Source organism: Plecotus auritus (assembly GCF_963455305.1).
Source record: "Plecotus auritus genome assembly, chromosome: 3".
NCBI classification, from domain to species: domain Eukaryota; kingdom Metazoa; phylum Chordata; class Mammalia; order Chiroptera; family Vespertilionidae; genus Plecotus; species Plecotus auritus.
This window is the reverse complement of record NC_137772.1, coordinates 190,756,332-191,044,689: the sequence shown is the minus strand read 5'-3', so window position 1 is coordinate 191,044,689 and position 288,358 is coordinate 190,756,332. Positions and strand designations below refer to the sequence as shown.

At 40.4% G+C, this 288,358-nt stretch overlaps 6 protein-coding genes across 16 annotated transcripts; 4 read left to right on the top strand and 2 right to left on the bottom strand.

Moving 5' to 3' along the window:
• Nucleotides 1-7,332: 7,332 nt before the first annotated feature.
• On the top strand, nt 7,333-32,838 carry SMCO2 (single-pass membrane protein with coiled-coil domains 2; the record flags this gene model as incomplete). The annotated part of the gene is given in 10 exon segments (XM_080660234.1): nt 7,333-7,425; nt 7,429-7,460; nt 8,809-8,926; nt 13,752-13,885; nt 14,510-14,659; nt 20,736-20,826; nt 23,655-23,711; nt 28,199-28,255; nt 29,383-29,558; nt 32,640-32,838. Coding segments are annotated over 10 exon segments (1,107 nt in total).
• A 23,325-nt stretch (nt 32,839-56,163) lies between these two features.
• PPFIBP1 (PPFIA binding protein 1) lies at nt 56,164-228,420 on the top strand. Of its 11 annotated transcripts, none has more exons than XM_080658920.1 (31): nt 56,184-56,425; nt 113,336-113,426; nt 167,342-167,440; nt 174,299-174,504; nt 181,810-181,896; nt 184,206-184,319; nt 185,182-185,313; nt 190,580-190,672; nt 190,994-191,086; nt 192,465-192,579; nt 194,275-194,307; nt 195,748-195,809; nt 199,011-199,086; nt 200,951-201,105; nt 207,248-207,363; nt 207,925-207,981; nt 209,488-209,548; nt 209,919-209,948; nt 212,512-212,683; nt 213,144-213,176; nt 215,267-215,417; nt 215,956-216,084; nt 217,475-217,625; nt 218,340-218,451; nt 218,583-218,671; nt 222,224-222,346; nt 222,897-223,022; nt 223,827-224,015; nt 225,517-225,696; nt 226,405-226,470; nt 226,584-228,420. In XM_080658920.1, exons 3-31 carry the CDS (start codon nt 167,377-167,379, stop codon nt 226,668-226,670), a joined length of 3,102 nt encoding a protein of 1,033 aa, XP_080515046.1. In that variant the 5' UTR covers nt 56,184-56,425; nt 113,336-113,426; nt 167,342-167,376; the 3' UTR covers nt 226,671-228,420. The 11 variants fall into 11 exon arrangements, with proteins under 11 accessions (XP_080515051.1, XP_080515053.1, XP_080515052.1 ...); XM_080658917.1 differs by having other exon boundaries at nt 199,011-199,095; XM_080658925.1 differs by lacking the exon at nt 190,994-191,086 and having other exon boundaries at nt 56,164-56,425; nt 199,011-199,095.
• Nucleotides 132,508-134,106, bottom strand: LOC308244278 (uncharacterized protein C12orf71 homolog; the record flags this gene model as incomplete). The annotated part of the gene is made up of 2 exons (XM_080660233.1): nt 133,221-134,106; nt 132,508-132,822 (listed from the first exon to the last, which is right to left on the bottom strand). The coding sequence occupies exons 1-2, from the start codon at nt 133,818-133,820 to the stop codon at nt 132,508-132,510; spliced, it is 915 nt and encodes a 304-aa protein (XP_080516359.1). The 5' UTR covers nt 133,821-134,106.
• A 927-nt stretch (nt 228,421-229,347) lies between the features above and the next one.
• REP15 (RAB15 effector protein) lies at nt 229,348-230,052 on the top strand (the record flags this gene model as incomplete). The annotated part of the gene is made up of 1 exon (XM_080660767.1): nt 229,348-230,052. One exon carries the CDS (start codon nt 229,348-229,350, stop codon nt 230,050-230,052), a length of 705 nt encoding a protein of 234 aa, XP_080516893.1.
• A 7,308-nt stretch (nt 230,053-237,360) lies between these two features.
• MRPS35 (mitochondrial ribosomal protein S35) lies at nt 237,361-269,402 on the top strand. The gene is made up of 8 exons (XM_080658975.1): nt 237,361-237,586; nt 241,014-241,060; nt 243,003-243,170; nt 246,521-246,581; nt 252,064-252,203; nt 260,614-260,723; nt 261,676-261,745; nt 269,016-269,402. Exons 1-8 carry the CDS (start codon nt 237,475-237,477, stop codon nt 269,283-269,285), a joined length of 978 nt encoding a protein of 325 aa, XP_080515101.1. The 5' UTR covers nt 237,361-237,474; the 3' UTR covers nt 269,286-269,402.
• Nucleotides 269,403-276,470: 7,068 nt separating this feature from the next.
• Nucleotides 276,471-283,402, bottom strand: MANSC4 (MANSC domain containing 4; the record flags this gene model as incomplete). The annotated part of the gene is made up of 3 exons (XM_080658976.1): nt 276,471-277,120; nt 279,925-280,059; nt 283,174-283,402. 3 exons carry the CDS (start codon nt 283,400-283,402, stop codon nt 276,471-276,473), a joined length of 1,014 nt encoding a protein of 337 aa, XP_080515102.1.
• Nucleotides 283,403-288,358: the final 4,956 nt, after the last annotated feature.

The window sequence follows — 288,358 nt, the reverse complement described above, 5'->3', positions numbered from 1 at the left end:
ACCGGTTTCGGCCAACTCACCATCTTTAAAACAGTGACTTGACCTTTTTCTAAAAGGGCTAAAAACAGTGGCTTCCCAGATGGAGAATGAAGAACGGTGTCCTTATCCTGTTGGTCAAGGCTTTACCACGAGGTTTACATATTCTATTCCTCGAGGTGGTCACTTCTCCTTTCAGGGTCTACTGAGTTCCAGGGACTGTACCGGGTGCTGTATACACAGTCACTCCAAAGCCTTTTCACAGCAGGCCTGCGGGGTGGATGCTCCCCATGTTGCTGGTGAGTAAGGGAAGCTCAGAGACCCTTGCAGAGATTCTCTCTTCCCTAGCAAGGTTTAAAAAGAGGCACAATCAAAGCAGGCCAGCTGACATAACTCCTAGCTTCACAACAACATTAGAGGTTAAATTAAAATATTACAAATTTGCGCAGCTGGTGTTGCTCAGTGGTTGTGCATTGACCTACGAACCAGGAGGTCACGGTTTGATTCCCAGTCAGGGCTCATGCTTGGGTTGTGGGCTCCATCCCCAGTGGAGGGCATGCAGGAGGCAGCCGATCAAGGATTCTCTCTCATCATTGATGTTTCTGTCTCTCTCTCCCTCTCTTTTCCTCTCAGAAATCAATGAAAATGTATTTTTAAAAAACCTTACAAACCCTTTCAAGGAAAGGTGCTCACTTATTAAAGCTTCCAATTCCTTTGAGAATATAAGTGAACATGTACTTACTCCTTCCCTGCTTTAATTTCTGAGATCTCTGGTCTCTTCATTGGCCCACAGGGATCCAACATCTTTCTTGATACCAAGGGCCACATCTCAGGATTCACTGGTCTGGTGTTGGTCTGGTGACAGGCAGGCAGGACAAGCTGGGACCACAACCAGAATGTCCTGCTGGGGTAGGTCAGATGCTGGGGGGTAGATTCAGCCACAAGCTTGCGAAGAAGGCTTTTTCCGAGCACCTACAGATTATGACACTGGATGACAGGAAAGCTCTCAGAGTCGTAAAATCCAGAAGCAATGCCAGGGTTGCCGCTGTTTACACGAGCATCCTGTGTGCCTGGAACTTTATTTACATTAGCTACAATCTTAAAACAGGGTTTCCCAAAATGTGGCCCCTGAAACAGTGCTGTGAGCACAGAAATAGCTCTGGGGTCAAAGAAGTGTGAGAAACAGTGTGTTATTTCCACCCCACCGAAGAAATTAGATTATTCAAGGCTCCTAAAATACAAATATAAGCTCCCCCCCCCCCACCAAAAAAAAATCCTTGCAATCAAGAAGCCATATGGAAAGCATTTAAGATAAGAATATGTAATGAGCAATAGAATTGACATCTACATTCTCTGAAATTTTGAGAAATTTTTGTTAAATGAAATGAGAGAGACAAGATGGTTGCTCAAATACACAAAGTGAAGGATTTTTTTTTTTCTACATTTGGGGAAACAGAAGCATGCTTGCACGCAGGGGCCAAGCGACCACGTAAAGGCAGAGCTTGAAGATGAAGAAATATACTTTGATGTCTTGCTCCCAGAGAAATTGTGAGCTCCTAGTGGACTGTCAAAAGAGGCACTCAAAAGAAGTTTTGAAATGGCAAGAGAATTGATAATTAATGGAATACAATCCTAAAGAATGAACAAAGGTCTGAATCATGGGAGCCTGAGGAAGGAGAGTGGAAAAGTACTTTCTCTGACCTAGAAAGGGAGTGGGAGAGGGTGAGGGAAACACGAGGGTATTCTGAATGGAGCCGTTCGGCAGTGGGAAGACTCCCATCACATGGCCCCGATCAGTTTGGTCATGTGGGAAGCCCGGTCCGTGCTCTCGGAGGGAGCTGGCAGTGTTTGGGAGTGGGGCAGAGTGGGAAAGGCACTGAGCAGGACAGAGAACAGCTGTTGTGGCCCACATGTTTGGGAGTCAACAAGAGATGCATAACGTTACGCTGAGTAAGAGTGAGAACCCAATGCGAAGAGTAGTCCATATGGTGGTGCTTAAGGGCACAGTCCCTGGAGTCAGACTAACCAGGTTTGGGTTTGAATCCCAGATTCCTTCCTTTCTAAAAGGTGATAGGAATTAAATTAGGAAATACATGTAAGACACTTAGGGGAGTGCCTGGCACATTAGCGAGCACCCAGTAAATGTTGGCTGTTGTGGTTGAAGTTGTGGTAGAACCAGTCATATAAGAATCTTGAGATTTTTCTTAAAGAAACATGAGGTTAGCTGGGACAGCCAAAAGTAGGATCATAGTCATGGTATGAGGCATGAACCTAAGGCTGAGGAGTGGCCCAGCAGGCACTGTGAGAGGTCACAAGGGGAGGGAGTCTGGATTTCTAACTAGGTAGGGAAGGTAGTAAAGCTCAGAAGAACAAAAGTGAGACATCTGAGCTTCAGCATTTATCTGAGGAAATACTCAGCGGGATGACAAGTCCTAAAATGTTGCCGTGAAAGTCATGGTTACCATATAGGCATTCATTCAATTCCTTTGCCAAAAATTGTTTTGAGCACCTACTATGTGCCAGCCATTCTTCTAATGCTGGGGATACAGCAGTCAACAAAACACACAAACATCCCTGTCCCCATGGAGCCTACATTCTCGTGGAAGCTTGACATCAACTCCTTCCTCACACTATTGCCTTTATCTCCTTGACAAACCAATTAGGTAGGTATTTTCAAACCCATTTTTTCAGACAAAGAAATTAAATTCTGCCCCAAACCAAATAGCCAATAAATGGCAAAGCCAGGTTTCAAACACTGATCTAATGTTAAAGTTTATGCTTATAAAAACGGTTCTGTATTTCATTTCTGTGCGGCCAAATAATTTTGGTAGGTGCAGAGGAAAGCTGAAGGGTTGAGGGGCTTAGGGCCTATAAGGTCAGACTGTTAGGCCCCTCCCATGGGTGCTGAGTTCCCCAAGAGTGATGGGAGAAGCTGAGGTACAGAAGGCAATGTGACCTTGGCACTGAAGTCCTGAGAGAAGAGAGAGTGGGCTGTGAAGGGTGGTTAAGGGCAGTGGTCGGCAAACTCATAAGTCAACAGAGTGGCAAACCGCGGCTTGTGAGCTGCATGTGGCTCGCGAGCCGCAGTTTGCTGACCACTGGTTAAGGGGAAGTGTGGACTTCAAAGCTGAGTAGGTAACAGAGCATAAAGTAGGGGCAGCCCTGGTGGAGAAGCAGTGGGAGAAGTCCTGTCCTCCATTGTGGGAAGTCTTGGATGCTTTGTTCAGGCAAGGAGGCGAAGGAGGCAGGCATGGCAGAAGCAGCTGAGGTTGGAAGAGCATCCAGAACACCATGTCAGAGGCTTATAGATGGATGGACAGAGGGCTTGGGTGGGAGAAGGAATTAGTTTTCAAAGCATTGGCAAGGAAGCTGGAGAGTGCCGCCTCCCTGGAACACTGGGAGAGGGGGTTGAAGGGGTGCATGTGCCCCATTCCAAGCGGAATGTCAGAGAGGGCAAGTCCAACTGCACACCTACCTGCCTAGGTGTGTACCACTCATCAAGGGGCTCCTCTCCGCCTCTGGTGCTGGGAAAAGAAGGATTTGGCATCACCAGAACTTTCCAGAGAAATTTGACTTTTGCTAGTCTGCACCACTGAATCCAGAGGTATTTGTGATTACCAAACTGGGAAAAGCAAGGATCTTACCAGGTTTACATTATATTTCACAGCTGTACCAACTCATTATAACCTTGCCAGGAGCCTCTGGTGACATCAAAGCCTTGATTCGTGGAAACATGCTTTAAAACTTCTGAGATTTCCAAATTGTCTAGCTAGAAGGTATGGAAGGGGGTGATCTGGGTGGTCTGGCCTGGAGAAAATGCCCACAAAATATAAGTTAGAGATTTCTTCAGCTGTCTTTTAAAGTAGTTGATCTGTTCTTTTTGATTAATGTTTTTCCAAATTTGTAATTGTAAAGGTTTTGTTAAAGTGGGGCAAGGCGGATGGATTCATTTCAGTTTTACCAAATAGTCCTAGAGGTCAGTGGTGTAAACATATAGGAATTAATAAGTGGGGTGTAGGGAGAAGAGAATTTTTAGTTTATAAGGTCTAGAGTGCAACAGTCTACACTTTAATTTGTATACGAATCACCTGGGATCTTGTGAAAACGCAGAGGCTGACTCGGTGAGTCGAGGTTGGAGCCTGCGATTCTGCATGTTTAGCCCGTTCCCAGGTGCTGCTGGTCTGCAGACCAGTCCAAAGTTAACTTCAAAAAGATGGCTCGTGTTTGAGGTAAGAAGGCTGTGAACCAATCCATTAAAACATATTGGGCGTTAAATGTTACGTATAATAGGATGATTGTAAAACCTGCAGCCAGAATTGGGAGGTTTAAATCCTGACCCTACCATTTTTGAGCAATAAAATTTTAGGCAAATCATGGATCCTCTCTGAGTCTTGGTTTCCTCATCTAACAAAAAAAGGAAGTAATAAGATCTGAGTTGCTTGACCACAGGGTAGATGTGAGGGTTAAATGAAACAACTGAGTGAAAATGCTTTATAAACTGAAAGAGCTGTACATGTATTATTATTATTATTATTATTATTATATTACTTAAGCTAAATAAATCTTAGTGATAGCTCCCATTTCTACCGGTTTTATTTTATTTTTAACATTGCCAAGTGTTTGCATCCATTTGACACTGTGTTAAGCACGGCAAGAATTGTTTGGTTTACTCTTCACAACTTTAATAACGTTAATAGTACAATGTTAGCCACATTTTACAGATGATGGAAGTAAGACTTGGAGCATTAAGGTTATGCTTAGGTGCTAAGTATTGTGATGGGGACTCAGCCTGACTCTCCAAAATTCAAACTCCTATTCACTACTTTCAGATGACTCATGGTAACAAACACCCAGCATCACAGTAGCAGGCGATGGTTTAGAATAGGAGTTGGCCAACTGTTTCTGCAAAGGGCAAGATATTAAATATTTTAGGCTTTGCACGCCGCGTGTAGGTCTTTTGCAACGATTCAGCCCTGTCACAAACGCAGCCATTGACAATACATAAAGGAATGGGCGTGGCTATGTTCCAGTAAAATATTATTTACAGGAACAGGTGGCAGGATGGATCTGGCCTGTGGGCTACAGTTTGCTGATTCCTGGTCTAGAAAATTCTGACCTGTCCAATAGGGTGGCTATTTAGATTTAAATTAAAAATTCAGTTCCTCAGTGGCATTAACCACATCTCAAATGCTCAGTAGACACACGTGGCTAGTGCCTGCTGTATTGAACAATACAGAGAACATTTCCAGCATCACAGGAAGTTTCACTGCAGAGCCTGATCTAAGTCATCGCTGAGGGTGGGGGAGAAATCTCTTGCAAGTAGCTGTAAGGACATGGAATTTCTGAGTCCCTACTTTGCTCGTTCACCAGCTATATGACTCTTAGCAAATCACACCACCCACCAGAGCCTCAGTTGCTGCACACGTACCTTCCTCACCGTGTTGTGGTGGGATTTGAACAAGAACACATGTGAAAAGCACTTTGTAATCTCAGGAGCTGCACAAACACAAGTCATCGTTAGGATTCTAAGTGGTACTTGAAACGCGAGAAAATGTATGGAGGCAGAATCTGTGTAGGTAGCTGGATTGAGAGAACCATATCTTCTTTTAAATTGCCCAATAAATGCTACTAGGATGTCAGAGAGTTACCAAAACCGGGAAATGTTATTATTTGTACATTATTCTAATTTTTGAACAGGAAAGGTCTCAGTGGTCATTCATCTTTCAGAGCTTGGAATTGCCTTCGTAATGCTCACCACCTTCAGGAAACAGATGCAGCTGTCCAGATAGGAGCTGGGATGAAACTGGGTGGGTCTCAGTGGCCTTCCTGAATGAGACCAAAGGTTTATTCTTCTTTGTCAAACTCCAAGTTAAGGAGGATGGAGCCTTTTCCCACTGCTTCTCCCTCACGGGGGACCCCTTTGAATTGCAGCCACTGGGGATCCCCACATGGATCAAGGACAAAGCTCCATTTTGCCACAGAGTGAAAGACCAGCCCTTGGTCACCAACATGGTTCCAACATCCCTTAGGTTCCCGTGCCGCTTTCCTTCCTCCTCCTGTTCCTAATCCCAGCTATAAATCGCCTTTCCAGGGAAATTCCTGCATGATATCACTTCCCTCCCCATCACTCCACAGTCTCCTCTGTCCCTCAGGGTCCTAGGTGCCAGGCTACCCTTCAATTCTAGGCCATGTCACTGTTGTCACTCATTGGAGTACACAGAGGAGAAGTTTGCTTCCTGTTTAGTGCTGGGTACAATCCTCCTGATTTCTGTCAATTACTGGGAGTTACGTTTCGTCTTCTTTCTTATAGCTCTTCTTATGAGTGTCTTAGAACTCGTCTCACGCCTCTCTACCTTCTCTCCCATTTCCTTTCACCTTTGTTTTTCTCGCTCCTTATGTACCCTAAGATTCCCTCTCTGCTCTCCAGCTACCCTCTCCTGTCAGGCTGGAGTGAAGGTTCCTGTTCTCAGACCACCAGCTGCAGATGGTGTACATTGGTCAAATCTTTAGAAAAGTAACTTGGGAATATTTTTCTAAGTCTTTAAAAATGTATATATTGTATTCCCAGTATTTCCACTTCCAGGGAAGTAACCTAAGTAAATTATAGAGATGCGCTAGAAATTACTAAATAAGGATATTCATTACTGTATTATTTATAATAGTAAAAAAAATTAGAAAAAATCTAATGGCCAATAATAGTAAAAGAATTAAAAAACCCATCACATTTAAAAATGGAAATATATATACCAATATGTTAACAGTGCTTTTGTTTGTACATCTCTGGGGTATCTCTGCTTATCCCTGGAGTACCAGTGATTTTTTTTTGGTGTGCCATTTTCTAGCTTTTATAATGTGCATATACAGGGTGTCCCCACAAAAAGTAACACTTTAATAGCTGATAGCTCAATTTTAAAAATGAAGTGTTTATTTTAACAAACACTGCCTTTATAATTATTCCAAGTGTATGTATACATTTTTTTGGATACTCTATATATAATCAGAAAGAGGTCATACAAATAAAGGTTCCCACCTCCCTAGCCTGGCTATTTTGTATTGCTCACTAATATTTCCATTCAAGGATTCAAAATATACATTAACAGGCTCAGACAACCCTTGAGTTAATCAGAGAAGTCCTTAGGGACAGCTATACCTTCCCAGATACAGCTGAGCAGAGAAAGCTTAAAAGCTTACTCTGGGGTCCCTTCCAATTGATGGCCAGTTTTAGAAAGAGTGGGCTTAAGGCCAAACTCCCTGCTATCAGCAGAAACAAGCCTGCTATCAGCAGAGGGAATATAGCTGCCAATTCTGCCATGAAACCCCTCTTGTTGTCATCATTGTCCCTGCAATGCGGAAGAAATGACTCTCATGCAGCTACATGACAAGACATCTCTGCAGATGAAGAGAATTGGGAAGGAACAACAGCTGACTGAGAAAAACATTGGCTTTCTCTAAAATATTGATGCAGGTGAAGGTTCAATGAAGAAGTAGGTCAGGACTGAGCTCTCAAGAGCAGTTTCTGGGGTCTTGTCTGGGGACTTTATTGGGTCAACAGGATGCAAATGATGAGATTTCCAAGTTCAGGTTGGGGTTGACATTCTTCTCTGCAATTCTAATTTTGACCTTATGAATATTTATTGTGATAGGACCTGTGAGACATTAAAGGGGCCCACTATCAGTTGAAAAGAAGTCATCAGGACTCTATCTCAATTTACAAAAATACTTTGTTTTGCGCTTCCATTATCTTCACTTGTTAAAGAGATATTGTTATTGACTTCAGAGAGGAAGGAAGTGGGAGAGAGAGAGAGAGAGAGAGAGAGAGAGAGAGAGAGAGAGAGAGAAATATTCACAATGAGAGAGAATCATTGATTGGCCGCCTGAGGGATCAAACCCGCAACCCAGGCATGTGCCCTGACTGGGAATCAAACCATGACCACCTGGTTCATACGTCAATGCTCAACCACTGAGCCACGCTGGCTGGGCAAAATATAAACTATTTAAAATGCTTTCCAGAGTAGAGAAAGCACAAATATTCATGTAAGTACATGAATGCATTTCTTAATACATGACAAAAATGTATACTAATAAAAACAAACAGTTGCCCTGGTTGGGTGGTTCAGTGGGTTGGAGCATTGTCCTGTACATCAAAAGGTTGCAGGGTCAATTCTGGTCAAGGCACATACCCCTGAGTTGGGGTTCGATCCATTTTTAAAATAAGGCATCTTTGAGTGTACTAATATAAAGTGGACTCCAAGATAGGCTATTAACAAGAAATAGTGTGTATCATATCACCTCATTTACATTTTAAAAGGCATGTGTATTTTCATATAAACATAGCTGCTTATTTATGCACAGATTCTCTGTGGAAGAATAAAGAAGAAACTAATAGATGTTGTGAGGAGGACATCTGGGGGCTAGAGATCAAGATGATATCGTAGACCTACTTCTTTCTGTATGGTCTTTTGAACCATAAGACACTTTTAGACTCTCGTTTTTAAAGTGGACATTTATTTATTATTTGTTTATTTTACACACATGTTTGCATGTGAGCACAGACAGAGCTACACAGCTACGATGGCTTTGGAATTTGGACCCTCACTGTTAAATCATGTATTGAGTCAGTCAACAAACAGTTACCCAGCCTCCCTCTTCCCATCGTGTGCAATCTACCGAGCTAGACATCGTTCAGGCAGAATGAAATCAGTACAAGGACAGCAGGTGCTCCTTGAGGCCTGGAAAGAGCCCAGTGTTCTCCCTCTAAAAATATTTAGGGCAAGCCTAAACTGTAGACCGCAGGCATAATCACAGCATCTGTGTTGATTGTGTGCCTTGCAGTTTGCTAAGGAAATTTACCAAAATGGATCACATCCTGGACAGATCAGATGATGAGGACAACACTTTCTCTGAAAATCCTCCAACTGACTCCCTTCAAGAGGCAGCCACTAAAAAGTGGGTAAGGGACAGACTTCAATGTCACGGCAGGGAACTTCTTATCTCCAAGTGGAAAGGAAATCTCTGAGGGCTTCCTCCTGGTACATACGTGCAAGACCTCCAGAGCTTGCAACCAAGAGGGAGGCTTTGTCTCCCCTGAGGGCTGCTGTTAGTATGCCAGAGACTTGCTAGCCGTCTGCAGAAAACTGTGCAGCACATGTTACTTTTGTCTCTGGGATTTGTGACTTTTTTCACCTTCGTGCAAATTACCACATGTAAAATTGTCCCTTGCTCACAGATTGTCTTCCAACAGAAGGCGTCAGAAATATCTAGTTACTCTTAATTCAGTCTAACTAAACCCTACTCAGTCTTTGAAATTCAGTCACCCAGCTGACAAGGAATTGGGGGGAATTAAGACAAAGCCTGAGCTTGTCCTGGAAAGAGGTTATGCTTTCATTACCATTTAGATCAGAGCAAAGGCCGAGACCCCCTTTATTATTGTTGAACAATTTTTCCATAGATTCCCCAGGCATATTGGCTATAGAGGAAGGTAGTTTCAACCGGTAGGAGTGTTAGGGAAGGATGGCGTGGGAATTGCTGACTCCCAGATTTATGCAGCCCCCAAAGGAAGCTCATCTGTGTAGTCCTCTTTGGAATCATTTTGGATTTGTGGATGGCTACCTCTGTAAATCCATAGAAGGAAAGATCCCCAAAGAATATCCCAAACTGGACTTTACCTTCAAGGACTCTGCTATAGTTAAACAAACAGGCAAACACACAAGCAAACAAAAAAAAAACACCCCAAAGTAATAGAAGGCATGAAGGCATGGAGTTAGAGGTGCGGAGAGCAGACAGTAATGAGGCAGACAAAAAGTGGCAGGAGAGATAGACAGATCCCTTTTATGGAAGGGAAAAAAAGAATAATAGGAACTGAATTAGAGAGAGAATCTTAGGGTGGACTTTTTAGAAAGGCTGTGGATGGAAAAAGAAAATAGGGAAATTGAGATGTGTGTGTGTGTGTGTGTCTATGATCTTGGGAAACATGAATTGAAGCGATTACCAATAGTTTCATCTGATTTTTTGCGGGCATCTTGTGCCTGGATTCCAGGAAAAGGCTGCTACCATTAGACTTACTTTGCCACCACATCTCTCCTGCCTTCATGTGCCCTCCTGAGTGCTGTTGGTCAGTGAACTGTGACACCATCACTTGTTGACCCAGGACAGAATAAGTTTAATTAGAGAATAACATTATTCCCTGTGTACAAGTTTATCAAATAGTCTATACTCTCAGACTACTCCTTACAAATTTCAAGTCAGGGCACAAGGTTTAACAAAATGTTTTTGAATTGTTATGATTGTATTCTTCCTATTAATTTACTTACATGGAAAAATCTACAATTGCATAAATAGATCACATGCAGTTACATAATTAACACTTTGTACTCATAAATTAGCCTCTCTGCTGATAATAGGACAAATCTATGACTACTTGAGAAAGAAACATTTTTCTCTTATTCTCTGAAAGCAAACCAGAAGCTCTATACTTGGTATAAACTGACACTTCTTTGTTTTTATAAGGGAATATCATAAGATTTAAAGGACAGGTTCAGAAAATGAACAGAGTTAATAGAAGTTAAAAAAAACACACACACATAATTGGTTTAATTAATAAAATCGATTTTAGGCAAACTGTCAAAGCTGCCCTATCTAACCATCAAAGTACATCCCCTCCCCCAATATTTAGAAATGAATACTATTTTGCTCTGGTTTCACATTCCTGATCCCTCTCACTGTTCCACAGTGTTGATTTTGGATGCCAGGTGAGTGAACAGATTTTCCTATTTCCTCCTCTTGTCTGCATCTCTCACAAGCAAAATGTATTTGCCTACTTCTGGAGTCCGTTTATTCTAAAACTGCTTATTGAGCGTCCATTATGTGCTGGGCACTGTGAAGTATGGAGAGACATAGATACAACCTCCTTTCCCCTTAGTGAGCACTCATACTAGGAAGGGCTCAAACAAGGAAAGAACAGCCATTTGTGACAGATCCATGCTAGGAGTCTCAGATGTGCTACAAAGTCATGGCAGGGGCCATACAGGGAGATGGCTGGGAATATGACAACCGAGTTTTGAAGGATAAACTGGATGGGGAAAACATTTCAGAAAGGTGGGACTGCTCATGCAAAGACAGGGGGGCCAGAAAGAAATTGTGTTCTGAGAGAGGAAGGGTGGAAGGAAAGGTATGATGGGCAAGCAGGCAGGCAGGACACTAAGATGTGGAGATAATGCAGGATGCAGACTGGAAGCCAGGACACCGCTAGGAGTCAAGAACTGATGAGGACTGAAGTAAGGCACTGACTGATGGTTCAGCATCCACAGCAGTAAAACAAGGCTTAGAATTAAGATCCTCCAATTCCCAATCTTTCTCTACATCTCAGTGTGTCCCCTGCTTTTAACTATCTAATCAAATGAATTAGTGGGCCTGGCCAGGTGGCTCATTTGGTTGGAGCATCCTCCCACATACCAAAGGTGGCAGGTTTGATTCCCGGTCAGGGCAAGTACCTAGGTTGTCCGTTCAGTCCCCGGTTAAGGCATATACAGGAGGCAACACAATTAATGTTTCTCTCTCTCTCTCTTTCTCTCTCTAAATCAATAAAAATTTATCCTCAGGTGAGGATTTAAAAAAAAAAAGATTTGATAGAAAGAAATTGAAATTGTAGATTTTTTTTTCCATGAAGAGGTAGTTAAATATAGTTGAGTCATACAATACTTGGGAAATCTAGCCATGGTTTCTTCATCCATAAATGTGATAATGATCGTCGTATCACTGATGTGGTGCCAGTGGGTTGTGAAAGTGACAGTGATAGGGACTAGATATTTCTTAATCTGAACTCAAGGCCTGGATATGATGAAAAGAGCCATGGTCTTGGGAATTAGAAAAACAAATTCAAGTTCTGGTCCATACACTTACTAGCCATATGTATTGTTTTCCCATGTTTGCTGTAACAAATGACCACAATAAGCAATGTATTAAAAAAGTATTCTCTCAGAGTTCTGGAGGCCAGAATTCTGAAACCAAGGGGTCGCAGAGCCACGCCCCCTCGGAAGGCTCTAGAGGAGAACTCTTCCTTGGCTTTCCCAGTGTTGGGTGGCTCCAGGCACTCCTTGGCTTGTGGGTGCCTGTTTTCATGTGATCGTCTCCGTTGTGTTTGTGTTTTCTCTCCCATCTCTCATTAGGACACTCATCATTGAATTTAGAGCCCACCCAGGTAATTAAAAAGGATCTCATCCCAAGATCCTTAACTTACATTTGCAAAGACTCTTTTACCAAATAAGGTCACATGACAGGGTCTTAATATCAGGACGCAGACATAACTTTTTGAGGTGACTGCTTAGCCCACTACACCGTATGACCTTGGGCCATTCACTAAATGTGAATGGGTGAGGGGATTTCAATACCTTCCTTTATCCACCTAAAGTCTATCATGAGAATTAAAAGAAATAACACACACGAAAGAAATTTGTAAAGAGTTATGTGAATGTTAGTTATTCTACTGACTTGGCCAGTAATTTATACAAAGATTTCAATAAGAGATTGATCTCCACTCCAACCTTTTCTCCTTTCAGTCTAAAAATAGTTTTGCTGAAGCACAAGAATTTCAGACCCATCGTTTTCAAAGGGAAGGAGAAACATTTTACAATGTAGTCACTAAAGATAAGTGTTCAGAGAGAAATCATTGTCAGTTGTGTGCGTGCACAGACTTGAAAGACCAGAAAATGCCTTAGATGTTTTTCTAGAACAAGGCAAAGAATAAAGAAACAAAGAAATCAATTTTGTAGGTCAAGCTGATAGAGTAGGTTTTTCCCTCTAAACTCTTTATTATAAACAAAAACAAACAAAAAAATCAACTTAGCCCTGGCGAGGCAGCTCAGTTGTTTAGAGTGTGGTCCCCATACACCAAGATTGTGGGTTCGATATCTGGTCAGGGCACATACAAGAGGCAACCAATGAGTGCATAAATAAGTGGGACAACAAATTGATGGTTTTCTCTTTCTCCCTCTTTTCCTCCCCATCTCTCTCTCTCTAATTAACTAACCAATCAATAATTTTTAAAAACTTAAAAAAAATATATTGATTACTCATATTCGCATGCTTATATTTTAAAATTGTTGTCATTTGTCACATTTGCTTTATCATTATATATATAAATAGATGGAATATTCTGAGCCATTTAAAAGTAGGTCAAAGCATGACACTTCATCTCTGTTTATTTCAGATAGCATCTCTAAAAACACTTTCTTCTATAAAAGGAAAATGTCATTATCACATTAGAAAAAATAGCAATAATTCTATACTATAATCTAATAGTCTCAATTCTCTAAATATTCTCATTTTCTAACATCCAAATATTTTTTGTGGCTGTATTTTTTTTTTAAACCAGTATCCAAACAAGATCTATGCAATGCATTTGGTTGTTATATCTTTTTAGACTCTCTTAATATAGAACAGTCTCACCCCCTTTTTCTTTTCCTTGGTGCTGACTTGTTTTTTAAGAGACCAGTCATCTTATTTGAGTGGAGGGCTAGAGTCCGTGGAAAAATGAAATTCTATTACCCAGCAGCACTGAAAAGAGCTGTGTCTGTGAACACCGATGTTCTCCACGTCCCTGCCCCAGCCTTCCTCTGTCAACGGAGCAGGAGAGCATGTCTGCTTATCTTACAGATGCATTAGAAGGCTCCGGCCTCAGAGAGAGCTATGTGCTTGCCCCCAGAGGGTAGGCTAGAGGGACTACCACCTGTTGTGATAGCCCTTCTGTTCTGCTTTGCTTCTTTCATGATCACTATCAGGATATGTTGGAGTTGGAGGCTGAGCATGACCAGGACCTGCAGAGTAAACAGGATGAGCAAGAAACACATGATGCTCAACATGAGGACCCTCAACTGTCCACATCTTTGCAGTTTTCAGAGAACATCCCTAAACTGTAAGCTTTGACATAAGCAAAAGGAAACATGTAATCATGTTTTGTGGAGGGGGAAAATAAATTTAGCAGAGAACTTAGGGAAAGCTTTGGAGATTTAAAATCCATACATGAATTAAACCATGAAGCACTCATGTGCACAAGTAACTACCTACACATTCAGCAAGAATGCAGAATAAAGATATATCTAAGCATATAGGTAGAGCCATATCACTCTCAGATAATTTTCTAGATATGAAAAGTATTCTAATTATCATTAAAATATATTGTTAGGCCCCTGTAGACCCTTTCCCTATTGTATACCTTTCCATCCCCCTGAGCTACCACCACTATCCTGAAATCAATACTTAACAGTCACTCCTGTACTGGGAAATTAAAAATATATCTATTGTTTTTACTAAATATAAAATGGGCTTTATTTTCTCTATTCTTGAAAAGATCTGTTATAACGGGTATCAAATACATTCCCAAACTTCTTTCTTGAGGCCTACTTGCCTCTGGGCCCTAATTTGGTGACAGAAAATGAATAAGCAAACCAACTTACCCTTTAAAAGAAGAGGGTTTGGACCATAGGAGATGTTTCCCATTGTTTCTACCTTAAAACTGATCATAATCATATTTTTGCAGGAGTCAGGAGAACATGTTTTTCCAGCTAAACCACTGGAATACACAGATGGGTCTACAAGTGAAAGAACTCGGAGATGATCACATGGGCTGGATGAAGAAAATTAACAGTATTATACAAAAAGTGACCCTATCAGAAAGCACAGTGAAGAGGTAATTGTAAAGTGCTGAGGTTGGTCAGAACATGATTAAAATTTTCATAGCTTCAGAAATTTTAGAAACTCGGGGCTTAAGGTGGTAAGGTTCTTAGGAAAGTCTCTGGGATAAGAAGTGTAAAGTCTTATGTTAGAAGTTAATGTCACACATGTCAGAATGGCTATCATCAATGGCTATCATCAATTAATCAACAAACAACAAGAGTTGGGGAGGATGTGGAGAAAAGGGAACCCTCATGTACAATTGGTGAGAATGCAGACTGGTGCAGCTACTGGGGAAAGCAGTATGGAGTTACCTTAAAAAATTATTGAATTGCCTTATGGAGCCAGCGATTCCACTTCTGGGAATATATCTAAAGAAACCCAAAACACTAATTCAAAAGAATATGTGCACCCCTATGTTAATTGCAGCATTATTTACAATAGCCAAGATTTGGAAGCAGCCCCAGTGCCCATCAATAGACAAGTGATAAAAAAGCTGTGGCTATTTACACAATGGGATACTCCTTAGCTGTGAAAGAGAAATCATACCTTTTGCAACAGCATGGATGAACCTGGAGAGTATTATGCTAAGTGAAATAAACCAGACAAAGGAAGACAAGTACCATATTTCACTTAGATGTGGAATCTAATGAACAAAACAAACTGAGAAACAAAATAGAAACAGACTCACAGATAGAGAGAACAGACTGACAGCTGTCAGAGGGGAGGTGGGCTGGGTGAAAAAGGTGAAGGGATTATAAAAAAAAAAAAAAAAGGAAAAGAAAAAGAAAATAAAACTCCCTGGCCAGAAAGTTCAATTGGTTGGATCTGACCCCTGGTGATGGCATGTACAGATGGCAACTGATTAATGTTTCTCTCTCACATCAATCTCTCTCTTTCTTCCTGTCTCTCCCTTCTTCTCTCTCTAAATATATATTGAGTAAGGATTAAATATGTGTATTTAATCCTCCTATGGTAAGGATTAAAAAATTGCAAAAAATCCCCCAAACCTCATAGACACACACAATAGTATGGTGATTATCTGAGGAAACTGGGGTGGGGGAGGTAGAAGAGGGCAAAAAGAAGAAAAATGGTGATGGAAGGAGACTTGACTTGGGGTGGTGAATGCACAATAGAATATACAGATGATGTGTTATAGAATTATACACCTGAAACCTATATAATTTTATTAACCAACTAGAGGCCCAGTGCACGAATTCATGCACAGGTGGGGTCCCTCAGCCTGTCTGGCGATCAGGGCTGATCAGGGCCATCTCACCCAATGGGGGCAATGGGAGCTGGCCGGGGAGGGACTGTGGGAGGGCTCCAGGGCATGTCTGGCCCTCTCGCCCAGTCCTGATCAGCTGGACCCCAGCAGCAAGCTAACCTACCGGTCAGAGCATCTGTCCCTTGGTGGTCAGTGCACGTCATAGCAACTGGTCAAGCGGTCAACTGAACAGTCGAATGATCAGTCGGACACTTAGCATATTACGCTTTTATTATATAGGATGTCACCCCAATAAATTAAATAAAAAAGAAAACAGTGAACATATAAAAAATTAAAATGTATTGCTTTTTCTAAAAAACCGTAAGTTAATATCACAAAATCTCAAAGCCTATACCAAAGTTATCTGCATCTTCTCTTAAGGGAATGACTTCCCTTATAGGTTCTTTCAATTGTAGACCCATCAGTGTATTCCGGAAGTCATGCTAATAGCTATCAAAGGGAGGTTTACAAGTCCCCAATGATCCTTGAGTTTTATCCAGTACTATCTAGAAGAATCTCACCAGTTCAGCATGAAAAAATATTAAATTATATTTGTTTAATGCATATATTAATTTAAGTGCAAAGTTTTAAGATGAAACAGAAAAAATAAAATTGTTATCTATCTAATCACTGGTATAGAGAGAATGGACTTTGGAGTTAGAAGGACCCAGGTTTGAATCCTGACATTGGCATTTCTTGAATAAGTTAATCAGCCTTTTCTAACTCTTAACTTTTATTGTCTATAAAAAAGGGATTGATGACAGCCATCTCATTGGTTTCTTGTGGGAATTAAATAAACTACTGTAGGTAAAGAATTTAACACAGTGTCTGATACACAATAAACAATAAATGCAAGTTATTCTTAGAAATAAATTCCTCTGGCCTTCTGAACCAGCCTAGCACATTCTAAACTCTTTCCCACTGCAGGGCTACTCTTCCTGTAGACATTTTCTCACCTTTCAGTTAAATATCTTCCCAAGGAGCTAAGCATCACCATGCCTTTCAGTTAAACATTTCTTCCCAGCAGCCTTCTCCTGACCATCCTATCCAAAATAGCTCTTTCTCTTCCAAAACACTAATATTTGCTTTTTGAAAGAGTTTGTGGTTTTTATTCAAATCCTATACATTAATTTTAATTACTTTAAAAATTAAAGCATTGCCAAAACCGGTTTGGCTCAATGGATAGAGCGTCGGCCTGCGGACTGAGGGGGTCCCAGGTTCGATTCCGGTCAAGGGCACGTGCCTTGGTTGCGGGCACATCCCCAGTGGGAGGTGTGCAGGAGGCAGCTGATCGATGTTTCTCTCTCATCGATGTTTCTAACTCTCTGTCCTTCTCCCTTCCTCTCTGTAAAATATCAATAAAATATATTAAAAAATAAAAATAAAAATAAAAAATAAAAATTAAAGCATAATTTACATAAAGTAAAATTATGTTTTTAAAAAATATTTTAAAATTTAATTTTATAGAGAGTGAAAGAGAGAGAGAGAAACACCTCTTGGCTGCCTCCTGCATGCCCGCTACAATCAATCAAGCCTGAAACCTGGTCATGTGACCTGACCTGGGAATGGAACTGGTAACCTTTTGGTGCATGGGACAATGCCCAACCAACCGAGCCACACTGGCCAGAGCAAAATTATGTTTTTTATTGTTTGGTTCTGCAAGTTTTGAAAAATGCATACAGTTGTACAGCCACCACAGTAGACATTGAACACTTTCATCACTCACCAAATCTCATGCCCTTGGGGTTAACCACTCTCCCCTCGCAAAGCTGCTGGTGAACACTGATCTGCTCTCAGTCCCTACAGTTTTGCCTTTCCCTGCCTGTCACATAAATGAAATTGTACAGTATGCAACCTTTTGAGTTTACCTTCTTTCACTTAGTCCAATGCATTTGACATTCACCTATGTTGTTGCATGTATCAGCAGTTTGTTTCTTTTTGTTGCTGGATAGTATTGCTTTATGCAAATATATCACAGTTTATCCATTCACTAATTGAAGCACATTTAGTGTATTTTTGGCAATAAAGACATAGATTTTTGGCTATTCGATTTTTAAAAAAATATATATTTTTGATTTTCCATGTAGATTTTAGAATCAGCTTGTCAACTCTGTTGTGATTTTTATTAAAACTACCATTAATCTATAGATAAATTTTGGAAGAATTAACATTTTATCGTATTGATTATTTCAATTAAGGAATAGAGTATATCGTTATATTTATTTAGGTCTTTGATTCCTTCTAACAGTGTTGCATAGTGTTCATTATAGAAATATTTTCGATTTCTTTAGGTTTATGCCTATGTATTCATGCCTATGGTACTTTAAAATTTTCAATTCCTAATAGTTAGTTGTTATATAGAGTTGATTTTTGTGCATTAGCCTTGTGTCTTGTGACCTTAATAAACTCATTTATTATCTCCAGTGGTTTTTGTAGGTTATTTGGGATTTTCCACATAGATAACCATGTCAAGAGCAAATAGAGACAGTGCTCTATCTTTCTTTCCAATCTATATGCCTTTTACTTCTTTTTGCTGCCTGGTTGTATTGGCTAGAACCTCTAGTACAATGTTGAAAAAAATGGAGTGAGAGCAGCCAGCAGACATACTTAACCTTGTTTTCAATCCCACAGGAAGAGCATAAAGTGTAATGTTAGATGCTTTTTTTTTTTTTTAAAGATGCCCTTTCTCAAATTAAGAAAATTTCTTATATTTCTAATTTACTGATATTTTTTAACAGCAGAATAATCTGATTTTTTCAATTCTATGAATGATCATTTTGTATTTGTTTATACTAGTAGTCTCCTGACATGGTGAATTATAATGACTAATTTTTGAATGCTGAATCAGCCTTGAATTCCCAGAATAAAGTTCACTTGGTCATAATATGTTATCCTTTTTATATATTGTTGGATTCACTTCACTAGAGTGAAATTTTTAGAAGCACGTTAATGAGAGATATTGGTTCGTGCTTTTCTTGTAATGTGTAGTGTTAGTAGAAGAAGAATACTTGCCTCATAGGAAAAAATTGGATGTTTTCCTACCTGTTTGTGTGAAACTGGAATAGTTTATTCCTTATATGTTTAGTTGAGTTCACCAGGAAGTCATATTTCCTGCGTATTTCACTGTGGTAAGATTTTTAACTCCTTTATGCTACTTCTTTGTAGCCACCATCCATTCTCCCACACCCATCCCTAACTCCTGCCAACAACAAATCTGTTTTCTATAATTATGTTATTTCATGAACATTACATAAATCAAATCGTGCAATATGTATCCCTTTGAGATTCGTTTTTTTTTCACTTGGCACAATTCCTTTGAGGTTCACCTATGTTGTTGCATATATCAATAGTTCCTTCCTTTCCATTACTGAATAAGTAGTCTGTGGTATGGATATATATATAGTTTGTTTAATCATTCACCCACCAAAAGTCAATTGCACAATTTATAGTTTGGGGCTATTAGGAAAAAAGCTACTTGAAACATTCATGCACAACTTCCTGTATGAAAATAAATCTTAATTTCTCAATTGTCCCAGAGTGACATCACTGGGTCATAGGGTAAGTCTGTTTTTAGTTTCATTTTGACAGAGACTGCCAAACTATTTCCCAGAGTGTTCGTACCATTTTACATTCCCATCACCAATGTATGAGTGATCTAAATTCTCCACATCCATTTGGTGTTATCACTATTTTCCATCTTAGCTATCCGGTAAGTTACATGTGTAGTGATATCTCACTGTAGTTTTAAATTTGCAAATCTTGCATGCCTAATGTGTTAAAAATCCTTTCATGTGTTTTTTGCCATCTATACATTTTCTTGGTGAAATTTCTGTGCATGTCTTTTGTTCATTTTCTAATTGGAGAGTTTAAAAAATATATATATTTTTTATTGATTTCAAAGAGCAAAGAAGAGAGATAGAAACATCAATCATAAGAGAGAATCGTTGGTCAGCTGCCTCCTGCTCACCCCCTACTGGGAATTGAGTCCGCAACCCAGGCATGTGCCCTGACGGGGAATTGAACCAGGACCTCCTGGTTCATAGGTCGACGCTCAACCACTGAGCCACCCCGGCTGGGCTGAGAGTTTGTTTTTTTTAATGTTGCGTTTTGAGAGGTTTTCACATACCCTAAATATAAGACCTTTGCCAGATATGAGACATGCAAATCCATATAACATTCATTGGCCAAGCAAAAGTTTTAAACTTGTAATGAGATCCAGTTTATCAGTGTTTCCTCTTATGGTAGTGTTATTGGAGTCAAGTCTAAGATCTCTTTGCCTAATCCTAGGTTCCAAAGATTTTTCATGGTTCTTTTCTAGAAATTTAACTAAGCTTCCATTTTAATAATTTTAATTTCCTGCTCCTGTGTCTAGTTAGGTCTTAACATTTCCTTTTTTTTTAAAAAAATATATATTTTTATTGATTTCAGAGAGGAAGGGAGAGGGAGAGATAGAAACGTCAGAGGTGAGAGAGAATCATTGATCTGCTGCCTCCTGCATGCCCCCACATGGGGGATCGAGCCCACAACCGGGAATCAACCATGACCTCTTGATTTATAGGTTGCCACTCAACCCCTGACTGAGCCACACCAGCTGGGCAGGTCTTCTATTTCTTTACTATTATCTAAATTATTTAGAGTGTTGTTGTTTTTCACTTTTTTTGAATTGCATTTATGTCTCCCAATTCCAACACAAGCACTTATCCAAGAGTCTTCTGTTATAGGAATTGGATTTATTTTTTTTTAAAGATTAAAATCGATCTTTCTAAAAAGATTAGGAGACTTTTCTTAATCCACAGACTTAGCCCATCCCTTGGTCTGTTTGCAGCTTATTAAGTGAGGTGATGTCCTTGGAGGGCCAAATTGAAAAGCTGGAGTTACACCAGGGCCTTGACCCTGACAAGGGGGAAAACATCAAGGTAAGCTGGAGGCTTGGGAAGGACAAGAGGGAGGCTGTGGGGACTCTGCCCTCCCTTGTATTGTTTAACAGGTCATAACAAGAATTAAAACCCATCTTCCATCAGAGTAGGAATGCTATCTGGTGGTCAGTTCTGAGCACCTTTCGCCTGGCTACACTTCTATTCTCTGATGAAAGAAAAAGGCTAGATTTTAAAAATTCTATCTAGAAAATCAGTCAGACAAATAAGATAGGTTTATATCTTGATGCCATCTTAAGATAACAATGAGTACCTTACGGGAAAACTCTTCTTCATCTTTGTATCCCAGCACCTAACAGTACAGAGAAGACAGGAAATAAGTATTTGTGAAGAACTGCATCCTTAGAGTGTAAGGGATATAGTTGCATCTGTCTTTGTTTTCTTCATGAAGAGTTCTGTGTTGGTTTTCACTATCTCCTAAGTTTTTGTCTCCCTACGTTTCTTAGAGAAAGGTTTAATTTTCCCTTTTATAACAAGTCATAAAATATTGCAAGAAAGGTAGTGGTCAAGTCTTGAAAATAATTTGACTTTAGAGCCCTGACTGATAACATTTTCTGCTCTACTAAACTTCAGGCCTTTGAAGAAAAGTCTGTAAAAAAAGAAAAAGTCTGTGTCTAGCTTCCCCCCTATTTTTTATTGAAATTGCCAGCCCCAGCTTTAGCTTAAGCCAAAGAGTTTAAATTAAGTGGATTTTGGAAGAAGTAAAGGAGAAATAGCTCTTTTATTGTAATAAGGTAATGTAATTTAAACCCTCACATATGAAAAGCCACCTACAGATTAGCACAGATTTATTACCAAGGAAAAAATTCTTTTAACTGTGACTCGGTCCAACATTTTAAAGTAGCAACCTCATTTTGTGCTAGTTGAAAAGTCAAGCATTTTTTTTCACTGTCCTTGGGTTTTGGAAATTGCAAACTATGAAAGGAGGGAAGAGGACAAAGGCCAAGAACTATTCTGACTTAGAAAATTCCTTCAAAAGTCAGCTGTCCTACAGGAATGTGGATTTCAGCAGGAGTTAGAGCTAGAGAGGGATAAATATCAAAGGAACGAGGAGGAAGATAGACAAGCACAAAAATAAATGAAAGTGAGATTTTAAAACAAATAAGAGCTTGGGGATACTTTGAAAGGGAAAGACATCAAAAATATGTATGAAGATTCTGTCTGGAGTTAAACAGCTGTGTATGCACTTAAAAAATATAGGCTCAAACTTAAAAATTAAAAACAGTCCAAATATCCCCCAAGTGACGTGTGGATAAATCGTAACACGTGTTATAAAATGGAATACTACTAAGCAATAAAAAGGAATGGCCTTCTGTTTCATCCAACCACATGAATGGATCTCAAGTGCATTATGCTAAGTGAAAAAAGCCAGACTCAGAAGATTCCATAATTCATGATTCCATTTGTGTGATACTGAAAAGGGCAAAAATAGGAACAAAAAAATAGATTAGTGATTGCTAGAGTCAAGTGGGTAAGGGGAGTAGGAGATCAACAGAAGGGCACAGGAAATTTGGAGTGTGATGGACATATTCCAGACCTTGTTGTGGTGGTGATTATGTGACACTGTGCATTGGCCAAAATTTATAGAATTGCACACTTTTTAAAAAGGTGAGTTTTACTTTATATAAATTATAACCTCAATAAACATGACTTTTAAAAAATTGACACAGGTTCTGTCCTCAATAAGTCTAATGGTTGATGGGAAAGCCTGTGTAAAAACAAATGCAGTGGTTTAATGAGTAAGAAACTTTAAATATAATTGTTACAGATGCAAAGTCAGTAGGAATGGTTCTAGGATTACTCTAATGAAGGGAAAAGTGAGCATTGTTAGAAACAGATATGGGAACAGCAAACAAAGTTTGGGAAAATTAAAGGAGAAATAAGTTAATGAAGTTTTAAATATCACATGAATTGGCTCATTTATTTCTCATGAAGAAACTGAATGACTCAGCAAGCCATAAAAGAGAAGGGAAATTTGGTAAAAGCATTTAAACATACACACACACACACCCCAAATGGAAAAGACCTTTAAACTAAGAATTGTTTAAATCTACCTTTGAGGTAGATTTGGGGTGTTGCCTCCTGTTGAGTCCCCAAGTCCACACATTTTCTGAAATCTCCATAAGAATATTTAGACTTTCATTCTGAGACTTACTCCCATCTCAGTTATCTTTGATAGTACTTGTGTAAATATATTTTCTATGTAAACAAACCAGGGCACCAAGTAAAATATGATGATTATATCACAGCTATTTTCTAAATAATTAAATGCCACAGTTCAGGGGTAGGTAATGAAAAAAACTTGGTAAAGAAGGGTGTAGACCAGCCTTGGGCAAACTATGGCCCGCGGGCCGGATCCGGCTGTTCTATCTGGTTCTCTTGCTCTCCCCTCTGCTCCTTTACTTTGAATTTATATTAGTTCACACAAACACTCCATCCATGCTTTTGTTCCGGCCCTCCGGTCCAGTTCAAGAACCCATTGTGGCCCTCGAGTCAAAAAGTTTGCCCACCCCTGGTATAGACTATACATTCTCTGTAGCTGTTTTAAGGACAAATACTCTTTACTGATATCCAATCAGCACAGTGCCTAGCTTAGTAGTCTCTTATGTAGGATATGGCCAATAATATCTTGATTTAATTTAATATTGATTTTGGATATCAACACCCAGAATAATAAGGAAAAAATGGCTTCTATTAAATCTCAAACTTTTGATCATGAATTAGCTTTCTTCTGAAAAATCATAATTTGTTTTGTTTCAATTCCATAAATCATTCTTTATAACTTTTGTTTTATACTCTTTGTTTTAAAGGAGAAGATTGTGGAAATTAAAAATCAACTGGGAGAAATGGATAACAAATTTGTCCAGGTAATAATAAAAATGGCTTTATAATTGATTTCTTCAAAGAAATCTCAGATTTGGAGAATTTTAGTGATGGAATCTAAAATTTGATGAAAGAGGTAGGGGGAAACCAAGATGGCAGCATAGGTAAGCACCTAAACTGCTGCCTCGCACAACAATTTCAAAACTACAACAAAAAGACAGAACAGACACCATCCAGAACCACAGGAAAGCTGGCTGAGTGGAAATTCTACAACTAGAAGGAAAGAGAAAAGCTCACAGAGAATTGGAGGTACGGCAAAGGGTCTTTGTGCGCGCAGAGAGAAAGGGCGGCTGAGAGCCTGGCTGACTTTCTCTGGCGGGAGGGGGAAGGAAGCCCCCGACGACTGCACTGAACCCCAGTTCCGACTGCACTGAACCCCAGTTCCAGGCGAAACCCCGTGGACCCAGGCTCATACAGGGGGAGTCTGGACTGTCAGGTAGAGAGAAAGGCATCCAAGACTCAGAGACCCGGGGGAGACCCGGGGGAGCCCCAGCGGGCAGGGGTCTGGAGGCACTGCACCAGTGTGCACAAAGGCTGCGGAGGTTGCCACAGGCTTTCCCTAGTGGAAGGGAGTCGGAAGCTCCTGACTGCACTGAGCCCCAGTTCTGACTGCACTGAACGCCAGTTCCAGGCGAGCCCCTGGGGACCCATGCTCCTGTGGGGGGAATCTGGACTCTCGGGTGGAGACTCAGGAGCCAGGGAAGGCAGAGATCTGGAGGTGCACACCCGCACGCACAAGGGCAAGGCTGATGGGAAGCCAAGACTGTCTGCTCCGCCCTGAGACTTCACCCTATCCAAGCTGAGCACAGAGGCTTTTGAAATTTGGCAAGTCTAATCCTATAAGGCTGTCTCCAGCACTGAACTTCTCCCAGCGTAGACACAGCTGATCCTTACAGCCAACTGGCCTGGAGGTCAATTCCTCCCAGTGATACCAACAACAATCAAGACTTAACTACAACAAGGCTGTACACACAGTCCACAAAGGGGTGCACCAAGAGTGTCCACCTCAGGTTAACAGGGGAGGCCGACCCACTGGGCCATATAGGAAACCTAGCACACAAAGCTACCCTACCAACTCAGGGAAGCAGTGAAAATGCGGCGACAAAGAAACAGATCACAAACGAAAGAAATGGAGGAAAACAAACGACTGGACACAGAATTCAAAACCATGGTTATAAGGCTTTTCAAGAATATCCTAGAAAAGGCCGATAAATATAACAAGACCCTCGAAGATATGAAAAAGGACCAACTAGAAATTAAACATACACTGACTGAAATAAAAAATATACAGAGACCCAACAACAGACTAGAGGAACACAAGAATCAAGTCAAAGAATTGAAATACAAAGAAGCAAAAAACACTCAACTGAAAAAGCAAAAAAAAAAAAAAAAAAAAAAAAATCCAAAAAGCTGAAGATAGTGTAAGAAGCCTCTGGGACAACTTCAAGCGTACCAACATCAGAATTATGGGGGTGCCAGAAGAAAAGAGAGAGCAAGATACTGAAAACCTATTTGAAGAAATAATGACAGAAAACTTCCCCCACCTGATGAAAGAAATAGACTTACAAGTCCAGGAAGCGCACAGAACCCCAAACAAAAGGAATCCAAAGAGGACCACACCAAGACACATCATCATTAAAATGCCAAGAGCAAAAGACAAGGAGAGAATATTAAAAGCAGCAAGAGAAAAACAGTTAATTACCTACAAGGGAGCACCCATACAATTGTCAGCTGATTTCTCAACAGAAACTATGCAGGCCAGATGGGAGTGGCAAGAAATTTTCAAAGTGATGACTAGCAAGAACCTACAACCAAGATTACTCTACCCAGCAAAGCTATCATTCAGAATTGAAGGTCAGATAAAGAGCTTCACAGATAAGAAAAAGCTAAAGGAGTTCATCACCACCAAACCAGTATTATATGAAATGCTGAAAGGTATTCTTAAAGAAGAGGAAGAAGAAAAAAGTAAAGAGAAAAATTATGAACAACAAATACATATCTATCAACAAGTGAACCTAAAAATCAAGTGAATTAAAAACCTGAGGAACAGAATAATCTGGTGAATATAATAGAATCAGGGGCACAGAAAGGGAGTGGACTGATAATTCTCAGGGGGAAAGGGGTATGGGGGGTTCATGAAGAGACTGGACAAAAATCATACACCTATGGATGAGATCAGTGGGGTGGAGGTAAGGGGAGAAGGTGGGGTGGGAACCGGGTGGAGGGGAGCTATGGGGGGGGGGGGAAGAGAAACAATTGTAATAATCTGAATAAAGATTTATTTAAAAAATAAATAAATAAATAAAATTTGATGAAAGATAGAATTTTAAACCTAGAAGGGAACTTAGGGTCATATAATCTATGCCCTCATTTTCAGAAGAGAAAAGCATGACTCAGAAATATGAAGTGATATGCCCATATTTCCAGATGAAAAGAATCAGTCTTGTTCTTGCTCTCCCATAAATGAATATATGTATATATTCATATGTATGTATATATTTTGAATATATGTATATGTATATATTTTGAATATATATGAATATATGTATTTATTTTAATATATACATTTACATGTATTTATATATCTAAATATACAAAAATATTTGATATATATTTAAATGTATATATTTTTTCTCTTAACAAAAGTAATACATGCTTACTTTAATAAGTAAAACATTATAGAACTTTTCGATATTAAAAATGAAAAATAATCCTACTCACTCAACAATAAACATGGTGAACATTATTTTTTTAATTCTCACCTGAGGACATGTTCCATCAATTTGAGAGAGAGAGAGAGAGAGAAACATCTATTGGCTGCTTCTATATGTGTCCTGACCAGGGATCACACCTGAACCTTAGGTATGTGCCCTGACCGGGAATTGAAACTGCAACCTTTTGGTGTAGAGGATGACATTCCAACTAACTGAGCCACATGGCTAGGGCACAGTGAACATTCCTGTATATTTATATTCTATCAAATCTTTCTATACATATTGTTATTTTAATGGGATTATATTGCATATATTTTTTGCAACTTGCTATTTTCACTTTGCATTTTTTGTTATATATATTTATTGTTATTATTTTATTTTTTGGTTAATTCTCACCCAAGGATATTTGTCCATTGATTTTTAGAGAGAGTGGAAGGGAGGGGGAGAGACACAGTGAGAAACATGGATATGAGAGAGACACATTGATTGGTTGCCTCCCGCACATGCCCCAACCAGGGAAGGGGATGGAGCCTGCAACAGAGGTAGGTGCCCTTGACTGGAATCAAATCGGAGACCCTTCAGTCCTCAGGCCAAAGCCCTATCTACCAAGCCAAACCGGCTAAGGCTCACTTAGTATTATTTTCTTTAAAAACATTCTATGCCACTAGATGTCATTTTACCTTTCTGCTGTTTATACAATGCAGGATTTGATTTTTAGATACATTACATTTATTTTATTGGATATTTGGGGCTTTATAATCCATGTTTGTCATTACAAATGATGCCTCAGAAACCCATATCTTTGCTTGTCTTGGCAAGGGCTTCTTTAATAATTTCTATTTTTAAATAAAGAAATAAAGAAATAGATAAATAAATTTTAAAATTGAATTTATTGGGGTGACATTGGTTAATAAAATTATACAGGTTTCAGGTGTACAATTCTACAATACATCATTTGCATATTGTACTGTGTGTTTACCACCCCAAGTCAATAAATTTCTAGAAATGGCACCTCTATCTAGAACCCATCTTTCTTGAATCCCAGAGTACTGTTCTTCCTGCTATAGCTCTGCTCTTTAAGTCATGCTGCAAGTCTATTATGGGATGATTATTTAAAACCTTTAAAATGTTTTACTCCTGACGTATGTGCAGTTGGCATTTATGTCTTAGAAGGTAATGGTCTGCTTTCAGCTTGTGTCTTGATCTTACGATAGAAACCAACCAAATCCATCTGTTACCTCTACCTGGCAACCTCTAGGAGACATGGGAAGGAAAGAGGAAACACAGCTTTTATGGATGGCTCTTTTAAACCATAAGGCCCAAATATTCAAACTAACATAATGAGGATTTAACATTTATATATTATAAATTTTTAAATACTTAAAAGATATATAATTTTCTTTTTTTCCTCATAATTACACTATGTTTCTCTAACTAGTGGCCTGGTGGTTGGTTTTTAAGGAGCAAGGGAAGAGCAATAAGAAGAGAAAAAGATGATTTATTTTAAGCAGTTGTTAATATAAATTTGCACTTCTAAAGCATTGAAAATAATTGTATTAATCTTTTGGTTATTCCTCCTGCAATTTATCATAATTATACTATGAATTTGCTCCAGGGAGCAAGGATTTTACTGAGTAAAAGTAATTTTCGTTAAAGCTACTTTATAATTAAGTGGCATCAAAATGAGTAAGACTTTATTATGTAAACCAGAAAAATATAATTTCTATTTTACCCCAAATTGTGGGTGTCTTTTTCAGGTTGATGCTTGTAATGAAGCTCATGAATTGAAGGAGAAACTCGTTGCAAAAATAGAGGTAAGATTTCACTGTTACATGAGTTCAAATAATGGTAAGATAAAATGAATTAAATATAAATACAGAGGCAATCCTTTCCCTAGAAGTGGAGAGGGTACCACATACTGATCTCTTTCTACCCTTATTGCTGTCTTCTTCCCCTCCTGGCCTTCTGCTTTGGGCCAACAGAACATCTCACACCTCTGGACTGCTTCCACATCTCCTCCATCGGGAGCTTACCCTCTATGTACACATACATATTACCCATTCTTCAAGGCTCAGCTCACATGTCATCTCTTTCAGACATTCCCTATCTTCCTTACCCAGCAAAATGAAACAGTGAATAAATGAACCAACCTGTCACCCGCTCAGAGGTACCTGATGATCCCACTTTCTAGAGTAGATGCCCACCACCAAACTTCAACTACTCTGTTTCATCACCTTGTTTATTTTGTCTTTGGCATGTATCTTAACCTATAATATCTAATGTGTATATGTGTTTAGCATGTAATTCTTTGTCTAATTTGCTTTTAAAAGCCTACATGCAATACAATGCACATTCCTTGTCTATTTTGTTAGCCACTGCATCCTAGAACAGTGCCTGGTAGGAATCACTAAAAAAATGTGTCCTACATAGATGAACAAATTAGATAGATAAATTCAGTACAAGGATAATTAACTTTCTATGTGAATAGTCCAGCAAAGATCAACATGTGGGTTTTGTTTAATGTTATACCATGGTGCTAACTTACTCTGTGATAGTGTCTTTTTCTAATAGGTGAGAATATCTGCCAATGACCTCCTCAAATGAGTCACATGTGACTTGCAATGTGGGCCCCTGAAGTGTTCTGGGGGAAAAGCTCTCTGCATCATCTACAATAAGACTGGCAGATACCTAGAATCATTTTTTAAATATATTTTTATTGATTCCAGAGAGGAAGGGAGAGGGAAAGAGAGATAGAAACCTCAATGATGAGAGAGAATCATTAATAGGCCCACACGGGAGATCGAGCCACAACCTGGACATGTGCCCTGACCGGAATCGAACAGTGACTTCCTGGTTCATAGGTTGATGCTCAACCACTGAGCCACACCCGCTGGGCTGAAATCATTTTTTAAAAATGATAGTTGATTGTTCTTCTTTCCAGAACTTCTGCAAGGACATGACTGTGATGAATAAAAGACTGGGGATGTACCCATTGAGGGAAGAGCACACAGACTCTCCGAGTCCTGAAGAAACGGGTAGGGAAGAAATGGAGCATCTGCTTCTTCAGGCTCCCCCGACCCCTTCAGTGCAGACCTCTCCTCCTTGCAGTACCTTGTGGTGAGTCAGAGAAAGGAGCTGTGGGGGCTGGACAGGCCCTTGTGTGTGAACAATAGTAAGATTAAGCTTCAAGTGTTACTTAAATATTTTTTTCATCTCCTTTTATAAATTATTTCTGTTCTTTAAAAGTCATAGTATTTTGATTTTTATATATAGATCATTTGCATTAGATACACACTCATATTTCTTCCTTATTGCTTTAGATAACTATATGTATAAAATCTTAAAGGGTGGTGTCTGCAGAGGGTGATGCAGCCTCCTCCACCAGAGAAGCATAACTGATAAGCAGATTTGAAAACCTCTGCTTGCTGCACAGGCTGCATCTCCCTTGTACAGTATGGAAGACATGCATAGTGGCAAATTCTGACTCCTTGAACTTCTTTCTAGAGATGCCACACCATCACATATACCCAGAGCATGAGCATATATACTTTTAAAAAATATATATGAAGAACATCTTTTATATTTCAAGTCCCCAAATGATCAAGATTTCTGCCTTTAGTAGCCCATGGAGTATTAGGAGACAGATTTAAAATAATTTAATTGCAATAATATGCTGTGGGCCCTATGTCAGGATTATGTGCAAAGTACAGTGCACACAAAAGAAGGAGCTGAAGATTCTCTTGGTTTTGTGGTTGGGGATAAAGAATCAGAAATAGAGCCCAGCCAGTGTGGTTCAGTGGTTGAGTATCTACCTAAGAACCAGGAGGTCATGGTTCAATTCCTGGTCAGGGCACATGACAGGGTTGCAGGCTCGATCTCCAGTGTGGGGCGTGCAGGAGGTAGCTGATCGGTGATACTCCCTCATCATTGATGTTTCTATCTCTCTGTCTCTCTTGCTTCATCTCTGAAATCAATAAAAACGTATTTTTAAAAATAGATGTTCATCATGTTCAACAAAAATTAGTTAAGTAAGGAGTAATGCAAATGAAAATGGTGGAATAAAGACCCCCAAAATTTCCTCCTCTATGTAGTCAATAAGACAGCTGGAAAAAATGGTCAGAAACAAATTTTTTCAGAATCCTGTAAATTAAGGATCCCAGTATCCAGAATACATAAGGAACTCTTACAATCCAAAAGCAAAAAGACTAACAACCCAATTTTCTAAATGAACAAAGGAGTTGAATAGACATTTCTTCAAAGAAGATACACAAATGGCCAAACAGCACATGAAAAGATGTTCAACATCATTGGTCATTAGGGAAATGCAAATCAAAATCACGAGATACCTCTTTACACCACTAAGTTAAGTATAGTTAAAAAGTCAGACAATAACAAGCATGTGGAGAATTTAAACCCTCAGGTATTACTAGTGGGATTGTAAAATGGTGCAGTCACTTTGCAAACAACTTGGCAGTTCCTAAAAATGTTAATGGAGCTACCATATGACCCACCCCAGGTATGCACCCAAAAGAACTAAATATATATGCCCACAAAACACCTGTACATGAATGTTCACAGCAGCATTTTCATAATAGTTAACAAGTAGAAACAATACAAATATTCAGCAATTGATGAATAGGTAAATAAAACGTGATATATATAAATATATGTGTGTGTGTGTGTGTATTTTCAGCCACAAAAAAGAATAAACTATGATATATGCTATAACATAGATGACCCTTGAAAATGTTATGCTAAGTGAAAGAAGCCAGACACAAAAGGACACACACTACATGATTCCATTCATATGAAATGTTCAAAATAGGAAAATCCATATAAATAGAACATAGATTAGTGGTTGGCAGGCCTGGGGTTAATGGGAAATAGAAAGCAACTGTTCATGGGTACAGGTTTTCTTTCTGGGGTGATGATAACACCCTGAAATTAAATAGTGGCGATGGTTGAACAAGCTTATGAATAAACTAAAAGCCATGGAATTGTTCTCTTTAATAAATGTGTGAAGTAGAAGCAATTATTTGTAAAACAACCAAGAGCTAGCTAGTGGTGATGATGCCAAGAAACTTGACTCAGATTTACAGAATCCACTGAGTGAGGTCACAAAATAGACCCATAGTTAGCTTGAACTGCGCACTAGAGTTTCTCTTCTGAAATGTATTACAGATGGAGATTAACTTCAGGTAACTGGCTTATCTGTGACATATCTTTTCTTCTTGGTGTTTTTCTGGATTTTCCAGATCTTCTACCCTAATCATGTATTGCATTTATAATTTATATAAAAGCCTAAGCAACCATTATGACCAAATGACTGGAACGACCAGTCAACCAGTCACTATGATGTGCACTGACCACCAGGGGTCAGACGCTCAACGCAGGAGCTGCCCCCTGGTGGTCACTGCACTCCCACAGCCAACCTCCCACGGCCCCTCCCCTCAGCCAGCTGGCCAACCTCCTGCGATCCCTCCTCCTGGGCCCTGATCGGGGCGGGGGGAAGGGCCGGCAGGCCAACCTCCCATGGTCCCTCCCCCCAGCTGGCCAGCCAACCTCCTGCGGCCCCTTCCCCTGGCCAGCCAGCCCCCCAATAGGCCTCGATCGCTGGCCAGGCCAAGGGACCCCACCAGTGCACGAATTCGTGCACCGGGCCTCTAGTTAGAAAATAATAATGCAAGGAATTAAAAGCAAATAAATAAACTACATCATAATTACAGCCCAGGAGGAGGAGGAGTCCTCAGACTTGGAAAAGCTTCTATTACTTTGTAAGGGTAATTCTGATGCCAGGACAAAAATGGTAATAGAGAGGGCTGAATTCCATTTGTCACATTGTATTTTGTATCCTGAGGAAAATCTAACTGCCCTGGTGCCTTTATTTTCTCCCAAATAGACATCATATAAACCTCATAAATGAGGTAAAGATGGCAATCATCTGTGAGAAGACCATTTCAGAGGAAAGAGCCCCACAATATCAAGGGTTTCATTGTTTCATGACTATAGAATGTTAGAATTCCAATATCAGTCCTAAAATGAACTTAAGTGCTCAACTATTTTGCAGATGTCTACTGAGGTCAAGAGAAGTTCAGTTACTTACATGAAGTTATAGAGCTACCGGGGTGGAGGAGCCAGGAGTCACGTCAGTGTGGTTTTCTTCAGAATGTCCTTCACACATGTTTTCTTTCCTTATAGGAAACGTGCACTGAGGATTTTCATCATATTTTATGCCCTCACCTTCACTGTACTTTCATGTTACATATTATTTTTTGATGCCACGTTTATCTTTGAAAGGGTGCTCCCTACGATGATTGGGCGCCGCAGAACGTGGGAACTACGAGAGATTATTGTGCCTTTCTTAAATTTGGAAGTGGAAGACTTGTTGCCCTCCTAAAGATACAGAATTTGCTGTTACACTACTGACTTTCTCCCCAATAAAATCTGGCTGTTCTTATATTATGGTGGTTAACTTCTTTTTAAAAAAATACTATAGGGTGTTTGGCAAAGGACATTGTAGTCATGTAGCAATTGGTTGATCACAGACAGAAAAAAATGAAAGCAGTTTATCTCTACCCTTAAACACACAACGATTCCTCAAATCATTCCACACATTGATTAAAACATTTACTTCAAACCACTAACCTCTCTCATCCTCCAACAGTGAGGACATGAAGACTCTCCAGTATTAGCTTCCTCGGTTATTTCACCCATTTGACCTCTGATGTCTCAGAAAAGAAAGCACAGAATTCCTCTCCATTGTTTCCAATTTTACTTAAATTGGGTTGGAGCCATACTTTGGGTGTATGGACCTTATTTAGTTTTTTCCCCCTAACATTCATTTATGGTTTTGGTAACAGCACCCTAATTTTGCTTTGAAAGAAGTATCTTTCCCCAGTGAACATAATTTTAGGTGGTCTTTCAGTCAATGTCCCCCGTTGCCCTATTAAGAAGAGTTGGAAATATGTTGAATCAGACAATCTCTAAGAATGAGAATCTTGAGAATCATACAAAGAAGGGAAATGATTGGAACTTGAATTTGGTGAACTAGTTTATATTGTTTTCTGCTTAAGTTAGCCAGAGTTGGTTTTGTTGTTTATAATCAAAGGAACTCTAATTGATGCAGTAGTTTTGAATGTAAGACTGGAGCATTTTTAGCCCCAATTTTGTAGGTAATGAGGAAATAGTAACCTTTATTTTCATTATGAAAAAAGTTACAATTGAACTGTGCAAGATGAATAGAACCATAAAAATAAATTGTGGTAGGAGGGCAGATGGAGATGAAAGATTAGTTAAATGGCCATTCAGTGGTTCAAATGAGCTAAAGGGGTGGAAATGGGGATGAAAAGGAGATGATGGGTAAAGAATATCTAAGGGTAGATTTTATATTTGTTTATGTAATGGATGTGAGATTGGACGAGTGGTGACAGGGAAATTATGGAACATGGTTCCAATTCTTACATTTGAATAGATCTTGAAGGATGGATAATAATTTCATGGCAGAGAGAAGGAAAGGGCATTTCAGAGAAAAGACACATCATGAATAAAACAGAAGCCATGGATATAAGGCAGTCAAGAAAGTTAGTGTAGCATATTGCTCTAATATACCACTTTGTACATCCCTTAAAAACAAACACTATGCCCCATTCATTTTTATGGTCTCTGGTACAAGTGATTCCCAAATAGTGGTCCTTTGATTGCATGCATCGGAATCACTTGGGGAGCTTTATACATTAGAGATTTCTGATTCCAACCCCAGATATTTAGATTCAATAGTGCTAGTATGAATTTTATTTTTTAAAAATCTCCCCATCTGAATCTAATACAAATGCAAATTTTGGAACTATGTCTTAGTACATTTTAGGACAATGCAATGCACAAAACAGGTACTCAAGAAATACCTATTGAAGTAAATTAAATTATGTGTTCTTATCTTTGTGAGCTTCCCATCACCTCATCCAGTGCTACATTCAATATTTGTTCAATAATTTCCATCATAGCCATTTTTCCAGTGCCATCTTCTCACTCCCTTGAAGTAATCTTCAGCTCCTTTACTATCTTTTTGTTTTAACCTTCCAGAAATAATCAGGTGTTTCCAATTCTTCCACAGCAATTTTTCCAGATCAGCCATTATTCTTTGTATTTATAATCTTTCCATTCTGATAGGCCTTATCATACAAATGTTTTACTGCTGGGGAAAACCACTCTATTGTTTCAACGTTCTTAGACTTCTATATAATAAAAGTGTAATATGCAAATCGACAGAAAGGAGGAACGACCTGTCACTATGATGCGCACTGACCACCAAAGGGCAGGTGCTCAATACAGGAGCTGCCCCTGGTGGTCAGTGCACTCCCACAGGGGAAGTGCTGCTCAGTCAGAAGCCGGGCTCATGGCTGGTGAGTGCAGTGGCGGTGGTGCGAGCCTCTCCTGCCTCCTTTGCAGGCGGGTAGTAAGGAGTGAGGGGTCCCGGACTCTGGGAGGGTGCAGGCCGGGCTAAGGAAAACCCCCGCCCCAGCTCCAGTGCACAAGTCTCATGAACTGGGCCTCTAGTTATATATACAACTGTAGAAAAGAATCAATGCCAATGCCACTTGTAGTCTGATCATCTATAGCCAGGAATCTACACTGAGTGGCCAGATTAGTATGATCTCTGAACACATACTAATCTGGCCACTCAGTGTAGACTGACCACAGAGTTGGGATTTTAAAATAAGGTTTTTCCATGTATAAGAACTGCATTGTGGGTAGTTAGAAAGAAGCAGAGGACTTACTAGCCAGAGGCTGGGGGCCAATATCTCCTGGTCCCTTGACATATCAAGATTTGCAAGCTTTTCCTTATACATAAGTACACTGAGTGGCCAGATTATTATGCGTTCAGAGATCATAATAATCTGGCCACTCAGTGTATATCCGTTGCTAGGAATGAGAAGTTTCCTTGTGAGTGGTTCTCAAGACAGGATGTGTAACAGAATTCCACAAAAAGACATTTATTTATAATTATACATTTGTCTGCACATCTCCAGAAATTTGGACTCTTTAAATCAAGGATGAACCTCTAATATATTCAACTTTAATAGTTTCCCCTGACAATGTTTAGGACTCAAAGTTTAAGAACCGCTATGCAATGTAATGTGCAAAAGCTACCTGAGATTACAATTTGGCTGAGATCCCATACAAGGCTACCAAGAAGTGACTCACTTTGGAGGGGAGGAGGAGGCTGGGGCAGTGGTCGGCAAACTCATTAGTCAGCAGAGCCAAATATCAACAGCACAACGATTGAAATTTCTTTTGAGAGCCAATTTTTTTTTTAACTTAAACTTCTTCTAACGCCACTTCTTCAAAATAGACTCGCCCAGGCAGTGGTATTTTGTGGAAGAGCCACACTCAAGGGGCCAAAGAGCCGCATGTGGCTTGCGAGCTGCGGTTTGCCGACCACTGAGCTGGGGATGAGTGAGGGGATTTCCAGGATCCACTAAAAGGGAAAAGCCAGAATCTCTGGCAACAATGAGTAATATATTCAAAAGGTCTAATGGCAGTGAAAGGATATGCTGACAGACAGGTTTTTTAAAAGTCACAGCTAGACTAGTTTACAGGTAAAGGGACTATTCAGACCAATTTTTAGACAGAGCTTGGTGTACTTTTTAAATCATCTTCAGGTATTGCTGGATACAGTATTGGCTGATTTATTTGTAAAACCAAAAAAGAGCTATTGAGTTTAAATAAGTCAAATAAAGCTCAAAGTATTGCAATAATCATATAACACTATGAAGTAAGGTAGGGAACCTGATTCTTTGAAAGAATACATTAATACTTTAGTAAATTTCAAGACATATTTTATTAGGATTTTAACTAAGAATAATTTTCCCTGGGGAATCAATATCCTTAAAGTGGGAATGATACTATTTCGTAACAATTTATTTTCAATTTGTCAGTTTCTGGGGCTGGAAAGCTGGATGTCACAATGTCCTTCCTGCTCTACTCTGAGAGGGAAACATTTAGGAAAGTACTGTCATATTAAGCTGATATAAATGCCCACATGTGGTAATTCAGCTAACTGCTTTGGTTGGTTGGGTCTTATTTCAGATCTTTTAAATGCCATATTCAATTGAGGCAATGGTTATATTCAACATCACTTACTAAAAATGTCAGAATCACTTTACAAATATGATCTTGGTTTTGGACTAGGAGGAAAGAAAACGAGAGGTCACAAAAATCTCCATTTATCTTTTTTTTTTTTTTTTTTTGAGTGAAGACAACTATGATGTAGTGAAAAGAGCTTTTAACTTGGATTTAAAGGTGAGTTAATCTGCTGCCAATTGTGCACTTAGTGGGGTCACCTAATCTCCCCTCCCAACGGGGGAGCCACACTCTCCTTCCCCAGTTGCCAAGAGTGCTGACTGCTGAGAGTTCACAGCTAGATCCTCCCTTGGACCTGCTTTGGTTAAAGAGACCTGCTTTACCTAAGGTTCCTCTCCTTTCTCAATGGTAACCTGCATTCAATGACGGATCCAGGCCAGGGTACATTTCTAAAGAGCCATCCCAGACTCAGAGCTTCTCCTAGGATCAGTTAAAGCCGCTAGTGCAACTGTGTCCCAATTCAGCTTCTCCCTCTGCCCAGTCTTCTTCCCAACATCCTCTTCACAGGGGATGATCTCAAGAGTTTTCCCAATAAACTTACACCCAAGTCTTCAATTCAATGTCCATTTCCTGGGGAACTTGACCTACCATCCCTGTGGAAATAAATGAAAACTAACCAAATGAGAACAAGCGAAGGCTATTTATTCTGAGTTCGCTGTAGCAAGGGAGTCAGCCACCATCACTGGTGACTTAACACAGATTCAGGGAAGGCAGAGAAGTGGGAAAGTTTTATGACAGAAAAGGAGAGAGGCTTCTGGCATGCCCCGATTAGAGGCTGTTGGCATAGGGAAAATATAGGTGGACTAACTAGAAGCAGGAAATTCTATATAATGGTTAGGGGGGCATATTTGACTTTTTCTGGTTGGTCCTAGCTTGGAAGGGGGACAAAAATTAGGGAAGCTGTCAGTTATTAATCACATTTTTGTTTACACATGTATAAATTGAGGAAAATGTGCCTCAAGAGATAGTTGGATTAATAGGTTGGGTATTATTATCATCATTATTATTAATTACCATGGACAATATTTTTAACATGTGAAATCACCTAACTAAGAACTTTGGTTCTGGCCTGATAGGAAAAAAATGAATTTGAATATATTTCCTGATATACTATATCTTTGAAGTAAAAATCAGTGAGCCATAAATTTTGATTCCTTTCTTTCTCATGTTCCACTCTAGTAGAAAACCTGGCTCTACCTTAAAACATATGCAGAATTCAACTACTTCTCACCACTCCCTGATACCAACTGCTCTACAGCACACCATTATTACAAAAGTCTACCAATTCTAACTCTTTGATTCTCCCTATTCCATCCTTGCCCACATATAATTCAGCAATCAGAGTGATATTGCTATATTCTCAAATCACATCACCCTTCTACTCTAAAATCCTTCAATGGTTTCTCATTTCTTGTAGAGTAAAAGCCAAAGTCCTTACAATGGCTTTCAACTATGTGTTTGGCCCTCACTTCCTTTGATCATATCATTCTGTTACACTGTCCACCTTGCTATTCCTGGAGCACATCAGGCACACTCTTACCTCAAGGGTTTTGCCCTGGCTGGCCCCTCTGCCTGGCAGTCTCTTCCCCTGCATATCCACATGGCTCACTCCCACCGTGCCTGTAAATCTTAGCTTAAATGTCATCTTCTTGGCTATAATAAGAAAGACAGATAATAACAAGTGTTGGTGAGGATGTGAAGAAATCGGAACCTTAATATAGTGCGGATGGTAATGTAAAATGATATAGCCATATGACCCAGTAATTCCACTCCTAGGTATATCCCCAAAGGAACTTCAAACATATGTCCACACAAAAACCTGTACATGAATGTTCATAGTAGCATTTCATAATAGCTAAAAGCAGAAATAATTCAAATATCCATCAAATGATGGATACACAAAATATGGTATATCCATATACTGAAATACTGATGCACCTACAATGTAAATGATCCTTGAAAAATATTATGCTAAATTAAAGAAGCCAGACACAAATGGGCACATATTGTATGAGTCCATTAATATGAAATGTCCAGACTAGGCAAATCCATAGAGACAAGATAAAATTTGTAGTTTAGAATTTCACAGTGGTGATGGTAGCACAACTCTGTGAATATACTAAAAATCACTGAATTGCACACTTAAAAATGATAAATGTTGTGGTATGTGAATTATATCTCAATTTTTTAATGTCACCATTTTAATGAGAGCCATATGAACATCATATATAAAATTACAATCCTCCCATCCCCATCCCAACCTTACTAATTGCTCTCTCCATTCTATATTTTGCTATGATTTATAATATAATATATAATCTACCCATATTTAGTTTATTGTTTATCTGTCTCTTTCCATTAAAATGCAAGCTCCACAAGAGGAAACACTAAAACCAGGACTATATAGAGAGTACATTATATATACATATATAAAATTAGAAAATATGTCCATTTGAAAGTGGGGATATTAACATCATAATTACTAGGAAAATTTTCTGAGATTATTTTGCTCTGAATACTAACGACTGAAGAGGAAGAAGCTATATCCAGGGCGAAGAAAAGGGGAAGGTAACCACAAAGGAGGAAAGGGAGTGGGTCTGTGAGAGGTTTGTACCTAAAAAAGGATTCAGGGAAGAAGAGAAAAATGTGTTCCATGTGTGGCAGGGGATTTCCAAGTTATGACTAAATTCATTTATACAGACTGTATAACGACCCTAGGCTACAGAGGTGGGAACAATGTACAGGACTTACTGGGTCCCAAGGAAGCAAAACTAAATTCACGGCTGGTGGAATGGAACCTAGGGTTACACAGCTCGGCTTGAGACTGGATGAGACGGTATCTTTAAATTAAGAGCCCCAGGCATATGGCCAATCAGAACCAGGGAAAGGTGGAAACTGCCCACAGGACATTTGCAATGGGGGATGGTGTGTGAAAAAGGTGGGCAGGTGTGAGGGAGGGTATCCCTTATGTCAGTGGTCAGCAAACTCGTTAGTCAACAAAGCCAAATATCAACAGTACAACGATTGAAATTTCTTTTGAGAGCCAAATTTTTAAAACTTAAACTTCTTCTAATGCCACTTCTTCAAAATAGACTCGCCCAGGCCATGGTATTTTGTGGAAGAGCCACACTCAAGGGGCCAAAGAGCCGCATGTGGCTCGTGAGCCACGGTTTACCGACCACTGCCCTATGTCATTAGAGGGCCTGTTAGTAATGGAGGAGATTAGCTTCATTTTGGCATAATTTCATGAAATGTGAAACCACTTTGGTTTTTATTTTAATTTTAGACTCTCTTCTTCTAAATGGCTTTTAGGAGATTCATTCATATGCAACGTCTCAGAATAGTTACTAACCAAGTAACACATGGTTTTTGTTTGAATTTGACTGCTTAGGATGATTGCTTTTATTCTATTTCTCCTCAACTTGAAACTGATTTAATTAATATAGATGAATCTCCAAATAATTTTGCTTAACAAATAAGACAAAGTGCATTATAATGTAGCAGTGCCTATCCAGCCGCCATTCCTCACTTCCCCTTATTACTGTGCAGGTGTCTACACCTGTCCTGTGTGACTTTGGATCAGATCCTAATTGGTCTATAGCAATTAGAGTGGCCCAGAATCCGTTGCCAGTGATTGGTTCAGATATAAACATGTGATTCAATTCTGACCAATGAGACTTGGAGGTATATCTCCTGGGGTAAGGAAGGTTTCTGGGCAAAAGTTTCCTTTATATTAAAAAGAGACAGTAGGGAGAAAAGATTCCTTTTTTTTTTACTTTTGGATGTCACAGATGTGACACTTGAAATTCCTTAGGTCATCTTGCAACCATGGAGGGATTGTACAATCTAGTTTGGGCTTGCAACCATTAGGAGAAGGCTGGTAGATACCACGGAGAGATAGAAATAGCCTGGGTGCTCAATGGCATCAATGAACCACTGAATTAACCCAATCTACACAGTCCTATTGCGTACACCTTTCTCAACGTGCAAGACTCTCAGATTCAGATCTGAGAAGGGAACCTGAGAAGGTGAGGGTAGAGGTGAATGAGATGATTACTTTTCAAAGTTTAGTTTTCTTTAAAAAATTATATATATGATATATAAATTGAGTAATTTTTATTTTCCTCAATTAAGTGAATCCAGAGAATTAATGGGTAACTGCCATTTTGAAAATAAATGGTAGCAAATAAAAGTTTTCCTGGGTCTGTCATCAAGTACATAATTAAGTGTACTTGAGTGAAATTTGAGCCTAGGAGGAGGATGAAGTTTTGTGTGTTTGAATTAAGGGAGTTCTTCTGGTGATTAAACTACTGCTTTACCAAATGCCGGGGTTTGTGTGGTTATTCTGCTTTCCAAAATAATAATAAGCAGTAGTGTCTATTGCGACACTGGCGTTTACCTAACGAAGAGCACTTGACTAACAAACAGCCTCATGCCCCGCCAAATGGTCTCCTGATTGTACTTGATGAGGTCCAGGCCTCCGGCCTTTTCAAAACAATACCAAATGTGACATTCTGTTCACAGGTAATGCTCCTATGTGTGGATACAGGCATAATTTGTTTCTCTTTTTCACATTTTCCTCCTCAAGATATGATCAGAGAGGCACAAAGGGGAAAAAGAAGAATCTTTCACAGCTGATAAAGCAACTGATAAGCCCCTGGCTTCGGGGGACTTTTTAAATGATACCAATCCCTTTGAAAAGTGAATGATGTTTTCTTTGCAGTTGGAAAGGTGCATTCTTACCTCTCAGATTGAGGTTATCTCTCCAGGTAAGAGAGTATGGCTGGTTTGAGAGGAGAATTGTTCTGGAGTTTCTGAGACTTTCACAGCCTCTGACACTCCAGCTCTCATTTGCTTATGTGAAAGGTGTTGAGGAACAGAGAGAAATGAATGTTTTCTGACTCCAAGACATTGAACACATCAACCCAACCCAACCTCCTTCAGTGGCTTTGCAGATCAGCTTCAGGGCAGATTATGTTCAGCAAAATTCCATTCTCTTTAGCACAACAGAAGCACAAATGTAAATAATAATATTAATAATAACAGTAATAACTATTGTTATCTATAATAATAAAAGTGTAATATGCTAATTAGACTGGACAGCCAAACAGCAGAACGACCATCCGGACAACCTTCTGGATGACCTTCCAGACGAAGCCGGGGCTGCCAGGGCCGAGGCAGCCACGAATTTTGTGCATCGGGTCTCTAGTTCACTAATAATAGATATGTTAAGCACTTCATATATATGTTATTATTTAATCCTCACAATTACTTTATAAGCCAGTTTTTGTTGTTATCCCATTTTTATACATGCGATTGAGGTACAAAGAGGATAAGTAATTTGTTCATGAGCCCATTGTAAATGATAGAGTCAGGATTTGAATCTAGATCTGTCTTGCTGCAATTGCTGTGTGACACACAGCCTCCCCAAATTGCATTACAAGCTCTGTGAGAGCAAGAAAAATGCCATAGTAAGTCTTGCATATTTAGCATGTAGTACATCACTTAGAAGATAGCAAGTGCTCAAAAAATATTTATTAATTAATCAACTAGCATTTATTAAGTGTCGAGTGCAGCTTTCATTGGTGCTAAAGCTTTCAATACCACCTGCCACATGCCCCTCTCTGGCATCATCTCTGCCATTGATCACTGCTCCCAGGAGCCATATGGATGCACAGGTCATTGATGTAGGCTTGGAATGGCCAATGGCCCACGCTTCAACCAGCCTGTACGTGAGGCACAGGTATCAAGCTACTCCAGGGGTTACAATGTTTTCTGCCTCCTCCACTTTGTCTACTCCCCAGATTGAATCCCCTCTGGAAGCCAAAGCAATTCTAAAGTCCAATTACTTTTTCTAGTACTCAGGGCCTCTCTGCAGCAGACAGTGAGGTTGGCTCTCCCTTTCTGACTTTCTGGGCATGAAGCCCACATTGCCTGTTCCAATCTGGAAACTTGTGTTCCCTTTAGCTTCTGGCTGGTGAACTCACTACCCACATGCTCAAAACCAGATTTGATCCCATGATTTTTTGTTTTCATTTGGAAAAGCTTTTATTACATGTGATTGATAAACGAGCAAAGCAAATAGTTGCATTATCGTGTTTAAAAGTAGAGGTTTAACAGTTAGGATACTTTTGTCTGTAGCAGTATATCAAAATAGTATTGGCTTAAAGAATAAGGGCATTTATTACCTCATGCGATGGAATGTTCTGCAGCTCAGGTGCTTCCAGTGTTGGTTAATTAAGCAGCTCAGTGATGTCAGTATCTTGAAACACCATAACTTTCATTCTCTTGGCTTTCCCTTTATGATCCCACAATGGCTATTTTTGCTCCAAATGTCTTCACATGACACAACTTGATATTTTCCAGGAGGTCCCAGCAGGTTTCCTCTTGAGAATCATTGGCCGGACTAGATTATAGGGCCCAACAAATCAATGGCCATGATCTGCCACCCTTCTGACTACCCAGTCCTTTTGAGCCAAAGGACAACAAACACCCAACTGTCACCAATGAACTCTCCTCTTCAAAAGAAATTGGGTACAAAGCCTACCTAATTTTGTTGTGCTTCACTTTATTTTGCTTCACAGGTGTTGTGTTTTTCACAAATTGAAGGCAAGACCCTCCAAAAATAGATTTTGGCTTCATTGCGGTGGTCTAGAACTGAACCCACCCTATCTCTGAGGGGTGCCTGTATACACAAAAGGTGGAAGGATTGCAAGTGGTTTTTCTTCTTCAGAAAATTTCATGCAATGAACATGTATTATTTTAAAAAAAAAAAACAACCCTTTATTTTAAAGTAATTTGAAATTATTTAAACATAATTTCAAATTATTTTATATATATGAGGTACTCTATATATCCTTTACCCCATTTTACCAATATTTAACATTTTGCCACCATTTGTCTTATCAATTTCTCTTCTTTCTAATGATTTGAAAGTCTGCATATATTATTCCCTTTACTCCATAATATTTGAATGTATAATCCTAACAATAAGAAAATGTACTTATAGAACAACAGTATGGTTGTAAAATTTAGGAAATTTAACATTGATACATTAATTAAAAACCCATATCCTAATTTTGTCTATTGTACTATCCTTTATAGAAATATTTTTCCATATAAGATTTAGTCCAAGATCATGTCTTACTTGTTCTATTTGTCTCTTTAGTCTCCTTTCAAGTGGACAAGTCTCTCAACCCCTCTTTGTCTTTCATGTCACTGCCATTTTTTAAGAGTAAGCCATACATTTTACAGAATGTCCTTAATTTGGGCTTGTTTACTCCTTGTGTTTAGATTCAGACTATGCATTTGGGCCAGAATATTGCCTAAGTGGCATTGTGTCCTTCTCAGAGTGTCATATCTGGAGGCATGCAAAGTTCATCAGTCCCTCTTTGGGGATGTTAATTTTAATCACCTGAACAAGGTGTTGTTTAGTTTCCTCAGTGGTGTCTGTTTTTTGTTTGTTTTTTTAACCATAAAGGAAATGTATTTTAAAAAATACATTTGGACAAAAACGAATTGTAAAAGATCACATTGCAATAATTGGAGAGTGAATGTAATGAAAACTGGTATGTCATGCTCTCTCATTTGTGCAAAGAACACTTATTCCACCCCATCAATGGTACTGAATTTGAAAGATAGAATGGGACTTTAAAGCATCAATTTGCAGAGAATAAACTAAGGTCTGGAGAGGTAAGGTAACCTGCCCAACGTTAGTATCAGAGCCAGGACGAAGACCAGAGCCCTCTGTGCCTGCCCAGTGCCTCCCTTTCTGCTCTGTTAGACCTGTGAGCCAAAGCACAACAAATGCTTTCCCTGCCCCAGCCGTCACCAAAGAGCTCTTTACTTCGTAAGGAGAAATCCGGTGCTCCCCGTCCCCCTCCTCACTTGCCAGTTTGTATTATAATATCCCCAGGTCTTCAGTCCAGATTCCAGATCTGTTCACATTAAAACACTATCCATGTCCAAACTGGAAATGGGTTTCCCGTTTTATCATGTAAATGAGTTACCTTACTCCCCAGTTATCTCCCCTAAACTTACTTCTCACTGCTCACCTCTCACAGCCTGGAGCCAGCAAAAGAATGAGATAAAAAGGCTATACCAAGTGTATGTTGGATGCATTCCACAGAGGTGCCTTTGTAAAACTTCTGAGTAGAAGAGCAACGATTTCCCCGCCTTGGATAGACATAGAGTCATCTGTGCTATTTTGAAAATTACCGAAGACAGACAGCCCAAGAACCTATAATTGCAGAGAGGGACGGACTTCTCTGGCAGCAGTGTCTGTACATGTAGGTTGTAAAAGGCAGTACAAGTCTAGCAGTAGATTTAGTGCCAGGAGAACGGGGGTTTGAACCCTGTGCTATCAATATACGAATATATTTCCTGGATTGCCATTTTGTTTCACACTAGCAAGCACTGAACTTGGCGTGCCTCCACTTCTCCCACTGGTGACAACAGGAGCTGCCGTTCTGCTCTTGCAGGGGCACAGTGAAATGAAACAGATCTGGTGGCTCTCCCACTTCCTGGCTGATATGGGACTGTATGGGCTGAACTATGTGTCACCCCACCACTAAATGCATATATTAAAGTCCTAACCCCTGACCTCAGAATGTGACTGGAACTGGAGCTAGGGTCTTTAAGGAGGTAAATTCAAATGAGGTCATTAGGGTGGACCCTAATCCAGAAGACCAAGTGAAGACAGAGAGAAGGCAGCCATCAAGCCAAAGAGAGAGACTTCAGAAGGAACCAATCCTGTTGACACATGGATTTTGGAAATCTAGTCTCCAGAGTTGTGAGAAAATATATTTCTGTTGCCCAAGACACCCAGTCTGTGGTACTTGGTTATGGCAGCCTTAGCAAAATAACAGAGCTTGGGAAAGTTAGTTAACCCTTCTAGGAAGGATAAACTACATAATTGGTGGGGCCTAATGCAAAATAAAAATGTGGGGCCCTTTGTGAAAAAAATTATTAAGAATTTCAAGATGACAGCAGAGGATTAAGCCAAGTGTGGGGCCCCTCAGACCGTGCACCCTGTGCGACTGCATGCATCTCCTACTCAGGAGGCCGGCTTTGCTTCCAGACTTCAGTTTTCTTCTCTGGAAAGTGGTGAGAATAATTGCACTTACCATTAGGTTTGTTGGGAAGATTAAATCAGATTCTAGGACGAGGCTCTCAGGGAGCATGAAAAGAGGGCCGAGAAAGGTGTTCGATCTTGAACATTAAATGTCTTGCCCAGGTTGAGTCCCAGAATCACTAGAAAGAACCTTTTCCTTTTTTTCTTTTTCTCAATTTACATTCAATGGGCCATTAGTCAGTGGGCGGGGGAGTGTGCACGTGGGGGTGGGTGGGTGGGACAGACACGTCTCAGAACTGAGCCGCTCTGCTGGGGTGAACAGTACAGGTTGTTTGGTTACTTGGTGTTTATAGCTTTAGGGTCTCTGCTGCAGGGTGTGTGATTTCTTTCTCCTCTCTCTCCTGGCTCATTCCTGAGGAAGTCTGCTGAAAGTGGCATTTGGACCCCAGAGCTTCCACACTGCTGCTTGACTTTCTGACAAAAGTGTTATTATTTACACATATATGACTCTTTTGTTCTATAAATAAAAAAATAAAGCTATAGAAGGCAACTGAACCCAACCCTGAGGTCTAAAATAGGGCAGGACAAATAAAGCTGATCCTTATAACAGTACTCACTAGGAGGTAAAGTCAGGGGATTTTGAGTGGCATTTTGGAAGAGGGTGATTATTTTCTTTGACTTATGTATTATCTTCTAAAAGAATTTAGAAGCCAGTGGGTTAAAAGGATTAGAATAAGATGCCCAACATGAGTAATCTTTCAAACAATAATATCCTATGGAAATGACTTTTTAGCGCAAGAAAAAGTTCTAAATCTTCTACTGGTTTTCAGCAGATTTCAGGGTTGGTTTTTTTTTTTTTTTTTTTTTTGTAATTTAACCTCTCCTAAGGCAGGATTGCACCTAGGCTCCAGCTCTTTTCCTTCTTCACATGATGATGGAATCACTGATTCACAATACCCACTGACTTCCCTTTCTTAAAGATATATTTTTATTGATTTCAGAGAGGAAGGGAGAGGAAGTTAGAAACATCAATGATGAGAGAGAATCAACGATCGGCTGCCTCCTGCATGCCCGCTATTGGGGTTCGAGCCCGCAACCCGGGCATCGAACCCTGACCTCTGATTCATAGGTCAACGCTCAACCACTGAACCATGCCGGCCAGGCCTCCATTGATTTCCCTTCTGATAGCCAAGCTCAGACTCTTGCAAAGGAGTCCTGCAAGGAAGCAGCACCTGTCCTCATACCACTGGTTTCTCTCACAAATGTGCTCAATTAAAGCAAAACGAGGCTGGCTGAGGGGAGGTTTTTGTTTTTTACTGAAACAAGAAAATGGTCGAAAGATAGTCCCTGACTTTGTTCTCATTATAATTAGGATAAATATAAACTCCATCAAGAGCCTCAGTGATCTGACTGCCGTGGTGAGAGGTGGTGGGAAGGTAAAACAATATTCAAGCTCCCTTTCTTTTGGTCTTTGTTCAGTGCCTCTGTAATTATAGCCTCTTCATTCTAGTTGCTTAGGGAAGAAATGAGGTAGAACAGGGTCATGTAATTAATATAATTATATTTAATTAATAAGTAATGATAATTACATGTTGAAAACTAATACTTTCTAGAATTCCCACAGTGTGTGGCACAATATACTGCCAAGACAGACTGAGGCTGGCCCAAAGAATGTCACAAAGGAACATGATTTGGAGACAAACTCTATCTTGATCACTAGGCCATATCTTCTGAACTTTCACCTCATTTCAGAATAAACACACCTGACTGTGTCACATTTATTATTTCACCTGAAGTCCCAATGTAAGTGTTAGGCTCTCTCAAGATGCATTAACGAGTGTTCAGGTTACTTCAGGGGATGGGGACTTAGTGTGGGACCACCTGGGGAGTGAAGGAAATGCAGGAAGCCACTGAACCATTGAGCCTCAGGAGAACTGGAATACGGTTAAGAATTTAACATGAGCTCTGCTGGCCTATCATTCCTGTAACTCAGCTTCTCCCTCTGCACAGATTCTAGTGCCAAACTGAGTTCAGTTATGCTAATTCCCAGCGTGTGACCTTGGGCAAGTGACTTAAGCTCTCTGTGGCTTAGTTTCCTAGTCTATGAAATGGAAACAGACTCGCGGGGTTGAATATAGTTAAAACCTTTAAAATAGTACCAGACACACAGACATTGGTGTTTCCTATTATTCTTTTCATTTTTATTACTGTTGTTCTATTTTCCATTACTTCTGCAGCTACTCTCCACTACCTTCATGGTGTCTACTGTCTCATGGTTCCAAACACCACCTTTTCTTTGTGTGACTCTCAGCATCTATCCTTTTTCTGCTTTATATTTTACCCAAGTTAGTGACTTGCTCCTTATCTAATTTTCTACAACCCATGTTTCCATATACTCTTCCTTCTGTTTTATTGCCTTCATTCTACTTGCCTCTTTGCTTCTTTCTTTTCTACTCTATTTTCTGGTTTTCTATGTGTCTTACATTCACTGTCTTGAGAGAGGACTTGATAGGGCCACTTAGTGACCATTCAGTATGGAGCTCTGCTGAGAAGTTCCATGTTTATTTGCTTCAGGCTGTTGGCAAGTTTATACTTGACTGTACTATACTTTGATTTAGGTGGGAGTCCATGGTCCAATCAGTACTGTTCAAGATAGCAAGGGTCTCAGGATGTTAGCAGAATCCTGTGTATAGAGAACAATTTTGGACTCTGTCATAAGGAACCTGTTGGGGATACAGCATCAAAGGTTTCATGACTCCGCTCTAGTACACTCTTCCTTTAGCATTGTCACCAGCTCATTTACAGATGAAGAAACTGAAGCTGAACAATGTCAAGTGACCCTAGGCCTTTATTTAATTTTTCCAAAGAAAAGGTGCCATTTCTTACATGTCCTTTTACTCGGGAATGGGTGACGATCTTTTTCAGAAATGGCATCTTGCAATATAAAAGGTAGTTCTGTGGCTACTACAGAATTCAAGCAATATAGAATTAAATGGAAATGATCTCAGGTGAAATAAGAGGAAAGAGATTTAAAGCATTTAAAAAGACAGACATGCTAAAGAGATGCTTGTAACTTTCTTTGCTCCCTTAATACCCTGGGCAGTTTAACAAACCGCAGTACTAATTACCTGGCAATTCAGAGGCTACGCTGTCAGCATGCTTCAGTGGAAAGGCTTTTCTGGAGATAGGCTGGAGATAGGATTGGGAGGAGCAGCAAAGAACTCATTTTTTTTTTTTTTTTTTTTTTTTTTTTTTGCAGGATTTGGGAGGTAGGAGGCTCTAGCTTGAAGATTTGTTAATCAGCAACTTGTTTCAACTTGCCAGCAAAGCTCCTTTAATGAAAGTATTTATGTAAACCAGTTGTCCCACGCTTATCTTACATCTGTTTATAGCTAACACTCATTTGTCTTAATCCTCCTAGAAGTTTCTGGATTGAAGTCTAACATGCCATTTTTAAATGTAAATTCTAGTTAAGTAGAAGAATTCTAGTTAAGGATTAGGAGAGACTGAATAAAGCCACAGTAAATTAATGATTGTCTCGCTGAACAGGTCGGTGGGATAGGAATGAATGAATTAGTTAGAGGCCTGGGCATCAGACATGGCACTGGTCCAGAGAATGGGGTGCCCCACAATGTCACACTGGGAAAATTGTGATTAATAATGAGCCATGATATATTATTTGAGAAATGAACTTTATTAGTTAATATTGTGGCAGGTGAAAATCAAGATGGGAGTCACTTATGCGTAATGCTTTATTCCTGATTGAGCACGTTCCCAGGACCTCTAAAGAGGCTGTCTGTGCGCAGTGCATGTTGGTAGGAAGGAATGGCAGTGACTTATCAACCCTGAAAAGGCCTGACAGCCCGGGGAGGGTTTGACCGGCTTGGGAAGAATGCTATGCATATCATCCGCATGGAATGGAAAGTAGGAATTGCTGTTATGTATTGAAAAGGCTAATTCTCCTTCTTGTTGGCCTCTTTCAGAGTATAGGAATCAGACACATGCTTTTGGTAAATTCAATTTACCATGTTTGTAAATGGGGTTAATTGTTTGAGGGAATTTAATTTGTTTCCTTTAATCACTAATTGAACATTAATCAAAGACCATGAAAAAAGACATAGTTTCTCTTTTTAATTAAAATGTTTTTCCATTTTAAAGAGAATGATAAATTGGGGAAGTTGACTGACTGTAACTAGGTGTTTGGATTTATCCAGCAGGTACTAGAGAATAACCAGCACATCTTGGTTATAAGGAAAGAGTGATTTAAATAAAGCTTTGCTTGGAGGGAGTCACTGGGTAGACTTCTAACCTGTCCCCATGGGCAGAAAGGGAATAAGGAGGAGGGTTGGATTCAGAATTGTTATCAGTGGTGGTAGATGAATAGTGACAGTCTCCAGTGAAAGGATATTAAAATGGTGTCTTGGTTATCAGCAATGCCATACTTAGAATCAGACAGAATAAGCAGCAACTTCCTTTAGAAGGAATTTGAAAGCTAAGCTGGCTTCATTTAAATGTGGGTTCATGATGTATACTTTGTGTTTCCCCTTCTCTGTGTTCATCAGTGTGACTGGAATGAGAACAACCAAGATCTTTTGTTATCGGAAAGGGATGGGGCCAGAGTGGGTCTACTGTGGGTCTGCCTTGGGCTGGCCTGTAGTGTGTGGGTTCTTGACTTCGTGCAGGGAAGATTTCACAACACAATTCCAGGTGACTTTGAAAGGACGTTTATTAAAGCTGGGGACAGTGAAACAAGGAAGGGCCTAGAATAGAAGAAGCAACAGGAGAGACTTAGGTGGTGCTCTACTGGGCTCTCTAGAAATGCCACAGGAAAGAAGTGAGCCAAGGTGGGGCTGCTGTCAGCTCAGTGGGAAGTCAGAGAAAAGGGGACGACCTTGGAAACAGGTTCAGGGGGTAGCTTGGGACTAGCTGCCACTGCCCATTGCTCCCCTGGTTGCAAGTCTCATGGGGTCCTTACAGTTTAGGAGATGCAACCTTAGTGGGGAGAAGTGTGTGTGTGGGGGGGGAAAAGGCATGGGTGTGTTCCCAGGAGGAAGAGTATGCCCTGGGACCTTCAGCTTGAGGGTTTTAAAGGCTGGGAGTCTAGGGGAGGTCTTAGGGAAGCATCTCAATAGAACATTCATCAGCTTTTCCAGATGTATCTTTCAGGGTCTGGTCTCCACTGATTAGTCAGCAGTAGGGCAGGGGGTCGTTAGTCACCATAGCCAGTCCTGATGCCACCCACCTGGTTTTGCTGCTCTTCTGGGCCTGAAGCTGAAATACAACTGAGGCCTAGATATTATCTCTAGGGAGGAAAGGTCAGGAGGGGTCTAAACCGCATGACCAGTGATTTGAAAGGTCTAAACCACATGACCAGCGATATGCCAGGGGAAGAAAGGCCACCCTGGGGTGAGGTCTGGCACCAGTTTTGCCTATTGCTAGGTACCGGGGCATTTCTGCCCTGGTATCTGACTATAAATTGCTCCACCAGTTTGTTCAGCTATCTGTCTCAGTTTTCCCATTCCACTTGTCAAGGAATTTTCCTAGCCTCTTACTATCCCACCTCACTTTAAGACCACTCTGGTCAAGTTCCTCATGAATTTCTAAATAGAAGGTTAGAAGTTTTAAGCAAAAGATGGCATTTATTCATTCAGTAATTTTTTTTTAATCCTCATCTGAGAATGTGTTTTTATTGATTTTAGAGAGAAAGGAAGGGGGAAGAGAGGGAGAGAAACATTGATGTTGGAGAGGAACTTCAATTGTCTGCCTCCCACATTCGCCCAACTGGTGACCCAAGCCACAATCTTTTTTGGTGTGTAGGATGACACTCCAACCAACTGAGTCACTCAGCCAGGGCTCATTCAGTAAATTTTTGTTGACTTTTAATGGGACAATACATAGTTCTAAATCCCATAAAGGACATAAAGATGAAAAAATTGGCATCTTGCCCTCAAGGACTATAAGAAACTTATAGTCAGTGCAGGATATAAGCCACATGTAAAAATAATACTATAATTGCTTTATGTCATTAAAAAATAAAAATGTGTGTGCTGATGATTTACAATGTGTCAGGCAACATGCTCAGTCATCATGCATATGACATCTCATCAGATCCTTGTGATAATCCTGTGAGATGAATTTTAGAAGTAATGGGCAAAAATGGGGATGTGGGTACAGAGTCACTCAGTTTGCACAGTCCAAATGTATGAAGCACTGTGATAAGTTCAAAGCGGTAGAGGGGAGACATTCAAGTGCTTTGATAGGCATCTAGAGTAATCAGGACTGCGCTCTAGAGGCCTGCAGCCGGAAGCCTATAAAGACCAGACAGGCAGATGACATGACCCTGATGAGTTGGGTGAGCTTTTCCTGTATCTACATCTAAACAAACTAAGTAGGGAAAGTGTCCTCATGCATGCACAGGCTTGGGGCTGAGGTAATAAAAAGAGTCAGTCTTCAATCTATTACTCTAGTGGGGAGCACTGAAAGCGAGTAGATTGCGAGCGATCAATGCTTTAGATGCATGTAAAGAAAAATGGCTTGCAGTCAGAGACCTTGGTTTCAATCCCAGTTCTGGGTGTTGCGGAGCAAGTTACTTATGTAACACTAGAGGCCCCACGCACAAAATTTGTGCAAGAGTAGGCCTTCCTCCCCCTGGCTGCCCGCACCAGCTTCCCTCTGGCACCCGGGACCCGGGCTTCCCTCTCAGCCCCAGCTTCATCCAGACGTCAGGAGGATGTCCAGTCTAATTAGCATATTACAATTTTATTATTATAGATTGCTGAGCCGTTGATTCTTATGTCATAATAGCGCTAATAACACTCACCTTATAGGATGGTTGTGAGGATTAAATTGAGACACAAGACAGAGATCTTTGGGGGAATAGTCAGAAATGCAGGACCTGGCCCGCTAGGAGAAAGATCTTTAGCGGTGGGCTGCTCTTCTAGCTCAAGTGCTCATTGCTGCCAGATAAATTCAAGTGGGTGCTAGAGGGCTACTTGTCAGGAATGCTATGGAAAGGATTCTTGCCTCCAATAGGCAGTTGCATCAGATGACCTATAGGATCCATTCCAAGTTCTACTTTTGTTATTTTCTGTATGTTTTCTCTTGCTTTCAAAGTGTCCTCCTCCACACGTCACCCCATAGCGATAGTATCTGGCAAAATTCATAGGTATTAAAGGTAAGGCTGATCATCAGAATAATTAGGCAGAAAATAGATATCTGATCTTCAGAGCTGATTCATGTTGAAACCACAGAAGTCATAAATAGACTTTTCTATTAAGTCAGCTAAGATTCAGAGGAGTGGGTAAACTCTGGGTCGCTGCTCCCTGGACACCCTAGTTCACTTCTGCCGAGATGTCTTTATTCTTTGGGGCTTCCCTAAGATACACAGAGGCCAGTGGTTTCAGTATATTTCTTTAAGTGTTAGAGAGTCTCTTTTAAAAAATGAAGCATTATGGTGAAGGCGAAATGTAGAACAGAGAACAGCTGTAACTCTGATTAAGGGGGAGGGGAGAGGCTGGGGAGAAGGATCCTGAAATCTGGCCCATTGATTCCTTTCTCACCCACTCTGGAACCCCTTGCTTGAACACTACTGCTTCAGCCGGGGCCAGTTTTCAGTTTTCCTCTTGAGTCTTTTGTTTTCCGGACTCTGATGGCAGCTGTTATCACTCCAGCTGTGGAGGGGATGGGAGGCAACTTCCTGTTATTCTATCCTGCCATCCCTATGGGGGTGGAACATTCCCTCCCTCATCTTCTGCTGCTGGTTGTAGAATGTGAGCGGAGTGTAGCCATCCTGTGACTGGGGCTGGAAGAATGACTGGTAGCCACTCAGCCACTGTTAGAAGGCATCTGGGAGGGCAAGGCAGGCAACAGGCACGACAGACAAGTGTGTCCCTGACTGTGGGAGCGAAGGATGAGTGGCTAAGAGGCAGGTTAAGTGTTTGGTACATAAAATATCTGACAGGGTGAAGGACTGTCCCATGAATGGTGGCAGAGTGGGAAAAGAGGAGGACTGTGGCCAAGGGGGGGGGGGGGCGGGGGGGGGGGGTAGAGAGAGAGAGAGAGAGAGAGAGAGAGAGAGAGAGAGATGGTTTTTGGTTTCAAGATTATTTGGAGGCATTTTGGGGTTTGGTTTATTTAAGGAATGGAGGGGGGTTAGAGGTGATCAATGATTGATTTTTATTGTCCTATATTTTTATTGAGTTTTTTTCCCTTGAATTGGGTATAAAGAATACAAAGAGATATTAAGCATGGATCTTGCTCTTCAGAGTTTGGGAAGATAGAAAATGTATATAGCTAGACATATATTACCATATGTTTACACATCTGTACAATCTCAATAAAGCTTACATAACCTTTGATGCATCATCAGCCCCATTTCATAGAAGAGGTAACTGATGGATGTTTTAGTGACTTGGCCAAGTTACACAGCAAGTAAGTAGCAGAACTGGGCAATGGACCCCAAGCCCTTTTTCTGTCCATGTAGTGCACAGCAAGGACAGGACTTTGATTAATTAAGCTTTGAGAGAAGGGTAGGACTTAAATTGCAGAAGAGGGTCAGAAGGTACCTGGTTATAAAATAGTTATATAATAGTCATGGGGATGTAATGTGCAGCATGGTGACTATAGTTAATAATACTGTGTTACATATTTGAAAGTTGCTAAGAAAATAGGTCTTAAAACAAAAACAACAACCTCCCCCTGTCCCTCCCCGCCCTCCTCCCCTCCCCCCCCCGGCCCCCCCCCCACACACAGAAGAGTGGGGTTTCCAGTTAGGCCAGAAGAAGAGAATCAAGCTGAGATCTGTGAGGAGACCAGTTAGTCTGTAGCAGTGTTTCCCAGGACTGAAGTGGGAGATAAGGTGGGAGAGGTAAATAGACCAGATTAGGGAGAGTGTTAACTGGCTAGCCAAGAATTGCCGAGAAAGGGGGGCCAGAATTTAGAGGGGAAGATCTTGATGGCAAAACCAAACAGTGTTTTAGAAAACTCATCTGGTAGGGGTGCACAGAGTTGGGGAAAAATGGAGTCAGCAGTGTAAGGTAGGAGCTTGGAATTGTGTAGGTCTAACAATGGCAATAACATAAAGTAGGTCTGTGCGAGCACTGGCCCAGGTCTGTGGATTTTTATTTATTTCTTAGCATTATAGTGTTCGAATGAGTGTAGATTGTGGGCAGTCATCGCTTTCAAGTAAAGAGAAAAAATGGCTTTGGAGTCCAATGGATCTTGGTTTCAACCCCAGTTCTGAGTGTTCTGGAGAAATTTACTTAGGTAACCTGGCTGAGCCTTTGATTCTTGTGTTAAAATGGGGCTAATGGCGGCAGGAGGTGGGGACATCTGTAATAGTATCAACAATAAAAATAATGTTATTAAAAAATAAAACTGTTAGATAAAAAAAATGAGGCCAGTGACGCCTACTTTACAGGATGGTGGTGAGGATTAAATGAGGCACAGTGTTGGACTCTGCATCCCTCTACAAATTTTGGCAGAATGGTGAAATGTACAACATTGTCATTCATCAAAAACAACCTAATCCAACAGAAAGTCAATAATGAATTCATTGTACTTCCAGAAGATGATGGATAATAAGCTACCTATATACCTCATATACATAGAGCCACTTCTCACCCTACCGTTCTGCCTGGGAGCAGATAGGCAAATGGAAAGAACCATCTCCTGAGAATCTTTCTGTCCTGTTAGCCCAGGGGATTATACAGCGTGATATCCGTCGAGGGTAAATGTTAGTTAATTCTTAATTGTTAGCTCAGCCTCTGCAATTGGTTCCATTCAACAGTAATTATTCTCTTGTGGCTTGTTCAGCTCAGTTGTGAGTTCCCCTCCTTTTCAGTTGTGCATGAAAACAGCAGCGTTAAGGTTGGGAAACAGGTAAATAGTAATTTTTCTTATTCCACTTTTATTTGCCTGGAAGCTCGCGTGGTGTGATTGATTTTCATCGCTAACAGCAAAAGCAGTCACATGGTCGGATAACGCTGCAAGTTAACAATTCACAGCTGGTCGCCTTTTCTAGCATTGGCTTCCAAATTTTCCCGAAGTGCCTTTGAAGTTCTAAATTTCCCGTCTAGGGGGAACACCCAGCAGTCCCAAGGTAAAAGGGGAGCAGAGTGAGCTGGCGTTTTCCTTTATTTGCATGATTTTTACAGCTAGCCATTTTCTGCTCCACGCACCGCCGGACTCGGACTTGCCCGTGACACAGAGGCAGTGGTTTTTCTTAAAAAGGGGGTTTGGGTGGGTTAGTTTCATTTCTGATCTGGGATGTAGTGAATACGCCAAAGAAAAGTTTAAAACCACGACCCGCGAGGTGCTTCCCCATACATCTCCTTTCCTGAGAGATAGCAGGAAAGGCAGCATTTTTTTTTCCATCAACACCCACTTCCAGCCCTAGTCTGGCTCAGCGAGGAATGTATAAAATTAGTTGGCTCCTCTGAGTGACTGTCCCCCGGGCCAATCAGCGGGAGCCGGGGCGCTGCCGACCCCGCCCCCCTGCGAACGCTCTTTGGCTAATCCCTGCAGGGAGGGAGGAGAGAGGCGGCGGTGGGAGGGGGAGGTACCTGGGCCCGGGAGTGATGTCAGCTCCCAGCTTGGTGTCTGCCCGGATTCCTGACATGGTGTAGGGCCCAGAGGGTGGGGACGGCGGGAGCGGGACGGGACCGGATTCGGGTTTGCTAGCCCGTGGCGGGGCCAGAGTGCTGGGGCTTTGAACTCCGGGGGAAGGTAAACCAGAACTTTTGGAACTAGTGCCGGCGGCGCCCACCCCCAGGTAAGGGCGCTGGACTCCTCTCTGAGACCCGAGAGCAGTGGCACCGTTGTGTGGCTGCAGCAGCTGCTCCTCCTCCTCCCGGGTCGATTTCCTTTCCTTACTCCTGTTTTCCAATGGGATCGGGCACTTTTTTGGGGGTGGTGGTGTAAGGTTTACTCCGGGCTCCCGATGAGCTTATGTGTGAAAATACCTCCAGGATTGGACGTGTAAGGGCTTGTCTGTATCCTTAGACCACCCCCTTCCCCGTATACCATGGTCTCCCAATAATACTTGGGAACCCTAATCAGAGAAGTATGAGGGTTGGGATGATGGGGGGGGGGGGGAGGGGAAAGAGAAGGAGAAGTATTTTAAAATGTCACAAAAAGTTTATGAAATATTGTCTTAAAAAATGAGGCTTTTTGCGAGAGAACAAAAGTGTTGTATCTTTTTAGATCCTGTGTGGCCTATTACATAGTGGGATTTAACTGAAAGAATGTAATGGTTATTCTTATGTGTTGATATATAGCAACATAAGAAATCTTTTTATATAGTCCAGTCAGCATGTGAGAAATTCACTTGGGGTGAATTCATTTTGAGCCTGTGGGAAAACTAGTCTCTTGGGACCACACTTGTAAAACTCCAGCTCTTTTCACTCTTACATTTTAACCGAGAATCCCTATCATTGCCCACTCTGTGATCTGGAGGGGTTAGGAAGGCTGCTGAAGATCTTCAGATCTGTGTTCTGCGGCTGAGAAAAGGATGAGGGCTGGCAGTTGTGTTTTCAGGGATCGTTTTTAGAAAAGGGAGTTTTAACAGGGAAATGTGGCAGAAGGCGTGGCATACAAACTCTTAATTATAGGAACATGTATTTTTCAACATGTGGGACCAAAACAAATCCTTCCTTTCACTAAGAAGTGCAGAGAGCAATAGAAGCCTAACCAGTGGTCACGGACAACAGGGGGCTGGGGGCATGCGTGGGGAGGGGTTTGGGATGGGAATGGGGGGATGAGGACAAATATGTGATACGTTAATCAATAAAGAAATTGATAAAAAAAGTAAATAAATGATATATTTGTAAAAAAAAACAACAAACCAGTTACTGTTAACAAAAAAAAAAAAAAAAAAAAAAAAAAGAACAAGGGTTTGGTTTAGTGTCCAAGTTTGGTAATTAGGGAAAGCAATTGCCTACCGGGAGGGGAGGAAAAGATAGTTTGAGAACTGGAAGTATAGAATTGTAATTTTTTATTTCCTGTTTCAAAGCTTCCCCCCCCCCCACCCCCGCTTGGAGATTTGTGTGCCCAGGTGACTAACTGGGTGTGATTGATTTTCTGGGGGGAAAACCTCCACAAACTGATTCAGAACTCTCACTTAACAGTGCTTAAGGCTCTTTCTTTTGGAGCAGGAAAAAAATGTATGGGCTGAGAGACTCCTGAGTCAAGTTTCCCTTTTCATTCACCACTGTTCCTCACAGTGAGGATCCTTCTGTTGCCTGGTCTGGGAGGAAACGGGTGTGGACTTCATTGTGAGTTGAAAGCTGCATCCCGGTGGCTGAACCAAAGGGCATTTCCAGGAGATGAGGAAGGATCGAAGCCACCACATTATGTCTCATAAAACCAAGTCAGGAAGTGTGGCGTTACAGGACTTCATAGATGGGGCTCTCGATCTTTCTAGCCAGATGACAATGAAATTTCAGAGCTAGAAAGAAGTATTTTGTTGGCTGTTTATAAAACCACCTGGCTCTATATTGTTCTCAGTTTCTGAAAAAATTAATTAGCACAGGGTGGAGAAAGAGCAGGATTTTTGCAAAGGGATGGTGTGCTTTACTGGAAAGGCCAGAATATTTTCATTTTGGTTTGTGTTTTAGACTCAGAAATTTCCTGATGGCTCTGAAATCCTGGGGGACAAGTCATTTCTATTTATGTTCTGTAGGAAGCACGTAAAACACAGTATTTTTCAGTAGGAAAGAGGAGGTGATGTGGAATTCCCGTGTGCTGATGTGAGCTCACTGGAGCCCTGGCTGATGGAGTGTTCAAACTGGAGTTTGTAATACCCAGGGATGGAGCTGCAAAAACCAGTCAAGTAAAAAATACCTTTGGGATGTTATCCTGATGTGCCAAATTCAGATTTAGGCTCCCCCCTTTACCCGCCCGCTCCCCCTAAGAAACTAGTCCTGGCTTAGGGACTTGAATATACCAAAGCTTTAAATTTTATTGACAGTTTTTTGAGTAATAGCAGTAATTTTTACATACTTAGTTTTAACCAATATTTCTCTTTCGTGGTCCTAGTTTATGAGGCAGATGTGATACAGTAAAACACGGTATTTCCAAAGGACAAAACTTGAAAGATGTTTGTTATTGAGAAAGGTAGGCTCAGGTGTGTTTGTTTTTAAATATATTTTTATTGATTTCAGAGAGGGAGAGGGAGAGATAGAAACATCAATGATGAGAGAGAATCATTGATTGGCTACCTACTGGGGCTCGAGCCTGCAACCCGGGCATGTACCCTTGACTAGAATCAAACCCAGGACCCTTCAGTCCGTAGGCCGACGACGTTCTAACCACTGAGCAACGGGCTAGGGCTAGGCTTAGGTTTTTATTTAATTATCTTTGATCAGCAACTGTCAATAGTTCTGGTAATCTGGCCTTTGTGGACAAATGTTGACTTGAAATCTAGGGCACACTGTAGTTCCAGATCAATAGTGCCTAATTTCAAGGCCACCATAGACATTTTTTGGAAACAAATTCAGTGAAGGAGAGTTCATGTACTGTTTCTGTAGTCTTTTTGTGTCGCTCTGTACCAGCATGAGATATATCAGAACAAGGTCATTCCTCGCCCCCTCCCCGCCCCCCCACCTCAGTTACTCACTAGCTGATTTCTTTTTAAAACCTGCTTTTATGTTCCTGAAATAATTGCATTTTGTAATTAATTTAAATTATGTTGGTAATTTGTTACATTAAAAATACCTTTTTTAGCCTTTCACCTCCCATTTTTATTTATTTTGTTAAGTTTATCTTTATAGTTGAAAGTATTATATATGTCCCCTTTATTTCCTCATTGACTCCCTCAACCCCTCACCCCCATTTTTAAAAGTACCTATATCCCAAATAGCACATCTTCCAAACTGTTCACTAAAAGACCTCATTCATCATTCCGTCCTTTCAAAGATATTACATGTTTCTGACCTGATTTGAATCACCTTTTCAAAACAACGCATGAATGAATGAATTAATGAATGAATATACATTCACCGTTGGGTCTGTGTCTTGATTCTTTATTAAAGAAATGTTGCTTCATGGTGAAAACATAGGCAAGAGATTCTACACAATGATGGCTTTTTCTTCCCAGAGACTTCCCTAGAAAGCCATATTAGTTCTGAAATTGAGAGAAGAAAAAATATCACAGCTGAGCAGCCAATCATGAAATCTTTCAGGGAGCCATGATTATGATTATTAATTTCACCATGGTCTAACAGATGCATTTAAGTATTAGATTCAGAGCTGTTAAGGTTAGTGATGCTGAGTGTTTGGGGATGAAGGGAACAAAGTGTCTGCCCTTCAGCCAGCATTTCCTTTCTACTAAAGATTGATCATTTCGTAATTAAATCAGTCATCAAATTATCCAAAAGTTGACACTATCCAAAAAACGGTTCTGGGCTGGTGCAGTTCCTTGCATCTGTAGTTTATTATGTCATTAGTTTCTCAAATTCATCGCTGTGCATGTCAGAACCTTTTCCCTAGTCCAGTGGTTGCAAACTCATTAGTCAACAGAGCCACAGTTTGCTGACCACTGCCCTAGTCGAAAAGCCTGAAGCTTTTGTCATATAATCACCACCCCAAAGATTGATGCTATATTATATGGAGCTAATGGATTCAAAAACTAAACTGAACTAAACACAAAATACAAACTCTTAGTGTTTCTTTTACACTCTTCATTTTCAGTCTAGTCCTTATTGATGCCTATTTGACGTTAGTTGATAATGTTTCAAAAAGCCAAGTGGTGAGTTTCTTTTATTTCCATATTTTTTTCCAAGTTGAAGGACCTAGAACAACAAACTGGGTTTTAGATTAAAAAATCGGGCCCTTCCGGGAGTTTTAAGTTTGCACATGGGCTGGGCAGTTTTGCGGGGAAAGGAAGGTCTGAATGAAATGTGATTCAGTCTGTATCCATTGAAGAGCTATTTCTGAAATGTGGGTTTGGAGTCAGTGGTCCACGTGGGTGTGTTGTCACAGTTTATGACTAAACTTTGGTTTATGACTAAACTTTGGTTATATGTTTCCCTAGAGCTTGGTGTGACTCAAATTTAAAAAAAAAAAAAATTGATTTGAGAGAGAGAGAGAGGAAGGGAGAGAAAAAAAGAGAGAAACATCAATCTGCCGCCCCCAGCACAAGTCCCTACTGGGGATCAATCCCGCAATCTGGGCATATGCCCCCGACCGGGAATCGAATCTGCCACCTTCTGGTGCATGGAACCATGCTCCAACCAACTGAGCCACACCAGCCAGGGCAGCATGACTCACATTTTGACTGGCTCACATGCACATCCTTGCTTTGGTTGGCAAATGGAATGAGTTCGGAATAGAAAGATCATTTAGTGGTTTATGTTTAGCGGTGCACCTAAAAATGCTCACGACTTGAAGGAATTGTACAAACTCTAATTGCACTGAATTGCAGTCATCCTGGCAAAGGCTCATGTCTGAAATACAGATTGTGGAGGAAGAAGATCAAGTACTATAATGTTTGGGCCTGGCCTTAGCTTTTATGGACTTCCTATGAACTCCAGAGTAAGGCTAAGTATCTTCACTTCTAGTTTAGGGCAATCAAACATTTGCCATAAAAACAGATGCATGTTCAAGGGAGCAGGTATGCTGATTTCTAGTGTGTATGTCTTGTTAACAAGGGAAAATCTACTTTTACCTGGTGAAGGGGAGGCTAAAGATGCTGTTTTCAGTGGCAAGTCCATTCATAAATAAGCGGCTAAATTCTTTAGGCAAGCCAGAAGTAGATAGGCCCTTTGGGAAGTGTATGAACTCTTCCCTGCTATGAATGTAATACTATACCATATCACTAAATATGCCTGTGTTATCTCATATTTCTGTGCCTAGGATTTAGCTCACAGAAGTCCCTTTGCTGGCTTTTTGTCATCCTTCTCTTTATCTGTAATATTTTACACAATGCCATCTTGCCACCACAGAGTTGTATGAGGTTTTTATGAGGAAAGTTTACTGAACTTACTTTATTTGGAAGAAAGTGAAAACAAGGCTAAAACTCTATGGCCTACTTTCTTAATATAACTTGACAGTGTGACTGCCGTTGCATAAATAACGTCCCTGCCACCATTATCTTTTTCTAAAGATGTCGCTTCTCATAACAACACATAGTAGAGGATTTTGTTTTGCTTGAAGCGGAATTTGAACAGTCGAACGAGCGTGTAGGTTCTCATCTAAACTAACCATGGGAAGTGAGTAGTGGGAGGAAGGAAAACAGGGACAACTCGGAGGAAACACGCGGGTCGAGCTTCTGAGTCGGCCAGGATGATTTGTGTGAAGTCACCTGGATTGTAGTGTTTTTCCTCAGGATCAGCTGCTTGGATGCTTCTGTAACACTTTCACATTCTTCCGGCCTTTACTCCCATCGGTGGGTGACTGCACAACCAAGAGGGCTTTTAAACACAGACTTAAGGTTCTTTTATTCCTTTTCTCTTCGCAGGGTACCTTGATTCTCTAGGTAGGATGACTTGTGCTCTACATCACTGTGAGGCAGACACAGCTAGATGCCCAACCAGTGTCCATGTCACCCACTTCCCTATAGCGGAACCCATGTTGTTTAATTTGGCACCATGGCTAGTTAGAAAAAGAAACAAACTTGATTTCCCAGCATCCCTTGCAGCTGGAGGTTGTCTAGGACATAGCCCTGGCCAATGAGATGTAAGTAACTGGGTGGGACTCCCCCACAAAGCTCTTATAATGGGGTGGACACTCTGTGCTCACAGGTTAGGCCTTTTGCTGTTTGTCCTCCTTCTTGCTCCCTGGAACATGGATGCTGTTTTCTAAGTGGAGAACCTTCTTGTGACCAAAGGCAAGAACCTTGAGGAGTAAGCAGGGTGGGAAGCTGATGGCATTCTGGAACTGCTGTACCAGATCTCTTCTGCCATCTCTTGACTTTTTTGTGAGGAAAATAAAATTTGGTTAATCCATCGAAGTTAGATCTGTTACTTGCAGCCAGATGTGATTTTAACTGAGTTTAAATGTTAGTCATAGTTCATCTTTTCTCTAAAAATTAAAAGGCAGCATTCTCTGTGTGACAAAAAAATGGGGTTGGCCCTGGCTGGTTTGGCTCAGTGAATAGAGTGTCAGCCTGTGGACTGAAGGGTCCCAGGTTCGATTCCGGTCAAGGGCACATGCGGGGTGTGCAGGAGGCAGCTGATCAATGATTCTCATCATTGATGTTTCTATTTCTCTTTTCCTCTCCCTTTCTCTCTGATATCAATAAAAAAATATATATATTTTTAAAAGGGGTTGGATTTTGCTTTACAGACTCTCTATACTTGAATCCTGCCTTGCTATTTATTACAGCCTAATATTGGCAAGTAATTCAACTTCTTTGGGTCTCAGTTTTCCCATCTGTGAAATGGTGGTACTGATATTTACCTCATAGAATTTTTGTCAGTATTAAAAATAAATAGAAAATTTTAATAAAAATAATAATGGCACATTTGTCACATAGATTTTCAACACTGTTACTGAAGGAGAGTGTAGTGGGGAGCCTGAAGAAGGGGAAGCAAGTAATTCAACTTCTCGTAGGTTCTCAGTAAACAGATTGAATGGCTGAATGGTAGATTAGCTTTAGAGTTGCAATGACCCAACTCACCCCCATCTATTCGCCATTTATTTTAACGCCCATCTCTTACTCTCAGTCCTACCTGCCTAGACCAGAATACTTGGAGCTCTTCTGTTCTCCAACTTTGGTTGAAAAAACAAAGGTTGTCCTTATGAAAAATTTATTAGCTGTAGCATAGGCATGAAGGGAGAGGGCTCCAGAGTCAGACAAATGTAGATTAGAGTCCCTAGTCCTTACCAACTGTGTGATTCTATCTTCTGTGAAATGGGAATAATTGGGTGGTTATTAATAAATATGCTAATATATATGAAGCTCTTAACAGCTGTTTTCCTGGCACTGAATGAACACTGGATTGATGGCAGATGTTATTTCATTAAACACTTGTTAAGCAATTCTTGGCCTTGGTATGAGGTCCTCTTGGGTATGTAAGGACAAATAAAAGATACTCTTTACCCTTAAGAATATTCATATGCAGGACACGGGCGTAGGAAGGGGATGACCCTCTTTATATATAATTGTAATATAAAACAGGTTTAAAATACTGTTTAGCTGTTAAAAAGTTGAGGAAATATACTGATTTATACAGATGAGACTGTGATATATATTTTACGAAAAAGAGGCCCTGGGCGGGCGTGTGCAGGAGGCAACCAATTGAGTGTCTCTCTCACATCAATGTTTCTCTGTCTCTATCTCTCCTCTTCCCTTCCACTCTCTCTAAAGGTCAATGGAAAAATTGACCTTCAGGGTGAGGACTAACAACAACAAAAATACAGATGAGCGTGTACAGACACGCTCATTGAGTTCCCCACAGTGTGTGTTGGACTCAGGATTTAAGTGCAGGTTCAGCCTTTAGGGTCAGTGTCCTCAACCTCTTTATATTTCTGCCTCTGGCTTAGTTTTGTACTTGATGTGTTAAAAGCTATTAAGAACTGCTAGTTGATCTTACCCACATGAAGACATTAAGCAGGAATTTAGAAATTTAGGTTTGGAGTTTAGGCAAAACCCTAGATTGATGGATCATCTCCATAGGGCTGTTACATAAAGAATGAGAGTAGATGAACTTGCCGAAGAAGAGGATGTAGAGTAAAAAGAGAAGGAAGTATAGCAGGTGTTCAAATAACATTGTTTCGTTAGAACTTTGATGAGGAAAAAACAAATGGTTTCTGGCGGGGACCACTGTCTGTGTAGAGTTTGCCTGTTATCCCCATGTCTGTGTGGGTTTTCTCCAGTCCTCCGGTTTCCTCCCTCATCCCAAAGATGTCCCATTCTCAGCAAGTGTGGGTGTGGGGGTGAGTGCACCCTGCGATGGAAGGGCGTGCTGTCCAGGGTGGGTGCCCGCCTGGTGCCCTGAGCGGCTGGGATAGACTTCAACCAACAGGGACCCTGAACTGGAATAAGTGGAATCATCATCTTAATTTTTATTAATCTTTAAAAAATGTATGTATAGCTCATTTATTTCAACATTTAGTATTAGAATTGTTTTGGGTCTTATTTAGTTTTTGTGACCAGAAATAAGCTATAGGAACTTAACTCTGTTTATATCAATTGGTCTGTGATGAAGCTGGTTTCCTTCTATTTCATATTGCCTAAGGTTGCAGTTTCCAAGTACCCGCTGAGGATGGTAAGGGAGGACTCTGTGCATAGCCTCTAGGGAACTCTTGGCATTTAGCCATGGTCAGGCCGAAGAGCAGTTAGACAGAGCAGACACGCCAGAGAAGCAGAGGATGGTGGAGGCACAGGGAAGCACGCCCAGCCGAAGTGGATGGTCTGCGCCATCCACTGCTGACCCATTTCGAGGTCGGCTCTGAGAAACTGCCCCAGTCCAGCTGCCAGACCATTTGTGAACTTGGAGAACAGTTTCATTAGCACAATAGAAATGAAATCCAGAGTGCAAAAAAATTATTTTTAAAATATATTTTTATTGATTTCAGAGAGGAAGGGAGAGGGAGAGAGAGATAGAAACATCAACGATGTGAGAGAATCATTGATTGGTGCCTCCTGCACTCCCACACTGGGGATCAAGCCCGCAACCTGGGCATGTGTCCTTGACCAGAATCGAACCTGGGACTCTTCAGTCCGCAGGCCGATGCGCTATCCCCTGAGCCAAACTGGCTAGGGCCAAAGTGCAAAAATTTGAGAAATACATGGGAGGCGATGAGTTGCAGGTGGCCCCATTAGCCCAGCCTTTCAAGGAATTGAACAAGGAGAGGCAGGCTGTGATAGCCTCGGTTTGAGGAAGGTACAGGAAGACAGGGTGATATCAAGGAAGCAAAAGAGAAGTGAGAATGGGTCCAAAGGGATAGATTCAAAATCAAGTGTAGAATGGCAGATTCGCCTTGAAATCCACAAGAAACGTCTTCAGATGGGCTAAGAAAGGATAGGGGAAAATAGAAAAAAATGTGATTGGAAGAGATAAGTTGAGAAAGTTCACCCCAGGCAATCTTCACTTTTTTTTCAATCTAATGGGAGGCAGTGAAATGAAGTTTATAGACAAGTAACTCAGGCTCCTGAGAGGCTGGCCCTCAGGGTTATGGGTAGGGAGGAACAATTTGAAAGAATGACAGAGTGTCTCATCAAAACAACACAAACTGACACATTAGCCAGGATGTGTCTCCCGGCAGGAAATTAATGTGTTCGAGTGGAAAGTAGTGGTACAGAAGAGAAGAGGAGAATGAAATGAGACAAAGGAAAACTTGACTGTATTTAAAGGAGGAATTTTTAGGCAACCAGACTTAATGGTTTGCAGAACCACTGCCCAGGGAGAATCTGAGTGCTGAGAAACAGCCTGGTTCTGGAACCACAGCCTGGGCTTGGTTAAAACCGAACCAACCAAAGCACCGGGGATATTTTAAGGAAGGGAGTTGTCAGTGGAGAGGCCTTAGCATTAGATGCTGCTCCTTTGGTCTTCAGTTAAATAATTTCAAGAGAGATCACTGGGTTGCAATGTTTCAGCAGATTTGCTGTTGTAATGACATTAGGGGGATGGGGGAAAAGGACTGAAGCGATTCAGTAATTAACCGCATGGTACTAAAAATCAGCTCTTCTCCCATCAATCCATTGGCGCGTCCCTTGGGGGTTGCTTTGAAAGACTTCAGTGAAAACTTATCTAAGTGTGTGTAGCATATTTAGATAGGCATCGTATTCTTGAGTCAAATGATTCTCCGCGGGGCCATCATTGGAATTGTGGAGCCCAGTATAAAATGAAAATGTATGGCATCTTGTTTAAAAAGCTTTGGCTGGGTGCTCGGTTGGAGCGTTGTCCTGATGTACCAAGGTTGTGGGTTTGATCCCCGGTCAGGGCACATATAAGAACCAACCAATGAGTGCATAAATGGGTGGATGTTTCTCTCTCTCTCTCTCTCTCTCTCTCTCTCTCTCTCTCTCTCTCAAATCAATAAATACATTTTTAAAAAGTGCTATTAAAGGTACTAACATAAAAAGCTTTTCCTTTTTGTTTACTGTCTCCCTCTTGACTCATCCTGGTATTTACTTGCTACTTAATGTTATTGTAAGTGAAGAAAAAATAAAATTATTAGCATGAATTTTACTGTTCATCTTTATATTGTGCAATGCCAGTTATAAATTCAAAATAAGAGCTTTTTTTTTTTTTAAATATATTTTACTGATTTTTACAGAGAGTAAGGGAGAGGGATAGAGAGTTAGAAACATCGATGAGAGAGAAACATCGATCAGCTGCCTCCTGCACACCCCCTACTGGGGATGTGCCCGCAACCAAGCACATGCCCTTGACTGGAATCGAACCTGGGACCCTTCAGTCCGCAGGCCGACGCTCTATCCACTGAGCCAAACCGGTTAGGGCAAAAATAAGAGCTTTTAATGTGTATGCAGAATTACTGAAATCACACACTTTCTAGTTTGTTGCATATGTATATTGTTCTTAACCACAACAGTAGAAACACTGCATAAAACTCACTACATTTATTTTACTTCTTGATTTGTGCTTTATCCACCTTTGGTTTACAGAGAGAAGGGCTGGAGTAAGAAAGGACTGAAAGGAAAAAGGACTATGGTTTTTCTATCTTTCAGTTTCCTTCCGTGCCATCATTTTCAGCAAGTGGGTGGGTGGCTAATGCAGGGAGGTGATGGGAGTAAGAGAGGATGTGATAGGAATCCTTGGTTGTGTTTCTTAGAAAGACATTGCTTTGAATGGAAAGCATGGCTTCTTGGAGCTGTCAGCACCCACCCATCTGCTCACTCAGTGTTTGTGTCACACTTTGAACTAGTCTTGCTGAACTTCCATGCATCCTGAATCCACAGAAATCCCGTGCTCCTGGGGCACTGCCAACACTAGGTATGAATGGGGCGGCATGGAATGGTGTGGCCACACACATTGAATGGGTTCTCCTCTGCTCCCTTGGTCCGTCAGACCTCATTCACAAACACAAGTTCAAAGTTACAGTTATTAAGAATTACAAGATGTTGACAGCAGAACATTAAACCAACTGTGGAGCCTTTCTGAACATAGGGTTCTGTGTGACCTCAAAGGTCACAAGTCCATGAAGGCGGCCCTGTTCTCAAAAGTCAAAGAGGTCACTTTAAGCCCGAGTTTCCCTCTGGTCTTAAAGACTCACCTTCATTATCAAGTTTGCAATGGGCAAGTTTCTGTCTGCTATCCTAGGGATGCTTCCTTGGCCATCAGCACTGTCATTTTTGCCTTTCAGATATATTATTAATAACTCTTCATTGCCACGACCATTCTCCGGTTCACATCCCTTTCATCTCTGATATACACCCTGTAGCTGTCTTCTACCCGGACCCCTGCAGACTTGTTTCTACACTTCATAGCCAGACAAATCTTTCCAGTAAACCTTTGGTATGAGTTTTGTTCTATAGGCCATAGCTTACAGCAGACTTCTCATACTGAAGGTCCTGCATGGAGACCGGTTTGGTTTGACCTACACAATATGTAATTTTAAGAAATTAAAGCCAGTACTCAAAGTTTGGAATATTTCACCTGTTGAAATTCAGATTTTACAAAGAGAAGACTTGGCTACTCTGGGCTCTTGTTTTGCTGGGCTGGTGCCCTAAGAAAACCCGAGGATTTGGGGAGGAAGATAATTTGGGTTTGCTTTTAGGGCAGACTTCGTTCTGGCAAAATCATCACTTTCACTTATGTAAATATATAGCAGGTTTCTGAGGGAGTGCCGTGAAGCAATTGGGAATGCTGATCGTTTATCTGAGAAATGAAGTTCTCCACCTTCATCATATAAGTAGATATATGTGTTGTAGCAGCCCTTGGTTGCTTTTTTTAGGAGAAATATTTCTAGCCAGTGTCACCATTGGTCACCTTGAGATCACTTTTTGACCTCTTCTGATCTTGACCTCTTTCTCCAAGCTTGTCTTCCCCTGTCCCTCATGCTTAGACCAGGCGCTGCACCCCTAGAGTGCGTTTGGCCCTCCCAACCTTTCTGCCTTTCCTATAGCTTTTCTCTTTGCTCAAACCCTCTTCTGTCCAGGCCCACTGAAAGCAGCCCAGGAAATCTTTGCTAAGAGCCTCCGTCAGAGCCCCGCCCGTGAACTCTGCTGGAAGTAGGTGATGAAATTTTTAGGTTTTTTTAAATGCTCAAGGACCAAGAGGGTGCTGAGCCCAGGCTGTGTTCTAAGGTTCCTTCCAGCCCAGTGATTCTGAGCTGCTGTGGTTCTCCCAATGCCTGTGCCTACTTATTGCCACACCTTTGGTATTTAGTTGGTTTTTGAAGTTGTACTTTGTGAAAGGAACTTTGCTTGCACTATCTCGGTTAATTATGAGGGCAGCGCTAGCATTATCTCCATTTTACAGATGAGGAAGTGGAGTTTTCTCCAAAACTGACAATCCCAATGGATTATCTGTGGTTGTGTCTTATTTCTCCAAATAGATCATACTTGTTGAAAGCCATGACTGTGCCTCTGTTGCTAGGCCCTGTTATCCAGCGGGGACTCAATAATGTTTATGTGATGAGAATAATGGTTCACTCGACCAATATGTATTGAGGCCTAGACGAGGCTCCGTGGGGATGCAAGTTGAAAAGATGGGTGTGTATCAGTTATATGATAAGATATGCTTCCTACCTGTGCATAATTACAATATAGAGTTCTGGCTCTTGCCGGTTTGGAGTTAGATGGGCCTATAGCTATGCCTCAGTTTCTTCTTTTGTAAAGTTGAGCCAATAATAGTACATGTTTTATATCATGTTTTTAATCAGGGTGATTTTACCCTGGAGGAGTCATTTGGCAATGTCAGGAAATTTTGTGTGTGTCATAACTAGAGTGGAGGGAGTACTGACATTAACTAGTAGGGTCCAGGGATGCTGCTACTAGTAAATACCTTATAACACATGGACAGCCCCCATAACAAAGAATTACCCAGCCCCAAATGTCAATTGTGCCAAAGTTGAGAAGCCCTGCCTGGTAGGGTTGAGAAGATGAAGCAAGATCATGAATGCAGTGAGTCTGGACTAGTTAACTGTTACTCTAAGACAGTGGTTCTCAACCTTTCTAATGCCGCGACCCTTTAATACAGTTCCTCATGTTGTGGTGACCCCCAACCATAAAATTATTTTCGTTGCTACTTCATAACTGTAATTTTGCTACTGTTATGAATCGTCATGTAAATATCTGTGTTTTCCGATGGTCTTAGGCGACCCTGCTAGCGGTTCTCAACCTTTCTAATGTCGCGACCCACAGGTTGAGAACCGCTAGCAGGGTCGCCTAAGACCATCGGAAAACACAGATTATTTACATGACAATTCATAACAGTAGCAAAATTACAGTTATGAAGTAGCAACGAAAATAATTTTATGGTTGGGGGTCACCACAACATGAGGAACTGTATTAAAGGGTCGCGGCATTAGAAAGGTTGAGAACCACTGCTCTAAGAAAACCATCTCAAAGACTGCAAAATCAGCTTTCAAGAAGGGGGACGCCAAAAGGCTTAATTTCAGCAGCATTTGTGATACTTGCCAGGGAAAAGCCCTGTGTTCAGGATTTCATGCTCTCCTGTTTGGAAGTGGTGACAGACTCACTGAAGATTGTTAGAGTGTTACACTGTGTACTAACATGAGCTGGCATGGGTTTATCAGAGCTGTAAAAACAATCATTAATTTTTAGGGTGTTTCTGGTAAACGTCCTGCTCGCTTAACTAGTTTGTTCGGTGGAGATAATTTTGGTGTGTGCATTTAAATCCTCTTCTGCTGGAGGATGTTTTAGTTAGTGAATTTCCAAGTTGTTTTGGTAAGTGGGGCGTGAAAAGTGTTTGTTTTCACATCAAGAAACCTAATGTTTTTCTAGCCCTGGATTTAAGACAAAGGCACCTTTCCCCTTGTTTACTGCCACGCCTGCCTATTGCACAGTGTTTTGGTGTTTGTGGGAGTGGTGTGGAGAGCTGTTGGATTTCCATCTATTGTTTATTGTAGATTTGCAGTTGAGATTGTTACGTAAATTTTTTGTAATTATAAAAGTAATATATGCACCACTTGGAAGATCTGTGTAGTAGAGAAAAAACATAAAGATACAGTTAAAAAATTATCAGTAACATTACCACGCAAAGGTACAATTACTGTTGGTGTGCTTCCTTTCATTCAGATATTTTTTCCATATTTAAAAAATATTTTAATAGATTTTTTAGAGAGAAAGAAAGGGAGAGGGAGGACATGGATCAGCTGTCTCCTGCATGCCCCCTACTGGGATAGAGCCCAAAACCCAGGCATGTGCTCTGGCCAGGAATCTAACCAGCAACCCCTCTGTGCACGGGACCAACTGAGCCATCCCACCAGGGCTTTTTTCCCCATTTGAAATATTCTGAGCATATGATTTTTGTGTTCTACTTTTTTAGTTAAAGTATTTTATTTGCCTTTCCCCACACTATTAAAATGTCTGTAAATATTATTTACAAGAACTGTACAATATTCCATTTATATTTGTTTCATGATTTATTTAATCCCATTGTTGCCATTAAGGGGACCTGGTCCTGAGCCGGTCTGCCCAGGGCTGGCCTGTAGCGTGTGGCTTCTTGGACTTCGTGCAGGGAAGAGTTCGCAACGTGAGTCCAGATGATTTTGAGAGGGTGTTGATTAAAGCTGAGGACACTGAAACAAGGAAGGGCCTAGGACAGAAGCAGCAACAGGAGAGCCTAGGCTGGGCTGCTTTAGCTCCGTGGAGAGTCAGAGAAAAGGGGGCCTTGGAGACAGGTTCAGGGGGTTAACCTGAGAGGCGCTGCCGCTGCCTATTGCTCTCCAGGTTGTAAGTCTCATGGGGACGCTTAGAGTTTGGAGATGCATGAGTGGGGGTTCGGGGAAGGAGGATATACTCCGCTGAGGGTGCTGGGTCCTTTATTTTGAGGGTTTTTAAAAGCTTTGCATTTAGGGAAGGTTTCAGCAGAAGATTAATCCGTTTTCCATGACAAGGGATCATGAGTCATGGGAGCTGGTCCTGACATCTCTTCTTCCACCTACCTGGCTTTGCTGATTTTTGGGGTCTGGAGCTGGAACACCACTGAGGCCTAGATGTTATCTCTAAGGAGGGGAAGGTCAGGGGGTCTAAACCGTATGACCAGCGAAATGCCAGGGGAGGAAAGGCCACCCTAGGGGTGAGGCCCAGCGCCAGTTTTGCTCATTGCTAGGCACCTGGGGCTTTCTGCCCTGGTGACCTTTTGTACATGGCTGTAAATTGCTCAGCCAGTTTGTTCAGCTATGGGTCTCATTTTCTCCATTCTACTTGCCAAAGCATTTCTCTAGCTTACTCTCCTGCCTCATCATTGTAGAACACACAGCCCATTTGGAATACTTGATGAGTATTTTTATGCAGTCAGCATTTTCTGTATTTCAGATTGTTCTGATCTTTACAATGGATGAGAAGTAGAACCAAAGGATGCGGACATGTATGGATATCTCAGTTGATATTGCTGTTAGTTGCCAAAAGTTTCTATTAACTTTGGCTGCCTTTAGCAGAGTGATCTTTTCATTTTAATAATATTTGATGATTTTCTAGGAGTATTTTGTTTTTCTTTTCTTTTTTATTTCATTCTAGTGGCCCGGTGCACGAAATTAGTGCACAGGGTTGAGGGTGTTCCTCAGCCCGGCCTGCACCCTCTCCAATCTGGGACCCCTTGAAGGATGTCCTACTGCTGGTTTACAGGGATTGGGCCTAAACCAGCAGTCGGACATCCCTCTCACAATCCGGGACTGCTGGCTCCAGTTGCTCACCTGCCTGCCTGCCTGCCTGATTGCCCCTAATAACTCTGCCTGCTGGCCTGCTTGCCCCCAAATGCCTCCCCACCAGCCAGATCACCCCCAACTGCCCCCTGTGCCAGCCTGCTCGCCCCCACCTCCTCTCCCCACTGGCCTTCCCTCCCCACTGGCCTGCTCACTCCAAACTGCCCCCCCCCCCCCCGCTGTCCTGATCACCTCCAACTGACTCCCACTAATGGCCTGCTCACCCCCAACTGGCCACCCTGCTGGTCTGCTTACCGCCAACGTCCCCTGCCGTCCCATCCTGGACTAATCACCCCCCCAGCAACCCAAGTTCCCAGCCCCTCCTTTTTTTCTTTTTCTTTTCTTTTTTTTTTTCCAGCCTCCTTGAGTGGAGGCCAGGGCCTGCTTAGGATTTATTTATCTTCTATAATTGAAACTTTGTAGCCTTGAGTGGAAGCCAGGGTTGGCCAGGGTGGGCAGGAAGCTTGGCTTTCTCCATTGCCAGGGCCACCCAAGCCTCCTGCTTGCTCCAGCTTCATGACCGGCTGCCATCTTTGTTGGGTTAATTTGCATACACGCTCCTGATTGGCTGGTGGGCGTGGCTTGTGGGTGTAGCAGAGTGATGGTTAATTTGCATGTTTCTCTTTTATTAGTGTAGATTAATGAGATCAAAAATGTTTATATGGCGACTGGCCATATTTCCTGTTCTTAACAAACTGTTCATGTACTTTGTCCATTTTATCTATTGGAGATTAGTAGTTTTCTTGTCATAAACTCTAGTTTATTATATTTCACTTATTAATCTATTTAGTTACTGCAAACATTTTCACCTAGTTTTTTTTTCCAGTTATTTGTTTTTTAATTTTGTTTTTAGTCATATAGAAGTTTAAAAATTTTAGGTAGTCAAATCTATTGGTTTTCTTTTCCACCTGGGGTCTTCAACTTTGTCTATACTGAAATGAACCCTTTCTGCTCTGGAAGTCACTATACTGGTGCCATCTGTGTTTAAAACTCAATCCCCAAATGACCACTATAGAGTTTCCTAATGAGGATAAACGGACCTCAAGTGCTTATTCTAATATGGCCACCCATTATATACCATGGAAAACCGTGTGTGTGTGTGTGTGTGTGTGTGAGAGAGAGAGAGAGAGAGAGAGAGAGAAATTGATGTGGGCCAAGGCTCAAGGAGGGAGAGAGAAAGAGAGAGGGAAAGAGAGAGAGAGAAATTAATGTGGGCCAAGGCTCCTTTGGTTTGGTTTTGAACTTACTTTCGTTCAGGGTGGAAATGAATTTCCTGAAGGCAGGGGGCTTCCATAGATTCTGTGGCTATGCCTGGCACAGAGTTGATCCACAGCAATTATTCTGTTTAGTGCATGAGAAGGTAGACTGAACAGAGACTGTGGTGGCAAAGCCCCCTGCACTCCTCGCGCCCTAAGTTTTGTTCTCTTGGGCTCCAGGCTCTGCCTTGCTCAGCCTCCTCAAGGCAACTCCCTGTCCTGTGGGCAGACTCACAGCAGCCCATAGCCTGTTGCAGTCCTCCAGCTGCATTAGCCAAGAATAGGGAGGCAACAATAACAACTAGTGTTGATCTGTTTTGCAAAGCCCGTTCATTCGGGCCTTTTTATATGCTTCTCAGCTCAATCTTATGAGATTAAATTCTACTAGTATTTTCATCTCCATTCCTTTGGAGGAAACTACCACCCAGTAGGAACATAATTAACATGGAGTGGTCTGACTCAAGACCTGATCCTCTCTACTTATGAAACAATTCTATCATTGTAATTTCTTGGTGGTGCTGTTGGGGCAGAGGGTAGTATCAACTATTTTAAGTTTTGGAGTCAGACATACTTGGGTGGAATCCAAGCACAGTCATGTCTTAACATTGCGATTTTATTATTCATCCAGCCTGAGCCTCAGTTTTCTCACCTGTGAGATGGGAACAATGTCTACCTTGTAGGATTAAATTAAGATAATACAAGTCAAGCCTGACCGGCGTGGCTCAGTGGTTGAGCAAAGACATTTGAACCAGGAGGTCATGGTTAGATTCCCAGTCAGGGCACATGACCTGGTTGTGGGCTCGATCCCCCATGTGGGGCGTGCAAGAGGCGCTAAGTAATGATTCTCTCTCATCATTGATGTTTCTATTTCTCTCTCCTTCTCCCTTTCTCTCTGAAATCAATATAAATATATTTTAAAAAAAAGATTATCCATTCAAGATGCTGAGCACAGTACCTGGCTCATTCAGTGTAGGAGCTCAGCAACAATTGTTTACTTAACAGGGGTCCTCAAACTATGGCCCGCGGGCCACATGAGGCCCGCCGAGGACATTTATCCGGCCCGCCGGGTGCTGCTGCCTGTCCTGCTTAGCAGCCCACTTGTCCCGGGCCCGCAGTGCGCATAGGAATTTGTTCATAGTTTTTTTTTTAAAACTATAATCCGGCCCTCCAATGGTCTGAGGGACAGTGAACTGGCCCCCTGTTTAAAAAGTTTGAGGACCCCTGGTTTACTATCTCAAAGGTAAAAATGCTGCTGTTCTTTTTTGTTTAAGAATTTTAGGATAACTGGTAAACCTGTTCAGTCTTATAAACTTAGTAAATATTATGGGAAAATCTGACCTTATTTTTCTGTTCAGTAGTTTTTTTTTTTTTTTTTTTCCTGTTAAGGATGTCACCTGATTTTCTGAAATCCTTCTGCTTGGAAAATTTCATGATGAATCCCCAGCATAGGGCTCTTCTCACAGCCAAAATAAAACATGAATTGTCCACGTGTTTGTGTAAAAAGCAGACAGCTTTTTGGAATGGCAGCAACTCAGTCATCCCTTTACATCAGGGGTGGGGAACCTTTCTTCTGCCAAGGGCCATTTGGATATTTATAACATCATTGATGGGCCATACAAAATTATCAACGTGAAAATCAGCCTGCTATATTTGGTCAAACACTTGATTAACGCACCCCTAATGCCTTGGCAGGGCCAGACCAAATGGTTTCTCACGCCTTATACAGCCCACAGGCCGGACGTTCCCCACCCCTGCTTTACTGTAGGCAAGATTTTGGCATCATTCATGGAGTTGTTACTTGTCAATGTATAATAAGAATTCAGGCAATAGAGCAGTCTTTATAAGAAAGAAAAGAAGGCTGTAGAAAATCATGAGAAAAGACAAGAGTTAAAAAAACTCAGGAGAAAAGTTGTTGAGTAAATCTTCATTTTTTGATGCCACACATAAGTTGGGTTAGATTTTATTGGCTTTATGCTAGATCTTGTTAACCACATAAAAAGAACTGTATGTTTGCTTAGACTTTTTCATTTTAATAAATTGAGCCAAGTAATTATAAATGTTGTTTTCTTCGAATTATAATGTAACCCAAATGCAGTCTTTTTTTCTATGGAGTTAAAGATAACACCCTTTGAGAATCTTCTTTGTAATATGTCTTGGAACTTCTTTCTTTTTTTTGTCCCTGAAGCCAAGGTTGCATTTTCAACTGTACATCATCTTATATTGGAATATGGGAAAGGTTAACATGCAGGGTTAATAACTAAATTTCTAGCTCCTATTCTGGGAAATTTAGATCTGTTGTCCTATGGTTTTTCCACCCTCCACATCCACCGCCCCCCCCCCCCCCTTGGTAGGAATGGGGAGATAAGAATGGGAAAGCCTTTTTAAATATAATTTACTAGAGGCCCGGTGCATGAATTCGTGCATGGGTCGGTTCCAGCTGGCTCACCCCAATTGGGGCCAGGCCGGCCGGGGGTAGGGGCTGTGGGTGGTTGGCCAGTCAGCCCCGCCCCTGGTCAAACTCCCAGTTGAGAAAATTTGCATATTAGTCTTTTATTATATAGGATATAAATTCATGAATTAGTTGCTTTTTTATATAATGTATGCCATATGTGTATATGCTTTGCATAAAACATGGATACAGTTAAGTATCAGTGTTTAAATGAAATTTGCATGGTTTTTAAGTTACCTCTTAGGTCTAGAGTTCAAGGATCAAAGTGAGTGAACTGTTGGCCAAATCTTGTGACTATTGCAAATTGAGTATAGGGCATTATAAAATGCCACACCCAGTTTTAATGGTCAGTGGACACTTGTTTTCCTAAAATTCCAGGCCTATCACTTAATTTCTTAATTTGCAGCCGAAGTCTCCAAATTAAGGGCAGAGGTGGTGGTGGTGATAATGGTAAAGAAAGTGTAGAAGAATAAAGTTGGTGCTGACTTGACTATTTGATTTACAGGATACAAAGGACTAAAGACTATGCCTTGTGATCCTGAGATAACAGCCCAGTTGAGCAGCCCTGTGCTGATCACTTCAGCCAAATCATTTTGGCAACAGCCCTTGAAACAAAGCCTAAGAACCCAGCAAGTTTTACTGGGCATTTCTTGTTGCTGGCTGGTTGGCTAATGGAGTAAATAGAGTAATTAGCTCTCATTAGCACTCCCACAAGCTGTAATACATCCACCTGAGGCAGAGATGCTTGCTTCTGTTACTGAAACCATGAAAACCCTCATCTGATCTCTTCAGTCCAGGATTTTCGCATTGCAGAAACAGAATGCCAACTTGGCAAGAGTGAAATCCAACAAGTGCTTCAAATAGCAGAACTTACTGACCGGGGTGGAAAGGCTTTCCTGAGAACAATGACTGTGTCTAAGAAACCGGTGAGCTGTGTGAAGCTTTTTATTCTTTTTTTTTTCCTTCTTGAGTATACGACTTACATTAACCAGGTTGGTCACAGACATGGAATACTGGTAGTCATATAACTTGATCCCCTTAGCTTGTCAGTTGTACTTCAGAAGCTGTGGTCTGCATCAACAGGGTCTGGATTGTTTTCAGTCATTGAGAGAGACAGAAAGACTGAGAGAGACTGACCTTTGATGGTGGTTTATGGCCCTTTTTAGGACCACTTGCTATCAATAGTCCTTGTTCCTATGAAATACAGAAAAGGAGAAGGAGGGAGACAATGTTTTGAGACTTTGCACACAAGCCTGGAGAAATATATAGAAAAATTTTAAATTGGCATAATTTCTATTTTATTATATTTCATTTAATTATTATTGTTTTTTAATCCTCACTGAGAACATGCTGAGATAGATAGATGGAGAGAGAGATAGAGAGAGAGAGAGAGAGAGAGATAGAGAGAGAGAGAGAGAGAGAGAGAGAGAGAGAAACATTGATGTGTGAAAGAAATATTGATCAATTGCCTTTTATATGTGCCTGAACCTGGTGGTATTGAACCTGCAACCCAGGTATGTGCCCTGACTGGGAATCGATCTGGCAACCTTTTGGTGCATGGGACAACACTCCAACCAACTGAGCCACTCAGGCAAATTGGTATAATTTTATAGGAAAGAACCCTGAACCAAGAGTCTGATAATCTTATCCCAATATCGATCAGTTGTGTGATCCTGGGCAAATCTCTTAATCAGTCATGCAGTTGAGATAATTATATCAGCCTGGTCCTCACAGGGAGAGCTCTGAGGGTCAAATGAGACGATGTGCAAAAAAATTTAAAATGTTAAGCAATAGTATGATTTTAGGTTGAGATTTTCATATGAAGTACATTATCTACATTTTTAACATCCTGCACCGAAACCTCTGATAATAAGGTACAGACACTAGGCAAGTACCTGCGTTTCCTTTGACTTGCACTCCTGTGACATCCCCAACTCCGTCCCTGGACCCTCAATTGGACCAGAGCCTGAGTGACTACCAGGCAGCTCCTTGACATTTTCTGGGAGATGGTACTGCCTCCTGGGCACCGTGGTAGCAGCCGCTCTGGATTCCTGCTCCGACCTGTCTGCCATCTGCTTTCTCGGGGCTGCAGACAATACTACAGAGTCATCAATAATCTATCAGCTCCAGGAATGGTTCTCTGTGATCAAAAGATTGAAATGTTGGGAATAAAGTATTCAGAATGCATTTTCATACTTCTGTGTAGAACTGTTCTTTTCTATAGCGTTAGCATGAAGATTTGCTAGGATTTGAGGTTCTAAAGCATGTATGTCTTGGGGCTGGGGGAAGGGCATACTCTAATGGTTAAGGCTGAGAACTCCAGAGCTAGCATCCTGTCCTTTGGTGTCAGTGTTGAATGCCACATGATGTTGTGATGTGCAAATTCCTAGCCTGGTGATGTCTCACCTCCCTTGCTTGTGAGCCTGTGAAACTCCTGGGCATTATTAAACTCCTGTCCCTGTTGACTCTGTTGGGTTGGTGTTCAGAAAGTGATCTGAACTGATTATCAAAAATTTGTAATTTGTTTAATATGTTTTTATTGATTTTTAGAGAGAGAGTTAGATAGAAACACTGATGAGAGAGAAACATTAATCGTTTGCCTCCTTCACGTTCCCCACAGAAGATTGAACCCGAAACCCGGGCATGTGCCCTGACCTGGAATCGAACCGGTGACCTCTTGGCTCATGGGTGGACACTCAACCACTGAGCCGCCCCGGGTGGGCCAAAAATTTGTCATTTTTAAACTGAATCACAAGTATTTTTTTCAAAGACTGTTTCCGCCTTCATAGTACTTCTGATAGAACATGTCCCTCTGGGACCTGTAACTTTCTCAGAACAAGTGAAAAAATAGCTTGATATTTAGAAAACTGCTGGTCTTTGACTGGGTTCGATGGGAGCACACTGAAACCAGGAGTTGGGTGCTGAAGGATTTTATGGGCAAGGAAAGGAGGGTGGCAGGGTGGGGCAGAGGAGAAGCTGAGCAGCAATGCAGCTGCAGCTCAGGTCCCAGCTGCCCTGATGGGAGCTCAAGCTGGGATGGCTTTCTGAGTTGTCCCAGTTGAGGCAACAGGCTGGACCTGTGTCTCCCTAAATCAGCCAGCTGTTGGCAGCTTAGCAACTCCTTCTGAGGCATAACTTTGGGTGAAGCCGTGTCCTGCAGCTGGCTAGGACCTTCCCTGTGAGCCGTGAGCAGCCAGGGATGGGTGCGCTGGTCCTAAAAGTGGGGTCTGTGTGGAGTACACCAGTATCTCCTATCCCCCAAAAAACCTAACCCCTTAAAAAAGAACCAAACAACAATAGGCAGCACCAAAATCCCAGTCAGTCCCTGTATCTGCAAAGTTAGAAAGTTGGATCCCTTAGCAAAGCTGAAGGAAGAGATCATACCGCTTTGTTAATGATAAATCAGATCTCTAGCCTCTCAAAGCTTCATGAGATACTTGGATAACATTTCCACCTGCTTATGGTGGAGCAGGGGCCAGCTTCTTTCTATATTTATGAAATGGTTAACCCATAATTTCCCAAGCGTGAATTACTACTGCATGTTTAGAATATTAATTACATGTGTACCTAAAAGCAGTGGTTTCTGAGATACTTAATTCATGTTGAGTTTATAGAATTGGTGGTTTGTCACCACAAAAGGCACACAGACCATCAGACCCAGACTTTTCAAGGGAACCCTAGGGATGGAGGGTAAGTAGGGGAGAGTATAGCTTGTATCGAAATTCCAACCATTTGATGTGGTATTTTAGCCGTAGTTAAGGATCATGATTTAGGAGTTCTACTGCCAGAGGATAAGGCAATATGCTGTGAAGAAATGAATCAGTGTTCTGGCATTTACAAAAGCCAGTGTATTCAGCAAATGTCTGAACCGTCTGGCATGGTTTGAGGGATGAGTAAACAAGCCCGAGAGTCATACATAATGTCTTTCCCGACTGCAGATTCAGTCCTGTCTATGGTTCTCTTTCATTTTCTGTCTTCTAGTCAGTGAAGGAGGCAATGTGTCCCGCTGACCTATCATCTCAGGAGTTTGAGTGGGTGGTGGGGACTGGAAGTAAGGAAGTCTGATCATGTGGGCTCGCTGCACAGCAAAGGTGACAGCGTGTGTGTGTGTGTTCTGACCAATGGGCTTCACTTCCCAGGAAGTCCCCCTTACCTCCTATATAGCCCCGTGGCCTTTGCCACAACCTGCATTGCTACCCAGGAGCTCTGTAATGCCAAGTCATAGACCATGTTACCAACCTGTTTCCATTATGGGGTCACAGTTCCTTATGCAGAAACTAAACTCCAGCGGCCATGGTGAGAGATTCCATGTTAAAAACACACATCTCTGAACCTCCTGGAAAGATGTGACAATTGGGGATTGCATGTGAAGTAGACCATCTGCCAGCTGGTTTATCGTATTGTCTGAAAATTCGCGGCAGCATATAATCAAAGCTCCCAAGGCTTCCTCGGAGGAGAAGGAAGGGAATGACTGCTGCAGAGGAAGGGCTGAGGGTGAGGCTGTCCAACAGGTGTGCTTTGCTGTATCGAACTCTTCCCTTCTTTCTCTGAGTGACCCTGGAGGCTCAGGTGATCCCATAGTACCAGGAGCAGGCATCCTACTTGGGGGCAAGGAAAGTCATAACCTTGAGCACGTCTTTCCCTGGCTTCTCCGACTTTCTGACATGCCTGCACATGCGTGTTTATCATTGGTGTTCTGGAAATTTCAGATGAGGACTCTTCAGCTATGCCTTTTCATTGTGACTCACGTCTGTCAAGGATGAATAAAGAAGAGTTTCCAGGAAGTGCAGTGCTGTGTCAAGAGAAATAACTTATTAGGAGAGAAAATTTTGAAGAAACTGAATTTTTATTTATTTTATTTATATTTTTAAAAAATATATTTTTAGTGATTTCAGAGAGGAAGGGAGAGGGAGAGAGAGAGAGAGAAACATCAATGATGAGAGAGAATCATTGATCAGCTGCCTTCTGCACACCCCCTACTAGGGCTCGAGCCTGCAACCCTGGGCATGTGCCCTGACTGGGAATCGAACTGTGACCTCCTGGTTCATAGGCTGACGTTCAACCACTAAGCCACACAGACAGGCAAAGAGGAACCAGAATTTTAAAAAAATAAATAAAAAAGAAAAATATGGAGGAAGCCTATCACGAAAAGGGAGAACTGGAAGTAAATCTGCAGGGTGGTGCTTGGAACTATGGGAAATAAACCGAGAGCAAGAGAAATGGTAAAGGGTTGAAAGCATTGCCTGCTAGGGCTGGCCGCAGCTTGAGGACACAGCCCCTACTAGGCTTGGAAACCCACTTGAAACTCAGTCCACACACAACTGCCCTATCCATTTGCCCGCCACCTGCTTTGGCCTCCATGCACCTGGGGCAGGAGGATCTGACACACTTCTGGGGAGGATGCTGGTTGGCGGTTTTGAAGGTGAGACCTGGAAGTGTGGGAAAGCTATGCTTCTGTGGCTGATGTTGCATAACCTCCCTGAGGAAGGACACAGTGGTGAAGGACACAGCTTGGGAAGCAGGCGGACTTCTGCCACTTATCAGGATCTGACTTAAATGCTGGGCCTTAGAAAACAGGGGTGCTGCTTGAGGTTGCTTATAGTTCATAGGGTTATTATGACAGGTTTAGTGGAGTTGAATGAAGTGCTCAACACTAGCTAACTGTTAACATGCCAAGAGCTATAACTGGGTTTGTAAAAAGCACCCTCCACTACTGGCCCCACCATATACACTTTGAGCCTGAGTGCCGTCTCAGGAGGGTGTTAGATTCTATAAATGGCCCCATGTGGCGGCTGGACAGTGACCCAAGGCTCTGGGGTGGGTGGCTTAAAGCAGCTGCAGGTCCTTGTAAAGGGCCCTGGGTGTCTGTACATTGCCCCTCCTAAACATTCCTGGACTTAACGTCCCTGATCCTTCCCGTAGGCTGCTCTGACAGGGACATCATACACAGTAGCTTGCAGTGCATCCAGGCACTCTTTTTAAATTTCCATGGCTAATGGGTTGCTCCATTAAAATCATATAAATGTTTATGCACCTCCTCAGCATCCCTCACACACAAGACACTGGCCACATAAGGGTGCAAAATGCAATAGGATATCAGTGCTGCCTGTTGTGCGTTAGGGGTTTGCATGACTATGTTATTTGTGCCTTACAGCACCTTGGGGAGAGGAAGGTACTATCACCAGTTTTACACAGATTTCGTAACTTGCTCAAGTTCAGAGATAATACCCAATGGAATATAAGATGCCATTAATTATAAGACCTATTCTATTTCAGCAATATGAAAATGTGAAAAATATATTTTTACTTAATGAAATGTAGTAAATAACAGAGCCTGTAGGATACCCCATTTCTGTCTGATTTCAAAGCTCCTGTTTTTTTTGTTTTTGTTTTTAACCAGCAACATACACAAAGGCTTATCTAAGCCGGTGAAGATAAAACAGGCACCGATAAGAGGACAACTAATGTGTTAGGACTTGAAAGAGCATTAATATGGATGCTGGTTCATAAGAGTGTTTCAATCTGAGGTGGATACTGTTACGTTCTCTTTTTTTTTATAAATAAGGAAACTTATAGGTAGGTACTCTCCCATTTTCAAATAAGAAAACTGACACACCGAAAAGTTCCCAAGGTCACATAGCTGGTACTAAAGGTAAATTCCATACCATAGTACTTAAGAGTTCCAATCCTATATAATAAAAGCGTAGTATGCAAATTGTCCCCTCGACCGGGAGTTGTCCGAGAGTTCGACCAGCGGGCGGGGCCAGTAGGGGGAAGGGAGGGACTGGCCAGTAGCTGGCGGCCGCTAGGGACCCTACCAGTGCACAATTTTGTGCATTGGGCCTCTAGTTTTATTATAATCATGACAGACCTGGTTAAGTTTCCAGAAGAGTGTGATCTCATGGAGGGGTGCTCATGGTCCCATAGGAGCACTGTAACAGGCCTGGGGTCAGGAAGAATTCTCAGAGGGGCTGACACCAAACGAAGAGGGGAATGCCCATCTCTCCATCCCCAGCCTCTAAAAATAATTGTGGTTACCCCAGGCTACAGGCCTCTTCAGGTCCTATCTTTCTAACCTGGTGCTAGCTAGAAGAGATGGGCTTTATTTCTAATCTACATGCTTCCCATTTCCAAAGAGCAATTGACATGGTTTAAAAGGATTATTGTAAAGTAGACAGTGGTTTCAGAATTAGGAGGATGGTTGCATGGAAGGTCTTGGAAATCAAAAAAATGGGGGAAACCTTCCAAGCACCTATTTGATGTTGTGTGCTTTAAGTCATATGAACAGCCAAACAGCTTTGATGTTATGTCCGGCCTGCTTAGGCCCTGGGAGAGCCCTATCTGTGCTTATATGCTGGCTGGCCAGTCTCTGACAGCTCAACAACGAGGCTTTTTATTTTTCTACTTTTATGGAATTAATGATTCTTATTTCAAGGAAATGTGTTGCTAAAGGATGTGAAGATTGTGTGTCAAGCTGCCATCTAGAAATAAAGCAGAATATTTTTAAATGGATAGATTTTTTTGTCACTTAAAAATACATTTTTAGAGACTCTGAGGCAAGGAGGGGTGGGTGGGTGGAGAGAGATTAATCAAAAAACTTAAATGCACCCTAACCGGTTTGGCTCAGTGGATAGAGCCTCGGCCTGCAGAGTGAAAGGTCCCAGGTTCAATTCCGGTCAAGGGCATGTACCTTGGTTGCGGGCACATCCCCAGTAGGGTGTGTGCAAGAGGCAGCTGGTCAATGTTTCTCTCTCATCAATGTTTCTAACTCTTTATCCCACTCCCTTCCTCTCTGTAAAAAATCAATAATAAATATATATATATATAAAAACTTAAATGCATATATCATACCCCCTGGACATAGACAATAGTGTGGCGAAGGCCTGGGGGTGGGGGTTGGGGTGAGTGGTAGTGCAGGGAGTCAATGAGGGAAAAAAGGGAGACATCTGTAATACTTTTAACAATAAAGATAAATTTTAAAAAGCATATTAACTTGAAAGATTAAAACATGCATTTTTATAGACTCTGGTTCATAAGGCAGAGATATTAGAAGACTTTGACCCAGCGATTCCACTTCTGAGAATATAGCTGATTTCTTAAATATTGATTCAAAAAAATATATGCACCCCTATGTTCATTGCAGCATTATTTACAACTAGAGGCCTGGTGCATGAAATTCGTGCATGGGGTGGGGAGGGTCCCCTCAGCCCAGCCTGCACTCTCTCCAATCCGGGACATCCCTCTCACAATCCTGGACTGCTGTCTCCTAATCGCTCACCTGCCTGCCTGCCTGGTTGACCCTAACTGTCCGCCCCCCCCCCCCACCCCCCCCCCCCCCCGCCGGCCTGATCATGCCTCACTGCCTCTGCGTGCCGGCCTGATCGCCCCTAACTGCCCCCCCCGCCCCCGCTGGCCTGGTCGCCTCTTACTCCCCCCCTGTTGGCCTGGTTGCCCCCAACTGCCCCCCTGCTCGCCTGGTCACTCCCAAGTGCCCCCCCTGCCGGCCTGGTTGCCCCTCATGTCCCCCTCCCGCTGGCCTGGTCACCCCATGCAGCCTGCCGTTCAGTCATTTGGTTGTCCCTCACTAACCTCCCTGCCAGCCTGGTCGTCCCAAGCAGCTTGCTTATTCAGTCATTTGGTTGTCCCTCACTAACCCACCTGCTGGCCTGGTCTCCCCAAGAAGCCTGCTTGTTCAGTCATTTGGTCATCCCTCACTAACCCCCCTGCTGACCTGATCGCCCCACGCAGTCTGCTTGTTCAGTCGTTTGGTTGTCCCTCATGAACCCCCCTGCCAGCCTAGCCGTAGGCAGCCATCTTGTGAGGGTGTGATGGTCAATTTGCATATTACCTCTTATTACATAGGATAGCCAACATTTGGAAGCATCCCAAGTGCCCATCAATAGATGAGTGGATAAAAAAGCTGTGCTACATTTGCACAATGGAATACTACCCAGCCATAAAAAAGAAGGAAATCTTACCTTTCCTGATTGTATGGATGGATCAGGAAAGTATTACGTTAAGTGAGATAACCCAGTGAGAGAAAGACAAATATAATGTGATTTCACTCTATGTGGAATGTAATGAACAAAATAAACAAAATAGAAACAAAACAGATACAGAGAACAGACTAACAGCTGTCAGAGGGGAGAGGAGCTGGGGAGCCTGGGTGAAATAGGTGAAGAGATTAAGCAAACCGCACCCCCACCCCAAACTACCACACACACAAACTCATGGACACAGAAAAAAAGATTACCAGAGGAAAGGGGGATAGGGGATGTGAAAGAGGCTAAACGGGCGTGGAAGGGCAGGGGGATAAATGGTGACGGAAGGCGACTAGACTTTGGATGGTAAGTGCACAGTGCAGTGTGCAGATAACCTAGAACTGTACATGTCAAACCTACATAATTTCATTGACCAATGTCACCCCAATAAATTCAGTTAAAAAGTATAAGACTTTGAAAGAAGCTTATAGCATCCTAATTGCCGAGTTGCAAACTGCATTCCAGGCATCTGTTAGCCCCACCAGAAACCCCTGACCCTCCGTTTCTTTATCTTTAAAATGAGGGCATGGTAGATATTGCCAGACTTCTCAGGCTTCAAAATTCTTTTGACTCAAACATTTCTGATCAGTTCTAACACAGCTTTTGTTCTAATTCACCAGGGGTCTGCCTCATCCCAAATGTTGAGGTTTTTTTTTTTTGGTTTCTGAATTCTGTTGTCAGTGAATTGAAATAGATAGTATATTTTATATTTTGATCACCTGCAGATTGCATTTCAAAGGGAAAGTATTTTGGATATCCCTTCCCTCCTCCCCGCCCCCCCCCCCCCACCACACACACACACACACACACACACACACACACACACACACACACACATCTTGTGAATAGAGAGCCTTATTGTTAACACAGAGAATTGAGCTGTGGTAGGTTTTGAGGGGAGGGTCAAATGCCCTTTGGCTGCAATAATCCCTGACTGTCAACCCCACAGCTAGCATCTAGCTGAGCTGTCCTGGACTGCGGTGAGGAACACTGGCACTGTGTATAGGTTTATTAAAGGGATGTCTGGAGCAGAGAACAATTGTTTGGGTTGCTTGAGAGAGGCCCAGCTGTGCAATGGAACATCATGGTTTGGACTGAGGGTCAGATAGGGCTGAGGGTGGGAGGGGAAAGAAATGCATTCATATTCAGCCCTCTATGCCCCAGGTGGGATTGTAAAGGGGTGATTCCAAGTCCACGTTTCACAGGGGAGAAAGGTTCTCCTTTCCCTTGCTTCAAGGCTATTTGATAACACCGAACTTACTATATCGTGCATGACCCTGGTAACTGCCCTGGGTGCGGGATAGAGGGTAATGGAAAATAAAGATGAACTCAGGTTTACATTGGTATGAAGAGAGTGAAATTTCTTTAACTTGGTGACTGATAAGTCTGATCTCTCCCGCGGGCCTTCAACAATGCTGCCTCTGTCATCACGCAGGCCAGCTGGGCTGGGGATTGTGCTCATCAGGGCTGCGAGTGAATGCTGTTTTGTGCCCTGCTATGCTGTGTTCGTCTGCAGCCCTTTCTGGCTCACAGATGGGTTGCCCCCACCGCTCCCTTAACTGTCCAGAGGCTGAAGAACTTTGGCTGCCCTGCTGCATAGCCTGTAGACCGTGTATGAGCTGACTTCATGAATGACCCTGCAGAAGCTGAGTGCCCAGTAAAGCTTTCTGTAAGAGTGCAGAGGCAAAGAGTGCCCAATGTATTATGGGACTGATATGCTGCATGGCACATGTTGGCAAAGTCCCTGGTACTTGATCAGTTCTCAATGAGCAGTTTTCACATTCTATGGCTAACTCTCTAGGGGAAATTGGTTTCCCTCGAATTGGTGACTTATGCGTTGAATAGAAAACAATTCTTCACAAGGTTTATCTGGGATGATAAGGAAAAGGTCCCTAAGAAATTCACTGATCATAAAAATTTTTTTGGTTTTGTTTTGTTATTTCAGATAGGAAGGGAGAGGGAGAGAGATAGAAACATTGATGAGAGAGAATCATTGATTGGCTGCCTCCTGCATACCCCCTACTGAGGATAGAGCCTGCAACCGGGCTTGTGCCCTGACTGGGAATTGAACCATGACCTTCTGGTTCATAGGTGGACGCTCAACCACTGAGCCACACCAGCTGGGCTTCACTGATCATTTTGAGTCTTATACTCAGGGTCTCAGCATGCACAGCTCTAGGGCATGCCATTCACATCATTTATATCGCTAGCCTACATTTGATATGTTATTCAGAGAGACAGCATGGTGGAAGAAAGGCACCTTTCTCCTGGGGGACAGGTCATAATAATCTCCGTACCTTTGAGAACATTTTCTGGTGTCCCCTATTGGAATAGGGTGATGGAGGTGACTGCAGACAATGATCAAATGGTTCCTGCTTTTCTTCCCTCCTCCATGTCTTCCAAATTGATGAACTAGAATACATTCTGAATTATATGTGTTACTTAAATAATTGATTAAAGAGGCAATTTATAAGCAACTCTTTAAAAATTTGTTTATCAAACTTATTTGGGTTACATTGGTTAATACAATTATTTGGGTTTCACCCAGCCGGTGTTGCTCAGTGGTTGAGCTTCAACCTGAAATCAATAAAAAATATATTTAAAAAATTATATGGGTTTCAGGTGTACAATTCTATAATATATCATGTATATATTGAATTGCGTGTTCACCACTCAAAGTCAAGTCTTCCATCAGCATATATTTGACTCCCTTTACCCTCTTCTACCTCTCCCTACCCCCTACCCTCTGGTAACTGTCATACTGTTGTCTGGATTTTTTGGTTCGTCTTGTTTATTTGTTGCTTTCAGTTTCATATCCGCATATGAGTGAAACCATGGTTCTTGACTTTTTCTGTCTGACTTACTTTGCTTAGCATATTCTCAAGATCCATCCATGTTATCGCACATGGTGGTATTTCATCTTATCTTTTGCTGAATAGCATTCCATTGTATATATGCACTCCATGACAAGCAACTCTTGCTAAGTGCCTTGGATCAACCTTCTGTCACAAAATTGAGCAGTGTCATTTGGGAATGGCAGTGTTTCAACAAAATGTAATTTATACCAAGGGCTGCTTAACAATACCCATCTGGTTAACATTGAGTGCTTAAGTGTATATTACGGCAAATGAATTAAAACTGGTCACTTGTGGACGTTAGCTGGCATTCCTGTTAAGATTCCCTTTAAATCTTAGAGATAATGTACATATCCGGGTGTAATTAAGATAAAAGCAGACACCAATGCTGGTAGAGATAGCTATCACACTCATCCCAACCGAACTGTTGTTTTTTAAAAATATATTTTTATTGATTTCAGAGAGGAAGGGAGAGGGAGAGAGAGATAGAAACATCAATGATGAGAGATTGGGGATCAAGCCCACAACCTGGGCATGTGCCCTTGACTGGAATCCAACACGGGACCGTTTAGTCTCTATTCACTGAGCGAAACCAGCGCAGGGGTGGGCAAACTTTTTGACTCGAGGGCCACAATGGGTTCTTAAACTGAACCGGAGGGCCGGAACAAAAGCATGGATGGAGTGTTTGTGTGAACTAATATAAATTCAAAGTAAAGGAGCGGAGGGGAGAGCAAGAGAACCCTCCGCTCTTTCGGCTCCGCGGGCCAGATAGAACAGCCGAACGGGCCGGATCCGGCCCGCGGGCCGTAGTTTGCCCACGGCTGATAGGGCCTAACAGAACTGTTTTTAGCCAGCTATTCCTTCCTTATATGTTGCTGTTCACCAGATTTCTTAGCCTAGGGAAGCTGTTCATCCTATTTAAAACGATTGCTTTATGAAAATTTGTATTTTCTTGGGTTAAAAAAGATATGCACCAGGAGGAAAGGATTTGGGATTTAGAAGCTTTTGCCACTGGGTTCTAATTCAGCATTTTTATCTGTGACTGGGGGGTTGTGGTTGAGACAAAGCTGGGGGCGACACCTGATGACAGTCTACATTCAGGAACGAATCCATACAAGATGACATGGTAAGGTGAAGCTGGTAATATTTTAACTAACAGAGCTCTTTGTCAGGTTGTGAATTTACGTTTTTAAAGGTCAACTAAAAATGGAGATGACTTGGTTTGACAAAAGCTTCCCAGATGTGATGCTCTCTCTGATCATGGGAAGTTAAGGAAAGTTAACCTAAGCCACATTGAGCAGGTTTAATGCACGTTAGTGTCCCATTTCCTGGAGATAACAGCCCCTTTGTGCTCTGTGTGGGAGAGTCTTGTACTGGACTCCATACACTGCAGTTGATGCTGCCAATCTGGAAGGTTTCCAGTGTGGGGTGTGGAAGAAGTGTGACCAGAGGTCAGGGAATTGTGTCCTGTTAGGAGCGGCTTGAAGAACTGGAGCTTGATGTCCCATGAAGTTAAGGGAGACAGGACTGCTATTAGAAAACCCTTGTCCGGCTTCCAAGCGGAAGAGGGAATAGGCTTGTATTGTTTGGTCCCTGAGGACAGCCCTCAACTGGTGCTGAGACGGGGGTGGGACAGGCCCTGCCAAGAACCAAGTGTGTCTAGCCCGTTAGCGGAGGTGGCAGAATTCCTCGCGATGCGTCAGAAAATATCCAGGCTCTGGGAGAGCGTTGAATCTTGGGTTGGCTTAGGTCCTTTCAACAATAAAGTTCTATGATTCCGTAAAAGAGCCAGCTCCTCTTGTTCTTTGCAAAATTTATGTTATTCAGAGAGACAGCATGGTGGAAGAAAGGCACCTCTCTCCTGGGGGACAGGTCATAGGAATACAATCACTGCTTGTTTCTGATGAGAGCTGGAAAAGCTCTGGAAATTTCTCTAACTGTGACTTTTCTTGTTTCTTCTTTACTGCAGAGCCTGTCAGGACTATAGATTCCGTATTCCTTTCTTTGGTTTTGTGTTTTACTTGAGTGGGCTGAATAATAGTCATTATTATATGCAAAAGGCATTGCTACTATTTTTTTCCCTGTTGTGAAAGCTAAGCCTTGTTTTCCTCTTCTTGGCAGAAATTGTGCTTTTCTTTGAAGGAAATCATAAATCGGGATTGAAGGGAAAAAGATATTATAACCCAACTCTTCCCCCTTTCTCTACGGAGCAACAATCACTTGGCAGCGCGGTAGCAGGCTTGTATTTTCGTTAACTCGGAGTCTTTTTAGAAATTGTATTGTTGGGGGAAATGTCCCTGTTTTATGTTAATGGTCCCGGTCCTATTGGCAAGTATATTATTCTTTTAAGCATGTTGGGCACCATTTTACATAAAATTCTGAATAGCTTCTTAAATCATAGCCTTACGGTTTAAAGAGGTTGTGGAAGGTGGGGGTGGGGGTGGGGAGAACCATTCTCAATGTTTAGAACTTAAATTGTGAAATTTAAATTGAATTATGAGTAATGAATACAGAATATTTTAAAATTAGCAATTAGCCCCCTAAATAAAACTGTTTCCTGAATACATCTGTTGCTTTTGGAGTCAAGTATTTTCTGGCATAATAATAGGTTGATTTTGAGTCATTTTGTTGTGGTTGATAAGCCAGTTCCAAGATCTGCTGGAGAAATCAAAGGTCCAGCGTAGGCTTCTGATTTCCGACACGCCTAATAAGGTTTCTGACGTAAACATGGCTAATATAGCCATTTCCATTGCCACCTGGGAGTAACCAAGAGCATTAACCTTCACTTCTGTATTTTAATGAAACACATAAATGTTGAAAGACATAAAAAATTCTATGAAACTTAATCTTGTTTTTGTTTTGTTTTGTTAATCCTCAACTGAAGATATTTTTTTCCCCTTGATTGTTGGAGAGAGTGGAAGGGAAAGAGGGGAGAGAGAGAGAAACATCAATGACAGAAACACATGGATTGGTTGTCTGCCACATGCACCCCGACAAGGGCCAGGGATCGAACCTGCAAGCCCTTGACCAGGAATTGAACCTGTGACCCTTCCGTGTGTGGACTGATGCTCTAACCACTGGCCAGGGCGAGACTTAATCTTTAACAATGTTCCCATTCTTTGCCACTGATAACATTTGTTGTCATAAAGTGAAAAACTTTGGGATGTCACCAAAGAAAATTGATAAAAGACTAGCTATTGTGGGCTTAGCCTGCATTTCTAGTTAGATATACAGATTTTGTGAAAGATTGGATGGGTTACATTTCCAGTAGTTAGGAACTAAAACTGGAGTCTCATGTTTATTGTTTCTTTCTCCCAAGAATTGAATGCCATCTACATTAGGGTTGTTGTCCTTTACTGAAGGGACAGGAAACTTCCATTGTGCTTTGCTGTCGGCTGTCTGGATTTGTCTTGTTTTATTTATTTTTTATTTATTTTATAAGTTTATATTTTTATTTTATTTTTTAAATATATTTTATTGATTTTTTACAGAGAGGAAGGGAGAGTAATAGAGAGTTAGAAACATTGATGAGAGAGAAACATTGATCAGTTGCCTCCTGCACACCCCCTATTGGGGATGTGCCCACAACCAAGATTCATGGCCTTGACCAGAATCGAACCTGGGACTCTTCAGTCCACAGGCCGACGCTCTATCCACTGAGCCAAACCGGTTAGGGCTGGATTTGTCTTGTTTTAGAGTTTTCTTCTTGTAGGCTACTTTGGGCAAATGCAGCCCTAGCATCCAGCACTGACCAGGAGAGACCAAGCTGGAAGCATGACTCACAGAATTACTAATAAATCATCTAACCTCTCTGCTTCAGATTTTAAACAGGTTACTTCTTGAAATGGTTGGGTTGTTGCAGGCTAATAAATTAATCTTTGTAGGCCTGCATTTTTAAGAAGAGTGATTATTATACATTTGCTCCAGCATATATATTTGGAGGGAGAAGGAGGGAAAGGGATTAAGTGTCTTAAAATCTCAATAAAGGCATCTTTTAGGTCTCCCCTGAACACCGCCGCTCCCCCACTAAAAACAACAACTTTGAGACATGGCTTACTGAATTGTTTAAATGGCTTGACTTTTGTTTGTTGAATTAAAAATCTGGCATTGCATTAGGTACTTTTATTTGATAACCCTCCATGACTGGCTTCATATGTATTTTAGAAAAAAGAAAAGGGAGTCTGCTTTAGAAATCTTACAGCTTGAGTTATTTTTAAATTTATGAAGAGAAAAATTTTCTTTCCTGCTAAGCTGTTTTGTAGTACATTAAATTTTTTTTAGGAGTAACATCATGGTAGCAATGCTTTTACACAAGGGAAAAGAATAATCTGAAAGATTAAAAATGTGAAGGTATTTACCAAGTACCTAAAATACTTAATGGAGATGTTTACATGGGGAGATTTACTACTTACAAGAGCCCTGTCTTTTGAATATCACTTTCTTCACTGGTGTTATTTTTACTGTTAGTTCAGATTGTAAGTTTCCAGCTCTGTAGACCTATTACGTTTTGTCCCCTTATAGGTTTTATATGAGAAATGAGTGATGCAGCTTTTATTGGGGACAAACCTGGAATTACTGGAATGTGAACTGCCTCCCTACATTTCCAAGTCCTCAAAAAAGTTCTCTTTCCCTTATAGATCCTAAATAGATTCTCTAATATAGTTTGTTTTCCGATAATCCTGGGAGCTGGGAACCACTCAGTTGTTGAAGGGATCTCATTTTTAAAAAAATATATTTTTATTTATTTCACAGAAGAAGGGAGAGGGAGAGAGAGATAGAAACACCAATAATGAGAAGGAATAATTGCTTGGATGCCTCTGGCACGCCCCCCACTGGGGATCGAGCCCAAAACGGGCATGTGCCCTGACTGGGAATTGAACCGTGACCTCCTGGTTCATAGGTCAATGCACAACCACTGACCCACACTGGCAGGGCAAGGGATTTCATTTTATTTGAAGCTCTATTCTTTTATTTCCTGGAGTCTGTTCTTTTTTTTAAACATGGGCTTATCTTACTCCATAGCGTTTTAGTAATGCGGGGGATATGTTTGAGTGGAAGTTGACTTTTGAAATATTTTGGAATAAAATTATGCATTTTATATTTATAAATAGTTTATTAGTGTGTTCCTATATTCTCTTTCTTATACCTTTGCCTTTTTCCTAAAAAGCCTTCCAGGGTTTTGTAAGATTATTTGGTGTTTAGAACCTGTAACTGTGATTTTTAAGTGAACGGGGCTACTTCCAGGAATTAGGTCATACTGGACAACCAAGAATCGAGAGTGCTTATTTTCATTGCATCTCCCTCCTTCCCAGAATGGGAGCAGCACAGAAAAGTGGCAATATGTAATTATATAGGATATTACATATTACACATCACACACACTATCATCCTACGCAGGTCAAGAAATATCTTACTCCTTTTTTAAAAAAAAAAAAATGTTTTGTTGATTTTTTTACAGAGAGGAGGGGAGAGGGAGAGAGAGTTAGAAACATCGATGGGAGAGAAACATCAATCAGCTGCCTCTTGCACACCTCCTACTGGGGATGTGCCCACAACCAAGGTACATGCCCTTGACTGAAATCGAACCTGGGACCTTTCAGTCCACAGGCCGACGCTCTATCCACTGAGCCGAACAGGTTAGGGCTCTTCTTACTCCTTTTTGGAGGGTGGTTGGGAAAATGAGGTTCAGGGTAGGTATACTCCTCCCCGGCCTGCCACCCCCTCACACACACAACATACATACACAGACACAGACTTGCTGCTTGGTGAGACCTTCACATTGTATGTGTGTTCCACCGTCTGCAAAATAGAAGTATAACGGAGCATGTGTAAAGTGCTCTGTATGGCCTTAATTAGGAAGTTGTGTTATTATAAAGTCTTATTGGCATCACCAGAGGTAATAAGGTTAAACTTAATTAACCTAAACTTGCCAGTTACCTATTTTGCTGGACATAACTCATAGTCCTAACAATAATTTTAAACATCGAGTATGTATGAAATTCTCATCAGTGCTGAATACTAACATCAGCTTCTATTAGCTTAGTTTCTTTATTTAAAAAAATCTTTTTTAACGATAAGATTTCCTCATGCTTCCTGAGGTTTGAGGAATGTGATGGTTCAAGGGGGAAAAGAAGCCAACCCAATAACACAGTACCAGAACTCTGTTATTTTACAATTGGATCACTGGGGTACCTATGATACTTGAAAACCTAATTATAGTTATACCTCAAGGAATAATTATAAGCTCCTCTTCTTCCAGACACAAAATTAAATGGTAAAATTTCTATGCACATACACAGCACCGATGTGGAACAAACCCTACTATTTTCCTACATGAAAAGTAAATGCAATTGGGCCAAGTTGACATTCTAGAGAGGACACATAGACTGGGAGATGCTAAAGTTGTTCATTCCTCCCCCTCAGAAAACAAAACACTGTAATTGTCCTTTAAGCTAGAATGTGGCCGAGGCTTTCCTTAGTGACAAATAAAGTCTATGCAATGTTCTTCATCTGTGGAGAGAATTTGTGTTGACAGGTAAATATTACACATGGAAAACTTGACACATTTGAATGTTTTCAAAATTTGCACAAGGAAATTTGTCCTTATGTAAAATAAATCATTGCTTTTTGAATCTTTGAAAATCTAAGGTTTTCCCTTTGTTCTAAAACAGTAGTCAATAATCTGGTATTTTAAACTCAAATTATTGGCTGGTTTAGACTTTGACTGAAAAATTTGAAAGGGATGAAGGATTACAGTTTGCCTGAGGAGAGATGAGTTCACAAACCCACAGGAATGAATTAAATGTTAAATAAATCTACTTGTTTTGTTGGTTTGGATTTGGTGTCCTTTGCTGCAAAACCTCATGGATTCCATCAGTTTAGGTTATGGTAATTAAGTAGATTGGAGTTATCTTTGAGAGAGACTTGCCGAGGGTACACGAAGGAAGAAGTCCAGGTTAGCACTTGGTCTGAATCCAATACAAGCTACAAATTCTGAGGGTATTTTAACTGTTCCTGAAAGCTTGGAGGTGATACTGACAGATAGCACTTTTGAGGCTCTTATTATGAGCCTAGTACTGTGTGAATGCTTTACTTACATCAAAACAGCCAGATGAGGTGGGTATTATTACCTCCACTTCAAGCTAAGCCTTACTGAGGTTGACAGGCATTGGGCAACTTGAATGGGCATAAAACCAGCAGCCAAGTCCAGCCTTCCAGATCCAGGGCCCATAAACCTAACCATTCTGTCTCCCTAGAACCACCGCCAGGGTCACTTCTGTGCACTTGAAAACTAACTTGATAGCCTGTGTACCAAACCTTTTAAGTAACAAATAAGTAAAACTGGAAAACAAAAGTTTATAAATAATCTCCTCATGAAGTAATTATTACTAGATATGGTATTTTGAACTTTAATTCTTTACTTACAGATAAACTATGCTATTTTTCTTTTTTATTGAATATATTTGACATAGAACATAGTGCAAATTTAAGTTGTACAGTGTGTTAATTTGATACATTTATATATTGTATTATGATTGCCATTGTAGTGATATTTAGCACCTCTATCACATTACATAATTATCCTTTATTTTAGTGGTTGAGAGAATTGAGTTTTAGTCTCTTAGCAAGTTTGATGATTGTAGTATGGTATTGTCTGTCTTCATTATACTGTGCATTAGATTTCTATGGCTTATTTACTATTTGTTGCAGTTTGTACCCTTATTATCAATCTTACCCCACCCATCCATGCCATTTTTCTTGTACACAGAATCTTCCGATGGCTTCTTATTTTCCTCAGAAGGAAATCACCTCCAAAGTCTTTAAGATGACACGAAAGTCCTGCATCATCTCCCACCCCCAACTTCTCTGACTTCTCTGATCTTTCCTCCTGCTCCTCCCCACCTTCTTTACTTTTTGTTCCTCCCATTCTCCTGCCTCAGGACATTTGCACTTGCTGTTCCTGCTGCTTGGAATGCTTTCCCCAGAAACTGAATGGCAGTCACTCATTGCCTTCAGCACCATGTTCTGATGTCACCACATCAGTGACCAGCTTATATAAAAGAACAGTTCTCCTCTTTGAGCGGTCTCCTTAACTCTGCTTTATTCTCTCCATGGTCTTATCACTGTCTCTTATGTTTTCACTTGTTTGTTTATTTATTTGTTGTTTCTAGGCAGGGACTTTATTTTGTTTATTGCCATATCCTCAGCAACTAGACAAGTGTCTGGAACCTAAGAGAAGCCCATAAACATTTGTTTAATAAACAAAATAAATGAAAATGTGCATGTGCAGATGCACATATGCATGTGCACATACAGCATGCACTTGTCTTATACGTGGTATTTTGTAGCCTGCTTAGAATTAGGACTGGTCTTCCATACTATGATAGGGCTATTTTTTCATTAAATTATTTAGGTGTCATTAGACCTGCATGATTTGTTACCCTCAGATTATTCTTCACTTGGTAGTTGGCTTTGATTTTATTATTCTTTCACGTTTAATTTACAGAACTAATTAGTTGCTAACTCCTGTTGGGTTTCCTCTCCCTCCACTTTAAACATCAGTATTCCTTATTCTCATTAGTACTAAGCCATTCCTTTCCTAAAGTCATAATTGTGTCATGTTTTCAGATATATTAAAGGAAATGGGCTTTTTAGACTGCTAGATCTGGGTTTAATACTGATTCTCTCACTTCTTGTGTTCTCAGGCAAGTTAATTTCTGAGCCATAGTTTTTGTTGATTATAAAGATAGTGTGATAATGTTGACTTAGCAGAGTCATTTGAGATTTAATCACAATAACTCATGTGAGAGCAATGCTACTTTGTTATTATACTCTGAAAATTTTTGGCAGATGGGAATCCTTCAGTTAATTTTTTTTTTCACCTCAGAATATAAATGAATGTGGTGGGAATAATTCTAAAGATGCCCCCCCCCCCCCCACTCCATCCCCCAGGATTCCTGTCTTCTGATTATTCAAGCAAACACTAGTCTGGGTACTGCTGTGATGAAACTTTGCAGATGGAATTAAGGTTAGTGATTAGCTGATCTTAAGATAGGGAGGGTAACCTCGATTATTCAGAGGAATCCAATGTAAGTAATTACATAAGCCATGAAAAGTTATGACTCAATCAGAGAGACGGCGCAGAAGAGGGAGGCGGCTGAGAGATGAGGCAGAGAGGGAAGTCAGACAGATAGAAGAGTGAGAGGGACTTGACCCGCCATTGCTGATTAAATTTTAAAAATGTTTTTGTTGACTTAAGAGAGGAAGGAAGAACGACATAGAGATAGAAACATTGATGAGAGAGACATTAATCGGCTGCCTCCTGCACGCCCCCTACTGGGTATCGACCCCACAACCTGGGCATGTTCCCTGACCAGGAATCAAACCGGTAGCTTCTTGGTTCATGTGTTGACGCTCAATCACTGAGCCACACTGGCTGGGCTCCTTGGCTGATTTTGAAGGATACTACAAGCCAAGTGGTCTCTATACATTCAGAACAACCCCCGTTCACAGCCAACAAGGGAATGGGAACCTCAATCCTACAGTCCCTTGGAATTATAATTTTGCGAACAATCTGAATGAGCTCATCCCCAAAGACTCCAGAAAGGAACACAGTCCTGCCGCCACCATGATTTCTGCCTGTGAACCCTGGAGCAGTCAACCAGCCATGCTGTGCCCAGACTTCTGATCCACAAAAACTGTGAGATAACAAAGAGGAGCTGTGTTAGGCTGCTCCATCTGTGGTTGTTTGTTGAGGTAGCAATAGAAAACTAATACAGTGAGTTCGACTTTGAGAAATAAGACCAATATGGGCAGGATGTTTGGGCATATCTGTTGTAAAAGACATTTGCTGGTCTTCAGCCATCACATTTCTGAATGAACGTTGCCTCATGGAGCATTCTCCTTCCCAGAGGTTTATCTGCTGGAAAGACTGGGAAACTTACATGGAATCACGAATGCCTCCTTCCTCTTGATCAGTGCTGGGGATAGGGGGATGTCAATGCATTCTAATAGTCTAACTCTTATTTATTTTTTAATATATATTTATTGATTTTAGAGAGGAAGGAAGATGGGAGAGAGAGATAGACACATCAATGATGAGAGAGAATCATTGATCGGCTGCCTCCTGCATGCCCCACACTGGGGATGGAGCCCACAACCCGGGCATGTACCCTGACCGGGAATTCAACTGTGATCTCCTGGTTTATAGGTTGACACTCAACCACTGAGCCATACCGGCCGGGTTAACTCTCCTTTTTTTAAGCAACTATTCCCATCATAGCACTTCCTCATCACAAATGTTCTTAGATTACAGTTTATCTTTTATAGTTGATACCTTTTCAGGAAAGAAGTTTGGCTTCTGGCCAAAATTTAGGAAGTGGACTTTAGGAATATTCCTGGAGAGCTTCTGGAATTCCTATATTCGGGAATATCTTTATTAGATCTCCTTTCCATGTCCATCACCTTTGTTCATTCCCAATATATTCAATTCAGGAACATGATTGAGTTTGGGTCTATAAGACGAGGAAGAAACTTGCGTTTTGTGGATGGCTGGGCCACTTCCCTTTCCTTCACCAGCAACCCTCCGCATGCATGGTTCCTGTTTATCCTTCAGTATAATCCTGAGTTCGTTCATGCCTGGGCCTTTGCGGCAGCTCTTGAATGATAAGCCTGCACCTACCGTATCTTCATCTTTTAATAATGTACATGCAAAGTATTTTACAGATGGCTATTTCCATGCATGTATGGTACTGATTTCTATTAGCTTTATTGTTTAAATTTAATTCTTAAACGCTTAACACATTGCGGACAGATCATGAGAATTCTAGTGTTTTCTGTCCTAAGGCTATGGCCAATCATACTTTAAAAAGATATTAGCTAGTAAGAACATGTAATAAATAACTTTTAAAGTATGCCTTTAACATTTATGTAAAACGTTTTTTGTACTCATTCAATAGAAACTTACCTGGCCACTGGGTAAAGCTAGCAATAAAACTACTGGTCCTCAATGTGTTAAGTTACCAAAGCACTATGTGCTTATTTTAAATTTCATACATATAGGATTAAATATGGAAATCTTTCCTTCCTCTTTTCCCCCACTTCTTTCCTATTTCTGATCCTCTGTAATTCACAGAAATGAAAAATTGTTGGATTATCATCCCAGGCATATACAACGTTAATACACACATGTGCATATTCAGAAATTTTTGTTTGTTTACTGTCATACTATTGTATTGTTTTATAGCTTTCTTTTTTTTTTCTTTCCAGATGTGTCACGAAACATCTTTTTGTATCTGTGTATACAGCTCTCCATGTCTTATGACTACATAGTGTTTCATTGGGCGGATGTACTATATTTATTTACATTTAGATAGTTTCCAATTATTCATTAACTCTAAAATGTTGTCATGAGCATCTGGGTCCATAGTTGTTTTTTGTAGAATCTTATAAGTGGAGTTACCAGGTAACAAGGTCTGTGTATTGGAAATGGTGACAGATGCTGCTGAACTGTCATTCAATAAAGTGAATCAGTTTACAGTCCCTCCTATACTTTAGCAGACTTCTTGAAGGACACCCAAGAAACTCTCAAGAGTAGTTGATTCCAAGAAGAAGAACTGTGTATCAGGCATAGGAGAGGGAAGGAGACTTCCTTTTTAGAACAGGTCCTTTTGTACATTTTAAACTCTGTGCCATGAAACACAACACCACCAACCACATTCTGTTAGATTCCTGTTTTCCCACAACTTCACAAATAGTATGTCTACCTGGTCTTCTAGTACACAAAACAATGGGTTTCACTTCGATTTACATTTCTTTGATCACTTGAAAGGTTGCTTTGGCTTCATTTTATTACAATTTAATTTATTTTTTAAAAATTTACAAATACATTCTCATTGTAAAAACAAATAAACAAATAACTTTATCTGGAGATAAAGCCGAAGTTCCCCCAGCTCTGCTTCCTCATGGCTCTACCACCATTGCTTTGCGCCCCCCAGAGCTGCCTGTCTGGATGTTGTAATCTTGTAGAATTATTCTCGGCATTTAATATGTTGTTTTGGTGTGTGTGTGTGTGTGTGTGTGTGTGTGTTTCTCTTAAACATAAAGGGACTTAGGAAATATGCAGACCCCAAAGGTTCAGGCACTGGACTAGCTGGTCATGAACAGTGGGTTTCTTTCCTGTTTATATGCATTTGCTGTGTGAGACATTGATGACTTACTAAACATTGAACTTTTGATCGCCTTCCTACTTTAAAACTTTAGATAATGTATACAACCCTCTGCATATAAGAACAAAGAATGAGTGTACATTTTTTATCTCCACAATCGTATTAAAGGATATTTGAAAGGAATTCAAGTGTGTAGTTTAAAAATAATCTTCTTTAACATTCACATGGCTCATTTCACAAAAATACAGTTCTCTGAACTATTTCATTATGATTTGCCAAGTCTGGTCATGTTGTCACTTGTTTTTTTTTTGAAAAAGAAAATCTGTCCTGGTTTTTTTGGGGAGGAGTTGAAGAGCAGGGAGATGAAGATACACTAATGGTAAATTTTAAAAATATATATATTTTTATTGATTTCAAAGAGGAAAGGAGAGAGAGAGAGAGAGAGAGAGAGAGAGAGAGAGAGACATCAGTGATGAGACAGAATCATTGATCAGCTGCCTCCTGCATGCTCCCTAATGGGGATAAAGCCCACAACCTGGGCATGTGCCCTTGACCGGAATTGAACCCAGGACCTTTCAGTCTGCAGGCTGACACTCTATCCACTGAGCCAAATCAGCTAGGGCACACTAATGGTAAATTTCTGCGGGACTGATTTTCCCCTTTTGTACTAATTATACCTGCTTTAACTTTCCTCCCAAAGTTTCCTAACTCTTCCACTTAGCCTTTGATGTGTGTCTGTCCTCTAATATTTTACACAGATGACACTTTCAAGTTCTTGCCAGAAAAAGCCCAGGAGAATCCTTTTTATCTTGCCTTTTAGGTGTCTCCCACCACCCTCTCTCCCCCTCATCTGCTCTTTGTTCCCATGATGTCTCTTTTCTATTCTCCCAGGAGAGCCCCTTCACACTCCCCATCAAGGGCAGGTGCTGTGCAGGCTCCTCACTGAGGTCCCCACTAGCACCCTAGAACCCCTTGTCTTCCTGTCTGATGCCATGACTGCCCTGTGACCCCTGCTTCCAGGGCACTGCCAGGCAGAATGATGAATCACTGGTCTCCTCAGCAGGCTAATAGACCACAATCCTCTGACTATTCATCGCTTATTGACTTCCTAACCTGTTTCCTTTTATCACTATTTTTTCAGTTTTCAGGTCTCAGTCTATAGCCATCACTCTCTAAGGATCTCATCCTCTCTTTCATTGAAAAGGAGTCACAGCCAAAACCGGTTTGGCTCAGTGGATAGAGCGTCAGCCTGCGGACTGAAGGGTCCCAGGTTCGATTCCGGTCAAGGGCATGTAGCTTGGTTGCGGGCACATCCCCAGTGGGAGGTGTGCAGGAGGCAGCTCATCGATGTTTCTCTCTCATCGATGTTTCTGACTATCTATCACTCTTCCTTCCTCTCCATAAAAAATCAATAAAATATATTTTTAAAAAAAAAGAAAAAGAAAAGTAGTCACAAACTCAACTGCCAACAGGGGATATCAAATTTACTAAAATGAATGTGGGGATAGGTAGGGACTGTGGTAATCAGCAGGGTATCTGCTGTGTCTAAGGTGGGGACAGCAGGATTGCTGTCCTGTGGAAGCCTTGGCCCAGTGTTGTCCAGTTTTCTGGGTTTTTTTATGTGAAATCTCTTCAAGTTTAAATCACATTTTTTGAAACTCTTTGTAGGCCAAGAAAACAGATCTGGCAGTTAGTCATCTTGATTCTCAAGCTTCATTTTCATCTTTCACTCTAACATACTTCTGTATTTGCATTTGCCTCCATTTCTTTGATCGTTTGTTTTCCTTCCTATCTCAGACAGCCAGTGGTTTCCTCTCTACCACCTTTTGTCTACATAAAAACATTTAGGATATCCCCTTTCCTCTTCTTTTCTTTACTTTCTTTAGTGCTCTTGCCTATGTTCCTAATATCCCATCTTTTCTTTATTCTTTTATACTGAATTTATTAAATAAGTGGTCTTCATTCATTGCCTTTACTTCTTCATTTATTCCTTTGATCTCTGCCTTTTGTCTCCCTGACTCTTCTAAGGCTCTTTCATTTTTCAGATCCTATGATTTGTACTAAACTGAATGTTCTTCTCAGGACACTACTCTACTTTCACTAGTTCACCTTGCTATATCCTAAACATATTGTTTCTCTAAGCTTTTCTCACTGGCCCTCTCTCTTCACTTTTCCTGTTGGTTCTGGTGCCCACTGTGTATATTCTGCTGGTTCATCAAATTCAACATATTCAAATGGGGTTAACTATCTTACCTCTCTCCCAAACCCAGCTCTTTGAATTGACTCATATTTTTGTTGATGACACCGCTATTTTTTTGCAGGTGTTTAGGTTCAAAACTTTGAAGCCATCTTTGAGTTCTTCTTTACTTCTCCTGTCATTTCAATCACCAAGTCATATTTTCTCCATTCCAATTATAGCTCATATTTGTGTCTTTGGTTCTCCCTCCTTGACTTGATTCAAAGGCCCTTGATGCCTGAATGAGGGAACAGGTGGTCCATAATAATACATCCATATTAATTTATGTAAAACACAACTCTGACCATCCCACTCACTGGCTCAGAAAACCTCAAAACCTCTCAGTTACTTACCAAATCTACTCCAACCTCCTTACCACTACTCATCCAGGGCTTGTAGGATCCAGCCACCGCTGTCACTGTCCCTTCACACATTTGGCACTCTATCCAACCACAATTACTGCTGTTCCCTGAACAACCCTCACATTTCAGCCCCCATGCTTCTGTTTCCTCTGCCTGAAATTCTTCCTCACTGCTTCTTCCAACTCTTCCTCTGCTCTTTTGAAATCTTAGTCATTGCTCAAACTTTCATCTTACCCATTATTTCTCTCTCTCTTTTTTTAAATAGCCCCCAAAACTACCCTTCACTGTAAATTATTTTTCCCTCCAGAATTTTTTTCTATAATTTCATTTGCCCCTCTCATGATCTATTATGTTACATTATGGCTCTTCTAATGGACTGTAAACTTTTTTCCCAGAGACTGTGCCTTATTATTAATTTTTTACCCCCTTATAGTACGTAGCCCAGTGGTAGGTCCTGAATACATATTTTAAATGAGAACTTTTGGGTTATTAATAATTAAACCATAAGACCATTGAATTCCTCCCCAACCCCAGCAAACTAGAATTCATGATGTTTCTAGTGCTAAGTGCTGTGCTTGGCACATGGCAGGCTCTTCGTCAAGGGGAAAAAAATTCTCTGTTCCTCACTTGAATGCTTCGTAAACAGCCAAGATTAGTTTCATGAGTGTTCGAGGACAACTGATTCTGCCTGCTGTTTGCAAAATTTGGAAGATGTGTCACATAGCAGGAGTAGTTTTTGTTCAGAAGTACAATTATAGACAGACATTGGCAAGAACTCAAGTAAGGCAAAAGCCTTTAGGGTGAAACTCAATTGAGTCACTTAGGGGAAGAGGTGGCACCCCAAATTTTTATGGAGAAGATTTTTATTAGGGATAATAATGATTTAAAAAGGATAATAATTAACCTTTCTTTGAGAGCTTACTATGTGCCAAGCTCTTTTTCTGAATTATCTCACTGAACTCTCACACAATAGGTGTGCCGTGTATTGTCTTCATTTTATGAATAAGGACCCTGAAGCACAGAGAAGTTATGTAAGATTATTGCAGGCCACACAGCTGGAGAGGTGGAGCTGGGATTCAACCCAAACTGCTTGCTCCAGAGCCTTCCCTATCCTGTCTGTAATGTCAGAAGGAGTTGGGGAGGAAAGGATCATTCTGCAACATTTGTTTCCTGTTCTCGTTCCTTTGATTTAAGTACAGGATGGGGCAAAAGTAGATTTACAGTTGTTCGTATAGAAAATAATACAATAGTTAATAAATAATAATACAAGAGTAAACTTTGTGTTTTGGGTACTCACAATTGTAAACTTACTTTTACCCCACCCTGTACTACTTTATAAGCCCACGGTTAAACTTCTGTTCTTGCCTAAAAGATAGTTTTATAGGATCCTTGAAAATTGTCCCTATTTCTTTTTCTTATTACTCAATGTCAGCAGAATAGAAAAGCACATGGTTTTTGTTCAGTAGTCCATGAGCTATCTACATCTACATATCTACCTATCCACAAGGGACAGGAAAAAAATTAACCAACCTGAATTTTGAAGGTGAGCTGATGCATGTTAAATTGCACTTAGGAACATAATCAGTTATGGGATATTCTAAGGACAAACAAGTCAATTTATTCAATAAATAACTTGCAAGGAGAAAGAAAAGAGATGTAGGGTGGAACCTATAGATTAAAAAATTCTTAACAGATATATCAACTGACCATAATTGTGGACTCTAATGAGAACAAACAAATGGTTTTTGAAAATATGGCTTTCATAAGGCAATTGGAAATGTGCTCATTGACTGAAAATGTGATGTTTTTGAAATAGAAATACCTCTTCCTAACAATAAGAATTATTACTAATTTTGAGGTGTGTGATAATAGTCTTATAGTTAATTGATCTTTCAGAGAGATATACTGAAATACTCATGGAAGAAATGATATACTTTCTGGGACTTGCGGGTTCTCTCTCCCTTCCAGTCTCAAATGAGAAAATATATAAGTAAAATCATGGGGAACTTTCATTCATAATGGTAACCAGAAATGTATATTAAGCAGCCCTGAGTTACCATTTCAAATACCAAACGAAATTAAAGAAACCCTAACACAGTTTCAGTCAGGTAGTGAATTGCTAGTGGCACTGTATTTAATGCTTTTGTACTTTAGGAAAACATTAATGCTCTATTGCAGTAAGAGGAATTCCATTCCAATGCATTTATCTTAGGAAATAATTTGCCTAAAAATTATATGCACAAAGGTTGCATAGAAGATAATATCGACGGATGTTTCGCTCTCTCTCTCCCTCCCTCCATCCCTCCCTTTCTCTTTCCACCCCTTTCTCTCTCTAAAATCAATAAACATATCCTCAGGTGAAGTTTTTTAAAAAAAAACAAACAACAAAAATCTTTCATGATAGAAGCGAGCTGCATTATGTCTCTTGTATTTTTTTCTTCTTCTTAGTGGTGATGGGTATGTGGGTAGCAAAGCATTAAATAGTCCATCCTATAGAATTGTAGTGGGTTCTCTCTTGAGATTGAGAGAATTTATAGGTCAGTGTGTCTTTCTGAATATGGAAGCTGAAAATCAAATAGTCAGATATTTTCCCTGCAGTATTTCTATCCTATTCCAGTTTAAATATGTCTATAAAACTTCAGGGTCTTATGTTGCTTGACAGGATTTCTAATAGACGGTTGCTGGGTAAGACCTGTTTTAGGCAGAAAACCCTCTTTTTAAAACACGCATGTTGCAGAGATCACGGTCCTAGTCTGACAATGAAAATACATCTATTTCATGTGGGGAAGTTTAAGAGGAAGGGTCTTTGCTGTTCCTGCTAGGTCAGCGATGATCGCGTTCATAATGGGCCAACCCCTCTCACAGCCAGACGACCTCACTGAGGTCTGTTGGTTTCTCGTAATTCTCCTGGCGTGATAGTGTTATAGAACAGTGTATTGATAGTGTTACATACCAGTGGGTTGAAGTCACTGTTTTATTAAAACAATCACTGTTACAAATTTCACATTAGTTCAGAATGCTCTTTCAGGATGCTTGTGGGGTTGAAGTGGCTTGTCTTCATATTTTTTGAATGATATTTGTAAAACATGTTAGTTAGATAAAGGACTTGAACCTATGGGATTTCTTGGCTATCACAGCTAGAATTTTAAAGTTAGGGCACTTGTTTCTCCTCCACTTTCAAAGGGATAGGACATATTTCAGAACATTTGTAGAAATTTTCTCTCTGAGGACATGACTGACTATATGGTCAGCAACCTCTGTTTTCTACCAAACTACCCTTATGCTTCAAGATCTGTGCAACTAATGGGAACATCTATTCTAAAGTTCTTGCCCAAAATGTAATTGAAACCCATTGTATAAACATATTGTTAGGAAAAAATTTTATATTATAGTCAATAATATTTTTATATAAACATTTTTATACATTGTTATATAATACTTTCACTATAGGTCATGATATTTGTCATAAAAAATAAAGTTTAATGTTTGCCACAAAGAAAAATGGGTATGCTAGGAAGCTGAGCCATATGGATTCCCTCACACCCAGCCCCAGAATACTGTCCCACACCACATGTAGCCAGGCATATGTTTATTTTCACTAGTATATATAACTTTATGGCAGGCTTTAATAATTCCATTCAGTTCAGTCAAAACTTTCAAATCGTAACTTTTGAATTCCAAAATTGCTTAGCATCTTTGAATTATAATTTTCTTGGAGGGAAATAAAAAAAAAATAGTTTGCCGGTATTGGCAAAGAAAGCTATGCATGAAAACTGTAGCATTGAAGACAAAGGCAACCATTACTAAACACTGCAAATATGATTGTGAAGCAACATGCTAACTTAAAAATATGTGGGCTTTATTTGATGTAATATGTCAGTAGACATTGCAAATGCTACATTTCTGAAGTCTTGAGGGAAATTTGACTATAATCAAGTAGATTGTGGCATGAAAAATAGGTTCACTAAGGACTATGGGACATCAGAGATCATCACATTATTCATTTAACTAGTATTTATAGCACAGTGTTTGGTATTGGTGGAACACACAAAAAACTATACACTAACCCTCTTTAAAACATAAGGGATAAAGTTCAAGCTCTTTGTTCATCCTCAGATTTGCAGATACACTGTAATGTGTAATTTATTAAACACTTTAATGTCTATTTTTTTGGCTAAGAGCCACCACTTTCTTGTGCTGCTTAACTTGATCTTTCCTTCCATCACTAACCCTAGTTGTTAGCTTTTTTTTCCTGACCATTGCACAAAGAAAGACGTTTTAGATCAGTTCATATGAGTTAATGGATAGGCAGAAAGCAAAGCCATGTTGGAATACAGATGTTTATGGTTGGCTGGGCATTGTGTTACTAGCCAAACAGCCCGACCTCATAATTTAAATTTGCTTCTCAGCTAAACTAGCATTATTTGTCAGGGACCTTGGACCTAAAATTCGACAATGCCAAGGGTCTGTTTGAAAGAACCTATTCTTTGATAACAAAGTCTTATTGAGGAGGGAAAACAACCTTCTAGAATATTTAAACAGTGAAAGTCCATATGTGATTAAATGCCCACATGAATGAATGGGTTGAAATATTCAATGCTGTTGGCAATGAGAGAAGGGGAAGACTATGTAGGGACGTAATTAAAAGGCTTTGTTATTTGATCGAGACATGAAACTGGCTACAAATCTGGTTTTCAGATGGTTAGCATCAACCTGATTTATTTGATCGTAACTCCGACAATCCCTATTTCTAGTCAAAGGGAGCCAAGATTTTGGACCCATGTCTGTTGGGTTCTGAAGTTTCTGATAATAAATTTTTATCCTATCTGGTTACCCTACAACTTTATAAACTCGAGTACATTCTGTTTCCCCTTCCTTTAAGGTCCAGCTCATTGATGGCTTCTCTCTAAAGTCTTTTTGGATCCCCTAATCAGAGTCCTACAGCACTTTGAACCTTGAACATGCAGCCTTAGTGTAGTCCTTTGTGTACCTGTTTCTCTACTGGACGGTGAGAATCCAGTCCTCCCAGGAAATGCAGATTGTATCCCACAATATTTAGCACAGAGATGTGGCCGCTGCACTGGATGCGATGTTGGTAGTGAAAGAGGAAATAGGGGAGTACAGAATATGTATGTTTTCAGAAGGAAAAACAGGCCATCCTGGTTACATGAAAGACCCAAAACAGAAGGAGGTAAGACTGGAAACGTAGGTAAGGGGTAAGCTGAAATGTCAAACTCAAGGATTTGACTTGACTCTGCAGACAGAGAAAGCCAGTTAAAGACTGGCTAAAAAAGATGGTTAAGACCACCTCTATCTAAATGTGAACTTGGCGATGACTGATCTAGCAGTATATTTTCGCCTTATTTTATTTGGATCATATAAACCTATCTTTTAGTACAAAAGAGCACGGGTTCACATGTAGGTGACGCATTTGCTCCAAACATCCTGGGGCACGTCGGGAAGTGGGGGTCATTCAGCGCGGGGACATCCTCATGTGACAGTTACTATCTGGATAGAGCTCTTCTTGCCAAGCTATTAAAATTTTTCCATAACTTCTGTTTGCTCAGCCTTTTCCCAGATGGAAGCAGGCAGAGGATAAGACTAGATGGGAACAGATGAGGGAGATTTAAGGTCCCTCTGGTAAGCTTGTGCCCGAAGCTTTCTGAAGGGCTGAACTGCCCGGAGAGGCCTCACTCACCAAGAGGAAGACAGACATTGCTCAGTTAGTTTGATTTTTTTTATTTTATTACTTGTGGTAAAAAAACAAAAAAAGGATATTGTGGGCTTTTATATTCCCAGTATCCCAAGGTTAGCCCTAATCTTAGAAATCAGAAGGGTCTTAAAAGTCTATGGAAGTCCATTTATAGTCTTATTTAGGTATCTTATCCTAAACTGTGCAGAGGTATACTTTACTGTTTTTAACTAACATTGCTCACTAGTAGACCTTTTAAGATTTCCTTTTATTATCTGTAACTTTTATAAAGTTAAAATGATCATCAATCTAGCAGAGAGATGAATACTACCAGCTCTGGACCTGGGTTGCCTGGGTTCTGACCCTGACTTTTCCATTTAACAGTAATGTGACTTTGGGCAAGTTATTTAACTCCTCTGCCTCAGTTTCATTTACTCTCCTCACAGGGTTGTAGTCAGAATTAAATGAGTGAACTCATTGTTCATTTACTAAAAGTAAAGCCCTTAGAATAGTGCCTGGTACATAAATTCCCAAAAAATATTGTCTGTTATTGTATTGTAAATGAGAACATTAAAGTAGCTAAAGGTTAGTTTGGTCTTCAAACGTTTTCGGTTGACAAGGACGTTCTTTGTTTTTCACATCAAAATCATCACTTTTAAAGTGTTTAAACAAGCATTCACAAGTATCTTGAGATGGAGCATGTTCACCATAAGCTTCCCGAAGTATACGATAACTTTCAGCAGCACTTTTCTTCAAAATAAAGTAATGAATTAAAACTTCCCGCTAATGCTCTTTTTTTTTGGCACGAAATTCAACATTTTTAAGTGTAAAAATATCTATGATGTCAACACCTTCAGAAAATTTGACATATGAAGTTGTTTTTTTTAAAAATATATTTTATTGATTTTTTTACAGAGAGGAAGGGAGAGGGATAGAGAATTAGAAACATTGATCAGCTGCCTCCTGCACACCTTCTACTGGGGATGTGCCCGCAACCAAGGTACATGCCCTTGACTGGAATCGAACCTGGGACCTTTCAGTCCGCAGGCTGACACTCTTATCCACTGAGCCAAACCGGTTAGGGCGACATATGAAGTTTTGAAGCTTGTTGTCAATACAACAAAATAGCATACATATCAAATCGCATATATATCAACATATGTGTAACTCCATCTATTGAAAAAAATCTGCATTATCAACCGGTACACCTGGTACAACTACTTCACTCTGTCATCCCAGAAGCGCTCTAGCCTTGGCCAGTTGGCTCAGTTGGTTGGAGCGTCTTCCCATACAGCAAAAGCCTGTGGGTTCAATTCCCAGTCAGGGCACATGCCCAGTTTGCAAGTTCAATCCTCTGTCGGAGACAACCAATTAAAGTTTCTCTCTCTAAAAGAAAAATAATAATAATAATTTTTAAAAATGAGCTATAGACAATATGTAAGTAAATGAGCATAGCTATGTTTCAATAAAATTTTATTTACAAAAATAGGTGGCAGGCCATATTTGCCCTGGGTTCAGATGCCTGCTTTAGATACTTATGTCATACCTGAATAGAGACTTTGGATTTTGGTTTTAAATTAAGAAATATGACATTGTTATAATAAATAGTAACTTCACTTCCTAATGATTATGTCTTAACATGTTACTCTCAGTTATAAAGGTCATGCGTACAGGGGTCCTCAAACTACGGCCCGCGGGCCACATGCGGCCCACCGAGGACATTTATCCGGCCCGCTGGGTGCCGCTGCCTGTCCTGCTTAGCAGCCGACTCATCCCGGGCCTGCAGTGCGCATAGGAATTTGTTCATAGTTTTTTTTTTAAAACTATAGTCCGGCCCTCCAATGGTCTGAGGGACAGTGAACTGGCCCCCTGTTTAAAAAGTTTGAGGACCCCTGGATTAGAACATCAAAGGGATTTCGAAAATAAGCAATAGTGGTGTTTTCTATCACAAAGGGATATACAGAAGTCATTTATTTAATGGTTTGGAGGATTTTCTTGGAATGTAAGTTCTGAGATTTGGCCAGGATGTCAGTGATTTGCTTTATTAAGTGAACACAAATACAGACTTTTTTGTTTTTGAAAATTCTGTATAGGAAAAGTTTGGGAGTCAAATAAAAAGCTATTTGTAATTTGTCATTCCACTGAGTTTTTCTGCTAAGAATGTTGTTTGCATGGGTTTGGATTTTTTTTTATGGCTTATTTTTTTAGTTTAATAATGTGCTCTTGTTTTTAAATTAAACTTGTCAGTGAGCCTTTTTTTTTTTGTGAGTGACTGGCTGTGTTGGTTTGTTCATATTTATAGCTCACCTCTGTTTCTGAGGAAATGACTAAAGTCTCTTGCATTTGGTCAAAACTGTATAACAAAGGGCATCTTTGACGGACTTACACAAGGTTCATGATGGAAACTCAAAAAATCCAGTGGTTTATGTTTATAAATGTTTTTATGTATTCAGTCCTGGTTGAGTCAAATAATCGGAGCTCTGTGCTGAGGGAGGGATGAATATACTCAGTGCCTCTTAGTTCAGAGAATTCCTCTGGAGCAAGTTCAGGCAATGCTTTCTTAGAATCGTCTTTTTAAAAAATTGTTTTCTAATTTTATATGTTGTTTTGAATTCGGTCTTACAGAACATAGGTATACCTTTTTCTTCTCTTTAAACAGTTGCACTGAGTTTCTCTGCCTCATTCCTAAAAGGCCTGGACATATGTGAAGTTTGTAAGCTTTGCACATGTAATTTCTAGCAAGGAGGCTGGTGATGTTAGGGGCAGGGTCTGGGGTTGTGCTTGACTCACAGAAACCCACTGGGTCTTACGCCCTGCTGGACCCCCCCCCCCCCCGTCTCCCCCACTCTGGAATATCCGCAGGCCCTCTCCACCCTCTTCTCTCCCCCTTACTGTTGGTTCAGTCCTCCTGGAAGTATAGGTGTTTGTTCCAGGGCAGAAGACAAAGGCACTGGATAAGAAGGAAGAGAAGGCCTGGCTCCTGCCTGCTTGGACCCAGGATGACCTTTGTTCTGGGACCCAACTTAGAATTCACATTTTTCCAAAAAGACTCTGTTAGGGAGGGTGGTTGGATTTTGGTATGATTACTGTGCTAGATAAGCTGTGTTATGCTATGAACTCACTGGGATTTTTTCTGCACTAGCTTTAATAATCATTTAGCTTCAACCCTTTTATAAGCAGCTCAAGGAACCTCTTCTCCGAGTACGTTTTGGATCAAATTATAAGAGAAATAATAATGTGCTCAGCCCACTACTACACATCTACTCACTCTCCTGCCTCCATTCTCAGAAGCACCCATGGGAGAGAGTTCCTAAACGTGCACTTTGAAAACTGCTGATTAATATAACTTTGCTTTTGGAGCACACACTAATCTTGAAGTCGGGCTTGCCTATGGATGCATCATTAAGTGCTTAAAATTTACCTAGATTGTGAGAATGTGAAACAGTTCTTGTATTATTTATTATTTCTTTGTATTACAACTGTAGACCTACTTTTGCCTGCCCCTGTATATGGGTCATACATGAAGCCAGCTTTAGGGGAGGCCGAATGGACAGATGTGAACTTGAGTCGAGAAATTCCTTCAAGACAATCCGTATCCCCCATTGGTGCTTGAAATTCCATTGTCAGTGATGCATTTTATTTCAGTGTCAAGCACCTGCCTTCTGAAGCTCTCTCTCTTTTTTTTTCTAAATGAAAATGTCCTCAGGAAGGATATCCATCAAGTTGTTGGAACTTTGGAGACGATCCTATTTTTCCTACTTAATGAAACATCTGGAGTCACTGACTCCTCAAAGGCTCAGATAGAAGACTGAAGCTGCTCCACTCCTACCTCACAATTTTGTCTGGGACTGGCCCCGACTATACATACATTTGAGATCACATGTGAGGTCGTGTTTCTAGTATTTAACTTGGAGCTTCTTTGCTTTCTCATGTAGATGGAGGGAATCCTGAGGTGTCTGAAGAGTGAGCACTTCAAAAGGAACTTACATCTCCTAAACATTCCTTTATTACCTTTACTATATTTTATAACTATAATGGTGTGAATCTACATGTCCATAAAAATACTTACTAATGGGAATTTTTTTCTAAGTAGATATTATTTAAAAGGGAATCAATCAGAAACACAAGTCTAAAACACAGTGTGTATGTTTCTACAGTATTGTCCACATATTATTCTTGTTGGACAAGAAAATAATAAATCTCTTCATTTTTAAAATCGTAAAGAGATATTGGAAAACTGTGGTTTCTTTATTTACTCAACAAACATTGATAGAGGACCTGACATGTGTCAGGCACTTTGGACTATAAAAGTTAATGCTGGTGGTTTCAGCAGAAACTCAGGCTTCAAGGAATATTTGAGGTTGTCCAGTAACAGGAAGTAAGGAAGAAGAGAGGGAGGCGGTGCTGGATGGGGAGAAGGGAGGAAGAGGAGGGCGTGGGGAGGAGGAAATGGTAGAAGGATAAAGGGAAGGATAATCAGTTAGGTTGGGGGAGTAAGAGATCAACTGAAGGACTTGTATGCATGCATATAAGCACAACCAACAGACTCAAGACACTGGGGGTGGGGGGGGGACGAGGGCAAGTGCTGGGGGATAGGGGAGGCCAGGGGGAGGTCAGTGGGGAGGGGTGAAAGAGAGACATATGTACTACTATTTGTAATACCTTTAACAATAAAATTTAAAAAAAATCTCTTGGTCCTTAACACATTTTCTTAACACATGTGTTATCTTCTTTGCTTATACAACAACTTAACCATCTATGGATTTTTTTTTCTGGTCTGCTATAATTTGAAATTAGTGTTAATTTATCTTTTCTATATCTTTTCAGTATTAAAGAACTTTATGGATCAGTTTGTTAATAAGTACAGCAAGATTTGAAGAGCTGAAGAAGAAATCAGTGCTAAACCTTCCTTTTTAATGTAAGTAAAATTGCTCATCATCATTGTTCGTTTCTCACATCTTTAAAGCCTGCAATTACCTTTCTGGACACTTGGTGTGTAAATTTTTTCCCACTAGTAAAGTTACTTGACTATGTCAGTCTACTCATTATACCTATGATAATTTATGACCCACCCTGTTTAAAAATTTTTAATTCTAAAAGTAATGTGCCTTACATAGATGGCTGTAGAATTTAGGCTTGTTGTGACTGTTACTGAGAAGGAAAACACAGACCTGGTAGCACATAAAAAGCACCGCCTTCTCTTCAAATCCTTTATTGTTCTTTATCTCAGACCATTACAGTGCCCCATCTCAAGTCAGTAAGAACCGGTCAACCCATTAAGGACCCTATAGGCTTAGAAAAACCTTTCCTCCCTGTTTCTCTTGCTCAGTAATAATAATGACAATTCTTTATTGAGGTTGTACTAAGTGACAAGCACTTGACTAATTCAGTTCAATTTTCATTCAATGACTATTTTTTCTGAGTGCTTGCCACCTACCAGATACTGCTTGGACACTATTGCCTTATATCGTCCTCCTGCCAACCTTGCAAAGTAGGAGTTAATATTTTAGTGATCTAGATGAGGATATTGAGATTCAGAGAGTGGTAAGGAGCGTGCAGATGGTCACACAGCTAGTAAGTGGCAGAGCCTGGGGTGTGAGCACAGCGCTGTCTGACTTTCTGATTCGTCACATCCTAAAGAGTGTTTAAAGCTTTTTATGGCGCATCTGTTGGTAGGAGACTTGAAATGTCTGGGTTGTATTCTTAACACGAATATGATCCTAATCCTTCTAAACCGTGGCTGTAGTCACAACAAGGACTGGAGTTGGAGAAACATCCTCCCGCCTTGGAGAGGTAGCTTTGGTACCTAGATGGGGAGTTGAGAGACCTAATGTTCAGTCCCAGCCTTTCCTTGGATTTCCTGTGTCCTTGAGACATTTAACCACCACGGGAAGCAATTACTCTTATGCCAGCCAAGGAGAGCAGACCAGATGTTCCCCAGGTTCTTTTTCAGTCAGCTTTTTATTGACGTATCTTATACGTAGAGGAAAGAGCACAGATCATTAGTGGATGGCTTGCTGGGATAATGATGACACAGTGGACACACCTGGGAAACAGCACCCCAGCACCCTCTTTCCTAATGCTCCCAGGAATAATCTACTTCCTGATTTCAAATGCCATTCATTGATTAGTTTGCCTATTTTTAAAGTTTATGTAAATAGCATCATATAGTATATCTTCCTTTGTGTCTGGCTTAATTTCCTTATTATGTTTGTGGAATTCATCTATGATATTACATATAATTTACATTTTTCATTTTCCTTGCTATTATGGTACTCAATTATCCATCTCTTACAGTTGGTGGATATTTAGGTAGTTTTCCAATTTGGATGTATTACAAGTAGTGCTCCATTGAATATTTTTGTGAATATATTTTGATGATGATTGTGTTTTGTGTGGACAGGGACCACTCAGTCGTTTAGATTCTGCGTCTCTGTTGAGTGATGCTGAAGTAGACACCTGTGAAAGCAGACAGGTTGATTTTAGGTGGCAAGGTGATTTGTCTGTTTCAACGGGATGTTCTAAGCATGCTAGTTAGGAGAGAGGAAGATGTTTCCTGGTCACTTTGGGCATTTGATCAGGTGGAAGCCCTCTCTGCTACGTATGTGGTGTGGTAAAGCTTGCTCCCTGGCACCGAAGAGCTTTGGTTGGGTACAAGAAGGGATTGCAGAGAGGAAGAGAAAATAGACCCAGAAGAAAGAGGTGTTTGGGCTCCCCTAGAAATGATGAGGATATTTCACCAGTCAGAGCAAGAGCCTGGAAAAGTGACAACCAGAGAAGGAATCAGCTTATGAGGCCTGAAGAGCCTAAGAAGATGAACAGAGAAATAAAAATTGATCTGAGCAGGCAGGCTGGATCTCTGAAGGGGCTCTCAAAGCATTTTCTGGACAAACTTACCAAGTTTAACTTTTGTTTCAAGGGAGCTTTGAAAAATCAATATCTAAAGTATAGATCCTAAAGCCAAAAATGAACTTAATCAATGAAATCACTAAATTAGGGGGAAATGTATTTTTTAAACAAATACAAGATGTGAGCATGTGGGTTTTGCAGTGAGATTGTTCTGCTTTCAGATCACCGCTCCACTGCCACCTTTGCCCATGATCCCTCTCAGTCAGCCTCCTCATCTGTAAAATGAGGATTTAATATACCCACCTTGTAGGTTTGCTGTGACAATTTACTGCAGTAGTGTCAGCAGTGGTGTTTGGGCACATTGCACTAGCACGAAAAATAGCCATTGTTCTTAACATTTTTTGACTCTATATCTGATCCTTTTCAGGAGTTTTCAGATCACTTCTTAAAAATAGGAGGTAAGCTTCATTTCTTTTTTAAATTTGGTGAACACTAACAGAAATATTTTCCTGCTTGCCTCACCTTAAGCTGAAACTCAGAGCAAAGATAAAGGAAACAGTTGTCCATATTCCCCGCCATGCCCCTCCCCAGCGTGAGTGAGTGAAGACACTCTTGGTTTTGGGAACTGCTTTGCTTGGTTAGTTGAAGAAGAGACCAGTGGAAATGGGATTCCTGGGAAAATTGGGTCATTTTGCACAGAAGAAAATGAAACTCTTGCCAGGCATTTTGCAAACAAGTGTCCTTATTTTCTAAAGGCCTTTGGGGAAAGGCTATGTGGGTGATCCACTGTAGACCACAGCCATCCTAGGGTGTCCATTCCAACTGCCTGTGGTCAGGGACATCTTTCCACCTGTTAGCAAGTTCTGAGTTAGCTCGAGGGGCAAAGGGTGTAGCTTAAGCTTGGCTTTGCTCTCGATGGGATTACGATCTATCAAATGAATAATCTTGTGTTCTGAAAAGAAAACTGAGAGAGTGACTTGAGTCAAGAAGAACATTTGACCCAAGACTCTGAAATTCTAGTGCTGACTTCTCCATTAACTAGTTGTGGACCTTCAGGTATAGCATTCATCCCGGCTTGGTTTCCTCATATGTAAAACCAGGAAGTTATTTTAGATTGGGACTCAGGCAGAGGAGGATTCTGGGAACCCTCTAAATGGAATACATACTACGTTTTGCATGTATTTGTGTTTTTCTAAATGCTAGATTCTTTCTCAGGTTTTGTCTCAAGTCAAAGCTTCTTGTGACAGCAGATTCTGGTATTTATGATAGTGGAGGAAGGAATCATTGTTTATTTATTTAAATATTTTCATTGATTTTTTAGAGAGAGAGGAAGGGAGAGGGAGAAACATTGATGAGAGAAGCATCTATTGGCTGCCTTCTGCAGGCCCCCTATTGGGGATCCAGCCAGAAACCCAGGCATGTGCCCTAACCAGCATAGGATGACACTCAACCAACTGAGCCACACCAGCCAGGGCTCAAATATTCTTTATTCTAGGCAATTCATACTAAAAATTCTGAAAAAACTTGGGGGTAACAATCTTACTTGGACTTGTGTGTCACTTAGGTAGTTTCACTGGTTCATTATAACTTGAGACAATGCATAAATGAATTTCTTTTCATCGTGAAACTTACACAAGATTTTCCCTTCCATTTTTTCTCCTTTAGAAATCTCTCCCTCTCCAACCAAATATCTAAGATCATCTTTACTGTTGAATGGAGATGTAGTTTTGCTTTTAGAGCCATTCCTTCAAGCATACATTTCTTTTGTACGTGAGGGTGTGGATGGAGTTTGAGGGCTGCGGAAGCTAGAAGTCTTTTATTTTTTATTTTTATTTGCTTCAACTTTAAAAAGAATTGATATTAGAGAGAGACAGACAGATATCCATGTGAAAGAGAAACATAATCAGCTGCTTTCCTCATGAACCCCAACCTGAGATTGAACCTGATGTGTCCCAACTAGGAATGGAACCCACCACCTTTTGGTGTACAGGACAACACTCCAGCCAATGAGGCCCCACCATCCAGGGTGAAGCTAGCTATCTTTATTCTTGGTTGCTTTGGTTTCTCCTCACCTCTTTGGAAATTGGCAGTCAGTGACTTTGAATTTTTTCTTTTCTTCTTAATACAGACATGCAAGCATATAGCTGCAGACAGAAAGGAAATGTTTGCACGTTTAGCAAAATGTGTGGGGAGGTGTTTGTATGTGGGTTTGAGCACACACTAACTCTGTAATTGAATCAGCCGTGTGTTTTTCTTTCAAAATGCATTCATACATTTAATTAGGAGGCCTTAGCATCTCTGATGGCACTTAGTTATGTAGTCTCAGCAGTTTTTTAAGAAGGAGGGAGAAGGTTCAAGGGAATCTTGACTCTCGGTGGATCTGTGCTTTAATATTATGGTATTCTTGGGAAACCAGGGTTCCGGCACCAGAATATCAATTGGCCAAGGCTCTCCATTACTTCAGGAATGAAGAAGCGGAAGAAGGGATTTCAATAGTTCTTAAATCTTCATTTAGCAACAGCTCGAGGCTTTTGAATCAGGGGTTCCCAGGATGTGTTCCTTGCATACCATAATGCTGTCCTCTCCTCAAATCACAGCTCAGAGCTGGTTCATCCAAAAGGAGACTTCAGTTAAGGGTGTGGTGGTTTACAGCCATTGTAGCAGGAGTCATTTAGTCTTTAGGGGGAAAAATAAATAAATATATATGCGCTATCTCTTTAGAAAATGTGGTAGCTTTCAGAGCTTGAAATAGCCTTGACAGTTTCCTGTGGCTATTACCTTGAACTGAGAGGTCTTCCCTCTCCAATGGCTGACTCCTAAGCATAGTCCAATAATTGTATTTGTCTTCTGTGTTTCAATTTGTATTTCAAAGCACAAGTTGTCATCGTGTGATCAGCTTTTCTTATTTGTATGTTCGTTTTTACTTTATTCCTTTACCCTCATGGTAGTAATTATATGCTTGGCTTTAGTTACATGGGCCATTTGACACTGTGATATTAAGAGATTTTAGAAGAAAAGGTCATCAGCTGTCTTTCTGGGCTATTCTGGGCATTTTGTACTGGATTTATTTTGGATCCAGCTCCTCTTGCCTTTGATGAGCTGTTCCTGCTCCTTGCCTTGGCCTCTCATCGTGCTTGGAAGCTTTTCAATAGTAATTTGGATGACTGCTTTGTGCAACAAATAAACAGTCTCAGCTTGGGAGGGAGTCGAGAAGACGGATGGAACGCTCCATGAATGCTTCTGGTTCTAGTGCATGGAATTCCTGGAGCAGGAAGCCGGCTTCCAATACACTGCCGTCCGAAGGTGTTTCCTGCTGGAGGAGGTTAGCTTTTCCACAGGGCAGCATGTTTCCGGAGGCATTCTCAGAAGCCTTGGATGATTGGTGGGATTAAATGGTCTTCTTAGACATTTTTAGAAATTAAAGAATGGATTATTTGCTGAGAAAAGTTGACTTTTTGGCGTCACAGTCTAAATTGGTCTTGCCTGAGGTTTGGCACAGAACACACCACCTTTCAGAGGCCTGTACCCAGCTTGGCTTTGTGTGTTGTTGGGGGAGATAAAAACCAAATATCGAGCAGGAAATACGTGGCCCCCAAGAAGGAGCAGAACTGCCCTGGCCAGTGTGGCTCAGTTGGTTGGGTAGCATCCCAGGCACCGAAAGGTTGCCGGTTTGATTCCCAGTCAGGGCACATGCCCAGATTTCGGCCTCGATCCTCAGTAGGGGACGTGCAGGAGGCAGCCAATCAGTCAGTGATTCTCTCTCATCAGTGATGTTTCTCTTTATCTCCCTCTCCCTTCCCTTCTTGCTTAAAAAAAAAAAAAAAAAAAAAAAAAGTAGCAGAACTTCGAGTATAAGACCTCTCTCAGGAGAAAACAGCAACACATTTACATTGACCCACAGCACCCCCTGGCCTGTTGACTTCTTCTCTTTCTTCCCCTAGTTAACCAGCAGAGCAGCAAGCACTTCTTTGTGAAACTGTGTGAGTGATTACAGAGGGACAGAAAATACTAATTCTACTGGAGTGTTGTAGGATCCAGAAAGTGACCTCTGTTTCCGGCGAAGCTGAAAAAAGTCAATGTGTTATGGCTGATTCTTTGCGCTCTTTACCTAATACCCGAAATGAAACAGTCAATTCTTTTTTTTTTTTTAAATATATTTTATTGATTTTAGAGAGGAAAGGAGAGGGAGAGAGAGAGAGAAACATCAATGATGAGAGAGAATCATTGATTGGCTGCCTCCTGCACGCCCCCTACTGGGGATCAAGCCCACAACCCAGGCATGTGCCCTTGGCCAGAATCGAACCTGAGACCCCTCAGTCCGCAGGCTGACGCTCTATCTATTGAGCCAAACCAGCTAGGGCGAAACAGTCGATTCTTGCTATCATTTCTATACTGTCATTGCTTGTAGGGGATGTACAGGCTTAGGTTTCTGTGAGCCTCTGCCATGACATTTTCTCAATTGATCAATATATAACCTTGTTTCTGTTTAAAGTCACCTTAATATTATTCATTCATTAACATTGAACTCATGATACTATAATTTATGCCTCAGCAAGGCTTATCTAACACATGCATTTTCTCCGCAAGGCGCATCACAGCTTTCTTGCACTTAGGAACACTAGACAGCACTTCAGCCGTATGCTTGGGGCCACTTTAAACTTGGAAATCACCAACGAAAAGTACAAAAAGTGGAAAAACAAGGACACTTGTTTATAGTATGAAAACTGAGCTGCAACAAGAAGGTAGAGCATCACGTCAGCTGGAACTGTGCTCATGGGCAACTCAAATGCTTGGCTGCCCTTTGATGTCCATGAATGACCACGAAAGCACCACTAGCATTGATTTCGAGGTTATGAATAGATTTCATGAGTGGGCATATTCACAAATGTCTACTGTATAATATAAAACAATCCTGATTATTGTGGCAGAAGCCCCCTCAACTGTCTGGTGCCAGCTCCACAGTTTATGTAGCAAACTAATCATTTAAGGTAAAAATGAGTTACAAGTTGGTATTGTGACCGATGTCCAGACACAATTTTAAACAGCCTCATGTAAGGTGAAGACTGTCAAGGACAATTTGCCCAATTATTAAATTCTGTTGTTGAACAGGTGACAGTTAACACTCTGCCAGGCTTTGAACATCTAGAGAAAAGAACAATGTCTTGTGTATCTCCATGTCCTTGGCATGAAGGGTAATAATGACCAGCACATAGTGGGACCTCAGCAAGTGAATGAACACTAAATGAATGAATGAGTGAATAAATGAAAGAGCAAAGAGAAACCTGCTTGTGATGCCTTACCTTCCACTTCAGGGCATCTTAGGAGTCTGGTGCCTCTTTTCAGCTGAGATAATTTCCCCTCCACTTTTCAAGTCAGTGGTTACTAATTGTCAGAAACAGTAGTGCCTGAGAGCTGGTGTAGCATGAAGTGTATCGTAGCTGGGCCTGAGAAAGGAACAGGAGTACCACCAACCATACTGAGGAAACTACTTACGGGCTAGAACAAGAATTTGACTCTTTCTTCCATCTTGTCATGGAGCCTGGTTTGAAATTTTTTCCCTGATATTTCTGCTGCCAGCTTTTCTCCACTTTAGTCCCCCCACTCCTACACTGCTGTTACTAGAAACGTCAGTCTAGAATACGGATTTGATCATCTCCATCCCTTGCTTCAAAAACTGCCCTCGTCCCATAAGATACAATCAAAACACCGTAGTGATCTGGTTCCATCCCTACACTTCAGACTTTGGTCTCTTACCATGGCACTGAAGTACACTCTCTGCTCAAGCTGAACTGGACTTTTCACTGTTTCCCAAGCATGCCTTTTAGGACTCTGGCCTTTCTGCAGGCTGTTCCCTGGGCCTGCGTTATCTGCTTCTTCTCCCAGGTCATTCTCCCAGGTCAATCTAGTTCAGATTATAGCTTCTATGCTGTCTCTGGTCAGATGCCCATCTTGCCCACAGGTATGCGCTGTTCAAGGGAGGGCTCTATTATTCTCATCTTTGTGCACAGCCTTTGGCATGTTAATATTCCGTAAATGTATTTAAACAAGTGAGTGAATCTACACATTACCTGGAAGATTTGGGAATGTGAAGGCTTTTTTTAAAAAACCCTTTTAAATAAAAAAGAGGCTAGAATATCAGTTTCTGAGTTCAGACAAGTAGAAAGATGTGGCCGTTCTTTTGTTCATTAGCTTTGCCTGTTGTACAAAACTGTACAAAGCTTTTCCACTCAGGAAACACCTATACTATGCCATGCTCCCTGGTCCCTGATATCAACATCCAGGGACTAGATTTAATTAAAGTAGAAGCTAGTTAAATTTTATGTGAGAGGAAATGACATTCAATTTCAGATATTATCTGTTTAATTATTTCCTGCAGATTAACCATTTGTTTCACCAAATGTTTATCGTGGAGTTTCTTTGTACAGGGAACTGGGCCAAATGCTTTGGAGCATGAAAAGATAAGCAGAATACAGGGGCTTTTGTCTAATGAGAGAGAAAGATATGGAAGCACATTTCTTTAAAACAGGATAAAATACGCACTGACTACAGGCAGTGCTGTGGTAGCATAAAGGGAGGAGTGATTATTTCCAGCCTGCTCAGTTCCATAGAAGAGCTTGAATTTAACCTGTGCTTGAAGGGTCACTTGGGGGTAGTTTAGTAGGTAGCAGGGCAAAAGGAAGGAGTAACATTAGGGCAGTTCCAAGGAGAGGGAACCATATAAGCAAAGGCACTGAGGCAGGAAAGTACAGGGAGCAACAACAGGAGACAAGTACTGCAAGGAGTGTCAGAGTCAAGGGGGAGCATCTATATATATAAAACCCTAATATGCAAATAGACCAAACAGCGGGACAACCGAACAAGCGAACAACTGATTGCTATGATGTGCGCTGACCACCAGAGGGCACGTGTGGAACATGGCGGGCATTGGCCGCAGTGGGATGGTGGAGCAGGTGAGTGGAGGCGCCAGACCAAGACAGGGTACCGGTCACTGTCATCTGGGCGAGCCTCTGGTGGTTACTGAAAATTCTTTATTCCTGAGCTCTGCGGTCCCACTGGGTGTTCACACCTGCTGCTGGCACCCACACCTGCTGCCGGTGCCAGAGCCGCCGCTCAACTCGCTGCAGGCGCCCGGCGCCAGCCCTGATCGCTCAGCACTGTCAGCAGGTGTGAGTGGCAGTTGCCCCTGAGGGCTTCTCCACCTCCCCCTGCTCCTGAGGGGCAATCGGGGCAGCAGCCATAGCTCACACCTACTGACGGCACTGGCCCCGCTCGCACCCACTGCTGGTGCCGCCTCAATCGCCCTGCGCCATCAGCAGGTGTGAGTAGGGCTGGCGCCATCAGCACATGGGAGCAGCAGGTGGTGGAACCGGGGGCTGTGGTGGGAGGGGCTGGGCGGGGGAGCGGAGGATGGGCCGAAATTCACCCCTGTGCCCACTGCAGCCCACAGTTCCTTTCAAGGTGCACGAATTTGTGCACTGGGCCTTCAGTTGTTAAAATAAGACTGGAAAAGTATGTCAGGATCCTATTATAGAGATTTAATGGCAATTTACTTGGACTTAATTCTGTAGTCATTAGGGATGATGGCAGATTTTTTAAAAAGTTTTTTTTTTTATTTTAGAGAAAGGGGAAGGAAAAGAGAGAGAGAAAAAAAAACGATCAATGTGGGAGAGAAATATTGACTGGCTGCCTTTTGCATGCCCCATACTGGGGATCGAACCTGCAACCCAGGCCTGTGGCCTGCCAGGAACCGAACCTGCGACCTTTCGGTGCATGGGATGAATTTAACCAACTGAGCCACATCAGCCAGAGCCGTGGCAGATTTTTAAAACAAAGGAAGTACATGACAGCAACTAGCATCAGCTAAAATTTGTAAGCATTTACAACATGCCAGGCACTTTTACTAAATCCTCATAACACTTTAAGACTATTCGTATAACATTTTATAGACATAATGGAAAGTCCAGAGAGATTGAGTAACTTGCCAAGGATCCACAGCAAATCAGTGAGGACCTGGGATTTGAAGCCAGGAAGTCATATTCTATAAGAATTTGGGTTTTGAACCTAGGATTGATTAGAGGATTCAGGAAGACTCTGGACTTTCTGAATTGTTTGTAAAGTGTTTAGGATATATATGAATGTGTGCATTTGTTTAAGAAAAAAAAATCTATAGCTTTAATCACATAAGAGGTATGCAACAAAAAAGGTTAATAAAGATTATAGCATCACTCTTTTGCTCCCAAGAGTCCTCCAGTATATTCAGTGCATATGATGGTGACTTCATGCTTATGCTGCTTCTTAGGTTGGAAGAAGCAGAACAATCTGGCACTGCTCAAAATAAAAGGAAATGTCAAAATAACTTGCAGGAATTGGTATTAATAAGTGGCAAGCTGTCCCTGATTGTGAGAATCAGAGAAAATGTCCAAGAAGTTCTTTTAAAGGTTAACATGAGCTATCCAGGTCTTGAAACTTGTGATTATTTGAGGGCAGAGAGCCTAGCCTCCCACTGGGCAAAAATTACTCTCTTCAATTTCAACAAAAGCTAAATAAACTCCTGAAATCTGAAATGTTTTTGAAAAATGCCTAGACACTAACCTGCTTTCAACTGGACCAAGTTATCTTTTTATGGTTAGAGGGACTTACGGGATGAATATGTATTAGTCCATGAGACTGAAAATTCATTGCAGCCAGTGGTGAATCCAAAGGCTGGTGCCCGAATAAATGAATGAATGTAGATTAAAGAATTGTTCAGCTAATATCACTGGAGAAATCAAATTAATGCCTAAGATTTTTTTTAGTTAAAATTTCCATGCTTTAAATATGTACATTTTGAATATATTTCTGTCACACAAGCATAGCAAATGTAATTCTTTAATAGTAGGGATCTGGATTTCCTACTTAATGGGTTTTTTCTTAATATTTTTCTCATCTTTGCTTTCTCACTTTCTCTCTATTTTATATTTTTTTCATAGACCATTTGAAAGTATCTCATATACAATCCATATTCAGATGTTTCCAACTACAAAATATATTTTATCATAGTTTTGTAGATTTGATCAAGGATTCAATCAAGGGTTATATATAGCCATTGATTGTCATGTCTCTTTCATCTTCTTTATGAACAGTCTTATCTCCCTGCCTTTTTTTGTTCTTTTCTTATTTGGTATTTCATGACATTAACATGTTTGAAAAGTCTGAGACAGTTGTCTGGAAGTGTGCCTTTCACCCTGGGTTCATCTGACTTGGTTTCCTAATGATTACATTCTGGTTAAACATTGCTAGCAAGAATACACTGCTTCTCTTCAGAAGGTACATGATATGAGGTTAGGCAGGCTAATTTTATTTATTTGTTTTTTAGTCTTTTTAAAAATTTATTTTTTATTGTTTAAAGTATTACATATGTCTCCTTTTTCTCCCCATTGACCCTTCCCCGGCCACTCCCACTCCCAGCACATGCCCTCACCCCACTGTTCTGTGTCCATTGGTTATGCTTATGTGCATGCATACAAGTCCTTTGGTTGATCTCCTACCACCCGCCCCTTGCCTTCTCTCTGAGGTTTGATGGTCTGTTCGATGCTTTTCTGCCTCTGGGTCTATTTTAGGCAGGCTAATTTCAATTACTTGATGAAGTTGGTGTTCACTGGACCTCTCCGTTGTAAAGTTACCTAATCTCCTTGATAACGAATAAACAACCTGTGGGGTAATTCTTGGAGACCATATGCATAGTTTGTTCCCCAACAGTCAGTCATTCGCCCAGTGGCTTTAGCATTCACTTTTGATCCTTCTGTGAATCAGTTATGTTGGTGGCTGCAATACGGTGCTCATTGAATTTTTGAAGTCATTTTACTGGGGGGAAAGTCTCCTTTTCATCCCCATCCCTGTTTGGGGAAAAGAAAAATCTAAGCCCCAAACAGGTGGCAGAGAAGTTGATAAAAATGAAACTTGAAAACAACTATGCAAACATATGTTAAATTCAAAATGTGCAAAGTGTCTTCTCTTTCTTTGTGTACAGGAAATTTCTGAGAGAGAGAGAGAGAGAGAGAGAGAGAGAGAGAGAGAGAGAGAGGGCATGAATGCTTTGGGGATTTGCACTTAAAATAATAAATCTTTTTTTAAATATATTTTTATTGATTTTAGAGAGGAAGGGAGAGGGGGAGAGAGAGAGAGAAACATCAATGATGAGAGAGAACCACTGATTGGCTGCCTCCTGCACACCCCCAACTGGGGATCGAGCCCGCAACCCAGGCATGCGCCCTCAACCGGAATCGAACCTGGGACCCTTCAGTGCACAGTCCGACGCTCTATCCACTGAGCCAAACCAGCTGGGGCTAAAATAATAAATCTTTATTGATGCAGATGAGGAAAAACAAACTGCCATTTTTATTTCCTTCTACACTAAGGTAGTTCACTAAGAATGAAATGAATTTTCATTCAACAGTTACATTCTGAAAAGCTATTTGATGTTTGCCCTCTCCTTTGAAAATGCCTCAAAAGTAGTTCTTTATGAGGTTTATTAGATTGAAATCAAATGAGTATCAAAACCATGGGATTCTTTTGAAAGATGGGATAGTAAACAGAATTTTTTTAATAGGGGGATTTCTTGATGTCGGCTTATAATCCTTTTGGGAATTTATCCTAAGGCTTTCATATCTACCCTGCTGCTGACTGGCTCACTCAGTGACTCAGTGTTATCTGATGAGGATATTATTTCACTTTTGAAAGCAGTATTGTTCTCTTTGTTGCAGTATTAGGAAAAGATTGACTTTAGGCAATGCAATATAGGTTCCATCCATCTCAAAATTAGAGAGTACACTGCATGTAATATAAATTCTCCCACTTGCAATTTATAAAGAAAAGATGTTTACTTAACTATCCATCCTACTTAAGCAAAACTGTTGTTTAAATTTTGGGGTAAGGATCTTACAAGGGCCTCTGTATGAATTAATTTACAATTTGCTTCATTTTTCTTTTCAGTGTTTTGTAAGAGGACATTGGACACTATTTTTAAAAAAACATATATTTTTATTGATTTTAGAGAAGAAGGGAGATGGAGAGAGATAGAAACATCAATGATGAGAGAGTCATTGATTGGCTGTCTCCTGCATGCCCCCCGACTGAGGATCGAGCCGGAAACCTGGGTATGTGCCCTGACAGGGAATCGAACCATGCCTCCTAGTTCATAGGTCGATGCTCAACCACTTGCCACACCGGCCGGGCGGGACACTAGTTTTTAAAAAATATGTTTTTATTGATTTTTTGGAGAGAGATATAGAAACTTTGATGACTGAGAACATCGATTGGTTGCCTCCTGCATGCCCCTCAGAAGGGATTGAGCCTGTAACCTGGAATGGAACTGGTAATCTCTTGGTGCATGGGTTGATGCTCTCAACCACTGAGCCACACCAGCTGGGCTGGACACTGTTTTTGTGATAGGTAGACCTGGACCTGTGCATCCTCTTGAGCCATGAATTTTCATAATGTATTCTTTAAGTCTAGAAAAGTGGTTTGCCTCTGTTTTGCTGGTATGGTAGGATCACACACATTTTTTGTGTGTCAGTGGGATCCTGCTGAATAAGAAATTGGCTTGGTATTGGGTGGTCTATAAAATTTACATTAGCTTATTCCAATTCTGTGTTTGGTGAGAGCTGAATACCCCCTACCTTTACTTGGTAAGTTCTCACACTGTGTTTCTGGTTCATCTTATGGTGTTGTTATAGATTCTAGAATAGGAATATTTAAGGCAGTATCTTTCTAATTCAAGCAGCTGAACTTTATGAGTTGCAAGATTGAGCAGTTCACTTAAAGGAATGATTTTAGCTTTGAGGCTTGAGATAATGAATCCCAAAACGTATTGGTTAATTAGATTAGCATGTGCCTGGCAAGTACAATAGTTCTACAAGCAGCTTGAAGTTACACCAAAGATAGTGTCTTTCTGTGACTACTTCCCATGCTCTTGATGTGTAGTGGGCCTCCTCCAGACCCAGCCCCAGATCCAGCCCCATGTATGTGACACAAAGCAGTGAACCATTGGTCACAGTTGACATGCAGCTAATAGCTTCATAGCATCTTTGACACCGTAATGACTGAGGAGGTACTGAAATATTTCCTGTTTTTAAACACTTTGACTCACTTTCTGAGAGGTAGCATGACAACTCGAAAGAATATTTAGAATTCTGATTCTTTGCAAAGAATATTTAGTGTAAGGACTCATAGAGTACATTGCTTGAATCATAGAGGTACGTTCCTACTTGTCAAGCAGGTTTATGGAACACTGAAAAATGAACAGGGCTTACTTATTTAGTGTGGGCAACCTTTTAAAACCAGTTCATTTTAATTGAGTTTTTCTTAGAGCTTTACTTAAAATGATAACAAAACTCTGGTTACATGTGCTGTGATGGTAGATGTCATCCATCTTTAGGCATATTGTAGTGTCTAAAGCAACATTAAGACTCCATGTATATTTGTTGAATTAAATTTTCAAATTAGTTGCTAAATTCCTCTAGTCTTAGGTTTCTCAGGCTGTAGTTTCCACCTCACTTGAGCTTTCACAGGCTGTCATTTTCTCTTTTTCCTGTCACCACCATTCCCCCACCCCAACCTGGTCCCTGCTTTTAACACAGCTGGTCATATACTAGTAGAGGCAGAAAGACTTCTCTGTACCAGATACTGTGTTAGGATCTTATAGTAAAAACAAACTAAGGCTGAGAAACCAAGATGGCGGCATAAGGTATACACCTGTATGTGCTGCCTCTCATAACCACACCAAAACTACAACTAAAAGACAAAACGTCTATCACCCAGAACCACAGAAAAGCTGGCTGAGTAGAAGTTCTACAACTAGAAGGAAAGAGAAAAGAGCATTGAGACCGGGTAGGATGTGCACAGACGTGGTAAAGCAGAGGTACGGAGGCGCGCGAATCAGGCTGGTGACTGGGTGCGCTGTTTTTATCAATCCGAAGGGAGACACAAGCTCCCGACTACTCTGAACTCCAGTTTCCGGCGAGACTCTGGGGACCCAGACTCCTATGGGGAGAAGCGGGACTGTCTGGCATCGGGTCGGAAAGTGAGGGTGGCATTCTCGCAGAGGTGCTCGCAGGAATCATTGTTTACTGCACTGGGGCGCAGGACGCGGAGACACAGAAACACGGAGCCTCAGAGACAGCTGACTGGCAGCCATCCCTGTTTGCCATGCCCTAGTGAGTCCCTGAGACCCCGCCCTACCCAGTTTACAAACCCATCCAAACTGTGCGCAGCGGCTTTTGCATATGAATGGCCTGCCCTATCGCAGCTTATCCTAACAAACTGCAGCTGGGTCAGCTTCAAAACTTCCAAACCCCAAGCAAAGAGGAGAAATCTGCAGATCTTATTGTAGCTCCTGCTGGGTGGCCTCAGACAGTAGCTGACCTGCTCCTCCTTGGAGTTTCAGGAGCCAGTGTACCTAGTGGTCAGTGTGAGATGATACCAGATTTCAACTCCTCACATCCATAAGTGACACACGCAAGAGGCAGGCTCAGTGAGCACCAAAGCCCCACTGAAGCAAGTCTTGCCCCATAAGGGTGTCTCCAGCACAGCAGTTCTTCCATTATAGACACAGCGGGTCCTCACAGCCAAATGGCCTGGAGGTCAGTTCCTCCCAGTGATACCAAGAACAATCAAGGCTTAACTACAACAAGACTGTGCACCCAGCCCACAAAGGGGTGCACCAAGAATGTCCACTTCAGGTGATTGGGGAGGCTGAGCCACTGGGCCCTATAGGTCACCTACCACACAAAGCCACTCCATCAACACAGGGAAGTAGCTAAAATGCGGAGACAAAGAAACTTGTCACGAATGAAAGAAATGGAGGAAAGCAAACTACTGGATATAGAGTTCAAAACCACAGTTATAAGGTTACTCAAGAATCTTCTAGAAACCTCCAAGGAACTTAGTGAGGCCTTTATGGATCTTAATGGAAAAGGACCAGTCAGAAATTAAGCATACACTGTCTGAAATAAAGAATAATATACAGAAATTCAGCAGTAGACCGAAGGACCCCAAGAATCAAACCAAAGATCTAAAATATGAGGAAGCAAAAAACACCCAACCAGAAAAACAAAAAGAAAGAAGAATCCAAAAATATGAAGATAGTGTAAGGAGCCTCTGGGACAACTTCAAGTGTACCAACATCTGAATTATGGGGGTGCCAGAAGAAGAGAGAGAGCAAAATATTGAAAACCTATTAGAAGAAATAATGACAGAAAACTTTCCCTACCTGGTGAAAGAAATAGACTTACAAGTCCAGGAAGTGCAGAGAACCCAAAACAAGAGGAATCCAAATAGGACCACACCAAGACACATCATAATTAAAATGCTAAGGGCAAAAGACAAAGAGAGAATCTTGAAAGCAGCAAGAGAAAAACAGTTAGTTACCTACAAGGGAGTACCCATACAACTGTCAGCTGATTTCTCAACAGAAACTATGCAGGCCAGAAGGGAGTGGCAAGAAATATTCAAAGTGATGAATAGCAAGAACCTATAACCAAGGTTACTCTACCCAGCAAAGCTATCATTTAGAATTGAAGGTCAGATAAAGAGCTTCACAGACAAGAAAAAGCTAAAGGAGTTCATCACCACCTAACCAGGATTAGAACTGTTGGACATGAAGGGTATTCTTTAAGAAGAGGAAGAAGAAGAAAAAGGTAAAGATAAAAATTATGAACAACAAAGTAACAACAAATACATATCTATCAACAAGTGAATCTAAAAATCAAGTGAATAAAAAAATCTGATGAACAGAATAAACTGGTGAATGTAATAGAATTAGGGGCATAGAAAGGGAGTGGACTGACGGTTCTCTGGGGGAAGAGGGTGTGAGGGGTGCGGGAAGAGATTGGACAAAAATCTTACACCTATGGATGAGGACAGTGGTGGGGGTGTGGGTAAGGGCATGGGGTGGAGGGAGGAATCTGGTGGAGGGGAGCTATGGGGGGGGAGAGGAACATCTGTAATAATCTGAACAGTAAAGATTTATTTAAAAAAAAACAAAACAAACTAAGACCTGGTGCTTGCCCTCAAGAGGTCAGAGTCTAGACCAGGGGAATTAATCATGTAGAGAAGTATGAAAAGTACAAGTCACGGTGTGGGGGTGGCAGAGTGGGGACTGGAGGACAGTTTAAGGAAAGGCATGGTCAACTTTATCTAGAACGATCAGTCTTGGCTTCATAGTAACCCTAGAGTACAGTCTTGTAAGAACAGGTTCCCCTGGCAGTGGGGGACTTGGGAAGGTAATAGGGGAAATTCTCCAGGGAATGGAGAAAGTAGTCCCTATGTTTTTTACATTGGTCCTTATGAGAAGCAAGAGTATCCTGTTGGGGAATTTGGTGAATGTAGATTTTAAAAAAATACCGAGGAAAAGAAGAGAGCAAGGCATTCTGAATGCTGCTAGACGTGGTGGATATGCTGCAGTTTGGGAAGGAGGTGCATAGGTTGGACCTGGAAGGAAGTGAATGAACATCTTGGAACAGGTATGGTAAAGGGACTCAAAGTCTTAGTGAAGTCAAAGGGCAAGTGAAGGTGGAGGAGCTAGTCGAATAGACAAATGTTCTCAGAGAGGTGGATAAAATGAGGAGTCTGGCTTTGAAGAGACTCAGGGTGTGACCAGGAGCATATATTGCTAAGGAGGCCCTATTCTTTGATCTCTTACCTCTCATGGGACTATCTTTCCTTGGGGAATATCATCTCCACTGTCTCTCACATATAACCTGCCCAGATCACACGCCTTACTTCCACACCATTTTATCCAGTGGCTTAAACTGACCATATTTGTAACTCAAGGAAACTCTGATATAAAACCTTTTAAGTCAGCCTTCCCATGTTGAATTGATTTTTCTTTGGTACCCAGTGTGTACCTCATAAGACTATTCTCATCTATACCTCTTTATAGCCATGTGTTTACATGGCTTTATCTCTTAAATGATAAGACACTTGAACCCACAGTTTGAGTTTGTTTTTATTTTGTTTTGGTAAGCCAGAAAAGTATCTGTCACTCCTGTGTGTTAAATATTTGTGGAAGGGAGGAAGGAAAAGAGGAAGGAATTGGATAAGGAAATTGAAATTGAGCGACGGAAGGAATCTGAGAATAAAGAATTATACACTTTACTACGTGAACTCTGAAGATTATGTAGGAAATAGCAAAAGCTGAAGAAGGAAAGTTTTGAGTAGCTGTGGGTGAATGAGGAGGATGGTAGTGGCATTAGGGAAGTGAGTTAAGAATAATAATGGGGAGAGGTCAGTGCAAGGAGGGGGAGTATGGACAGACTTATTCAAAGAAGTTGACATTTAGAGGAAAGTTTAATGACATATAAAGGGAATTATCAGAGGGCACAGTGGAGAATGGGCTGGGAGAGGAATTGATTGAGTCAAGATCTGCCTAAACCCTAAACTTTGAGTAAATACTGCTTCTTTGTGGGAAATATTACAATGAGAATTGACTTAAATTCTTACTCTTGGATGAAGACATCTGGGGAGAATTAATAATAGCAACAACAACAATAAAAATATTTATGAAGTGCTTATATTATTTCATTTATTCTCACAACAACCCTATGAGATATGTATTATCATCTTTCCCATTTCATGGATGAGGGAAGTGTGGTTTAGAGTGGTTAAGTAGCATTCCCCATCCTCACATTCCTGCTGAATGGACCACTTATTATTATAGCCAAGGTGACGCATGCTAGAACCAGTGAGGTCCCCTAGGAGCATCAGAAGGACTGTTTGAACTCCTGAAACACTGCCAGTTGAAGCCCTTCCTGAGTGATCAAGTACCCACTGCCACTTGCTTGATCCCCGGAAGTTCAACCAAAACCATACTGCCACGCTGGGAATCTGATGGGATATACTGCTACCTTCTGAAAACAGAGATCTGGGTTAATGATAAAATAGGGTAAAAATACAATAAGAAGGAGAGAAAAAGGACACCTTCATGTTAGAAAAATGATACTGCTTAAAATTCCCAGAGAATATATTTCAGTCTTCTAGATAGCATATATACTGTTAGCCTAAGTCAAGTCAAGATGGTGAGCTGGAAGAGGAAGACATGGATTATAAGAATATGTGTTTTGTTTATTGGGGGTGGGGGGAGATGATTCATGGGGATTGTAGAATAGGGGCAATCAAAAAGTTTTAAAACCTGGTGATGTAGGGTATTCTCCTTCAATGGATTCTTGAGGTTGGATTTTCTTGCTTCTGTGACAGAGTCTTTTCCTTCGTGTCAGCTTATGAGGATTCTTGGGGGCCTTCTTGGGATGCTCTCTTCCCCAAAATGAGGAGAGGACTCGCTGCCTTAGCCAGTGGAAGACCCACCTGAAGTTGAGCAAGGAGAGGGGTTGTGTACTAGAATGAGTGTCCTCCTTCTTCGGCTTATCTGATGAGATTGAAGAGGTCTCTGTAGTACTTGTTCTTTGTCTGCCAGTTGCCTGTCTTATTGTCTACAAGGAAATGAATGATGAGTGAGATATGTGCAACCTGGACAACATGGGGTCCATAATTACCCATTCATGGGACTCAAGTCCTTTTACCAAAAATAACCCAATGGTAAATGCAAAGTTTCCATACTCATTAATACAGACACTCACACTTTTTGAGGATCCTGATTTCAGCCTTTTCTTTACTTCCCTATCCTCTTCTCTCCCTCAGTGGTCCTTGGTATTTTCCCTTCAACTCCACACTGACCCTTTTCTTTGATGTTATCCTTTCACTCCCAGCCATGTCAGACACCCAGAGGCTCTGCCCTGCTTCATAGCAGGTAGCAATGTTCCCTGCATTCCACCCAGGCCCCTCCACCAGGCCTGCCCCCTGCTTGCCTCTGAGGCATCACTGTGCTCACCTCAGCAAGTTCATGTTCCTGACGCTTTGGAGGAATCTGTGGACACTGGGTGGCATCATTTTCTGGTGGGTCGAATGTGGGCAAATCTTGAAGATAAGTATCATGTTCTTGATGACTGACCTGAGCCATATCTGGAGGGGTGCTGCTGGACAGCTGGAAATCTTCCTTTTGAGCAGATTCAAGGAATACAGATTCATCATCTTCGTCATCTTTCTGATTTTCTAGAAATTGCTCAAGCCTTTGCACCAGCCCATCCAGTTTGCTGAGAGTCAGTTTTGTCTTCTCTTCAGGATATTTGTCTATCCACTGGTTGTCTCCATGTAGATCCCAACTAATGATTGAGTCTGAATGATTACCGCCATCCCAGGCCAGGGTCATGCCGAGTTTGCCAAACTGCTCTGTGCTGTCCTGAATTTGGTCGTGTCTCTCCAGGAGTCTCCCTATACTTTCAGGAGGGACAAAATGGATTGAGGGATTGTTGGAAGGTATATCTTCACAGGAGTTTGTATTCTCATTGGGGTAGTAGCCCACAGAGAGGCTCAGGTTTGATTCGGAGTCCTCAGTGTCAGCACAGTTGCTGCAGGAGAATGAGTCTGCCATGGAGTTCAAGGGATCAAATATTAGGTCTCCCTCATCTCAGGAATCTTCAAAATAAAGAAAAAATAGATGAGATTGATAAGCAGTAACATTATCTATTCCTTTTTCTATTTGGAACGATTCCTCTCCGGTTCATCCTAGTTTGCAATCTCCAATGAAAGGCAAAAGAGGCAGCCCTCTCCCTTTAAAAATCTTTCTTTGTATAACAATTCCTTCTACCAAGCATCTTCACCTGTTGCCCCACATCATCTTACTACAGTCAAAAGAACTTACAAAAGAAAAATTACCATTGTACAAAATTTGAAAAATATAAAACATATATATATATATATATATATATATATATATATATATATATATAAAAGATGAAAATAAATATGCCTATGATCCCTTGATCCAGAGATAATGGTGACCATTATAAAAACATTTTGGTGGATTTCCTTGTAATCCTTTTCTTTCCATATGTACACATATTTATACATATACATACCCCCAATCACATACATATGTGGGCATGATGTCACATCAGTTGAAACTGAAATTATTTTATGGCATAACCTGCAATAAACTTACATTTTTCTATTCTGTCACTTTTAACCACTTTCTCATTAATGACCATTAGCTGGTGGTTATTGTTTTAATAAACAAATTTGCATTAAACCCTCTTGTCAGTAAATTTTTGTCTCTCTTTATATTCCTATATGTGGGTTTAATGGATCAAAGATCACAAACATATTAAAGGCTTTTGATAGTTGATACTAAATTGCTTTCCAGAAAAGTTATAGCCATTTAGACACCCATCCTCCCACCATCTGTTGGCACTTTTTTGTCCAGCTTTTTCTATGATGTCCCAATAAGTAAGTGGGGGGAGCGAGGGAGGAGGACACACAACACACACACACACACACACACACACACACACACACACACGCACGCACGCACATTGCAGACTCCACCATTTTCTGCTGTGGTGGCTGCCCCTGTGAAAGAGGTGCTACCAACTTAGCCCTAAACTGAGGATGTTCAAAATCCTTCAGATCCTGAGTCTCAGTGGCTGGAAGTTCAACTGCCAGAAGTCTGTGTTCTGGGACCGTTGGTTACTATGGCAACACATGGGCCCAAGTCAGAGAAGTGGCAAGAGTAAGAAGGGATAGAAAGCCATAGGAGCGAACCCTTGCTTCTAAAATATTCTGTAACCATACCATCCTGGGCTAAAGAGGATCCCTCTCGAGGGCAGAAGGATGGTTACTTCTGCGATGGCGGTTGCTTCCCTCTTGTCATGTGCATGTCTAAGATGTTTCCTATTTTAAGGTAATTTAGAGCCTATTGGTGAGATGGACATAAACACCCTGTTATCACACAGAGAGGTGAGTGCAGCAACAGAACTTAAAAATAACAGTGTGGAAGAACAAAAGGAGGCGCCTCAGGCAGCCGTGGTTGACATTGAGGGGTAGGAAAAGCCCAGTGGAGGACATGGCTTCTCATGTATGTAGGAGGGAAGAAGTTAGTGAGGCGTAAAGCAGGGGTGTGGGAGAGGGCCTTTCAGGCAGAGGGGAGGGCATGAGCAGGGACACCGAGGTGAGAAACAGCCAGTGGTGTGGAGAGATCAAGCAGGGGTCAGTGAGATCATGGGAGGCCCCCTCCCTCCCATTAGGGAACCTGGATTTTATCCTGAAGCCTATACTTGGATGGTAGTGTTCATTTATCAGGCCCTCTTCCAGGCAATTCAAAGTACATTGAAATACTTGGCATGGTTAAAACAAACAAAACTTCCAGTGGACCTGGCAGCATGAATGTTATTGCTTGGCTTTAATGAGAAGGGAATTAATAAGCTTGCACTGGGTTGAGGGGAATGGGAGGAGAGGAAGTAGGAACAGTGCATATAGACTATACTTTAGGGGTGTCTGAATGAGAAAGTGAGAGGAGGGTGCAGAGTCGAGGTTCAGTTCTGCACCCACCCTCCAAATAAAGAAGAGGTAAGAATTCAATATGGGGAAGAGTTCAAAATATGAAACTTGGCTGCTTTGTTTGGAGAAACTAAGGGTGGGATCCATGGCATGGGCTGACGGGTTAGTTGTAATAAAAGGAATATGTTGTTCCATAATATTAGAAGGGAAAAATGAAGATGAATATGGAAAAATTTGAAGGAATGCATTGTTAAGTACCACATTTTATTTGAGTTTTTTCAGTTAGTCTTCTGCCTTATTCCTGAGGTTAAATCTGCTTCTTTTTTTTAAACATTAATTCTGTTAACTGGATCTCTGTTCTTATTCTCCTTGTTCCCAACATTATCTTGACAGCCTCGTCAGTAACATGAAGTGTCTTGGTTCTTTTAGAATTGCTTTTCCTTGTCTTCTTCTTGCTCTGGGCATCCCTGCTGCTCACCAAGCCCTCCCCCTCCCAGGCTGCCCTTCCCTTCCAATGGCATCATGACATTATCTGGGGATTGGTCAGATCATGGCTCCTCAGTGATCCAGTCTGGTCACTTTGCCTTCACTGCTATGGTGTTCTCAGTGGGTACTTCATGGCGGAGATGGTAAATCTTTCATCCTCTGTTTCCAAATATGTGATTCTGAAGACAAATGTGAGTACTTCTATAGGATTGAAGGCTCTCAGTTGCATAGATTAAACCAAAGAACATTTTCTACGAGCAGTGACCATGGCCAATGTCGTTATAGCAACCTCCAGTCTAGTCTAAACTGTGAGGCTATGGGAGATCGTTTCTAGGTCAATTCAGTTATTTTCAGGAAGGGAGTAGGGCATCGACTCAGAGTTTCCTAGGGACAGAGTGCATATGTACTTTGAAAAAGCATATTCTTAACATTGCTTAGATTTCCTTTGGTTGTTTTTAAAATTTTCAAGTTTTGAATAGCATTAAAAGAAACCATAAGGTTTTTATATTTATCAAAAAGAGGCTTGGCTTTAAACACACACACACACACACACACACACACACACACACACACACACCCCAAGAAACACTGGTCTGTCTTTTTTTTTTTTTTTAAATATATTTTATTGATTTTTTTACAGAGAGGAAGGAAGAGGGACAGAGAGTTAGAAACATCGATGAGAGAGAAACATCGATCAGCTGCCTCCTGCACACCTACCACTGGGGATGTGCCCACAACCAAGTTACGTGCCCTTGACCGGAATCGAACCTGGGACCTTTCAGTCCGCAGGCTGACACCCTATCCACTGAGCCAAACCGGTGTTGGCTGATCTGTCTTAAAAGAACCTCAATTCATTGGAATCTATCGATTGCTTAAAATCTTTTCCAAATATTTTTCTCTGTCTCTATTTCCATTAAACAAGAACTTTGGTATGACTCTCAGGTTTGTCACTGTTGTACGGGTTTAAATTTGTAGATTGAATTAACTGAGAGTATTTTAGGTAACTCTGTTTCAGGAGTTATGATGTAAGAAATAGAGTTGGAGCTGGGGAGAAATCATCTCTACTACCCAACAGAGGCTGCTCGGCACGTAGCCACAGATTGCTCACCACCCTCATGAGTGGTTGGGGACCTAGACTAATCCCCGGGGGTGTAAGTCAGGAGCAACATATTCCCTGGCATTTGTGCTGCACTTACTACATGCCAGGTCCTGTCCTAAGCACTTTACATGTGTTTGTTTATATTTTACAGCAACCCAGTCAATTATCATTATTTGCTCTGTTTTAACGAAGAAGGAACCAAAGTATAACCTGCCCACCATCCCAGATCATAAGCTCTACAGCCTGGATTTAAATGTAGGCAGTCTGTCTCCAGAGACCCTATTCTTATCCTCCACACAGTCCTGTTTTTCAGGAGTCTGACTGCTCACCTCCTCCCTGAAAGATTCTTAAGAGAGTTGACGCAGTCCAAAATCAAGCCTGCATTCTGGTTTCTTGAAAGAAACTCCTTTGAGTAAAACAGCATGTTCTAAAATACCTGTAAGAGGTGGTACACAGGACTGGCCCGAAATAATGGCGTCCACATTTGGGGCAGACTCGAATGAGATTTAAAATAAGTATTCAGCTTCCTCTTTGGCCTAACGAGATCTGGATCCCTCTGCTGTGGCTTTCCATAGAAACTGTGCCTGCCTTCCAGAACACTGGGAGTCTAGGAAAGAACTCAGAAGTAGCTCTCTTTCACTGCAGCTAGGGTGAAGGTGTATGTGGTTCTGGTACCCATTGAAATAGAACACTTTGAAATAAATATAAACATATAAGTAGGAAAAAATTATTTCCTACCTAAACTACTAAAGTTTACAGTTATCTGGAAGATAAAAGAGCTTCAAATGGGGGCAGCCTCAGAGAAAACTTGGTATTTTAAAAATTTATTTATACCATTTCTCTCTCTCCCTCCCTCCCTTTCTCTCTCTCTCCATCTCTCCATATATATGTACATATATATATATATATATATATATATGTATATATATACATATACACACACACACATAAATATATATATATATATATATATATATATATATATATATATATATATACTGTATGCACACACATACATCTATAATAATAAAAGTATAATATGCTAATTAGACCAGACAGCCGAACAACCTTCCGGATGAAGCCACGGGGGCTGAGGCAGAGGCAGTTAGGGGCGATCAGGCAGGTAGGTGACCAGTTAAGGGCAATCAGGCAGGCTGGCGAGCAGGTAGGGGCATCAGGCAGGCAGGCAGAGTGGTTAGGGGTGATGAGGCAGGCAGGCGAGTGGTTAGGGGTGATGAGGCAGGCAGGCAGAGTGGTTAGGGGTGATGAGGCAGGCAGGCAGAGTGGTTAGGGGAGATCAGGCAGGCAGGCAGGCGAGCAATTAGGAGCCAGCAGTCCCAGATGGTGAGAGGGATGTCTGACTGCCGGTTTAGGCCCGATCCCACCTAATCTGACTGGGATAGGGCCTAAACTGCCAGTCAGACATCCTGGAGGGGTCCCAGATTGCAAGAGGGTGCAGACCGGGCTGAGAGACCACCCCCCCCCATGCACAAATTTCGTGCACCAGGCTTCTAGTGTGTGTGTGTGTGTGTGTGTGTGTGTGTGTGTGTGTGTGTATTTCATTTAAAATAAGCAATTCAGATACAGTTCCTGAAATGTCTATTTTTCTCCAGAATAAAAAGGATAATCACTATTAATAGTTTGATATAGATTGGTTCACTTGGGTATTTTTTCTGGAAGAAACAATGATGCGCATCACCCTTAGGATGCCATGCTGAAGACAGTGTAGTTAGTTCTGAAATACAGCTTAGCTTTCACCTCTAATAACAGATCAGGGGGTTGGGGTTTTCATTAACAATTCCACTTGTGTTAATTTCTTTAAGGCCTTAATTTGACTTGCTGGTCTAGCTTCTCTTGGATGAGAGTTACATTATCTAAATAGTATAAGCTGGCTCATCATTACCTTTTCTCTGGAAGCAAAATCATCTATAATAATAAAAGTGTAATATGCTAATTAGACCGGACAGCCGAATGATCTTCCAGGCATCATTCCGGACAAAGCCATGGCAGAGGGGACCGAGACAGAGGCAGTTAGGTGTGATCAGGTAGGCAGGTGATGGTTAGGGGTGATCAGGCAGACAGATGAGTAGTTAGGGGTGATCAGGCAGGCAGAGTGGTTAGGGGCGATCAGGCAGGCAGGCAAGCAGTTAGGGGTGATCAGGCAGATGCAGGCAGGCAAGTGGTTAGGTGCAATCAGGCAGGCAGGCGAGCAGTTAGGGGTGATCAGGCAGGTAGGCAGAGTGGTTAGGGGCAATCAGTCAGGCAGGCCAGCAATTAGGAGCCAGCAGTCCCAGATTGCAAGAGGGATGTCTGACTGCCAGTTTAGGCCCGATCCCGCAGCAGTTGGACACATCCCCTGAGGGGTCCCGGATTGCAAGAGGGTGCAGGCCGGGCTGAGAGACACCCCCCTCCGGTGCACGAATTTCGTGCACCAGGCCTCTAGTCCATAATAAAGCCTCTTGAGGTTTTAAAATGACAGTATGTGATGAATTTACAATGTTTTAGGCCCAAAACCAGTAATAATGGTAACTTTAAAATTTGGACTACTTCCTAAAGTCCATCTGAGTTGATGGCATTTGGAACTTAAATATATAGAGTAGGAAGCTTATAATTTAGAAGCTGCCATTTTGGTTAATTTTATGTGTTAATCTGACTGGGCCACAGGGTACCCAGATATTTATTTGGTTAAACCTTATTCTGGGTGTGTCTGGGAGGGTGTTTCTGGATGAGATGGACATTTGAATCGTTAGACTGAGTAAGGCAGATGGCCCTCCCCAGTGTGTGTGTGGGGCATCGTCCAATCCTTTGAAGACCTGAAGAGAACAAAAATCGAAGGGAGACTTCTCCCTCCATCTGACTGTCTTTGAGTTGGGACATTGGTCTGCTCTTACCTTTGTACTCAGACTGGATCTGGCATCGTCAGCTCTCCTGGTTCTTGGGACTCTGGACTTGGGCTGGAACTTACATTATCAGTTTTCCTGGTTCTCAGGCCTTTGGATTCTGACTAGAGAAATACCATTGGCACTCCCAGGTCTCCAGCTTGCCGAGGGCAGCTCTTGAGACTCTTCAGCCCCCATGACCATGTAAGCCAGTTTCTTATAGTAAACCTATTTTTTTTTTAAATTTGTGTGTGTGTGTTTGTGTATGTATTTATATATATGTGTGTGTATACATATACATATTTGCACTATTGGTTCTGTTTCTCTGGAGAACTCAGACTAAAATAGCTACGTATTCTTCATTTTTTGAAATGATGAAATATTTTTAACAACACAAAAAGAGACATCCTGGACCCCACGATATGATGCACTGAGGACACAACATCATTTCTGTGGTAGTCTTGTGAAAAATGCATATTTTCCTCCTAATAATGAGACAAACCCCAATTGTGAGACCTTCAACAAAGTAACCGTCAAGTGTCAAGGTCATAAGAGACAAGGAAAGACTGAGAAAGTGTCACAGACTGCAGGAGGCTAAGGAGAAACAGCCACCTAATGCACTGGGGATCCTAGATGGGATCATAGAGTAGATAAAGGACATTGGTGGAAAACCTGGGGGGATCACAATATGTTTATTTTAGTTAATAATATTATATTAAAGTTAATTTCCTGGTCTGATTATTTTTGTGTTAAGATGCTAACATTAAGGTGAGGGATTGTGTTTGCAAGTTCTGTATGTCTAAAATTAGGTCAAAATTAAAAAAAAAAATATGTAGAGTAAATGATGCAACAAAACCTATATACTTGTAGCTCATTTTGGTCAAGTTTGCCATAGTTGATCCATTACTTCTTTGAAAAGAAATACATTGTTCTACATAACGATTTATGCCCCCTTGTGTTCCTTCCCGATTCCCTTCTTTCCCCACTTCTGCCATGATCACCATTCTGAAAATGCTATTTATCTCCTGCAGGCTTTAATGGCATTTTAGTTTATTACTAGTAGAGGCAGATGGACTGATATCCTAGCATCAAGATTTACAAATAAATATATTGTCTTACCTTTGAAGACAAAAACCAATGTAAAGATGAATTTACTTCATACCACTTCACTGGACACTTAAAATGGTTAAGATGGTAACTTTTGTTATGTTTATTTTACCACAATAAAAAAAAAAAAACTTGGGCGGGGGGAGAACAGTGTAAACAGACTATAAGGGATACTCTTTAGAAAAGGAGAAGTCCCTTATTCTCATAGCTTGTTTTGTTTTATAAGAATTATTGTGACAAGGTCATCATTTTTCCCCACCCAGATTCCTAGCTGAAGTATTTACGGTGTTTATTTTGGGGGGTGGGGAGAGGATGGGTGCAGTTTCCTGTGCTCTATTTATATGTCCATTCCCAAACAGACAAGACTTTATCGAAGCTCATGGATTTCATTAGAGGAGGAGGATGGTGACGTAGTGTTGTGGCGTATGCAGAGTTCAATGTTATCGGGCCTCTGCTAGGTGATTTCACACGGTGGATCATTTAATCTTCATGACAAGCCTCTGAGTGGTGTTTCACCCCAGGCTTACTTGTGCAGTTCAGATCTGCCTCCAGAGCCAGAGGCTTGAGCTGCTGCCAAGAACTGGCCTCAGCGGGTTTTACCTCAAGGATTGGTATGATTAGCCAACAAAGACAGTAGATGGGAACTATAGGTCTCCTTTTACACAACTTCACCTCCCAGTATGGCCATGAAAGCAATTCACAGGGCAAATTCTGCCGCACATACAAGCATTTAATGGCAAGCAGGCCTAAAAACATCGAACAGCCTTGTTTTGTAAGCTCCAGAACTGTACTGTCATGCAGGGTAGCTACTATCCACATGTAGCAGTTATATTTTAAAATGAAATTAAAAATTTATTTTTTCCGTCACTCTAGCCCCATTTCGAATGCTCAATGACCAGCTGTAACTAGTGGCTACCTTATTGCATAAGGCAAACAAAATATTTTCACCATCGCAGAAGGTTCTGTTGGACAGAGTTGCCCTGGAGTTCCCTATGCTCTGTCCTTTTGTGAATTTGGGTAACACTCTGAACAAAAGGAAGTTTCATTAGAGGCAGATGGGACGATATTCTAGCATCAAGATTTAGCTAACTTTCTTGTCTGGATCAGGTGACAATATTTCATCCAAAGCATCTTAAACAACTAACCCAATGGGAGAAAATAAGAATAGGAGGTAGCCTACAGTGTTTTTCTTATATTCTAGAAAATCAGAAAGATGATATCTGAAGTACAAATGAGGAATGAATGTGAATAGGAGCAGGAAATGTGAATGCCTATTACAAATAACTAGAGGCCCGATGCACAAAATTTGTGCACGGGGGGTGGGGGGAGGGGAGGGAGGGGGCGTGTTCCTCAGCCCGGCCTGTGCCCTCAGGGGATGTCCAACTGCCAGTTTGCAGGAGGTGACTCGTGGGGCGCTCACCGGCCAGACCCGCCCCCTGATCACCGCAGCTGGTAACCTCCCTCTTGGGGGGAGGGCGGGGGGAGGGGTGCAGATGCTCCTGCATTGAGCATCTGCCCCCTGGTGGTCAGTGCACGTCATAGTGACCCATCATCCCACCAATCGTTCCCGGATGGGTCGATTTGCATATTAGGGTTTTATTATATAGGATAATTCAGTTTAATTAGAAGGGAACTAGAAGAAAAGCAGAATGGGAATAGGTGAGTCTAGGGTGGGTGTTTTTCTGCATCTCTCTGGCCATTTATCCTTAGCCATTACAGAGTTCCCCCCCGCAGTAGACACTATCTGTGGACCAAAACCTCCCATCCCTGCTCCCCTCCCACTTTTAAATTATTTACCAATTCAGTGCTTTACATTTCTCTCCAACCTTTCCTTAGCACAGATAAAGCTTTCTCTCCACAGGCCTGAGGCTAAATAAAATTAAGCTACAGGAAGTTCCCCACCTCTGGCTCAGATCTCCCCCAGCATCTGTGAATAGATGCTCTTGTGTGCCTGCACAATGATCTCTATTGAATTATGAACCACTTGTGCACGTTGCCTTTTGGAAGATAGTTTGTTACCCAGAATGCATTTGTGGTGGCCTCCTCATTTAGGAACTGGTTAATGAAATGACATTGGTTAATGAAAATGACATTGGCTAATGAAAACTATAGGAAACGATCACAGCTTTTTCAAATATTTTGAAGATAAAAATAACTTCGTTTAAATTACAAAAAAACAATACTAGGTGTTATGGAAAATTAGAAGATACAAGACATAAAGAAGAAATGTTTTAAACAAAGACAAAACTTTAGGTGTAGAAATCAGATGACTGGTTGCTAGGACCTAGCGGTGGGGATGCGGTCACTGCTGCAGAGGGACTGAGGGGATGGCCATAATCTCTGCCAGCACTGTCCAATGCATGTTAATTGAGCCACAGATGCAAGCCAGTGCCTTTTAATTTTCTAATGTTGGTGGTGGTTATCCGACTGGTTACATTTACCAGAACTCATTGACTTGTACACCTAAAAAGGGTGACTTTTACCACATTAAGTATACTCAATTTAAACAAACAAACAAACAGATTTCTGCTAGCCAGAATGAGCTAATATAGGTTCTTCCCATGAACATTTATTAAAATTATCCCCTTAAAATGAATCTCAGAATAGAATTTGGCAATTTAAAAAAGTTAAAAGTAAGAGCTAATAATTTTTATAGACTTTTTAGGTGTGTGAGTGTTTGTGTGTCTGTTTTTCCCCACACAGCTTAGTTTAGAAAGGACTGGTAAAAATGTAATTAGTGCAGTTTTTTAAAAAGGTTTTGTATGTGTTTGATAAGATAAAGATGAGCACAAATTGTTTTGAGGAAGGACCCAATCAATGCTAGTTCTAGGAAAGAGCTTGTCACTTCTGTCTCATAACCACTTCTCTTGCAATAGCATTAAGTCACTTGTCTCAGACTTCCTTCTGCTTATGTTACATAGCATGCTTTGTAGTAACTATTTTGACAGTAGATCTGACTAGCTGTAGGCATTTTTGGGGTGTGTATGGGGGGATGGAGCGCATACCTTCTTGATAGGAGGAGGTTGTAGAGCAGTTGGTTGTGGAAGAGTAAGTAAGTTTAACTTTCAGAACTAAAGCCAGGAAGTATTTTTGGTTGTGGAACAATGTGTCACGGGTTATAAATAATGCCATTTGCCATTTGGCAGCTATTTTGGTGTTTCTTTTTACACCTTAAAAAATTCATGTTTACATTTTGTCAACATTGACCATACAGATGAGTAAGTCTAGGAGACATAGGTGGAAAGAATAACTTTTAAATAGTCTTAAAGCCCAAATTCCCAGACTGAATATTAAAAAGATAAAATTCATTAGGGTCGGAAAACCAATCCCATAAGTGTAGGCTGGGAAGACACAGTGATAGGAGATTATTCCACAACATTCAAGAGGACCAAGTGTGGTGAACTGGTTTTGAACCTGACAAGCTGCAGAATACATTAAAGAAGTAGGCCCCAGGTTAAGAAGAAGGTAAACTCTTCTTTTGTTTCTTCTTAGTTCAGGGCTTAGTTCAGTATCCTGGGCTCGAGAAGCCGTTAATCTAAGTCTGCCCCTTTCAAGATGAATTTTTTCTACCTCAGAGGAGATCAAATTTCAATGTGCATTGAAAAATGTAGGTCCCTGTCCCCAGAAACTAGAATCTCTACCCTCAACATGCCCTTGCTGGTAGACTCCTCCTGGGGAAACACTGATTTAGAACAACCAGGTAGACTTTTATTAGGTTTTCTCTATTATCCGACACTATGATGAATTCAAATAAAAGGCAGGGTTCCTGTTGTGAACATGCTCACACAGCTTAAAGCACAAGGAAGGCTTTAGTGGGACAGTTGGTATGAAGTGAAGGAGCTCAGAGCCCAAGGGCCATGCCACCAACAAGCGACACAAGGGTATGGGTTGGATTCAGTTTAATGGAGACGAAACTGGGTGTTTGGGCACTTTGAGGAGGGAGGTAGTGTGAGATCCAAGAGGGGGGATGGCATCACCTGGGGGAGGAGCTTTATTTTGATATCAGCTACAGTTTTGAACACCAAGGAACTTTTCACAGGGAAATTAGCAAGTAGACATGAAGGAAATCTCATTGTCAGTGGTTCTTGAACTTGAGCGTGCCCTAGAATCACCTGGAGGACTTGTTCAAGCACAGACTGCTGAGTCCCACCCTCAGAGTTTCCCATTCAGTAGGTCTGGGATGGGGCCTGAGAATTTCCATGTCTAACAAGTTCTCAAGTTTTGCTGATGCTGCTTGGTCTGGGGATCACACTGTGAGACTCACGGCGCTTAATGAATGTATAAACAATCTGTAAGTGAGGATAGGAACAGATTGTGGGAGCAAGATGGAGAAGGGGACAGTCATCCAGGTGTTATGTGACCTACAACTCCTATCACGTGGACTTACCTTTTCCCCTTTTCTTCTGAGATTTGTTTACTTTTAGGGCAGCTGGTCCAATGTTCTGGGGGTGGGGACAGGAATGTGGTCATCGAGAATAATTTGAGAACTACAAATCTTATATCAGCATGTAGCCACAGTGCTTTTAAAACTCTGGTCATAATTGTATTTCTCAGATTTTATGAAGAAAAATGTAAGGAAGGTATTTCATATTTTAGAACTAACTTTTACCTTAAGGCATATTAACCCACTGCTTTATGGAAGTCTCAACTCTAAAAGTGAACTCATGACCTTAACCCCTCAAACTTGCTCCTCCTCTAGTACTCTTTATAAACAGCATTATCATTGGCCCAATTTTTCGTGGTACAGGGTGGGCGTCTTCCTGGACATCATTCCTTCTCTCTCACACTTTCTCCCTGCACCTGGTCATTCACAAAACCCAGCCAGTTCCATCTTCTAATACATCCTGTGCCCTCATCATTTTGTCTGCCCACCCATTCTCACCTGGACCTTCCCCCATCTTCTCTGGCTTCCTTCTGATTCCTCACCTATGTAGGAGCCAGAAGGATTTTTTTTTAAGAAACACAAACCCCGTATCAAGTCACCCCTGTGCTTAAGACCCTTCAGTGACAGCCCTGAATAATCTTCAGATTCTCAAAATGGCCCTCATGGTTTTGTCAGGTTCAAAACTAGGGACCTGCATGGCATGGTCCCTGCCAACATCTCCCTCTCTGTTCTTTAAACTCCTGTCCCAGTCACTGTTTCACCACTTGAACTAAACCCATGTAAAACCATGCTCTTTGCTGAGGTGATGCTAGACCTCTGTTCCACGGAGAAGCAGGGGAGAGTGGTGTGGTCTAAGGGAGCGTTTGAGTGATTGGAAGACGGCGGCCCTGCAGGCAGATGTGGCCCTTGCTCTAGGACAGGCTGGATCTCAGCCTCCGCTTGCCAGGGCGGGGCATCCTGTGTGGTACACAACCTGCTTAGCCAGAATGGTGACCCCCCCCCCCCTCGAGGTGTCACTTGGTTTGCCTCCAGATGAAAATAGGTCTGTTTGTCCTATTTAGAAGCAGAGTCCCGGACAATGTTTCGAAATCCCCAGTAGCCTGCTGATGTAGTAATCATTGTAAATATAAAAAAGCTTCTACCATGAAGCTGTACAAATTGGTTTTTGCGTGACTAGGATATCCTGGATGTGTCTTTCCAAGCCAGCATGTTGCTTGAAAACATATCTGTGCTGCTTATGTACTAGCCCTTCTCACAGTTGAAGATTAGGAGTAATTTACAACCTAGAATGTGTTTCAATGCTGGCATGTAAGTTTGGAACTGAATACGTAAAGCCAACAGACTACTGTGGTTTTAGGATGTGGAGGAGGGCCTCCAACTCGTTGGAGTGGCATGACATTCTTTCATCTGACATGTTTGCTCTTGTGAAAATGACTTGAAGTATGTGAGACCTGGCAGGAGAAGAAATGGGAGGAGACCCAATCCTTGGTAGGCATGAGTCATCTTATAAAAATTTAAATCGAGCATTTTATTAAGCACTTTCATTGTTGGTACAAAACTATTCATCAGTCCTAGATTGCTTTGATGTACATGTTCTATATCCACATATCCTCTGTCAGGATCCTAGCATAAATCTCTCCCTGAGCAAACACTGAATAAATATCATTTTGATAATTTTGCCTTTGATTTTGGGGGCAGTTTGGTTTCTTGTTTTTCAACTCAGTGTTGAATATTGTTTTTGTCTTTTTAAATCTTTTTTTTTTCAGCTTTATGTATGTGCCAAAACATTATATGTGGCGGGGGTAGTATAAGAAATTATGAAATACAACCAAGCAAATGCAGTACTTTGTGATTTCAAAACTAATGGACATTCTCTGGAGGTCATTTTTGGGTCTCTCAGTAGGAATAGGATTTGAATCTGGGAGCAAGTAATCGCTCTGTAAATGTTTGTTATGAAATGGAAATCGCTGAATGTGTTGAATCTAATAGGATTAGTGTGTTATGCTCATTGCCAGGTTATAAAAGGCAGCTGTTGAGTGTTGTCACTGAAAGGAATATAACATGTCCAGCAGATCGTTGCCTATGAAACACGTTCTTCTATATAGAGCAGTGGCTGGGTTTCTCAGGCCAGTTGCACACTAAACTCTGCCTCATTGGATGCCCTGTACCTTTGTAGTCATGCCCGACTCAGCATCTCGCCACTTGTATTAGTTTGCTAAGGCTGCCATAACAAAGCACCACAAACTGGGTGTCTTTCCAAGAGCAATGTCTTCCATTTCTGGAGAGTGGAAGTCCATAATCAAGAGTGTCGGCAGGGTTGGGACCTTCTGAGGACTTCAAGGGATGGACCTGTTCCAGACTCCTCTCCTTGGCTTGCAGATGGCTGTCTTCTTTTGTTTTCAGATCATCTTCCTTCTGTGCACATTTCTGGGTCCAAATTTCCCCTTTTTGCAAGGACACTGGTCGTATTGGAATAGGACTCACCCTAGTGATCCCATTTTAACTTTATTAGCTCTGAAAAGACCCTATCTCCAAATAAGGTCACATTCTGGGGTATTGGGGATTGGGACGTCAACATAATGAATTTTGGGGGAGACACAGTTCGGCCCAGCAGAACACCTATAGTTGAGCTTCGATACAAATTAACCTCAGAAATCTAGCAATCGTCATTTTGGGATCTTCTATAAGTTACCAAAATAAATCTGTAAATTAGCTGAATTTTTACCTCTTTTCCTGACCCAGCAGAGCACCTCGTGTTGGTGGTGTTGGTTCTGCAGATAAATAGGGCTCTCTCCCTCATTCATTTCATGAGTCACGAGGCCAAAAAGTGTTAAGTAAATGAAAACAAAGATGAGAGCAGCACCTTTAATAAGGGGACTTCAACCACTCCCTTCCATCCAAGTCCATGACCTGTAAAATGTCTAACCTGTTCCAAGTTTCAAGGATTTAAAATATAATAACACGGTGACCCGTAATGTGTTTTTACTTGACACATGTTTTAGTCACACTGTTCTTGCATATCCTTCATTTTCCTCATAAGCCTTGTGTAGTTGAGCGGTTTTGACACCCACAGTTCCAATGCTTTGGGCTGACAGTTTATGCCAAGTGCTTGCAGCTTGTGATGCTGTCCAGTGATCCCTTCAGAGGTGTAGATCCTTGAGCTGAAGGATGTCTTCTTTTTCTCCTCTGGGCCTTTCCAAGTTCCTGGGAGATCAGGCATCTTCCAAACCTCTTCTTCTGCAGACCACGGGGTCCTGTCATACTTGTCTGCCCCTCTCTGTTTTTTAAGCTGACCTCACGCCCTGTTCCCCAGTGTGCCATGTGTTAATGTGACGGGTATGGATCTTCTAAGGCTTCTGGGTGTTGAGGCAAGACTCTAATTTTGTTTCTCTTAGCCCCAGAGATAGGGATGAATGGGATCTTCTCTCCTTTCTCTACTAAATAAGTCAACTTTTGTTTCCCATCAAATATATCCTAAAGTATCAGCAATCTGTTAACAAAACTACCATCACTGTGGAAACAGAATTTAGGTCTGGTTAGATACCACATGGCAGCCTCATCATGCCTCTGTGAGCCTATAAGAGTATGGAAGAAGATGAGGTCGGGGTCCTTTCTGACTCTGTGGGAAAGGCCCCCGTAATAGTTACTGTTAAGATGAAGTAAGTTATATATACACTGAGTGGCCAGATTATTATGACCACCTGACGTTTGTAGGCAAATTAGCCGTACAATGCATCGTATGGGATATGGAAGCCGAAGGCCTGTTCGAACACCTTTGCTATCTGCAGTTACCAAGATAAAACGTCTCCAATTCGCACAAGAACACAAGGATTGGACAGTTGAGCATTGGAAAAAAGTCATGTGGTCCGATGAATCACATTTCCAGTTGCATCATGCAGATGGCAGAGTGAGAATTGCGCGGAAACAGCATGAAAGCATGCACCCCACATGCATGAGTACAACCCTTCAAGCTGGTGGGGGCAGTGTTATGGTTTGGGGCATGTTTTCCTGGCATGATTTGGGCCCTTTAATTCGTGTGGAACAATGTCTGAATAGCACAACATACCTAAGTATCGTTGCTGATCAAGTTCATCCTATCATGTTGATGGCATATCCCAATGGAGATGGCTTCTTCCAACAAGACAATGCGCCATGCCACGGTGCTCGTATTGTGCAGGAGTGCTTTCAAGAACATGAGGGAGACTTTACCTTGCTTAGGTGACCCCCCACAATCACCAGATCTCAATCCAATTGAGCATTTGTGGGATGAAGTTAAAAGAGCCATCAGGCAGCTGGTTCCACAACCACAGAACTGGTCAGTGCTATTCATCAGGCATGGTGTCAGATTCCTCGCATCACCTTTCAACATCTCATGGAGTCAATGCCAAGAAGAATCGCCACAGTATTGAAGGCAAAAGGTGGCCCAATGAAGTACTGATGAGGTGGTCATAATAATCTGGCCACTCAGTATATACTAGAGGCCCGGTGCATGACATTCTTGCACGGGTTGGGGTGGGGGGGAGTCCCCTCAGCCTGGCCTGCGCCCTCTTGCAGTCTGGGACCCCTCAGGGGATGTCTGCCTGCAAGCTTAGAAGGCCCAAACTGGCAGTTGGATATCCCCCGAGGGGTCCTTAGTGCTGCCGCGGAGGCGGGAGAGGCTCCCGCCCCGGCTGCTGCACTCGCCAGCCGTGAGCCTGGCTTCTGGCTGAGCAGTGCTCCCCCTATGGGAGCGCACTGACCACCAGGGGGCAGCTCCTGCGTTGAGTGTCTGCCCCCTGGTGGTCAATGCGCATCATAGCAACCGGTCATTCAGTTGATTTGCATATTAGGGTTTTATTATATAGGATTTCCCTAAGACAAAAGGCCAGTTCTCTTTCTTCATTAAAAAGCCAACTCTCCTTTCTTTCTGTCCTCCCCCAAGTCTGAGTACCTCGCTGGGTAGCTCAGTTGGTTGGAGTGTTGTTCCATACACCAAAAGGTTGCAGGTTCGATTCCAAGTCAGGGCACATACCTAGGTTGCAGATTCCATCTCTGTTCCGGGAGCATAAGGGAGGCAACCAATCAATGTTTCTCTCCTTCCCTCCCTCCCTCTCTCTGCCTCCTTCTCTTTCTAAAATCAATTGGGTGAGTATTAAAAAAGGGTTCTGCATAGCTTGTCTCTTTTTACTGTCACAGACCTAGGGCACTAATGCCCCAGCTCTCTCAGTGGGGTGAGCACTTAATAAATGTTACTTGCTTTTCTTACTTCTTTTCCTTCCCTGTTTCTCTGCCTCCTCCCTCCTTCTTTTCTTTCTTTCCTTTTTATGTCCATATCTTCCCTGTTGTTGTTTTTAGCATAATTTGTAGGGTAGGAGAGGATTTTTTTCTTTTTTGGTCTGTCACGAGAAAGTATTTATGGAACCAGTGAAGGGTGTTGAGCTCTGGGCTTCATACAGAGCAGAAGGTAAGCGTAAAAGGCCCACACACGATGTTCTCAGCTGGTATCTGGCAGAGACAGAAAATGTAGTTGCATGGAGCCGATATTTATGGAGCCCTTAAAATGGACCAGGCATATGCAAGGCACCTCACACACATTTTCTCATATCATTTTCTGAACTCTGAAAACTCAAAAGAGCTGCTACCTTACATTGAAAAGATTGTAGCTCTAAAATAAATCATGGGGCTGTAATATATAGCATAGGAATATAGTTAATAATATTGTAATTCAACTTTGTACAGTGAAAGTTTCTAGACTTATCGTGGAATCACTTGTAAGGTATATAAATGTCAAATCACTTATGTTGTGCACCTGAAGCTAATGTAATATTGTATTTCATCTATAATTCTTAAATAAGTACTAGGTGTACCAGTTAATAAGGCAGATTTTTTTCAATAGATGGAGTTATACATATGTTGATATATATGTGATTTGATATGTATGCTGTTTTGACAACAAGCTTCAAAACTTCATATGTCAAATTTGCTAAAGGTGTTAACATCATAGATACATTTATGCTTAAAAATGTTGAATTTCGTGCCAAAAAAGAAGAACATTTGTGGGAAGTTTTAATTCGTTACTTTATTTTGAAGAAAAGTGCTGCTGAATACTTTGGGAAGCTTACGGTGAACATGCTCCATCTCAAGATACTTGTGAATGCTGGTTTAAATGCTTTAAAAGTGATGATTTCGATGTGAAAGATAAAGAACACCCAGGTCAACTGAAAAAGTTTGAAGACCAACAATTACAAGCATTATTGGATGAAGATGCGTGTAAAACTCAAAAACAACTTGCAGAAAGATTAAACGTTGCTCAGCAAACAATTTCCAATCATTTACAAGCAGTGGGAAAGATTTTAAAGGAAGGAAAATGGGTGCCGCATCAACTGAACGAAAGACAAATGGAAAACCGACAAGTCATCAGTAAAATGTTGCTTTAACAGCAAAAAGAAAGTCTTTTTTGCATCGACTTGTGACTGGCAATGAAAAGCGGATTTATTTTGAGAATCCCAAATGCACAAAATCATGGATTGATCCAGGTCAACCATCAACATCGACTGCAAGGCCAAATAGCTTTGGAAAGAAGACAATGCTCTGCGTTTGGTGCGATCAGGAAGGGGTGGTGTATTCTGAGCTTCTAAAACCAGGTGAAACCGTTAAAACTGATCGCTACCGACAACAAATAATCAATGTGAACCACGCTTTGATTGTGAAACGACCAGAATGTGCCAGAAGACGCGGCAAAGTAATTTTGCTTCATGATGACGCACCATCACACACTTCAAAACCAGTTAAAGACACGTTAAAAGATCTTGCCTGGGCAGTATTAACCCACCCGCTGTATTCACCAGACCTTGCTCCTTCAGATTACCACTTGTTCCGATGGATGGCACATGCACTTTCTGAGCAGCACTTCAAAACGTACGAAGAAGTGGAAAATTGGGTCTCTGAATGGTTTGCCTCAAAACAAGAAAAGCTCTATTGGGACAGTATCCACAGATTACTTGAAAGATGGGGAAATGTGTGGCTAGCGATAGACATTACTTTGAATAATGTCTACTTTTGATGTTTCTCTTGAAATTATCGTGTTTTCTTTGATTACAAAATCCATATTATTAACCGGCACACCTAGTAAATTAATTACAAAGGAAAGGTTACAATTCTGTGCTCTGACTTATAGGGTAGAAATTGAGGGAGGACATAAGGGATTTCTGTCTCTCTTGTATTGCACTAATATTCTATGGAATTTTTCTTATACGCTGACCAATGGCTATCTCTCTATCTTTGTTTTCAGAACCATTTGTTTGTTTTTCACCCCCTTCTTTTTTTTAGGTAAAATTGACATGCAACATTTTATTAGTTTCAAGTGTACAACATAATGATTTGATATTTGTACATATTATGAATTGATCACCATAATAAGTGAAGTTAACATAGTTACAAAACTATTTTTTCTTGTGATGAAAACTCTAGTAATACTTTAAACAATAAAGAATTTAAAAAAAGGAAAAACCGTTAAAGTTTTACTCTGTTAATGACTTTCAAATATGTATTACAGTGTTCTTAACTATAGTCACATGATGTACATTACATCTCCAGGACTTATTTCTTTTATAACTGGAAGTACCTTTTGACTCTCTTTACCCATCTTGCCATCATCATTCCTCTCCTTCCCCTGCCCCCCACCTCTGGCAACCACCAGTCTATTCTCTATGTCTATAAGCCTGTTTTTATTTGTTTGTTTGTTCGTTTAGATTCCACATATAAGTGAGAACATATGTCTGTCTTACTTCACTTAGCATAGTGCCCTCAGTGTCCATTGATGTTGTTATAAATGACAAAATTTAATTCTGTTTATGGAAAAATAATATTCCATTGCAGATTGTTTTCATTTATTAGCTATTGTAAATAGTGCTGTGATGAGCACAGGGGTGCATATATCTTTGGAGTTAGTGTTTTGTTTTTTTCAGATAAATATCCAGAAGTGGAATTGCTGGATCATATGTAATTCTATTTTTAATTTTTTGAGGAACCTCTATTCTGTTTTTCATAGTGGCTGTATCATTTACATTCCCACCAACAGAGCACAAGGGTCCCCTTTTCTCTATAACCTCACCAACATGTTACTTTTTGTCTTTTGATAAGTCATTTTCACAGGTATGAGATGATAGCTCATTGTGGTTTTCATTTGCATTTCTCTGATGATTAGTGATGTTGGGCATCCTTTCATGTATGAGTTGGTCACCCATATGTCTTCTTTAAAAAATGTCTATTGAGATCCTCTGCCCATTTTTTTTTTCTCTGCCCATTTTTTGATCAAGTTATTTATTTGCTACTGAGGTGTATGAGTATTTTTAAAATGTATTTTGGATACTAACCCTTTATCAGATATATAATTTGCAAATATTTTCTTCCATTCCATCGGTTGCTTTTTCATTTTATTGATGGTTTCTTTTGCTTTGCAAAACCGTTTTTTTCTCTTTTTTTGTTAGTGTAGTCCCACTTGTTTGTTTTGTTGCCTAGAGGAATTGTTTCAATTCAATTTTTTGGCCTTATATATAAAATATTATGGATTCAATTCCCCATTGAAAACCCCATTGATGCACATTTAGGGTGTCATAGTTCTGTTTTTGTTTGAATCTCTTCTCTGCCACTTTGCAGCCATGCGACCTCTTCAAGTGATGATGATCTTTGATGGCAATTTTTTGGTGATAGGATATCCCAAATTGCAGTAGGGATCAGGGGAAATAGTATGTGAGGATCACTCGTTTTAAGGTGTAATTGTGAAGAGTCAGAGCTAGATCTGTAACTTACAAAGGGTGAAGAGAAGGATTTGGGAGTTGTTTTTGTTTCTGGCTGGGAATTTTAGGGCCAAAAGATTTTCAACATATTATTCATGGAAGAGAAGGAAACTGAGGATTAGTTTGTGATTGAAGGTATAAAAGAATGAGGGAGTCATTGTTTAAAAGGTTGGGATGAGATCAAGAACAAGGATGAAAAGTTTTCCCTTGACAGAAGACTGTGCTCCTGGAATAGGCAAGTAAGTGTACATAGAAATTTTAGCTAGAGGAGAGTTCTCAGGATTCTCTATATGGTAGGCTCAGAAATAATCTACTGAGATTAAGGGTCTGCACGAATAGGAATACATTAGGGGAGTTTTATAGGAATTTTTAGAGACAGCCATTATGAGGAATGTGATAGGGAGGGAACTAATGATGAATAAAAGGATTGTTGAGTAACATTAAGTGCTCAGTCAAGGTTGAAGTTAGATATCAGGCATTTGAAGTGGAGCCAACCCCACTTTCTCTAGCAGTGCTTGGAACAGCTGAATCAAGACATAGCAAGAAGTTTCATAAGGGAAAATACACCTTTAATACTAAATTACTTTTTAACAGAAGGTAGGACTTGAGGCATCCTGAGATTAAGATAACTCACAGACATTCAGTGCATATGGTGTAAGCAGCAAAAATATAAAAGCCAAGTGCATTATTCCCTCGTCTGTTTTTAAACTCAAGCAAGCACCATGTTAAGTAGAATTTGTGCCCCCACCACTTAGAATATCCAACTTTGGGGGTGCCACTTGAAAATAAGACAGATGCTAGCTATCCTTGGCTAGGAAAGCTATGTCTCCTGCAGGTGGTCTCACGTAATCAGGTCCATGAGATGGACTTATCGAGAACAAATACAGAAATTGGCAGATGGTCACTGGAATGAAAACTCCTCAGTGCCTGGAATAGTTTCTGGCACCTGCTAGGCAAATGATAAATATTGAATATATACATATGAATAAATTTATCCATGTCATTTTGAAGCACTAGTCCTACCAGATACTGTAAAATATGGAAAGTCCTGGTTATATTGGCTATTTGGTAGTCCTGCCCCAGTCATTCAGCATATCAGTAGGATAAAAGCAAGCTTTCAAATTCATGCCAAAACCACGCAACATATTTACTGGCTGTGCTTTTCTTCTGCCCCCCTTATTCCCTCTCCTAAAAGCTGTGGGATACCGGGACTTTTATTCAAGTGAAAACAAAATCTAGGTTGATGATCTAAGACCTTAAAGAGCCAAACAAGCCCATTAATGCACTGTTGTTTCATAAGCAGTACTACCTAGCATGTTTGGTGGCGATTAATTTCGTTGGTGGTTATTAATTTATTCATCAGACCTTTTCTGAGCACCATGTCCTGAGCTAAGCTTGGCATACAAGTGATTAAAAGTGGGACCTTCATTCTTTAAAAGCCCAGTGTGATAGAGACAACATCCCATGGACCCGAGTTAAGTGGGCCCCCCTTCCAGAGACATACCTTTTCCCTCACCAGGTATAGTCATCTGGTAGAGATAAGCAGTGGTTCCACATGGTACCTGATAATGGAGTTTTGTTTTGTTTTTAAAGTGCTATGAGAGTTCGTAGTGGTGTTTGTGGTAATGGGTTTGGCTTGGCTATTCTGCCATGACATACAGCTTTCACGGACAAGATCCAGCTATTTCATTATGCTTTACTGTACAGGATGGCAGGGGATGACTCTCCGTGGATGATAATTTTATAATTCTTCTTGCTTCCTTTCTTTTGTGGATGGAGAAAGTACTTGCTATGCCTGGGACTAGGACTGGGTAGTCAGTTGCCTCAGTAAATGACCACTCCATCCTTCTGTGGAGTAGGCCACAACCCTTGAGTCATTTCTTGTTCCCAAACACTATATCAAATTCTGTTAGCTTTTCCACCAAAATATACACAAGGTGATACGAATGTTGATATGTGTTACATAGGTGTGTGCATTCATCAGAACTCATCACATTGTACCGTTAAGACCTGTGCATTTCACTCTATGTAAATTCTCCCCTTCTCTTCCTTCTCTCTCTCCCTCCCTCCCTCCCTCCCTCCCTCTCTCATTACCAAGTACATAAAGCCCTCCCTCCCCCTGGACCTTTGTATTGGCTGTTGTTTCTACCTGGAAGCTCTTCCTATATATCCACATGACTTTCTCCCTCACCTCTTCCAGGGCTTTGCTCAATGTCACTTTTATCAGTGGGGCCTTCCCTGGCTATCTATCACATTAACATTGTAACTCCTGCAATTTTCTTTCTGCACAAAGAGCCAGCACAGCGTAAAGTTAAGATCACGGGCTCTGGAGTCCGCCTGTCGGGCTTCAAATCCATTTTCCAGCTGTATGTCTTGGGTGCCCCTTCTGTGCCTCTGATTTATCACCTATAAAATAGGTGTAAATATTGTGTCACTGGGGTTATTGTGAGGATTCAATGAATCAATACATGAAAAGCACTTAAAAGCAGTGCCTGGTACATAGTAAGCTAATGTTTATCCTCCTTCCTTGCTTTGTTTTCCCTTATTATGTATCACCAGCTCACCTACTCTATATTTAAATATATATATTTACTTATTTATGGTTTCTTGACTTTAGAGCAACAACTTTTAATTTTCTTTCTCTTTTTCTTTTTCTTTACTGTTATATCCTCTCACTTAGAATAGTGCCTGGTGTTTACTAGTAATAGATACTCAAGAAATGTTTGGTCAGGGGGTGAATAAGTGAATAGGAGAGGGGTCTGTGTACTTCGAGAGGCTATGGGATGGGTTGGGACAGGGGTTGGCAAACTTTTCCTGCCAAGGGCCAGATAGTAAATATTTTGGGCTTTGAGGGTTATAACTACTCAAATCTGCAAATAGCGTGAAAGCAGCCACTGATGATAATAGCGAATGACTGTGACACTCTTCTAATGAAACTTTATTTCCAAAACAGGCAGTGAGCCAGATTTGGCTTATGGGCTGCAGTTTGCCACTGCCTGGGTTGGGAAATAATTTTTGGCCTTGTGTTCCTGGTTCTCATCATCCCTCCCTTAAGCACATCTCCTGCAGCCAGTGCCAGCCATTCAGAACTGAAATACAAATGACTTGAAAAGCATTGTTACTCATTATTACCTGGGTCTGTACGCATTAATTGTACAGCATTTCCACGTCTTTTAAGACTTTAATAGTGAATACCAATGTTAAGGATGTATTTTGTACTTTCAACTGGATAATTTTAGGGCTCTGGCTTTTATTTTATCCTCCACCCCCCCGCCCCAACAGCTGAAAACATCTCTACTGCTGATGGTGGCCAGAAATACATATGCTATAAAAGCAAAAAACATTGGCATTCCACTTACTGCACAGCCACCAGTGTAACTAACACCCAGTGGAAAGAGAAAGCAACAGAAATTACCCACTAGACAGTTTCGTTTTTAAAATCATTATAAAGTCTCATTCCTCCACAAAACTGTTCCCTCGCCCACAGTTTTTCTCACTCTTCCCAGACAATTTGGTATGCTGGCAAGATTCTTCCACTCAAATATCGCATGCTTTGGGCTATGTTGTATGAATGACAAATGATGAAAATTTAGCCCAAAATATGTAGCCTTTATTGCTGTAATTGGAACAAAGTGGATCAGAAATTGTACTGTGTGGGTGCTGTGCTGCATTGTAATTAGACGTATAAGTAGTTCAAATACACTGAGTGGCCAGATTATTATGATCTCTGAACGTATAATAATCTGGCCACTCAGTGTGTGTGTGTGTGTGTGTGTGTGTGTGTGTGTGTGTGTGTATGTGTATTAGAGGCCCAGTGCATGAATTTGTGCATGGATGGGTTCCGGCCAGCCTGGCCAGGGGGAGGGGACATGGGTGGTTGGCTGGCCTGCCTGCTGGTCGAACTCCTGGTCAAGGGGACAATTTGCATATTAGCCTTTTATTAGATAGGATATACACTGAGTGGCCAGATTATTATGCGTTCAGAGATCTTAATAATCTGGCCACTCAGTGTATATGACTGCCATTGCTGTTAATTTTATACAACCAAAAATCTTTGTTTCACTTCTATATTTAACGGTATGTCATCCGTATCAGTGCTAACAGTTTTCTCCTTGCCATTTCATTATTTTTATCGCTTGGCATGTGCGCAGAGAGAACAAATCTGAACCACACTCCCTAGTTCTTGGGGCGCTCTCGCTCCCTGCGTTGCCCCTTCTCTCTCCATCCAGGGTCCGTGGCTGCAGTGTCCAATCCCAGTGCTTGTGCCCACACTTACTCCCAACACACACATGCAGGGGTCTCCAGAGCAGTGCTTCTCCAGCCATCTGTGCTGAAGGACCCGTTTTTTTTTCCTTTCCTTTTCTTTTCTTTTCTTTTCTTTTCTTTTCTTTTCTTTTCTTTTCTTTTCTTTTCTTTTCTTTTCTTTCTTTTTTATTGATTTCAGAGAGGAAGGGGAAGGAGGGAGGGAGAGAGGGAGGAAGGCAGGGAGGAAGGCTGGGAGGGAGGGATGGATAGATAGATGATGAGAGAGAATCATGGATCAGCTGCCTCCTGCACATCGGGATTGGGCCCACACTGGGGATTTAGCCCACAACCCAGGCATATTTTCCTGGATCATAGGTCGACACTCAACCACTGCGCCACGCCAGCCCGGCTTGTTTTGTTTTTCAGTCTATCATGGATTGATTCTTTCTCTAAAACCCAATTTTTAAAAAAATGGCTAGGTCAGAAAAATTGGATATCACAGGAAGGTCAGGTTGCTATAAAATATTCTAAATACTTACTCTCAATTTCTGGACTTATCACATAGTGGACCATACCAGTGGGTGGACGAACACTAGCTCACAGACCACATTTTAAATAGCGTGACTTTAGAGCAGCCTTTCTCAAATGCTTTTGACCCAGTGTAAGGTATACTTTCTTGTATGATGCTGCAATACATATATATCCATGTCCACATGTACACACACATTCTGAAATCACTGGGATGTCAGCTACCTCAAGGCAGAAATGGTTTTCTTTTTTTTGCTTGTTGTCTTCACTGTTCTATCTCTAGTGCCTGGCCCAGGGCAGGCCTTCCATACGTATTGCATACAGATGTGTATATATAATTGAATCAGAAGTTTCACAGAATAGTACTTAACCTTTTTTTCCTGTAAGACACTCTGATGTTGTCTATTTTGCTAAATAAATGTAGATTGCAGTCTATAAAATTTACTTCATTTTCTTCTAATCTTAGGGTCATGCATGACCCATGACTTATAAAACACTTCTGTAGAGGCTGCTTATATATAGGCACCTTGTCCTTCCCCTCCTTTCCAGAGCCTGGAATAGCTATTCCGTATCCCTGCCCTCCGTGCCCCTGACTTCATTCTGGGTCCCACATCCCAGAACGGCTTACCTCTTAGCCAGCGAAGCCTGGATTGGTAGACTTGGGTAGGATACTAGGAGCCAGATGGAGTCTATAGATTTTTTTAAGAACAAGGAAGAGATGGGTGGGGGTTAGGGTTAGAGTAGTTTGAAAAATTAGAAGTTGCAACCTGCTCAGGCCCCCTGATACTCCTCCATCATATTGGGAGCTAAGTTTGCAAACCCTGAGGAATCACATCATTCCGAAGTAGCACAGTGAATTTGGTTCACCAAAGTCTTGAACAGTATAAAAAGTCGTCCTGTGAGATTATAGATAGAAAGGGTAAGAGCAATGATCAAATTTATCCACATTTATCTTAAAAGTTAAGATGAGGAGATAGGTTTCTGGCTTGTGCAGTTAAGAGGGAGGTCGCACTGTAGGCCAAAACAGGGACTGTGAGGGCTGGAATAGTTATGACATAAAAGTGTGTGTGTGTGTGTGTGTGTGGAGCAGAGCACCACGCTGCAAGCCTTTGATGTCCTCCACATGCGGTCCAGGGATCAGAGATCACAAACAGCCTCTGTTTTCATGGAGCTCACAGCTTAATCAAGGAGACAGATACAGTTAAATGAAGGCTCTTGTTGGGTCGGTCATACTAGTCAGGGCAAACGAGCTGTGTGATTAATACCTACTGACTTCAGTCAGAAGCACACTTGGGAACAACATGAGTTTTGGTCTCATATCTTACTTCCTGAGTTACCTTAGACAAATTTAAAACTTCGTGCAGTCATAGTACCAGCAACCCTAGATAGGGAAACATGGGACATTCTTTCGATTTATCACAGTATCTTCAGACTTACTGATATTTAATACATATTAGTTTTTCAAATACCAGCAACATCCTCTTATTCAAAAAGTAAAGGATCTTGGCTTATGGTATGAACCTTTGTATCAACTCCTTTCTGGTTGTCATTCCTAAATATTAACAGCATGCAGATGAAGAGCTCATTTCCTTTTATCTTCCCCTATTTTCCCTTGCTGCTTCATTTATTTTAGTACTTCCCAGCTTTGCCCCATCATTTTTTTTTAAATATATATATTTTATTGATATTTTACAGAGAGGAAGGGAGAGGGATAGAGAGCTAGAAACATCGATGAGAGAGAAACATCGATCAGCTGCCTCCTGCACACCTCCCACTGGGGATGTGCCCGCAACCAAGGTACATGCCCTTGACCGGAATCGAACCCGGGACCCTTCAGTCCGCAGGCCGATGCTCTATCCACTGAGCCAAACCAGTTTCGGCTGCCCCATCATTTTTGTTGCTCTTTATGTTAGTGAGCAAGAGAAGTAACTTTTACTAATACACAGTCATTTACACTCCCCTTTTTTATGGCCTGCCTTCCAATTCTCTGTGAGAGGCTCCTCTATTTTCTGAGTGTGTTTGTGTTTATGCAGGTGGTTAATATAACAAGTATTTTCTTATTTGGTTTGTAAATATTTGCTGAGCCTTTGGTATGCTTGAAGTTATGATAGAAAAAATGAAAATATTTAAGACAACATATCATGATGAAGGGTGTTTGAAAATCCTGTTGTCTAAAGATATGAATGGAAAAATGTAATATTTTATTACGGAAAATCTCAAATATATGAAAATGTAGGTAGAAGAGGATAGATAATGTTGCCCATATACTTATCACTCACCTTCAACAATGATCAAAGCATGGCTAATCTTATTTCATCTATATCTTCACCCTATTCCCCTCTTTATTATTTTAAAGCAAATTCCATATATTATATTATTTCATTCATAATTATTTTACTAATCATCTCTAAAAGTAAGAGCTTTTACAAAAAAGGACTATTAAAACTTCAAAATTAAAATAATTCCTTGATATCACCAAATACAGTCAGTGTTCAAATTCCCAGTTATATCATCAACTAGAGGCCTGATGCATGAATTCGTGCACAGGTGAGGTCCACTGGCCCGTCCTGATCGGGTCGATTGGGGGTGGGGCCAGCTGGGGGTAAGGGCCACAGGCGGTTGGCTAGTCGTCCCCGCCCCCTGGTCAAACTCCCGGTTGAACTCCCAGTCCAACTCCCAGTCGAGGGGACAATTTGCATATTAGCCTTTTATTATATAGGATATTTTACTTTACAGTTTGGTAAAATTTTTTAATGTGCTATAATATTAGATATCACCTCTGCTGCTAACATCCCCATCCTTTTTGTTTTCAGCACTTGGCCTATCCCACGATCCCCACTTCTTACCATGTTTTCTTTTTCACATGACTCTGAATTGATTTTACTGGGATGTTAGAGCAGATTGAAGGTGAAAGGATTTGGACTAACACAGTGGGGAGGAGAAAGTATGTGATGACAGATACATAGCAGACAACCAGAAAGCAAGGAGGATTGCTTAAGAATCTTAACATGTTGCAGACATAAGGACTTAGTGGAAGTTTAAAGGGAGGATTTTTCAGGTTAAAACCTAATTGCTTCTTCAGAGCTGTGATTCTTGGATCAAAAGTAAGAATCCGGGGCTGCAGAGAGGAGCTCTGCCCTTGTTTACCTTGGTAGCCAGTTCCAACCTCATCTGGGTGGGGCGTGTGTCCCAGGAGGAAAGATGGCCTCTTTAGTCCTGTGATGGAGTATGCTCTAGAATCACATGAACAATGAACAGCTTGTAAAAATCCAGACTGGTGGGGCCCAAGGATATACATTCTAACGAACTCCCAGGTGATGCTGCTGCTGGTCCAGGAAACACAGCTTGATAACCACTGATAGTCCTTCCTACTAACTGTTGGTCTTTCCATTTTTAAGACATTTTATCTTTCCTAAGATTGTATTGCTGCATACATTGGAACCCATTGTGTAATTGATGTAACATCCCTAGTGAGCATCTTTGGGGAAAAACTGGTGAGAAACCTGTGGGTGATTTATATGAAAATATATTGTTTTTATAATGATCATATGATAATATGGCGCTTCACCAACCTAGTGGAATAGATGTAAACATGCTCTTTCATTTTCCTTTTTTTCAAAATGCCATCAGGTTATTGATCTAGTTAAGGATTACTTTAGTTTATTTTTTTAAGTTTCTTTTTTATTGTTGACCATATTACAGCTGTCTCTTATCCCCTCCTCCATCCCCCACTGCATGGAACAGTCTCTCTTTCAATGAAGGATTTTTTTTCTCTTAAGTGTCTTAATCTCAGTGAATTGTATCCATCTCACAGCACAAAATTAGAAGTTCTCTTTCAAACCTAAACATTCTACCTAAGGAAAGCTGAGAAGAAAGCTAGGACAAATGTCATTCTCACCAGAGTTTAAAACAAACTTACATTTTCTCACAGCCTGTCTTTCTTTCTTTCTTCGCAGAGAGACTGGGCAGCTAGCCTGACCTAAAACATCAGTTAGTCAGCAACTCTGCAAAAAATTGTGTTTTTTCTGCCAAATGTTTAGCCACCACACCCATTGCTGGAACTTTCCCTGGTATGTTACCCCATTCAAGTCTGCTCTAAACGGGTCCTAACCAAGCTTGACATACACCCAAACTTGCTTCTGTTGGGTCTCTTTTTGTCCCTTACTCTAATATATGAATATTATTCCCAGGTTCTTGCTTTTCTAAGACTATTCTAAATTTATTTTAAATTAAGCCATGGGAATAGGAAACCACTAGAATGAGGACTCCTACAAACAGAGCTGGTCTTCTCTGTTCACATCACACAAGTAAGGGTTTTCTCAGGTTTGAACTCTGACCTTTAACTCAAACCAAATTCCTTTGTGTGGTGGTTGTATTTTCTGGTACCTTTTCCTTCAGCAAGTCATTCAAAGAAGTATACGTATATTAGTTATTTAGAATCCAGAAATCATTTTACTATTCTCTGAGAATCATTGGATATTGAAGTTTTAATTTTCTAAATGGTTCTGTCCACCCAAAAGACCAAATTATAATCAGCAGGTCTCTGGGTAAACAAAGAATTAGAACAGAGGGACCTGGATATTCTGTCTCTTATTTTTGGACCTCAGATCTGTACTTGGATTATTCATTATCCTTGATTTGTGATGTATTGTCACTCTAAGTCCATGCATTTCCTCCATTACATAAATTCATTTACTTACTTAGTTAATTTTTTAAAGTACAATTTCATTTTTAATTTCTAACAATCAACTTCATTCCTAGTTTTTAAAATTTGAGATGAAATTTTCATATATTGAAATGTACACATCTTAAATGTATAGTTTGATGAATTTGACAAATGTATAAACTTGTGTAACCAACACCTCAATCGACATATTAAACAGGAAGTTCCCCAGTACCTCCTTTAATCTTTTGCCACTTCCTACAGATAACTATTGTTCTACTTTCTATCACCGTAAATTGCCCATTTTGAATTTCATATAAAAGGAATCATACAGTACATAGTCATTTATGTCTGGCTTCTTTTGCTCAACATATTGTTGCATGTATCAACAGTTCAGTCTTTTTTATTGTGTAGTAATATTTCATTGTATTGGAATAACATTCCATTGCATTAAGTATGTGAGAACATCCAGGGGAATTTTCCTCTCAGACGTGTTTTTGAGGCTATAGGACAATCTTTTTAAGAGTGTAGTATTTTCTGAAGTCTTTTTTTTAACCTTTCTATTTTTGACAATACTTTGACTGATTCATGACAATTGGCATAGCTTTATCAACACAGATGCTCACTCAGGCTGACTCTAAAATACCACAGGCCATTGGCAAGTCTGAGTTTTAATATATATGGAAATTCTGTTCTTAGTGTTAGTGCTTCACCACCTCAGGCTTGTTCTCATTCTTCTCTGTAGTCCTTTAAAGCCCATTTGGAATTTATTGAGACTTATTTTATGGCCTTGCGTACATGGCCCATCATGGTGAATATAACTTGGACTTGAAATGTATATTCTGCATTTAAGTGTTTTGTTCTATAAATTGAATTAGGTCAAGATGGTTACATTTTCACCACCCTTAAAAATAATCCTGCCCTAACAGGTTTGACTCAGTGGATAGAGTGTTGGCCCATGGACTGAAGGGTCCTGGGTTCAATTCTGGTCAAGGGCACATACCTTGGTTGGAGGCTAGATCCCCATTGGCGTGTATGCAGGAGGCAACCAATAGATGTGTCTCTCTCTCTCTCTCTCTCTCTCTCTCTCTCTCTCTCTCTCTCTCTCTCCTCCCTCCCTCCCTCCCTCCCTCCCTCCCTTCACTCTAAAAATCAATGGAAAATATCCTCGGGTGAGGATTAACAACAACAATAAAAGTAATCCTGTAAGCTTTAGCTATCACCCACCTTTTCTATATTACATGCATATTTATTATGTTTACTGTCTGTCCTCTCCTTACTGTTACATGTAGCATATTATGTGATAAATATAGAAATCAAGAGTAAACATTTATAAGTTTTTTTAACAGTGAAATATTGTCATCATAGTTTTATGTTATTAAACAAAGGATTGGTCTCTAAAGAATTGGAATTTTTTTTTTTATATATATTTTATTGATTTTTTACAGAGAGGAAAGGAGAGGGATAGAGAGTTAGAAACATCGATGAGAGAGAAACATCGATCAGCTGCCTCCTGCACACCTCCTACTGGGGATGTGCCCGCAACCAAGTTATGTGCCCTTGACCGGAATCGAACCCGGGACCTTTCAGTCCGCAGGCCGACGCTCTATCCACTGAGCCAAACCGGTTTTGGCAAGAATTGGAATTTTTTTTAAAAAATTGGTTTTTTACTGCTTTGAAAATTATGGCCTAGATTCTTATACCTCCATGTCATAGTATTTGAAAGGTTCTGGACAGAACAGAGAAGTAGATAATTACCTGTCATACTTGGAAGTGTTTCGTGCCCTACACAAATCATAGTTGCTAGCAAAGAAAATCAATCCTTGTTTTTATAAATTGGTGGGGCAGTGAGAGTTTTTCATTGTGAGCATTACTTTGTTTTATTAGCATTTCCCATGTTTACTGCTGAGCTGACGTGTGTTCCTTTCTATATATCTCATGTTATCTAGAGCACTTGGAAGCGCTTTTAAAATGAAGGTAATGCAAGCCACTTAATTATATGAAAGTAAAGGACTGAAGGCCATTCGGCTCAATCCTTTATGTTCTCAGTTTTCACGTTTTAAGTTTTCCAGCCTGAAATGTGATTATTAAATCTGTGCCCCACCTCCCTGGATTAGCTGAATGTGCAAGTAAGTTTTTGAGAACTACCTAGGCTCATAACCTGGCTTGTTAACCACCTGAATTCTGGTAACTGTAAATGCATGCCTTGGGTATTTTCGTGCTGTAGTATTTCCACATAACATGGTAGAGATATTTTATACCTTCTGAGGTAAGTAAAGTTCTGGGAAACTCTTAGATGAAATCTATAAAAACTATAAAAGTAATATTTCACAATGATTAAATGGCATATTATTAAAATGAATGTACATAAGAACTGATCCAACAAGCTTTTTATCAGAACTGTAAATGTGTTTATAAAAATAAAGTGGTGAGATCTGGCTGCTTGGAAACAAAGGGCAAAGGTTTCTATTAAACAGCATACCCTTCATTTCCCATTTGCAAAGTCGCAGAAGCCTTATTTAGGCCTATTGGGAAAATTTGTATGCATACTTAGCGTGGTACCTGAAATGTGTTATTTAATATTGAAAACCATATAATTTGACTTTTTCCTGCTTTGACCAAATTTCTTGCAAGGCTATAAGTTCAGTCAATTTTTTAATAGGTAAAAGAGTGAGTAGCCTGTGACAATTTCAGCATAAACCTATCTTTCAGCTAGAGAATCAGATAAGAAATTATAATATTGTTGGGAATCAGACCTAGACTAAAAACTGGTCTTTGCTATATTTACTTGGCATGTTTCCTTGCAAAAATCAACAAACATCTTTGATTTCATTTGTAAAACGAAGATGAATTTGTCCATTTTATAAGGTTGCTGTTATGATTAAGGATTGTGGATAATTTACACTTAATGAATGGTAGCTATTGTTACATTAAAAAATAGCAGTCGATTTGTGTGTGTTTACTATATACGCACACAGTGAGAACCATTTTCTTACACATGTCTTATGGTAATCCTTATACAGAAAAAAGGGGGCAAAATTAAGAGAGTAGAGATTGGTTTGGGCTGGAACAGGGAGGGAGAAAGCTCTTGTCTACCCAGCATTCCTCAGGGCCCCGAGCAAGGCTCCACAGCCATGCCTGATACCCCTCAGGGAGACCTAGAGCTCTATGGAGTGCGGCATGGAAAGCATTCTGCACTTTAAACACCTTGAGTGCAAGAACTGAATCTTGTTTCATTAACTGATACAGGCAGAGCATGTGCGCTCGCAGTATAGTAAGCGACGGTTGGCCACAGCTCGTTAAAAGTTTCAATTAATTCAGGTCTACTGCTTCAGAAATTCTCCCTATTTGCCTGCCAGGTGGAGTTATCATTTGAAGTTGAATTATCAAACCTGCCAGGAAGCATGAGTCATTTAAAGGATGTAATGATAACATCATTATTTTTTCAGATCTAGGTTGGAATTTGCCCTTCACAAATAACAAAATGATGAGTGATGCAAGTGACATGTTGGCTGCGGCGTTGGAGCAGATGGATGGTATTATAGCAGGTAAAGTGCATCCTCTAAAATATGGAATCATGCCATTTATTCTGCTCTCTTGGCTTTTTCATTACAGCTGTTTTATTACCTTTCCACTTTCTTATTTTCACTTATTGGCTCTCTCCAATGCCTTTAGGTTCCCCATGGTTCATCCTTGACCCTCTTAGCCATTTTCTTCCAGAATTTTTATTTTTTTCAAAAAATGTTCAATTAGAGTTGACATTCAATACTTTATATTAGTTTCAGGTGTATAGCATAGTGGTCAGATGATTATGTAATTTATGAAGTGATCTGTTGATAATTTTAGTAGTCACTTGGCACCATACCTAGTTATTACAATATTATTGACTATATTCCCTATACTATACTTTACATCTCCATGACTGTTTAGTAACTACCAATCTGTAATTAATCTCTTCAACTTTTTCACCCAATCTCCCTAATCCCCACTCCTCTGACAACCAGCAGTCTGTTCTCTGTAACTATGAGTCTGTTTCTGTTTTGTTTGTTGATTTCTTATTTTCTTTGGAGTCTACATATAAGTGAAGTCATATGGTATTGTTTTTCTCTTACTGACTTATTTTACTTAGCCTAATAAGGTCAATCCATGTTGTCACAAATGGTAAAACTTCATTCTTTTTTTTATCGCTGAGTAATATTCTATTGTATAGATGTATCATATCTTCTTTATCCAATATCTATTGATGGGCACTAGGATTGCTTCCATATCTTGGCTATTGTAAATACTGCCGCAATGAACATAGGGGTATTAGTGTTGAACTTAATTAGTGTTTTGGATTTTTTCAGATATATATATCAAGTGAGTGTAATGGATGGGTCATAGGTAATTCTATTTTTAAGGAACCTCCATACTGTTTTCTATAGTGGCTGCACCAATTTGCAATCCCACCAATAGGGTAGGAGGGTTCCTTTTCCTTCACATCCTCACCAACATTTGCTCATTGTTGATTTATAGATGATAGCAATTCTGACATGTGTGAGGCAGTAGTTCATTGTGGTTTTAATTTAATTTAATTTCTCTGGTTAGTGACGTTGAGCATCATTTCATGTCTATTGGTCATCTGTGTGTCCTCTTTGGAGAAAGGTCTATCATATCCTCTGCCCATTTTTTAAACTGGATAGCCTGTTTTTTTTGGTGTTAAGGTGTATGAGTTTTTTAAAAATTTTGGATATAAACCCCTTATCGGATGAATCATTGGCAAATATCTTTTTCCATTCAGTAGATTTTTTTTTCATTTTGTTATTTGTTTTGTTTCTTTTGCTGTGAGTCCCATTTGTTTATTTTTTTTCCTTTTGCTTCCCAAGGAGATATATCAGAAAAAAATATTACTAAGAACAATGTCAGAGAGTTCACTGCCTAACTTTTCTGGTTTTATTTATTTGTGTCCTCTCTTTTTTCTTAATGAGTATTGTTATAGGTTTTCAAAGAACCTGCTCTTGGTTTCATTAATCTTTTGTATTTTTTTTAGGCTCTATTTTGTTTATTTCCACCCTGATTTTTATTATTTCCTTCCTTCTATTCACTTTGGGTTCTGTTTGTTACTGTTTTTCTAGTTCCTTTAGGTATAAGGTTAGGTTGTTTGTATGTGATTTGTCTTGTTTCTTTCTTTTTTTTTTTTATTTGAATCTCAGAAAAACAACAAATGCTTTGATAGTATATTTGTTCCCAGTATTGTATAGGATTACTTAATACTATGAAAGTATTAATTTTTTAAATTTTAAATAATTTTTTATTTATCAATTACAGTTGACATAGATTTTAATATTAGTTTCAGGTGTACACCCCAGTGATTAGACATTACATAACTTACTAAGTGATCATCCCAATAACTCTTGTACCCATCTCTCACCATGCATGGTTGTTAGAATATTATTGACTATATTCCCTATGCTGTACTTTACATCCACATGACCAGTGGTCGGCAAACTCATTAGTCAAAAGAGCGGCAAACCGCGGCTCGCTGACCACTGCCCATGACTATTCTGTAACAACCAAATTGTACTTCTTAATCACTTAACTTTTTTCACCCATTCCCCCAAACCCCATCCCATCTGGCAGCCATCAAAATGTTCTCTATATCTGTGAATCTGTTTCTGTTCTGCTGGTTTGTTTATTTTGTTTTATTAGAGTCAATTGTTGATACATATGTATTATTGCCATTTTATTGTTCATATTTTTTATCTTTTTTTTCCTAAGGACCTTTAATATTTCATATAATACTGGTTTGGTGGAGATTAACTCTGTTAGCTTTTTCTTGTCTGGGAATCTCTTTATCTCTCTTTCAGTTTTAAAATGATAGTCTTTCTGTGTGTAGTAGTCTGGTTGTAGGTCTTACTTTTCACCACTTTGAATATTTTGAGCCAGCCCCTTCTGGCATGCCATGTTTTTGTTGAGAAATTGTCTGACAGTCAATTTCTGGGAGTTCCCTTGTAGGTAACTCTCTTTCCTTTGCTGCTTTTAAAATTCTGTCTTTGTCTTTAATATTTGCTATTTTAATTATGATGTGTCTTGGTATGTGCCTCTTTGCATTTCATCTTGTTTGGGACTCTCTACTTCCTTGACCTGTATGTCTACTTTCTTCATTAGGTTAGGGAAGTTTTTAGTCATTTTTTCAATTAGGGTCTCAATTCTTTTCTCTTTCTCTCTGCCTTCTGGTACCCTTATGATGGAAATGTTTTTATCCTTGACATTGTCCCAGAGGTACCTTAAATATCTTCGTTTGGGTGGGTGTTTTTTGCTACCATGACTTCCAGATCACTGATTTGATCCTTTGCTCCATCTAATCTGCTGTTGATTCCTTCTAGTAAATTCTTCATTTCTGACTGGTTCTTTTTTATGGTTTCTGTGTTCTTTTTTATGCTTACTCTCTTTGTAGAAGTTCTCACTAAGTTCCTTGAGCATCCTTAAAACCAGTGTTTTAAACTCTATATGTGGTAGATTGCTTGCCTCTCTTTCATTTAGTTCTTTTTCTGAATATTTCCCTTGTTCTTTTATTTGTGATATGTTTCTTAGTCTCCCCATGTTGGCTATCTCTTTGTGTTTGTTTCTATGTATTATATACATCTGCTACATCTTCCAGTCTTCATGGGATGGCCTTATGTAGTATGTGTTCTGAGGGGCCAAATTGGACAGTCTCCCTGATCACCTGAGCCAGGTGTTCCAGGAGTATCCCTTGTGTGGGTTGTATGTGCCTTCCTGTTGTAGTTGAGACTTGATTGCCATTGAGACTTCAGTAGGTGCGATTGACTCTCAGGTTTACTAGCAGGAAGACTGGCCGTGACCACAGTGTACATGCTGCTGTGCAGTGTTCATCTCAGGGAGCAGGATTTGCCCCAGTGGTGCCTGCTGACTACTCTTTGGGCATGCCACCTGTGCAGCTAATCTGGTAGTGCTCCGTTACGGTCTGAAACTACCCACTAGGTGTGCTCTGTGTTGGTTCCAAGGCTTCTTGTGAGGGTCTCCAGTGCAGGTCAATGTTAGACACAGCCTGTAATTGGTCCGGGGCTACCTGTGGTTGGTGGCTGTCTGTATTGGATCTGGATGCAATAGGTCACACTGTGAACCAAGGCCAGCTGCCACCAGTATTGGGTCTAGGGCAGGTCAGCAAAAGTCCCAAGGCACCCTGAGACCTACTGCTGCCTGCTAGCTACCTTTAAGGCTCAGCTGCTGAAAGAACTTTCAGTGATATGTGAGTTTGGTGAGGCAGGGTCTCAGGGAGTCACCAGGGTGGGGTGAGTGGTGTGTTCTCCAAGTTAATACAGATTCATATTTGGCACCAGTGCTGACCCTGAGGACACTCAGCAAAAGTCTCACTGGGGCTAGCCACCATCTGCCTGAGGCCTGTGGACCTTTGTGGATGGTGGGGGTGGGGGTGGCTCTCAGGAAGTCATCAGGGTGGAGCTGGTGGAGTTCACCAGGCTAATACAGATTCAGATTTGGCCAAGTGAGGGGAGGGCTCAACACGGGGACAATGGTAGCTGTCCTTCAGCCCTTTCCCTAAAACCACACAACTCACTTTCTCTCTGTATGTCTCTGGCACCCCTGGAGTGTGATAAGAATTCCTTGAGAGTTTTTAAAGAAAGACTGCCATGTGGACTCAGGGTGGCTGCTGTTGAAAGAGCCTTAGGGCTTGTGCAAGTTGGGCAGGGCAAGGTCTCAAGGAGTTGTCAGGGTGGAACGAGTGGACTTCATCAGGTTAATGCAGATACAGATTTGGCCTTATGGGAGGAGGACTCAACACAGGAACAGTGGCGGCAGTGCCACACAACTCAGTTTCTCCCTATATGTCTCTGGAGCATCCCCCTCACTCCCCGCCCCCAAGCTGCTGTCTCTCCACCAGAGTCTAAGGTGAGTGCCTGCCAGCAAGAATTTTTTTGCATGGGTGGGCCCTTTAAGAAGATGCCTGTGTTTCTAACACCCTTCCGTCTCGCCAAGTTGTTAAGTGGGCTCCTCTTCCCAGCACTGGTGTTTTCATGCTGGGAAGCCTGGTGTGGAGCTGAGACCCCTCACTCCTCAGGGAGTATCTCGGCAGCTGAAATATCCCTCCAGATTTTCAGCTGCCACCCGTGGGTGTACAGCCAGCCTGCTCCACATCTCCGCCCCTCCTATCAGTCTCAATGTGGTTGCTTCTTTATATCCTTTAGTGACAGGGCTTCTCTTCAGCCAGTTTTCAGGTGTCTGTCCAGGTTGGTTGTTCGATAATTTAGTTGTAATTTTATGTGGTCATGGGAGGAGGTGAGTGCACTGTCTACCTACCAACAACCACCATGTTGATTGGAACTCCTCCTGGTTTAGTATTATGTTTAGGTTAGAATTCGGTTTAGGGTTTGGGTTAGCTATGAGGTTAGGTTTAGAGTTAGATTTACAATAAGGGTTAGTTTTAGTGTTCGTGGTGTGTTCAGTATTAGGTTTAGGGTTAGCTTTAAATTTTGGATCATGGGTTGGTGTTAGGATTAGGGTTAGGCTTAGGTTTAAAGGTAGGGTTAGGATTACAGTTTAGTTTAGAATTAGCATTCGGGTTAAGGTAAAATGTTTGTATTTATTTCAGTATTATGGTTAGGGGGAGGATTTATGTTAGGTATGGGGGGACCTCGGCAGCTGAGATATCCCTCAGATTCTTAATTGCCATATGTGAGGAGGTAAGTACAGTAGACACCTACTCTGCCATCTTGACCGGATCCCCATTCCAGAAGTATTCTTAAATTTTACTTTAAGATGTCAAGAATTCTGATAGCATCTTGGGCTTCTGATCAAGGTTCCTGGCAGTCTGTGGACCACACACTGAAGGATACTGCTTTTCCTAGTATCCATGAGGGTTCCGATCTGTTTCCTTGAATTGAACATTCACTTTAGCACCAGTGACTCACATCTACTTACTTTCCCAATTCTTTTGTTATCCTTCATATCTCTATCTCTTACTGCCAGTAAGGGATTTCCCCTGAAATATCCCATAGACACATCAATGTCATTATTTTAAAAAACATTGAGCTCATTATATTTCCTCAGAAATCTCTCTAGCAGTCTTTGGCTAATTTCACAGCCCTTCATCTCAGCTTTCCAGGGTTCCTGTGGAGATTGATAAAGAGGGTTATGTGAAGCATTTAGCACTGTTAGCATATCGATGGTAACCATAGTTATAGTTTGGCAGATTTGAGTCCAGATCATCTGTCCAGAGACTCTCCCTTGTTGTTAGAATTGATCAAGCCAGACAGCCAACTGGAGATGCAGCTAATACGTTGGTTCTCAAGTATCATCCAATTGTAAGATTTTCAGATTTATGAGGCGATAGCCTAAATATTGTAATTATTGATACTTAAGTGTGAAGTTTGTATTTATATTTGCCAGTATGTATATTTAACGGACTAGAACATAAAAACCAAAGAGATGAAGAGGTCTATACGAGTGCTTTCAGAATGGGCTGTGGGTCAGTTGTGTGGGTTTAAATAGCAGAATGTTTTCTCTTATAACTAATTGAAAACAACAATGGCTGTAAAATTATTTTTTAAAGCTAATTTTAGCAAGAGCATTTGATGTGAGGCTGCAAGCAAAATCATGGCGGAAATGTTGATACACACTTGCTCACACATCCACATACAAATATATACAGGTAATTCATTGCACTTCTTCAGAGATTAAGTTCTAGCAACTACCTGGGAGCTGGCCCTCTTGCCTTTGAAATTATGCCATGCAATTTCCACCTAGCTTATTTGTAGGAAATGAAATCCTTTATGGTCCCTAAAATTCATTCATGTTTTTTGTAATACATGGCTCCACGCGAACTGATCTGCTACCTTCTTAACCCCGTGTCTGTGAGGTTAGCACATCTTACACCGAAGCCCACCATATTCTTACTGTACCACACAGTTGGTGGCCCACCTGTTAGATATTTGACCATTGATAGTCACCATCAGTTATATGGTTTTTATTTTTGCACCAAATAACTATGCCTTAGAGAGATTTACATGATCAAATTATCTCTTCCTTCTTTTTTTTCCCTTTTTACTGAGTTTATTGGGGTGACACTGGTTAACAAAATTATATAAGTTTCAGGTGCACAATTCTATAACACATTATCTGTACACCATGCTGTGTGTTCACCACCCCAAGTCGAGTTTCTGTCCATCGCCATTTATCACCCCAATACTCGCCTCCATCTCTCACCTTCCCCTGGCAATCACCACACTATTGTCTGTATCCATGAGTTTTTTTTCTTTTCTTTTTTTCTCAATCCCTCCATACTTCCCCCACCCCCGGTGACTGGACTGCTGGATTTGCTTGCCACCTTCAGCTTTGGTGTCTTATCTAATATAAATACTGTGGCTTTCTTTGATTTTTTTTAAACCTAGGTTCTAAGGCCCTGGAATATTCCAATGGGATTTTTGATTGCCAGTCCCCCACCTCCCCGTTCATGGGAAGCTTACGAGCCCTGCACCTTGTGGAAGACCTACGTGGACTGTTAGAGATGATGGAAACAGATGAGAAGGAAGGCCTGAGATGTCAGATCCCAGATTCAACCGCAGAAACACTCATCGAATGGCTTCAGAGTCAAATGGTAGATTTCATCATGTTACAACTCCCATGCTGCTTATTCCGAAATTTAGAACATAGAACAGCCAATTAGAGCAAGAAGAAAAAATATATAGGGCAACACAAGTTTTCCCTAAAGAGCTCCCAATTCCCTTTTGACTCTAAGGATTATTTTTACAAAGGGCTATTTATGTACATTTCTTGGGGGCCCAGCAAGTCACCTGATGATTCTCATAAAAGTGGACTAACCTTTAGATTGTGACCGAATGACCTACTGTGGCTTTGAACAAATAGTCCTATAAGAGAAGGAACCTTGCACATAATAGATGCTTAGCAGTACTGTTGGGCGGTTCACTGTAAAAGGACCCAGTGGCAATTCTAAATACGCAGACTCAAAGAGCAAGAGGTTTGTAGCAGTCTTTGATATGAAGTGCCATCTAGTGGCTTGTGGTGGTCATTTCAATTCCAGTGTACAAGTTAAGCTGTGTTGTTGGGCTTTTAAATGATATTCGTATTCACTGAACAGTGAGGACTCTCTCTAGACATCCTTCTCAAAAATTGATGACATGGCCCATCTGCTCTTTCCCTGAACACAGTGGAAGATACCATGGTTTTAATATGCGTCAAACACTTAAAATCTAAAGGATATTACAAACACAGATTCAAGGGAAAAGATAGGAAGGGTGTTATTTTTTAAGTATTTAAAGAATACTCAGTTTTCAGGAATTTACATTAATGTGCTTACGGGTTAATTGTGTTAGTATAAAAGCTAATGATCATTGTATGAAAGAATTGAGATATATTTTTGGATCTATTTGCCGTTACCTTAATACTACATCCTGCAGCATGATGTGACACAAATACTTGTGTCCCCAGCCAGTCCCATGCAGAGTGTTCTCATGTTCCCAGCCAACATGCCTTCCATTTGTGACAGTTTTTTAGTGGTGGTGCCTCTACACAAACTTGACAGTTGGAGATATTTTATTTTTTTGTAATACGTGATACCTTATTATTATACTTTTTTTCTTTTTGGTTAATCCTCACCCAAGGATATTTTTCCATTGATCTTTTTTAGAGAGAGTGGAAGAGAGAGGGAAAGACAGAGAGAAACATCGATGTGAGAGAAACACATCGATTGGTTGCCTCCTGCATGCGTCCAGACCAGGGCCCAGGCCGGGGAGAAGCCTGCAACTAAGGTATGTGCCCTGGACCAGACTCAAACCTGGGACCCTTCAGTCCTCAGGCCGACACTCTATCCACTGAACCAGACCAGCTAGAGCTTTATTATTATATTTTGTATTTGCTCTGCAAGTTTCTTCTCTATACCTTAAACAATAAAATAAAATAAAACTGAAAAAAAAGTTTCTTCTCTATAGATTGAAGTATCCAGGTTTTCTGATTTCGTTGGGGAATTGCTTCATGCTCTAAAATTAGATGTTTTCTAGCTATTCCCTAGGCTATTTCTACTTCCTATCTCACCCGCTTTTTGCTCCACATTTTTCTGATAATTCATCACCTACTGGGAAAGGAATTTACTATTGGCAGGAGCACCTCTTCCTGGCTCACATCCAGAGGCTGCCAATGGCAGCCATAGCTTAAGATTGAATTTTTAATTTGTGTCCAAAAACAAGTGTTGTCTAAAACAAAGTTGTGTGCCCCAAAACATTTCCATTCACAGGTGCTCCATGTGTTCTGTTAAAGTCTTTCTGGAAAAGAGTGAAAATGATCATGCTGATATCCGAATATAAATCAGATCGTGTCCTTCACTCCTTTTTCAGAAATTTCCCAGTGGTAGTCACATCGCTCTCAGAGGAAAAGCCAGATGCTAGCTCTGGATTGCAAGGCCTTCTAGGCATTGCTGCTCGTTATTCTTTGACCTTATGTCTCACTATACCTACCCTCTTTCTCTTCAATCTAGGCACACTGGCTCCTTCAATGATTCTCCAACAGTCTCACTGGTTCTGAGATGTACTGGGCAATCTGGCCTCAAGGCCTTTACACCGGCTGTTCACTCTGCCGGGAAAGCTTTTTCCAGATATCTGTATGGTTAATTTTCTCATAGTCTCTGATACTTGAAAGTTGTGTTCTTGGTGAGGCCTTCCCTGGACAGCCTATCTAAAATTTTACATATTCATTCCTGTTATTACATCTCTCTGCTTTTTTTCCCTTAGCACTTACCACTTTCTTACATACTATGGATTTGCCATGTTTATATCATTTATTTTCTGTCTGTCCAACTGGAATGTAAATATCAAGAATCTGAGAATTTTGCTTTGGAGGTGGGTTACAAATTACTCATACATAGTTCACTTTTTAAAAAAGTATATATTTTTATTGATTTCAGAGAGAAAGGGAGAGGGAGAGAGAGATAGAAACATCAATGATAACAGAGAATCATTGATTGGCTTCTTCCTGCACACCCCTTACTGGGGATCCAGCCGTGACCTCCTGGGTCATAGGTCAATGCTCAACCACTGAGCCATGCTGGCTGGGCCATATTTCACTTTTTTTTTTTTTTTTTTTTTTTTTTTGACAAAAGAGTACAGGCATTTGTCAGACTGTGAAGAAGTTTCCATAATAATTTAGAAAAATTTATTAACACTAGTTACATAATTAAGATTTAATGATGACCAACTTGACTGTCCATTACTTAAGGCTGATACTAATGTTCTCATTAGTGCAACGGGGTATTTACAGTTCTTCTTATTATTTTGCCTGGGCCAGGGAGATCCCCTGGTTTTCTGTAGGATGCAGGCCCATTTAATGGTTTTATAGGATCAGAAGCTGGATAAGAAAAAAGAAAATAGTAACACTAGCTGCCCGTTATAGTGAAGGGATAGTAAATCTACAAGAATGAATTTGTGTTAATCGGGTGCCTATAGCTTTAGCCTTCTAGGAATGAATAGGTATTTTTTTAAGATTTAAAAGTTTAACACAAACATTTAACAATGCTTTAGCAAACTCCAAGTCTAAGAGGGCAAATAGGAAAACATGTTTGTTTGAGCCAAGTAAGTGTTTTTTGCTTACCTTAGGTCTAACTTGATGAGTTGCCCTAGTGCCTTTTTTCAATAAATGAAGCTGAGAGTTTCCTGACCTGGATCAGGTCAAGAAATCCCCCAAGTGTCTGGTTATTTGGCAGTTTTAGTTATGAAGCAATCTCAAAATCAGCAGAAATTGCAAAAATACAGTTTTCAACAGAGCGGGTGAAAATGCTGATGATAAGAACTTCAGACCAGGTATCATAACCCCTGAGATACGTAGGATATAAATGGGGGAAATGAAGAGTCATTATTGCCCTGCCATCTTATTTCCTCTTTTGAACTGCGTGAGAAATGTAGGAGGGAAAAATAAGCGGGCTGTATGCACGACTGACCCAGTCGGAGGTGCTGTGGTACACAGGGACCTCGCATTTGGAAGAGATGCTGCACTGGCCCCGAAAGGCAGCGCTGTTGTCCCGAGACAATTATTTACAGCATCAGGGTAGAGCCTCCCCGCCCTGCTTCCATCCCGTCCGGGAGAGGACAGGGGCTGAGCAGGAATTGATTGCCACCTGTTGGTGTCCTGTCCTCTGACTCTGGACAGTAGAGCTTGAGATGCTTTATTGGGTTGGTCACAAATGAAATGTGACGGCGATATTCATAGTTGAAGGCTTCAAATCTTATCTCAATCTCCCCTCCTAGTAGAGTGTTTAGTGGAGAGCAGGCAATAAATGATTGCATGCGGTGGTGGAGATCTAATACTGATTAGGACATGAGAGACCCTGGTGTTAGATACTCCTTTTGGTAGCTAGAGATGTTTAATTAAAGGAGCTTTAGTGGACTGAGCCTTCCTTTTCCTCTCTCGATACTGAATTTTAAAAACATGAAATTAAGAGTGTATTGGTGTAAAGTACATGATTTTCTAACCAGTATGCTGTACATCTGCAAATAATACTGAATGTAAACTGTAATTGAAAAATTAAAAAAGAAAAGAAATAAAAACTTTAAAAGATAGCATTAAATAGCAAATGGAATGAAAGACTATATTCATAATAAAAATACACAGTGTTGACCTAAAAACTAGATTATAAAACCTCTATCTTACAGTATTGCATAATTCAGAGTGTGGGATTTGGAGTCAGACCACTACATTGTGAAATCTGTGTACCTAATGGGGTTAGGAGGATGAGAGGAGATAATCCATGTAAACCATTTAGAACATTTGCCTGGGTTATTAAACTCTTAAGCACTTAAAAAAAAAAAGTGTGCTGGCAGAGACACGCATGTAGCCAGCTCTAACCTAGACCATTCAGTGTGACGCCTGCTGAAATGGAGATCCATCCAGATACTGTAACTGGCATGTGAGTGAGCACGTAATGCGAGGAAGACTCCACACAGCAAGCCCAGCAGAGCTGGACCGTAAGGGATGAGGAAAGAGGAAGAAAGGGTGGGAAATATGGTCCATGCAGAAGGAAGGTAATCAGTGTGTGAGAGAGCATTCTGTGTTTGGGGAGGTTTTGAGTGGTCTGGTAGGTAGAGCACAGGAGGAGGCGAGTATTTGCCTAATGGAATTTACCTCTCTAACATTTTTAAGGCAAAGGTAACAAAATGGGTAGAAATATAAATAAGGGTGTGAATAGGAGAGACCTTGACCTACTTGAGTAAGTCAATACAGTGTTTTAAAAGTATGTAACTAGTCCAGTGGTAGCTCTTAACTTTGGCTTACTGTTCCTATAGTGACTTTTCATGTTCTTTTTTTTTTTTAATATATTTTTGTTGATTTCAGAGAGGAAGGGAGAGGGAAAGAGAGATAGAAACATCAAAGATGAAAGAGAATCATTGATCAGCTGATCAGCTGCCTCCTGCATGCTCCCTACCAGGGACTGAGTCTGCAACTGGGATATGGGCCCTGACCGACTGGTTCATAGGTTGACACTCAATCTATGAACCAGGAATTGAACCCTGACCTCCTGGTTCATAGGTTGACACTCAACCACTGAGCCATAGCAGCCAGGCTAACTTTTCATGTTTTTTTAAAAAAACTAATACCCTCCTGGGCATTATGAGCTCTTGTAAATATTAATACAGTGTTGAGAAACGTGAGCATTCTCATTGTGAGCCAATTTTTAGTATTTGTTTTCCTCTTAGGATAATTCTTTAGAACTGGTTTTGGAACATTTCCTGTTTCCATATCATATGCAATAGCTTCATAAAACACTTCTAGAACTTGCTATAGAAATACTTGTAATCTTGTTGTAATTTTCTTCAGGCAGAAGCAAGGTGATTTTTGCTTTGTCGCCTCCCTGAGCAGAAAGCTTTTTTTCCTACTTAATTAAATGTGTTCGTTTATAAAACGTTGCCTGTGTGGGGATTGAAAAGCAGGTGCCTGCTAATATCCTTAATTAAAATGAGGGATTTAACGCTGTGGCAGGCCCATCTCGGCACAGATCGAGAACATGCATTGTGCATCCTGGCTTTTTTCCAAAAAGCTGTCCTCAAGAAGCTACATAAATTTCACTTCATGGTAGTCCCCAGGGATGGAAGTCATCCAGGCTACTCCACCAGGCTCCTTGTAATACTTGTCACTTAATTCTGGGCACTTCAGTTTACAACATGAACAGAATTATGCTGGTGGTGCAGGTATGTGGTCAAACATTCTAAATATACATCGCACACTTACAAATTCGTTTTCCAATTTTTTGTGTGGCCTCATGGGAAGTATATCCAGTGTGCATAGATTTTAGAAGAAATCTCCTAAAATTTTCTTTTTTGTTAAAGCTCCTTTTTGTGTTGTGTGTTTTTTTCAACATATAACTTGGGTTATTCCCAGAATTTATACTGGAAACTGCATGACTACCAGTTAATTCTGGAAAAATAATGGATGTCACATCTGATATGCGCTGGGTGGTAAGGAAGTACAGTTTATATTTACTCTGATTCTAACACAGAAGTTGTTATTTGCTGTTTTGATTGGACTCTGGATGGCTTCATCTAACCATTTTTGACTCCACAGGCTTTTATTTCTGTTGTCTTTGAAAGAGGAATCAGGACATTCTATTGGGATTACATATTATATGGTTATGAACTCTGTAAATGAGATAACAAGGGACATAGCACACACACGACTATGTTTCAAAATGACATTTTTATGTTGTCTGCTCTCTGTCAGCCTTTTCATGTGTCTCGGTAAAGCCTTGCATCTGTAAGATGACTGAGAAAAAAAATCTCACTTGCTTTCCCAATCTATACTTTAGCATTTAGACCATACAGGAATATGCCCAAGTCTGATAAAGAGTGGCGGGGAGGGCCCTAGCCTGTTTGGCTCAGTGGATAGAGTGTCAGCCTACGGACTGAAGGGTCCCAGGTTCAATTCCAGCCAAGGGCACGGGCCCGGATTGTAGGCTCAGTCCCCAGTGTGGTGCGTGCAGGAGGCAGCCGATCAGTGATTCTCATCATTGATGTTTCTGTCTCTCTCTCCCTCTCCCTTCCTCTCTGAAATCAATAAAAATATATATTTTTTAAAAAGTGGCAGGGAGGGATTTGCAGGGAGAAAAAAAGAGTGAGCATTGGTCAGAGCCCTGGGCCAGGTGCTATGGAGGTTTCAACATGATGCCTTGTATAGGCTCTGCCCTGGAGCTTGCATAGCGTTATATGAACAAGCAAGCTCATGAGAAGTTAGAGAATTTAAGAAGGAAAGTGATAAATCTCCAATGAGCTCGGCTGGTCAGGGCTGCCAGAGAGGGGGGCGGGGTCTTTGGGTACTGAGAGTTTAAGTTTTGGGGGAGAGAGAAAGGCTTCAAAGAGGAAGGAGGGGTTTGTCCTGTGATTTGGAGACTTGAGTAGCAGGAAGAAGCCTTTCAGGTACCCCTGTTGTCTCCCATTTAATGGGAGGCATTTGCAGTCCTGCATTTGGGACTTAGGGGGGAAAAGGGAAGAACGAGAGGGCATCCCAGGTCAGTTCCACTATCTCCACTCAGAATTAGTGGCATTGAGCATTCGGGGGAAATAGGGGTTTTATGCCCAACCACACACTCACAAAGCTTCGTGTGCCCCAGTTGTGCCCCCACTTGACAGTGAATGTTCCTTTTAGCCACTGTTCCTTTTATCTCATTATTTTCTGCTTGATGAGAAGTTGGGTAGTTTGGTGAAACATGCCTTAACGTGCCTATCGTACCTATTTTGAGGTAAATGAACCAAGTTTTATTCTTGTATTTCCTGTTAATGGCCCTCAATCACAGCTGTACTAAATTCAGCTCAGATTCCTTGAATTAGAAACAGATGCAAATTTTTATTTACCTACAGTGGTTCAAATGGAAAGAGGACCAGACTCACCCTAATTACTTTCTTTTCAGACAAATGGACACCTACCTGGGAACGGAGATGTGTATCAAGAAAGGCTAGCGCGGTTAGAAAATGATAAAGAATCCCTCGTCCTTCAGGCAAGTGATTTTTTAAATGCTGTTCGTTCCTCATGACATATTTACCAAGACATTTAAAGCTGGGATGGCAAATTCAGGTGCTTACAGGAGCCAGATTGCTAATAGATCTAAGTGCAGCAGGCCATCTGTGCTCAGTAGGGAGTGGTGAGGACTGTGGCAGAACAAGGGTGTGCATACCCAGTCTAGCATGAGCAGCCCTTAATCCGCCACACTCTTCCAGGGCCAGTCTGATGAACGGCACAGTCATCTGATCTGATTTTTTAATACATACCAGAAATTCTGATTTGATACTATATATCCTATATAATAAAGAGGTAATATGCAAATTAACCCTCACACCCTCACAAGATGGCTGCCTACGACCAGGCCGGCAGGGGGGTTAGTGAGGGATGATCAAATGACTAAACAGCAGGCTGCATGGGGTGACCAGGCCGGCAGGGGGGTTAGTGAGGGATGACCAAATGACTGAACAGCAGGCTGCGTGGGGTGACCAGGCTGGCAGGGGGGTTAGTGAGGGATGACCAAATGACTGAACAGCAGGCTGCGTGGGGGCGACTAGGCTGGTGGGGGGCGGGGCAGTTGGAGGTGACCAGGCTGTCAGGGGGTGCAATTGGGGGCGACCAGGCTGGCAGGGGGGGCAGTTGGGGGCAATTAGGCTGGCAGGGGGGTCAGTGAGGGGTGACTAGGCTGGCGGCGGGGAGCAGTAAGAGGTGACCAGGCCAGTGGGGGGGGGCAGTTAGGGGCGACCAGGCCAGTAGGGGGGCAGTTGGGGGCGATCAGGCCGGCAGGGATGGGCAATTAGGGGCAACCAGGCAGGCAGGCAGGTGAGCGATTAGGAGCCAGCAGTCCAGGATTGTGAGAGGGATGTCTGACTGCTGGTTTAGGCCCGATCCCTGGGATCGGGCCTAAACCGGCAGTTGGACATCCCCCGAGGGGTCCCGAATTGGAGAGGGTACAGGCTGGGCTGAGGGGACCACCCACCCCCGTGCATGAATTTCATGCACCAGGCCTCATAATATAGACTTATGAATCTGAATAAGTACTTCTGAATATATACTTAATATTTATATATAAATATTTAATATATACTTAATATTTATATATTTAATATATATTTACTATTTAATATATATTTAATATTTAATTAGATATATTTAATATTTCCGTTTTAAAAAAATGATACCATGGGCTAAAGTGAGTGGTGAAGTCCTATTCGTAGGCTGAATTTGAGTTTTCTTGTTCAGATTGTTATTTTTTCCCTTGTTATTTATTTATATATATGTTTTATTAAAGTTTAGTTGACATACAATATTATATTAGTGTCAGGTGTACAATGTAATGATTCAGTATTTATACCTTATAAAGTGATCACCATGATGTCCAGTAACCATCTGTCGCCATACAGTGTTATTACTGTATTACTGGCTATATTCCCTATGCTGTACATTTGCAGTCCGTGATTTATCTGTTTTATAACAGAAAAATTGTAATCTCCTTCACCTTTTCACTCATTCCCTTACCTTTCTCCCCTCTGGTGACTATGAGTTTGTTCTCTGTACCTATGAGTTTGTTCCTGTTTTGTTGTTATAGATTCTACATGTAAGTGAAATCGTATGGTATTTTGTCTTTCTCTGTCTTATCTCATTTAGCATAATACCCTCTAAGTCCATCCATGTTGTTTTAAATACTTGACAAATACTTTTACCAGCCTAGTGTGTTTACCAGGCTGGTGCTCCTTGGGGGAAAACTGTGAGTTTGCAGTAAGTGCAGAGGATGAAGGACTAACCCAGTGGCTCCTCGGGGGCCTTGGAGTTGCAACCTGGCTTTGAACACGTGTGTGGATAATGTGATCATGAAAGATCTCATGGAATTTGAATTCTCTGGATTATTTTCTTTATTCCTCCTGAAGTACCAAACTTGAATAGTGCTTGATAACTTCTCCTTCAAAAGTTAACTCCATTTTCTCTCTTAATCTCTAATACTACCTCCTACCCTCACCTCACCCAAATCCCCCTAAAAGCTAATCTGTGTGTGTGCTCCCTCTTATAAATGGCTGAAATGGTTTTAACCTATAAAGCATTGTACAACCCCCAGTGAGCCCGACCTTTCTTAAGTATTGAATAGGAGTCCTCAGATCAACAAGCACCACATATAGAGGAGTGTGGAGGACTGCTGTCTTATTAATTCTCAGATCCCCACCGCACCCCCCCCTTTACATCCAAATGAGTTTTTGTTCTATTTAGACAAATAAAGTTTGCAGTGGGACCAAATTCCTCCTAATCCATTGAGATGTTTTGCTCTAAATACAGGTAAGTGTGTTGACAGACCAGGTAGAGGCGCAGGGAGAGAAGATCCGAGATTTGGAGTTTTGTCTTGAAGAGCACAGAGAGAAGTTGAATGCCACAGAGGAGATGCTGCAGCAGGTTTGTACGAAGCTGGTCCCCAGTGGGATTTTCCTGCTGAACTGTTTGAGATGTTCCATTGCTGTGTTTGCTCTGATGGAGCAGTACATTTCGTAGTTCACTTACACTGGCCTATTTTAAGTAAAAACCTAGGGTAGCAGGCCCTCAAAACACATACACACAATAAAAATGTGCTCATGTAATAAAAATGTGCTCATGTAAATAGGTAATTTTAATTATCATCTTTATGCTTTCATATGGTTTCCTAACTCCCAACCATGAGCATATTTATCTGATTAAGAAAAAAGATAAATACCACATATGACCTTTATTAGAAAAAACTTGTATACACACGCACACCTGGTGCTCACATATGAGAGGACCTATAATATAATGGACAGAGTATACACTGGAGCAAGACTGCTTAGTTTTGAGTCCCTGCTCTGCCATTTCCATGCTGTGTGGCTTTTGGCAAATTTTTAACCTCTCTGTTCCTCAGCTTCCTCATCGGTTGAGTTCCTCATCATGCATTATCCTTATGAGTTTCTACCTCATAAGGTTGTTTGAGGCTTGAACCACTAAATACATGTCAGAATAGTACCTGGCACATGGCACACGTAACATTATCATCATCATCAGTGTTATCAGACTTCATACTACATATAAGGTTTATATTTGTGTGTATCTATGTAATATATCTCCCCAATAAGCAGATATGTGTTTAGTGCTGCTCAATGAAGGTTAACTAAATTGTATCTATTTAGTAATTAATCATCAAATCCTCTATTTGATAGTTACTGCTTTGCAGTCATAAGTGAGGCACATCCTTATATGGCTGTTTATAATAAAACAACTTTTGAATGTATCTCTTAAATTCTAATAGGAGCTTCTGAGTAGGACATCCTTAGAGACTCAGAAGTTGGACTTGATGGCTGAGATATCTAACTTGAAGTTAAAACTGACGGCTGTCGAGAAGGACAGATTGGATTATGAAGATAGGTTCAGAGACACAGAGGTAAGCAGCACCCTCTCTTTACGTACATATACATACATATGCGTATATATGTATATATCACACACATATGTTCCTAGAGCAAGTTGAAATTCCTTGGAGGTGTGAGGGAGAGGCAGTTAATTACATGTGCCCTCATTCATCTATGCTTCTTTTTTAAAAAAATCTTAATTGTTGAAAGTATTACATATGTCCCTTTTCCTGCCATTGCCCTCTCCCACCCTATTCCCGCCCATACCACCCCCCCCCCAAGCCTTCACCACCCACTGCCTGTGTGTCCTTGGGTTATGCATATATGCATGTGAGTTCATTGATGGATCCATCTATGCTTCTTTTTAAGAATAATCTCTAAGTTGACTTTTTATCATTAAATGCTAATGGCAGTTTTTATTTTTAGACTTTTTAAAAAACATATTGTTATTGATTTCAGAGAGGAAGGGAGAGGGAAAGAGAGAGAGAGAAACATCAATGATAAGAGAGAATCATTGATCGGCTGTCTCCTGCATGCCCCACACTGGAGATCGAGCCCGCAACCCAGGCATGTGCCCTTACTGGGAATGGAACCATGACCTCCTGGTTCATAGGTCAACACTCAGCCACTGAACCGCACTGGCTGGGCTGTTTTCAGACATTTGATATGAAATGGTAATTCTTTCATTGCCCTTAGAAGTATTTTTGACTTTAGCTTGTATTCAAAAGCTTGTATCTTTCTGTTTGTCTGTCCATCTGTCTGTCCATTCTCTGTCCATTTGTACTGGTTTTCTTCATTGTGGAAATAATGGGTTTAAGTGCATGATTTTACTGTTTATTAAGCTACTAGTGGCCCCGTGCACATGCATGGCGGGGGGGTTCCCTCAGCCCGGCCTGCACCCTCTCCAATCTGGGACATCCCTCTCGCAATCTGGGACCGCTGGCTCCTAACCACTCACCTGCCTGCCTGCCTGATCGCCCCTAACCACTCTGCCTGCTGGCCTGCCAGCCTGCTTGCCCCCCACTGCCCTCCCTTCCTGGCCTGATTTCCCCTAACTGCCTCTGCCTTGGCCCCGCCACCATGGCCTTGTCTGGAAGGACGTCCGGAAGGTCTCCTGGTCTAATTAGCATATTACCCTTTTATTAGTATAGATTATTTAGGCACACTGATTGTTTACTATATAATAAGATTTTTAAGTATATATAGAAAACATACTTACATTATATAATCATAAAAATCACAGCTCTTTAGAGGTCATTTAATTTGGCCTTCTACTTTTGGTCTATTCCACACATAAATCATTCCAATTAAATAAAGCTCACTGTTCTTTTGTGAAATTCAGGTTAGATTTTACAACTTGAAGTACCCATTTTTGTGGCCAAACATCCTCATTTGTTCCATTTTATTGTTAATCCAGGTCTTCTAATTTATTTATTTGCTTATTGCTTTGTTGGGGAGGAAGGCATATTCATTTGAAATTTATTAATTTGAAAAGAAATATTAAAGTCTGTGGAAATTCCTTCTCTGCTAGGGCCATCTCTTCTTTTTTCTCTATTTTGTTTCCTTGGTTGGGGTATGGAGAGATATACTGGATTATTAAATGGGTACCAAGGAGGAGAGAGGAGTAGAAATCATTTACTTTCTCCCCCTCCCCCATCTTCATTTTAAACATTTATTTCATGCCAACTACATGCCATCATAATAAGAGGTGCATACATTGTATATATTAATCACTGTCTGAAAGCCCTTCATAGATTTGAATTAAGGTTTGCTCCATTGCCTTTTTCAAAATTAAAATGTCTGTCAAAGGTCTAACTATGATGGAAAGTCTTGTCACATGTATTACTTCCTCAGGAACAAAAGGAAATCCCTAACTTGGTGCATGTATTAACAGTAGAGCTTTTTGTCAATCACCAGTATGAGCATGTTTATATATATATTTGTATTTATTTCAGAGAGGAAGGGAGAAGGAGAGAGAGAGAGAAACATCAATGATGAGAGAGAATCATTGATCGACTGTCTCCTGCACACCCACTACTGGGGATCGAGCCCACAACCAGGCATGTACCCTTGACCGGAATCGAACCTGGGACCCTTCAGTCCGCAGGCCAATGCTCTATCCACTGAGCAAACCAGCTAGGGCAGCATGTTTTTCTTTGATTGAGACTGAGGCTCTTAGAACTTAGGAAGTTACCCAGTTTCTTTAACGTTGCTCTTGTGCCTTTTAAAACACACACACACACACACACACACACAAACACACACACACACACACACACCAGTTTTCCTTCTGTCATTCATAACACAACAGTAGAATTCAGTCCGCCGGTGGCATGGCATGGTGCTAACCATGCTGCAGGGAAAGAAGTTACACTGTTTGGGGATCGAGAGATGGCCTTCTATGTTATATATACAACATAGGGGATGTCTTAACCTGTGTGACTGTGGGTAATTTGGATATGAAATGTTACAAAACATCAGGACTAAATTGAAGTAGATGTTGTATGATTTCTTGGTAAGACTCCAGAGCAGTATTTACATCTCTTGAGTGTGTCTGCATTTTTATAAAACTGTTTTTCCCCGGTGCTGCATTCTCAATCGTGTGCGAAGTGATCCTGTCATCAACTTCCAGTAAAGTCGATCCCTGAAAATTTTCAATAAATATTTAACACTATTGATAAAATGTAGGGTGAACATTCCCAGAGATTATGGGATGTTTGATAAACTTTGTTACATATGAACATAATTAAAATAGTCTTCAAAATTAAAACTGAATTGAATATGCTTGTTTCCGTATTACTATTCCCTTGATAAAAATAAAATGTTTCCCTGGCTGTTTCAGGAATCCAAAATTCTTTAACTTTGTCTTAGAAGTTTGAATTACTTGGAGATTAAGTTCTAAGAATATATTGGATTGGGAGAGAGGTATAGGTACTTCCACAGACTGGGGGTAAAAGTCTTAAAACCTTGAGGATTGAGGATGTGCCTGCCCCAGGAATTGCTGACAGATGGTTAACATCGTTCCACAGTGCCCCCTGCTGGTCACAGCGCAGATGGCAGAAACTGAATTTTTGTGGAAGTCCAAAAGAGTTCTCTAGAAGGGAAAAGGGGACGGTAACAGGGATTTTCTTTTTAAAAAGGACTGAACTTCTGGTAAGATATTAGTTGGAAATCATTTGTATATCACTTTCTAAAGTTTCATATTAAGGAGCTAATTTCAGATTTTCCAGCTTGAGTTATCATGGGAAGATACATGGCCAGTGTTGCCACAAAAGATAATTGGGTAGTTTTGTGTTTGTTTGCTTGCTTGCTTGTTTGTTTTAAATAGAAAAATGGTCTCAATTATAATTCTATTTTCTTCCATTGTTTCTTCTTCTTTGCAAATTGCTGATATTTCTAAATGAAGTGGTAAATGCATACAGTACCTAACAGGAATTCAAAGCTGTTTCTTAGCAATGAGAAAGTGGGTAAATATGTATTAAAAAGACCAGATTGATGAGGGAATATCATTGAGAACCCATATTATGCAAGGATGATTGATAAATGGGAGATAATAAGTGGGAGAAACTGACTTTTTTCTGAACTTGAATTCTGAGTTTATAGATTAGGAATCACAAACTAAAATGTTATTAAATGATGTCAAATAGGTCTTGTCCTCATTCACAAAAGGAGAAAATAGACACCCTCTTATTGAAATATTGTATTAATAATATTAATAAGTAATTATTATATGATAATGCTGGGTAATACTTTTCCCCATTTTACAAAAAATGCTTTAAAACAGGAACACTTTAAAAGCCTGTGAGTTTTCTGGAAAGTGTATTTGATTGTAGCATCCCTTTTCCTAGCCTTTGTGAGGTTATACTTAGAAGTTTAGAGTAATTCCTCGTTAATTAAGTTTTCCTTCTTATAGCATTGTTCTATTTTTTAAATTTGTTTTTATTGTTTCAGAGAGAGGAAGGAGAGGGAGAGATAGAAACATCTATGAGAGAGAAACACCAATCAGCTGCCTCCTGCACACCCTCCACTGGGGATCATGCCTACAACCCGGGCCTATGCTCTGACCGGGAATCAAACCTGTAGCATGAGATGATGCTCAACCAACTGAGCCACAAAGCCTGGGCTATTTTGTTTTTTATGGCATTCTTGTATAATTCTGTTGTGTCATCCATGAATTTGTGGCTCAGGAATAAATGTCTCATAAAAGAGAGGAACAAAAACACATTAACCATGGGCAGGGCCTTCGTGGCTTGTAGTAAAAAAAAATAATCTTCTTTACAGAGTATTTGAGCCCTTTTTTGGGGGGAGGGGGGTAGGGGGAGGAAGAGTTGCTATTTAGCATTCTCATTTAATTGTCCTATTCTCTGGGCTCTGAACAAAAAAGTATATCACTATTTTTCACAATATTTATCCAAATTTGACAAACATATAAGTTTTTTATAAAGGGGGCAGTAGAAAAGGTATCTGATTATACTGTATTTGTATTATGAAAACATTAGGATTGTTATATTTTTCATTTTCCAAATATAAAAATCCATTATGACACTGAATATATTTTTAAATGACAGGGCCCTCATCCATCCTCAGGTTGAGAATCTTTGGTTTAAAGGATTTAAATTTCACTCCATACTCCCAGATTGGGTTGATGGGTGGTCTGTACTTTATAGATAAATGAAGAAATGATAAAAATATTTTTAGCCCTAACCGGTTTGGCTCAGTGGATAGAGCGTTGGCCTGTGGACTGAAGGGTCCCAGGTTCGATTCCGGTCAAGGGCATGTACCCTGGTTGCGGGCACATCCCCAGTAGGGGGTGTGCAGGAGGCAGCTGATTGATGTTTCTCTCTCATTGATGTTTCTAACTCTCTATCCCTCTCCCTTCCTCTCTGTAAAAAAATCAATAAAATATATTTAAAAAATATTTTTTATAAACATCTACTATATCACTGAAAGTACCCTGAAAAATAATTGGTTTTACTGAAGAAAATTTCTATGGTTTATTTTAAAAGTGAAAGTTTATATAGTGAATTTCAGTCTAGAAATATCTGATTAATGATAGTAAGTTATTAGCGGCCCCTTAATAAAAATTAGTTCCCTTTATTTTCATAATCTCATCATTGTAAGACAGAGGAATTAGGAATTTAAAAGTGTTTTAAGTGGAAAGATAGATCTCAAGGAGGAACACTGTTTTTATTTGTCTGATCTAAGGGATTGTGGAGTTAAGATTTCCAAGCTGCCATGTTGGTATGTTGAAGTGTACTACCGCTTCCCTAATGTATTTCCCTGTTTCTTTCTGGACAGGGGCTGATGCAGGAGATCAATGACTTGAGGTTAAGAATCAGTGAAATGGACAGTGAAAGGCTTCAGTATGAAAAAAAACTGAAATCAACCAAAGTAAGTTTTCTCAATGACAACAATTTTTAAACAAATGGCTCCATTGCTTATCTATGATGACTAATATATAGATGCAATGTGTTTTCTACTCAGTATATGATAAAGAAGGTATTTTACAAGTGAGCTTTTTCTCTGAGCTGGAGACCTTGATTTAAGCACTGTTCTGAATAAAAACCAGGGCTTCACTAATCTGATAGAACATATTACCTGTCATTTTTCTTAATTATCTAACCTCCTGTGTAAACTGATACTGTTTTCTTGGTTATTTAGCTTATCTTTTTCTATCTGTAGTTTTCTTTTACTCCTCTGTCTCTCTACCAGTCCTTAATGGCCAAACTTTCTAGCATGAAAATCAAGGTGGGTCAGATGCAGTATGAAAAGCAGCGGATGGAACAAAAATGGGAGTCCCTGAAGGTGCGGTAGACATTGGGGAATGTGGGTCCACGGCTTGTTGCTTTCTGGCTTGTGTTGTTTTGCTGTGATGGTGTTTTTAGTGGTGTGTGCATTTTGTCCGTGTGCCGCCTATTTATTTTTTTAAAATATATTTAAAGCTAATTAAAGGGACAATGTGATCCTTAATTTGTTTTTAGAAACCTATGAAATAATTAGTAAAAAATAATAAATAGGTAAATGAAAGTGTTTGTTTGTAAATGAACTTTCACTTTGTTAGGCTCTCTGAGACCCAGGCTTGGCAAAATAATTATAACAAGTTCACCTGTGAAAGAATTCTGTTATGTACCAATAGTAGACGTTGCTTTTTTCCTTTGGGATTTTCTTGAAGGTAAATGTATTCAGCAGTTAACTATCATGGCAGCGAATGGAAATTACTGCTGAGAATAAGTGCAGTAAGAACAGGGTCGCACTCCTTGCCAGTGCTTCTGAAAATTTCTTGTGCTTGATATTCACTCCTTCCATAAGTAAAAACTTCTTAGCTTCATTGGAGAGTTACACCTTCTCATAGTACTAAATGTAATCTATATCTTTAGAAAAGACTGAAAATAAAATGTTTGAAAATAAAATTTTTTATGAATATAAAATTAAATTAAAAATAAAGGTGCATTTGTAAGCTTCACCTAGGATTATTTTCAGCGTTACATATAGCCAGCAAAACTGAATTTGCTAAAACTCTTTACCAGAATAAAACTGAAAGTTAAAACATTAGTAAATAGGTAGAACATTTAATATGGGATCCTTAATAGTCATGTAGTTTTACAAAAGAAGAATTAAAACCCATTTTCTAAATCTTTTTTTTTTTTTGCATTGTTATAGGAGATTCTGTTCTGTTATCTTAGTAATGAGGATAAATACTCAGTCCCAAGATCTAGCTAAAGTTGTGCATCATCTGCTACTTTACCCACTAATTAAGCTCTACCTTGTCCAGGGAACCTAAGTGCCATCTTGAAATGCTGAATAAATGTCAAGCAAGTCTTAATATCTATTTTCCAATTTGCATTTTATTTTGCTTTTATGATACTAAGCATCTAATTTTTTTTTATTAGCGTGGTCAGATTTTTTATTTAACATAACATATATACCATAGGGCTACATTAGTCCTACTTACACTTTAAAAGATTTCTTTATTAATTTGTTCACAAAGAAACTTGAAATAATTATACCATAATTATTATAAATTGGATTTTAATAATTGCCTTGCTTTTTGTTTATCATCACCACTGTCTGATTTCTGAAGTTTGCATCTTTGCATCTAAATAAGTAATTGACTTAAGAACATACTTTCTGAATATTCTCTTTTATTCATAAGCTACTCTTTTGAAAAAATTATCATTTGTAGGATGAACTGGCATCTTTAAAAGAACAACTGGAAGAGAAAGAATCTGAAGTGAAAAGGCTACAAGAAAAATTGTTTTGCAAGATGAAAGGAGAAGGGATAGAAATTTTTGACCGAGGTAGGAATATGTATTTAATATTGTTTATCTTATTTTGTTAAAATCCTCTAAGATCTGAAAAAAAATCTGATTTTATTTGATGTGTAATTTTAGCATCAGAAAAAGAATAGCAGGAGCCATCTGGCCTAGAACCACAGGGAATCCTCCGAGGCTCTTTCCTGTGCTCAGGGAGCCCTGAACTTCCTTGTCCGCAGCTGGAGAAGGGCAGCTCTGTACCCTACTGGGTGTTTCGTTGAGATGACTAAATTGTAAATTACCATCAGGAGAGAGTTTTTTCCAAATTGCAAAATAAAAGCAAGTGTCAAAAAGAATGAAAAGGAACCATTACAATCTCCTAAGACTATTTTCCTCTAACCTGAACTTAAGACAACAGAAAGACATTCTGAAACCTTGTCTCCCCTGTTGGGAGAAGAGAAGACTCTGTCTTTGGAAAATTCAATGAAAATTTCTTATCATGCATTGAGCTCTTAACCTTCTAGAAAGCAAAAAATAGGCTAATTTCTTTTTAGAAAAGTGCATGAATTTATCCAAAATTGTTTTCATAATTGAGGAGGCTTGTCCTAGATATTATGTGGACTGTAATTTTTAATAATGTAGCTTCTACTTGATAGAAAATACTGTGAATGCAATGTGTTTTTCTGAATTATATTTGGAAATATAAATGCATGTAACATCTGACAACACTAGATCAAATTTTACCTCTCTTTTTTATTACAAATGATGACTGTGGCAAAAGCAACTTCTGATTCAGTGGAAACAGAACAAATTTCATTTAGTATAGCTTTGGTACATTTTTACCTGTTATGTGAACACTGGTATTGTTATTGTCTATTCAATGAGGAGCTTGAATTAGATGACCTGTAAAGTCTTCTTGGCTCTGGAATATCCTGGCTTTATATGCCCGCAGGTATCACAGTTTTCTATCCATCAGGAAACTTAATTCATCAAACATTCCGAAAAATGGATTTTTCCCCTCTGTCATTTGACATATGTGTAATTGTATGTTCGGAAAGGACATTCACAAACAGGTCATGCTTTTAGGATTTTAGGATAAAAACGGAATCCTAGGGCTTGTAGGCTAGGGGTATGTTAGAATAGTGCTGCCCAAAGCCCAGTCCCAGGACTGGTGCCAGTCTGTGAACTGCTTGCTACCAGCGCACCAAGGAAATCTAGGGACTGAGAGCAAGTTGACGTAACATCTAACTGCATGATCAGTGGACTCACATGGAGCAGGAGCTACGCCACTTCAGTGTTATTGAACTTGAGTGGTGAGTTGAATGTGACAGAAGCCATGTACTGGTCATGTTCAGGAGGTCCAATATCGGGCTGTAATGGAAATGTGAACAACAACCAAGGCAACCTTAACCGGCTGTTCACCACATCCTGTGTGAGGAGCGCTGTACTCCAGAGGCCCAATTTCAGGCGAGAAAGTCAAGGTTCAGAAAATTGAAGTAACAGAGGTAGTAACTCCAAGTTAGGTCTTCTGGATTAATTACATTAGATTCTCTTTGTAACTGCACACAGAGCGTTATGTAGTATAATACCAGTCCTGACGTCACAAAATAGTGCTTAATAGTCTTTGTGAGTTTAGAGTCTCTTTATTTTAGGTAAAAGGAGACAATAATAGTGCTCTTAAAATATTATTTACTGTTGTAATGTATGCTAACTTCCAATTCAATGGGTTTTCCTGCACAGATGAAAATTTTAAAAAGAAGCTCAAAGAGAAAAGTAAGGTTTTTGGTGTATTTCCATCAGCCTTTACATTCACCGAAAGTAATACTTGGACTGTTCTTTGCATGTGTTTTTAAAACATTTCTCTCACCAAAAATGTGAAGTTGCTTCATCGATAAGCTCTCCATTTCCTTGGAGCATACAAAATAGAGGGTAAACAAACAATAAAAACGAGGAGTAAAAGGTCCCTTAGCAGATTTTATCTGATTCAGCCCTTTTGCCCCATGGGACACAGCAGGGCACCCAGAGTGGTGGAGGTGAGAAAGCACTTTCTCTGGGGTCCAGGAGATGCAGGGTCAGAGAAGGAAATAATGTTTACCCTCCTATGAAAACCTACTGTTTTGAGGTTTGCTATAGTTGAAAGATCGTTTTCAACTTTGCTTTCCAATGTTTTGTATCCCGCTTTTTCACTGAGATCTACTTTAGGAGGTTTTTTAAACACACCCTCTTGGTGTTTTGAAAGAGAATATAATTATTTAATTGCATTAAATAACCTGGATGTTTCATGGAGCCTGGATTATTTAAGGCAGCATAAAGATAAATCTTAAAAGGGCTCTCTCCTCTAGACATTGAATTCTTAAGTCAAGGGAATTTGCCTTTTTAAAAAAAGCAAAGAAAAGAAAGGCAATTCCAATAAAATATACCTTAATCGAAAATAGTTATATCAGTACTGAATGATCCATCACTGTTTTAAAAATTACCTTTAGTTGTTTTTTGTTTTTTGTTTTCTCAAAAGGTGGAAATTGTAGCTGAATTTTTTTTCTCTGTTTCAAATTTTTTAATTTGTGATTTCATTCTAGGTTGACTTTTGATCTTTAGAATATTTGCTTTTTAGTATTAAAGTAACATGCTTTTGTATTTGAATATCAAATTTTAAGTGAAATTACATTCATCTCACTCTGGCCTTTATGTTTTCAAATAGCATTTGGAAATGAAGTTTATAGATGAAGCAAAGTACTTAATATCCTTCTGTATGGAACCTACAGCTTAGCATGACTACTCATGTAAATATCACATTCCATCAGGCTCGTATCATTTGTGTCTCCATCTTGGTTATAACTGAGTATCATTTTGTCTGCTTTTGTCATGTGCACTTTGTTCATTGCTTTTGCCCACTGCTTTTTTGAAAAGTCTGTGTTTTTATTGTTAGCACCGACATTTCATTGTTCTCTTGAAGATTTTGTTGTTGCTTTGAGAGAGGGTAGTTAGCTCTCACTTACCCTGTGACTATTCAGGCGAGATAGAAAGTGTTCATTTTTCATATTTTCCCTAAAAGACAATATGTATGGTAAATGTGCCCTTTTAAAAACAAACAAATAAAACAAGTCAATAACATCTTTACCTTAAAACATTTCAATCTGAAGAGTCAGTAGCTTCTCATTACTGTCACACACATTAACTAAACTGACTTCTGATTTGATGTTGTGATATTTTCAGATATTGAAGTACAAAAGATGAAAAAGGCTGTGGAGTCTTTGATGGCAGCAAATGAAGAAAAGGTATCTAGATGAAATTTAAATATTTATTTGGGTGTGTAATAGCATCATTTTGATCATTCTGTGCATTTTCTTGAGATATTGCAGTTTGAAAGAACACACCCTATGCACTATGGACATTGAGGGGCAAGCCTTCTGCCTTCCTGCTCAAGTGTGTCCACTGTCAGGGGGTCACACTTGTTACTGTGGCCGACAGGGGTGGGCAAACTTTTTGACTCGAGGGCCACAATGGGTTCTTAAACTGGACCGGAGGGCCGGAACAAAAGCATGGATGGAGTGTTTGTGTGAACTAATATAAATTCAAAGTAAAGGAGCGGAGGGGAGAGCAAGAGAACCCTCCGCTCTTTCGGCTCCGCGGGCCGGATAGAACAGCCGAACGGGCCGGATCCGGCCCGCGGGCCGTAGTTTGCCCACGGCTGGTGGCCGAGCATAGGAATGGAGACCAGCAGCGCTGGCTCCACTGAGAATTCTCTCTCTCCCTGCATGAATTCAGAAAATGCTTGAGCTATCAAATCTGGGCTACTCTATGAACTCCGAACAACTTTAGCTTCATGGTCATGTCCATTTTTTTCTCCTTCATACTGCTGACCTCTTTCACATTGGGGGTTGTCTCTGTTCTCCTGAGTAGTGAGATACCAGAAAAGACAGGCCCAGCCACCATGAAATCATTATGGCCCTAGGCTCTGTTTTAGCTGTGGTGGCCCAATGCCATGTCTCCAGAAGTTTGTTTCCTCTGGTTGTTCCTCCTCACTTCATCCTGCTAAGAGCAGAGATGCAGTTACTTTATTAAGAAATGCGTTTCTTCATGGCTTTCCTGACCCTCCAGCCAGCAGGCAGCAGCAGTTGGGTCCAGCTCCTGTCATCAGAATTGCTCTCCTCTCATGTCCCTAAGTGAATGGAACAAGAAGGCATTTTCCCAAGAAAAGAGTAATGCAAGGAAGTGAAAATCAGACCATGCCAAAAAACTTTCTCTTGATCTTTTTCTAATTGATCATAAGTTTCTTTTTCTAATTCTTGCCTAGTCTGTTTTACTTGTTGATTTATTTTTGCCTTTCATTCTCTTCATTTGTTCTTTACTCCTTGGTAATAAACTCATTGTCTTACCCACCCAACCAGATGTATATACATTTTTTTTGGCTAGTCTTTCCTACTATTGAATAAAAATGAAAGTCCTTAGCAAGCTGCTGACAGAACTGTTGTTGTTTTTTGTTTTTTTTAAAGAAAATCACTGAAATTCATTTTGTCTTAATTTTTCTCCCTCAAAATGCAACAATAACAAAACTCCCAATGTTGAAGGAGGGCTCACTAGATGCTCAAACTGCTATAGGTGCACCAAGAGTGACATAACTTCTTGATAGTTTCAGAAGGCTTCAAAGAGGACATATTTGAGCAAATTCTGAAGAATAGCAAGAGTTGCTCATCAGGAAAATGACGGCTTCTAGAACATCCAAGAGTGAAAACATGTTCAAAATCAAGGCTTGAAATAGCCCAGTGCATGCTGGGAAAGTTCTGGAACATGAGATATAGGTGAAGGGGTGTATAAGACTAACAAAAGAGCTACAGTGAATAATAGGCAACCTTGTATGGCTAGGCTAATGATCTGGGACCTTAGGTTGTAGGTGTTGGGCAGTGACATAATTAAATTGCCATTTGGAAGCTAACTCTGGTATCAGAACAGAGGCAGGAATAAGGGAGGGAGAGTAAAGATTGACCAATTAAGAAGCTAGATGAGAAATGAAGAGAGGTTGAAGTAAGGCAATGACAGTGAAGTGTTAAGGAGGGGAAGGTATTTTAGAAAAATTTGCAGGTTGACAAAATTTAAAAATCTTTGGACTTTAGAGTTTCTGGTTTGATCAATGGGGTAAATGATGGTGCCCTCCAAGAGTTCAGGGCATCCAAGCAAAGCTGAAGTACTAGGGGCAAATAATGAGGTTCATTTTATATACATTCTATTTGATGTGTTCATGAGACATCTAAAAGGAGATTTCTCATAGAAAGTTGAAAATAAATCTAAATTTTAGGATTAGTATAGGATTATAGATTGGTAGGGAGTGAATCTCTTCAATTTTAGAAGAAATGTATAATTAGTTGTGGATTGGTGGAAACTAATGTATCAGTTAGCTTTGGCTCCATAACAAATCACATTTATTATTTTTCTCATGCTTCTGTGGGTTAGCTAGGTGGCTCTTCTGGTCTTGGGCTGGCTTAGCTGATCTCTATGGTTAGCCAGTGGCTGGGATAGGGCTGAATGGTGTAGGATGGGGTGACTCACGTGTCTGTTGATCGACCAGTCTTGGTCTAGGTTGGCCCAGTTGAGATATCTCTTCTCTAAATGGTCTCTCAGCTTCCAGAGACTAGCTAGCTTCTTCACATAGTGGCCTTAGAGCAGCAGGAGAGGGCAAGCCCCAAAGTTCAAACACTTTTCAAGCCTTTGCTTAAACCACATTTATTGATATCTTATTGGCCAAAGTGGATCACATGGTCAAGTCCACACTCAGTGTGGGTGGAGCTAGAGAGCTCACTTTTATAATCCACCACAATTAGGGCATGGGGAAAAGAGAAGAGGGTAAAGGACAAAACTGTAGGCTCTATACTTTATTGTCTGGGTTGGGTAATAGTGGGGTTATAGAAGTAGAATATCTCGCCAACGGATTAAGAAATCAAAATAGAAGAAAAGAAAGATTGGAAAGAAAAGTAAAAGAGGAAGGAAAGAGTGGAGTCAATCAAGTGCCAAATAGAGGTCAAATTAGAGAAATTATAAAAGTGTTCATTGTTTTTAGTAAATAGGTCTCTGGTGACTAAATGAAAGGAGTGTTTTGAGAAGGGAAAAGCCAGGTGGCCATGATTGAGAGCTGATAAAGACAGCAGGTGTAGATCTGTTTTTCAAGACTTGGCATATAAGTTAGAGAGTAAAGTAATTAAAGTTGACTTTTTTTTCCTTTTTTTTTTTTTTTTGTATCTTACTACCTTGTTTTGTTTTTGTTTTTTTAAGATGGCAGCTGAGTGATAGGATCTCTAAATTTAGAGGTACTTTTTCTATATCTCTGATGTAGGAAAGATGTTCTAGATGTTACTAGTTTTACTAAAGTGTATAAGTATTCTTTAAATAATATAAATAATTCATGTCTACTTATCTTTGTGTTGCAATTACTTTTACCATTTTAAATTCATAGCATTAGGGATGATAATTTATTTTATTAATAGGATCGGAAAATAGAAGATCTGCGACAGTGCCTGAACAGGTACAAGAAAATGCAAGATACGGTGTTACTGGCCCAAGGTAAAAAAGGTAGTGTAGTTCTAAATGTTTTCTACTTCACTTGATTTTAAGTGGCCATAATCTTTTATATTTGGCCTCCGTTTCTTTTTGAAACATACCCATTATCTCTAATTAGATAGCTCACTCATCCACTCAAGATATTGTTCAGCATTTGTTCTCTGCCTGAAAGCATATCGGCTAAAGAGCATACTGTAGATTGGTTGGCCAGGTACAGCCTCTCTAAGGAGTCCATTAGATAGCATTCCAGAAAGAAAGTACAACAGCACACACAAGAACTTTGTAGGGGGGCGCGGGGGGACAGCAGTGGTTAGGGAGGAGGTGATATGTTTAAGAAGTAAAAGACCAGTGTGACTGGAAGGTAGTGATCAGGAGTAAGAGTGAGATGGGATTATAGAGGTGAGTACCAACTAGGTCATACAGGTGAGGAGTTTTCACTCTTACTTGGCCTCCAGGGATCCACTGAAGGGTCTTAACAAGTCAATGATAAGATCTTTGTAACAAATAGACCATAGTGGGAGGGAGCAGTGTTGTAAGGAAGGAAAGCTATTTAAGAGACCATGGCAGTATTCCAAGTGGAAAGATCTGATGGTGCTGACTGGAAATATGTTTTGGTGTTAGAATCAAAATGATGATGTGTTGAACAAGTGGAGAAGTGTGAAGAAGAGATAGAATTAAGAAAGATCTCTGATTAAAGCAACTAGCTGGATGATAGTTCCATTTTCCAAGATAGAGAAACCTAGAGAAGGAACATTGGCATGGTTAAGGGGCGTCATGTTCAGTTTTGAAAATGTTAAATTAAAAGAAAACATACACACACAAAACCCCTGTAAAACATCTAAGAAAAGATAGTTATGCGGTTTGTTGTATTTATTATTATTTTATCAGTTGTCCTCAAATGTATAAACTTTTGAAGTGATTCAAAACAAACAAAAATGTTAAGGACTTTAAAAGTTCTCTTGTTTATTATCAATGCATAGATGGTGTTATTTGCTCTAAAAATAAGCACTGGAGATTAACAAATCTTTTGAAAGACACTCGTGGTTACTTTTTCCCATTATGCTCTTCTTTCTGCTTTAAAATGAGTGGAATAAAAGGATCCTTTTGGGGGATCAAAAGGGCGTTATCTCTTTTTCTTCCCTTTCTATGTGTTTGTGGGTTTTTTTGTGTTGTTTTTTTTTAGGAGCTCAGTAGTGATGAAAATGGAGTTATTTAAATGGTGACTCTTTTTGTACCACTAGTATTCCTCAGCTTGGTAATTTCTGAACTGAAATTTGTGTAAAACCTCCAAATTTTATAACAAAATTACAGGAGAGTGTTGAACTGAATTCACTTTTTTAAAAAATATTTTTTTATTGATTTCAGAGAGGAAGGGAGAGGGAGAGAGGGAGAGAAACATCAATGAGGAGAGAGAATCATTGATTGGCTCCCTCTTGCACACCCCACATTGGGGATCAAGTCCGCAACCCAGGCATGTGCCCTGACCGGGAATCGAACTGTGACCTCCTGGTTCATAGGTAGACGCTCAACAACTGAGCCATGCTGGTCAGGCTGAATTCACTTTTTAATTTCAATCTTGTGATTCTATCATTGCCCCTATTGACACCACTATCAGTTAATACCTCTATTAATACCATTGCTGGGTACTCACATGGCCCAAAGCCCCGGCGCCTCAGATGCTACTAGTTGAAGGTGTTGTTTCCTAGGTCCCGTGTTTTTTTCAAGTGATTCCAGAAGCTGATACTTTGATTTTTTTTCTGAGGATCAGAAAAATTTTTACATTTAATATATTTGGGATTCCTCTTCCAAAAGTGAACTATAAATGAAAATTTGCTGTTGGTCCTCTGTTTTCTTCATCTTTTCCTAGGCCAAGAGGGTGACTATGACGACCTGCCCACTTCCAGTTCCATCTCCACTTTGCTGGAAGCACAGGGTTTTGGGGAACTGGAGAAAGGTCTGTCATCCACGCCAGTGATGGGGTCTCCCAGTCGTGACCCACTGAACACAAGTGTTCCGGAAGAGGTATGTATACACTCCCAATAGCCTCTTCCTGCTGGAGAGAGTGTGTCAGTGAAAGTTAAAATGCTGTGGACAGCACGAAAGACATGGGATTTTTTCTCAGTTTGGTTACTGATGAGTTGGTTTGTCCTGGAAGTTTTTGTATTCTATAGGTTTTTATTTGAAATGTGTGTATGTTTTTTTCCCCTTCTCTTTAATAAATAAATGCCCCGGGCAGTGTCAAAATTGCTTATGTAATTCAGGAAAAATATAACAATCCCTTGGAGATAGATGTCCTCTTAAATACGGGATTCTAATCTACATATTAAATAATGAGTAGGGAATAAAAAAGGGAGATTATATGGAGAAATTGATTTGAATCACCTTTGATGGAGACTCTGTAAGACAAGCATGTCAAACTCATGGCCTGGCCAGCTGTATGCCTTGTTTAAATAAGGCATGTGGCCTGTCAGCCCGTGAGTTTGACATGCTTGCTGTGGGATGATGGATTGAACTTTCTCTCTGACTTCTTTAGATTTGGAAGAAGCAACTGGAGGGGAATAAAGACTTAAACTCATTTACTTTACTTTCACATCCAATTGCCACCTATACCTTTCTCCATTATCTATTGCACCCCACCCCAAAACTTTGTGTCTTGAATGACAACATTTATTTTGCTGACGAATCTGCCCTTTGGACAAGGCTCAGCAGGAACATCTGGTCTCTGCTCCACTCGGCAGCAGCGGGAGTGGCACAAAGGCTGGGGCTTCAGTCGCCTCAAGGTCGCTCATTCATCTGTCCGGTGGTTGAGGCTGGCTGTTGGCTGGGACTTCAGCTGAGGCCCTGGCTGGACCCACTGCCTGTGACTGCTTGGCCTCCTCTTAATACAATGGCTGGGTCCTGAAGATGAGCATCCCAGGGAGAGGACTAGGCAAATTCGTATCACCTTTTGTGACGCGTCTCAGAAGTCATGTAGCATCTCTTCTCCTTAGTCATAGGCCCACCCAGATTCACGGAGAAGAAGTATCAGTTACCTCTTGATGGACAAGTGGCAATATCACATTGTAAGAACATGTGAGATGGGCAATATATTGGTGCAATCATATTCGGAAAATAAATCTGCCCCTCACTCCCTACAACAGTTTATATCCCTCTCCCATTCACAGTATACCCACCCCCTCTCCAAAGAACCCTTAGTTTCATTCCAGTTTAGGCATCAGCATCCCAGGAACTTGTCATCCAGACCAGGTCATGATGTAGGTGAAACTCCTCAGGTGCATCTTCTTGGGCACAGCTTCTTGGGTACTACTCCATTCAGTTTAAAGAACCGGGAACTTAAGGGACGAGCTCTCTGTCCCCCACACACCTGACATACAGTTGTGGGATAGGTATAACAACTGCTACAGGCATCTCCTTTAAAAGAGGGACAACAGCCGAAACCGGTTTGGCTCAGTGGATAGAGCGTCAGCCTGCAGACTGAAGGGTCCCGGGTTCGATTCCGGTCAAGGGCATGTACCTTGGTTGCGGGCACATCTCCAGTGGGAGGTGTGCAGGAGGCAGTTGATCGATGTTTCTCTCTCATCGATGTTTCTAACTCTCTATCCCTCTCCCTTCCTCTCTGTAAAAAATCAATAAAAATATATTAAAAAAAAAAAATAAAAGAGGGACAACAGAAGGCACACAGGTGTTACTAGTTCAAACAATTCCAAAATCCAGCCAGGCACGTGGTGCCAGTTCCTTTGTTAGGACTCAGTCCTCTGGGCTCTTGGTTTTTCCTTCTGAGTCATCCTTCCTTTCCTACAAGAAGGGGATGTGCTTGCAGATAGTAGTTTTCTGTAAAAGCATCCATATAGGTCCAAAGCCACCTTTAATTTTTTCCCGTCTTTGTCCCTTTTAGTCTAACTTGGTACAGTATTTTAAACATTCAGAATTTCTTATGAGTCAATCTATTATCCACTCGATTAGATAAAAGCATTATCTAGTTAGATACCTTCACAATAAACCTTCTCTACCTTAGGTTCCCTGTAAGGCTACTGTGGGATATCCCTTTTTTTTTTTTTTAGAATTTAAAATCTTTTTGTAAGGGTTCAGTGAGACAGCACCCTTAAATCTTCCTAAGGTCTTAACAAAGACACACACGTCTTCATTTTAAGACTGTTTTCCTGACAGCTCCCTGAAACCATTTCTTAATCTATATATAAAAGCCTAAGCGATGTTTGACCGGTAGCTATGACGCGCACTGACCGCCAGGGTGCAGATGCTCCATCTGGTAGGTTAGCTTGCTGTTGGGGTCCGGCCGATTGGGACTGTGTAAGATGAGCTGGACACGCCCTGGAGCTCTCCTGCATTCCCTCCCTGGCCCCAATCATGCACCGGTGTGAGGGACCCCTAAAGTGCACGAGTCCATGCACCGGGCCTCTAGTTTTAATATAATGTGCTGTCTAGAGAGACTGGGAATGGGAAAGTTTTATTTTTTAACAAAACAACCTTAGGTTCCTTATATTTAACAGTTCCTTCTTTGCTCATCTTTATAAGTAATTAGAAGAAATCAAATTGCATCTTTACTTTTTATATCTGTTGCTGATAATTATATAATGAGAAGATGAAATTTGAATTGAATGAGAATGAATTCAAGGAGATAACAATTAACATTTCTCTTAAATATAAGAGAGGGCTAAAATAGGTCATTAACAAGGAGTTAGTAGTGGTTGGATTGGTGGTGAAAAGGTATAAATTTCCAGTTATAAGATAAATGTAAGTACTGGGAATGTAATGTACAAGCATATGACTATAATTAACACTGATGTGTGGTATATTTGAACATTACTAAGAGAGTACATCCTAAAAGTTTTCATGACAAGGAAAAAAAAAACACATTTTCTTCCCTTTTTTTAGTCTCTGAGGTGATGGGCATTAACTTATTGTGGTAACCATTTCACAATATAAATCAATCAAGTCATTATGCTTTAAACCTGAAACTTATACAGTGCTGTATGTCAACTATATGACAATAAAATTGAAAAAAAGGGGGGATTAGCTAAGGAATAAGAAATGTTTTAGAGGGGAAAAGTCCCTAATTGTTAAATATATATTTACACCTGAGGGAAAGTTACACTCAGCAGCCATTGAGTGGGCTGCATTTATAGAGAGAGGATGCTGCTATCTGTAGGGTGTACCCAGATAATCTCATATCCTTAAAAAAGTCTTTGCTGGGTACATTGCAGTTTTTTTCTTTTATGGTTTTTTTTTTGGTTTTTGTTTTTTTGTTTTTTTTAGGGGGAGAGAGGTTTAAAGAATAGTTTATTGATTTTTAGAGAGAGAAGAAGGGAGAAAAGAGAGGCATCCAGGTGAGAACGTAACATTGATGAACTGCTTCCTGCACACCCCCTACCAGGGATGGAGTTCGAAACCTGGGGCATGTGCCCTGACCAGGAATCTAATCGGCAACCTTTTGGTGCATGGGACGACGCTCAGCCAAATGAGCCAGCCAGGGCCAAGCATTTTAGTTTTAATGAGAGATTTTGAGTTTGGAACAGGGATGATTTGATGGGGATTGAAGGTGCTATATAATAAAGGGCTAATATGCAAATTGTCCCCACGGGCAGGAGTACGACCGACTGGGAGTTAGATGTGCACTGACCACCAGGGGGTGGCATGGAATGAAGGGAGGCCCCAGCCGGCAGCCGGGGAAGGGAGGTCCCAGCAGACGGCCAGCAGCCGGGGAAGGGAGGCCCCAGTCAGCAGCCAGCACCCGCTAAGGACCCTACCCATGCACAAATTTCGTGCACTGGGCCTCTAGTATATATATAAAAGGTTAATATGCTAAGTGTCCGACCATCCTACCGGTCGCTATGACGCGTACTGATCACCAGGGGGCAGATGCTTAACACAGGAGCTGCCAAGCTGCAGTGACTTGGCAGTGGCAGTTCTTGAGTGACGCACCCTGAAACCAGAGAGGAGGGAGCCCTATTCCTCATGGGGCCACGTGATTCCACCTTTGGCCGTGGGTTATGTTGTTGCTGAGGCACTGTCAGCCCCGAATCTAGTTTACTGCACACTTGCATTTGTGTTCCACACCCTGTATGACAGCAAGTTTGCAGAGTGCCCTCTTGCACTCCAGGAACTCCTTGGGGGATGTCAGAGAGCCGGTTTTGGCCTGATCCCCACAGGCCAGGCCAAGGTACCCCACCCGCACCCAGTCCTGCCCCGCTGGCCACCTTCTAATTAATTTCCTTTCAACGTGCATGAATCCGTGCACCAGGTCACCTGTTTTAAAAGAAAAGCCAGGAGGGAGATTTGAGGTTGGATTTAAAGCCCTGAAGTTTGAAAGGAAATAAAATCAGTCTGCTAGTGGAAGTTCATTTATTTATTTATTTTTCATGAGTAGGAACCCAAGGAGATAAGAACTTAAGGAAGCAGGGATGATGGCTAAATAAGTTGTCCAGGATAAAGCATAAAGATTCAAACTGGAGGAAAAAAAAGATAGTGAAATAATCTCTTTTATAATAAGGTGACTTGTTAAAGAACAAAATTTGACTGAGTACATTTAAAAGGTCTTGTTGGCTTAACACAACAATTCATGAACCCAGCAGCATCCAGTCTAGGAGATGAGATAGAAAGGCCCAAGGAGCTGTACAAGATGAAAGGCTTTTTGTAGAAGTGAGCAGGGGCAGGGGAGTTATGTGTGGCACTTGCTGATTGGTTAAAGCAGGGTTACTTTCCTTACATGGAGCAAAGGGAAGTCTTGGAGTCCCGTCAGATCACTGTGGGAGCAAGCCAGTACTGCTTGGTTGACCTAGGCCAGTGGTCGGCAAACTGTGGCTCGCGAGCCACGTGCAGCTCGCGAGCCGCGGTTTGCCACTCTGACTAATGAGTTTGCCGACCACTGACCCAGACCCTCGATTCCAATAATTACAGGCTGTTGTTGTTCCTTGTGATTAAGCCCCTATCCCAGTGGTCGGCAAACTCATTAGTCAACAGAGTGGCAAACCGCGGCTCGCGAGCCGAGCTGCACTTTGCCGACCACTGTCCTAGGCCTTTCTTTTCTGGGAGAGCTGAGCATAGACATTTCCTTCACTTCAGGTTTGCTGATGCAGGGCTTAGCATGACCCACACCATCCTGGGCCCAATCTGGTTACTTTAACAGATTTCACATTTTATAACCTTTGATAGTGTCCAAAGATGACACCACCGCTCAGTAACTGAAACAAAACTCACAAAGCTGGATTTATTGCTTATTTAAGTGAGTGGACTTTGTTGGTCAAGGACACTCTCTCCAAGCTGATCATAGAGAGGGTTTTAGGATGTTTGGAGCTCAGGGACTGGTGGACCTTCAGAGGAAGCAGGAGTAAGTTGACAGCAGCCGGATGTGGTTATGAAGGTGAGGCTGTTGACTGGGTGGCCTTTAGAGGTGTGTTTGCTGGTGTGAGTCCCTACCTGGTTGGCCGACTTCCAAAGGTGAGTCATGGTTGGTTGACTTGCAGAAGTGAGTCAACTCCCTGAGGCGAGTTTTGTTCTTTTTTTTTTTTTTTTTTTACTGGAATATTTGCTAAAGTGTTTCATTTATTTGTTCATGATGTGTCCAACCATCTAACTGCTCTCTGGTTGTCAGAAATTATTGAAAACCAGAGTACATAATTTTTTTTTTTTCACAGAGTCCATCCTTAGGATACACAAAGCATTTATGTGGGAAAGTGTATTGCGTATTGTTGTTGTTGTAATATTGTTCTATTAAGGAGAGTGTTTTAAATCGTATAATCACAAAGTACATTATAAGTTGTTTTAATTATATTTTTCATCAATTCTGTTCATTGAAATTAGCTTCTTCACACACAGAATAGTAATTAACTGGAGTGACCAACATTCTGTTTTAGCAGCAGAAACTAAAGTGAAAGTAGTGCTCATTTTACAGAGAAGATTGATGATGCCCAGTGAAGTGACTTGCCTTAGGCAAGTGTTAGGATTTTACTATTAACTTAATTAATGGTATTTATTGTGTCTTACAATATTCAGTATCTTATACAGAACCGGGTTCAAAAAATTACCTTCCTCCAGAACGTTTTCTCTGATTAGCACTTGTAGGTGTCCCTATCCTGATGCTGGTTGCTCTGTGGCTTGTGTTTTGTTTGATGTGACTCACTTTTGACTTTTTATTATTATATTACAGTTCCACACCAGCATCTTGCAAGTTTCAACCCCTTCATTATTACCAGCATCTAAAGGCTTGGAAACTCCTGAGAAAGCAAAATTGCCTCCTAAGTCCGAGACTTCATTTGAGGAAAAGTATGTCATTAATGTCCTAACGTTGCAAATATAAATGTTTGGAAAAGTAAGTCAACCAAAAGCAAGGGCACTTTGCATTTATTGACAGACACGAATTCTTACCCAGAGCAGCAAGAAACAGCAAGACATGCGCTAGGAAACCATATCAGCTTTGTGTTATTGAAATAACAGGTGTGAAGCCAGAAGTAATTGGAAATGAGGCTGAGGATGTGCTGTGCTCAGGTTAGAGAGGAAGTGTATGTCCCAGGTCCTGGGTGGCCCTCCAAGGGCTGCGAGCAGAAGAGTGGCAGTCCTGTGCCTGAGGCTCTTTGGACAATGGCTGTGAAGGAGATAGGACAGGGCTACAATCGTTTTTGCATAGGCAAATAGAATTTGGGGGGAACATATTCCCAAATTAATTGCCTAATCTTACAATTAGACAAAATAAAATAAAACACAATACCAAAACAGAGAAATAACTTTCCTTGCACAATTGTTTGTTTTTGACAGTTCTGTTCACTTTGAATATATATGGTCTTTTCTTCATGAAGTTCACAAATACTTTCTTTTTTTAAATTTTAGTGATGGAAAAAGAACCCTTGGCGCTGCTATTGAAACCCAGATGTCTGATAGTCTTTCGTAAGTTATAAGTGATTGTGTGTGAAAAAATGTGGTTGGTACTTGGGGGAGAGGATGCTTCCCTTACACTAACAATAACCAACACTGAAAGTGAGTGACTGTGAGGCCTGAATTAATGACTGAAACTGTAATGATAAAGAGGGAGTGAGGGGAGGGTGGGGGATGTAAGTTAACAAAGAAATACTTGCTCACTTATCATTCTCTCATGCCAAGTTTCTGTAGATCTTTAGCGTTCTTTACCAGTTTCCCCCTGAAGTTCAGTGCTTGTAATTTCATTTTTGTGCTGATATTTTAAATCTTGCAGAAGAGAATCACAGAGTAGTGTGGTGGCTGGGAAGTCTGCGTTGGTTTTCTGCACTTTCAAATTGATAAACTGACCTAATATCTATGTTTATCCATGTTCAAATCTGGATTAAATTAGGAAAATGTATTCCTCAAAAAGTACTCAAAGATAAGATCTTTTTCACCATTATATTTTACTTTATTTGGTGGTAGGCACTTCTAGCAATGTATTTACACATAAATACATGACAGATGCCTTTTAAATGTTTGTTTGTATATTTATATTATTCTGTTTCTTTGAGCAAAAGTATTACTTTTTTTCTCTCTCTTTTGAAACTGGTCACATATTCCTGCCTTCAGTTTTAAATAAGACCAGCTCTATAAAACTGAATGCTAATCATGTGAAAGAGTCTCCAAATGTTTACAGTGTCACTTTGCCATCACGAGGATAGCACATGAATTATATGGACAGTAATAGGGATTCCTCTGCTATGCTTTGATCAGAATTACAAATGAAGTGCTCTGTCAGACTCAGAAAACCGATTTCTTTGTGAATTGAAAAGTAAAAATTTCATCCTTTATTTATTTTTTAAAAAGATACTTTAATTGATTTTTAGAGAGAGAGGAAAGGAGAGGGAGAGGGAGAGAGAAACATCAATTGATGTGAGAGCAAAACATCGATTGGCTGCCTCCTGCACTCCCCCTACTGGAGATCTAGTCCACAACCCGGGCATGTGCCCTAACTGGGAATGGAACCAGTAACCTTTCGGTGCACAGGATGACACCCAACCAACTGAGCCACACTGGCCAGGGCTTCATCCTTTATTTTAATTAGAGGATTATATGTAAATAGTACATAAGTACTTACAAAAGTTCCCAATGTAAATGTATACATGCAAAGGATCTAGCACTAGGCCTCGGAAAACTGGTTTAAATTTTCGAATATTGACATCACAAGGATAGTCCTAAGTGTTTTTCCAGCTACTCAAACGTGTGCGGGACATTTACAGTTATTGGCAGGACAGTTAACCACCCCTGCTTTTAAAAGAACTAAATGTTATAATTTTCTTAAGCACATAAGTGACTGCCGGAATCCAGATGTTCTTTTATTACCAGGATTCAACCCACACACAATTTTAGTTTCTTTCCAAGATATCCTACTTAAAAACAGTGGCACCAGAGCCACTTATTATTAATCCTAATTATTATTATTGTTATTTTTAGAACTTCAAATCTGCAGAAGTCTAGCAGCCTGGGCAATCTGAAGAAAGAGTCATCAGATGGGGTTGGTTCTGTGCTTTTTTTCCTGTCTGTTACCCTGAGAAGAAAATATTTGGGGATCTTCATCTTTTCCCATTTTGCAAGTAAAATTCTTTAAGAAGAGCTTGTGGTTTCTCTGACGGAAAATTGTTAGATAATAGAAAATTATTAAGTTACGGATAAATATCAAGAAGTATGATAGGAAGGATTGAAAGTAGTGCATAAAACCATAAATAGAGACTTTAGTAATAAAATATTGTTGGAAATAAATGAAACTGAGATTTTGTAGCTGGGATATATATGTAAATTTATTTTAATTTATGGAATTGTATGTGACAAATTATGAATATATAAGGGATTCCTATAACAACCTTAACTGTTGTTGTTTTGAACAGGAAAAGGAGTCTGTTCAGAAGCCTCCAGAGGTAATTTTCATGTCCGGTTTGCATTGTAAAAATGTTTTAGACTTCTAATGCATAAGATTGCTTAAATGCGTCTAGTAGACAAAACTCTCAGAAACATGCTAAATGAAAGAAGCCAGATGCAAAAGATCACATATTATATTATTCCATTTATGTGAAATATTCAGACTAAATTCATAGAGACAGCACGGAGGTTGGTGGTTGCCAGGGGCGGAAGAGAGTGGAATGGGGAGAAGCCGCTTAATGGTAAGGGCTTTTCCTTTAGAACATGGAGGCCTTTTGGAACTAGATAGAGGTGGTTGTTTGCAACACATTGTGAATGTACTAAATGCCACTGCATTGTTTACGTTAGAATAATTACTTTTGCCCTAACCGGTTTGGCTTAGTGGATAGAGCGTCGGCCTGTGGACTGAAAGGTCCCAGGTTCGATTCCGGTCAAGGGCATGTACCTTGGTTGCAGGCACATCCCCAGTAGGTGGTGTGCAGGAGGCAGCTGATCGATGTTACTCTCTCATCGATATTTCTAACTCTCTATCCCTCTCCCTTCCTCTCTGTAAAAAATCAATAAAATATATATATTTTAAAAAGAATAATTACTTTTATGTTATATGAATTTCACCTTATAGGTTATTGGAAAAACAAAAAGAAAATGCCAAACTCTCGTCACACAGTTTAACGTTTTTAGCGATTGTCGCTGGGCTTCCTTTGACCTCACAGAAAGCGCTTCTTAGATCACCAGCAGTTTATTTTATGCAGCCACTGTTCACCTACAGCAGACATTTTGCTGTTTAAGAGGCATCGTTGAGATGTGCTCTGGTTCTTCTTTCCTCTGGTTTTTGATCATTAACCTCGTAGAGGTTACCATCTGGTAGACAGGCTACTTCCAGATGCAATTTCTTGACTATTGGCTCTCAGTGCCTTGAGTCATAGGGTAGGTAGAACTGAGGGAGCACAGACAGTGGGCACAGCTGTAATTAAAGTCATCCTCTGTTCTTTTCGCCCTGCCAGTTCAATAGCGGAGTGCTTTTGACATCAGTGTTAAAACATGAATATTAGTGCCACTAAACTGTGGCATCTGTAAACGTTTAGTTACTATGAGCGGTTGATATGTAGAGTAAAAGAACCAACCACCTTAAAAGACTATATCCATCCCCTGGCCCTTTTCTCCACTTCGGAAGAAACAGAGGGCAGGAGATGTTAGAAAAATGAGAGCATCCAAACAAAAGCATTGTTGCATAATACTGAAACCATATAAAAGACCATGTTACTATAATTGCCAGTTCAAACAACCAGAAAGCTGAAAAAAAGCAACTTTGAAAGCATAATTTAATCACAAGTGAAGTTCTGAAATATTGTAGAAATCTGAAGTAGCTTCTGAATCAACCAAGAAAAAATTAATTATAGTGGATTTAGTTTTAGGTAAGTGTATCTGAATATATCACATTTTTTGAAAATTGTTGATCCAAATTTAGTAACTTCCAAGCAGGATATGAATATATCCCAGAATCTCATTTCAAAAATATTTTAAACAGTTGCTGATTATGCATTCATTTTATTAATTCTTTGAGGAGAATATTTAAAATAATTGGAATACAATCTCCTTACACTGCCCGTGTAGAAGCTTGAGAATAATGCCTACTTCCTGGAGTAATTATATTATGCAGTATTGGGCTTCTATAGATGCAGTTATATTATAAAGAATGTGAACTGTCTCATAGCCAGATCTGTGTCAGAATTGTTGGAAAAGAAGTCTGTTGCTATTCTGTTTTTTTATCTCTATGTTTTTTGGGGGTATGAGGCAAAGAACACTTGAGAATTTCTGTATCTATCCTAATATTTAAAGTTCCTAATACTTAAATACTAGAGGCCTGGTGCACGAAATTTGTGCGCAGGTGGGGGGGGGGAAATCCCCTCAGCCTAGGCTGCACCCTCTCCAATATGGGACCCCTCGCGGGATGTCCGACTGCCGGTTTAGGCCCCTTCCCAGGAATCGGGCCTAAACTGGCAGTTGGACATCCCTCTCACAATCCTGGACCGCTGACTCCTAATTGCTCACCTGCCTGCCTGCCTAGTCGCCCCTAACTGCCCCTCCTGCCGTCCTGGTTGCCCCTAATTGCTCCCCACTGCCAGCCAGGTCATCCCCAACTGCCTCCTCCCTGCCGGCCTGGTCGCTCCTAACCCCCCCCCCCCCACCTCCCCGCTGGCCTGGTCACCCACACAGCCTGCTTATTCAGTCATTTGGTCATCTCTCACTAAACCCCCTGCCGGCCTGGTCCTAGGCAGCCATCTTGTGAGGGTGTGAGGGTTAATTTGCATATTACCATATTACCTCTTTATTATATAAGATATGGATTATAAGTTAGTGACAAGCATGTTTTTGTTGTTTCTTAAGTAGCTTTCAGAATTGACTTTTTAAACTTCTAATGTGGCACTTGATATTCATAATCAATTATTTAGTTATTCCTTTAAGTACAATCACATATGTAACATATTTAGTATTGTGCCTGGCAGGTGCTCATAATTATGTGCATTGGTGTTGCTTTATTTGTTTTTACTTCTCTCTCAGGATAAAGCTCCGGTAGAAAGCAGCCCTTTTGGGACCCTCCCGCCCAAAGCTCCAGGGCACAATGCCTGCATGGATGACAACCCCTTTGGCACCCGAAAAGGCAGATCTTCCTTTGGTCGTGGCTTCTTTAAAATAAAAAGTAATAAGAGGACAGCAAGTGCGCCGAACTTGGGTACGTCTGGCCAAAACGCCTTTACCCGAATTTCATCAGAACAAGGAAGAGAATAGTCTCTTCCCTTCCCCGACTCATCTATTTATGCATTTCTCTTAGAAATGAAGGTGAATAATGTAGGGAGGAAATTAGCAAAAAAATGCTTCCGTGGATTTAATTCAGTTGTCTACCTAAAGGTAGCTCTGTGTAGACTCCCTTGCTCTCTCTTCTGGGGTGTACACAGAAGGAAGACCTAAAACCATGATTCCCTCTGACTTCATTGTAACCAGCTTCCCATCTGTTTTTCACGTGGACAAATTAACCCCATGTTGACACTGCTCCTGGAGTCGCGTGGAACTTGCCTTCCGTCCACACTGTGTGTTTTGGGAGTAGGAGTCTGATCTGTGTTTCATTTTGTCATTCCCCTGTGTTCTCTCCATTGGGCTGCGTGTGATTGTGTGCGTTGTTGGGATATCTGAAGATCGTAAACGAAGTGCCAGTGCACCCACCTTAGGTATCGTACCCCTGCATGCCAGCCTTGGCTAGTGCTGTGCTCCAAACCGGGCTAATCCCTGCTCTTGGCATCTGTGATCTCTAGAAAGCCCACTGGCAGTCAAAAAATGTAGTTCTCTGCTCCAGAGGGTTCTTTCCATCTTCTGCTAAAAAGGACTCTGTAGAAACTTTGCTTTCAAGCAGAAATGCTATTGTAAGCAATGCTAATGACACCTTGCGAGCAGCACTGGGGGGATCCAGAGTGCACAGCATCCCTCTGAGTGCAGGGCAAGTGTGTCCTGGCATTTAAACAGCTTTCACCCTTGAAGCACAGTTCCTCTCACGCTAACTCCCAGGTCCTCGCAGATCCTTCTCCATGTTTCCATTTTCCCCAGCCTCCAAAAAGAAATATTTTTAGCCAAATAGAGAGATCTGTGGAAGAGTTTGAAAATGGCTCTTTAGACTTAATTCTCTTAGGGGAATGTTCTTCTGACATTTTATTGCTTTGAAGATAGAGGTAACATTTCATGATGACACAGGTAACTCAATGTGTTCTTTGAGGAGTTGCCCCCAAAGTGATTTTACGAGAAGGAAGTTCAGTTTTCCTCTTTAAAGGGCAGGCTTCCTGGAGGGGAAAAAAAAAAGTCTAAACATAAAAATGAGATGCTTTGAAATGAGGAACTTTTCAGGAACATCAATAACCATCATGGCTATAAGGATTTGAATGGAAAGGTTCCTTTGGGTTTTCCCAACAGGCTCTGTTACCTTGTATAGATATCCACATACCTATTCACGTGGGTCATCAAAGGTGACTCCTCTCTCTTTGTAGCCTTAAATGTCTAAAATGAACACTGGATGAATAAAATAAACTGATTCATCCAGATAACTATTTTCAAGTGTTTTGTTACCTTTCTAAGAAGAAAGGTATTGTCGATGCTAAGAGGCAAATGCTGCTTACTATAACCTATAACCACAGCTCTGCTTCATAGAAAACTCAACCTCTGCAACCTTTACCACTCTCTAAGACACTGCTCCTGTGATTTTTGTACTTTTTCCTCCATAAAAGTGTAAAATCTCACATTGAAGAAACTGTAGCCCTTGTGTTTGCTAGTGTGGGATCAGTTCCTTCTCCATGTTTCCATTAAGGAACAGCTAAAAGAACTAAAATAGTTAATGCTTGAAGATCCAAGAGTAGCAAATTTGGATGTTATTTTTGTAAGGCGCAATCAACAGACACTAATTTTATATCAAACAAAAAAATTACTCATATTAAGTTCATTCTTCTCTCAGTACCTAGGATGTAATAGGTTATAAACAAAAATACATTTATTGAATAAAGAATTGCCAGAACTTGGTAACCAATTTGGAATAAATGCCAAAGGTAAGGAAAGAATGAAAAGAAAAGGACAAAGAGTTTGAACTGGAGTGCAAGGAACATATTAATTATTATTAATGAAATATTAAATAAGTACATCAAGAGAAGACTCAGAAAAAATTGTATGGGAATTTTGCTGAGTCCAAGATATCCCTGGCACACAGAATTGGGAATATACACAGCAGATACTAAGGCTGGAGAGAAAGATGAGGCCCATAGATATTGATGCCAACTGCTTATCAATGAGTGAAGCCATCATTTAGTGCTGAGCATAGAGTGGGTGAGCTTGTCAAGAGATCCTGCAGAGAGAACTTAGAAAAGAATCTTGGAGTAGAGTGAAGGAGGAAGAGAAAACAGGATACTATAGCGAAGAAGGAACTATCAGATAGCAGAACTAGGAGAGAGTCATGCCAAGAAGCTAAGGGAGATGATGACTCTGAAGGATGTAGGAGATAGCCAACAGTACCAAATGGTATAGCAGTATTGAGAATAATTTCATTACGCATTAAATTATTTAAGGAAAGAATATGGCAATCTTACCACACCTTTGAATCTCAAAGGTGTTGTATTTCTTAATTGACTTTATACACAATTGATATAGAGTAGGACAGGGTGCTTTTTGGTTTATAGGCCAACAGAAGAATTCTTACCAGTTGTTAAAGCCAAGAACCTAACATCTAATCATGCTCATTTTCTATATTAAAATTCACTGAGTTTGTTTTCTCTTCTTGGAATAGCTGAAACAGAAAAGGAGACAGCCGAGCACCTAGACCTGGCTGGTGTATCTTCTCGGCCAAAAGATTCACAGGGGACCAGCCTCTTCCAGATGTCCCCATCATCTCCAGATTCCAGAAAGAAATCCCGAGGCATCATGAAACTCTTTGGAAAGTAAGTAACAGAGTGAACGAGTGGAGTGGACTTTGTCTTATATGTTGTTCAAACGTAGGAAGAAATGGAAAATTGCCTGAAATTGGATATGAAATTATAAAGCTTCTGTGTTCCTCTTCTGGAAGGAAGATTGTGATTTGGGATTCATTAACTCATTTGGTCTCAGACTTTAAATCCAAATGTCTATTCTAATGACATACAAAGAGGAGTAGCTCAAATGTGTACACCAATTACAAATGTTCTGATTAGTCTAAGGCAGCCGTGGGCAAACTACAGCCCACGGGCTGGATCCGGCCCGTTCGGCTGTTCTATCCGGCCCGCGGAGCTGAAAGAGCGGAGGGTTCTCTTGCTCTCCCCTCCGCTCCTTTACTTTGAATTTATATTAGTTCACACAAACACTCCATCCATGCTTTTGTTCTGGCCCTCCGGTCCAGTTTAAGAACCCATTGTGGCCCTTGAGTCAAAAAGTTTGCCCACCCCTGGTCTAAGGCCTCCTCAGGTTGAATACAAGGCAATGTGTGTTGTATCTTTTCTTCAGACTCAGGAGAAGTCAGTCAACTACATTCAACCCAGATGACATGTCTGAAACTGAATTCAAACGAGGAGGGACAAGGGCAACTGCTGGGCCCCGATTGGGTTGGTCTCGAGATTTGGGACAATCTAATAGGTAAGAACAGCCAACCTAATGGACTTCTGCATCTCTACCCAAGCATCAGGGGGGTCTCATGAGCACCAACAATGCTAGTATTGTCCCTGGGTTGCACAGTCAGATCCATTGCTTACTGCCATGCCTAGTGGAAGGGTCCACCATCTTTAGAGCAGTGTAATTTTGCAATGGTTGGTGAACAACTGTGCAGCAGATGTGGGCTGTCTGAGCTAGGTGAGGAACCACAGCTGAAGTGCCCGCAACATCTGTATTAGAATGACTATCAGACTTAAATTTTCAAAGAAAATAATTATAAGTACTCTAAAGCATAGCCTTGCAAAGATAGGATAGTATAGTGTTTACGAGTAGGTTCTAGAGGCAGATTGCTTGGGTCTGATTTCTGGTCTTACCACTTCCTATAAGCTGGATAATGTTGAACAGCTACTTTCATGCTTTGTGTCTCTGTTTCTTGTGGTATGTATTAGTACCTTGCCCGAAAAAATGGTTTTGAAGATTAAATTAATTTATATGTGCTAAGTATCTGACAAATCACTGTTTAATAAACAATGGAACTTGTGAAAGCATCTAAAGATAGAGATTCTACCAGAAATCTTAATTTATTAGGACTGTGTAATGTTTTAGTTATTACGAGTCTAAGAACTTTTCCTACACCTTTCCCACAGTTCAGGGCTGGTTTGGAACTACCTGTACTATACTGACCTACCGAGCATAAAAAGGGTGGGGCTGGCAAACATATAGCACCAATCATTGATACTAAATCTTTTAACTCTGTTTAGCCTTCTTCAAATACTGAGCAGTCTCATTTGCCATATGTTCTCTTTGTACACAGTAGAGGACCTCCTTGTGCTGATAAAAAAAAGTCTTATCACCACTTTTTTAAAAAAAACAGGAATACTATTTGTGTGTCAAAGTAAAAGAAAACAGAAATTTGCTTTGATTGTACTTTCTTATAATCAGTGATGACATATTGCCCTCTTCTCATTGATTACCATCTGGAAAGAAACCATTATTCTGCTAAAATTAATTCAAGTTTGACTTGAGTTTCTTTTCATCTGACCTAGTGTTTTCCGTTTGTGAATTCAGTCTTCAAACAACGTTGGTACAATGACTTGACTTGTTGGTTCAACTCGGTCTTCTACAGAACATGTTTTTGCTAACCACATTGCATCTTTTGTGGTTTCATTTGAAAGGAAGATTGGTCTCACAAGGTCACTTTCAACTCCAGTGCCACTTCCTCTTCCAAATATGTACTGATATTAAGCTTTGCACAGTCAAATGTGTATCACCAGGAAATACTCATATCTGTTGAACATACAGTTGTTCAACCTTAATAATAAGCCATAGGATTGGCTTTGAGTTGTTTTTCATACAATTGTTCATTTTCCTGTAGTGACTTGGATATGCCATTTGCCAAATGGACCAAGGAGCAGGTTTGCAATTGGCTTGTGGAACAGGGCTTGGGGTCCTACCTGAATTCTGGCAAGCACTGGATTGCATCTGGCCAAACACTTTTGCAGGCTTCTCAACAAGATCTAGAGAAGGTGACTGCTTCTTTGTTTTGTTTGCGTAATGAATTCTAAGAGAGAGGTAGAGAATATGAATGTAGGATTGTTTTCTACGCCTTAAATGGGAATGGGGGGGAGCCAGTAAGTGCTCTTGGAAAAGTCTGGGTTTCCTGCTTCATGCTTATTTTATTTCATGGACTAAAAACAAAGGATCTGGTTGTAATGATTCCTTATGGAACACTTAAGCCACTGGGCATTTTAATGAAAAATAATTGTATGGCCATAATAATAAACCTTAAGCTCATATTTCTCAAAATCATTCTGTGGCTTTATCATTATTAACCCGTCTCCCCAATGTAATATATGCAGTTCAACTTCACTTTGCAAAAGGCAACAACAACAAAGAAAGAGCCCTACATTTTATGTTCCATTATTTAACATTTCCCAATTATTTCCCATTTATTTAATAAGAGTAGAATTCCTGTCCTGCGTCCTACAGTTCCAGTCTTGCCCAGGAAGGAGCCTGCTAGTGAATGTCTAACACCCCCACTAAACTAACTCCAGTGGTCTTGGCCTTTTAGGGGCCTTTTTTTCAGCAACTTTTTACTAGCCAGAGTTAGCATTCTGATTTAATGTCAGTGTTGGCTCTTGGATGTTCGCTTCATTTTGGAGGAATTTGCATCCATTGCCAGTGGCACCCAGCCCGTATTGACAGGATTGTAAAGCCAGTGTTTCTGTTTATGATTTTAGGAACTTGGAATCAAGCATTCACTTCATCGAAAGAAACTCCAGCTGGCATTGCAAGCTCTGGGATCTGAAGAGGAAACCAATCACGGAAAGCTGGATTTCAACTGGGTCACTAGTAAGAGGTTTTAAATTCTTAAACTCATAAATAAGGAAGCAAGCAAATAAATAAATAATGCCGCTCTTCCTTTTTAATCACAAGGACAGGTATTCTGTGGCATGTTAACAACGCAGATTTCTCTCCTTTAGGATGGCTGGATGACATTGGCCTCCCCCAGTACAAGACTCAGTTTGATGAAGGCCGGGTAGATGGTCGAATGCTCCATTACATGACCATCGTAAGTGATTTCCTTCTGGGATGTGGGGGTTTTCACAAGATTCACCTGAGTTTGAATATATTACTTTAACTTGAAGATAGGGGCATGAATATTTCCCATTAGGTTTAAATTGTAGGATTTGGTGGTTGCAACAGCGTTGGAGGATTTGAAACCTAATTTAAGTCCAACTTTCCAGAAAATTGATTTCATGTATAATCAATACTGTAGACATTGAAGTGCACCCTTTGAATGAGTGAATTGTATGGTGAGTGAATTATATCTTACTAGAGGCCCGGTGCACGAAATTTGTGCATGGGGGAGGGGGGTGTCCCTCAGCCCAGCCTGCACCCTCTCCAATCTGGGACTCCTCGAGGAATGTCCGACTGCCCGTTTAAGCCCGATCCCACCGGGGACCCACGGGCTTAAACTGGCAGTCGGACATCCCTCTCACAATCCAGGACTGCTGGCTCCCAACTGCTCACCTGCCTGCCTTCCTGATTGCCCCTAACCGCTTCTGCCTGCCAGCCTGATCACCCCCTAACCACTCCCCTGCCAGCCTGATTGATGCCTAATTGCTCCCCTGCCAGCCTGTTTGCCCCTAACTGCCCTCCCCTGCAGGCCTGGTCACCCCTAACTGCCCTCCCCTACAGGCCTGGTCCCTCCCAACTAACCTCCCCTGCTGGCCTGATCACCCACAACTGCCCTCCTCTGCTGGCCATCTTGTGGCGGCCATCTTGTGTCCACATGGAGGCAGCCATTTTTGACCACATGGGGGCAGCCATCTTGTGTGAAGTAGTGATGGTCAATTTGCATATTGCTCTTTTATTAGATAGGATGGGCAGTGACCACTCAGGAAAGGCTACCCTTCTGGCCTGAAATCCACAGGGACTTGTCTTCTCTATTCCCTCCCACATTTGAGAGCTGTTACCTGGAACCTTCTCACTTCTGCCCAGTTATGCTAGGGCGGGAGTCACCCCCGGTAAAGAAGTAGGGGAAAGGTCAACTTTCACTCTGATTCCTTCATTATGGTTTCATATGTCTAGCCTTTTGCCCCAGGGGTAGAAGAACTTTCCCCTGCTTTACAACAGTGGGGAGAGATGGATTCCAGGAGAATGTGTTCTATATGCCACAGTACTACCAGGGTTCTACCCAACATACTTTTACTGAAATGTTTTTTTTTGTGTGTGAGCTGGGCTATGGATTCAACTACTGTAAGTATCTCCTTTAAATAAGTTGAAAGTTTCAAACAGCTAACTTAAATGGGAATTTTTCAATATTAAGAAACTTGGAGATCAGCTCATGGGATTTGCTTTCTTCTCTATCATTGAACCAAGTCCATATCTTGGTGCATACATCATGTAACACTAACAGGTGGTATGTTGCACATTTGCTGTGTGCCAGGCACTTTACTGGGATCAATACTGAAGTCTCAGCAGTCCTTGAGTTAGCATTCTTATTATCCTCAGTTTTTAGATGAGGAAGCGAAGGAACCCAGAAATCAGGTAACTTGACCAAACTTCCACAGTTACAGAGTAGGAGAAACATCATACATCATTTGAACCTACGCAGTTTCCAGACCCCTGCTCTTGATAGTTCACAGCTCCACCTGGAGCAAATTCAGTAAATATTGGCCTGCCTAGCTAGGTCTAGGTATGCTCCCCTGGGAATGTGAACAAATTCAGGCTTAAAATCTTTATAAAAAACAAATCTATAACTTTCATAGCTATCCTATGTAATAAAAGCATAATATGCAAATTGACCAAACGGCCGAACAGTGGAACAACCATCCGGACGACCATCGGGACCACACTATCTGGGTGTGAAGCGATTGGTCAGGGGCCTGGCCATCGCCCCATGATCTCCCCGCAGAGGGAGGCCCAGGGCACCGGCTGGCAGGGCAATCAGTCAGGGGGGCGCTCCACGATCACCCCAAAGAGGGAGGCCCAGGCCACCAACCAGTGGGCTGCAGCAGGTGGGCGGGACCTCCCTCTGTGAGGGAAGCCCGGGGGTTGGGTGCTGGTGGCCGGAGGGAAGCCCGGGTGCCAAAGGAAGGAAAGTCTACTCTTGCACGAATTTCGTGCATCAGGCCTCTAGTAAATGAATAAATTACCTTAGAAAATTGGATCCTGGAAGTTCTAAGTCATAAAAAATCTGTTTTTAATGTGGTATCCTAGATTGGATCCTGGGACAGAAAAAGGACCTTCATGAAAAAAACTGTTGAAATCTGAATGAAGTTTGTATTTTGGTTAATTTTATTATTGTCTATGCTAATTTCTTAGTTGTAGTTAATAAGTTATAGTTATATGTTAACACTAAGGGAAGCTGGGTGAAGGGCATATGGAACTCTGTACTATTATTGGCAACTCTTCTGTAAATCCAAAAGTACTTAAAAATAAAAGATTTTTTAAAAATCCAAAGAAGTGTTTTGATTAAAAAAGGAAATGGTCCCTACTTTTAAAATCCCTTAAGCAATTAACATTTTATTGACATTATGAACATTATTCATTTATGTGGTTTTTTTTAATCTGATAGATTTTAAGTTGAAAATAACCCACCTGCAAATGTTTTAAATGGGTACCTCAATCTTAGATTGTCAAATGTCCTTTCTAATTTACAAGGTACTACCTTTAAGAAATTAATCCAAAAAATTTTTGGAAAGAATTTTTGCTCACTTAGTAGCCTTTAAGGATTTAAACTGATTGCCTAATATTTAAAAACTATTTTTATAATAGATTATTATTTTTTTTCCTCATAAGAAATGTTATCACTAAGATGTGTCTCACGTGGATGTTTTCCTTGTTTATTTTCTGGGTGTATTTGGATGTAGACCTGTGCTTATGTTGACAGTGCCACCCAAATCACCTTCTTCGACAATCATTTGTTTTGGTGTGTGTGGTATGTTTGAAATGTGCCCAGTAACCACAGACTGGCCAAAGTTATTCCTGGAAGGAAATGATTGGTGATATGTGTTGATACTTACAGCTTCTTAATTTCTTTACACTCAACTCTGAACAAGACCTTTGCTTTGGTTGACATAGATTTTCTAAAAATTTCCATAGTGTCTGCTGGATAACACATACAAATCTAGAGCTAGAGATTTCTTGAGGCTGGGGGGATAGTGTGTGACCACTCTTCTGGTTTTCCCCAAAACTGCTGTGTCTTAGCTCAGAAAAGCAAGCCTCGACAGTCAATGAACATCACTTGCTCTTAGTATCTGCTTTATCAGAGCAGGTCACCGTTTGCCATGACCCAGCGAGTGCTTTCCAAACTGTGTGATTCAGAGCGAAGGGGTCCCACAAGCCTATCCCAGAATGTTTGGGATAGATGGAAATAGATGGAAGTCAGTGTCAGTCGAAACAACATTAAGTTTGGTTTCTGATATATTGGGTTCTGGAGAAGATTTTGATTGGAACAAGAAAAATGGTGTTGCTATTAAATAAAGGCTTTGAACACAACGACAAGCCCTCGGGGTCTAGTAGGAGATGGGCTCTTCCACTTTCATGTGCGTTTTCTGAGACTTCCTTGAGGGGGTCGTCCTGCTCAACGAGCCCCGCGTTTTGTTCTTTTCTGCAGGATGACTTGCTGTCTTTGAAGGTCGTGAGTGTGCTGCATCATCTCAGCATCAAAAGGGCCATCCAGGTCCTGAGAATCAACAACTTTGAACCCAACTGTCTACGGAGGCGGCCGTCTGATGAGGTAGCGTTTGAGTTGAGGGTTACTCAGCGTGCACCTTCCACGCATGCGACTGTCCTGTGTGCAAAACTGAAACCCATTTCTTCTTGGAAACTGCGGGGAGGGCTGCTGGTTTCCTCAGAGCCTCACACCCGGCCTCATTTATGTCTTAGGCTTTGTTTTCCAGCATTCCTTCCCTTCCCCCATGGTGGTTCTACCTGTGTCATGGAAGCCAAGGGTTGTGTTTTAGTTTCCCTTCCTCCTTTTCTTGAGTGTATTTCATTTTCCTCCCTCCTTAAATCAGAGGCTTAAATATCACTATAAAGACTTCCTTTCCTAAAGCACTGCTCTAATGGTGTGTAAAAAAAAAAAAAAAAAAGCTTGAAACTGTGTGACAATTTTCTTTCAAAGAGAACTCAAATTAGCAATCACTTTTTTACCCTCTCTGTAAACATTTAGTGGGAGGTCAAGTAACACTGTTCTGTGGGGCAGACTTTTGGACCAAATGTGCAGGTGGAATATTAGGAATCCCATAGTCAGTGATTGAAGCTCTTGGTGTCCTCTGTTCCCATAGAATAGCATCACCCCATCAGAGGTGCAGCAGTGGACCAACCACCGGGTGATGGAGTGGCTGCGTTCCGTGGACTTGGCAGAATATGCCCCCAATCTCAGAGGCAGTGGTGTCCATGGTGGGCTCATGGTAAAAAACTGTTTTAATTTGAAATTTACTTCTTATCATTTTGTCTCCTTTAATCTAAGGAGTGGGAACGTATCAGTTTACTTATTGTAACCCTAAAGATGTCTGACCCAACCTTACTGCACTATTCCTAGTGAATTTTTACCTTCAGCGTGTTTTTCCCCTTATTTTTTACTATTACATAACTCTAGATCAGATTTAAACCCATCTCTTCCATTGTCCTCTTTTCTGTTAGATAACATCTGGCTACTGGCTCTCATATGATCATGTTTTAAAACCTCTGCAAAGATGCAGATTGCATTTCTGCCCACAGATGTTGCAAAGAAGTTGGCTGCCAAAAGCATCCCAAATGTTGCTCTGGCTGGAAGGCTCAGTTGATTAGAGCATCGTCCCAATATGCCAAGGTTGCGGGTTTGATTCCTGGCCAGGGCACATACAAGAATCAACCAATAAATGCATAAATACGTGGAACAACAAGTCAATATTTCTCTCTCTCCATCTCTCTCTCAAATCAATTTAAAAAAAATAAAAACAAAACACCTGTATTCAATGACAACCCAAATGCAATACCTCAGAGAGGTAGAAGCCTTGACTCAGTCATGCCTGGATGTAAGGACCAGCTCTCCTCTCACTAGCTTGGGCAGAATAAAGAAAAGAAATGTAAATTAAAGATTAAAGTCCATACTCAGTGTATCTTACTGAGTAGGTCATTGGAGATCACTAAATGAAAGAGCTTTGAAAATTATAAAGCACAGGCCAGACATGCGTGATATACCGTATCTTACACAATCTTTATTTTTCTTATAGGTTCTAGAACCCCGTTTTAATGTAGAAACAATGGCTCAGCTCTTGAACATCCCGCCGAGTAAGACCCTGTTGAGAAGACATTTGGCCACTCATTTCAACCTTCTGATTGGTGCTGAGGCCCAACACCAGAAGCGTGATGCCATGGAGTTACCAGATTATGTACTTTTAACAGCCACTGCCAAAGTGAAGGTTGGTTCAAGCTCGCATCATGTAATAATTGGTTATACCAAAAACGAGAGCAAAGGCTCAATTCTGTTATCCGGCTATCCCATTTTCTGGGATTTACTAAGTTTTGTGGATGGGTTGAAGGTATATGCATCTTTAACATTAATCAATAAAATACAATTTTGAAGGTTTCCTTCTGGGGGAATTTTTGCTAAAAATCATTTATTTTATTAGTGTTAACAATAATAAAGAACATGATGTTGGTTTCTATAATGGATACATTGCCAAGGCAGAGAGCCCATGACTTGGACCCAAATATTGATTGCACTTGTCCTATTTTTGCTGTGGATAAATCAAGTATATGAGTTACCTTTCTCCTCATACAGATTCTGCTTGTCTGACCTATAATTGACCAACCTTGCAAGTTAGACAAAGGCACAGCAGCAGAGAATGGATATTCCTAGTTTGCCTAGATTCATAGATCATACAAATTTCAGACTCCTTTTTCTTCTTTTAAATGATTCCTGTGCTAACTCTTCTGCGTGTTATCTCAACCAGCTTAATGTGGATGTAGGGTTTATCGACTCCTTCACAAATATGGTTCAAGTTCTTTTTTTAAAATATATTTTTATTGATTTCAGAGAGGAAGGAAGAGGGAGAGAGAGAGAGAGAAACATCAATGATGAGAGAGAATTATTGATTGGCTGCCTCCTGCATGCCCCCTACTGAGGATCGAGCAGCAACCCGGGCATGTGCCCTTGACAGGAATCAAACTAGGAACCCTTCAGTTTGCAGGTCAGCGCTTTATCCACTAAGGCAAACCAGCTAGAGCTCAAGTTTTTTTTTTTTTAACCCCCTTCTACCTGCTTGACACTTTCTCTTCACCTCCCTTTCTCCTTTAGAAGATGTGCCAGATTTGAAACCTCTGAGAGATTCTGTTCTATATAAATTCTCTGCATCAGCCAATCACCATCTACTTAACAGTTTCCATAACTACCCAGTGACGAAGATGTAGTTTCTCTTCTAAGTATCACTGGAAGTTTTTTCTCCCAAAGAGCAAGGATTCTTTTAGCAGTCACCACGCTGTTACAGAAGCATAACAGGCATACAAGATAATCACAGCCCCTCCCAAAAAGAAAATACAGTAAGGGCCATTTTCTTTTGCTGATCTTAGACTGGAAAAACCTTGTAAAACTGTATTTAGCCCTGAGGATTCTCATTTGCATTAAGTCCTGTTTAAGCAAAAATAAGACTCTTTGCATATTTTGCTTTTATCACTGTGACTACCCAGCTAGTTGGAGTGAATAAGGAGAACAAATGTAATCCTCTGAGATTATTAACAGGGATCATTGATCATATTTGGATGCATCAGTCACAGGCCTAGGATGCCTTCGTTTTTATTATACAAATTTAATCATTCAGTTGCTTTTCTCTGTATGATGAAATGGAATTATACATGTTATTAGTCCTTTTTTATATGAATTTTATCAAATCCCTGGATGTTATTGTTTTTTTTCTTTTAAAGCCAAGGAAACTCACCTTCAGCAATTTTGGGAATCTGAGAAAGAAGAAACAGGAAGATGGGGAGGAATATGTTTGTCCAATGGAATTGGGACAGGCATCAGGAAGTATATCTAAGAAAGGACCCAAAGCTGGCCTAGACATGCGCCTGTATGACGAGGATGATTTGGACCGGTTAGAGCAGGTAAGTGCAACGTTACCTACCTATTTTCAAGTTCTCCCAGCATTGAAACACTCAATGAAAACTTCTTGTATTGTGTCCACGAAGCAAGGAAGTTTTCTTCCAATGCTTAAAAATAAAGATAATAATAAAATGACGTTGAACACTTGCAGACTGCTTACTATATCCCAGGCACTTTCCTAAGCACTTAACATATATTAATGTTCAGAGTAATCCTAAAGCATGGGGAGTATTCTCATCTTAATTTTAGAGAGGAGGACACTGGGGCACAGAGAAATTAAGTAACTTACCTAAGATAGAAGAGTTGGGATTCCAGCTGGCCAGGCTGGCTCCCAACCCTGTGCCTTACCTACGTTACCCTAGCTCCGTTTTAAGGAAATCTGAGTATGAAAACGAGTCAGGAATGGACAGCTCATACTACTTAGCCTTTTCAGTACGAAGTCATGGGACCAAAAATTGCCCTTTAATCCGTAATCCTTTGGTGCCATTGTCAGCGTCAGAGCATTAGTCTAGAAGTGCCATTAAAGTGTTTCTTCTGAATTTCCACATCTGGTCACAGCAGTGCAAGGAGATTACCACCAGAAGGATTCCATTGCTCCTATCCCGTTCAACACAACTTGCGTTATTTCTTCTCAGATATTTGTCCATTTTGCCGCACTTTCCTTGAAATTGTGCAGGTGAGTTTGTCACATTGTGGTGTGCTCTTTGCAGATGGAAGATTCCGAAGGGACAGTGAGGCAGATAGGTGCGTTCTCTGAAGGCATCAACAACCTCACGGTAAGTTTGTGAAATGAGTTTAAAATCTTATTCTAAAAATGGGTTTGAAAATCACCCCAAGGGTCTGCACGTAGAGCGCAGTGTGTGTTGACTCCCATCTCCTTGTTTCCCAGCACATGTTAAAGGAAGATGACATGTTTAAAGATTTCGCTGCCCGGTCCCCCAGCGCCAGCATTACTGACGAAGACTCAAACGTTTGACCGCAGCACCTGGACGAGCATGAGGAGCCCTTGGTCTCTTTCCACTTTATTTCTACACTCACAGTATATCCAGCAAGTAGCGGGTGGTATATTGTTTATCAGTCAACTTCTCATTTAGAAGTGGAAATGGAAAGCAGGGGATCTGTGCCTATTTTAAAGCTGCCACAGAAAGTGAGACACTGGTGAATGAGAGTATAATTGTTTTTCCTCTATTTAATGTAAAAATCTGTGATATATTATATTTAAAGTGTTGCATTTACTATGAGAGGACTTTACCATAGTGTTTCCGGTCATGTTCACAGTATGGAGGGCTTGGGAGAGAGAACTCCCAGGTGGCTGATTCTGTCACGTCGGTGTAGCCACTGAAGCAGAGCACATGCTTCTAAAATCAGTATGTGGGATCTCTTTAAGATCCAGCGTGCCCACTAAATGCCAGCCACACCTCCACTTGCCTCCTAGTGTCCTATTTTTATATATTTTCTAAATATATGTATATATTTAGTACACAGAACATAGAACTTTTATTTTGTGACATACCTAAGGAAGATGGTAAAAAGAGATCACATTGAAAAAAAAATACGGTGATCAAATTTTTCATATGCCAGCTGGTCCTTGGCCGGGTCAGGATCATCTTTCTTTCTCCACAACCGAATTTTAATGATGTTGATCACTCGGACTAAATTAGTGTATATGAAATAACTCTTCTTCGATGACACATCACAAAATTGTTGGTTTTTTAAGAACTTCAGCCTTAATCTTGGATTCTTTTAAACTCATAAAGAAGAACTTGAGGGACATTTACATTCTATTAACTTGAACGCATTCAGAAGCTACCCCAAAATTTGTAGAAATGATTTCTGAAGAAACCAAACCAAAACAAAACCTTTACAGTATTAAGCTTATTTTCCTCTTTGCTAAATAGACCATTGTCTCAAAATACCAGCAGCCTGACTGTACATTGCTCAGACTACCCATGAATGGAAGGAATCCTTTTAAAAAAGCTGAATATCTGTCTGAACATTTTGTCTCAATCCGAGTTTAATAGCTCTGAGGCTGGAAAAGAATGCCTATCTTGTGATAATAAAATGTAGCTCATGTTTTTCCATAGCACAGGGCCCAAGTATTCTTTATAAAGAAAATACAGAGCTGCAGCACAAACTGTCACTGTGTTTATTATTCTTTTTAGGGGTATCAGAAATAATGTTCTATTTTTTTATTCAGTACTACATCATTACCATGATAGCCAACTGTGGTAAAGACTGGTTTTCACAAATTGGCGTAGGGGTGGGCAAGTTCGGTTCAGTACCAATGGGCTTACTTACATACCATATTTGAATGTCATGATATGATCTTTCAAGTTATCAGCAAGTTACCAAGCTTTTCGTCAAGGAACCTATAATACTACATTACTATTTATTCATGACTAAAATGATTTGATGCTAACAGTAATCTTTTGCTCCCTACCATTCATTATTTGGTAACTATATTGGACTCTTAATGTACTTGTGTTTTATTTTAATGTGGATATTATGTCACCATTTGAAAAACAAATTTGATATTCCAACCTGGTTAAAAATACCAGGAGACTGTTACAGAGGCCAAATATTCTTTATTCGGGACATTGTAACATAACTGACGCTGTGTGATTAGGTTAAAATTTTTTGATGGTATATATTTTATTTACAAAATATTATACACTGCTGATATCACCATATGAAAAGAAATAAAGTCAGCTGATAATTGCCTCATATTTTTATTGTCTGTTACTTTATTTCCCTTTGTTCAGTATAACCAATAGGCTTTATTTCTGATATAGAGAACAATAACGAACTCTTGACAATTCACAAACTCCTGTAAAATACTTTGCGCGGGATTCATAGCATGTGCCAACAGGTAGGAATATAAGACGTTTGTTTGAGAAATGCTTGTGTGGAAGGAAGCACGGGCCGCTGAGCTGGGGGATGAGGAGTCATGGCAGAGAGGATCCTGGAAAAGCAAAGGGAAATGGCTCGCCCGTGGATTTGAAGAAGTTAGTTGTAGAGCCCAGCTGGCATGGCTCAGTGGTTGAGCATCAACCTATGAACCAAGAGGTCATGGTTAGATTCCCTGGCAGGGCACATGCCCGGGTTGCAGGCTCAATCCCCAGTGGGGGGCATGCAGGAGGCAGCTGATCAATGATTCTCTCTCATCATTGATGTTTCTACCTCTCCCTCTCCTTTCCTCTCTGAAACAAATAAAAAAAAATTTTTTTAAAGAACACTTAAAAAGAAGTTAGTTGTAGAAAGTAAATGGTTCTTTAAGGAATTAAATGCTATTTTTAATTGACTGAAATTTGAAAAGATGCAGCATATCTTGGAAAAGATGACCAAATAGGAAAAGTAGGGTGACTATAACCAGAGAAGAAGAGATGCTTTTTGTGAAAGTTAGTATCTCTCATTTAGTAAACTGGCAGGAATCTGCATGAATAAAACACACCCAGTTGGCAAACAGGGAGAGCTATTTGTTTAGTTGTATGCATATATGCTTAGCTACACCAAGTAAGCTGCGGGGTTAGAAAACTGGGACCACATTAACAGATGCGACTTCCCTGCAAGACGTTCACTCTGAGAAAGAAGTCATTCTGAACGAAGGCCACATGTTTGATACCTGGAAGTGGTATTGATTGGGTGCAGAGGAAATGGGGCAGAAACCTTCCCAACAGCCGGCTCCCAAGGACAGCCAAGAGGTTCTCAGCGTCTGTGAGGTGTTCAGTGGAGCTATAGCGCATGCCGCTCAGAAATTGGAGGAGTACCTTGGATTTGAAGACCTTCTGAGCAATCTGAGCCCAGCTCCAGACACTCTGAATGAGATCTTCTTAATCCACTTCATCACTTTCTGCCAAGAAAAGGGCGTTGATGAGTGGCTCACCACCACCAAGATGACCAAGCACCAAGCCTTCCTGTTTGGGGCCGACTGGATTTGGACCTTTTGGGGATCTGATAAGCAAATAAGGCTCCAGCTGGCGGTACAGACCCTGCCTATGTCTTCTCTTCCTCCTGTCGAGTCTAAGCCTTGTGAGTCCTCCAATCCAGAATCCAGGGCAGAGTCTTCCCGGAAGAGTCGATTTGAAAAGCTGGACGAATTCTGTAGCTTGATAGGAGAGGATTGTCTGGGCCTGTTTCTCATCTTTGGTGTGCCAGGAAAGCCTAAAGACATCAGGGGAGTTGTCCTGGACAGTGTCAAAAGGGAGATGGCCAGGGGCCGTCTGCCAGGAGGGAAGGCTGTGGCACAATTTGTCCTGCAAACTAAAGTCTGTGTCTCCGTGAGAGAGCTGCTTGGAAACTGTCTGAGTAAGAAAGTCGGGCTACGAGAGGTGGGCAAGGTTTATATTAGCATCCTCTGAACTAGATTTGTGTGATGAGACTGGCTGTGAGATGAAAAGGAAAAGGTATTTTCTTCCACTTGCATCATCCCAGCATGGAATTCCCCCTCCCTCTCCCACACTGAATGAAAATTATCACCTGGACAAAACATATTAGTGTCATGATTATGGAGATTTCCATGTTGTCGGGAAAACTGACAATTTAGCTTACTCTTTATTTACTCAATAATAAAAATGGGAGGAGAGAACAATAAAGTCACCCTTAAAGTTTGATTTGCAAAAAAAAAATGTCTTTGTTTGATATAACAAATCTAGCTCTTGAAAGTGTAAAATGTGACTTTACTGCTGTGAGTGAGAGATGGGTAGGGTGAGGTGGTGCATAAGACTATAGAACAGGTTTAATGACATTTACAACACCCATCTCAATTCAGGACTACCAAGTGAAATCTCAAACTGCTTTCTTCCTCTGAGCTCTGCCCTTATTCCACGTCACCTCAAACTGCTTTTTCTGTGTAGCTTTTTTTTTCATCAGAATATGTTTTATGCATTTTTTAAAACACACACACACACACACACACACACACACACACACACACACACACACATCTAAAGCAAAAGCTGTATCCGGATTCCGCTGAGGCGCAGGTCTGACTCCACACTGGAGTATCTCATCGGCTTCCCATCAGTGGAATACAGTGGAGAGGTGTATTCCACGTGGTCTGGGGATGTCCTCCTGGGGCGATCACAAAGGGAACATGTGGGCATAGACAGCAAAGTCATCCTCTTTCCAGGGCCAGGTTGATCGTGTTGGAATATATGGCATCCGCATGGCAGGAAAGCTCCAAAGATTTGTGGAGAAAGTGGGTCTGTTGCAGGGGTGGGCAAACTTTTTGACTCGAGGGCCACAATGGGTTCTTAAACTGGACCGGAGGGCCGGAACAAAAGCATGGATGGAGTGTTTGTGTGAACTAATATAAATTCAAAGTAAAGGAGCGGAGGGGAGAGCAAGAGAACCGGATAGAACAGCCGGATCCGGCCCGCGGGCCGTAGTTTGCCCACAGCTGGTCTGTTGCCTCAGTTGTTTCTTAAAAAATAGTGCCTCCATTTCTTCAGGGCCTTAGATGAGGGCCACTACTCCAATGAAGCCAGAAACAGCCGTGGCTGCTGTGCCAAAGCTGCTAAGTTCCTCAGGTGTAGTCTCTGGCTTCAGGGTGCTGATGTCCTCCCCGCAGAGCAATGGTGTGGGGATGTCCAGGGAGGCGTTCCTGGCTCTGGAATCTGAACCCCTGGTGGGATTCACCTTGGGATCTTCTTGAGTATTATTACCTTTTCTTGTGATTTAAACACAGTAACTCATATATCAATCACTTGTATTAATGCTAAACATTTATTTAGCCTTTCCAGTAAGGATAATGTATACATATATAAAAACCATCTTTGCTTCAAATCCTGGTTTGGAGGAAAAATAGTTTTTCCCCCTACTCCTCTAGATGGTAGAAGCAAAGAGTGCTTAGAAGTGTAAATGGAAGATAGATTCATTCACACTTGATTGCTAATTGCCTATGTTAGGCAGTGTTCTATGCCCTGACAATCAGCAGTAAAAAGAACCATGTCCTGTTTTGGGGTAGTTTCCCTCTTAATGGTGGAAGACAGAAAGTAAAAATATATACATATGTTTAAAATGTATATTTAAGAAATATAACGGGTGCTGTAAAGAGAAATAAAGCATGGGTAAGAGGATAGAGTGAAGGAGGTGCTATTTTATATGAGGTAGTTAAGCCTCAATGAAAAGGGCCAAGTAGAAATCTGGATCAAATTAAGAGAGAGCGCATCAGTACAAATATCTGGAAAAGTGTTCTAGGCACAGGGAACTGCAAAAGGCCTGAAAAGGGCATGTATTTGATATGTTTGAGGCATAGCAGAGGAGGCTGGTGCGGATGGAGCAGAGTGAGCCAGGGGAAGAGTAATAGGAGATGAGGTCGGGGAGGTAGCCAGCAAACACGTCAAGCAGATCAGACTTGTAAGACTGGATTTTATTCTGAGTGATATGGGGAGACAAATGCCTTGCTCTGACTGACCCTTTAAATGCCTCACTTGATTGCTGGGTAGAGACTACCAGACTGTAGGGAGGAAAGAGTGAACGCAGCGCCCAGGAGGACAGGTAGGAAGCTATTAAAGGGAACCAGTTGGTGAAGAAAAGGGTGGCCTGGACCAAAGTGATAGAGGAGGAGGGATGAAGAGGTTAAATACAGCTGGTGATTGGATGAGGAGTATGAAATATACCACAATTAGAACGTTGTATTTCCAAACTTCTTAAATATTATGAATATATGCAAAGGTGAAACTATATTTGCCTTTGATGTTTCTTCATTCCAGGAAACCAAAAGATCAAGGAAAGCATTTAAGCCCTCTCTGCCTTTAGTAAGTGAACTTGAATAGGTTTAGGAGACATCTCTTGAAGCTGTTAAACAATTCTTCCTGCTTTGTTCCTAGAAGGTTATAATACCCAGTTAATTTTTCCTTGGTATATAGTGACCCCTGTCTGCAGCAATGCTGTGTGGAGTAAGCTATCAAGACGTTGGTGTAGCCCTAACCGGTTTGGCTCAGTGGATAGAGCATCGGCCTGCGGACTGAAGGGTCCCAGGTTTGATTCTGGTCAAGGGCATGTACCTTGGTTGCGGGCACATCCCCAGTGGGAGGTGTGCAGGAGGCAGCTGATAGATGTTTCTCTCACATTGATGTTTCTAACTTTCTATCCCTCTCCCTTCCTCTCTGTAAAAAATCAACAAAATATATTTAAAAAAAAACAAACAAAAAAAACGTTGGTGTAGCATAGGAAAAAGAGTATTCAACTTGGAATCAGATGTGGGTTTGAGTCTCAATTCTCTTAAGAGCAAAGTCTACCCACTTAACTCTTTGAGTTTTTTTACCTGTAAAATGGGAATGACTTCAACTAATTCAAAGAAGACAATGCTTGTGACATTCTGTATACTAAAATAAGTATAAGCTTACCAAGATTTTGAAGTCTAGTACAAATTATAAGTCTTCATGTTATAATCAGCTGGGTGATATAAACCAAAGACTCACCACATTTTTTAAATTAAAATAAAAATGTGAAGCTTTTGCTGATTTAAAAAAAATAGCTTTTTTTTTTTTTTTTCTTGTGGCTGTGAAACTTGGGAGATCTGGCCGGGCTGAGGACATCACATCTCATTGTCCTCCCAGCGCGTCAATCCTCCCCTGATGACCCTCAATGAAATAGATTGATCCTGAAAAAATAAAAATAAAAATAAATAAATAATACTGTATTCTCTTATTTAAAAATCTGCATTCTGGTATAAAAATTAAAGTACAGAAGTGTGGAAAGTTAAGTCTTCAGGAGTCTCAAACCACCACCCCCCCATAGCCACTCCCTGTAGTTTGCTCTTTACCCATTCAGATCCTGTACTGTATATTAAAAGTATTTTATACAAATGGAAGCATATGATCCATAAATGCCTTTTAGTGTTAAAAACTTAGGTATTGTGGACCATTTTCCACGCTAATAGATCTGTATGGTTCTTTTTAAGGCTGACATCAATGCTTCTCAGGTCTGCATATTAGAGTTACTTGGGGAACTTAAAAACAAAAACAATAAAACACCAATGCTCGAAACACACCTAGACCAATTGATCAGCATCCCAGAAGGAGGGCCCTAAACCATTTTTTTAGTATCATCTGAGGTAATTCTAATTTTCAAACAGGATTAAGACCCATACGTCTAAATAGTATTCTATATTGTATAAACCATAATATATGGAACCAATACAGATTTCAGAGAGAGGAAGGGAGATGGAGAGAGAGCTAGAAGGAAACATTGATCAACCATTGAGCCATACTGGCCGGGCTAACCAATACTGTTTTAATGGATATTTAGGTTGCGAAGTACATCCACATACCTGGGTATTTGCATATTGTCTATTTACTATGTTTGTGAATAGATATACTTAGTTCACTTACTTTTTATAAAGAAATTAGTTTTGATTAATAGCTCAGACAAAAAGTCATTGGATTAAGCTAGGTTTTAGGTATAATAAAAGCCCATTATTAAAAACACCTTAATATTTAAAATTGTTCTACACAAGGACTGGTTACATAATTTGTAATGCCCATGCAAAATGAAAATATGGGTTCCTTGTTCAAAAATTATTAAAAATTTCAAGATGGACAGCAGAGTATTCACCAAGCATAGGGCTCTTCTAAGTGCAAGTCACATGCCTATGAAACCAGTTTTGTTTCTACAATATGTTGGGATATTTGGTCATGAAGGCTGAAGGAAAGATTTTTATCAGAGTAAATGGTTGCACATTAACTTCTTTTTTAATTAAAAAGTTATGTAATTCTTAGTAAATCCTTTGTACACAATAGTACATGCTTTACTCTTTTTAAAAAATAATTGTATTGATTTTTAGAAAGAAAGGGAGAAGGAGAGAGAGAGAGAGAGAGAAAGAAACATCGATGTGATGCGAGGGAAACATTGATCGGCGGCCTCCTGCATGCTCCTTGCCAGGGATCAAGCCCACAACGGGGGCATGTGCCACAACCAGGAATAGAACCGGCAACCTTTTGGTGTACGGGACAGTGGCCAACAAACTGAGCCACACTGGCCAGAGTATGCTTTACTCTTTAGACGGCATGAACCAGTTATTATTATTGCCTGTTGATAGCATTGCAAATGATTTTTTAACATTAATGTAGAATGTACTTTATTGTACGTGATGCCTGGGAAAACAATAAGTGTTTCTCTGGCTCCACTAACTCTAATTCTATCTATCTACTTTATTCTTAGAGAAAGAGTAAACAAAAGACAGCATAGAAAGGTAAACTGAGGACCTAAGTCTCTTAACATCTTACTCAGAAATTGAGAATTCTCTGAATGCAAATTAATTTTATAATGATTCATATCTTTTTTTTGGTCCTAAATTTCTATGGTATAGGCCTTGCACTTCATTATACTAAAATATACAAACTCAAGAGAGAAAAAGTGGCTGCTGTATTGACTCTGAGCTTAATTCCAATGGCCACCATTTGTATTACACCTTCTGAAATATAACTCAATCACAATGGTCCTGAGGAAGATATTATTGTTTCTATTTTCCTTGAAATTGAAGTTCAGGGATGTTAGGTGAACTTGCCCAAGATCACACCCACCCACAAAAAAGCAGAGCCTGGGTTCAAACTCCATATTCATCTGACTAAAACACCATACTTTTCATCTTAAAAATAAGAGGAGAAGGGAAAACACTATGTGAAGATAGAGGCAGGGATTGGAGCGATGTGTCTACAAGCCAAGGAATGCCATGGATTGCCAACAATCATCAGAAGCTAAGAGAGGGGCATAGAAAGATTCTCCCTCTGAACTTCCAGAAGTAACCACCAACCCTGCCTACACCTGGATTTCGAAGTTCTAGCCTCTAGAACTGCGAGAGTATGAATCTCTGTTGTTTTAAGTCACCCAGTTTGTGGTATTTGTCACAGCAGGTTTAGAAAACTAATACATCTAATACTTCTGCTTTGGAACAATAATGGATAGTAAGAGGCCAGAAGAGATGAGAATGGTGATTATTACAAATACTTCTCCCTGCCCTAGCTAATTTGGCTCACTGAGTAGAGCATTGGCCAGAGGACTGAAGGGTCCCGGTTGGATTCAGGTCAAGGGCACATACCTCAGTTGCTATCTTCCTCGGGTGAGGATTAACAAAACACACACACACGTCAACAAATACTTGTTCCTATCATGCTATTCCCCCCCACTCCCACCTCAACCCCACTCCCATCACATACTGATTGATGCCTATGCGCACTGAATGCTCATAGGTAGAATACCCTGGGACACCTGCATACTTCTGCTGCACCGGTTGTATGCTTACCAAAAGTCAGTAGTGTTTGTTCTATGTTGTTCTTATTATAATTTTGTACTTTGATTAAATATTATACATACCAGCTGAAAAAAATAGGGAATAATTTTATTTATTTATTTTTTTAGTATATTTCTTTATTGATTTCATAGAGGAAGGAAGAAGGAGAGAGAAACATCAATGATGAGAGAGAATCATTGATTGGCTGCCTCCTGTATGCCCCCTACTGGGGATCGAACCCGCAACCCAGGCATGTGCCCTTGGCCAGAATTGAACCTGGGACCCTTCAGTCCACAGGCTAATTCTTTATCCACTGAGCCAAGCCGGCCAGGGCAAAATAGGGAATAATTTTATTAAGGATTATATGTTAATTTATCCTGGTGGTGGTAGTGGAGGGAGGGACTCATGAAAAAGAATGACCATTATATTCTAAATCCTGATGAATACTGACTCTTTGTAATCCTAAACTGATCTACAAACGAGCTAACCCAATCACTGAAAACAGTTACATCCAATGCAGACATAATACACATTGTACGCCAATATTGTACACAGATGTTTGTCTATATTAACTATATTAGGCTCACACAGCCTAGAAATGGTGAAAGCAAGTTTTAAAGTCAAGTATCCTTTTTTAAAAAATCTTTATTGTTCAGATTATTACAGATGTTCCTCTTCCCCACCCCCCATAGTTCCCCTCCACCCAATTCCCACCCCATCCCAGGCCCTCGCCCTCCCTTTACCCCCATTACCCTCCCCCCAACACACACACACACACTGTCCTTGTCCAGTATCCTTTTAACTATCAGATACTGCCTCTCCCCTTGGAATGTGTCACTTGCACTAGCTGAACACATTCTTTAATGCAAGAACCTGTAGAAAAGCAGCGATTGCAAAAGAGCAGGACTCTAGGGTAGACCCCGGGCCATATGCGGTCTCACCCAGACCACACCTGCCTCTGTGAGAGACATTTCTCCCACCCCTTATGATCGTTATTTGCAATTGTCTTTGGACTGACTGCTTCGATATATTTTTAAAGCGTTTTGCTTCCTTTTCATGACGTTTTTTCTCTTTTCTGTGGTGCACTTTTAAAAAAATATATATTTTATTGATTTTTTTACAGAGAGGAAGGTAGAAGGATAGAGAGTTAGAAACATCAATGAGAGAGAAACATTGATCAGCTGCCTCCTGCACACCCCCTACCGGGGATGTCCCCGCAACCAAGGTACATGCCCTTGACCGGAATCGAACCAGGGACCCTTCAGTGCACGTCCCCCGGTCGCCAACGCTCTATCCACTGAGCCCAACCGGTCAGGGCTGTGGTGCACTTTTGACTCCGGCCCTGATTTCCCAGGCCCACGTGTATCCTGTTTCTGCACCCCAGGGGCGGGGCAAAGCGGGCGAGCATGCGCGGTAGCGGCCTCAGGCCTGCCCCCTGACCAACGGGAGCGCGCTTGTCCTGCCCGAGCTTGCGCGGTAGCGCCCTCAGGCCTGCCCCCAAGAGCAGGATCCCGCTTGGCCTGCCCGGCTTGCCGTCTTCGCAGCCATGGCGGCTGCGTCGCTACCCGCGTGGCTGTTCCTGCAGCCGGGGGCCAGGACCCTGCGTGCCTTCTCCACCGCAGTGTCTCCGACCACTCTCCCCGGGAAGGCAAGCCCGCGTGAGTGTCTGCCGCGTCGCCTCCGGGCCCTGGGGGAGGTGAGAGGGCGGAATATCGGACCCGTGAAGGCCGCCGAGGTGGAACCTGCGCCGCCCGGGGGAGGCCGGGGTGTCCCTGTCCCTGTCCCTGTCCTCTGGCCGTGGCTCGCCTGGTGGGAAAGCCGTGCCTGTGGGTCTGCCCGCTGCCCGGGTGGCGCCCCATTCCTAGCCGCGGATTTCTGCGCTGGGGCCTCTGGGCGCCACCAGCCTGCCCCTCCCTCCCGCGACCCGCGCGCTTTGGTGCCCGTCCCCCGGTCGCCGGCACAGGTCTCTAGTGACTGCTCGGTAACGTTTCCAGGGAGTGTTGAACCTCCATTTTCTCCAGTGTTAAGGGAAACATATAGCTGTCCCAGGACAAACTGCAGCTCTGAATTCCAGGCCTAGCCATGCCGCCAAATGGGATGACCTTCATTCAAACAGACGTTGAGGTGACCTTTACTCAGAGATGGTAGGGATGCCTGGCGCCGTTCTCGCCCTGGAGGAATCGAGTGAAAAGGACATTTGTTAACGCAGACTGTTCAGTGTGAGGTGCCTAAACAGAAGCGAGAAGGGGGTAATGTGGGAGCATGGGGGAGGAGCCCGCGGGACGGGAGGAAAGCTCTGTCCGGTTACACCAGGTGCTATCCGCGCTGCCTTCTCGAAGATCTCTAACCTTAATACTACTCACAGCCCACTGAGGCCACCATCTCTCACTTCTGCAACTACACTACTTTCCTTTACTATTTCCGCTGTTGCTCCCTACATTGAATTCTCACAAAGGCCAGAGTGAGGTGTTCAAATAGCAAATCTTATCTTGCCACTCCCTTATTCAAAAATCTACAGGCAATTCTCATTGCTTTAAGATGAATGATAAATTCCTCAATGTATCATATTAGCCCTTAATAGTCTTAACACGTCTTTTTAAAAATACATATTTTATTGATTTTTTTACAGAGAAGAAGGGAGAGGGATAGAGAGTTAGAAACATCGAAAAGAGAGAAACATGGATCAGGTGCCTCCTGCACACTCCCTACTGGGGATGTGCCCGCAACCAAGGTACATGCCCTTGACTGGAATTGAACCTGGGACCCTTCAGTCTGCAGGCCGACTCTCTATCCACTGAGCCAAACCGGTTGGGGCTTAACACGTCTTTTTAATTTTTCATTTATTCTATAAATACTTGATTCCTACTGTGTGCTAGGCGATATTCTAGATACCGGGATAGAGCAAAAGTCCTTTACCTCTTGAAGATAACATACTTTGAGGGAAGTCAGACTATAAATAGATAAACAATGTCAGTACAATGTAAGGTAGCGATTAGTGCTTTGAAGAAAAATAAAGCAGGATGTTGAGAATGATGAATTGGAGTAGTGACTATAGGGTCAGATAAGATAAGATTGTCTGGAAAGATCTCACCTCCTTGGGGAAGTGACAGTTGAGCAGAGCACAGAACCATGCTGAGATGGGGAAAGAGCATTGCTGGCACAGGGAATTGCAAGTGCAGAGGCCCAGAAGTGAGAATAAGCTTATGGTGTGGTCAAGGAACAGAAAAAAGGCCAGCATGGCTGGAGCTAAGTGAGCAAAGAGGAGAGTTCTAGCATAAGAAAAGTAAGTAATGGCCTGATCTTGTAAAGGCTTATAGGCATTTGGCTTGGCTTGTATTTTAAGTTGAGGATCACACTGGAAGATGTTAAGCAGGGAAGTGATGCTGTGTGGAGAACCAACTTTAGGAGGGAAAGAGTGGAACTCAGCAGACCAGTTTGTAAGTTGCTGTAGTACAAGTGAGATGATGGTGATTTGGATTGAGGTAATTGTGGAGTAGATAGGTTGTTATGGTTGAATTTGGGACACATTTTGAAGGTAGAGCTAATGGGACTTATTGGTGGATTTGATATGGGGCTTGAGGAACAGTCTCCAGGAAGCATGTTAGATTTTTGTCCTGAATAATTGGATGAATGGCAGTACCACTTACAGGGATTGGGAAGACTGGAAGAAGAAAATCTAGAGCTCTGCCAATGAGGTGTTATATCTGAGATGTCTATCAAATATTTCTAGTCTCTTTTTCTCAGCGCACTCTCTGTTCTGCTCTGAAGTTTCAACCATATTAAATTTGTTTACTTTGATTTTCCATCTTCTCTTTCTCTAGAACATTTTTTCTCACTTGCCGGTTCCCAGGGCTACCTCCTGTTCATCCTTGATGTTTAGCTTAAAGTCAACTTCTTCAGGGAACTTCTTCCCCAACTATTTGACTAGGTTTGGTCCCCTGCTGTATGTTTCCATTAATATTTATCATTATTTATTGAAATTACTTGTGAAATAGTTGTCTTATTTTGATAGACTCTCCATTTTGTGGGAGTAAGAACTTTGTTTCTCTTGTTCTTTGCTGCCTTCCTAATTTCTAGTACACAATATCACTCTAAAACTTTTGAAGGAATAAACAAAATACCACTGAGGGATGAATAAGAATTTGTTACATGAAATGAAGTGGGGAGGTGGGAGGGAACAGAAGTCCAGCAGATGGGAGGGAAGCATATTCTAGGCAGAGAACATAAAGTTCAGAAAGACGGAAGGGAAGTTCCGTGTAGTTGTGGGACCTTGTGAAGGGGAATGAGGCTAGAGATGTGAAGAATGTGATGTGAGGTTCAGAGTCTGAAGAGTCTTGTGTGCTGTGCTAATCTCACAACTCTTGGTCCTTAGTTTTCTTGGCCATAAATGACTTCTAGATAAGGATAATGATAGTACTTACAGTTCTTGTGAAGAGTAAGATTAAATGAGGTAATGAAAAGCATTTAGCACAGCATCTAGCATGTGAAAGTGCTCAATAGATAAAGCTATTATTATTTTAGAATAGCAAAACAGTTATTTAGAGAGGCATAAGATAATATTTTAAAAGGTGTATTATTGTATGTAAGTAATCTGCCCTCTTCTACAGTTATGTGATTTATTAGGAATGGCTATGATTTTTGTTATTATAGCATTGGCAGTTCTAATATATAATAGAAAAGGAAAAATTTAATGATTTTCTTTTTGTTATTGTTGTTGGTAGAAAGACCAGAATAATTCCAAATATGAGCAGGTATACTTGAAATTAGAACCTTTCAAATCATTTATCTTTAAAGACACAAAATACTTATTTCTAACTAGATATTTTAACTTGGGGAAGTGAGTTTATTTGACTATGAACCTTAGAATTAATTGAAAAATTTTCTTTATGTAATGATTTCATATTATATTTTAATAAATGGAATTTTCTTAACTGTTTCTGACATTTCATTTTCATTAAGATGATTTTAGTCTCTGAGCTTACAGAAAATAGATTATTGTTTCTTTGTTACAGAATACTTTAAATTGTATTCAGATCATGGGATCACAATCAGTTGAATAACTGTAACTATTGTGTTGTCTTTTAGGTTCAACAGAAAGAACATCCAGGTTTGAAAGGCCACCAAGAAGAAAGGTGAACAATTAACATACTTTAATATATACTATCTTAATGGTTTCTGAAGTTCAAAAGAGAGGAAGATATTCATGATGAGGCAGGAGGGTACATCCCAAGAAAGGTTCATAAGGGGATGTTCACTTGGTGACTACCACAGTCTTGACTCTAGTCTTGGTCTGGTCTTTGTCAGTACCCTGAGAATGGATCATCTTTGAGAAATGGACTCACCCACATGTTCCCAGGAAATAGGTACCTAAACCAGAATATAGAATTATTTTTGGTGATGCTTGTAACAGTCATGTAGCATGAATATTACTAGTTTGTTCTCACTCTGTGGGCATCACTGTGGAGGAATCCAAATTATAAAGTCACCTGGCATGGAGTCAAAACAAAGGCATATTAGTTGGACATTAAATGGCATCAAATTATAATTGTCTAATGTAGTCATTTTCATAGGAATATTACCTGCTTCAGGACATGCTACACTAGTATTGCTTAGGTGGGTGTTGCCAGATTTTGCCTCTTTAAACTATATGCTGGTTATCCCTTCTATTGAATATATTATATACTAGAGGCCCAGTGCATGAAATTCATACATGAGTAGGGTCCCTAGTGGCTGCCAGCTGGGGCCTTCCTTCATTCCATGCTGCCCCCTGGTGGTCAGCACACGTCATAGCGAGCGATTGCACTCCCGGTCAGTCAAACTCCCAGGGGACACTTTGCATATTAGGCTTTTATATATATACTAGAGGCCCGGTGCACGAAATTTGTGCACAGGAGGGGGGGTGTCCCTCAGCCCAGCCTGCACCCTCTCCAATCTGGCACCCCTCAAGGGGTTGGGACTAAATGGGCAGTTGGATATCCCTCTCACAATCCAGGACTGCTGGCTCCCAACCGCTCGCCTGCCTGCCTGCCTGCCTGATTGCCCCTAACCAGTTCTGCCATGTCAGCCTGATCACCCCCTAACCACTCCCCTGCCAGGCTGATCGACGCCTAACTGCTCCCGTGCTGGCCTGATTGCCCCTAACAGCCCTCCCCTGCTGGCCTGGTCAGCCCTCACTGCCCTCCCCTGCCGGCCCGATTGCCCCTAACTGACCTCCCCTGCCGGCCTGGTCACCCCTAACTGCCCTCCCCTGCCAGCCTGGTCGCCCCCAACTGCCCTCCCCTGCCGGCCTGGTCGCCCCTATCTGCCCTCTCCTGCAGGCCTGGTCTCCCCCAACTGCCCTCCCCTGCAGGCATTGTCCCTCCCAACTGCCCTCCCTTGCAGGCCTGGTCCCTCCCAACTATCCTCCCCTGCTGGCCTGATCACCCACAACTGCCCTCCCCTGCTGGCCATCTTGTGTCCACATGGGGCGGCCATCTTTTGTGTTGGAATGATAGTCAATTTGCATATTACCTCTTTATTATATAGGATATATATGTGTGTGTATATATATAGATATGTAGATATATAGATATAGATATAGGTAGAGATTGTGATTGACTAAGCTATCATGTAGTTATTCCCTGGGCCTAGAAGGTATATAATTTCTTATTATGTATTTATTCAGTTAGTTTAACCTTAATTTACTTATTTCCAAGTTCTCAATGTCACCTCATGCTCACTTCCATCAAAGGAGTTTTAAAAATTTTTTCAAAATATATTGTTATTCACCTCCTTCATAAATAAAATGTAAAAACTTTGCTAAAAGTCTATGTAAATAAATAAGATAGATACGCTTTTAGTGATGGAAGTTGTATTAAAGGTGTTATCCCTCTTGCCCCAGAGAGTTTAAGGAAACAGTACAAAAATATTTAGGTAGATTTGGTATTTTTTCATTTGAACAGCAACTTTGTGGAAGGTCAGATTTTAACTGGGTTGCAATTCTGCTAGTGTTTCTCTTAATTGCATGTTTTCTTTTGCTTTAAAATTAAAATACGTGTTTATATTTAAAATATTAAACTGTTTTATGTTTCTTAGGCACTTCCTCCCAGGACAGAGAAAATGGCTGTTGACCAGGACTGGCCTAGTGTCTACCCTGTTGCAGCACCATTTAAGCCCTCTGCAGTACCTCTTCCTGTACGAATGGGTTACCCAGTAAAAATGGGGGTGCCCATGGCAAAGGAGGGAAATCTAGAACTTTTAAAGGTAAGATAAATTACTGATTTATTGACTAAGACCTCTGTTCAAATAAATAGTGATCATCCTCCCACTGCCTTTACTCCTCTTATATTTCAAGGTTTAGTGTATAGCAGCTTCTTGTGGGTTTTTTAATTTTAAAAAAATATGTTTTTATTGATTTTAGAGACAGAGGAAAGGGGAGGGAGAGAGAGATAGAAGCACTGATGAGAGAGGAACTTCAGCCTCCCACTGGGGATCAAGCCCACAACCTGGGCATGTGCCCTGATCAGGAATCAAACCAGTGACCTCTTGGTGCATGGGTCAACTCTCAACCACTGAGCCACACCAGCTGGGCTTGTGTTTGATTTAAAATTTTTTCTCATGTAATAATGGATGCTATATTTTGATTATCTGTGGTAAAAAAAAAAAAAAAAAAAAACCAACACAAAAAAACCCTCAAAAGAATCCTAGGCATTTAAGAATGTAACGTGCCCTAGCTGGGTTGGCTCGGTGGATAGTGTCAGCCCACAGACTGAAGGATCCTGGGTTCAATTCCGGTCAAGGGTGTGTACCTCAGTTGCAGGCTGCAGGCTGGATCCTTGGCCCCAGGTTGGGGTAGGTACGGGAGGCAACCAGTAGATGTGTCTCTCTCATATCAATGTTTTTTTCTCTCTGTCTCTCCCCCTCCCTTCCATTCCGTCTAAAAAGCAATCCTATATAATAAAAGGCTAATATGCAAATCAACCAAACTGCAGAATGACCAGTCATTATGACAACGCACTGACCACCAGGGGGCAGACGCTCAACACAGGAGCTGTTCCCTGGTGGTCAGTGCGCTCCCACAAGGGGAGTGCCACTCAGCCAGAAGCCGGGCTCATGGCTGGTGAGTGCAGCAGCGGTGGCAAAGGCCTCTCCCGCCTCTGTGGCAGTGCTAAGGATATCTGACTGACTGCTTAAGCCATCAGCCTGACATCCCCCGAGGGCTCTCAGATGCAAGAGGGCGCAGGCCGGGCTGAGGGACCGCCCCCCCCACCCAAGTGCACAAATTTTGTGCACCAGGCCTCTAGTAGAAAAATATCCTCAGGTGAGGATTAAAAAAAAAAAAAAAAGAATGCCATTAATTGGTCCTATGGTTTCCCTTTGGCTTTTTCTTTTCTACTAGAGGCCCGGTGCACGAAACTCATGCACGGGGGGCAGCGGGGTCCCTCAGCCAGGCCTGCATCCTCTCCAATCTGGGACCCCTCAGGGGATGTCCGACTGCTAGTTTCGGCCTGATCCCATGGGCCTAAACCAGCAATTGGATATCCCTCTCGCAATCTGGGACGGCTGGCTCCTAACTGCTCACCTGCCTGCCTGCCCCTGCTGGCCTGATTACCCCTAATTGCTGTCCCCTGCCAGCCTGATCGCCCCTAACTGCTCTCCCTTGCTGGCCTGATTGCCCCTAACCGCCTCTGCCTTGGCCTCCGCCACTGTGGCTTTGTCCAGAAGACGTCCGGTCTAATTAGCATATTACCCTTTTATTAGTATAGATTGTATCTTTTCTGTATTGTACCTTTCAAATGGAACTAAGTGAAATAATCTAATTTGAGATTGAGAACTGGGGATTGGGGTGAAGGTTTCACTTTTTCTGTTCCAAAAGGTAGAATATTATTTAATATTATTGTTACTGTCCTTAAACTTTACTGCTTGAAGCAAAATAGGTCATATTAAATGCCTCATTTGGTAGCATCCACAGTAATTTATAAACTAAGTTTTTAAAAAATATATAAGTATGCTTAGTCTGAGAATGCATATCTTAGATGGTTTCCTTTTACATACCATGGAATTATCATTAACAAACTTTTCCATTAAATGAGAGTCTTTTTGAAAAACAAAAAAAATTTTGATGAAAGGTGATGGTGAAAAATGAAATGGTAATATGGAGAAGAGGTTATCTGCTACTGAATGCAGGGGTAAATGAAATTTGGAAATGGGAATGTTTTAAGAAAACAAACATTGCAGAAACAAATGTTTCCTTCTAATGAAAGAGAAGTGAACTTAGTTTAAAGAAAAGTCTTCAGAAAATAATCATAGGTGAGAGAGGGTAGCAATATGTTTGTAATAATGCTACTGATTGTGAATGGCATTTTAATAAACATAGGAATCCAAACATTTAATGTATACCATCCCTTTTAAGAATCACCTGTATACTTCATCCAATGAAGTGGTTCATTTCTAGTGAGTGCCATTAGATAAGTTTATTAACTGAGCTAATATATGCAAAGTGCATAGAACAGTAGCTATATAAATGTTATGTAAGCATTAGCTGTTATTTTTTTCCTTTTATGATTTTAAGATTATATTTTTTTGTTTCAAAAATAAAAGTATAGAAAAATGAAGCCACCTACTCCATAGTCCCAATTTTCATTGACTATTTTCTCTTGATTTTCTGATCAACACTTAAGATTCTATGCATAATGTTTGAAGTAACTTTCTGCTTGTTCAAATCTTTCTTTCCAAATGAGTCTATTTAACTAAAATTTCTCTTAAATTGCTTAACATTATTCAAGAAATATATAGTAAATGTAATTATTTATTTGAAGGAATTAAATCTCTGACTTTTCCCAAACTTCTAATTGGCCCTGTGAATGATTAGGTGGGCTCTTAATAGATCATCATATAGTATATATTTCCAACTTCATTAAATTGTTTGGTTAAGGTTTGCTAGCTTCATTTATTCATTCAGTTCTAAAATGTCTATTAAGTACAAAGTGGAAAATGTATCACAGTGCTATGTAATCCCGGGGAATTAGGATGATTAAATAATAATCTGTGTCCTTTCAGTTCTGTGAGGGAAATATGTACACCTGTAGATTCATGGCAGGAAGAATACTATATAAATGATGTTAATTTTTTCCACTGTTGTCATTTTAAAATACTTGGTACTGAATCTATATATTAAGGAATTTCCTTTTTGTTATTGTTGGTTAACCTTCACCTGAGGATATTTTTTCCATTGATTTTTAGAGAGTGGAAGGGAGGGGGAGAGATAGAGAGAGAGAAACATTAATGTGAGACACATCCTTTGGTTCTCTTGCACGTGCCCTGATCTGGGCCAGGGATTGAACCTGCAACGGAGGTATATGCCCTTTACCAGAATTGAACCCGAGATCCTTCAGTCCACAGGCCAACACTCTAACCACTGAGCAAAACTGGCTAAGGCAGGAATTTATTTCTTGAAATTCACAACACCTGTGACAATTAATATTGTAAGAAACTACCTCATTTTATTTATGATAAGGCTTGTTGAGCTTATAATTTAGGTGTATGAGCAAATTATCTTTTTTCATGTTTTTAAGACAATTGGCTAATTTATCCTTTAAATTTCTCTACTTTAGATCCCCAATTTTTTGCATTTGACTCCTGTAGCAATTAAAAAGCATTGTGAAGCTCTTAAAGGTAAGTGGTTATTTTGTAACATAATTGACTTTGAACACAAAATTAAGAATCTCATTTCTAATGATAAAGGGGATTCATCAAGAGGATACAATGTTTGTAAATATTTATGCACCCAACATTGGAGCACCTAAATATGTAAAGCAATATTAACAGAACTGAAGGGAGAAATAGACAGCAATACAATAATAGAAGGGGACTTCACTACCCTACTTTCAACAATAGATAGGTCATCCAGCCAGAAGAAAATAAGGAAATGTTGGACTTAAACTACACATTAGATCAGATGGACTTAACATTTATGGAACACGCCATTCAATAGCAGCTGAATACACTTTCTCCTCAAATGCACATGAAAAATTATCCAGAATAGATCATTTTAGGCCACAAAACAAGTCTTAATAACTTAAGAAGACTGAAATCATATCAAGCAATTTCTCTGACTATAGTGGTATGAAACTAGAAATCAATTACAAGAAGAAAACTGGAAAATTCACAACTACATGGAGATTAAACAACATGCCCTGAACAAACAGTGGGTCAAAGAAGAAATGAAAATGGAAACACAACATACCAAGCCTTATGAGATTTAGCAAAAGCAGTTCTAAGAGGGAAGTTTATAGCAATAAATGCCTAGATTAAGAAACAAGAAAAATCTCAAATAACCTAACTTTACACCTTAAGGAACTAGAAAAAGAAAGACAAACTAAGCCCAAAGTTAGTAGAAGAAAGGAAATAACAAAGATCAGAGTGGAAAGAAGTGAAATAGAGACTAAAAAAGACAATAGAAAAGATAAATGAAACTAAAGCTGGTTTTTTGAAAGGAAGTGAAAGTGGAAACATTTTAACTGATAACATAGAACTACAAAGGATCATAAAAGACTACTGTGAATAATTAATTAATTATACACCAACAAATTGGAAAGTGTAGAAGAAATGAATAAATTCCTAGAAACGTTTAAAGTGCCGTGAATGAACCATGATGAAGTAGAAAGTCTGAACAGACTGATTACTAGTAGGAAGATTGAATCAGAAATCAAAACCCTTCCAACAAAAAAAAGGCCAGAACCTGATAGCTTTATTGGTGAATTCTAAACATTTAAACAAGAATTAATACCAATTCTTCTCAAACTCTTCCAAAATATAGAAGAGGTGGGAACATTTTCAAATCCATTTTACAAGGCCAGCATTACCTGACACCAAAGCCAGACAAGAACTCTGCAAGGAAGAAAATTACAAGCCAATATCTCTGATGAATATAGATGCAAAAGTCCTCAACAAAATAGTAGCACACTGAATTCAGCAGTACATTAAAAGGATCATACACCGTGATTTAGTGGGATTTATTCCAGGGATGGAAAGATGGTTCAGCATCTGCAAATCAGTGTGATAACACCACATTAACAAAATAAAGGATAAAAATTATATAATTATTTCAATAGATGTAGAAAAAGCATTTGATTAAATTCAACATCCTTTGATGAGAAAGATTCTCAACAAACTATATACTTCAACATAATGAAGGCACAACTAATATTATACTCTGAGTAAAAAGCTGAAAGCATTTTTTCTAAGTTCAGGACAATATAAGGACAAGTCACTTTTATTCAACATAGAAGTTTTAGCCAGAGCATTTAGATAAGAAAAAGAAAGACATCGAATCATAAAAGAAGTAAAATTGTCTCTAATTGTAGATTACATGATGTTGTATATAGAAAACCCTAAAGACTTCACCCGAAAACTGTTAGAACTAATAAATTCAGTAAAATCACAGGATACAAAATCAATTGTGTTTCTATATACTAACAATGAATTGGCAGAAAGAAATTAAGAAAATCTCATTTACATAAAAAAGAATAAAATACTTAGTAATAAGTTTAATCAAGGAAGTGAAAGATCTATGCACCAATATGAAAGAAACTGAAGAAGATACAAATAAATGGGAAGATAGTCTGCTCCGGGATTGGAAGAATTAATATTGTTAAAATGCCCATACTGTCTCTATAGATTCAGTGTAAGTTCTATAAAAATTCCAATGGCATTTTTCACAGAAATAGAAATAAACAATACTAAGATTTGTGTGGAACCATAAAAGAACCTGAATAACCAAAGCAACCTTAAGAAGAACAAAGATTTCAAATTGTATTACAAAGTTGTCGTAATTAAAACAGTATGTTTGTTATTGGTATAAAAAACAGATCATTGGAACAGAATGAAGAGCCCAGAAATAAACCCACTCATGTATGGTCAATTAATTTTTATGACAAAGGGACCAAGAATATACAATGGGAAAAGGATAGTTTCTTCAATAAATGATGTTAAGAAAACTGGGTAGCTACATGCAAAGGAATAAAACTGGACCCTATCTTACACCTAACAGGAGAATCAACTCAAAATGAATTGAAGACTTGAATGTAACACCTGAAACTGTATCTTCCACATGCATGGAGCTAAGGACAAAGAACTTTTTTTTTTGCTCATGGTTTTATGTATGCTCTCATAATAAGTACATATTCCAATTTCTGATCTCATTTGCATTGGACTGTATCTAGAATAAGCAAATTTGAATTGTTTTAGGTTCACGGCTATTAGTGATAGAATGTGTAGTTTAATTTAATAGTTAGTACCTTTGTGCCCTAGCTGGTATGGCTCAGTGGATAGAGCATCAGCCTAAGGATTGAAGGGGCCCTGGTTTCGATTCCAGTGAAGAGCACATGCCTGGGTTGTGGGCTGGATCCCCAGTAGCAGGTGTGCACGAGGCAGCCAATCAATGATTCTCTCTCATCATAGATGTTGCTCTCTCTCTCCCTCTCCCTTCCTCTCTAAAATCAATAAAAATATATTTTTAAAAAAAAAGGTATTAGGAAGAAGAGATAAAGAGGTCTTGAAAAGTAGGAATAATTATCTTACTCTTGAGGTGAGGGAAGAAAGAAAATCTCTTCTATTTCCTCTCATTTATATAGTGTTCTGTTTTGGGACATTAGGGTGATTTTCAATCCCTTTCGGTTATATGTTTCTGTATCCATTAGTGACTGACACTTACAAATTTGTGCTCATTGGAACAAATCATATATCACTTTTTGAATCCTTTGTAAGTCCAGGTGACAAATGCATTACACTGATAAATTGCATTTTTTAAAACATTTTTAAGTGTGCATTTATAATTTGGAGACTGATCGTTGTAATGAGATATTTCTAAAGTGCTTTATAATTTTTAAATGTAAGGCTTTCATACAGCACATTCGGAAGAGTAGCATTATATTTTACAGTGCTTTTGAGTGTTTTAATCTTTCCTTAATTTTGCCTTTATACTTCTGCCAGCTTCTGGATGTAGATTGTATCTTCCAAATAACTCAAAGGCTTTTCAAATATTTCTTCTCAGTTTTCTTTCAAAGTAGGTCAGTTTAGATTTTATATCTAACTTGCAGATGGAAAATCTGAAGTACAGGAAAGTTAGGTAATTTACCAAAATTTTAATAATCAGTGGCAGAAGTTAAGTAAAAAACCAAGGTTTCCTGAAGTCTAGTCATTACTCTACCTATCAGATGAATAAAGGCTAATAGAGGCCTATTAGGTACTTTCCAGTTGGCTGCATTCTTTTAAACATGTAATCAGGTCATTTAATATAAAGGCTGTAATTATCATCTGGTGATTGAAATGACTTATTCAGAGTTTTAAAAAAAGATTCAGTACAAACTCAGAAACCCATAAAATTCCCCAAACTAGTCTCTCTTATTAAGTACTTGCTTGGCAGTGTTGCATCTTATAGTGTAGGATGTTGGAATTAGTCCATGATAGGAGTGAAATTACCTCAGTAATCTTATTCATTTTGTTTAAATGTCAAATTGTTCTTTATTTTTTTTAATCCTCACCCAAGGATATTTTTTCATTGATTTTTAGATAGAGTGGAAGGGAGAGGGAGAGACAGAAAGACCAATGTTAGAGAGACATCGATTGGTTGCCTCCCGCATGCCCCCAATTAGGACCAGGAGCCTGCAACAGAGGTACATGCCCTCGATCGGAATCAAACCTGGGACCCTTCAGTCTGCAGGCTGACACTCTCCACTGAGCCAAACTGGCTAGGGCTCAAATTGTTCTTAATTGCAAAGATATTTTTCCCTTCCAGGTGTCTGAATATTGATCTCTCTTAAACAGGGTGTTTAGGGAATGGTATGAGCTGTATACACTTATTTGCTAACATATAGTTAGTCCCAGATCTTGGAAAGTCTCTAACCCAAAATGACATTTTGCTGACTCTGATATTAAAGCCTAAAAGGGGGCTAAATAAAATACCTACTATAAGAAAATTGTGAGCTTGGGGAAAGTGTTGTTGGCAAAGGACCTTTCACTGTTCCTTAGACCATCATCTAGAAGAGCTCCCATGTTTGCCTGTGATTGTGACCAGTCTCTCTTGCAGTCCTGCTTTTATAGAGAAAGCAGGGATCTCTGAGGTCTAATATGTTTGACCTATGGAACCAACTACTTTTAGCTATTCTTAGAATGAGGCTGTTTAAGGAATGAGATTTCCATTGAGGGGAACCTGATAGTGCCTGGAGTTTGCATCCCAAGCTTGAGCCCTCCCTCTATCACCTAACTTAATAGGAATAGGGCACAATGAAATCCTCTACCTACCTGAGGAGTCCCTCATTACTGAAAGCTGTGAGAAGCTGGGAGCTATTTCCTTTCCTTCTAAGGTTGTTGTTTTGTTTTTTCCTCCGCAGTTGATGCCCAAGTTTATACCTCTGTGTTGTGGAGATAGATGGTGGGTCATGTTTCCACTGCTTAGAATTTCTTATGGTGACCCAGGTCTCAGACCCACTTCCACCTCCTCTCTAGGCTAGCTGTCTTGCCTGAAAATAAGGACAAGTCTGTACCTCTTTAACATTTAGTCACAGTGGCTCAGAAATCACATAAAAGAAACATGAATTACAATAAGGACCCATTTAAGGATGACCTAGGCTTTTGGATAAAACAGGCCCTATTCAACTCAATATCTGAAAGACTGTTGACCATATCTGGGTTTTCTCTGAGAGCTTTTTCAGAGCTTCTTTTAAATCCCTCCAGCTATCTTTAGTAATCTTCATTTGGAAGTGAATAATATCTATTGCCTTTTCAAAAATAGTATTGCTCTGGGCCCTCTGAACTGTATGGTGTTAGTTGGTGAGGAGGAATTAAAACAGGTATGTGCAAAGCTATAATAAGCTTCTATCAAGTCACAGTTCCTTTTTAACTCAACAAACTGCTCCCCACCAAACCTGAACTATTCACATCATTCTCTTAATTAAATTCCCTAATATGATTCACCTAAGAAGAAAAGGGATGAGAGTTGATGATACATCTATGAAGTCCAGAGTAGAATCTATTCTTCCATTTCATGTAAACTGAGAGTGATCTCGCTCAGTAATTTGGTTTTGTCTGGTAGCATGCATTACAATGAGAATTTACTTGCAAAATTATAATTGAGATAATTTTTTTTAATTTTCAGATTTCTGCACTGAGTGGCCAGCTGCACTAGACAGTGATGAAAAATGTGAGAAGCATTTTCCAATTGAAATTGACACAGCTGATTATGTTTCAGCAGGACCATCTATTCGAAACCCCAAAGCACGAGTAGTAACCTTAAGGGTAAGAGATGGTTAAAACTGATACATATTTATTATAGAAAATTTAAACAATATAATAGTGTTTGAAGTATAAAATAAAATTACCTGTAATTCCACTACTTATAAGTAACCACTGTTGACTGTGACAGCTCAATTTAGTGTATGTGCAATCCACCTTTTGTATATTAATGGGATGATACGTATTTTTCATTTAGTAATATGAATTTAAAATTTCCCAAAGATATTAAAAATTCTTTTATGTTGTATTTAACTAGAGGCCTAGTGCACGAAAATCTGTGCACTCGGGGTGTCTCTCAGCCCAGCCTGTGCCCTCTTGCAGTCCGGGAGTCCTCAGGGGATGTCTGACTGATGGCTTAGACCTGCTCCTGGAGCAGGCCTAAGCTGCAGTCTGACCTCCCTCTGTAGGAGGCGACTGGGCAGGCCAATCAGGGGACAGCACCGGCTGGCAAGTGGTCAGCCCCACCCCGTGCATTGCCCCTCCGCGCCCCCATCCTCCTTGCCCCCCGTTCCCCCCTTGCCCCCCCCCCCCCCCCGCCATCTCCATCCCCTTTCTCTGTCCGCTGGCATGCGCCTTGGCTGGCCTGATGCCACCTGCTCACTGGCTCTGCCCCCTGCTGACTGGTAGTTCCACTGTTCAGTCGATTTGCATATTACACTTTTATTATATAGGATAACTGCATAAGATAGCATATGTTGTGTACCAAGATAGTGTTTGAAGCTGGAATGCAGTGTTGATTTAACAGACATGGTCCTTTTTCTGAGACTGAAATGGAAGATACAAACAAGTAATTTCACAACATAGATCTACCATAATTTGTTTAAATTATCCCTATTATGGGACCTTTAGACTGGTTTTGATATATATTGTAAAAGTTTTTTTGATTATATATTGTAAATTCCTGCAGGAAATGTAACAAATATAACACTAGCAGGTTGTGAGAAAGCCTGTTTTTCTATACCCTCACCAACCTAGGTATTATTATTACCTATCAATTTTATAGGTAAAAAATATATCTTTTATTTAAAATTTGTGTCTGAATTCTAATGAGGGTAAGAAGTTATTCCTTTGTGAAAGCTTTTTTTGGGGGGTCATTTGCCCGTTTTGATGGTGTTTTGACTTTTTATACTAATTTTTTCTTTTTATTAGCAGCTTATTTGAGATATAATTCACATACTATGGACTTTACCGTTTTAAAGTGTACAACTCAGTGGTTTTTAGTATATTCACAGAGTTGTGCAACCATCACCAAATTTTCATCACCATAAAAAGAAACCCCATTTCCATTATCAGTCATTCCTCATTATCCCTCTTCTTCCCCACCCCCAAGACCCTGTTAACTACTAATGTACTTTCCGTCCCTGTGGATTTGCCTACTCTTGACATTTCATATAATTGAATCATACAATATGATTTTGGTTTGCATTTCCCTAATAATTAATGATGTTGAACATTTTTTTCATGCTTATTGACCATTTGTATATTTTCTTTGGAGAAATGCTATTTAAATCCTTTGCCCATTTTTTAATTGAGTAATTTTTGTTTTCATTGTTCAGTGTGTTTTTTATATATTCTGGATACCAGTTCTTTATCAGACATATATCTTGCAGATATTTTCTCCCATTCAACGGGCTGTCATCTCACATTCTTGGTGGTGTCTTTTTAAGAACAGAAGTTTCTATTTTTATGAAGTCTAGTGTATGTATTTTTTTTTTTTTTTTGGTGTTGTGCTTTTAGTGCCATATGTAAGAAACCGTTGTATAAGTCAGAGTCATGAAGATTGAGTCCAATGTTTTCTTCTAAGAATTTTATAGTTTTTCTCTTACATTTAGGTATATGAATTACTTTAAATTAATTTTTGTATATGGTGTAAAGTAGGGGTCCATTTTTTTCCCTTTTTTTGTTATAATATTTTTAAAATATATTTTTATTTCAGAGAGGAAAAGAGAGGGAGAGAGAGAGAGAAACATCAATGATGAAAGAGAATCATCCATCAGATGCCTCCTGCACGCCCCACACTGGGGATGGAGCTTGCAACCTGGGCATGTGACCTGACTGGGAATTGAACCCTGACCTGCTGGTTTATAAGTCGATGTTCAACCAGTGAAAAATTTTTTTCTTTTTGCATGTAGATTTTCATCTGTCTCAGCACTGTTTGTTGAAAAGATGATTCTTTCCTCATTGAACTATCTTGTCACCCTTATAAAAAATGGCATAGTTTATTTTTTAACTTTTCACTTCTCTACTTTGCTAAGTTCTGTTTTTTAACCTTTTATTATATAAAATTTTTAATGTATGGAGACATAGAGTAGTATAATAAACACACATGGCACCTTTTGACAAATTTAAAATACCAAATGCTTCATGTACTAAAATACATGTGTATGTTTTTGTGTTTTGGTTTAAGTGTTTCTTTAAAATTACTACTACACTAAAATACTTCAGTGTTATCTCTATAAATGAAAAAGATTTTCTTACATAATTCCAATGTAATTAATTAGTGCAGCTAACAAAAGTTAGAGTAATTACTTAATATTATTTAAAATATCGACTCCACACTCAAATTTCCCAAATAGTCTCACCAGAATGTTTTTTAAGTAGCTTTTGTTTAAATCAGAATCCAGTCAAAGACTAATGCATTTGCTTGTCATGTTTCTTATGTCTTTTTAAATCTCCAACAGCAAAGGACCTTCCTACTACTCTTTTTACTCATTCCCCCATGGCATAGACTTGTTAAAGAGATAGGTATTTTATCCTGTAGCATTTCCTACCTCAGTTTGTCTGAATGTGTCCTAATGTCATTTATTTCATTTCTGTATCTCTTATACTTCATATAAGTGGAAGTTAGATGTAAGGAACTGATTAGAGTACAGTAAGATATTGTGATGGGGACACTTGGTAGATGTTGCCATGTATTTTATATTGTAGTACATGAGAGGGCACAATGTTTGGTTGCCTCATTCCTAATATGCTAAAACTGATCACTTGGCTAAGAGGCTGACAACCTGATCTTCCCATTGTGAAGTTACCTGTTTTTTTGCTTTTCTCTTGTACAGGTGGATATGTTCAGTAAGTTCTGATTAAGTAAAACCATTACTCTTTTTGATGTTCAGGGTCTATCCTAACTTTGGCCTGCGGTAACTCTTTTAAGTTGGTTCCTGTGTCCTTTTTTATAATCCCATTTGCATTGGAACATTTCCTTGCATTCTGACACAACAAAATGACCCCAACTCACTTCATGTATTTCTTATCCCAGACCTGATTTAGCTATTTCTCCAAGGAGCTCTGATATCTTTTAGTGGACATTAGTCTTTAGAGACCAGAATCTTGGAAAGTTTTTAGGAAATAAATGATAAATAATGGTATTTTTAGTTCTCTTTTTAAAATATCTAGAGTTTGATTTTTCTCTTTTGCATTAGATAAAATATCAAACAATGTTCCTATAGTCCCTTGTGCGGTTCTATACTTTTAATGGGTGTGTCTCTGGTATTTGTTCCCTGGGTGTGAGATTGGGTTTCAGTTTGAGATAATAGCTTCTATTATGTTAATGATGTATCTTATTTCTAGTTTACTAGCATTTTTGGAATGATCTCTTTTGAATTATTGAAGTAATGAATTAATGGATTTTCAATTACTGAACAACTTCTGAACCCTGATCAATTTATGGTATATCATTCTTTTACTCTACCACTGATTTGCTTTGTTAGTATTTTATTTAGGATCATTTGTGCTTATCTCATATGGCTTTGGAGAAACATCAACTCCCTGCTCTCATTCACCAAGGGAATGCCATATGCCATAGCAGTTGCAAGTCTCTGCTCTAGTAACTTCTAAGTTATACTTGAAACCACCATTAGTTCCCTTCGTTAAAGGAGTCTTGATATTCACAACACATCTTTTTCACATAGCACTCATGGGGCAGTTACCCGATGTACTTTTTTTTAATTAAATTTTTTATTTTAGAATAGCTTTAGACTTACAGAAAAGTTTCAGATTTACAGAAAAGTTTCAAGGATAGTACAGAGTTCCCCTATATTTCACACCAAATTTCTCCTGTTGTTAACATCTTACATTACTATGGTATATTCATTACAACTAATTAGTCAATTTTGACACATTATTCTTTAATTCCATACTTTATTTTCATTTCTTTACTTTTTTCCTAATGTTCTGTTTCTTTTCATAATCCCATCTGGGGTACCACATTACATTTAGTTTTTGTGTTGGCTGTAATGGTTTCTCAGAATTTTCTTGTTTTTAATGACATGGACAGTTGGGAAAAATACCAGTTTTCTAGAATGACTTCCATTTAGATTTGTTAATCTTTTTTCTCATAGTTAGACTGGTATGTGTTTTAGGGAAGAAAACCACAGAAAAAATTGCCATTCTCATCACATGGTAGCAAGGGTGTAGGCTCTTACCATGTCTTAGCCTAGATCACCTGGCTGCGATCGTATTTGCCAGTTTTTTTCACTGTAAAATTACTATTTCTTTCTTCCTTTCCATACTGTACTCTTTCAAAGGAAGTCACTTTTCACAGCCCACACTTAAGGAATTGGGAGTGATGTTCCACCTTCTTGAGGGAAAAATATCACATAAATTATTTGGAATTCTATATGGGAAATTTGTCTATTTTCTATTTATTTATTCATTTATTCTGTATTTTAAATCAGAGCATTCTAAGTATAGCAAAAATTTGTTAAAAATCTCTGCAACCATTTTTACATTATATGCTAACAAATAGACTGTAATTTTTTTAGTGATACAGCTGTGATTGACTTGTAATTTACCCTTTTTTTTGCTAGGTTTTGGTATCAGGGTCATGCCATCTCTGTGAAAAGAATTTATGAAACATTTCAGCCTTTTTTATTCCACAGAGTTATATAAATGTCATAGCAGTTTATTTATGCATTTAGAGAAATTGAAAATATTTTATAATCACAGAAGACAATATATATTGTATAAATTTTAGAAAGTCTAGATAAGCAAAAGGAAAAGAGAAAACTTAAAATTCTGCTCTGCTGACATCATTCCTTCTGCTGACAGGTTAATACAAAGTGCCTATGGAGTGATGATACCTGATACTTTTTTAAGAACTTCATAAACGTTACTCCTCTTAATAATAATGTAACACCAACAACAATAAATAGCTGTTGAGCTATGTATTATATGATAAAAGAATCTCTGAACTAAGAGTCAGGAAATTAAGTTTCACCTTACTTTCTGTGGGCCTTAGTCTTCAGTACTAGAATAGACATCTAAATTCCCTTCTAGTTTTAAGTTTGCTTATTTTATTGCACAAAACAATAACCTCACTGCTTTATTTGAAGTATGCCACCAGATACCACTTATATCATATCATGCTCCCTTATGTCCTCTCCTCCTGACTCATGTCTGCCCTTCTGGACTTACTTCACTGTACCCACTGACTGCGGGGGCTCAGTGTGGTATCCTTCATGGTGTCATGGAGTTCAAGGCATGATTTAAGCAACATTTGTGAAGGTAATCAAATATTATTTAGAGATACTTAAATTTTTAAATTCAGAGAAAGATGGTTCCTATTTCTTGATATTTTAAAAGTAGTTCAGAATTAAAACTAACTTAATATTGGTATAGGACTTTACTTAAAAAGTGCTTTCTTTGCCCTAGCTGGTTTGGCTCAGTGGATAGAGTGTTGGAAAAATGTGGGCTCGATCCCCAGTAGGGGGCGTGCAGGAGGCAGTTAATCAATGATTCTCTCTCATAATTGATGCGTCTATCTCTCCCTCTCCCTTCCTCTCTGAAATCAATAAAAATATATTCTTTACAAAAGTGCTTTCTTTTATTTAATCTGACTTATTCCTAACAAAAATTCTGGATCCTTTCTGTTTTATAAATGAGGAAACAGGAAAATCAAATGAATTGTTTAATGTCAGTTAGCCAATAAGTAGCAAATCTAAAAATCAAACACAATTCTTGTCTTTTGTGTAATACCAGAGTTCTTTAACTAGCTGCACTATTCTTATAAATAGAAAAACTGTTTTGCATACTTAGGCATTGCTCAATTAATATAGCTCTTTTAAATATGAGCATTTGAAGAAACATACATATGTAATAACCACAGCCTCCTATATTAAATGTCAACATTATTTTGGTTATAATGTTAATAGTACAATATTGATTCTTTAAAGTATAGCAACTTGAAAAAAGAAAGGCCTAAAGATTCTTTTGAATTTTGGACAAAAGAATAATGACAGATGCCACTCAACTTCAAAATCAGATCAGTATCCAGGTTAGACTCCAGTTTTGCAGTGCCTTTGAGTGCTAGCAGGTGGCGTGAGTGCACCACACAGCTGTGTCTGAAATGTTCATGAGTTTCTAGCATAAACTCTATATTTTTGAACATTAAAAGGTTAATGTAAACAAGTTTTAAAGCAGTTGTTACAATAATGATCAACATTGCTGCCATTTTTTGACTACTCATATGAAAAGCTATAACACTTAAATTTTGTAAATGCTACATTTTAAAATTTATTATTAAACATGATTTCATTGAAGGGAGTTTTAAAAGGGAAAAAATCTCTACATTCTCACTATCCTAATGTAAAAACAATTCATTTCTTTCTACTATCTATACATATGTGCATATATTTTCATAATTATGATCATAATGTAGATCCATTTTATGGTTTTCTTATAAATAATTTTCCGTATTTTTAATAATCAGCATAAAATTGCTTATTTTACCAATCAAGCTGATAATCTGGTTGTTGATACATATTCTTTCCAGGGGACTATGGAAGTTCACATTGTCTTCAACATATAACCATCGTATTGATATTTAATAATCAGTATTCTTTTAAGACTGCATTTGCATTTATTTGTTTTCTGTTTTCTCTAGCTCAAATAAAAATTCACAGTGCTTAAAAAAACAGTATACCCTCTCCTGTTTTCACTTATGTATTCATTCAGCAAATATGTGTTGCATGCTTTTTAAGTGGTAGGCTGTTGCCAAGAACAAGACAGACATCATTCTTACCCTCAAGAGTTTGCAGTCTAGTGGGAAAAATGGAAAAATAAATAAGCTCTTCTGCTGTGGTGTCCTGAGGGAAGTGTAGGGTTATGGAAGTTAGAAAAAAGAAATAGATGGGATTTCAAAATCTTATTTATTATTTAGCCTTTTTTCTTCTTCATACAGTTATGACTCTTTCTTATTCTTAGTGTTCTCCATGGAAAAATAATCTGTAGTTTACCCTATTTAACTATATTCTAGTGTCTAACTTATTCTCCTATGTCAAGCCTGTTCATCTCTAGTTAATACCTTCAGCCATGCCATAATTTTCTGCAAATTAACAAGTGTATTCATTTAATTTATCATTTCCCAAAATATGTTTTAAGGAAGACTAATTCCATGAACTGTCCCTTAAAAAGTAGAATCTGAGGTCAAATAAATGTGGGAATCTACCTAATAAAAGAGTAACATGCTAATTGACTGTACCTCATGACGCCCACCAGCCAATCAGGAGTGAGTATGCAAATTAACCCAACAAAGATGGTGGGTTAATTTGCATACACAGGCACTGAGGGGCAGGACGCCATGGCGACGACGACACAGGCCTTCCGCACCACCCCAGCCACTCCAGGCCTCTGGGCAGCGTGGGAAGGTGGAAAGGCGGCTCCAGGCCAGAGCAGGAAGGCGGTGCCGGCAGCCAGGGGAAAGAAGGCCCATTCTTGCACGAATCTTCATGCATCGGGCCTCTAGTCATTACGTAATCTTGAAATTTCAGAATGTTTATTAGCATATTACCTCCTCTAAGAAATCCTGCTCTAGGGAATCCAATCTAACTCAAAATTTCCTGAATGTATTCAATAGACAGTCTTTTTAAAGAAATAATTCTTAGATGCCTGTGGGGCTAGTATTGTTATTTTGAGAAATAATGAGCTATTTCATTTCAAATGCTTTGATCCTTTGCTCCCTTCATGAGAGATCTGTAGCTTTTAAAATAAATGCCCCTAAACTAGTTGGAATGATAGGGGGTCTCATAATTGTATGATAGAAATTCCTTATGTTTTATCAATTTATTCCTTATATTCCAACTTTACTAATACTAATTCAGTTTAATTCTATTAGTTAATGCTACTCATAAGCAGCCTAATTTTATTTATTTAAGAGACATGCCATTGATTCTTTCAGGAAAGGTACTAATGCCCAGAACTTTCAAAGATCACCAGACAGTTTGCTCCCCCCTTTTCTTCCATGAGTAAGATCAGGCTTCATAATGCATGCTGTTGCTAACTCTGTATAGAAAGGAGTTTGAAAAGGATTCCTTTTGCTCATTTTAATGTTAATTTAAATAATGTTAATACTGCTTTTTCATTAAACTAAGTATATGAAATAACCTTTTTCAAATAAATTTCTTCTTGTATTTTTAAGGTTAAACTTTCCAGTTTGAATTTAGATGATCATGCAAAGAAGAAACTTATCAAACTTGTAGAAGAGCGATACTGCAAGACCACAGATGTGCTTACCATCAAAACAGATAGGTAAAAGAAAGAAAAGTTCAGCCCATCGGCCATGTGTTGCTTTATTGTTCTCCCATACTCTAGCAGTCCTTTTTAAAGAAATTACATTGAAAATAAGGATAGTCTTTTATATCAATTTATATTAGCTTTGTTAGGTCAAGAGAAGTTGTCTAGTCTATATTTTTAATGTCCTCACACTAGCCTACTATTACTGTGGTATCTTTATATACATGGAGAGACTTGCCTGATGAGTTAAATTATTTGTTGTTGTGATTTTTAACCTTGATTTTAATACATCCATGTATATAAAACTCAGAGAAGAGGTTAGAAGAAAACAAAAGTATAATTTGCTAGCAGTTAATGCTTAAACAGGTTTTTACAAAGTCAAAGTATATAAAAATCTCATAGTTCACAATTAAAATTATTAAATTAACTGGAAATTTAATTTATCAAGGTACTTGTGTAAATAAGCAGAATTTTAGTGCTAGCATAGAATTCATAACAAGTAGCATTAAATTTATCTTATATAAATGTATAAATTAAGTCACTTGAGGTAAAGAAAGATTATTGTTACAATTTTACTAAATGGTTACTTTAATTCTAGAATTATGCTTTGGTTGTTTATAAATTATGTCAAAATATAAAAGACCTGCTTTTAGAGAAAGCAATTGGGCAGCTATCTTCTCCCCCTTCCTGTCAGTTTCAGAGCATTTGGAAGTGTCATTATCGCTTAGGTCTTATATCCTGCTTGGGGGTGGGAAGTAGCCTGACACACATATGAGAGGGCAGCAGTGTGGAGGTGGAAGTAGTGAATTACATAGATTATTCTTATTCTAAGAACAATTTTTATAAAGCAGGTAAGGAATATCTGAATGTAAGTTATTCTTTTATATTTAGTATTTATATATTTTGCAAATAATTCTGTGTACTGAATTTTAAGAATTTTCACTTCCTCCCTCTCTCTCTTTTGAAGGTGCCCTTTAAAGAGGCAGAATTATGATTATGCAATGTATCTGCTAACAGTTTTATACCATGAGTCTTGGGTAAGTGATTGTGTGAATGTTTAATCATTTTGTCTGTAAATTAGGTGATGTTTTGACCTTTCAAAACAGTCTGTGTGGCAAGTACTCAGTTGTGTGGGGTTTTTTTTTTTAATATATATTTTTATTGAGTTCAGAGAGAAAGGAAGAGGGAGAAGATAGAAACATCATTGATAAGAGAAAATCATTGATTGGCTGCCTCCTGCATGCCTCCTACTGGAGATTGAGCCTGCAATCCGGGCATGTACCCGGGACCCTTCCGCAGGCATGAAGGAAGCTTTTTAAAACTACAGATGTTTGGCCCCTATAAAATCAAAATCTCTAGCAGTGAGGCTCGGCCTCGTTTCATTTTAGACTCCACAGGTGATTCTGATGCTGAGCTCTGATTGTGAATAAGTTCCTTAGTTTTTGAGTGTTGCTGATAAAGAAACTGATTAGAAGGTTGGTATATCTCTTTTAAGATGATTTTTTTAAACATGTATCTAGTATTAGAGCTGAGGGTGCGGATGGAAATACGAATGAGAGGTCTAGAAAATGGAGACAGACATATGACAGAAAATATATTTTTGACTTGATGTGGTAGGCTATGGCAACTGTTCTAGATTCCTGAATGGGAAAATGATGCAGTGAGGGCGATGCTGCCCATGTCTCTTTGCCTTCAGGCAAGATTTCCTTTTACTTCTCATGTTCAAGAGCCTACCACGTACTCGAAGACTTTTAGGAAAGTTTATGTTCTTTCTCACCCCGGGGCTGAAGTCATGAACTTGAGCATTATTATACTCTTTTCTTCCCTTATCTTCTCCCCTGATGTGTGGTCACTAGGTCTTCTCAGTGTTAGCTTTTAAATATCTGTTAAACTATTTTCTCCTCTTCATCCCTACTGCTACTACCCAGGTATGGATCTTCATCTTTTACCCAAAAAACTGCAATAGCCTTATTGATTTTCCTGTCTCATCCATCTTCCATGTTGCTGTTAAAGTAATTGTTCTAAAAAACAAGTCTGTTGTGTCATATTTCTTTATAACGTCCTTCAGCGATTCCCCTTTACCTAGGATTAAATGTTCACAGTCATTGCTACCTCATTATCAGCTACTCAGGAAATGTGGGTTATATATCTTATACCTCAGCCATAATGAGCATAATGTGTTCTTTCATAACTTTGCATATGCTGTTCTCTTTGCTTATAATCTTTTATTTTTTTCAAAATATCAGCCTTACAAATTCATATGAATTCTTTAATACATCTCAGATGTTACCTCTCATATGTTTCCTGTCCATCCTTTTCCACTCCTCCCTCCTTCAGTTACTTTTATGGTAATTGTCTGTGTGGATGTCTGCCTAACTCCATCAGACTCTGACATCACTGAGGACAAGGACTGTACATTTTATTCATCTTTCTATTTCTAGCATCTAGTACTATCCGGCATATCAACAATCAGTAAAATTTTAAAAAACTGATTTGGATTGAATTGAACTTCTTGACATATTAAATAAAAATTTAGCTGTGGTAACTGAAAGAATTGGCAATAACTTTTTATTCATTATGCATATTTATCTATTTTTTATTATTTCCAAATAATTTAGGGAATTTTTAATGGTCAAACTGTTTTTCCTCATATAGCACAATGTCTTTCTTGTAATCATGAGAAGTGGAATATTACTGTGATTCATGTCCTAGGCAAAGGGAATTGTAAATACGATGTTAGAAGGTGACAAATGTGTGTTTTTAGTGGAACAGATATTTCTTTGCTTTCTGTTAGAATACACTGACCAGGGCATGAATTAGCTATTATTATATGTTGTTCTTTGTATTGAATTTATGCTTGCAAGGGAAAGAAAGAAATAGGTTCAAATTAAATTATTCTTTTGTTCTTTTTATATTCTTTTACCATGTCTCTGTGTTCCCTGGAACATGTTGTTCTTCCACTAACAAGCAGTGTGATTTGGGGCACATTGTTTAGTTGCCCTGGGCTTCAGTTTCCTGCTCTGTAAAACAGATGGGATAACAGTATTACCTCATAGGATTGCTGGGAAAGTTCAAGGAGTTAATATATGAAAGGTGCTTAGAATAGCAAGTACTCTAATAGTTCTTCAGATTCATCCCATGCCACTTTCCTTCTCGGGCCTGAATTCAGTTCCCTGAATGTACTGAGCTCTTCCGTCCTCTAGGCCTTTATCGGCTTTTTCCTCCACTGGGATCACAATCTTCATCTAACTGGCCTCTACTCAACTCCAAGTCTCCTCCTAGACTGGCAGTTCCAGGCCAGCGCAGTGCCTGGCGCAGTAGTTGTACAATCAATATTTACTGAGTGAATTAAAGTGAAAGAATCGAGCCGGCTGTGGAAAAGAGAACAGGATCTGTGGAATGCAAGGTGCTCCTCTAGGGTGACTGTAGTCAGAGCAGGTTCTCTCACCGTAGGAGGGAAGAAAAGAGAGACTATACACTATATGTGTATGTATGTATGTGTATCCACCCTTACAAATTAAATGGCGAAGTTATAAATATTCAGTGGTTGAGTATTAAAATAGGTATCAAATTCTTTGCCTGAATGATCAGCTGGAGCTTACAGTGGTATTTTTATTGTCTCCCAGTATTTGACTATGCTATTGTTTATGCTTTAAAATTAATACACTTAAAAAAAAGAAACTCTTAAACAACTGCCCCCTTTGAATCCTGAGCGTTATTTTAGAAGCTAAAATTTTGACTGAATTATAAGTTATACATCATAAATAAAATTTAATCATAGCAGTATTTTTACAATGGATTTAGAAGGACATGCACGATGTGTCACCAGTACTGATTGGTTATCTTGAGATGGTAGAATTAGTTATTTCTTTCTGTTACTTTTCAGTAATTTCCATCTTTTCTGTGGAAGCTGTATATGGAACTGCAGTCTGCTGATACTATATCTGAAATCAGTTCTGGATAATTATCCCTTTAGCATTAACCCTTGTTTTTAGAGGCCCTTACTGTAACAATGAATTTTTGCTTAAAGACATTGACGTTAAAGAAAAATATGTGTGTGTTTTTTTTTAAAGGAAACTTCCAGAAGGGCCATTTAAAGTCACATAAACGTAAAAATCTTATTTCAAAATTATTATTAAGTGTGACATTTTGGAGATACCACTTATTTAGAACTAAAACTGAGCCATTTTAACTTTAATATTTTTAACTGAATGTGTCATGTTTCTAGAAATGTCTGCGATATCTCTCTCTCTTTTTTTTGTTAATCCTCACCCAAGGATATTTTTTTCCCATTGATTTTATTTTATTTTTTTCACTTGGTTGAATTTTGTATTTTAACAGTATCCAGTGAAATTATCCTTTAAAAGTAAAAGGAGAGCCCTAGCCAGTTTGTCTCAGTGGATAGAGCGTCGGCCCTCTAACTGAAGGGTCCCAGGTTGGATTCTGGTCAAGGGTATATACTTCAGTTGCAGGCCCAAGCCCTGTGCGATGTGTCTCTCTCACATCTCTGTTTCTCTCTCGGTTTTTCCATTGAGTGGACGGAAAGGAAGGTGGGGAGAGGGTAGAGAGAAAGAAACATCAATGTGAGGGAGACACATCGATTAGTTGCCTCCCACACTCACCCTGACCAGGATCGGGAATCAAACCTACAATGAAGGTAAGTGCGCTTATCCAGGAATCAAATCTGAGACCTTTCCATGTAGAAGCTGGTGCTCTAACCATTGTGCCATGTTGGTCAGGGCTGTCTGCTATGTTTTAGTCTAAATCAGTTACATCTCATTGTTTCCCACGTTTTGTCCTTTTCCTCTTTTTCCCAGTCTGTACCTTCTGCCAGGTGATGCACTCTATCTTGTATATGCTGCCAAGTCCAAACTCTTATCATCAGGCCTCTCTCCTGAGCACCGTGTTAGTTGAGAACCCCTGTTGCGAGCCATGGAAACTCACTCAAGCTGGCTTAAGCAGAAAAGATACAATTGCAAGGATCCCACAAAATCTCAGGAATGGGCCTGAACAGAAAGAAGACTATGCGAGGGCTGTTTTTATTCTGTGGGCTCTATTGCTCTACAGGCAGCTGCCTCATTTTATTTTTATTTTTATTTTTTTTGTCTGAAGACTGATTTCCTCTCCTCCTCCAGTCTATATGTCAGAAAGAGTGACCTTCACTATTTCAGAATCTTATAGGACTAGTCATCCCGGGGAGGGGGAAGGTCGAGGTGAGGAAAAGGGGAGCAAAGGAATAAAACTAAAAACAAAACTAAGCTAAATTTAATTCTCTCTTTGGATTCAAACTCCAAGGGAGGGGCTCTGCTTCAGTCAGTCATTGTCCAGTAACTGTGGCCACGTGGGCAAGATGATACCAGGGCAACAGCTGTTGGGCAAATAATCTGCATGTAGGAAGTGCTAATTGATAGAGTGAATGAATTGAATGAATGTACTGACCTAGGTTAGGTTCTTGTGAGTCAAAATACCACAATAATGTTTTTGTGGTTATGATTTTTTAAATAGTCCCTTTTTTAAAAAGAAAAGTACTACTATATTATGGATAAAATGACAAAGTCTGAAACTTCCTTCAAAATAATTCAGTGAAAGCATGATAAGGAAACAGTGCTTTTTATGCTTTTATAGAGAGAAGCATCTAAAACAAGACTGGCTATGAGTTGATTGTTGAAACTGGATGATAGGTGCATGAGGTTCACAGTGCTGTTGTCTTTACTTTTGTATTTGTTTGAAATTTCCTATAATAGAGTTTTTAATCACAAAAACAGAATTGTATTCAGTAGAGTTAAAGAGCCTCATAAATTATTAGCTTATAAATTAAATTAATTTTGTTCCAGTGTCAGCATTATCACATTTGAATAATGAGGTTTTTGTTTTAGCCAGCTCTGTTCTTTATTTTATCTGAAGGGTAATTTCAGCAGATGCCCAATATGAACAAGCCAAAAAATGTACCTTTTACCTAAAATGTTTGGGTATGAATTAGTTTTTAGCTAGGGTGCCTAGAGACATTGAGCTTCTCCTAGTACTGCCGATTATATAGTAGGTTCTTAGTAAATGTTTTTTTGAAAGAGTGTCCCTTAGCAGTCACAAACCAAAAGGGAGCTTTGTCTATTGAGCTGTTTTCTTAAAATTTATTTAAGAAATCTTGTTTGTTTGTTTTTTGCTATACACTTTTCCATCATTTGAATTTTGCTGATTCTATCGCCGTAGTATAATTTTTGAGATAAATGAAGGAGGAGGGTACTTGTGATTGCTCCAGGCTCACCTAGCCACCTGAGGTCTAAGGAAATCAATATTATGGCACATCACATCTCTAACACACCTTGGCAAACCAATGTAGAATCATATATACCACATGTCAGGAGAAGATAAATAAAATGTTGGAAATTATTATTACTTTGGTTACCCCCTGTTTAAGCATCTGTTTCAAAGCAGTTAAGAGAGTCTTGATAAATCTAAGTGAAACATTTTTTAAACCATTAAGTAGTCTTTTTTAACTTATTTAATCTATTAATCTCCTATTGCCAACTTATTAATTACTTGATTAAAAATAAAAATCTCTGAACGACTTGTCTTCTAGCAGTCAAGAATGAGATAGAGTAACTATTTTACTTAATGCTTTGTAAAGTGTATCTGTTGACTTCTTAAATTAAATACGCGTCACTTGTAAATTACAATTATGAAGAAACCATGACATTGTCTTGAAATGTTTAAAGCATTTCTAAGGGTAAATAAGACCATTTAGAGCATTTTTAAAAGTGGTTGACATTTACTTCTTCCTCAAATACTAAAGTTAAATTTAGGCGGGGTAGGATAATTTTTTCAGGGTTTTTTGTTTGTTTGTTTTTTATGCACAAAATCAAAATTTGCTGTTAGAAATTATTTGCCACAGTTTTGTGTGGGCAGGGCACACCAAGAACAATTTTACATTATTTCCATTCCCCTCAGGCAAGCCTAAAGCCTCATTACCAGATAAGAGTTGGTTCTCAACCAGATATTTGTGTAACATAAGTTGAGACATCATCCTCAGCCATAGATTCAGTGCAGAGAGGTGGGCAGACAGTATAGGGAGCTATGAGTACAGATACCCTATATTGGCTAAGGAATTTGGTGATCAGAGGAGACATTCTCCATCCTATTGGTTTCTCTTAGAGGAAAGAGGGTACTCAGTTTGAAGTATGAATGGAGGATTTCTTCTTGGGGGTTTCTGTGGTCGGGAGCCTCTCTCCTGGGGTTCAGTGTGGTTTGCTGGGTCATTGGCCTCCCCAGTGGCCTGTTTGCACTTGGTAGGGCTCCTCTTTTACTCTCTGAGGGACAGACCTCCAGTGCATTTCTCTCTTTCTATGGGGGTGGGATGGGCAGAAGGCATGGTGAAACTGTTTACCTCATTCTTGCTGCTCATGTAGCTCTGAGGAGCCTTGGAGAACTGTCTGCTCAGGTGGGGGTCTCTTTTAAGAGGCGTTTTCAGAAATAAACCTACTTCTCTTGTAATACTTTAAAATGTTATAACTTTGGGGGTTAACACCTTAAAGTTGTAAGAATAGTAGATGATTTTATAAGAGCCTATAACACAGAATCTTACCTGTTAATTTGGAAAGAATGAGGTTGGTATTCAGCACTTCTTTGAAGCAGAGCATATTACTTATTAGCTGCATTGCTTGCTTTTTCACAGAATGTTACATCTTCATTTAAATCATAAGGCTGAATTGTATTACCATGAAACCTACCAGTGTTCCCTCAATAGCATGGTAGTAATTTTTGTAAGGAAAGAAAAACAAGTGGTAACAAAAATTATTTCCATTGTAGGAACAGAAAAGAAAGATAACACTAAAACAAAATTCCAGAATATATGAAGTCATTATGACTGAAAATCGTGTATTACACACGTACTTCATATTTTTAATTTTATTATAATAATTGGTCTTTCCTGTCATCCCCACAGGCATGTTACAAAGATAAATACAGTCTCCACTCATTATTTTTAACCACAGAAATGTAAACTGTTGATGTGTTAGTGTTTAGGGACTAGAAAGCTGCAAAAAAAAAGGTGGGGGGGAGTTTACTGTATCTTTTGGAAAACAGTATTGTGTTATAAGTGGAATTAGAACTAGTGAGTGGAAACGGAGAGTCCACATAGCAGTGTGCAGTCCTGAAGCTGTTGGTGCAGGTGGAGAGAGATGCTGGATAAAGGGGGAAATCAAAGTGTACATGCAGAGTATTCACATTCTGCCAACTTCTATTCCCCTAAAAACCCCAATCTTTTCTTTGGATAATATTTCTCAGAATTCAGAACTCATTCTTTCCTTTCAGAAAACTGAGGACTGGGAGAAAAATAAGACCGAAGCAGACATGGAAGAGTATATATGGACAAATAGCTCCTCAGAAAAAAATATCCTGGAAACACTTCTCCAAATTAAAGCCGCAGAGAAAAACCTGGAAGTAACTAAAGAAGAGCTCCTTGGCACTAAAGAGATTGAAGATTACAAAAAGTGCGTTGTTAGTCTTAAGAACGAAGGGGACAGTGAAAATACTCTTTCTCAGTACAAAGATTCAGTGAAGAGACTATTAAATTTGACATGAATTATGTAGAAAAATATGCTTGGTTTATTTTATGATCTATATGTAATTATCTAATTTGATATAAAGTTGAAAATGTTAAAAAATATTGTTTTAAAAAATATATTGTTTTACTTCTGAGTTAAAATTATTTCTTTCATACTAATGCACAAAGGCAATGAATATTCACAAATTTCCTTATTATACTCTGGGGCAATTAGACTCATTAGATCTCTGATTTCTTCTGGTTCTAACGTGTTTTGATTTTACTTCTATCATAACAACTTTAGAATTTAAATACATATAATAGATTTATTTTGTCACCTGCTACATTGTTTCCCTACACAGTAGCACTTATTGGATGCTTCTGAATTGTAATTGTGTTTATTTCAGAAGTAAGGTCCAGAACCGGGCCCCACTGCAGCTCAGTGTTTTGTTTACATAACTGCTGTCCACCCAATGCATTTTTGCAGATGTCAGTTCTGATTAGAAGCAGGTCCTTGGGAGTATTTTCTAACCTAAAAAGTTGGTTCCATCCCTCTATTTTGGGGTCACTTTATATTGATTAATTTCTGTTTAGCATCTTACTTTCTATTTCCTGGGCCTCATTTCTCCAAACCCAACCTGAAAATGGAGATTAACTGGTATTCATTGCTTGATTGCCCAGTGAGAGCTTCCACAGCTCAGGAAAGAGATGAGGCATAAGGAGTGTAAATGGAGTAAATGACAGAGCAAGCACTGCCCTAAGAAGCATTCTATTCCATTCCTGTCAACTCAGGATTTTTAAGTATATCTGGAGGTCATTTCTTAGCACTTCCAAAGTTGTCCACAAGTGATTAATTTAAAATCAAAATAAAGGCATTATTGAGTTTCTTTACCTAAGACTTGTTTTAGAGGACATAAATGAAAGCCAAAAGGAATTTTAAAACAGTTGCCCAAAAGATGTGTATAAAATGAAGGTATGATTTGGTATTAGTAAGCCCAAGAGTTGGTAGGTTAGAAAGGACAACAATATGGCTTTGAGTACGAAAAGGAGAGAGGTATGTTGTATTTCATTGGATGAAAATACTGAATGAAAAGCAAAGTAGATAAAACTGAATTTTTAGATCAGGTTTGAAGCATACATGAGTGTATTGAAATGTTATATTTTTAGAGACTCAGAGTTAGGAAAACTCAGCTTCAGAAACAGGATTGAAGAAGGAACATTTGGAAGGAACATGTGAAGAGGTGGTGGATTAGGATCATCAGTCCTGTAGTAATAGTAAAGTGCAGATGTCAGCAGGGGCAGTAATCTTACCTAATAATAGACAAACATGTAAATTGACTGTACCTCTGCTACGCCCATAGCCAATCAGAGTGAGTATGCAAATTAACCCAACAAAGATGGAGGTTAATTTGCATACATACCTGGGACCAGGGAACATCCTCAGCACTCAGGTCACTCCGAGCCAGCCATTGGAGGGACGGGTTGGGGGGGAGGGGCGGGCCGTGCCTGTGATGGGAGGGAAGGGGAAAAAATCAATGGAAACATATCCTCAGGTGAAGATTAAAAAAAAAAAAGGAAGAAATGTCATATCCTATGAAAGACACATCTTGAAAATGCCTAAAAAAAGTTGTCATTTTTTCATGGTGAAGTGACTGGAGTCCATGTTGATAAAAATACCTTGGTGACTGGCAGTGGCTGCAGCAGCGAGGTAATGGGGCTGGCGCCTTCCCCTGATCAGCCTGGTCGCCCCCCATTCGGAGCAGGCTTAAGCCATCAGTAGGACATCTCCTGAGGGCTCCCAGTATGTGAGAAGGGGCAGGCTGGGCTGAGGGACCTCTCCACAGTGCACAAATTTCATGTACCGGGTCCCTAGTGATCTATAATAATAAAAAGCGTAATATGCTAATTAGATCGGACATCCTTCAAGCCGCTGCGAGGGAAGCCCGGGTCCCGGGTGCCAGAGGGAAGCCGGTGCCGGCAGCCGGGGGAAGGAAGGCCTACTCTTGCACGAAATTTCGTGCATTGGGCTTCTAGTGTGTAATAAAGAGTTTGACCTTTCCCGAAGATCTGGCCTCTCCCTGTAGCTTCTGGGAGGTAATCTATGCCATACCTCATAGAAGCGTCTTTGTTTAACACCGAGCTGCTCACAATGAATTTTAGGGTGGGGCTGGCCACACCTGATAGTCTTAGGCATGTCAGAAAAACCAACCATGTTATTTTGGGTGGGGGCTTTGAGTCATCTGGTAAATCAGTGCACCTGGCAACTGAGATCAACCACAGGTAATCAGCCAATCATACCTATGTAATGGAGTCTCAATAAAAACTTTAAACAGGAGGCTCGGGCAAGCTTTCCTGGTTGGCAATACTCTGGGCATGTCAGACACTGGAACGGGAGAGGGATCCTTCCTGCCTCCAGGGGTAGAGGACACCAGAAGCTGTGAGTTTTTTTTGGTTTGTTTTTGTTTTTAAATTCTTTATTGTATAAAGTATTACATGAGTCTCCTTTTTCCCCCCACTGACCTCTCCCCTGCCACCTCCCCCAAGCACAAGCCCTCCCCCGCTACTGTCTGTGTCCATTGGTTTTGCTCATATGCATGCATACAAGTCCTTTGGTTGATCTCTTACCCCCGACCCCCTGCCTTCCCTCATAGATTGTACAGTCTGTTCGATGCTTCTGTGCCTCTGGTTTTATTCTTGTTCATCAGTTTATGTTGTCCATTATATTCCACAAATGAGTGAGATCATGTGATATTTATCTTTCTCTGGCTTATTTCGCTTAGCATAATGCTCTCTAGTTCTATCCATGCTGTTGCAAATGGTAAGAATTCCTTCTTTTTTACAGCAGCGTAGAATTCCATTGTGTATATGTACCACAGTTTTCTAATCCACTCATCTGCTGAGATCACTTAGGTGTTTCCAAATCTTAGCTATTGTAAATTGTGCTGCTATGAAAGTAGGGATGCATATATCCTTTCTGATTGGTGTTTCTGTTTTCTTGGGATACATTCCTAGAAGTGGGTCAAATGAAAGTTCCATTTTTAATTTTTTGAGGAAACACTATACTGTTCTCCACAGTGGCTGCACCAGTCTGCATTCCCACCAGCAGTGAAGGAGGGTTCCTTTTTCTCCGCATCCTCTCCAGCACTTGTCGTTCGTTGATTTGTTGATGATAGCCATCCTGACAGATGTGAGATGGTACCTTGTTGTTTTGATTTGCATCTCTTGGATGATTAGTGACTTAGAGCATGTTTTCATATGTCTCGGCCTTCTGTATGTCCTCTTTTGAAAAGTGTCTATTTAGGTCCTTTGCCCATTTTTTGATTGGATTGTTTATCTTCCTTTTGTTGTATGAGTTCCCTGTGAGTTTTGGAGATTAAACCCTTATCAGAGATAACCTTGGCAAATATGTTGTTTTGTTGATGGTTTCTTTTGCTGTGCAGAAGCTTTTTATTTTGATGTAGCCTCATTTGTTTATTTTCTCCTTATTTTCCATTGCCCTAGGAGCTGTATCAGTAAAGATATTGCTATGACATGTGTCTGCTATTTTGCTGCCTATGGAGTCTTTTAACATTTTTATCGTTTCCCATCTTACTTTAAGTCCTTTATCCATTTTGAATTGATTTTTGTGTATGGTGTAAGCTGGTGTTCTAGTTTCATTTTTCTGCAAGTATCTGTCCAATTTTCCCAACACCATTTAGTGAAGAGACTGTCTTGACTCCATTGTATGTTCTTGCCTCTTTTGTCAAATATTAATTGAGCATAATGACTTTGGTTGATCTCTGGGGAAGCTGTGAGTTTTGAACCTTCCTGGATTTCATCCTATGAGCTCCTCCCTTGGCTGATTTTAATCTGTATACTTTCCCTGTAATAAACCACAACTGTGAATATGACAGCTCTTATTGAGTTCTGTGAATTCTAGTAAGTAATTGAACCTGAGGGTGGTTTGGAAACCCCTTCCCTATCTAGAATTTAGAGTTGGTCTCAGAAGTGAGGGTGGTCTTGTACAGGACTGTGACCTTTAACCTTTGCAGTTTGGCTAAGTGACCTGAATACTCTCGGACTGAGGCTTGACCCTAAGATGGCAAACTCTTAGAGTTGTAAAATTAATACAAAACTGCCTCCAAAGGTAACAGCTGCCGTCATTGTAATTTTAGCCATAATTAAACAGCACTGTTTGTCAATTAGATCCTTGTCTTTTAAACTATTAAGTGACCCAATATATACAGTGAACATTACCATATTCATCCTTATAATGAGGAAGGATTCTAGGGGACACTGCTAGTGTTGATCTGCAATCATTTTTGACCTCAAACTTCTTTTTTTTTTTTAATATATTTTTATTGATTTCAGAGAGAAAGGGAGAGGGACAGTGAGATAGAAACATGAATGATGAGAGAGTCATTGATCAGCTGCCTCCTGCATGCCCCCTACTGGGGATCGAGCCCACAACCCAGGCATGTGCCCTTGACCGGAATCGATCCTGGGACCCTTCAGTCTGTAGGCCGACACTCTATCCACTGAGCCAAACCAGCTAGGGCCTGACTTCAAACTCTTAAAGTTACACAGAAGTTGCTTAAACATGTAGGCAAAATAAATAAAACCTGTCTTCTTAATGATAGGGTGCTTTCTTTCTTGGCATATATTCTTTCCAATATTGGTTAGTATTTCATAATAATGGACAATTACAGACTTAAATCCACAACAAAACTGACTACCTACAATGTTGGAGAGATTTCAGTATTGTGGTGATGGGTGTAACAACCTTCACCTTAGTTGTTGACTGGGCCCTGACATCTTTGTTTCTTAATGGTTTAAGTTCTATTCAGGAGCACTCTTTGGTCTCTTTGACTTCCATTAGGACATGGCTTCCAGGCCTGGCTGTGTTTGATGCTTCTTGGCTGCCTCTGGCCTGGTTGCTTCTCCAGTCTAAGTTTTTCCATCTATCTGATGGTCAAAGGTAGGGGCTGAAGAAGAGGAGTATGAGATTGTTTTCTTACAAAGGTAAATATATTTTCCCCAAATTGTGGTTATTTCCCTAAAACTATCCATTTTTAAGGAATGAATAAAATTCTGAGAAACTCCAAGGAAGAAAAAAACTATTTTCTAGCAGTCCTACTTTGTTGGGAAGCTTAAATAATTTGTATACATTTGAAAGAAAAGCAATCTTCAAAGAATGTATGTAGAAATAATTTTTAAAGACAGCTTTCTGAATTATTTATTTAAATATAAATTTAGGATAATTTAAATCTTAATAATCCCCTAAATAGCAGGGCCTTTTTTCCCCAATGTATTAAGAAGGAAATTGAACAAATTTATGATCCTATATAATAAAGAGCTAATATGCTAATTAGGCCGAACAGCAGAACAACCATCTGGACGACCTCTGGACAACGCCAGAGCTGCGAGGGCCGAGACCCTTGCACGAATTTTATGCATCGGGCCTCTAGTATTATTATAAATAGCGAGTTAAGGCAAACTGATTAAATTTTTTAATTCAGACTTATTTATGATATTATGAGGGAACAGTATTATTTTATTAATCTTACTAGGGGCCCAGTGCACTAATTCGTGCACCTTGAAAGGAACTGTGGGCCACGAGGCTGCAGTGGGCACAGGGGCGGGTTTCAGCCCATCCTCTACACCCCCACCCGGCCCCTCCTGCCGCGGCCCTGGTCCCCTGTCTGCTGGCAGCCCTGCTCCCGCCCGCGCTGCTCCCAGTTCCCACTCGCACATGCTGATGGTGCAGAGCGATTAAGGCCGGCACCAGCAGCATGTGCAAGTGGGGCCGGCACCGTCAGTGGTTTTGAGCAGTGGCTGCTGCCCCGATCGCCCCTCAGGAGCATGGGGAGGTGGAGAAGCTCCTGGGGCGATCGGGCCAGCAGCTGCCGCTCGCACCCGCTGACAGTGCTGAGTGATCAAGACTGGTGCTGGGTGCCAGCAGCGGGTATGAGCGGGGCCAGCACCGGCAACAGGTGCGAGTGCCAGGCGGGACCGCAGCTCATGGGAGCAAATAATTTTCAGTAACCACCAGAGGCTCGCCCTGATGACAGCACCCGGTGCCCCACCTTGGTCTGGTGCCCCCATTCACCTGCTCCATTATCTCGCCATGTTCCACGCATGCCCCCTGGTATTCAGTGCACATCCTAGCGACAAGTTGTTCGGTTGTTCCCCCGTTCGGTCTATTTGCAAATTAGGATTTTATATATATATAGATAATATTTTCTCTTCCATATTCTTTGTGGTTACGGCTGTCAATATCTGTTCTCGTGTTAAAAACAGTTTCAGGGATGAGATTAAGGGCCTGTAGTTTAAGATCATTAGAGACTTAAGGTACAACTTTCTACATTTATTAAGAGTTAAGGGGTAAATCTGGTGTAAGAAGTGGACAGAGTTGAAATACCTAGTGCTAAGCTCTGCATCGAGTAAACTATACAAGTAAGGGATGTAAACTAGAATTCCCAAGCTTTATTCAATAGAAGTTAACGTAAAACTCAAAAGATCTCCATGCCATAATTATTGAAAGGCATCTTATCTTTAGAAAATGAAGATGGATTAGGATTGAGAAGAATGGAACATAGAAAACTATGTAAAAATCAGGAAGCATTTGCTCAAACAACTCTAAGATTTTATTAACATGTAACAATATTTTGACCTTGATGGTAGACAAATAAGATATTACAGTATTTTTTCTCCCTGTATCCCATGCTTATTAGGAAAATGGAGGCTTTTAGTCTAACAGTGATTTCAAGCATGGACTTTTTTGGGAACAGATTTTCTGTTAAGTCCTGGCTTCACTATTTACTAGCTGTGTGACTTTAGGCAAGATACTTAGTCTCTTTTCTCCTCAGTTTCCTCATCTGTGTAATGGGATAATAGTAGTATAATGGTTAATAATAGTATACCCAACTTAGAATTATGAGGATTCAGGGAGTTAATACATGTATAGCTTTTAGAATCAGATTTCTCACACGATGCTAAATAACTGCAGAAGTCAGAATTTTAGAAACTTGACGAAGAATACACTATTCAAAAAAAGTAAATAATAAAAAAGCAGTTCTGTTTATCAAGCATTAGCATTCTTTTAGACATTGGTGGTGGTGGGCACATCCTATGCAATTATTTTTGAAACAAACTGCCCTTGTCTTACAGAAAACTAAAAATGATACTCTTGAAATCTTATAATCTCTTACAACTTTTACTATTAGGAATTCTCCTTCAGAATGTTACATTTTTTTCCTTTGCCTGGATCCTGACTTTCTCTGTCCTGGTTTATACTGGCCCTGCTTCTTTCGACAGCATCCTGATGCCAGGATGACTATACAGCAGCAAAGAAAGAGGACAGAGGTACAAAGGGCTACAGGAACCAGCCACGTCTTTGAAGTCACAGATGTCCCATCTGGTGTTTTGTCTTCATTCTCAGATGTGTGGTTTCTGCTGTTGTACCCTTTGGTTTTGTTCAGTAACTGCTTGCTGCTGTTGAGTCGGGATGGAATTGGCATATGAGAAAGTTTTGTGTCTATGGGCACAAAGAAAGGAGAAATAGTCTTGTTATCTGGATTGTTGATGAAATCAGCACTGGGTGACACCTTATTTATTTTTGTGGCAATGGAACCATTCAGGGAAATGAATCTTGCCCAAGAATCTGTGGTTAATTCCTCGGAATACCTGGTACGAGTTGCGTTAACCAACTCTTGATGTGTGGTTAATGATGGAGCCTCTATTGATGGTAGCATTTGGTTTATCATGGTGGTTTGTTGTTTATCTAAATTCGTAGTTTTTAGATTTCTTAGTCTGTCCCATCTATCAGATGAAGAACGGGTATTTAGATATGTGGGAGGTGATTGTCCAAAAACCAGCAAATCTGGATCTATACCTGAAAGATAAATAAGGCATCATTCATGTTATTTTTATTTTAAAAGAAAGGACCATATTTCTGGCTGGTGTGGCTCAGTGGTTGAGCTTCAACCCAGGAAGCAAGAGGTGACCAGTTCGATTCCCTGTGAGGGCATTGCTGGCTCGATCACAGCAGGGGTGTGTGCAGGAGGCAGCTGATAGATGATGTTCCTCTCACATCGATGTTTCTCTCTCTCTCCCTCTCCCTCCTTTTTCTCTAAAAATCAATAAAAACTTTTTTTGTTTTTAAAGAAAGGACCATAAAATACAGTTTGGAGAAGTCTCAGGTTTTGCTGGTATGAGTTATTGAACTAAGATAATTGCTTACTTTGAAAGGCTTAGAAACATACTGGCCATATTTGAATTTATCTTAACTTTCCAGGACATTTCCTGTTATGAACAGATATGGCTATATCATGGAGAATACTTCCTGTCTGCCAGGGCTTTGGGGCAACAATAGTGAGTGTTACTGCAAGAGCTACAAAAACAGTAACCATTTGAGAGATATAGAACTTTTAAGTAAAGAAACAAAGTAGGTCCTGATGCCCATATAGCTCAGTGGTTGAATATTGATCCATGAACCAGGAGGTCATGGTTCAATTCCCAGTCAGGTTACAAGCCCATTTGGGAGCTCGATCCCTAATAGGGGGCGTGCAGGAGGCAGCCCATCAATGATTCTTATCATTGACGTTTCTAACTCTCACTGTCCCTGAAATCAATAAAAACATATTTTAAAAAAATAGGCCCTGACCAGTGTAACTATATTCAAATCATGAGCAAAACCCTACATTTCATCCCTTTCCAGTGCCTGAGGGTCCTGATTTTGTCTTCAGTATTTTCTCTTATTTTGTAAACTAACTCCTTTTCTTCTGACTTCAGACCAGTGTAAGTATTGTTTTGACTTTAAAAAGGAAGAAAAAACTCTGAGTAGCTTTCCAATAGTCCCTGATAGCAATCTCCCTCCCTGTACCCCTCTCCTATCTCTCGTCCTCCCTCTCCCGCCCCTTCCCCAAACATTCCTACACCCATTTCCTTCATTTCTGACTTTAGTTTTTGCCACCTTGCTTCTATCCTAATTATCCTGGCAAAATTATGCTTCTGAGGTTGTCGGTAGTTTCTCGTGTCCTGATCACCTGTGTCTCATCGCTTTGGCTTCCTTCCTGTCCTTGATATTGCTGGCCACCCTTTTAAAAAAAATCCTGCCATGACTCTCAGGAGAGTGCCTGCCTCTCATTTCCCCCCTTTCTTTTGCTGGTTCTTTTCTTGGCCCCAACTGGTTGCGCAGTTTTCACAACCTTTAGTTCTTGGTCTTCTGCTATATTTTCTCTTCATCTCATACCCACTCCAAAGAGACTATTCTCATCAACTGTCACCACCACTACAATGATAGCACTGGAACCCACATGCCAGTTTTTTCCTCTCTCCTGAGTTCTCATCTCATTTCTCCTGTGTTCTTCTTGAGGCAGACATGTCTCGTCATCACTGCACGTTCCCAAACCAGTGTCATTTTGTCTGCCTCTGTCTGACACAGTAGCATCGCCATTCTATCATCACTCATGGTGGAATCTGCCAGCCAAGTGATTTTGATTCCTCTCTTCCTATATCGAAAAAGTAACTAATGCTATCCAATTCCTTCCCAATATGCTGGTCGCCATTCTTCCTCGTCCTTGCACCTCCCATGACCTTGTCTGGATCCACTGCCTCCCTGACGGCATTGTCTAACCTGCATCCTGCATAGAGTTTTCCTAGGCACAGAGCACCAGACACCTTTAATGACGGCATTTTATCATTAAGTACCTTTTCTAAGTCTACTCCGCCCACAGCCCTTTGGTTACCTGGCCTACCCTACCTCTCCCATATTGTCCGTGCAGCCCCAAACGTGCCCTGTGGTAGCCCCACCAGTGTTGTTACTTCCCCTGGTGTGATGCAGAACTCCTTGTCCTGGCTCTTCCTTGAAGCCTCTGAATTATCTAGCTTGCTTTAGTCTCCCCTTCTTTTGAGCCTTTGTACTTGTAAGACTTGTCGCATCAACTAGATTTTTAAAATTTAAATTTAATGGGGTAACATTCGTCTACCTGATCTTATACAACTAGATTTTTAAGGAGCTTGAAGGCAGATATATGCTGCAGTCTTCTGCAATGTTGAGCACAGCCTGCACATCGATAAATAACCTCCTTTCTATTTTGATGATAAAAACCTTTTTTGTGTTTATTATTATGTTTATCAATTTGCACCTGAGATGATTATATACATGGACAAAGGACACTTAACATTTTTTTTTCTAAAATAATATATACATTGGGACCAATGACATGTTAATATATGTAAGCCTTGGTGCACTCATTGCCCCTGACATCTACCTTGGTAGAGTCTGTGTATGCAGTGTCAACGGACCCCAGAACTGCCATTTAGCTTTCTTTTATTTCGTAGTGGCACCCTCAGCCACGGCAGTAGAAATGCCTGCCTACTTTGGCTCCTGATGAGGGCTCGTGTGATCAATGAAATATGATGCTTAACCTCTTGTTCAGTCACTTGATTTGTTATCACCTGGGATAAAGTCATCATTGCTGAACTTGTCATTGCTGAACATGTCAAACTAAAGGGAATTTCCTTTAGGTTTCTATCCGGAATGCTAAAAACCTGTCTGCCTGAGTGCCCAGAGTTCACTGGAAAAATAATGAGTTAGGGATTTCTTTGTGGCTATTGCCAGACAGTTTCTAGGTTACATGCCTCTACTAGGATGTTACCAATATTCCTCAAAATACAAACAATATAGATCATTACCATCCGTTACGTTATATAAAATGGCACTGGTTCCAGGCTCCAATATGCAGCTTTCCAGTGTCGGGCAGTGGATATGGAGACAGTTGACATTGTCGTGCATAGGATCATGGTAGAAGACAGCCAAGTTACAGGCAACTGGAAGGGAACAGGCAAAGTATCTCTGCAATGGTCCTGACTTCTGCCCCTTTGATGAGCTCTGAGAACATATTTCTTTCAAGAACATCAGATTCACATGTGAGCTATAATAACCGTCCTTTTAAAGAAAACACCTACTGATTTCTTCTAAGTCATCTTTCATATATTCCCTCCCACACGGGATCACCTAGAATCCTTTCCCAATCCCATGACAAATTCAATTGGCTACAGAAACCTCTGAGTGTGTGTGTGTGTGTGTGTGTGTGTGTGCGTGCGTGTGTGTATTTATTCAGATTTCTAGACGCAGTAGCCCTCTCAGAATGCTCAAGTACTGGAGTTCACCAGAGAAAGAAATAGGAAAATGAAGTGACAACTACTGTATCAGAAGAGGGAATAACAGAAAGGGCAAAAATAGTAATGACTACATTACTGGGAGGGGCCAGAAGGTGGCAAGGAAGCTGGCCTTGACCCTGAGTTCAGGTGTGCTCTGGCCCTATGGTGTAAAAGCACATCCAATGAACAGCACAATCAGTGTCCTTCGGGAGTAGAAAGAGAAGGATGTCAGCATTTGGATTTTAGCAATTTCCCTCATGTTCAGAGGTAAATTGATGCCATGAGAAAATGCTGAGAAGGTACCGCCTCCGTCCCTCCCCCTCAGTGAAGGTGCTGGAATTAGAAGCATCTCTTAGGAGTACATTATTTGCTCATCTTATCTCCCTTTTTCTAAGTAAGATTACTCCTTAACATACATGATGTTTTTGCTGGAAAACCTAAAGTCATATTTGTTGAATGCAGATCTTCAGTCTGTCCTCCCTAACGTGCAACACGTATTTTTCCCTGCTGCCGTGAATTGGAAACATTTGATGGGGAATATCCATTGGCCAAAAGGTATCAACTTCTCCAATAAAATAAGATTACAGAGCCATGGCTTACTATTACCAGACCTCAGCGATGCTGAAAGCTGCTGTGGAATTGCTGTTGCTGAACCTGTACTCCTGTGTAAGGTTATCTGTGGGAGGTGCCTGTCCCCCATTACTTCTGGGACACCCATGTTTCTGCACTCTGTACTTTTCCAGTAGGAGAAAGAATGGGACGAAAGTCAGTAATACAGCCCTAGCTGGTTTGGCTCTATGGATAGAGCGTCAACCTGTGGATGAAGGATCCCGGGTTCGATTCCGGTTAAGGGCACATGCCCGGGGTTGTGGGCTATCCCCAGTGGGGAACATGCAGGAGGCAGCCAGTCAGTGATTCTCTCTCATCATTGATGTTTCTATCTCTCTGTCCTTCTCCTTTCCTCTCTGAAGTAAATAAAAATATATTTAAAAAAAAGTCATTAATACATTGCTAATACCTTATAGATTACAAACACATTCCCTAAGGCTGTGCTGTAAAGTCTAAAGGAAAGGAATAACAAATATTCAATTTTAGATGTTAAATTTCTGATAAGAAAATTGATACTGTAGGGAACAGTTTGTACATCTTCGTGTACATTTGGTCCCCTCTGAGCAGGTTCGTATTGCAGGATTGTGGCGTTTTTAAGTTCTGGCTTCCAGCTGGAAACTGGGAGATGTGTTTGTGCCCTTTCTTCTGGAGAAAGACAGTCACAACTTAGAAGCCACAGGATGCGTCCTGGAAGTCTCCTGGATGCTTGTAGTGTCCTGACGGTCCAGAGGCCACGGCTTCCCTCGTGTTCAGAGGTAAATTGATGCCAGGAGAAAATGCAGAGAAGGTACGCCCTCTCCCACAGCCTGTCAGTGAAGGTGTTGGGAGTTAGAAGAATCTCTAAGGTGAAAATCTGGGCCCTAGCCAGTTTGGCTCAGTGGATAGAACATCGGCCTGTGGACTGAAGGGTCCCGGGTTTGATTCCGGTCAAGGGCACAAGCCTGGGTTGTGGGCTTGATCCCCAGTAGGGGGCCTGCAGGAGGCAGGAGGCAGCCAATCAGTTACTCTCTTTCATCATTGATGTTTCTATCTCTCCCTCTTCCTTCCTCTCTGAAATAAGTAAAAATATATTGAAAAAAAAAAAAAAAAGCAAAGTGGCATATGAGGGGATACCTGTATTTTTTTTTAAAAAAAAAAACTGGATTGGCTATCTTTTCAAAAGATTTCCCTTTAATAAATTAATTGCTCTCCTCTGTGCCTGATTAACTTCTGAGGACTTAGCCTGTGCCAGCATCACATACTGCGGTCTTTTTTTTTTTTTTTTTTTTTTTTTAATTTTTTGACAGTTTAGATTCTCCAAGTAACTCTAATTTGCATCCCAAAAATCTTACATGCATGATTGGATAGGAGGCATTGGCAATTAATAAGTCAGAATCAAACCATGGAAAGAAAGTGTGGAACAGCCAAGAGAAATAATTTAAAATGGTGTGTTGCTTTGTTGCTTTTTTCTAAGTAGCTTTAACATCTTGGAAGAATGAAAAATAAATGAAAGAAGTCTTTAGAAAATTGTAACTTAAAATTCTGTAACAATGAAATACTTTCCTAAGTACAGGCTTTGGGCATGTTCTATGGATGATGTTAAACCCTAATTCTGGATTGCAGACAAAACATATCTGTTAGAATATTTTGAAAATTAATCTCTCTCCTTTCTTCCTTTTCTTTTTGTTTTTCTATTTGACATATATCTCCCTATTTGTTTCAAAATATGAATCCAATCTAAATTCCTGTTTAATACATCCCACATTTGGTCAACACAAGCAAACACATTTAAAAATTTTGAACTAATACCAATATCACCAAAAGAACTTTGAAAAGGAAATTACTATAAATATTTGTGACATTAAATATGCTGTTTTGGGCTATAGGAATATTGTTAGTTGACACTTGGAGGAATATTTTCATTTAGCACTTTAGTGAAGGAAAGGATTCTCTGTTACCTGTAGATTCCATAGCATTTGGGGTCATGGCTAGAATTGTAAAGCAAGCCTACACTGTCCCAAACGGCAAAGTCAGTCTCAATGTCTCTCCATCCCCGCTACTCTCCCTCATCTCAGGGCATCTGACCTAGTTGTCTCCAACTGTTCACTGGACCCTTTGCCCAGGACTCCTCACTTAGGTCTTCATTTTGGAAGTTTCCTCTGAGTTTTGCTCAGGCATATCATTGACACTTACCATCCTTCCTCAGACAGCAGCTCCTGCTGCATTTCTGGCCGGTGCTTTCAGAATAATACCTCAAGAACTGAGCTCCCATCTTCTGAGACTCCTCCAGGTCGACTAGGAGGCCCGGGAAGCGCCGGATCCAGCAGTCCCTGTAAAAAACAGTGGGTGAGCAGAGGGCGTCTGAAGTCCACCCCATGCTTAGGAGCAAGAGCACGTCTGCTGCCACCACTGCCACATGCATTTCCCTGGTAAGGAGATTCGGCAAGAAGTCTGATGTCCAGGCAGAAGCTGGAGCTGACCATCAGGGTTTAGGGCGGTTTCTGGACTTCGGGGCTGTTGCTAAGGAACAGCTTCCTTGGAACTCTTCTGGGGGGTCACGTTCTAGAAAAACGAGGCTGTTCTTTGACTGCATATTGATTTTTCTTTCATTTCTTCCCAGTTGAATCCCAGGTGAACGTTTGATGTGCTGGTGTTAAATTCTGAACACTTTTCAGGCCATTTCAATACTTTGTCCTTTAGCCTCTTAAAGACGTGGGTTCTCTCCTCTCTTTTTCTTCTTTCTCTGAAAGTGAATCACCACAAACACCTTTTACTAAGTAAATATAAAGGCAAGTGGAAATCCTAGCCAAGTGTCTTTCTGAGGACAACAATAGTTTAGTCATTTGACGTCAGATAAAGGAGGGATCCATTTCACCAGAAACAAGACATCATTTTGTAAGGAACTTGTGTGACTACAGACTCCCCCGCCTCCCCCAATTTTTTTCACCCCTGGTATAAAATTTTTGTTTTCACTTAAAAAAAAAAAGGAAAAAAGAAACCTTGAAAGTACATGAAAGCTGAAAATAAAATTAAAGTTTTTAATTTTGCTGTGATTTTGAAAACATTGAATGTAGATCCTGGTTACTTCTCAGGGCTAGGGCATTTTTTTGCCAATGCCAGACAAAAGCTTTTTTAAAAGAAGACTACAAAGATTCTGCAAAATGAACAGCCTCATAACATAGATAGAATACAACACCCATTAAGGTGGTATATTGTCCAATCAAAAATAAAAGTTGTAATTCACAATGAAAATTGTGAAGACGTTCAAGTTGGGGGTTGTCTGATCTGCTTTCTGATCCTCATGTTGGAAGTTATAAAGTAGCCTTCTTGGTGAAGCCGATTCATAAAGACACAGTATCTCCGATTGAAGCAGAGGAGTTGCAAAGAATGTGCATTAGGAAAATGATAAAATGTTTTTAAATTTATAAATATTAATAAAATTACTTCCATGGCAATGCTAAACATTGAAAAAATATTAAAGGTAGTGAAAATAGCCTCTCACTTTCATGAAGACTGTATGTTTTATGTCCCATGATATTCAAGATGACATTAGTTCAAAACATAAAACTGTTGCTTTTTTTGTATCCATTTTACACAGAGCATCAGTGGTAATCAGCTTCGAGCATAAAGAACTACTTTTATTCAAGTAAACTTTTCCTATCCTGTGATCTATATTTCTTCCCTACTTTTTTGCACAATGACTCATTCACTGACTTGACACAAAAATGTTAACATTCTTTGAACTTTTATCTCACCACCTGTTTCCTAATAATAGCCTATCACATCTTTAGAGTTTTAGAAATGTAAATATTAATAATTATTCAAAAGACTGAATAACTTTAAAAACAAAACATTTGCCCTAACTGGTCTGGCTTAGTGGCTAGAGCATCAGCCTGCAGACAGAAGGGTCCCAGGTTCGATTCCGGTCAAGGGCACATTCCTCGGTTGCATGTTGATCCCCAGCCCTGGCTGGGGCTCATGTGGGAGGTAACCAATTGATGTGTCTTTTTCACATCGATGTTTCTCTCTGTCTCTCCTCCTCCCTTCCACTCTTTCTAAAAACCAATAGAAAAATATCCTCGGGTGAGAATGAACAACAACAAAAAAAAAACATTTACTTTCTTCCAAGCAATAATAACATTATGTATTAACTCCTAACTTTGCATAAGCCACATAAAATACACTAAAAATGATATATATTTTATTCTAATGAACTCATAGAAAGCAATTTTCAGTTGCTTACCTGCAAACAATCTGACTGTTCCATCTGTTCCGTGGGTAGAGAGAAGACAAGCTCCCTAATGGCAAAGCAAGGAGCAGATGAACAAAAAATTACCCCTGTTTTTTTATGAGAGTGCATAGCTATTCTGATTAGTTCATGCCCTGGGAACATAAACCAGAAAGACTACTTTCTAACCTCGTAACCTCCACATCTTTCATCACATCAAATGTAGTTTCTTTTGTGTGATATAATTCCTTGACGTTCTCATGTTTCCTGCAGGGATAATGGAACAATCCACAATTGTTCAATCCTTTTGCTATCGAATGATGTTCAAGTGAAGGTCAAAGTTGCATTTTGGAGGGGGACAGTGAGGGTGGGGTGGGGAGAGGACATCTGTAATACCTTCAACAATAAAGATAAAATTAAAAAAAATTTTAAATCTACAAATTCCAATGTAAAAGCATGCTTCAAAATTTTGTAAACATTCTTTTGGTGATTGCATAAATATTGAGTCTTGGAATGAGTAACTTCTTAAAGCCAAGCATTTTGAAAAGGAGAGCTGGAATATGGACTACAGGGCACAGGGGGGATTGCACAAGGGCATAAAGATGGGGCCCAGCCACATCTAGTCTGAAACGTGCCCATGTGAGATGAGATTGCAGAAACCAGAAAGCAACTACAACTCTGAATAAAACATGGCTAAAGAGCTTTGAAATACCCAGGATCTTTGCACTATTGCCATTCGGTGATATATTGTACTTATTTCCAAGTGGGTACTCTTGAGAGAGGTTCAAAAATTAGATTTCTGCCTTAAAAGCCACTCATCTTTCCCAAGTGCCTGGTTCAGTAACTCTGGTGTGGGAGGCAGAATTCTTATTTTTATAAGTACGTGCCCCAGATGATTTCCTAAGATGTTTGAAAAGCACTGATATAGGTGATTGAAATAAATGGAAGTTTTGTCTCTGTGTAGATGTTCAACCTAGTTTATATAGGGCCATTTTACTAGTAAGAACTGTAGTACTTTAAATTGCTCCATATGCTTTAAGAAAGGAAAATTTGACTTTGCTTGTTAAAACAAATAAAAAAGTTGTCCTAGCCCTAGCTGGTTTGGCTTAGTGGATAGAACATCGGCCTGCGGACCCAAGGGTCCTGGGTCTGATTCCTGTAAAGGGCATACACTTCAGTTGCAGTCTCCTCCCTGGCCAGGGCCCTGGTCGGAACAAGTGCAGGAGGCAACCAATTGATGTGTTTCTGTCACATCGATATTTCTCTCTGTCTTTCCCTCTCTCTTCCACTCTCTCTAAAATACAATGGAAAAATATTCTCAAGTGAGGATAAAAAAAAGTTTTCTAGGAATATTGGAGGGACTGAAATATAAAGATAATTTTTAAGTGGTAGTGAAGTAATAGCATAGGTTTACTAAATTCAAAAGACGTTTGAAAAACAGTCAATTTTTCATCCTTATTTTAAAGATGCTAATTGTGTATTTACTAAACATTTTCATTTTATCACTTGATAAAATTGATGCAAATTATTTTAAAGAAATAGGGTCTGAGAAATATAAATGTCATTAATTTTCTTAAAGTGTTTTGCTTTTATTAAATTGCTATACATTCATTTAAAAGAACCAAACCATATAGAAAAATATAAAAAGAAATAAAAACTATTCAAGATCTTAACATTTTGGAAAATCCTCCTAGACATCTCTAAAAAACAGATGCATGTACACAATTTTGCGTGAATGGATTCATATTGGTTTAGAACCTGAGTTTTGTTTTTGTTTTTTTAAATCCCCACATGGGATATGTTTTTACTGATTTTTAAAGAGAGAGAGAGAAAAACATTGATTGGTTGCCTCCTGTATGCGCCCAACCCAGGATTGAACCCACAACCTAGATATCTGCCCTGACTGGGATTCGAACCCACAACCTTTTGGTGTATGGCCAACTGAGACACCTGGCCAGTGCTAGAACCTGTTTGTTTATTTTTTAATCCAGTATAAATTTATATTTTTCAGTGTCTCTAAAGGAAGATGTCTACATCAAAAGTTGTAATAGCTCTATGATATTTCATTCTCTGTATGTGTGAAAATTTGCTCTGCACCTCAGCTTCCTCAGCTCTGAGAGAGTATGAAAATACTATTGCAGTCTATGTAAAGCCCAACAGTGCCTGGCAGTATCTATACTAATAAAATAGTAATGTGCTAATTAGACCGGAGACCTTCCAGAGACCTTCCGGACAAAGCCGGGGCTTTGGCAGGCCTGCAAACCACCCCCAAATGGCCTTCAGCCCCTCGCCCAGGACTGCCACATTCCCCAGCGGGGACTCTCACCCCGATGGGGCATGGCCAGCCTACAAACGGCCCTCAGCCCATTGCCCAGGCCCACCCTACCCCCAGCGGGAACCCTCACCCTGGTGGGAGTGTGGCCAGCCTGCAAACAGTCATCAGTCCCTCGCCCAGGCCGGCCACACCCCCCCCCCAGTGGGGACCCCCACCCTGATGGGGGCATGGCCGGCCTGTAAACCACCCCAGGCCCCTCGCCCAGGCCAGCCCCACCCCACAAAGGGACCCCCACCCTGATCCGGGACCCCATTCAGGGCAGACCAGCCAGCCCCCACCCATGCACCAGGCCTCTATCTATACTAATAGACTGGGAGACCTTTTGGATGTCCTTCCAGACAAAACCATGGTGGTGGGGCCAAGGCAGAGGCAGTTAGGGGTGATCAGGCCAAGAGGGGAGGGCAGTTGGAGGTGATCAGGCCAGCAGGGGGGCAGTTGGGGGTGAGCAGGCTGGCAAGGGGGGCAGTAGGGGGCAAGAAAGCCAGCGGGGGGGGGGGGGGCAGTTGGGGGCGAGCAGGCTGGCAGGCCAAGTGGTTAGGGGCAATCAGGCAGGCAGGCAGGTGAGCAGTTAGGAGCCAGCGGTCCCAGATTGCATGAGGGATGTCCGACTGCTGGTTTAGGCCTGATCCCACAGGGATCACACAGGGATTGGGCCTAAACTGGCAGTTGGACATCCCCCGAGGAGTCCCAGATGGGAGAGGGTGCAGGCCAGGCTGAGGGACACCCCCCCATGCACAAATTTCGTGCACCAGGCCACTAGTTATATATAACTAGAGGCCCAGCGCACGAAATCGTTGCTGCTCCCCCCCCTCCCC

What these genes read in the sequence shown, in the direction of transcription:
- PPFIBP1 (XM_080658917.1), top strand. Translation starts at nt 167,377, where the DNA reads ATGATGAGTGATGCAAGTGACATGTTGGCTGCGGCGTTGGAGCAGATG. An exon ending in ATAGGTTCAGAGACACAGAG is followed by an intron (nt 185,314 to 190,579) that starts GTAAGCAGCACC and finishes CTTTCTGGACAG; the next exon opens with GGGCTGATGCAGGAGATCAA. An exon ending in AGCAAGTGCGCCGAACTTGG is followed by an intron (nt 212,684 to 213,143) that starts GTACGTCTGGCC and finishes GGATATCTGAAG; the next exon opens with ATCGTAAACGAAGTGCCAGT.
- MRPS35 (XM_080658975.1), top strand. Translation starts at nt 237,475, where the DNA reads ATGGCGGCTGCGTCGCTACCCGCGTGGCTGTTCCTGCAGCCGGGGGCC. An exon ending in GCATTGTGAAGCTCTTAAAG is followed by an intron (nt 246,582 to 252,063) that starts GTAAGTGGTTAT and finishes TTTAATTTTCAG; the next exon opens with ATTTCTGCACTGAGTGGCCA. An exon ending in CACGAGTAGTAACCTTAAGG is followed by an intron (nt 252,204 to 260,613) that starts GTAAGAGATGGT and finishes TGTATTTTTAAG; the next exon opens with GTTAAACTTTCCAGTTTGAA.